Source organism: Girardinichthys multiradiatus, chromosome 12 (assembly GCF_021462225.1).
Source record: "Girardinichthys multiradiatus isolate DD_20200921_A chromosome 12, DD_fGirMul_XY1, whole genome shotgun sequence".
In the NCBI taxonomy this organism is placed as follows: Eukaryota; Metazoa; Chordata; class Actinopteri; order Cyprinodontiformes; family Goodeidae; genus Girardinichthys; species Girardinichthys multiradiatus.
Genome location: NC_061805.1, coordinates 16258713 through 16547070, shown reverse-complemented (window position 1 = coordinate 16547070; position 288358 = coordinate 16258713). Strand labels below are relative to the sequence as shown.

The following is a 288358-nucleotide window of genomic DNA, read 5'->3' as shown; positions in this document are numbered from 1 at the left end:
CTGCCAGTCATCACAGTGAATGTTTAACACAAGTGATTTCTAACAGTTTATGTTAGTATTATTTTAATGTATTGTGTCATTTGTTCATGTAAGTCAATTTGACATTACAGGTGATATTAAAGTTAACCTGAATAAATTGACGATTTTATGTAATCCTACCGTATCGCTGTAGAGTGTGATTGAGAATAAATAAGCTTTTAAATATTCATATTTGATAAAGAAATGTGCTATATGTGTTTTAAAAGTACCGTATTTTCCGCACTATAAGGCGCACTTAAAAACCTTTAATTTTTTCAAAAAATGACAGTGCGCCTTGTACTCCGGAGCGCCTTATATATGGATCAATTGGTTAATTGGTTGATCCATACTGGTTGTACACGGCGCTCTGTCAAAATGTTTCAGTACGACTGGTAAACTACAAAGCCGCACCGCTTGCAGCATTACGGCTACCGTAGTCAGGGGTGTCGCCAAAGTAATAGCGGTAAACACCTGTACTGTGCTTACTCCTAGTCCAACACCACTTGTGTGTGTATAACGTTGGAATGTACTGTTGCAGGAATTGCCTGAACTATATGTGATTAGAAGCTCAGTGTGTGGGGTGTATGTTTTGTGTGTGTGTATGGAAGATGTTGACATTACTCCTCCGGACAGAGGTGGCGCTGTGTGCTGCCGTAGCTGAGAATCAAGAGTGAAGGAGTGACGTCGGTATTATTGTGTGTGTGGGGTGGGTAGAGACGGCGACCGGAGCAGCAGTGTATGAGTCTGTAAGCCCTGTGTTTTTACGTGCTGCAAAGTCATTAAAAAGAACCCCGAATCTCGTCAACAACTCAGTGTTTTGATGCTGTTTCTTCATGCTCAACTCAGCAACGTATGAGTGAGGGAGTTAACCCCGAGGAAACTAGTAACTTCGGCCCTGGAGAAAGCGTCTCCCCTGTGTCATCAGACTACGGTCAGGGGACAGAAACAGGAAAGGTTAACAGTACTAACGTTTGATTTAGTGCATCAAACTGTTTCTTTTACGTGTTTACTGAATCAGGGAAAAGTTCCCTTTCACGTTTTAACTAACGTTTGATTTCAACTTCAACTTCATAGACTCCAATGCATTCCTAACGTGCGGTTGGCTCTATTCAATAGAATTCTATGTAGAGGAGACCTTACCATGAGAGTGAATGGAGTTATCAGAACGCTGGTTTGTAGTGTATTAATAAAGTTTGACTGACTTATCTGACTGTTTTGTTGACATTCTCTTTAGCAAAGCTCCATCTAGTGGATGCATAAAGCAACCCCAGTCAAACGTTTGACTGCAGTAGCTTCTATTCTATGCGCCTTATAATCCGGAAAAAAGTTCTAAAATAGGCCATTCATTGAAGGTGCGTTTTATAATCCGGTGCGCCTTATAGTGCGTAAAATACGGTGTATTTATAATTCAGCTAGCATTATAATTCGTGATTGCAGGTACAGCTGATGAGAAATACACTTTCAAATGCAAGCAAATCTCAGTAAAGAAGTGAAAAGTTTGAAAGAGCTTGTTTTAGGCATTTGCATAGAAATATTTTAATATGTTCTGCAAATTAAGACAAATGGAAAATTAAAAAAGGCTTTTTTTATACTGATATTAAGCAAGATGTTGTTTTTTTTTGTTTTTGTTTTTGTTGTTTAGGGACAAAGGAGCAGACGGGGCAGTTTATTAAGCTCAGGGGTGAGAACCACCACCTCTTTACTGGAGATAAAAACTCAGCCACCGTGGCTTGGAGGTACAATAACAACATTTTTTGCAGTCAGTTTCTGTCCAGTTTCAAAAACTCCTATCTTTCTAACTTTCATAAATATCCATCCAGTGATTAACATACTTCTTTTGGTTTTCCCTCTTTCTTTTTGCTTGTTTAGGACAATTCTGGAGAAGATGGACCAACAGGGGAAGGTCAACCCCTTGCAGGCCAAAAAAAAGTGGGACAACATGAAAAGGGAATAGAAAGTATGTTCAGAAGTTCTCATGTCACACACAAATAAAAAATATTTCTAAAAGTCTTGTTGGTTTCTCTGTTTAGTCAACTCTTCTTTTATTCCCTCTAACTTTAGGATTGTAAGTATCCAGGGTCAGGAGAGGGAGTCAGTGAAAAGCCCACTGCTGCTACTTGGCCCTGGTTTGTCCTTATGGATGAGATGGTGGGACAGAGGTCTTCCACAACACCTCCTGTCCTGATTGCCTCCATCCCTGAGGACACTCCAGGGCCAAGCTGAGCGGTGGGCAACCAGATGGAGAAGGAAGACAGTGAGCCAGCAGGAAGGGGTCAGAAAAGAAAGAGGGACAGAGATGATGGGGTTGATCAAGGAGGACATGAGGGTACAGAGAATGGACCGACTGTTTTCCATCTTAGAAAGAATGGTACTGAAATAAGGTGCTATATAAGAAATAATATTAAGTTTTGTTCAGATTGTTTCTTAAAGTTTTAAGCTGTTCTAATAAATTTCAATATTGTTTTTGTCACCAATGTATTTTATTTCCATTTGACCTAACAATACATCAACTTCATTTAAATTTCTAAACACAGTTTATTTTGAAAATTACAAATAGCGTTTTAAACAGAATGTGGAAAAAAACAACATTCAAACAGATCAAGATTACAAGACAAAAGGCATAAAATAAAACTATGTACAAGTATTTACAATGGCAACAGCAGGATCAACCTGAGTGACCGGTTCCTGGAAAAACCTCTTGAACAGAACAAAGAGGCAGATGTCTTTCTGAACAGAAAGTCTCTGGCGATGTGGCTAAATTTCTCACAAGGTCAGAGACTTGGATGGGAAGCTGCAACTGAGATGAAAATTTCAGACCCCTCCATGATTTCTAAGTAGAACAATTTGCAAAGTTGCAGGGTGTTCAAATACTTATTTTCCTCTCTCTCTCTATATATATATATATATATGTATATATTTATACACTGCTCAAAAAAATAAAGGGAACACTCAAATAACACATCCTAGATCTGAATAAATGAAATATTCTCATTGAATACTTTGTTCTGTATAAAGTTGAATGTGCTGACAACAAAATCACACAAAAATCATCAATGGAAATCAAATTTATTAACCAATGGAGGCCTGGATTTGGAGTCACACACAAAATGAAAGTGGAAAAACACACTACAGGCTGATCCAACTTTGATGTAATGTCCTTAAAACAAGTCAAAATGAGGCTCAGTATTGTGTGAGGCCTCTATGTGTCTGTATGACCTCCCTACAACGCCTGGGCATGCTCCTGATGAGACGGTGGATGGTCTCCTGAGGGATCTCCTCCCAGACCTGGACTAAAGCATCCGCCAACTCCCGGACAGTCTGTGGTGCAATGTGACGTTGGTGGATGGAGCGAGACATGATGTCCCAGATGTGCTCAATCGGATTCAGGTCTGGGGAACGGGCGGGCCAGTCCATAACTTCAATGTCTTCATCTTGTAGGAACTGCTGATGCACTCCAGCCACATAAGGTCTAGCATTGTCCTGCATTAGGAGGAACCCAGGGACAACCGCACCCGCATATGGTCTCACAAGGGGTCTGAGGATCTCATCTCGGTACCTAATGGCAGTCAGGCTACCTCTGGCGAGCACACGGAAAGAGATGCCACCCCACACCATTACTGACCCACTGCCAAACCAGTCATGCTGAAGGATGTTGCAGGCAGCAGATCGCTCTCCATGGTGTCTCCAGACTCTGTCACGTCTGTCACATGTTCTCAGTGTGAACCTGCTTTCATCTGTGAAGAGCACAGGGTACCAGTGGCGAATTTGCCAATCCTGGTGTTCTCTGGCAAATGCCAAGCGTCCTGCACGGTGTTGGGCTGTGAGCACAACCCCCATTTGTGGACGTCGGGCCCTCATACCATCCTCATGGAGTCTGTTTCTAACCGTTTGTGCAGACACATGCACATTTGTGGCCTGCTGGAGGTCATTTTGCAGGGCTCTGGCAGTGCTCCTCATGTTCCTCCTTGCACAAAGGTGGAGGTAGCGGTCCTGCTGCTGGGTTGTTGCCCTCCTACGGCCTCCTCCACGTCTCCTGGTGTACTGGCCTGTTTCCTGGTAGCTCCTCCAGGCTCTGGACACTACGCTGACAGACACAGCAAACCTTCTTGCCACAGCTCGCATTGATGTGCCATTCTGGCAACAAGAAAAACCATTTTGCTTAATATCAGTGTAAAACAAGTTTTTTTTTAATTTAACATTTGTCTTAATTTGCAGAACATATTAAAATATTTCTATGCAAATGCCTAAAACAAGCTCTTTCAAACTTTTCACTTCTTTACTGAGATTTGCTTGCATTTGAAAGTGTATTTCTCTTCAGCTGTACCTGGAATCATGAATTATAATGCTAGCTGAATTATAAATATACTTTTAAAACACATATAGCACATTTCTTTATCAAATATGAATATTTAAAAGCTTATTTATTCTCAATCACACTCCAGCGAAACGGTAAGATTACATAAAATTGTCCATTTATTCAGGTTAACTTTAATATCACCTGTAATGTCAAATCGACTTACATGAACAAATGACACAATACATTAAAATAATACAAACATAAACTGTTAGAAATCACTTGTGTTTAACGTTCACTGTGATGACTGGCAGCAGGAGCTCAGTGCCGATAGTCCGGTCAGATCTCTACCGGGTCTAGCTCGCCCCACCGCCGGTAGGGCTGGCGAAGCAAACCGGCAATTACTACGGTGGGAGTGGAAAACTCCGAACACGTCGGAGCACGTTTGAAATTAAGCGATGTCTTGATAAATCAAGCAGATTTTTCACGTCTACACTGTTATATTCCCGCACTAAGAACATTGTAAAAGTTCATTTGTGTCACAGAAAGTGTAATTTTTCACAGTTTACTCACAGCTTTTGCCAGTGTGGTCCGCCATGGCTGCCCCTGTTTGACCAAACTGCTTCGACCGGCAATGAATCATGGGAAAAGATGGACCGCGAAGGATACTCACAACGCATCCTTCAAATCGCGCAAAAGAAGGACACATTTGTCGGCAGCATCTGACAGACCTTACGCGCCGCGCTGTGATGTAATCAGCCCACAAGTACGCACTTGGAAGGATCCAGCCCCTAAATTGGGACACACCCTCAGCCTGCACATGGATCCTCCTCCTTCCTGTATATTGACCAATAGGAGAAGAGCTGGAGAGAAGAAGGCAGCCCTCCTCATTTGCATAATGAAGCAGAAATGCATATGGTAAAGGAAAAAGAGAGACGAGGAAATGTCAAAAGAAAAGAGGCATGTGTAAGGAAAAGGAAAAAGAAAATATTTACATTTCTTGATGAAAAACGCATGTGTAAGGAAAAGGAAAAACAAAATATATATATTTCTGCTTTTATTTTTAATTTTGTCAGGATCGGTCCTCCACAGTATGGATTCACACAGTCTCCTCTCAACAGTTGTTCTAGAGATGTGTCTGCTACTAGAACTCTGTGTGGCATTGACCTGTTCTGTAATCTGAGCTGCTGTTAACCTGCGATTTCTGAGGTTGGTGACTTGGATGAACTTATCGTCTGCAGCAGAGGTGACTCTTGGTCTTCCTTTCCTGGGGCGGTCCTCATGTGATCCAGTTTCTTTGTAGCACCTGATGGTTTTTGTGACTGCACTTGGGGACACTTTCAAAGTTTTCCCAATTCCTCGGACTGACTGACCTTCGTTTCTTAAAGTAATGATGGCCACTCGTTTTTCTATACTAAGCTGCTTTTTTCTTGCCATAATACAAATTCTAACAGTCTATTCAGTAGGACTATCAGCTGTGTACTGTATCCACCTCCTGTACAACACAACTGATGGTCCCAACTCCATTTATAAGGCTTGAAATTCCACTTATGAAACCTGACAGGGCACACCTGTGAAGTGAAAACCATTTCAGGTGACTACCTCTTGAAGCTCATCAGCAGAATGTTAAGAGTGTGCGGAGCAGTAATCAAAGCAAAAGGTGGCTACTTTGAAGAACCTAGAATATAAGACATATTTTCAGTTGTTTCACACTTTTTTGTTCAGTATATAATTCCACATGTGTTAATTCATAGTTTTGATGCCTTCAGTGTGAAGCTACAATATTCATAGTCATGAAAATAAAGAAAACTCTTTGAATGAGAAGGTGTGTCCAAACGTTTGGTCTGTATTGTAACTCTGCAGATGTCTGCTTGCAACTCAAATTTTTGTGACTGCGCTGGCTGTGCAGTCAGAGGGGGCGCCAAACACACTGTTATAAAGAAAACAACAGTTCAAATAATGAGCAGAAGAAAAAGACAGGACAACTGCAGTGAGAAGAGGTCTGCATTTAAAAAATGCATAAATGTATAAAAATGTATAAAAGAGCACATTATTGCCCTCTTACAAGCTGTAGCTGAAACTATATATCTTAGAGTGGAGTGTGGTTGTTCAGCTGAGCTTCAAATGGTATATTTGTGAAAAAATCAAGCTCCTCTGTCTCCTCCCAGTGGTCCTACTGCCATTTGCAGAAATACACCCCCGGTACATAAATAACCAATCAGAGCCAAGAGGAATGTCTTAGCTTGTGGACGTGCTGCTCACCCCCTTTTCTACAGAAAATAATTTGATCTAATCTGTCTTTGCATGTGATGGCTTGTATGGTTTACCCATCAAAATATAGTCTCGGCAATGCTGAGCAGGGGTGGCTAAAGATACTTCTCTCCATGACAGGAGTTTGGTACAAAGAGTTAGGTCTTCGAGCTGGCTAGTTCACAAACTATGCATCAGTAATATAAAATAATCACCTTTTAGAAACAATAACTTCCATGCCTTTCTCTGTTTTAGTGTATTTCCGTGGGAGCATTACAGTGCCACGTACAGCCCTGGTAGAGTTGAGCTGTGTTTTTTACGTAGAATTTCTTAGGAACAACAGTCAGAAAACTGAGAGTGGAAAATCTATTTGTGTGTGGTCAAGGTCTCAGTACTGTATTATTGATGAGTCCCATTTGAGAAAAGTTTGGATACAAACAAGAAAAACTAATTGAAAAGCAAAAGTTGCAGAACACATGAGCTTTAAATTAAAGTCAGGAAAACGCTGTTGACTGTTTAATAGAGATTTTGGTTTGGTTAGCCTTTTGAAATCCCTGAAGCTGATTATTCAAAAAAATCCCCCTAGAACAGAAGAATTTTACCAGAAGATGTAGGTATATCAAGACCTGGAGGTTAAACCCCCCTCCTTAATGTAATCCTGGCTTTATCAATTAGATCATGCAACATTGTTATAAATGCAACGTGTTTAGATGGACCCACCATCCAGTATCATCCCTCTAAAATGTTTACCATTGTTCAAGCCGATTTAGTTCTACAAGGATTGCCCTGCATTTATCTTCATTGCCATTCTCCGATCAACTCTGAACAGCTTCTCTGCCTCTGCTGAAAGAAAATTTTCCCACAGCATGGTGCTGCCGCAGCCATTCTTCATGGGGGGGATGCTGTCTGTTCAGAGTGATGTGCTGTACTCGTTTACTGTCACACAGATTTTTGCATGTAGGCCAGAAAGTTTCCTTTTGTCTAATAGTAGTTTGTGGATTATTGATTGAACAATGCATCAAAAGGTATTAAAAGTTTTGGACACTCCTTAAAGACTTGTTAAACATGAGGTTATCCCTAGTTGTTCCATTTCTTGATCTTCAGGTTTCTTCACTAATGTCCTCCAACATTAGTGAAGATAGTGAAACCTGAAGCTTTTATAGAACAGTTGGATTATTACAGAGATTAAATTATATGCATTGGACTCATTTACTAATGCGATGACTTCTGTAGGCAACTGATTGCATTGTATTTTTTTTTTTTATCAGGGATTTTAGAGTAAGAAGGGCTGAAAACAAATTCATGCTATTTTTAAGACCCTTATAAAACACACTAAGGTTTCTGGTTGTAAGGAAAAGAAATTAAACATTTCCAGTAGTTAAAACACTTTTGCAAGACACTACAACATTTATGGACTGTTAGAGGAAGCTAGAATACTCATACGAGCATGGAACATTCACAAACATTGAGCGTTCATACAGAAACACTTCACATTTTGTAGCTGTGAGTCAAAATTGTTTCACAATAGCTAGTGAAAACAACTGAATTCACAATAAACAAAGACCCGACATACCATTTTAGCCTAATTGTTAATATTGTTTCAATAATGATTTCAAATTTTAAACACTATCAATCATTCAATCCCCCACATTACTCTTCGGTTACTATAATGTCCTAAGAAATACATTGAACGAACTTAAAATTTAGATCGTTTTTTTAACATGTCTCACAGAAACAAGTTCATCCTGAAGGACTAGAAATGAATAAACTCTTAAAAGACCGCTTGCATTGCCATGCTAAGCACTGGAGTGTAATGAGGAAATGTTCACTGAATTCTTTTAAGTTTTAATTTCAGTCTTCTTTATATTCCTTTGCATAAAACAATCATTCTATTTGCAATTTAGTAGCATTGTAAATGAGCCCATCACACCTTTTTTTATGCGGTGAGAGTTATATTTAGAAAGCCAATTCTTTACTCAGACCCTCAGCCTTGGGGCCTTTGCTTTGCACAAAATGAGCAAAGTTATTTTCATTTCCTAATGGTCACCACAACCAAGCAGTAATAAGCAGGGCCAAGGAGGTTTATTATTTTCTTAAGGACCAAATAAATAAATAAAAAACTAAACAAAGACTAAAGAAAGTAAAGGAAAAATCCTGAGTGGCTCCATCATTACAAACGCAAGAGGAGAGTTTGCAGTTCATTAGTCTACAGGCCTGATCCTCCTTTTCTACAGGGTGAGAGAATACAGGTGATAAATAGCACATCCATTCAAATCCACGGAGCATGTTCTCATCATGTTGGGTGAGGTTCATCCTGGAAATAGAATATAGTGCAACCTTTAAGAGTCACCTGCTATGTGGTTGTAGCAGTGAGTGTTTTGTTGGGGTTCAAACTTGTTTGGCTTGCAGAAAGAAAACGTTCTTGAAATAAGGACCGCTGGCCAGACAACAGCCTAGACATATCTGGACTATCACAAACATATTTTATACTTCTGTGAACGTGTATAAAATATAAGCAGATGGAATAGATGCTGTCTGTGGATTGAATAGATGCTGTCAACCTGAACACACAATTTCCACAGTCAAATGTGGTGGCAGCATCATGGTGTGGGGATGATTTTCTTCAGTAGGGACAGGAAAGCTGATTAGAGTTGATGGGAATATGAATGGAGCTAAATACTGGTCAAACCAGGAATAAAATACTGTCAGAAAGACCTTGAGATGTTGGGGGTTTAGCCATCCAACACGACAATAACTATAAACAATCTAACACCGATAATATACTTTATCATCTGTTTTTCAGTTTAGTTGAACTGACACATTTATTGTTACATGGTGGCCTAACATCTTGTCCATGTTTCCAGCCTTGATACTTAACTCAAGCACACATTCTCGCTCTTGCAGAGATAAAAGAACTGTTCCTCTGCCATTTTCCTCCAATGCCATCACATACAAAATGGCAAAACACCACATCACTTCAAATGTTCTTTACAGTGAGAATGTAGGGCTTGTACCTCTTCAGTCTCAGTGAATTTATACAATTTATGTACCACAAGCATTTCCTTGTACAGTTTAATCCTTCTGCAGTTCGTTACCTGCAGTTCACACTTTAAATGTGCTTCTGTCATACCTCCTTGTGTTTTTGTTACATTAAATGGTCTAGTCCTTTGTTTTCTGTCTCCCTGCACCCCAAGCCCACACCTGTTCTGTGTTTTCCCATGATTGTCTTGTCACGTTTGTCATTGGTTCCCCCTGCTGTTCAGTTTTTGTATTTAAGCCCATTAGTTTCCATTGTTCCCGGCTGGTTCCTTATGTTATGTGTATGTGCGATCTCGTATGTTGGCTACCCTGTCTGTGTTTCGCCATGGAAAATAAAGACTCGTCTTACCTTCAAACCTGGAGCTTCAGGAGTTCTTCCCCACATATTGGTCCATCAAAAAAACAAATTATGACAGAAGGAACCAGCCAATGGGACCAATCGGGAGGAATGGTAAGGGGATTGAAGAGGGTGAGATTCTGGTCAAATTATTTTCCCACCTTGCTACCTCTCCCAGCTCCTAATGGAGGAGGCTGGAGATAGTTGGCAGCCTCCAAGACTGGCTCGAGGCAAAGAAGGATTTTTTTCCTGATCCTCGGATTCACCACATCATTCAAGCCGAGCGACAAAGGGCCCTGGGAGAAATCGCCGCTTCAATGAGGAGGCCTCCTGCCCCCTCCTACACTCGCCTCTCCACTGAAGCTGGAGGTGGCTTTCCAGCTCATGGTTTAGCTCCTGATCAGCCATCGCCGCTGCTTCTGACTCCTAATCCTGTATCTAATCCAGGAGGGGTTCATGGATGAACCACTGGTTCCTGGTTCTGTTCCAGAGGGGTCCCAAGCCGAGCCGCCTTTACACTCTGTTCCTGTCCGTGAGGGGCTTGTGGATGGGCTATGGTTGTAACCTGTCAAAAAGTGGGAAGAATCATGGGGTATAAATACTTTTGCAAATACATTGTATTTCAGCGTGTATGTAGTCAGTCAAAAGACCATGTCTGAGTAGTCATAGACACAGCTTATTGTGTTTTTCTGCCCATAGTCAATAGCTTTGTATGACCTTGGTTAATTATATCATTTACAGCAGTGTTTCCTCTTGCATTAGAAACATGTACGCTCTTAGGCCTCTACAAACCTTTTCTTTTCGTGCCAGTACAGTTTGTACAGTTCAAGGATTAATAGGAGGCACCTGTCATCTATTTCAGGTGACTGGTTTAAAGATATAAAAAATTCTTTACAAATTTACAAAAGCAAACAAACAAACAAACAAACAAACATAGTGTCAGCTGGTTCGAATCTTTGGTTTGAAGGTCTATGAAAGTTATTTTCAACATTTTATCAGGTAAGAAATGTGTCAAAGTAAATAAAGAGAATTGTAATTGGTAAATCCACCGCTATGCATCAAGTAGATCTAAAGCTGCCAGGTAGGTGACATAGTTTTCACACTTTGGGACTCTTCAGTGTGTCACTGTGATGAAGGCTGACATATAAAGTATGACATCATGCCCGTGGACAGCTTTTTTGTGCTGCGCACCATTGAGGTCACTGGTCTCCTAATGACTTCCTCTGGGTTTATGGTTGGCCCCCTTTTCTGTGGAGCCAATGGGGTCTCCCTCACCAGCCACGAAGCAGCTCACCCTGCATGGACAGCTCAATGCTTCGCTAGCCTTTCTCATTGTTCCTAATAAAGAAATGGGAGGCATAAAGATGCAACGAGTCACTTCATGCATGCCCAATTGTGTCCTTTTTGTCAGACAGTCAGATGAAGTCAAGTGGAAAAAAGAGCTCACTAATACTGTACACACACACACACACGCGCACACACACACACATCCAACAGCACTGCAAGGAGGATTCTGTTGGGCAATGGCAGCTACAGCTAGCTGGTTTGTACATGAGATCGTCATACACTGTCCATATGAACATCACTTGCACGTAGACTAGTACTTGACATTCATTGTTATACTTTGGCAATATTTTCTCTAATTGTCAAAGCTGTGCCTCTTCAGCAATCTCTCTGTATATTTATTCTGCTTACAAGTAATAGACCACAGGCCTAGAGTGATTTTTTATTTCCTGTTGTGCATCTAAAGGCAGGATGAGAGGCATGTAAATCAGGCAGCCCATGTACTTCTTTAATATTTAACATAGGTTATTAGACAGGGCAAAGATTTGACCCCCGAGCGCTTCTGCACATGAACACATGAATAACTAATGTTGGCTGATTATGTTAATCAGCGGTACTAGGCTGTGATGACCAGGAACACAGCAGTACTGCTCCAGGAGAGAGCTCTAATCTGAGATGCATCGCAAAAACACAGCCCGAGCCCATCATTAGCTCTGAAACACAATCTCTGCACAGTGTGTGCAGGACTGGGCGATTTACACTTCACATGCTCAGCTTGAATCTTCCTTTAATATGTATTCTGGAGATAAACATGGTGTATTTGTGAAGCAACTTGCTGTGATCTCCCTTAACTGATAATCAAATATTTGCATAATGATAAGAACACTGACAGTACACCAGGCAGCTTTACATGTTGGCAGCTCCTAATGGCAGAGAGAGGAGGCTAAAATAAACGTCAGTATCTAGAAATCATCCAGTGTTGGTACTGCATATATCACCAGCAGCATTTGCCAAATTATACCGTTTCCTGCAAAATTGTTCCGACCCCTTGAACATTTTGTCATGTTACTATCATATCATGTGTATTTTATTTAGAATTTCTTTGAACAAAAATTATTCATGTTTGTCAGTTGTTTTCTACAGATAGAAATCTGAAAGGTTTGATGTGCACATGAGCACAGGAATTCTCCTTTAAAAACCCTTTTATTCAAAAGCAATGGTATCGATTTTAAAAACTTGCTGCTGCATCACAATGCAAGTGCCAGTCTTCTCTCCTGTTTGTCTTGAGACGAAGATAACAACATACTCTTGGAAAGCCATTTAGAGCTAGAGGCGGGTGGAGTGTGGCTATATTCCATCCCCATCACCAGAGTTCTTTGGCCTCCACCATAAAGAATTCCAACAAGACAATTTTGCGCAGTGTGGGGGTAGCTGACAGCGAGTGTTATTAAAGCACAGGGTGCTGACCGCTCTCAAAGTTATTAAAGTGCTGTGAGATTGTGTCTGTGATAGCCCTGCCGGTTGGGATGTCCTTCACACATGTACAGGTGCATTACAGTGGGGATGCGGTCATCGCAGAGAGAGGGGGGATTGCTGAAGTTTGTGTATGTGTGTGTGTGTGCTCCTGGGGGGGGACACAGCACCTACATGGTGTGCTATCATTTCTTTAGTCCTTCATTGATAATAAACATATTTAGTCCACATCTCAAGAATCCCTTGATTTAAAGCAGTGGTGGTTAAGTCTAGTCCTCAAGAGCCGATTTCCTGCATATTTTATATGTTCTCCTGTTCCGACACAGCTGATTTAATGGTTGACCTACCTCCTCAGTATGTCTTCAAAGTTAAGCAAGCCCTTGCAAAAAACAATTGAGTTGTTTCAGGTGTGTTCAACCAGAGGTACATCTAAAACGTGTCGAAACTGCTCCTGAAAATTGGAGTTGGCCACACCGGACTTGAAGTGCTCAGAATTCTGAGCTCTGTTAGGAACTTAGTGTGTCATATTAGCTGAGATTTTCCTGACCCAAATGCAGAATCACTCAAGGACACTGGTAAGTTCAAAAAGTTTAATTATCTCAAAGAATACTGTCTCTTTAATTCTCTCAAAGAATACTGTCTCTGGTCGTAGAGTCTTGGTTCTCAGGCTTGCGATCTCCTGATAGTTGATCTCGGGGGGGGGGGTCTTGGGCACAACCTGTCGGCCAGCAGTCCGGAGAGTCAGAAGGTGTACTCCTAGTGAAAGTTGGAGAGCGAGCAGGCTGGAGGATTAGTTTGGAGCTTGCAGAGGCAGCCGGTAGATGAGGTCCTGGGTTTCTGTCCGAAGGTGAAGGAAGTGAATCCAGGGTTGTGATCCATATGACCTGAGAGCAACAAAAACACGAGCTTGGTTAATTCAATGTTTGCACAGAATTTACAAAGTTTCAACCATGAACTAGGGAGCTTGGTATCTCGGAGGCTTGAGTTACCACTCAACGTGGAGCATCAGTTGAAGAATGCTTGTCCTGCAACTGCTTAAAAATGCTCCAGCCCAAGATTGGATACAGGCCCACCAGCAGAACCTCTCCGGGAAGACTGGAAGATTACACAGAGTAGCAAAAACAGATTGTGACACAGTGGGTTATAACAGGTCATAAAACAAACCCTAAATATGAACACCAGAGTATACAGTATAAACTCATAAAAAATAGTATAAATCAATTATAACTGGTTAATCAAATAATGAAACTCTGACATTTATGTATACTGTGAGGTAATAAGAATTTAAAATTCTCACACTTTTCCGGTTTCTCACACCACCACTCTGCCCATACAAATGTCACCCCAAAGAAGCAAAGTGGATCTACGACACAAGAACAATGTTTTCCTCAAGACTGTCTAAACACAGTGGCTGTCTCTGTCATTTCTCTGACAGGTCTCATATTCTACTATTTTTTTGTGTTAAGCTGATAAGATTTAGTCTAATTTGTTAAAATAAAACTTTCAACATTAAACCCACTAAAGAAATGTAGTAAGAGGTAAAATGTATCAAGAACATCCATACAAACTGCCATTTGTTAATTATTTTTGATTAATAGATCAACACTTGTACAAATGTTAAATTTTAAATAAAAACTGCAATTACCTTTCCCATTTAGAGTTCTGATTTGTTGTAATTTTCAATTATTAGTGTTTACAGAAAGCTGCCTTTGTAAAATGGTGGTCAAATGGGAGGAGGGCTAATGGACTGATTCTGTGGGTTTAAAAGAGAGAGAAGAGGCCCTGAACATCAATCAGCTGTCTGCTTCCTCTCAATCTGTTTCAGCTCCACTCTGACATGACAGCATGGGAGACTACAGCCATCGATTCATCACTGGGTCTGGAAATAAGAGGACACCTCCAGTTTGTCATACCAGATTAGTCTGTGGCCCATAACCACAGCCCTTAATAGAGGCACTAGCATTTCATCTGAAGTATCCACTAGACCACCACTGTAGATCTCAGGAGGGACGATGGTGTGGTTTATGTGTGGTTCGACCTTCTAAATGAACTGCATGTGTTTCCCTTCTAATCAAAACAAGTCACAAAGTCATTAATTCATCATAATAGTGTTCCCTAAAAACACATTTTGAAAGCTGTTCTCACATGTCATTTTTGAGGAAACGTTACATCCATTAAAGGGATAGCTCAGGATTTTGTAGTGATGTTTTTTATTTTTATTTTTTAAGCATATAATATTTTACCTGCAGTAGAAAGTCTCTTAAATCTTCATTTAGTATAAAATCAGTCCCAGAGGTTTAAAGCAAAAGATTATGTTTTGCTAATGTCAGTTTTTGAAACCTTATATGATGTTTTTTTAAAGCTTTCATTTAGCTAATTTGGATATGTTTAAGTGAGGTTCTGTGAAGTTATCAGTCATAGTTCCTTTTCTTGTAGTAAAAACATTTTATTTCACCGCATGCAAAGGTAAATAAACCCTTGAGTGGTGGATGACTAACAAGCTAGTCAGAGATATATAGGGTTTAGTTGACTTAAAAAATATAAAACAACTCAAACTATAAATATGAGATAAAAAGAATTGCTATGTCAGCAGACTTTAACGGAAATTACAATTTTAACTATATAATATAGGGTCTGGAAAGCACAGAAACACACCCTCTTTGAAGCTGATGCTTAACTAACAAACTGGTCCAAAATCCAAAAGTTTACTCTACTCTTGGCTCAGGTAGTGCAGAATGATTGCAACTGATCTGCCTGATTGACACAGTCAGATAGCTTCACATAGAAACACAGATGTTGCACAGCTGGAACAAGCAGCACCAAACTTAAGAACACTCTTTTGTGTTATTAATATTGGCTAACAAAGCGTTGTATCAATTGATATGAGCATTTTCATTTTGAATTTTTTAATAGTTAGTTCTTTCTATTTCTGTTAAAGAAATAGCGTCAGAGAGCCTCACTTCTAAACACAGAAACTAATCCTTTAAGTCACCATGATATTTGCACTGGCTGGTTTTTTACTCAGAAGCCAATGATTATTTACACCAGAAAGGTAGGTTGGAGGTGAGTCATCATCAATGGTCTTTCTGTGTGAAATGCATAATGAGAATGTAACACGTAAAACATTTCAGTCAAAGCAATTGTCTCAGAGAAAAGGCAATGTAAAAATAAATAAAGTAGCATTCACTTAGTATTTTGTGTTATATCAGACAGGTACTCCAGGGTTTAAATGGTGTACATGTTATTTCAAGACATCACTTAAGAAGTCAACATAGCACTCTCCAACAAGCAGTAAGCTTCAGCCTCGACCAAGGTACTTGGATTTATACGAAATTAAGATGCTATTTATCAGAGTTATCAGATTTATCAACTGCAGGTGAGATAATAACTGCTTCCAACCCTTTGGCAAGACCTTACTTCAAAAACCTTAAATTATCTCTTTACAGAGGAACCCTAACTTGCATGCAGCATGATTTGAATTGTTAGATTCAGCTTCAGAGCAGTTCTCCAGGGTCCATAAGACAGAATCCTTCACATAAAACCAACTCATTGTAATCCAGGTTACCTCTTAATTGGTGATTAGCTCTTACCTAGATCACAGGTCTTGGCAGTGGAATTACCCTGAGTCTTTAATAAGTACTTGACCCACAGCAGTGAAGTGTAATGGACAGAGCAGGATATGCTGGAACTGTAATAGCTTCTCTCTGCTGCCCATTCCTGACCTTGACTGACCGTATGGCTCTTTGAAAGTCTAAGTGCCCATCTTACAGTATGCCTGAAGCAATTTAGAAGTCCATACACATTCATAAAAGTCCTGCTTATTGATTCTTTCGCTGCTGTTCACACACAGTCTGGCAATGTAGAGTATCAATTATCTCTATGTGAGCTGCCATTGTCTGGGGAAAACGTGATCTATAGCTGAGGAATCTGAGCATTTGCAGGAAAGAAAAAACAAAAACTCAGAAAAACATTGACAGCTCCACAGTACATACAATCACCATGTGGTTTTGACCTTGCAGAGATAACTCAAGAATAACTTGTAACTCTTTAGACTCACAGTAATCTCAAAAGGACCAATCAAATAAAACATCTGAACTATTATAGTACAAAAGTTTAATTCGAAGTGGAAAATAATTTCACCTTAAAAATAACAGCTGCACTGACTAAACCTGAACAATTTATTGATGTGACTCTTGTCTGTAATGTCTGTAAACAGAGCAGGGGCCCCTGATGGATGCCGAACTGGTGGGGGGGTTGTTTTTTAGTCTAGGGTGATGTGTGCTGACTGTGGCCCAAGAGGCTACCCCTCTTCTTGTTTACCTGGGAGTCCTCTGGGTGAGGTTGAGCTGAAAAGCCCAGTTGGAGCCAGTCAAAGGGAGCGTGGCACAGTCTTGACCCTGGCGCTCCACTCATTGTGTAGTGCAGCGGTGTAATGAGGCCCTGTGTGGATATTGATATGACAGAACAAAAGGCCAAGGTGCAGTAAGGACAGCAATCCACACGTTTCACACCATTTGTTTTTCACACCGTATCCATCACATTAATGGGTCACCTTTCTGTGACAGCTCATGATTACCTGCTTACCCATGGAGAGAAAAGGGGGAGAAAGAGAGAGAGAGACAGAGAGAGGGAGAGAGAGAAAGCCTTGTAGGTGCATAGACAGAGAGATAGGCAGGAAGATAGGGAGCGAAGGTGCTCCAGTAGTGAGGGTAAAGGGTGAGCTGGGGCTGGAAAAAGGACTCAGGGAGAGGGGGGATGGGAACCTCATGCCATTTTTTTTCTTTCATGAAGATTGGCTCCAGCCCTGTCATGATCCCCACAGAGTGAATTTATGGCAGGTCAGCTTTCCATGTAGTCACCTGATGGATGGAGAAGATCCAAGTTTATTTGGGGCATAGTGGAAATGGCTGAAACAATTCCCTAAAGCACAGATTTTTTTAAGCAAAGGGAAAACTTAGATCCATAAGATTTTCTGATAAAATCACTGTCAAATGTGAAAATTACCAGCTTAGTGATCCCCTTTAGTCCTCTGTTTTACTTCTCCAAAGCACCTTCTCAATTGTTTTGCATATAGGAAACTAGCATTACAATACATCTATTATCCCGCGTAAGTAAATAATTATTGGCAATAAAATGTTAGAGTGCAAATACTTTTCTCTCAGTGATCACAGGTCTTCATATAAAGTTGCGTATGTGGTCTGTTTGTTATTCTATCTCAATGCTGATTACTCACGGTTTTAAAACAAATGACTCCTTTGTTTTAACAGCCAACAATTTAAATACTAAATTCTTTCACTTGAATTTACATTATTGATGCAACAATAACAGTAAACAAATAACTTATAAACTGTATATCTACAGTATAAATTGTATATCTACAATATAAACAAATCAGGCAAAAACATGGTTTCTCACAAGAATTGTGATGGCTAGACAACTTGGTCAGAGCATCTCCAAAACTGCAGCTCTCTTGAGGTGTTTCCTAGTCTGCAGCACTAAGTATCTGTGTTAGCAACCATGCAACAGTAATGCAACAGTAATGACTGCTTTATCCTTGCAGGGTGTCAGGGTCAATGGGTCAGAGGGGAGATACTCCCAAGACAGGTCTGCAGTCCATTTCAGGGCCTAAAATACACAACAAAATGAAAATATGTGGCCATCAACATGGTAGAGTCTTCCTTCAGATGTAGGACAGAACTGCATTTGGGACGACTGCAGCTTCTGTCCCATCTCTTGCAGATAGTCAGCAATAATGTCCGTCCACATTTTAGTCACCACAGTGACCAACTGTTGCATTAGTCAATGGATAGTGAGCACCACTACTTACGTTATTGTGTCAGATTTTAACCCAAGAAAGTCACCACAGCATCAGCGTATAAAGCAGCACACCCAACACTTTGTCTGGGTTGAAGGATGTTAGCTCCAAGCATTGCTGGTATGTCCAGCTTGATTCAGATACATTGCTATTTATAGTGGTGCTATAACTACTGTAAGCAAAAAAGAAAGTGACAACAAAAAATGTCTTTCTATTTTATGTGTTTAAATCGGAACATGTTCACAAACAGAGATTGCTAAAATCTCATAACTGGGACCTGGACCTCATGGTGCTGAACTCTGAAATCCATTCATTTGCATGTATTTGCGCTGTGTTGAGTAAAGTGTATTGAATCACTTTGAACCTTGTGCTGTACTCCATTCAAATTTAGCAGTTTTTAACTTTGACCTTGGTGCAACTACATATGCAGCCAATAGTTGCTGGATATCTATCAAGCTGTCCCTAGCCGGGCAGAAAGTAGACATTGTTGGGACATAGCCCCTTCGCACGCCTCACACTGCTCTTTGGATCATTGCCTCTCAGCACTACCGTATTTGCTCTTCAATTTTGTTTCTCTTTATTTGTCTAATTATGGAAGTAGTAATTATATTATTGGTCTTCGCAAAAGAAAAAAAAACGTGCAAAGCTGTTACATAAAAAATAAATTTACATAGAAAATAAATGTTCTATAAAGGCAATTGTGCTAAATATCGGGAAACAAGGAAGTAAAAGCAACCTGGCATTAAGAAAAAATGTGACATGGACATAGTGTATTAATTTATCAAACAAAAAATACACCAACATACAAAAACGTTGAGATACAGATAAATCCTTACCTCTTGCAATGAATTTAACAGGGCAAGTAGAGGAGTTGTTAATTAATGTATCATATATACAAACTCATACAAAGAGTAAATTTAGTATTGGCATTTAAACTGCAATTCTTTTAGTGTGATAGAAGGAAACTAGAGCACAGGGAGAAGAACATTCACCCGGAAAGGCCCACAATAAATTTGAAGTGGATACCTTCCTGCATTGCAGCAACATCTTTTGGAACATAAATTTGTAATATTTTACTGTATTGACTGGCATGTGTGGTTTAGCTCAACAGTCATTGTTTTTATCCACTGCCACAGCAACACCAACAGGTTACCAACCAAATCGGACGTTTTTTAAGATGAGCATTTTAACTTACAGTAATTACAAGGAAATGTCAAGATCCCTTTTTATAATAAAGGAAGACTGGAGCAATGTATATCTAAAACAGCCCTTGTTCAGCATGTCAGGTGAAAGGCAGGGGAGGATGAAACAGGCAAGAGAAAAATCACTATTTCCCAAATTAAAGTCAGACTGTCGTCTTTTGGACTAATTGCTTGGAACAATTATCAAAAATGAAGCAAATACAGTCTGCAAATGCATTCAATTTATGTTGAAATGACAATCCTCTCTCTGAGTGTAGTCTGTTGGGACCAAACCACAAGCATGCAAACATGCTGTTTTTATTTGACTGGGGGAAGGACTGCAGCCTGTAGTACAGAGAGACAGTTTGCTGTATGTCATAACATGCCGCACAGAGGCGATTGTGTCAATACATCTCACATCTGCCCAGTAAAGTGTTGCTCTGCATTACACTAAAACATGAGTTATATGAGTGGAACAACACTATGTTAGGCTGAGGCATAAATCAGAATGGGAGAAAAATTGCTGACAAGTTTCGCTATTAAAAGATAATTGTAATCAAGGTGCAAGACGAGCAATGAAGTGGTGATAGCAGATAGATAGACAGCTGCAAAAGATGGATTGTTTTAATTTGCACCAATTAAATTGAAGTTCACTGGATCATCTTCCTCAATCTTCATGAATACTTGATTTTCTGAGTGCTACAAAGCTATTAAAAAGAGGGATTGAACTTCAGGACTTGGTATAACATATTTTGTTATACTTTCATTAACCCTTTGTAATGATGCTTACTTCAATAAAATGAAGTAAGTGGTGTGCTGCTATATATAACAGTGTATGACAATGATGCACAATGAATACTGTCTAGCAACTGATGACCACATGTGTTGAAGTGATCACTGACTGAGCCTCAAATAAAGTTAAACATATAGAGGCAGATGCAAAGTTCTCCAAATTCTAGATGTTTTTATAGGAAACATATAACCTAACATGAGGAGAGCATCTTTAACCTTTCCTTGTTTCACAACTTTGTTGGTGGCACAAAGCTTAATGAATCCTACTGATTCATCAACTTTTAAATCAATTTGATCAATATTCAGATTCTTTAAAAGCGGGATTAAAGCGAGCATTAAAGCTCAAAAAGCTGATAAAAAAGGCTGGCTCTGTTCTGGGGACTCCTCTAGAACCTCTGGAGATCATTGTGGAAAGACGGATTCTTCATAAAATGAAGAACATTATGGAGAACCCTGAGCATCCTCTTTATGAGACTGTCCTACAACAACAGAGTGTCTTCAGTCAGAGGCTTCTTCAGATCTGCTGTAAGACGGAGCGCTACAGGAGATCCTTCCTGCCCACAGCCATCAGCATCTACAACGGCTCTTTGAGGAAACCTTCATAATATGAGCTACAACAACATTTAATTTCCCTTTCGGATTAATAAAGTATTTTTGAATTGAATTGAATTATATTGAGTACACAGTTTCATGGTGTTGTGGTATTAGCACAGACATTTAAAAGAAAATGTAGTGCATGATCTAATGGCTTTTATTTAAAATAGAAAAAAAAAAAAAAAATCCTTCTGTTGCTAAGATATTATAAGACACCAATTATTGTATAAAAGTGTCATATGTAATATATTAGTCTTATATGTTACTCTAAGAAGAATGATGGGTGGCACTCCATGACTGTCCATGTTTTTCACATCTAAAAAAATTTCCAAACAGCCGAATGTTTCTTCCATGTTCGCTAAGCCTTCTTTTGACCAGCTGACAAGGCGTTTAAAGCAAGAGGTGGGGTTGCAGTGGAGTCTTGTTGCTCTATGTTCTACACAGCTGGAAAAAACTGTAGTCACTTCAGAACTTTCTCTGGCATCTCAATGAAACTCCTCTGAGTCCCTTTAATGGTGTGAAAGAAAATATAAGTGGTTTCTCAATATTCTCTTAACCCACAGCAGCCAGATGTTGGGGAGAGAGACAAAAAAAATATAATGAGTCAATCTAAGCCCAAAGTGGTGTTGATCTAAGAACGAATTTCAACCATCTTAAAGAACTCAAAACTGAAAGCTGTTATGGGCCAAAATGTTCTTGTTGTTGAGTTTATGCCAGATGGTCAGTTCTTAACTGGACTGGTTATCTTAAATATACATTATGTTTCACACAGGAATTGCAACAGGCTGTGTTCCTTCAAAATACGGTCTAATACAAAAGTAGCCAAGTGTAAACATTTGATTGGCATCGTGATAGACTAGCGGTTAGCATAGTTAGTCGTTTTTTGTGAACAACAGGCACTTCAGTAAATACTAAGGGTAGTACTGACTCACAACGAACAGAATTAACAGCCATTTTGTGTGAATTTAACAACTTTGTTTGCCAGACTTGGGGAAGCTAGCTGTGTTAGCATACTCAAAAGAATATTTCCACAGATGGAGAATAAAGTTTTTCATAAAACATTCCACATGAATATCACTTTAAATGGTAAGAGTGTCACAAGAGAAATCACTTTATGGATTTAGAGTACCAATAAATGCATCGGACAAAATTCCAAATTTCGGGTATTTTAACTGTACTCGTACTCGTATTTGTTTCGTACTTGTCGTCTTCTGCTTTATCTGGGACCGGGTCACGGGTGCAGCAGACTCAGCAGAGACACCCAGACGTCCCTCTCCCCAGACACCTCCTACAGCTCAAGGCGTTCCCAGGCCAGCCGAGAGACATAGCCCCTCCAGCGTGTCTTGGGACATCCCCTGGGCCTCCTCCCGGTGGGACGTGCCTGGAACACCTCCCGAGGAAGGCATCTGGAATAGATGCCCGAGCCATCTCAACTGGCTCCTCTCGATGTGGAGGAGCAGCGGCTCTACTCCGATCCCCTCCCGGATGGCCGAGCTCCTCACCCTATCTCTAAGCGAGTGCCCTGCCACCCTACGGAGGAAGCTCAATTCAGTCGCTGGTATCCGGGATCCCGTTCTTTCGGTCATGACCCAAAGTTCATGGCCATAGGTGAGGGTTGGAACGTAGACCGACTGGTAAATCGAGAGCTTCGCCTTTCCGCTCAGCCCTCTCTCCACCACAACGGACCGGCCCAGTACCCCCATTACTGCGGCATCCGCACCGATCCGTCTGTCGATCTCCCGCTCCATTCTTCCCTCACTCGGGAACAAGACCCCGAGATCCTTAAACTCTTTCCACATGAGGCAGGAACTCTCTTCCAACCTGAAGAGGACAAGCCACCCTTTTCCGGTCGAGAACCATGGCCTCGGACTTGGAGGAGCTGATCTTCATCCCGGCCGCTTCACACTCGGCTGCGAACCGCCCAAGCGCATGCTGTAGGTCTTGGCTAGAGGGGGCCGGCAGGACCACGTCATCTGCAAAAAGAAGAGACGAAATCCATTGGTCCCCAAACCAGACCCCCTCCGGTACTTGGCTGCGCCAAGAAATCTTGTCCATAAAAGTTATGAACAGGATCGGTGACAAAGGGCAGCCCTGCCGGAGTCCAACATGCACCGGGAACAGGTCCGACTTAGTGCCGGCGAGCGAACCAAACTCCTGCTCTGCTCATACAGGGACCGGATGGCCCCTAATAAAGGGCCCCGATTCCATAATCCTGGAGCACCCCCCACAGGGCATCACGAGGGACACAGTCGAATGCTTTCTCCAGGTCCACAAAACGCATGTGGACCGGTTGGGCAAACTCCCATGAACCCTCGAGTACCCTGTAGAGGGTTTAGAGCTGGTCCAGTGTTCCACGGCCGGGACGAAAACCACACTGCTCCTCTTAAAGCCGAGGTTAGCAAATATGAGCGGCATGTCTATTAAGCAGCTAACTACAGGTCTGCTAACCAAGAAGATAGCCCTACTGATCAACCTGCTAATATCAGCTTGTTGTGCTTTCTGTGTTATTCTAGAAAGAGCAAAATACTATTTAGCACAGATAGCATATTTAACGATAAACACAGCTGGTGTATTCTAAAATTATAATAAATAAATGTTATATATAATTATTATAAATGTAATGACACTATGTTAGTTATTCATATGTTTATAACTGTTAGTGATATGAGTCATACACCCCATGTTATTTTCCAGATCTTTCATGTAGTACCAACAAAACAAGATATGAATGTATATTTTTCATGCTAAAATGTTTCTGGTTAATCAATGATGATGCTTTCCTGATGAGACTGTTGTAATTTCTAAAGGTCAGCAACTTGTTTGTGTAATTCCTTTGAAAACTAAAGTATTTTTCATCTACAGACAGAGAACACAGACATCACATTGTTTATTTAAAGAATGAAGCTGGTGAATGTGGATTGTTGTGATAAGTCACTCTTTCATACTCAAGTGTGGCTGTTAGTGAGGCGAGGCAATTCAGCGGAGGGCTAGGTCAACATTTCACATTGTTTGCTGCTGAGCCAGACTCGCTCCAAGGCAGAGTGATTAGTGCTTGTCTGTAATTTGGCAACCTTGACCATGTAACCTTGCTCAAGCTGGATTAACATTTTACCCCGGAAAAACCCAGGGATGCCCTGAGATGTTTTCATTTTTCTACAGGTTATTATGAAACAATAACTGACAGATGCTATTCAAAAGGGTGAGGCATGAGCACTCAAGGAGAAACTTATTAGATTTAAACATATTAGGTGCCAAAAACTGTTGATATTTCCATCTGAACTTACTCTGAACATGATTGCATCCATATAGTTTTACTCAATACCCTGAATTTAAGGAGTTAACAGTCAAATCTAACAGAGTTATTATCATATTTATAATAAGCACAATTATGTGTGGATGTTATCTTTTCTAAGGACTAAATATACTTTTTCATAATTATGCAGTATGTTAAGCTTTAATTTTAGTGAAATTTGACTATTTTTGCCAATTTTTCTGTATGTTTTGCTGTGTCTTTTTGTTGTTTTATTTGGTGTAGTGGTGTTTTCTGTTGTGTTGGGATTCCTGCTAAAGGCCAGTGACAAATGTGTGCCCTCTGGAGACAAAATCCTCAATCATGAAACCCCCTCCCCCATGTCCCTTAAAAAAAAGTGCAAACCACTACGCCTTATTAATCTCACTACTGTTCCTTAAATGACTGTTTTACATCAGCCTTTAGTATTAATTGTCCATTGTCTGGCTTAAAGCTTATTTTCTTATCCTAATACAAGGTAGTTTGCTGATTTTTGCATTTTTTGTATTAACAACCCCCCCCCCCCCCCCCCCTCCACACACACACACAAAGGCTTGTTATTGGGCCTCTTTATCTTTACTGTAGCTAAGTTGTTAATTAGCTAGACCTTGAATTAGATTATTTGCATGTCTGAACAAGGGCTAAGGTATTAATGCTCCCCTAGGACAAACCGTAATAACCTCTTCAGTGGCTCCGAGATCCCCATGGAGGGGGCCGCATGGACACTAGCCCCTGGAACGATGGGAAGAAGGGAGAGGCAGCACAGCCATTTCATCCAATTAGCTGTGGATTATACTGCTCCTCTCCCTTTGAATCCTATTTGCTGTGATAAGGTGTTCTCCTACAGGGACAGAGCTGAGCTTTGTTATCAGAAAAAATGATTAATTCACGACCCAATATTAAAATGCAGTGCCTTCCATTTCACACTGTCTGACATAGCAGGAAGAAACAGCTCAGAAATCAATACAGGCACTAAACAACCACACAGGAGAAGCAGAGGTTGGCCAAGTTAGAAAACACCCCAAAGAATCTCAACAGCAAAGCTGCATTTCATTCCACACATCACACTTATACAGCTCTCCGTGGTGTGGTATGTCCTTGAATTATTCACAACCTGCTAAACCTCGAGAACGCTTTTAAGACTAATGTGGCACAATATCATGGCCGCTGTTGTTATTGCAATGTTCTGAGCAATTTTACCTAATATTTATCTCTTTCTCCCTATCATCCCAAGGGCACGTATTTTAATGTAACAATTCCATGGTCCTTGTTCTTCTTTGAATAACCAACGTGGTTACAAACAGATGGAGTCACGTCTGCAACTTAACATGTCTTCCCCTGGCCTGTAACTGGAATGCGGTGTGCAGAGTCCAGATTTATATTTTCCAAGCCCTCCGACGCTGCACAAATGATGTTTAAACACCCAGCACCTAGGGTTTAATTAAGTCCCTCTAATCGTGTTCCAATCAGAAGCTTGGACTGATGGGCTAGAATTCCTGATGTGCATTTCTGTCAGTCCTAATTGGATAATTGATTGCCAATTTGAACCTGGCCACACACTGCATACACAATAAAGCGCCTGGCCATGTTCCTTGAGGATTCATTTTCCATCCGAATAAAGATGCTGCTTCGATAGGCAAAACTCCAGCTACTGGTCTTACTGAAAAACAAGCCTTGGCTGGCAGTGAAGATTGTAAGTACATTTATGAATGTCTTTTGAATTTCATCACAGGAACAAAGGTTTGAGCGCTTTAGTTAAGTGTGCTTGTGTTTACTTATGCTGGATAAAGACAATTCATATTGTATGTCTGGTTGGAACAATGATTATTTCATCAAATTTTTAACTCATGAAGTTTGTTGAGGCAGCTTAAAAAATATGCACGCACTTAATGCACGATTCTGTATTTTTTGCTTCATTTTAATGCTCAAAATCAAAATGAGGGCATTTTATAAATACAACAAGTCAGAGCTTGGGGAAGTAGAACATGTAATTTTGCTCTCTTGACCTACAACAACAACCTACATTTGCCCAAGGGAACAGCAAGAATTATAAGAAACACCTTTCATAATGAAATATAGCATCACAGAAGAAAGTCAACACATGAGCTATTGAGAAAAAAAATATTGCAGGGCTTCTATGTTCCATTGCATCATACACTCATTTCGGTTTTTCTGCTGGGTATCTTCTGTTAATCCAGGAATACGATAAAAACAAGTAAAAAGCTATAGTTAAAGGCTTAACACAAGGAAAAAGAAATACCAGGATAATATTGATATTGCTAGTTGTAATATTTGAAATGACAATGTTTAAGCTTAACGTATGCTATTCTGCCTTTTAACATATTACAAAGCAAAAAAAATTGCATAAAAACACTTCTGTTAGAGACAAAGCAAATATATTTTATCATTAATCTCTTGGTCTAAAAAGTGTAATGAATCAGGGCAATGTTTTGGTTATAATCAATAATACGTAATAACAAAAAATGTTTTAATTATACCTAATTGTGACCAAAAGGTAAAGATTTCTCCGAATAAAACAAAGCAAGCAGTTTGTTAATTGTGTTCAATGTTAAATGGTGCAAATGTTCTACAGTGCATTGCAAAAATAGTCATACCCCTGAACTGCCCCCCCAGATTTTTTTAAGTTATAGGCACAAAGTTTATTGTGTTTTGTCATGTAGTTATCATGTAATGTGACAGACTAACACTAAGTAGTAGATAATTGTGAAGTGGAAGGAAAATTATTTAACCTCCTCAGCTTGTTTTATTTTTACAAATACAAATCTGAAAACTGTGGTGTGCATTTGTTAGAGCCCCACTGAGTCAATACTTTTTAGAATGAGCTGTTGTTGCCATCACAGCAGGAAGTCCTTTTTTACCCATTCTTTTTGCAAAGCAGCTCATGTTCTGCCTTAGGTCTGGACTTTGACTAGGCCATGAATACGCATTAATTTGAATCCTTTGATTGTAGCTCTATGTTTAAATTCACCATCCTGCTTGAAGGCAAATCCCCACCTCTCTGATGCAGGCTCAGATAATAGTGAACAGACGGGTAAATATTTCTGCGGGTATACACATTTTCCTTGTCAGAAAAAGATTCTCAGGGGGAACACTGAGCACAACGGTTTGATGAGAAACAGATCTTTAAAGTCAACACAGCACCATTCCGATGTCCTCTGATCTTACTCATCAGTGACCACTTTGCTTTCTTCTGGGACAACTTTGCATTTGGTTTCATTTAACCTCTCCTGCTGAAATCTGTTTCTGATGGTGTCCTTAGCTATCAAAATGTCACCAAACACACCGTGGCTTTATAATTTGTAAGAATAACATTTTCTCAGCTTTTTTGCTGAGGTGGAAAATTCTATAAGTTGAAGGTGCCAAAACGCTCTGACATGCCAAGGCAAAACCCTCAGGAGGCCTAATTTTGTGTGGACGACCATAGATGTCTATGATTCTCTTACTGGGTGGGCTTGTGCTGCATTACTCTGGTCCTTGTCATCTACTTTACAATTGGTCTGCACTGTTTCTTTTCACAAGAAGTAGCATTTTTTGCTTTAAATAAGGCTTCTTTAAAGGAGCCAAATGGTGAAGAGAGAATTCTTCTATTATAAATGGCCTTACCCCAGCTCTGTAACCTCGATGCAGGTTTTACCACAAAAGTGCAACCCTAGGTGGGATTGGATATTTTGGCCACGATTTGTACAAAGTGCAGTTTCTTTGGAGTCTCCTTGAGACAAGTGACCAGTGAGAGGCAATGTGAAGGCCTTATCAGTCACTCCACAATGGTGCCATCCTATGAATTATATTAGGACCTGATGTGGCTCACTAAGGCACTGCATTGTGGACCATCTTGGTGACAATAAACATGTCGCCACATGGTTTCCTCCATCATTCAAGTCTAGATAGCAGATCTGGACCTTAACTATAGCTCACTATCTGCTGGATCGCAACTTGACCTGTTAGAAAGATGGAGGTGAGGCTCAAGGATATCTCTCAGAGAGTCTGCTTCAACACCAGGAGGTTATTACTGCCTCAATGGGGGGATGTAGTCATTCTGTCCAGCAAGCTCCCATTTCACCCTTTTTTGAATGTGTGTGTTACACAGACACAGGTAGCCGGGAAAACAACAACAACAAAAACAAAAAACTGAACACACATATCTAAATCTAAAAATAGCATGTGGGAGTAAAAATGCTTACTAGTTGCAGAGGAAGAATACTTTTTGCCTATTTTTTAAAAGTTGACATGAAATATCTGTGGCATGGTTTGGTCAAAACAGAACAGAATTGCAGTACCAAACTCCACTTAGAAAGTTTGCTTTTGAGCTGTTTTCTTTGCAGCTGAATATTATTCTGAAATGTAGATCCAGATAACTGTTTATGTACACTGAGTTGATTCTTGAGAACAGACAATCTGAATTTTGGTTCATTCAGCTCTACAAAAAAATTCAAAAACAAATGTCTAACTTTTTTTGTATTTAAATATAATACAGTCCTAGTATAACCTTATTAACATATTTTTCTATGGATAAAATAAAATGTTAAAATCCAAATAAGTAGATTTTATAAATTCCTGTCTACATTGAATGATGCTTGAGTTAACTACTTCACTCCTAAAAGATCATAATGAAGAAGCTGGATGGTGAGTTATTTTAGAGTTTCCACTTGTTTCCTAAACTGAAATTTTTAGGCTGAGTGACCCCAAAAGAGAGAAGTTGATAAGGTTGTACTATTCTGAATTTTGCTGTTGGTTGTTCAGGGAAAGAACAAAGTTTTATTTATTTTGTACTGAAAAAAGCATATCTCCCTAAATATGTTTTGTAACTTTATTGTTGGCAAAGGAAAATTAACAAAATTAAGAGAAATCTTCTTTAATCACAAGAAGAATCTTAGTGATGGCGAGAGAAAGCTTTTATTATTTTACCAACATCAGTGATTGGATATTCCAAAATAAAATAAAAAAAAATGTTATGATGCAAATTTAAACAGTGACGAACAACAACATGGTAACCCTACCCTGTATTTCCCTCTAAAAATTGCTTTTTTTCCACCAGTAAAACAACAGTTAGGTTATTCTTCAGACTTTGTCACATTACAACCAAAAACTTTATTAAATTCTTTTGGGATTGTTGTAATTATGAATATGAATAAATTATTTAAGATTTAATATTAATACTTTAATATTTTATTAAATAATATTTCGGTCTGTTAAGGGTTGTCCTGTGAATACCAGCCTAATAAGGCGGTGGTATTAGGACAAAATTGAAAGGGATGAGCCAAGCTCTGACATTATTGAACAGTAAAACTCTGCACACGCATGGAATGAATTCACACAATTTCTTAAAATACAATAGATAAATAGATAAATAAATAGAATCTTTTAACAAAAATAAGTCAACTCAAAGTCAAACATATTTCAATCAACAAACTCTTTACTATGCTAAAACAATCCAACTAACTATCAAGAAGAATTAAAGAATAAGGAAGACTAATGGGCTATGTACAATACAAAAAAGTTGATAAAAGATGGTTGAAAATCATGACCGCAAGAGTGATGCAACATTACCATGCAATGTTATTTATGTTTGAGAAGATTATCTTGAAGAATCTGGAAATGAAGTGAAGTTAGTCTTGGAACTAACTTAAGCAATAATCGGTAAACCTTTAGACAACCATTCACAATGCAAGATCAGATAACATATTATTTTAATAAAATAATATTTTAAAGAATGATTTGCTGAATAAAACCAACCTTCTGGACTACCAATTATCAACAGTGTTCAATTAGCTGCCTTTATTTATTAAAATAATATTTAAAGAAATATTATTTTGAATAAGAACCATATCTTTGAGAAATAGGCTTAATTGTGTTACTTAGATATCAAGTTTAGTAAAATAATATTTAGGGAAATATTATTAAGGAAATAATAAAATGATATTTATGGAAATATTATTTTGAATAAGAACCAAATCTTTCTGCAGAAATGGGGCTTAATGGTGTTTACTTAGTTTTCAAATTTAGTAAAATGATATTTAGGGAAATATTATTTTCTAGATTGAAAACTAACAAACGTTTTGGGTAAATGATCTTTAGCAGGCAAGCACGTGTTCTTAGCTGTTAGCGATTGAAGCTAACAAATTAAGCTTATAGCTTATCATCAGAATCAAACACATACCATTAATAAAAGGGGTTAAACTGCATAAGTGTGGGTGGCGCGATATGGTCGATCTTCTGTGTTTAAAATCACCCTTCAAATAAAGTTTGTCTTAACTTTTTAAAAAAACACAAACACAAAACACACAAACTGAGCACATGTGCTGAGCAGATAATCTGCTAGCACTAAGATGGCCGAGTTTCATCACAAACAAAACCAAACATCATGAAATGAAAAATTTTTAGATTATTTCACTCTAAACTACTCTCTGCCCAACACTACCTCTTACGTGAACCGGGCTGAGGAAAAGTTGTCCGGGCGACGAAGTTGAATAAAGCTTCCACAGTGAACAAAGGGTTAACTGCAGCTAACCTCCATAACTGCTCGTTTTGTCGGCCGGCTGAACTGCACGTTACAGCTGTAACCACGGTGATGCGGTCCCATTGTCCTTCCTTCAGACCGGGAAAACTGCTCCACTCGGCGTCGTAGAGACAGGGCCTCTGCTGGGAACTCTCTGAAACACAGTTTGCTTCTGTAGACCTTAGAGAGAAAGTCAAGCAATGCTTGTACCTTAATTACCCCCGTTCATGAATGAATACCAGATACACAAACAGCAATTCATTCCTACCTAACTTAGTGCATATGATCATGTGATCGTATGACACTCATGGATCCAGTTTGAAGAGTTATGTCTGTTTGCCTGCAAAGAGACATTAGCGCACTGTGTCCCTCCGTCCAGTTACTCTGGGGACCTGCGTGGAAAAGGTTAGCTTGTCGCAAAAGCGGTGTTTTTCACGGAAAGTCCGCTGTTACCTCTTTTCCTGGCTGTGCTGAAAGTAGGTTAATGCGATTTATTTTGAAAGTTCCAGGAAAGTTCGTACTGGCCTTTAATTTTGTAACCCATGGCTGGGTCCCAACGGAATTATGTGAAAGCCAACACAAAGTAGCAGATAATTGTGAAGTGGAAGGAAAATAGTTTTCCATTTTGTTTGCAAGTAGAATTGAAAAGTGTGCCGTGCAATTGAATTCAGCCCCCATTAGTAAATTTTGTACAAGCACATTCTGCTACATATATAGCTTCAAATATTTTAGGGTATGTTTTTACCAGCTTTGTACATCCAGAAACGAGAATTTATGTCAATGTTCATTTATAAAACAACTGGAATACTTGCATAAAGAGTGTGAACATCATTCATGACAGAGAATCTCAATTGGATTTAGATTTGGACTGTGAATGGTCCATTCTAACACAGGAATAATTTGTTTTGGCTATAAAATGTTGAAGTGCATGGTGTTTGTTTATATGTAACATGTGTCCCTATACAAATAACTAAATAAATTCAAATATGCAATGATCTGAACCATTTTATTATAGCTCTGACTGTGTGTTTAGGGTCCTTGTCCTTCTGAAAAGGTGAACCCCTGCCTCAGTCTTGAGGCTTTAACAGGTTTTACCCAGGATTGTCCTGTATGTAGCTCAGTCCATCTCCCCATCAACTCTGACCAACCTCCCTGTCCTTGATGAAGAAAAGCATCCCCACATCATGATTGCCAATTGGTTGCATTAGGTTTTAATTAAGAATATCAGAGTAAAGGGTATGGAGGAACGATCCTGATAAAATTAAAAATAAAAGCAGAAATATATATGTTTTGTTTTCCCTTTTCCTTACACATGCGTTTTTCATCAATAAATGTAAATGTTTTGTTTTTTCTTTTCCTTACACATGCGTTTTCATCAAGAAATGTATATATATATTGTTTTTCGTTTTCCTTAAACATGTGTTTTCATCAAGAAATGTAAATGTTTTCTTTTTTGTTTTCCTTACACATGCGTTTTCATCAAGAAATGTAAATGTTTTCTTTTTCCTTTTCCTTACACATGCCTTTTTTCTTTTGACATTTCCTCGTCTCTCTTTTTCCTTTACCGTATGCATTTCTGCTTCATTATGCAAATGAGGAGGGCTGCCTTCTTCTCTCCAGCTCCTCTCCTATTGGTCAATATACAGGAAGAAGGAGGATCCATGTGCAGGCCGAGGGTGTGTCCCAATTCAGGGGCTGGATCCTTCCAAGTGCGTACTTGTGGGCTGATTACATCACAGCGCGGAGCGTAAAGTCTGTCAGATGCTGCCAACAAATGTGTCCTTCTTTTGCCCAATTTGAAGGATGCGTTGTGAGTATCCTTCGCGGTCCATCTTTTCCCATAATTCATTGCGGGTTGAAACGGTTTGGTCAAACAGGGGCAGCCATGGCGGACCACACTGGCAAAAGCTGTGAGTAAACTGTGAAAAATTACACTTTCTGTGACACAAATGAACTTTTACAAAGTTTTTAGTGCAGGAATATAACTGTGTAGACGTGAAAAATCTGCTTGATTCATCAAGACATCGCTTAATTTCAAACGTGCTCCGACGTGTTTGGAGTTTTCCGTTCCCGCCGTATTAACTCCCGGCTCGCCTCGCCAGCCCTACCGGCGGTGGGGCGAGCTAGACCTGGTAGAGATCTGACCGGACTATCGGCACTGAGCTCCTGCTGCCAGTCATCACAGTGAACGTTTAACACAAGTGATTTCTAACAGTTTATGTTAGTATTATTTTAATGTATTGTGGCATTTGTTCATGTAAGTCGATTTGACATTACAGGTGATATTAAAGTTAACCTGAATAAATGGGCAGTTTTATGTAATCTTACCGTTTTGCTGGAGAGTGTGATTGAGGATAAATAAGCTTTTAAATATTCATTTTTGATAAAGAAATGTGCTATATGTGTTTTTAAAAGTACATTTATAATTCAGCTAGCATTATAATTCGTGATTCCAGGTACAGCTGAAAAGAAATACACTTTCAAATGCAAGCAAATCTCAGTAAAGAAGTGAAAAGTTTGAAAGAGCTTGTTTTAGGCATTTGCATAGAAATATTTTAATATGTTCTGCAAATTAAGACAAATGTAAAATAAAAAAAAAGACTTGTTTTACACTGATATTAAGCAAAATGGTTTTTCTTGTTGTTTAGGTACAAAGGAGCAGACGAGCCAGTTTTTTAAGCTCAGGAGTGAGAACCACCACCTTTTTACTGGAGCTAAAAACTCAGCCACCGTGGCTTGGAGGTATAATAACAACATTCTTTGCAGTCAGTTTCTGTCCAGTTTCAAAAACTCCTATCTTTCTAACTTTCATAAATCTCCATCCAGTGATTAACATATTTCTTTTGGTTTTCCCTTTTTCTTTTTGCTTGTTTAGGACAATTCTGGAGAAGATGGTCCAACAGGGGAAGGTCAATCCCTTGCAGGCCAAAAAAAAGTGGGACAATATGAAAAATAAATATAAAGTTTGTTCAGAAGTTCTCATGTCACACACAAATAAAAAATATTTCTAAAAGTCTCGTTGGTTTCTCTGTTTAGTCAACTCTTCTTTTATTCCCTCTAACTTTAGGATTGCAAGTATCCAGGGTCAGGAGAGGGAGTCAGTGAAAAACCCACTGCTGCTACTTGGCCCTGGTTTGTCTTTATGGATGAGGTGTTGGGAGAGAGGTCTTCCACAACACCTCCTGTCCTGATTGCCTCCATCCCTGAGGACACTCCAGGGCCAAGCGGAGCGGTGGGCTTTTTGTTCTCTAAAGGATGGGAAACAACAGCTGCATCGTAAACATGTCATAAACTCCTTCATCTTTTAACAACACACTTCCACAATCTCTCCATCTTCCAGGATCAGTGCATCTTCTGGTTAGCGCAATCAGCCTTCATCTTTATGACCTCCTCAACTGGACCGCTTCCTTCCCAGCTCCATTTATGACCTTTGCCTGCAGACAACTCATACATCCTCACACAAACATCATGAATGGTTATAAAATCAAATAGTCAAATGAAAGAAAAGGAAAATAATATAAGATAAAAATAAAAACTATATACAATTTTTCCAACAGTCATGCTGAAGGATGTTGCAGGCAGCAGATCGCTCTCCACGGTGTCTCCAGACTCTGTCACGTCTGTCACATGTACTCAGTGTGAACTTGCTTTCATCTGTGAAGAGCACAGGGCACCAGTGGCGACTTTGCCAATCCTGGTGTTCTCTGGCAAATGCCAAGCGTCCTGCACGGTGTTGGGCTGTGAGCACAACCCCCATTTGTGGACGTCGGGCCCTCATACCATCCTCATGGAGTCGGTTTCTAACTGTTTGTGCAGACACATGCACATTTGTGGCCTGCTGGAGGTCATTTTGCAGGGCTCTGGCAGTGCTCCTCCTATTCCTCCTTGCACAAAGGTGGAGGTAGTGGTCCTGCTGCTGGGTTGTTGCCCTCCTACGGCCTCATCCACGTCTCCTGGTGTACTGGCCTGTCTCCTGGTAGTGCCTCCAGGCTCTAGACACTATGCTGACAGACACAGCAAAGCTTCTTGCCACAGCTCGCATTGATGTGCCATCCTGGATGAGCTGGACTACCTGAGCCATTTGTGTGGGTTGTAGAGTCCGTCTCATGCTACCACGAGTGTGAAAGCACCACCAACATTCAAAAGAGACCAAAACATCAGCCAGAAAGCATAGATACTGAGAAGTGGTCTGTGGTCCCCACCTGCAGAACCACTCCTTTATTGAGTGTGTTTTGCTAATTGCCAAAGATTTCCCCCTGTTGTCTGTTCCATTTGCACAACAGCTGTGAAATTGATTGTCAATCAGTGTTGCTTCCTAAGTGGACAGTTTGATTTCACAGAAATTTTATTTACTCTGAGTTATATTGTGTTGTTTAAGTGTTCCCTTTATTTTTTTTTCAGCAGTGTGTATATATATATATATATATATATATATACACCACCAGAACATGACTACTGTTTGCAGGCAAGTATAATATTATAGATGTGATTAATGTTTGAGTGGTATAACTAATTGTCATATTTTGTGAGCACCATCTTCTAATTCTGCATATTCCTGTATTCCTGATTACATTCCTGATTAGTGATGTGGTCCAGCCAGTCCTTTAAACTTGATGATGACGTGGACAGCGGAGAGAGGCATCACAAACATCTGCAGACCACCTGTGTGATGCTTCGCTCACCATCCAGAAAGACAAACCACAGATCTCAGTTGCAGCTTCCCATCCATGTCTCTGACCTTGCGAGAGATTTAGCCACACCGCCAGAGACTTTTTGTTCAGAAAGACATCTGCCTCTTTGTTCTGTTGAAGAGGTTTTTCCAGGAACCAGTCACTCAGGTTGATCCTGCTGTCGCCATTGTAAATACTTGTACATAGTTTTATTTTATGCCTTTTGTCTTGTAATCTTGATCTGTTTGAACGTTGTTTTTTTCCACATTCTGTTTAAAACGCTATTTGTAATTTTCAAAATAAACTGTGTTTAGAAATTTAAATGAAGTTGATGTATTGTTAGGTCAAATGGAAATAAAATACATTGGTGACAAAAACAATATTGAAATTTGTTAGAATAGTTTAAAACTTTAAGAAACAATCTGAACAAAACTTAATATTATTTCTTATTTAGCACCTTATTTCAGTACCATTCTTTCTAAGATGGAAAACAATGTGTCCATTCTCTGTGCCCTCATGTCCTCCCTGATCAACTCCATCATCTCTGTCCCTCTTTCTTTTCTGACCCCTTCCTGCTGGCTCACTGTCTTCCTTCTCCATCTGGTTGCCCACCGCTCCTCTTGGCCCTGGAGTGTCCTCAGGGATGGAGGCAATCAGGACAGGAGGTGTTGTGGAAGACCTCTGTCCCACCATCTCATCCATAAGGACAAACCAGGGCCAAGTAGCAGCAGTGGGCTTTTCACTGACTCCCTCTCCTGACCCTGGATACTTACAATCCTAAAGTTAGAGGGAATAAAAGAAGAGTTGACTAAACAGAGAAACCAACAAGACTTTTAGAAATATTTTTTATTTGTGTGTGACATGAGAACTTCTGAACAAACTTTATATTTATTTTTCATATTGTCCCACTTTTTTTTGGCCTGCAAGGGATTGACCTTCCCCTGTTGGACCATCTTCTCCAGAATTGTCCTAAACAAGCAAAAAGAAAAAGGGAAAACCAAAAGAAATATGTTAATCACTGGATGGAGATTTATGAAAGTTAGAAAGATAGGAGTTTTTGAAACTGGACAGAAACTGACTGCAAAGAATGTTGTTATTATACCTCCAAGCCACGGTGGCTGAGTTTTTAGCTCCAGTAAAAAGGTGGTGGTTCTCACTCCTGAGCTTAAAAAACTGGCTCGTCTGCTCCTTTGTACCTAAACAACAAGAAAAACCATTTTGCTTAATATCAGTGTAAAACAAGTCTTTTTTTTTATTTTACATTTGTCTTAATTTGCAGAACATATTAAAATATTTCTATGCAAATGCCTAAAACAAGCTCTTTCAAACTTTTCACTTCTTTACTGAGATTTGCTTGCATTTGAAAGTGTATTTCTTTTCAGCTGTACCTGGAATCACGAATTATAATGCTAGCTGAATTATAAATGTACTTTTAAAAACACATATAGCACATTTCTTTATCAAAAATGAATATTTAAAAGCTTATTTATCCTCAATCACACTCTCCAGCAAAACGGTAAGATTACATAAAACTGCCCATTTATTCAGGTTAACTTTAATATCACCTGTAATGTCAAATCGACTTACATGAACAAATGCCACAATACATTAAAATAATACTAACATAAACTGTTAGAAATCACTTGTGTTAAACGTTCACTGTGATGACTGGCAGCAGGAGCTCAGTGCCGATAGTCCGGTCAGATCTCTGCCAGGTCTAGCTCGCCCCACCGCCGGTAGGGCTGGCGAGGCGAGCCGGGAGTTAATACGGCGGGAGCGGAAAACTCCAAACACGTCGGAGCACGTTTGAAATTAAGCGATGTCTTGATGAATCAAGCAGATTTTTCACGTCTACACAGTTATATTCCTGCACTAAAAACATTGTAAAAGTTCATTTGTGTCACAGAAAGTGTAATTTTTCACAGTTTACTCACAGCTTTTGCCAGTGTGGTCCGCCATGGCTGCCCCTGTTTGACGAAACCGTTTCAACCCGCAATGAATTATGGGAAAAGATGGACCGCGAAGGATACTCACAACGCATCCTTCAAATTGGGCAAAAGAAGGACACATTTGTTGGCAGCATCTGACAGACTTTACGCTCCGCGCTGTGATGTAATCAGCCCACAAGTACGCACTTGGAAGGATCCAGCCCCTGAATTGGGACACACCCTCGGCCTGCACATGGATCCTCCTTCTTCCTGTATATTGACCAATAGGAGAGGAGCTGGAGAGAAGAAGGCAGCCCTCCTCATTTGCATAATGAAGCAGAAATGCATACGGTAAAGGAAAAAGAGAGACGAGGAAATGTCAAAAGAAAAAAGGCATGTGTAAGGAAAAGGAAAAAGAAAACATTTACATTTCTTGATGAAAACGCATGTGTAAGGAAAAGGAAAAACAAAATATATATATTTCTGCTTTTATTTTTAAGTTTGTCAGGATCGGTCCTCCATAAAAGGGGACTTAAAGCATACACAATTTTCAGGGTTCAGATGTTTTTATTCAAAAATATTTTAAAAACCATGTATCCTTTGTCTTCCACATCACATGTTCACACTACTTTTATGTTGGTGTACAACCAAAATACCATTAAAATACATCCGTATATTTTTAACAGGACAAATTAAAAAAAGTTCAGTGGGTACTAATGCTTTTGCAAGGTGCTGTTAAACGAAGTGAAACATTGTCAGTAAGTATTTGTTGTTGTTTATCCACCTGCCTTAGCAAATGGGTTACAGATGCTAGTCATTCCCTGCTGTTGTTACTGATAGAGAACCACACAAATTAATCATCCACAAGCAAAAGCATTCACTGGGCTAAAAAATGTGAGGTTCCACCAATGTGGCACCAGGAAAAATTGGTTAATTTAACTTAGCATGCTAACGCCTTGATGACGAAAACTGAAGTGAGACTCAAATGAAGCATGCTAAAGGCAGGCAAAGAAAAGACAGTGGTGGACCAATGAGGAAGTGAAAGTGAAGCATAAACAATGGCATTTAATACAATTTTGTAAAACCACTTATAGCACATGACAGGGGCTCACATGTAATCACTAAGTGGAGCCGAAGATGGGGGCTGCAGTGTCATCGTCACGATGCCAGAACACTTCTCTGTGACACGTCCCCTGCTTCTTTTCAATAATCCCCGAAGCTACATTCATTAACGGTCACTCCATCCATCCAGCAAGAGGACACAGCCGAGTGAAGTCACACAAGCCGTGACAATAATAACCTGCTGCTCAAATGCAATATGAGAAATCTGTTACAGCTTTATGATTTCACTAATCAGATTGTTTTAATTAACTAACACAATTTGTTCTTAGAATATTGTTTTTCACGAATGAAAAAAAGTAGCTTGGGTTACTTAGACTGGAGTCAGACAGATTAAAACTTGAAGAAGAGGTTTGGAAAGAAAGTCCTGTATTTTAGCAGATGAAACATAAATCCAGCTATGATCTGACACCGAAGGACAATGGTGTAAGAACAGCCGTACAGCAAAGAATTAACAAGACGAGATGATAAATACTTCAGATTTAAAGGTCCCTGAACTGTCGCAGGCTCTTTGGAAATAATGCAAGGTGTGCTGTCAGCTACATCAGCCTGTTAGTGGCTTTTGTTGGATCCCCTGTTCTGAATAGGACTTTAGTTTCAGAGGGCAACGTTTATGACTCACCAGTGCACTGACCACAGCCCATTAACTCAAAGAGCCTGCACAGGAGCAGTAGAGCAGGGAAAGGGGCCGTGACCTGCCCGAGACCGTCTTATTACTTTAACACATTATGTCTCCCATTGCGATCTTTTTATTTAAGTGACTTCAGCAGAACACATCATCTCAGTCCAAGTCGGGGACAGACGGGTTTCTAGAAAAGAGGAGGGGGTCAAATGATTTATTGGAAACGTCTGCTGTTGGGTTTTACAGAAAAAGGAGAGCAAGGATGGACAGTAAGTAAAAGACTATGGGCGATGGGGGGATGGTTAGTGATGAACCTGACTGTGATGGGGGCTGTTTATGGAGTAGAGAGGCCAACCTGCCCCCCTGAACAGTTCCTTGGAGAATTCTCAAGTTCCTACTGATGAGCTTTTGCAGCTCTCTGATGACCACACACTCCAGACACTGGTTGGAAAGCCCGGGCGATCCAGGGGTCGAGGCAATGATTTATTTTACCACCATGTCACTCTTTACGGGGCACGCTACACAAGATGGCCTCAGAGCTTACTGTCCTCAGGAGGAAGATCAGAACAGTTTTCTTAAGTGCTGCACTTTTTCACCCTTTTTGTGCTTGTTGTGTTTTTCCTCTCTGTGTTTTTGCGAGCCAGAGGTTTCCAATAAAAGGCAACATCAAAAGCTAAATTATAGCCCTTCAATAAAACATTTTTCTCATTACAAGAAGAAGGGACAGAATATAAATATGTGTCTGTATCAGAGAGGTGATCACCTTGTTGGAGTTTATGAGCCTTCTTCACTTTGGCATTATGTCCTTACTGGACAGTTCAAACCTGTTCTCTGTTGTTTCCTTTTGTGTCAAAAAAACATTATTCTAAGAATGACAATTTTTCAAAGTTGCTACAGTGTTGACTAAAAAAAGCCACTTTAGAGATTTGAGTTTTTATCACATACAGTGTACACTAGGACGGGGCAATACAAACTACAAACATTAACGCAATAGGTTTATCAAGATACACAATATATATCACTGTATTTTTGTTTTACAAAAATATTCTAAAGTACACCCTATATGATCACTTAAGGCCTATAATACATTAGATTATATATATATATATATATATATATATATATATATATATATATATATATATATATATATATATATATATACATATATATATATATATGATAGCTCCATTAGCCCTTTTTGGGTTTTCAAAATCACATTTTCACGCAATAGGAACAACTTGTTAAATATACAAAGTCTTTCCTCAGCAGCTGTTTGATCTTTCTTTTGCAGCTTAGGGTTTCAGAACCTCTAACAAAAACATACTTAATGCAACAGGAAATGCATGTTATAAACTAGGGCTATTCCCAGAAAATGTCACCTCACTATCCCAATCAAGGCCTTTTTAAATTTATTGAGACCCTAAAAGTTTGCTTCTTTTAGGTGCTGTTGGTTTGCTGTTTTTGTTTGTGTGAGCTTCACTTAAAGGAAACTGTCTATCACACTCTTCACAGCCAGTTATAACAATCACAGCCCATTTCCTTGTGCATAGCTTGCAAAACTACAATATACTGAATCTATACTGAATGTTAACTTACTGTTTAAACATCATCCAGCGCAGCAACACATCAGTTTATTAAACAATAAAAAACAGCTGTATGTTGAGTCCTATATAGGCTACTGTGCCTTTAGACAATAATGATATGCATTTTTTTAGTGAGTCGCTGTTAGAACATTTTAGTAGCTTTCTTAACATAGTTAACCTGAGCTGCAGCACCATATGGCCACTTACCTCTAGTTGAGGCAAAGTATCGGTCACTGTTAAGCCGTAACTTTCTTTAGTTTTCTCCGTGCTGGTTTCATTCTTGCTTCCTCTCTCTGAGTGTTTCTGGATAGGTGGGAGTTTTTTTTGGATGACTGCTGTCTGCTGTGAGAAAAATGTCTGAGGGAAACTAAACTATTAGTCAATTAGATGCAGATGGCTAATATACACGCTCAATGTTTAAAGTATAGTCATTTTGGACATCTCATGTGAACAACATGTGATAGACTCAGGGTATTCGAGATGTCACTTAAATCAGGGTATTCCCCCCTCTCCCCCAAAAGTAGAGGAAATATTTATATTTTCAGCTCAGAATCATCCATGGCCTCTTAAGTTCGAGACGTGGGTCAGGGACATTCCAGCATGACAGATTTATTTTACCCCATTACAAAGACAAATCTGAACTCCTCCTTTTCAGATGCTGTCCCCACTTTTTCCACCCAGCCTTATCCGACAACCCACACATCAAAACCACCATTACCTTCTTGTTAGTTCACTCTGTCGATTACAGAAGGGCAACATAGATTTATGCCAAGGGCTAAATGTGTTTATTCTAATTTCTCCCCCATCTCCACTTTGTCACAGACAGACACCCACAAACACAGAACATCTGAACAACTCTAGCAGCTCCCATCAAGAATCAATCCTTCAGGAAGTGGAAGTAACCGATTAGATTATGTCATTGCCACAATCTGCTACGAAAAATAAACACTGGGCCTTTTCATTAACCTAATGAAGACGAAGCACGTTGATGAGCTCTTAAGTCAATTAACGATATTTAAAAACAGGCGGTGCAGCCCCAAGGTAAATTAGCATGCAGAGAGTGAGGAGGACCCAGGTTCAAACAAATTGTGCGTGGAACCCTCTGGTTCAAGCCGCTTGACTCTCTCTTTCTCCCTGCTAATATACACCCCTCCTCTTCTGCTCAAACAAGGTTTCATTAGCCAGAATTAACTGCATGCTTTCTGTCTTTGCAATTCTAGGCGAGCTCAAGTTGAGAATGAGGATAAGGACGTTCAGGAGAAAAACAACTGTCTGGTTAGCTGCTTTTTATAAGGAGAAAAAATGTAGTCTTCAAGTTTGTATTGCATGACATGAGATTGATGCGGTCCAAAGATAATTCATAAGATTACAAAGACGGTGCAATATAGTCGATATAGTACACAAAAACACATCTGAACTCAGAGGCCCGCTTGCTTTGTTTTCATGGTTCTGTTCTTTCTTCTGTCCTGCTTTTTTTCTCTCAGTAAACTTATTTGAAATCCTCCTGGGGTTTTACCCTCACTCTTTTGCTTTCTAGCTCTTTCTCTGTCTCCCACTCTCTCTAACACACATTCACGGGGTCTCTTGGCTGCAACAAGGTCTGAAAAGATTGCAGTTCATTTCGACCCACTGTGGATGGAGGCCTCATTTAGTGGCTGCTGGCAACTCAATCAGCCTGCCTTACACTGATGAGTGAGTGACTACTTTCAGAGCACCGGTCAATATGTGTCTACCGTGATAGAATGTCAGCACCCGTTCCCTGTGTTGTCCTGACCCAATGTTATGGCTTTTTTATTTTGTCTAATCAATGATATATGAAACAACACATACACATTTCTACATTGGATCTTTTTTTTCCTCCTCTCACCACGTATGGTGCAATTTCTGTCCAGGCAACTGCTGTGATGATTGGGACTAAATATGTCACAGACTTTTTTCTGTTTTCGAGAATGTCTGAATGCAGGCAGAAATTACCATTGATGGAAACAAGGAACAAATGTCATAGTTGTGGTGTGAAAATACAGAAGCACCCCTGTTCTTTTAGAGTGGATGGTTTTTATAAGGTTGCCTTTTCCTGCTTAGATCTCCTAATCCTGTAAACCAAACACCATTCAAGTATTTTTTGTAAAGATTCAGTGTCATTGGCATGTTGTCAGTGAAATACAGTGTGTAGAAATATTCCTCTCAGGTTTGTTTATGTTGTGCTCTCTTCGGTGTAAAGCACAGCCTATATTTTGAGGCTGTTTAAAAGAGCTGTGCTCGATGTCCCCTGTGTCCTTTATTTCACACAGCCCAGTGCACATGCTCTGCAGTCTGCCGACCTCTTGACCTGCCTGTCACTGTGATGGCCTCTGTAATCTGGAGGTGGTTATTTCATACAGATGCTTTTCCTCACTTTTATTTCTTCTTATTAAAAAGCATTATTAGAAACATTTCTTAATTTGTCCTAACCAAAGTTTCTGCTGAACAACCTGAATAAAATGCATGTAGTATGGTTTAAAAAGCTACAAACATTTAATAATATGACACCTAAACCATATATAGCTTTATCATTGGTTTCTAAAGATGAACTATAATGCAATTTTGACATCAAAATAGGCTGGATTTGAAAAAAACTTGTTGGACCACAATGTGCCTTTATGAGCTGTTGGGGGTATGGCTCATACAATCACAGAGAGATCAACAAACGGGATCTGGAACTGAGTTTGCCAGGGACTCCCATTACTGATCAATAAAATAGCCATGATCAAAGATGTGGAGACTAATTTAAATAAAAAGGCTATAGGTAAAATGACAGTGACGTTATCAGAGTACATTATCAGTAATACAGTTTGTTATTAGGAGATTAACATCACATTTAAAATTCCACCATTATAGGACAATCTTTTATGATGGTTGAGGGCAAAGTGAGACATAAATATATAAATGGACTTCAATGTTTTAACCGCTCTGACTAATTATGTACAGTTTTATGTTTGATTTGGTATTAAGAGTTCCCAGGAACTATCCATGCCTAAAGACATGAGAGTAAAATTACACTGAGGAGCCAAAGGTTAGAAACCTTTTTAAGAGGGACACATGTATTGGGAGAGAGCAGAGCTGCCATCATTGTCCAGGAAAATGATGAGGTTACTGCTTCAGACATTTAGGCACAAGAGACCCGTTTGCACTTTTAACTTTTAACCCAGAAAAGGACTTTGGATAAGAGTAAATTAAAAGTACTATTGATGTATGGTATCACTCTTTAATGCTATTGTCATTTAACAACTGTTTTATAAATGTGCGGGTATCTCTGTGTGTGTATGTGTCATGAAGTTGGTTAATAGGAAATTATATAAGAAGGGACAAAAAAAACACTAATAGCTAGTAAATCAATCAACTTCCAAAGTCTTCCTGGGCCTTTATGGATGTCCTGCCTTTCTTGCCTGTCTCATTCGGTGTGTGTCTACCCAGAGATGCATTCAGCAGAGATTTTCAATTTATTTCTAATCAAGCTTTATCTAATATTCTCCCGACAGGCAATTAAAAATTCAAACTACCCTGCAAAGCCATTGCTCACTTTTCAGCCTCTCGCAGCGTTCATTTAGGGATGTTATTTCATTAAAAGCTCTTGTTGATGACTTTTAGGTAATATGTGAGCACATTTGATTACCATGCTCTGCATTGCCATTATGATAATGCATGGATAATGTTAAGATATTTAGGGGTTTTATGTAAGTATGTGGCACAAGACTTTTTATGAAATCTTCAGTGGTACATTCAAATGTTTTGTTTAACCAGCGTAAACATCACCCTACACCCACTGCTTTACCCCTTGTTGCCCATTCACACCAACAGGCAGCAGAACTTAGAGATGGAAGGAAACATTTATATTAAATTTGTTAATATAGCAATTGTCTGGGTGACAGATGAATTTACATAGATAGATAGATAGATAGATAGATAGATAGATAGATAGATAGATAGATAGATAGATAGATAGATAGATAGATAGATAGATAGATAGATAGATAGATAGATAGATAGATAGATAGATAGATAGATAGATAGATAGATAGATAGATAGATAGATAGATAGATAGATAGATAGATAGATAGATAGATAGATAGATAGATAGATAGATAGATAGATAGATAGATAGATAGATAGATAGATAGATAGATAGATAGATAGATAGATAGATAGATAGATAGATAGATAGATAGATAGATAGATATGGTATTTGTTTATAATACAGAGATTAATGGCGTAGATTTTTTATGCAGAGCTTTGTTCATCTGTGACGTTGATAGGCATTAGGGCCATGAAATGCCTGCAGCTAATGGCAAATAAATGCCTAGAAGGGCCTGGATCAGTCTGTGCTGGAGGTGCTTCAAAACAAAGTAGCAAAAAAATAAATAAAAAAGATAAACATGGAAGACAAACCACCCTTAAGTGTTGCACGCTCTTCGAATATTTAGGGCAGTCATGTCCAGCAGTGGATTTGAATATGCATGACTATCAAAGCTTCCCTTGCAGCACAAGTCTGCGACCAGTCACCAGTTTTGTTTTTGTTTTTTTTACACAGAAAGAATACATGCATCTTATTTGAATATTTTACATGAGCTGTCGTAACCACAACAACATGTTAATAAGAGTATTCATGGTGTAAATGAAGGTATACCTAAGCAGAGTTACGCTGAGGTGGATGACAGCAATTTGAGCATTTTGTTTTTTTAAAATAATTGTTTTTAGATTGATTCAGAATCATCTTTATTCGCCAAGTTTGTGGCAAGGAATTTTAGTTCAGTTCCAATTTGCTCTAAATTAAAATATATAATATAAATATGTTACAAGTAAAGTAAATGAAATACATGGCTGAATTATGTCATAAAATGTCATTGTCCATAGTGTCAGCAAGGCTGGTCTCATACTGGCCAATGTCTAGTGGTGACAGGTGTCAGTGTCCAGGAACATGCCTCTACTAACCCTATTTTTATCTTTTGATATAGTTTAGGTAAAATAAATATATCTACTTCTGGAATTCTGCAGTCATTTTGAAGGTAAGAACTAGTTTATGTTTCACTAGTATTCCGTTAAAAAGCCAACTTTCAAATACCAACCACCCTGGACCTCTGCAAGACAAGCTTTTATTAACATCTGACTGTGCTCCAATCAACAAGTAGTTATATAGCATATTACTTGTAAGACAGGGAGCTGGAGACCTCCAGTTTACATCTTGACGACTTGGACGGTGGCAAAGTAGTGGATGTGAAGCTATATTCCATGGTCCCTGTGCAAGACTGGCTAATTAAATACTAAGGAAGGAATAAAATCTTAATGAGAAACACAAGCTTGTTGTGATGTTTGGCACTGACCAGCTTCCTCTTATTAGGTGCACTTGCCCATATGTGCTTGGGTGAAGTGCCCATTAGAGCCTTCCCTAATGGTTCTTCATCCACGGCACTGCGACGCTAGTGGGATATACGTTTCTGCAATTTCGAAACATGGCAGTGGAGCCAGTCTTTCTATGAAATTTCTCTGTCTCAATAAATATTTTATTCAAATCAAAATTAAATTCTTTCCTCAGTTTAAGCAATTTATCTTGTAAGTAGTGAATTTGTGAAGGAGATTACAACATTTGCTGGTTTGTTTATAATTTAATTTTTTATGTTGTGGCTGGCGGAGGGGAAAGACAGAACACCTGTGAGTGTTTATAATGTCTCATCTCCCTCACAGCTGCTCCTTTTCAAAACACCTCACTGGTGCAATAATTTCATAAAATTTCATGATTTACCATCTGGTAGTCTGAGCTATAAGCACATGCAATAAGCATTTGTGTGGCGCCGGTCCCAGAAAGGTACAATAACTGTATATTTTAACTTAATGGCTTTTCAGGGCATGCAAATTTCCACAGAGCAGATTGCAGAGATGCTACAGTGTAAGTCTGGTCCCCGTCTGTCTGCCTCTGTCTCTCCCAGCCCTCCCTCCCATACAATACATGATTCCCCTATCAAGTGGTATAAAACATCCGCACACGGCAGGCCTTCATTGACTCTTGTCTCTGGCTTGCAAAACCCTCTGTGTCAAAATCTGGATATCAAACTCTGGAGAATGAGGGACACAGTAGGAGGTACAAGCAGATTATTTTCCTTTTAGCATCTAATGTCTGTGCATTTGGGTAATTAAAATGATTACTACAACAATTACAGCAAGTAATTAGAAACTAATTACACTGGCATTTTGTGATTACAGGAGCAGATGAAAATAGTGTTCAAAATTAAATTCATTGCATATTCATGGAAATGAAATTAAATAGTGCTGGGTGGATAAGATAATAGAAACTCTGAGAATGGTGATCAGAGGGGTTTGGGGAACCGTCTGTGGCTAATGCCCTGAATATGCATTTTGTTAAATCAGTGATAATCTTTCAGTGGTCCTTAGAGGAGTTCGATTTGGAATGCTGTCAAATACTCTAAAGAGTGGGATGCTTTTACTCCTTCCATCCTATTGAAGTTGCCTTTAAGAATGACTGAAGCTTGAAGGGATTGTTTAGGACGTTTGAACTGAAGTTCTATTAAAATGTTATGAGGAGTTAATATGTTACCTGCACTGGATACATCTCTTGGCATCTTTGTTTAGTTTAAATCTGGATTAGTTGGACCCAGAGGCTGAAGCCAACAACTAATCTGCAAGGGCCAAGAGCGAAGATGACATGAACTGACTTAAAACAACTAAAGTGCCAAAAACATAACAGCAGTTTCGGTCAGCAAGTACTGTATGAAGCTCTAAACCATTGTCACATTTACATTGGACGTTTATTTACACACAATTTGATGATTATTTACACAGGAAGCGGTAGTAGGTGATGGTGCCCTACCAATTGTCTTTCTGTGTGATACACTTAGTGAGAACAGCATGTGTGATGTGTTTCTGTTCAAACTACCAAAAAGAAAATAAAGTATTATAAAAAAATGTATAAAAAAAGTTTTTACTTCAAGTTTTATATGCAAGGTCCAAGTCTGAATTCTTAGATACAGTCAAAGGTCCAAAATAATTATTGATTAGCAAATTCTTTTTAATAAAGTTAGTTAGAATTTACAAGTGAAATAAATGGCACTTTATGCCTACAGTTGTTTGTTTGTGACCCTCCGTTGCCTTGATTTCTGATAGAAAAGCATAATGAGCACTGCAATTTTATTAGACATTTTAACTTAAACTTGATCAGTTTCATTTCTATTAATGCATCAGTAAATAATGTATCTTTCTTTACACACACAGATTAACATAATAAGCAACAAGACGCTGCCATGAAGACAGCAAAGAAATATGCACGATGGTGCAGTTGGTAGTACTGTTGCCTTGCAGCAAGAAGGTCCTGGGATCGATTCCCGTCCAGGGGTCTTTCTGCATGGAGTTTGCATGGTCCCCCCTGTGCATGTGTGGGTTCTCATCGGGTACTCTGGCTTCCTCCCACAGTCCAAAGACATGCCTGTTAGGTTAATTGGTCTTTCTAAATTGCCCTTAGGTGTATGAATAAGTGTGTGCATGGTTGTTTGTGTGTTGCCCTGTGATGGACTGGCAACTTGTCCAGGGTGTACCCTGCCTCTTGCCCATAGACTGGAGATAGGCATCAGCTTCCCCACGACCCACTATGGAATAAGCGGTAGAAAATGAATAAATAATGTATCTTTCTTTACACACACAGATTAACATAATAAGCAACAAGACACTGCCATGAAGACAGCAAAGAAATAAAAGTTACTGATGCCGAAAGACACTCCAGAAGACTCAGGTGGAGGCCTCAACAAGCTCCTGGATCAAAGACTACCTGACAAACAGACCACAGTTTGTGAGACTGAAGGGTTGTGAGTCTAACCAGGTAGTCAGCAGCACAGGAGCACCACAGGGGACTGTACTCTCACCATTCCTTTTCACTCTGTACACCTCAGACTTCCAGTACAAGACAGACTCCTGTCATCTGCAGAAATACTCGGATGATTCTGCAGTCGTGGGGTGGATCAGAGATGGATAAGAAGCTGAGTACAGGAAGGTGGTGGACCGCTTTGTGGCATGGTGTGGAAACAATCATCTCATTTTGAACGTGACTAAAACAAAGGAGATGATTGTAGATTTTAAGAGAAACAGAAATAGGTTCAACACAATTTCCATCATGGGAGAAGAAGTGGAGGTGGTGGAGGAATATAAATACCTTGGTGTTCACCTGGACAACAGACTGGAGTGGAGATACAACTGTGAAGCCATACAAGAAAGGACAGAGCAGACTGTACTTCTTGAGGATGTTTAGGACCTTCTGTGTTTGCAGCAAGATGCTGCATATCATCTATAAGTCTGTTGTGGAGAGTGTGATCTCTTCTGCCATCATCTGCCAGGGACTTAAAAAAGCTCAACAAGCTAAGAAGGAAGGTTGGCTCTGTTCTGGAGACTCCTCTGGAACCTCTGAGGATCATTGTGCAAAGAAGCATTCTTGAAGAACATTATGGAGAACCCTGAGCATCCTCTTCATGAGACTGTTGTACAACAACAGAATGTTTTTAGTCAGAAGCTTCTTCAGATCTGCTTTAAGACAGACCACTACAGGAGATCCTTCCTGCCCACCACCATCAGCATCTACAACGGCTCTTTAAAGAAACCTGCATAAAATGAACTACAACAACATTTAATTTTCCTTTGGGATTAATAAAGCAGTTTTGAATTTTGAATTTAATAAACCATTGTTTAATCTTAAAAAGTTACTTATAGTATGGCTAAAGTATAAACTTTTAACAGTTCAATAACAAAATTCAAATTATTAATTGTTGTAAAAAATATAACTTTTTTCACTGCACCTTTAAAAATCTTCAGCCAAGCCCAACATAACTGTATTTCTAGCAGATTTAGATCTCAAATTATGTCCATGCCACTAAAAAGTTAGTTTCTGATACAGCCTGACAAAGGCATCTATGAAAAAATAATAATATTTATGAACATGTAAAAGAAGAATCCATTTTGAAAAATGGTTTGAAAAGATTCCAGTCAGAAGAAATATGTTGGTAAACTTAAAAGTTTTGACCTAAATTTAACAGGGGTATGAATAAGTTTAGGCTTAAATGTATCTACTACCGACAGAACTTCAGTTTAAAAATTCAGAAGTATTCCTGGCTGTACAACACAATAGAAAACATTAAATCAGAATATTCTTAAAAAAAGAAAGACTAAAGACCAACTATACCTCTTTCAAATCCCATCATGCTTTATGATTAAATTTAATATCCATCCATGAATTCACTTTTTGTGCATCATCTCCATTCTCTGCCAACCCTTTTTTCTTTCTTCTCCCATGACCTCCCTCCCATCTATCGACAATAGTCGGTGCATTAGCTGCTGCCATGATCATGTAATGAGATTCTTCAGATTAAATAGATTTCCTGTTAAACTTGGAGCTTGGTAGTGTCAGGAATGAATGGTTATTAACATTTAAATATATCACAGGATAAGAGAGAGCAGGATGTGAGTGATTGAGAGGAGAGGGCAAAGAGAAAGAGAGACAGAGAATCTTGAAAAAAAAAACAATATGAATTTTTCATTGTTATGAAGTATGGATCTTCTTCTTACTGTATTTCTGTTGGGCCTGACAAAGCCAAAGTAATTAGGCAAATACAAGTGAGGCACCTAAAAGAACCCTTACAGCAGAGAGAGCTCATTGTTGATGAAGTTAAGGCGGTTAAGCTTTATGGTGAGAAGAGTAAAACAGAGTCAGTCCTTGTTTCATCTACCAATCTGCACTTATTCTGTATTATCTCTTCATAGTAACAATGCAAATGTAGAACAACTTGTTTCTGTTCTTTGATTATATTTCACTAACTGCCATAAGAAAAGATGAACAGCAACTTGAAGTAATAACAAAAGCATTTTTAGAGATCCAGAAATTGGATTTATTTGAGAAATAGCTCATTCTTATACAATGGAACAAAAAAAAGCTATATTCTAATAAGTTAGTAGGCTATGTGCTTTTGGATGGTCATATGACTTTATTTTCTTTCACTCATCTTCTGACCAGTTCAGGATTGTTGAGGAGAGGCAAGAAGTGTGTTTTAACTGCTTTATTGCACAGCCAGTGCAGGGACAAATGAGACAAATAATCATGCACACCTATACTCCCACTTTCAATTCAGTTCAGCTCAATTCAACTTAACATGCATGTTGGTAAAATTGTTTCATCAAATAAAAAATACCGGTTAAAAAACGAAAATCAGGCTAACTCACAGCAAGATCATAATTTAAACTGAAACCTGCTATCTATTTGTTTTAATGTGATGGTGGGATCTGCTAATTTTAACCATTCGAAATATTGTACTTTTAAAATGTTGTTTGTTTCATAGCCCGCTATTTTTTGGCATGAAATAAAACCGTCTGCAATGGGTGTTTTATTTTTTAATTTACTCTTAGTCTACTACAAAATGTGGTTATGTATAATATCTATCTAATGCTGTAAAAAAACGAATGCTTTAAGAAATATAAATGATAATTGTTTATTTTTATCAATTTACAAAATGCTAAGCGAGCGAAACCAAACATACAGTCAAAGTCATTAAAAACAATCTTCAACGTAAAGAAGAACAAGACTTACTGGAAATGATGGTTTGGCCCCCACAGAGCCCTGATCCCAACATCATGGAGTGTTTCAGGGATTACATGAAGAGGCAGAAGGATGTGAGAAAGCCTTCATCCACAGAAGATCTGTGGTTAGTTCTCCAAGATGTTTGAAACAACCTACCAGCCGAGTTCCTTCAAAAACTGTGTGCAAGTGTACCTAGAAGAATTGATGCTGTTTTGAAGGCAAAGGGTGGTCACACCAAATATTGATTTGATTTTGACTTCTTGTATTCATTCACTGCATTTTGTTGATATATAAATGTGAATGAAAATAGGCTGTAGTTTAACATCTTCAGAAGATAATATCCAATTAGAATAAATCATGTGTCAGATTTGAGCAATGTTGTAACCATTTATCTTAATAATTGAAGAAAATGCTTAATTACAAAGAAAAAAAAAACTGAAACCAATGCTTTAGATGTAAAATGGTTTGCTTACCTGTTTAAAATAGAAGTAGGTTGGAACCAAATGACAACACGTGGTGCAAAATGCAGTTACTGAAAAGACAAACTGAACCAGAGTAATGCTGCTACATTCTTGGCAGCAGTTATGTGGTTGTCAATTTAAATTTTTTTTAAATCTTTTTATCCTGAAATTTGTAGCACAATTTGTAGTTTTTGGCAGATCCAATCAAAGCATAATTGTATAACATGGTTAGGTTACCAATAATTAAAAGATGTTTTAACCTCGAGCCCTCTGAATAAAGATCACTGACAAGTATGCTTTGTGAGTATCTTCACAGATTGTACCAATTGCTATGATTACATATTTCTACCCTAAAAGAGATTTCTCTGTGGGCCAGGCTCATCTGTGTGCAGACAGGTGTACTATTTACATAACACGGTGCCTTACTGCCGAGCTGGCTGTGTAAGTAAATGTCACATGTCTGCTTTTAGTTAAAGTCAAATAGTTCCAAATGGCACCTATCAAAATTTAGTTTGATCCTGTCTGCGTCCACTGACATGTGCAATAAGAAAATAACAGGGTTGGTGTTTGATCTGGAAGGTCAAAAGATAATTATTATTTTTGTCAGCCACAACTTAGATGTCAAAAATTCAGATTAGTTATGCACCAATATGTTGAAAATATAACTTTATCTCTGTTGTTCTGATTTAATGTACCAATGCTATTCAAAAAACAATGATGCAGTGGATGCAACTTGTTAAATTTGGGATAACAGATGTAGGAGTATTTCTGTGTATAAATATGTATGAATGCATGCAAATAAGGTATTTGTAAGACTAGATTGGGACATTTTCTGTGTAGCTTGCAAAATTAGCTGTTTTTGATGATTTATCTGTGGTGATGAGCTCCCAGTCTTTGAGATTGGAAGACATCTTTGTCATCACTCTAATCTCCCTCCACAGACTCCCTATCAGATTCAAGTCAGGATTTTGGCTGGGCCACTCCAAAAAGTTGATATTACTTCCAGTCAGAACTAACATGTTAATAGAAATAAAGGATTACTTTAAATCTACGTCTGCTACATTTGGGCTTAACTGCAACAACATTGTATCAAACCAGGCTTCTGATGCATACTATAAATATAAAGTTACTGGACTCTTTTTACTTAATCGGAAAGGTCAACAAAATCAGCAAGCCCAGCATTGGTAGTTTATGCAATGCAAGCCTTTTTCAGTATATAGAAACACACCCCTGTGTACCGAATATGTTTAAAAATGACATCCAATGGGTCCACCAGGACGTAGGTAATCTCAAAGTACTATATGTGGAAAGAAATGTGCTCCGCTGAGATGACTTCTAAGTATTTTTTGTAAACTAATATGTTGTGTTAGCTTTCCTGTTGGAACTAATGATCACAAACCCACAGAATCCTGTTGTTTTGTAGCTCAAAGCTGTGGACTGTCAGAATCTCTTGAATTATCAAACAAACAAGACAGGAGAACAGGATTCCTTTCCCTGGAGTTCAGCACACTGTGAGCCATCCTTCAAACAGGGCCAACCTAGCTCTGTGAATGTGGTAGCAGGTGCGGTGGCAGGACAGTGGAGAGGCCCTCTCCGGCTTTGCCTTCACTGCTGGCCACTTGTTAATGACTGGGCTGTGCGAAGCCAGTCCTCTGTGTACGCTGTTATAAAGCACTCAAAGCCTTCAGGATGGCAGCCAGCTCACTCCTTGGCCCCAAGACGCTCTGCAGAGAATAAGACACATCTCATGCTTTGTTTTCCTGCTCCATGGGATCCCATACTAAAGAAGAGGTGTAAAAAGCGATGTCATAAAGTATACCCCTACTTAAAAAAATAGATGTTTTTCATGCAATGTTTGACGTACAAAAAAGCAGGTTTGCCTGATAAAATATTGAATGCACTTCATGATAACTGAGATCTGTGATTGGTCCTGACAAGAAATAATTCATCTAATAAGTTTCGGAGTGGTTACGGCTCATCACAGAAATCAAACTCAGTCAGGTAACATTCCTCCTTGGGATATCTCAATTACATATTTGTATGTCAGATTTAAATATATTTGCACTATTTAGTTAGAAAAATAAGATGGACACAGGTTTCTGCATGGTTAACAAACTTCACAAAAATAACCAAGACATCAGGGAGAGACAGAGAGCTAACTTACATCTGCAGTGTAGACAGCTGAAAAATAACATCTTGGTTGAATAGTGAGCTATGTCAAAGTTTTTATATGATATCATTTATATATATTAAGTAATACTCACTAACTTTGATGTTATCCATCTTGACCATGCCCTCATTTACCTTCTGCTTGTCTTTTAGTTGGCCATTAGTACAAATACTGTGTACTTGTGGTATATAGCTGCTGGATCCTGGAAAACCCGATATAAAACTTTGACTGTTTAATTAGTTTTCATTGATTTTCTTCTTTTTTAGTTTGCTGGGTGAGCTGTGTGTTATAGTGGCTGGCAGCATCATCTCACAGAAGAGCTGCTGTCACAGTGTTACTTATCATGCCACACATGTCGATGCTTCCAAAATCATATTTTAAGCGGGCCTTAACAAGTAGAAATGAAGCACATTTTGCAAATCATTAAGTCCAGTCACATTCATGAAGTGTGTGTGTCTGATGAAGAGCCCGTTTTTTACATGGTATGCGGATTGAGACGAAGGCTCTTAAATGCACAGTGTGCCTCTGCATTAAGGAGAGAGTAAGATACTTCTTGTTGATTGCATTGTCGTATTTTTTGTTGTTTCTAACTTAATGATCACCTGACCATGTGGGAATGGAAGTGGCATGCTTTATATGCAGTCTATGAGTGCCCCACAAGTGGGCAAAACTAATATATTATGAATTGCTCGTAAAATAGGTCAAACCACCAGCACATTGGAGCGACTTGGAGAAAAAGTTGCAGTTGACTGAACCTCCATCAGCACAGACAGAGTCTCCACAGCATAGCATGAGACTGAATAATGGTGTTAGATTGTTGCTGCAACATTGGGGTAGCATTTGCAAATATTCTTCAATGGTGACACGTTTGCAAAATGTATGGTGTCTCTAAGGTTGTGGTGCTCATGCCACAGAACTGCCATGTCGTACTCGTCGTCTTCCGCTTATCTGGGGCCGGGTCGCGGGGGCAGCAGACTCAACAGAGACGCCCAGACGTCCCTCTCTCCAGACACCTCCTCCAGTTCCTCCAGGGGGAGCCCAAGGCGTTCCCAAGCCAGCCGAGAGACATAGTCCCTCCAGCGTGTCCTGGGCCGTCCCCTGGGCCTCCTCCCGGTGGGACATGCCTGGAACACCTCCCGAGGAAGGCGTCCAGGAGGCATCCGGTATAGATGCCCGAGCCACCTCAGCTGGCTCCTCTCGATGTGGAGGAGCAGCGGCTCTACTCCGAGCCCCTCCCGGATGGCCGAGCTCCTCACCTATCTCTAAGGGAGTGCCCGGCCACCCTACGGAGGAAGCTCATTTCGCCTCCACGCACAGCGTGGGCTCTGGAACCCATCTCCTTGAGAGGGGTTGGACTGTCTTCTACTCTGGAGTGGCCCACGGGGAGAGGCGGCGGGCTGGTGTGGGTTTGCTTGTTGCCCCCCAGCTCAGCCGTCTCGTGTTGGGGTTTACCCCAGTGGATGAGAGGGTCGTATCCCTGCGCCTTCGGGTTGGGGAGAGGTCTCTGACTATCATTTCAGCCTACAGGCCGAGTGGTAGTGCAGAGTACCCGGCCTTCTTGGCGTCCCTGTCGGGGGTGCTAGATAGTGCCCCTCCCGGGGACTCCATTATTCTGCTGGGGGACTTCAACGCCCACGTGGGAAACAACAGTGACACTTGGAGAGGCTTGATCGGGAGGAATGGCCTCCCCGATCTGAATCCGAGTGGTGTTTTGTTATTGGACTTCTGTGCTAGTCACGGATTGTCCATAATGAACACCATGTTCAAGCATAAGGGTGTCCATCAGTGGCACCAGGACAACCTAGGCAGGAGGTCGATGATCGACTTTGTTGTCATATCATCAGACCTTCGGCCGCATGTTTTGGACACTCGGGTGAAGAGAGGGGCTGAGCTGTCCACTGATCATCACCTGGTGGTGAGTTGGATCCGCTGGAGGAGGAGAAAGCCGGACAGACATGGCAGGCCCAAGCGCATAGTGAGGGTCTGCTGGGAACGCCTGGCAGAGCCCTCGACCAGGGATGTATTCAACTCCCACCTCCGGGAGAGCTTCAACCAGATCCCGGGGGATGTTGGAGACATAGAGTCCGAGTGGACCATGTTCTCCGCATCTATTGTCGATGCTGCTGCCCGTAGCTGTGGCCGTAAGGTCTGCGGTGCCTGTCGCGGCGGCAATCCCAGAACCCGGTGGTGGACACCGGCAGTAAGGGATGCTGTTAAGCTGAAGAAGGAGTCCTATCGGCTGTGGTTGGCTTGTGGGACTCCTGAGGCGGCTGACGGGTACCATGAGGCCAAGCGTGCTGCGGCCCGGGCTGTGGCAGAGGCAAAAACGCGGGCCTGGGAGGAGTTCGGTGAGGCCATGGAGAAGGACTACCGGTTGGCCTCGAAGCGATTCTGGCAAACCGTCCGTCGCCTCAGGAGGGGGAAGCAGTGCTTCGCCAACACTGTTTATAGTGGGGGCGGGAGACTGCTGACCTCGACTGAGGACATTATCGGGCGGTGGAAGGAGTACTTCGAGGATCTCCTCAATCCTGCCATCACGCATTCCGCGGTGGAAACAGAGGCTAGGGACTCGGGGTTGGACTCTTTCATCACCCAGGCTGAAGTCACCGAGGTGGTTAAAAAGCTCCGCGGTGGCAAGGCTTCGGGGGTGGAGGAGATCCGCCCTGAGTACCTCAAGTCTCTGGATGTTGTAGGGCTGTCATGGTTGACACGTCTCTTCAACATTGCGTGGCGGTCGGGGACAGTGCCTCTGGACTGGCAGACTGGGGTGTGTGTTCCAACTACAGGGGGATCACACTCCTCAGCCTCCCTGGTAAGGCCTACGCCAGGGTATTGGAGAGGAGAGTCCGACCAATAGTCGAACTTCGGCTTCAGGAGGAGCAGTGTGGTTTTCGTCCCGGCCGTGGAACACTGGACCAGCTCTATACCCTCTACAGGGTGCTCGAGGGTTCATGGGAGTTTGCCCAACCGGTTCACATGTGTTTTGTGGACCTGGAGAAGGCATTCGACTGTGTCCCTCGTGATGCCCTGTGGGGGGTGCTCCAGGAGTATGGAATCGGGGGCCCTTTACTAGGGGCCATTCGGTCCCTGTACAAGCGGAGCAGGAGTTTGGTCCGCATTGCCGGCACTAAGTCGGACCTGTTCCCAGTGCATGTTGGACTCCGGCAGGGCTGCCCTTTGTCACCATAACTGTTATGGACAGGATTTCTAGACGCAGCCAAGGGCCGGAGGGGGTCGGGTTTGGGGACCAGTGGATTTCGTCTCTTCTTTTTGCAGATGACGTGGTCCTGCTGGCCCCCTCTAGCCAAGACCTACAGCATGTGCTGTGGCGGTTCGCAGCCGAGGCCATGGTACTCGACCGGAAAAGGGTGGCTTGTCCTCTTCAGGTTGGAGGGCCACAGAACTGTTTTACTGTATATGTCCAAAACATCTGTAGCAGCCTGGCTTTCCTGGAGATAATGTATGCTACAGTTAATGTCAAAGCATTTTTTAATTATAGTCACATATCGTCTATGTATAAAAAAGTAAAATATGCAATAGTGTGAAAGGGTAAAAGGTTGTTTAGATTTCTGACTGTGTAGGCTTTTCATTGTACTAATAAAATGTTTTTTGTGTGCATATAAATTTTTTTTCTCCCCAACAAATTAGACTTCCTCCTACTGACTAAAAGCATTCTTGGTGCAATATTTGGCTGTTCAACATTTTGATGAATATCAAAAAATAAATAATATTGTACAGGTTGTTAGTTTATTTGGGTTTTCAGTGGTGTCAATTTTCTTCTTTCTACATCAAATGTCACAAACACTGTTCCTAACAATAACTTTAAGGTTGAGTCCAGTAACCTATTACTTAACATTATATAATATTTTGTAGTAACTATAGTACTTTGATTTTAAGTCAGTGAGTTTCTTAATATAATCCAGATCTTTGCAGATCAATACTAATTTCTGTACAAGTTCATCAAATTCAGCTCTGTTATTTTTCCTATCACAGACCAACTTTTCAGAGGTTATTCAATTTATATTTAGGCTTTGAGAATTACAGCCATACATTGTTTTGGCATGGCTATCAATATTTATCACATTTATTGTGCAAAAGTACAGGATTTCTCTGGTAAGGTGCAGAGGGCACGACTGCGGACGAAGAACTCATAATATTTTGGTTCCAATTACTATTGATTTTTCAATAGTTTTGCAGCAGGATGTTGTTTTATTACTAAAATATGTAATGTATAAATCAATGAACACTTGCTTGGTTCATTCATACCATAAAATCAAGGAGCTGGACTTCAAAGCATTGTGGACACTTTCTGCTCCATCCTTTGAATGAGCAGACGGCGTGCACTAATAATGCAGCTGTCAAATGCTGATGTTGGAGATTATAAACGAGCATTATTTAACTTTTTGCTAATGTAAAAAGCAAATATTCCAGCAAAGGATTATCTTCACGCTAAGGTTTAAACCTTTGGCCAATCGTTGGTGGGTTTCACATTTTTAAAAGCATTATAAGTCTGCTGGTGCTTAGCAGAGGCTACCAGAGGGCCAGCGGTGGGGTTTATCCCTACAAAATAGCGTAAGATGTAAGTGCAATTACTGCCACTAGCAATAAAGCAGCCACTGCATTCAACAGCAACAGTGAAAAGGCGCCTAGAAACCTCAAAGCACCACCGGCCTTCCCGTGTGGGCCTCAGTTTGAGTGATGACGGCACAACATGATGGAGTAAGGCACTGAGAAGCAGACTGTGTCGAGAACATTTGTAATCTGTAATTGATAATGTAATAAAGATTGTGAATAGGCTCAGAGTGACTGTTCACCGTTTGCAGTCATTGTCATGGAGGGGTTGTGTTTTTTCATGCCTGGACGGAGTTTTCTTCAATATGTGGGCTCATTCTACCAAAATTACCAGCTTTACTCTATCTATATCTCAGCTTTCTGTCAGCTCACTCTTTTTCACTGACTAGCTCTACCTCTTTTTTCGCTCCGCAGACTGTGTGACATGGAATCGACATGTAGTTTTAGAGGCAACATGATGCTATTGAGCTGTGATGTAAAGGTAGCTACCAGGCTTCCTAAATACATCCATGCTAGAGCGGGCACGGAGCAGGAGAGCAGACAGACCTCACCGCTGGGTTTAGCTCAGCTGCAGGCCTGTTAGATCAAATGAACTGCTGCACGCCTTGTACATCAGCAAGGTCAGGCTCTGGTTTTGCTGCCGATGAGGTCATGTGACCATGTGGGATTTAAGTTTGCTGAGATGGAAGTCAAAATGTATAAAAGCTGACAATGATTAACTGTGTGCAGTGTTTTGACATGAACATAGTAAATACGGACACTTTAAATGCTCCATAAGAGTGACACATTACACTGTGCAGTTATGTAATTGGAGAGATTTGGAAAAGATGCTTTAGAAATATAAAGGCTTGTTTTAAAGAAAAAGCATGCAGCTGTAAGAGAGAGGGAGAGGTACATATAGCAAGAGGACTCTTTAGAGACTGCCTGCTACCTGACAGCGCATCTCTCTAAGGTGACGAGGCTAGGGGTGTCGGCTGAAGGGCTCTAAAGCGAGACAGAGGTGCACACTGGTCAAATCGAAGGGTAAAAATGGCAGCTTTGGCGGTGCTCCTTCCTAATGCCCTACGGCACCACCACCATTAGCATTCCCCACTGCGACTTGAGTTCATAAGACTAATGGAGTTGCTACCTGGGGACATTAATTGTGGGTGACACCACTGGGGGGCTTTTGTGCACTCACACTAATATCACCGCGCCTGACTGACAAAACGCCCTAAAAGATTACAAACAAGCCCCAAATAACTGCCAGAGTTGAGCTGCTGTTTGAGTATGAGTGAGTTTGGTGAACATCTGCATGAATGAGTAAGGATACACTTACAGGATGCTGTTTGGCCTGAGATGTGAAGTGAAATGTGCTGCTTCTGGACTTCATCTTTGCAGAACGAGTCTCAGTGAAAGTGTTTTGCCTTTGCATTCAACATTTGACACAGGCATGATAGCAACCAATGAAAATGGAGGCCTGGCTCAAAAGAGTGCCTTCCGTCCCCAAGGCCAAGCAGGAAATGTTTGTGAGGGAGAGGATGCAAAAAAATGGTGAACTAAGATAAGTTACCATTTGACTGGATCCTCATGTGGGGTTGGGGGCTCCAAGAAAAATTTAAAATGTGTTAGTTGTAAAGCTACAATGCAAACATGTGATGGCTTTTAAGATAGCCCTCTAATAAACTGCCATGAACGTTTTGAGATTGCAGTTGTTTGGAGATTGTAAAAGTGTGCTTTGCTCTTGGCCAGATTGTGATTAGCTGCTCGCTTCACCATCCAGGAAAATCTAACCTGTTGATAGAAAATAAAAAACACTAAGAAAATTATGTACTGCGGACAAGTGATTAAGCTTCACTAGAACCGTACCTCAAAAAATCTTAACTTTACTTTAAAACAAGCTGGAATAAGACTATCAAGCGTGGACAATATAAAAGGAAAATTTGTGTTTCTCTAGTGGTTGGTGGACAGTGAGCTTACCTGGAAATGGGTCCCTTAATCAAATTCAGCCTAGGGTCCCATACAACCTTGGATTAGCTCTGGATAACAATATTATGCAAACAGTAATTAGTCCTTTTTATGCAATGAGTAACAGCAACTCTGTGATAAAACCTAATGCTCATTATAGAAACACTGAGGAAACATATTTTATTTCCTTGTCAAAAAGATAAGGACTTATCTATTGTTTTGTGGTTGTTCACAATCAACTTTTAACCTTGAAAGCATTTAAAACAGAGGTCCACAACTCTGGTCTTCAAGATGCATGTTTTAGATGTGTCCCTACTCCAGCACAACTGATTTCCTTACCTCCTCAACATGCTGTCAAGTTCTGCAGAAACCTGTTAATGATCCATTTATTTAAATCAGGTGTTTGGCAAAAGGGAGACAAAAAAATTAAAGACAGAGGGTACTGATTTGTGGATAACTGATTTAAAAGTGTTTTTGTACAACACTGCTATGCAGAAAGATAAAGACACTGCACATGTTGTAAAGATGTTAAACAATAATACTCCCAGTCAGGTTACTGCATATCTGCCTTGCTTTCTCAGTGACATAGCAAAATACATGATTTGAAGTAAATAATGCTCCGACATTTCCTTCCTAGCATTTAATTATGTAGCATAGGCCAGTATATATTCAGCTAAGCCAAGCTGTCATAAATCTTTTATACATGTTTAAGAATTTGTTACAAATTAGAGATGCCATATTTTACACACATATACCCTGCAGTAAAATTTCAACAACAGCTTCTCAAATGTTGCAGCTATGACCTGATAATAACTTGATTACTTAATCTCATAATACATTATGCAGACGATATGTCTACTCTGACGAAGATTCATGCCAAATGCTTCAAGTGGCTTCAACCTGAAGGTATTCTGACCTATTTTCTGATGGTTTCGGTTAATGACCATTTGAAAATTTAGAGGAACTCATAGAGCTCGATGATAGAGCAGGTAACTGTCACAACAGAGCAGCAGATTGCATTTTTTTATATTCTTCATCCCAATACACACACAAAATAGAATTTAGGTGCATACAAGAAAGTGAATTATTTATTCTTTATCCTAACCATTGATTTTCTTAAAGAGGACATATCATGCATTTAAATTCTTTTTTTTTTTTCACCCACAGTTGCACTTCACACCCCGCCCCCTTCCAGGTCAAAGAGCGCTCCACTTTAACCATTTCGGCCATATTTGTAGTTTGATAACAGAGATACAATTATCTAGCGGGACAGAAAGAAGACAAAAACAGCAAAAACAACGCAAAAATATTAATGTAGTAATAGTATTTAAAACACACAGTACAGTTATGTCGTAAAATATTATTAGTATTTGAAAATGTGGACTAAAGCTGTTTTTACATCAATGACCATAGATTTTTAGATTTTTTGGAAGAATTGTCTTACAACTATTTCATACCAGTGAAAGCCAAAAATTATTAGTATTTTAAAGTTCGGACCTTTCTTCTACCACAGGATGAATTCCTTATCACAGAGGACTTAATGATCTAATTACCTCTATTAGAAAGATTGGATTAGAATCAGCTCTTACCAGTAAACTCCCAAGGATTATTAATGTAATTTGATTTGTTTTTCTGTGTTTGATTTTCTGTATCATTGTAATGTTTTTTTCTCATGTACAGCGCTTTGAGTGCTTTGTTGCTGAAAAGCCCTATATAAATAAACTTGACTTGACTTGACTCAAGGAGCTAAAAGTGAGCACACAGCACTGATATAGGCAGAAGGCACAATGCTACTGCTATCAAAACAATACCCAGGACGTCATGTCAACACACAATAAATTCATGTTTAAAAAAATGTTTGTTGTCATTTTAGCATTTGCAGCTTACTGCTTAGCTGTGTCCGTTGTTTCCATAGACAGAAGAAACTGATCCCTTAATCAGATTAAGTCTTTAAGCAAATCCTCCTTGATTCTGGCAGAGGTTGCTGAAGGCACTCATTCTTGAAGTTCTCTGTGCAGACAAAGAGAAATTTCCCTACTGATGTGGGACCACAAAGGAAGGCACTTCAAAAACGTTCTGATGCTGGGGGACAGTGTAATATATTGCTTGGATTAATACACCCAACAACTGAACCAAACTTATCCTCTTTCAAAGTAGGCATAGTACTTGAGCTAGGACTACAAAATCGCTGAGAGAAATAAATATGGTGGATACGTGAAATTGATCAGCCGGAAGTCCATGACCTTATTTAGCTGTTCTGCAGCAAATATATGTTGTGACAAATATGGGATGTAACAGTTAAAAAAAGTAAAGGAGGACAGGGAAAACTGAACAGACTCAGCACCTGGAGAGACTAAATACATTTTTTTCGGCATTCCTACAGACTCCAAGTACACAATAAAATGTATCTGAAGGCTAAAAAAGTGTATTTCGCATGATTAATACTGACCAAAATGTATTTGTTAGTTTCTGCAATCTGCAGTGACTTTTCTTCTGTTAATTTCTTTAAACAATTTTGAACTAAGTTAGTATTGCAAACATTTTTATTATAACAGTTAGTGTTTTTGCTCTTTTGCTAATTTTTGATCTTGTTATGATTTGCAAAGTGTAAAATGTGTAATATTTTTGAAATGTTAAAAAGGTTTATGCACATTCTGATTTTACAGACAGGATTTTTTGTTTTTTGTTTTTTTTGTTTGTTTTACAGACAGGATTTAAGTCCAGAAACATTTTTCTTCTGCTCTTCAGTCATCTTCATTTTCTGGCAATTTTGGTAACTAAGAAAGTGGGGCATTTCTTTGTCTCTCACAACTTTCCACCTTAAGCACCTGGTTGTCAAACTCTTACTGGTTTTATACAGGACTGAAACACAACTGAGCCTGCACCATTAGAGGATAGGTTAAACCAAACAATATAATCTAAAGAAAAAAGTAAAAGATTATTCATTTAATTTACAGACTTATCTATAGAACTAAAAAAATGGAACACTCCATACAGTGAAGCTCAAAAGGTGCTTCATTTGGTAGTACCCAGTGATGCATCAATTACATCATGAACCTATAGAAACAGGAAATGCAGGGCTAACCCCACCCAGAAATTTTGACAGAAGGGAAATTCTAATTAATTAATGTTTAAATAGTGTTTACTTTAAAATACATAAGCTTGGGTTTAAACTGTAACGTAACACTGCCACAAACAAACACGGGATAGCATGTGAAGCAAAGTTACAACAGCAACATTAAAATAATTAAAGCATTATGGATAACTATAAGGTAAGATAGATTCAATGAACTGTGAATTTGTGTAAGTCACAAATGTTTAATAAATGTGTTCTTAGCCACTTTGTCACAGACTCCTATAAATCCTTTCTACCAGCACAAGGTCTCTCATAGTTAGTTTGGTTCAATCAGGGGTCAGAAGTTCTCATATTTCACCAGAAAACAATATAAAATTGAAAGTAATTACACATGTGATTTACATTTTATTTTCAAAATTCATCCAAAATATTTAACCAGCAAGAAAATTAAACTGATTCCAAAAGTACAGGTTTGTTTATTGGTGCAAAACGTAGGCTGGTACAAAATGGCAAGAAGTGGGGAAGTGAAGTGGTGAGGGGACATAACTGACCCAAAGCTGGGTGCCCATATGTAAGATATAAACAAGGCAAAATGTATGTGACATTTAGTCTCCTTTTAAAAATTTGCATGATTTCATAAAACAGTGTAAAGATTCTTTTTTTTTTATAATAAACCAAATATTTGGCAATATTTAGAATAAATAAAATTACTAATAAACCATTACTGAAGTGCAAAGTAATTTTTTGGATAATGTTACCATGTTACATCAAACACTCCAAAGTAGTGAAGGGGGTAAAGGGTTGTAGCTTCTTTTACGAGAAAGTCAAACCAATTTTCACCTCCATAACTGCATTTGTATTTACATTAGGACGCCGAATGTTTGATTTGTCATTTCTGATATCCTTTTGTTTTCCCAACGCACACTTTCTACATTGCTGGCTGGAAAAATCATTATCTGCCTTTGTCATAGCATGTACCATCAAGGCACAATAAAGCAAGAGTCATGTAATGAATGTCAAAACTATTTCCATCAGATATTGTGAAATATGGGTTATGAAGACCCATTCAAAGAGATAATATGATAATTTGATTTCCCAGATAGCCTCAACGGAAATGCCTTGTCTGGACATTTTGAAAAGCAGAATCCATTACTTATTCCTAATTCACCCTGGCATAAATTAAAGGATTTCTGCAGGCCATTAACTCATCCATTAATACCCAGGGTCAAGATTATTGAAGCCCAGGGTAAGGTAATATGAAGGGCTATTTCTTCAAGACGTGTCATGTAATGATTACAGTAGGGTCCTGAATGCTCTGCCATTAATTGTGAAATTATCTCCTCCTTTTGCTACAGATAAACAGCAGGGGAAGATAATAGTCACACGGGTAGATAATCCTGTTGCAAAGAAATAAAAATTAATTTCCATTTCATTTGTTTTGTTATGTTTTAGGCAATTTCAAGGCTGATTGTTTCTGAAAATATGAACGCAAGAACAAGGGAAACTACTGAAAGGAGGTGTAAAATTAGATTGGTGTCAGGGCAAAATTGAAACCCGCTGAGCTATTTTTAATTTGGAGTGTTGGAAAGCATTATGAAGAAGGCCCCAAATGCGAAGGAGTTCAAGGAGAGAGAAAAGAGCTGAAAGGCTCTTCATGTTCACATGTCCCTGCAGTGAAATGCCATTTCCACACAACGCGTTTCTGAGTCCATGATACAGAGAGCTGAAGTTTTTTTCAGTTTTTTGCCCAACATAAATCCACATGGAGAGTGAAGCATTGTGGGCTGTAGAGCTCGGTGCTCAGGTGTTCAGCACCTCTCCCCTGATTTGGGACCTGCGTAATAGAAGATGAAATTAAGGCAAATAAAAATTATATTAAAGAATATTACGGCCTAACAGCCATTAGTCTGTGGCTTGCTGTCAGCTTTTGATGGATTCCTCACTTAGTTCAATGAATGGTCTAATGACATTGATAGAAACACTAGCAACCACATAGCAAGCCATAGTTTTTCTTCAACAGATCTATGTCTGTAGATGTATATAGATGTAAAGAGGACTGTAAAGGTTTTTGCACACCTTCAACTCTTCCTGATTTTGTCACGTTTGAACAACAAAATTTGATGGATATGACTGAGATTTTACGTGTTAGACACAAAATTGTGCATGACATTTAAGTCTAAAGAAAAGGATGCAATGTTTCACATTTTTCTATATATAGTTATATGGAATGATAGATGATTCTAGCCTCTGAAAATTCTTTGGTATAAACATTGCAATATAGCTCTGGCTTTATGTTTATTGTCATAGTCTTGCTGGAAGGTGAGCCTCTGCCTAAGTCTCAAGTTTTCTGCAGCCTCTAAGATGTTTTCCTCCAGGATTTTCCAGCATTTTGCCTTATCCATGAACTCTGACCAACTTCACTGACACTGCTGAAAAAAAAAAAAAAAACTTACCCGCAGCATGATGATGCCACCACCATTTTACAAAGTTGGGATAGTGTTTCCAGGGTGATGCTCAATGTTAGTTTTGCAAGTAGGCCAAAAGTTTGATTTTGGTCTTAATGGACGAGAGCACCTTCTTCCACATGTTTGCCGTGTTTCCTACATGTCTTGTGCAAAACGATAAACATGACATTCTATGAGTTTCTTCTGGCCACTCTTCTCTCTGAAGGCCAGATTCATAGAGCACCATATTTGTTCATTTTGTGTTAAGCCTTTAGGTTATAAACGTTTGTATCCCTGACCTGTCTGCTGTGGTCTTTGGTCTTCAAGATGCCACTTGATCACTATTCTCTAAGAAACAAAACTCTGAGGCCTTCGTAAAACAATAAATACAAAAAAACAAAACAAACAATTTTTTACTGAGACTAAGGGGAACTCTTGTTAGTGCACTTCTAAAGATAACTGGTTGCAGTGGATTTTATAAAGGGGGTTGAATAAATATACATGCCACACATTTCAGTTTATCGTTTGCAAACAATTAGGAAAATCATATTTAATATTTCTTCCACTTTATGATGATGCACAACTTCTCTATGTCCACCAAAAGGCATCGATGTCTGGTTTAAATGGAACAAAATGTGAACACGTTCAGTGGGTAGGAAAATTTTGCAAGTAGAGAACAAGAGTCACCCCAAATATATTTTTTGGTGGATGTTTTATTTAACATTTAAATGTAAGTAAAATACTCAAGATATATAAAGCAACCTTCCCCCACAGTGAAAACATCCCATACATTAAAGCAGCTTATTTCTCAACGCTTACTCCCAGGATCTTCAGCTGCTCTCTGACATCCTACAGGGAATTAATTTTTACAAGCAGGGAGTTCCTGCTTATTTCTCCCCGCTAGTGCAGAGGCGCCCAGCTTCAGAACTGATCCTGATGTACACATGCACAATAGATGAGCTGCACTAATGCTCGCAGCCCATGAATACAAAAGCCGGACCTGCAGCCGGTGGAGACGAGTGCACTGGAAATTCTTTAGTATTTACTGACCCCAGTGCTTTTTCACCCTTCTCTCAACTATTTTTCTAGTTTGGGGAAAACACTTTCTATCACTGTCAGCTCGGGCAAGGATAAAAACTCTGGTAGCGGATTAGCTGTCTGCCGGCTCACACTGCTGTGCTGCAGCAATAAAACACAAGCTCACACAGCTCCCACACCTTTGGAGTTAAAGCATGATTTGGGATCAGATTGATTATGTTTGATAATTTTAGCAGACAATGACTCTCGCTCTGAATGAGCATGAAATGGAGATAGGCAATTTTTGAGAGGTGTTTAAAAGAAACCTAACCTAAATCAGCAAGTTGCATTTTTGAATTGAAGGTTAAAAGATAGAAGTTGGTGGGATTTTAATTTATGTTTTTAATTTATCTTGATCAATTCAAGACAAATTAAAAAAGAAACAATCACCAAACATGGACCGAAGTGACAAAACAGCCCTTTATCTGGTTTCTTGTTTTAAACTGACCCTGTATTCTACATATTGACACAAAAAAACATATAGATGTCCTTTGCCACTTTGAACTTTGCACCTTCTCCATTTAACAAAGAGACTACATGAACAAAAAAGAACAATAATTTGTTATTTTATAAGAAATAAAGAGGGAAACTATTTGGTGTTAGTGCTGTGCTATCCAGCTGTACATTTTGCTTTTCATGTTTCAGTAACTATCATTTTTTATGTTTTCACAAATAGAATAAAGGGTTGATTAAATCTAGTAAGGATTTGGCCAGTCAAAGATTTTTAGATTTTAGATTATCAAATGGAGTCCAGATTGTTTACAAAATAGTGAACTCCCCTTATAATTTAGTATCAACTTGAGACCTGCAAATCAGCTATTAACTTCGACATCATCAGCTAGCCTTGGTGTATACCACCAAACCTTCCTACACTGCTAACATGGGAGTGACACTTCCAATCTGCTGGACATGCAAACAAGCAATAGAAAACTCATTTGGCGGGCAACTGGCTGACAACTTCCAGGTGGAGAGCCATATTGCCTTCACTGAAAACAGCCTCTGAAAACATTGGAAACGTTTCTTCAATTATTTAAATCTTAGCATATTTTTCCTTCATCAAATAATTTTCACAAATCAAACTCTTGAACTAAAACACATCTCCTTTTGAAATTTAGCTAAATGCAGGAATTCTACTTCCTGCTTTTACAAACATACTACTTCATCTAAGGTTACACTTATTTACTCTGATTTAGAAGAACTTTTGAAAACACTTTGGAAACATATTGCCTTTTATTTTGAAACATTATTCATGTAATTTGAAAAATCTACTAATTCTAGAAATATAAGAGCAAATAATGATTAAGTTGTTAGTCTGCTTTGTTTTCAAATTATATTGCCCTTTTTTTTTGCATTATAACTTCTTATTTTTCTTTTCTTCAAACTCCCAGAGAGTGTATAAAATATGGAATCCTCTCTTATGGTGAAAAAAAAAAGAAGATTTTTCTTGAAGCTAGCAACCTTCTCTACATCCTATAACAGTGACAGTGCAAATATATATGAAACCTTTCAATCTATTTAATTAAGACAGCTAAGCAGTGGCACCCGGTTGCTGGGTGTTTAAGCTAATTACGGTATTAATTACAACATTAATTAAATGACATAATTGCCTTTCAAAACAATGACTCCTGTATCCCGGGTAAGGTAAAGGGTTAATTTACTGTGGAAGCAAGGCATGCATTATTTACATGCACGGATGAATAATACATTTAAGAAGTGGGCTTATAAATTTACTGGTCCGAAGAAAAAGGAGCTCAGTGCCTGAGAAAAGGGGGATTTAAATATCTGTCTTAAATGAAGATTTCTTTGAGTAATGGTCAGTCCACAGAGAGGGGAATCTTCTCAGTGCCTGTACTCTGAGGGGGAAAAAAACACATCTATAGTTACAGAAAACAAATGTTTCCACTTAATTTCTTTTCAAATATGAGCATAGATTTTGTCCTTCTGTAGAATAAGCTCTGTCAGTCCGTGTTCTGAGTGCAGGGCAGTTTGTGTTTAATGAACTTTTACATCTCTTTATCATGTTTGTGACCCAGCAGAGATTTGTATGTTTTTCTGAAAAAAGGAGAGCTTGTTTCTGAAGAACGACAAAAACATCAGTTTAAAAGAAAAAGGTGTGCAGTGTTGAGCTGCGAAGGTGTCATGCTGAGCGAAAAAAAAAAAAAACATTTTCAATTTCCACAGACCAGACATATGAAGGAAAAAAATTACATCTCAGTCAGACGAGTGACTAATCAAGGCAAGCAAGATGGTGCAGCAATAAATTACTCCAGTGTGAAATAAACCACACAAACAGACTGATGATAATAAATGTAAATTATTTCTGGGGAGAAATTTTCCCGGTACATGAGTAATACGAACCATCAGGAAGGAGTCTTCCTTAACATTAATTACAGAAAATGACAAGTGAGCTGACAAGTAGGAAGGCTCATTATCTGAAAACATATTCACAACTTCGCAATTTGCACAAGATGGACTCCAGCTAAATTAATCTCCTTTCTTTGCATGAGCCCCTTCTAATTTTCATGTTATTAACAGGTTTGCAGTATCACTCAGTGCTTGTCACCCTAATCAGGTTTTTTCGGCGTGTTCGGGAAACCGTGGTGTCATTTGAAAAGGATCAGGCCTCATAATGTGCTCTCCATCATGCCTCTGAATCTACAAGGTTGTTTTTAATAAGGTTCCTTAATCATTTCTCTTTTTTGCCCAACTTTTGGTGTGGTTGACTTTCATTATCACTCTTTATGTGGAGTGGCGCCATTAAAATAATACTTGCCTTATCTCAGAACAAGATGTAGGGAAGAGAATTCATTGAGTTCTCCTGTGATAAATATTTAACATGACTTTAAAACTTCACGTTTTATCACATATTGTCTCCTCATTTTTCTAATATCTAACACATAACTGCAAATCAGGGAACCTAAAAAAAAATCTTTGAGCTAATGCAAAATGAAAAAGTCAAAACAAAAGATAACAGGGTACTCATATAATGTATTTGGTATTATGTTAGCATTTTCAGCTGCTGTTTAGCTGTTTTGACCCTTTTGAATCAGTGTAAAGTCTTCCAGGTAGAAATTAATCTGGAAAGAGCAGACAGACGGATTTAATGAGCGAAGAACATAAACGTGCCCTGCACACATGCATCTTTTAGAGGTACTTTCTTTTTAACTGTTCTGTGTTCTGTGTACTGATTTAAAAATAAGGATTATTTTGAGGTCCTGTGAAAAGTCTCAAAATAAGCCTAAAGCTGGCGTCACACTGTTCCTTGTTAGTGTATCTAAAAATGTCCATTACGTTGGTTCAATTGTGAAGAAACAATGAAGCACCATTTGTGAAACGTCAAGTCCTGTGATGAATATGAAGTAGAGTTCCCTGCAAATGTATTGACTGGGTTAGAGATGTAATCTGCTTTTTGTGTCACACCTAAATGTTTCAGGTTAACACATTTCATTATAAGAGAAAAAACAGGTTTTGGAATGAGTTTTTAGTAAAGGGAAATGGTAACTTTACCCCATGTTAAACCATGAACTCATATTACTCAGATTAACAAAAGTTTTTGGTTTAGTTTCACAGGCCACACTTAAGGCTGATTACTGTCAGATCTGTAGAATCAAGAAATACCTTAAATACTAGAACCAGTCTGACAACAGGAAGAATATACAATCTAAAGAAACGACACTCCATAGTCCAATCTAAAAAAAATTCGAGAACGTTGGTTACGTACTGTAACCCCAGATTCTATGACTATAGGCGCAGTCCTTTAAGGCTATCGCTAGTGGGTTTATCCCTTTGCGCGCAGCGCAGCACTAAAAACTTTAGTCCACGCCCATCTGCTGTGTGGGCCCCACCCCGGTCCGTATAAATTACGGTGAGACCGGACAAACGGCTCCCATTTTTTTTTCAGCAACAGCATAGTAGCACTTATACTACAAGATCAATGGCTAGTGTTGGCACTATCCGCCTTTGCCCGGCTTGTAATACCGGCTACATTATGGACTACGACCTGCATGCCGTCTGCCAGGGCTGCCTCGGTCCCGATCATGCTAACCTGGCCCTGACCCCACAGTCCACCTGCCCTTCCTGCAGGCGTCTTCCTCCGGAGGAGAAGAAACGGCAGCTAGCCAATTTGTCCCAGCTAGAAGGGGAATTCCCCGTAGCGGACCAATGATCCCTCAATGAAGCATTTGACATTTTCGAAGCTGGGCGGGAATCGGACGATTCCGCCTCGGAGACAATGACTGATATCTCCACTCCCTTCCTCCGGATGGAGGACATGGAGGCAGATGCAAAACCAGTCCAAGCTCAGGGCCTCCCGATGTCGGCGACCACCCCATTCCCAGCGATGGGCGCACTTGTTAGCGCTCTGCTGGATATCATCGCAAAAGTAGCTATTGCTAAAGGTGTCCCTGTACCCGCGCCTTTAGTCCAGCATTCGCCCCAGCTCATCCAACTCGCCGAGATCCGGTTTGGCCCCATTTCACTGCGGTAACTGCTTACCTGTTAGGAGCGGCGGCCGAGCCGCTTCAGCTGGAGGCACCGGTCTCCACCTTCACAACCATCACGAGGGTGGGGTCCCTGACGGATCAGGAGTTTCCCCCAGTTCCTGCGTTGGAGCCCAGTCTGTCGGCAGTTTTTGGGATTAGGTCGGCCAGACGTGTCGGACGACGGCCTGTGCCCTCCTCCCCCAGCGATCAGATCACAGCCAGGCTGACAGATTGCTCCCACCAGTGTGCCGCTCAGGTCGCTGCGGCGATAAACAACACCGTTACTATGCTGTCGCTGAAGAAAAAATGGGAGCCGTTTGTCTGGTCTCACTGTAATTTATACGGACCGGGTGGGGCCCACACAGCAGGTGGGCGTGGACTAAAATTTACATTGCTGCGCTGTGCGCGAAGGGATAAACCCACTAGCGATAGCCTTAAAGGGCGAAGCCTATACAAAATAGAACTGACAAGATGTTTTTATTCCTTAAGAAAGATCACCTGACCATTTGTACTTTGTTGTTCATAAACAGTATTGTATCTCCTGCATTGTATGATTGTATCTGCCTTCGCTAGCTTACTTAGCACTTTGATCTCCTGCTGGACAAATAGACAGACAGACAGACAGACCAGCTTTTCCCATTTCCAATTACATTTTGGATATTATTTATGTAGTGGAACATATGAGTAAATAAGTCAAAAAAAAGAGTCCATTAAATAAAATCATGCAGAAAATGTAATTGCCCAGATGAGATTTTAAAATCAACCTAGAGACTTCCTAAATACCTTCCAGAACTCAGTTCTTAGCTTAAACCAAACAAAGCTTTCCCAAAATTCATTGTATATACCATAGAATAGTCTTATGGGTTCTGACTTTTCTTTTTCAGGTTAAACAAAATAAATGCAGTGATGTGCTAAGTACACTTTTACAATAAATTGTTGTTAATAAAATAAAATATAATTTATTATTTAATACATTTTTATTTGTTTTTACCTTTGAAATTCCAGGATGCATTCTGGAATCCATCATTCACTTCCATTTCCACATATGCATCGGGCCCTGACAATAACAGCTGTAAATAATATTTTGATATTTGCCTGCTTTCAATGAATAAATCATAGCAAATATAAGCTGCATGTCCAAAGTGTAATCTGGAAATTTGCTGCACGGCAAACCTAGTTTAATTCACAGGTAGCCTCATGATAGCTGAAGCAGAAATGCAATATGTCATGCAAAATTAGTTCAGAGAGAATAAGTTTCAGAGGCAAGCAAAATGTTATGAGGGAGTCCATAATGGCAGAGGCAGCTTTATCTGTGCTGCTCTCTCACACGCACTCTAATTATATTTCACAGATTGTACTACAATAGCTGCTGGTAACCTTTAGTGGATGGGCTTTTCAATAATGCAAAGTACACATTTTCAAATCTATTTTTCCCACTGTGCTTCCCATTTATTAATTTGCTGAACACAATAAAACAAAGACTCAATGTAATGTGCTCCTTTGCTCAAAAGGCGCCCAACAAGATAAAAACACAAAGGCATCTCTCTGTAATGAAGTATGAGCTCGCAAGCAAACCAGCAGGACAATTTCTGATGTTTCCTCTTTGAAAGGCCATTTGGTTAGTGAGAGTAAAATTGCCCCTTTTCTTTTTTCAAATCTTTTTCTTTAGATTAATCTGTTCATTCAGAGTCATTTATATTCGAGTCACAATTTAGAGTGCTGTCTAACATTTAGTAAAACACTGCGGCATGCACACTAGCAACCATTTATTAAGCAGACATTTAAAAAATATTATAGCATTCCGGTTGCTTGCATGCTGTATAAATATAAGTCATTCATAGCCATATCCTACTGCTTGTAGTTGTTTAATAACAACTTAGTCCTTTATAAAGACAATATTAACACACATTATGCTAATAAAAATAAAATTGAAAATGTTTTCTAAGCAATGGAAAGTTCTATGGCTTTACATAAGAAGAGCTGTCTTTTCTATGTTGCACGCAGTCACCAGAGAAAATTGTCCTGCAATGCACTACAGAGCAGAGGTGTGGTCTTTGACTTGATGACTTGAGTCACATGACGACTTAAGAGTTTCACCTCGACTTTTTTAGTTTTTATTTGTATGTAGTGTTTCAAGGTGGCTTGAAAATCCATAAAAAATGCCTGATAGTTGTTGTGGTGCCTGTTAAGATGTAGTCCTTCAAAACAGGGGGAAGACTTTGGGAGATTGCTCTTTACTACTTCCATAGTTATTTCTCTTGGTAGGACTTTCCATCCAGTCCAAAATTTTAAGAGGGCTTTGCATTGTGCACAGGATAATGACAAAATAAACTAGCATACTACAAACACCATAGTCATATTTAATTTACATATATGGTAAGTGCACAGAACTATAAATTGAACAAGCCTATGTGGAGTTGCTATAGATAATTTTGTGGCAACAAATGTACAGGTTACAATTTCAATGAAGTTATAAAAGCTACAGTTTCTTTTTTTGTTTGTTTATTATGATAACTTACAGTGTTGACAAGACAGTATGAAGCAGTCAGTCAGTCAAATAATGCTAAATTATACTAAAGTATGATTATTTATAAAACGACCACAGATCACTCGAAGTATAAACATCAGAGAAAATTAATAACAAAACAACTATCGCAGAAAACTTATAATTTTCAATGATGGACTGGAGGTACTTCGCCACTCTGCATAAGTTCCGGGCCCATAGTCACGCCGTATGTTTCAGGTATGTGTGAGCTGCAGCTTTAGTTTACTACAGTCTAGTGTACAGGAGTATGAATTGCTTCATCGGTCCTAACTTGATTATCTTAATTTTTTTAACATGTTCTGTCCAGCATAGTAGCACTCAGAAGTTTTGTCTGACCGCCAAGAGGAAGCCCAACAGATTTAGTTTCACAAGTGGAGCATTACAGCTTTTACTATAATACAAGACTTGATCCAGTGACCAGAAACCCAAGGACACACCCGACAGAGCCTCTGCTAACTCGATAATTCATGTGGGATTTGTTTTGCCTGGATAAAGGAACAGCCAATCAAACAGCTGGCTCCGCCCTATTTCTCTTGATTGATAGATGAAGTCATTTTGCTGAAAAGTGTCAACATGATCTAAAAAAGGCCTTCGGAAAAAACACCATTATGAAATAAAAGTTGATTTTTGAAAATTATACCTTGGAATAAAAACTGCTGGAATTAAATAAAGTGCCTCAACAATAATTTCTATTATAAGAAAAAAATATAATGTTACATTGTTTTTGTTATTTTATTAGGCAAATTTTTAAAGGAAAATGAAACATATTTTATAATAATGAGCTGGGAATTTTATATGCATTCAGTTATTTCACAATTTCATTGATGCAACACATATTTATCTAATATTTATTTATATAGATACTTATTCAACAATGTTTTATTTATTTATTTATTTATTTATTTATTTTTGTTTGGCATTCCATAGACCCAACTAAAAATAAATCAGTAATGCATATTTCATCAATAATGATTAAATATGGCATTTAAGTTTAGCAGATACAATATGACATGTGGAATAGGAGAAACAGCATGGTTTGGCTATAGATAGATTTCTTATATAAAGCTGACCTTCTTAAAACTTCACAGTGTCAAGCTTTTTCATATTTTCCTGTTCGCTAGATTTGACACCCATAACTTTGCTATTTCATAGGCTACATAGTAAAAATAAACAAAAAATGTATTATTTTTCTCAAATCATGGATAAACATGAGTTCATTTTTTGGTACATTTTTAAATGTGTTACTAGATCTGCCTTAGTTTAACAGTTCACCTCATATCACAAATATTGTGTTTCTTTGATCCAAATCATTCCTGGCAGCTCCTACAAGGGCTTTTTAATTGAATGATTATTGTATTAAATAGTTGTTTTAAATGGAGCGTGCACCTCTGCAATTATTTCTGCTTTAAGACCCTAAACCCTGAGCAGATTTTATCAGCCACAGGCGGTTCTCTTCCAAATGAGTGGTCACCGTTGGCGTGAAGTCACCTGCCACAGAAACAAACTATAGCTAATGAGCAAACACAGCCTTTACTAAGGAGTTATAAACACATCTGTGCGGCAATGCCTAAATACAGACTGTGTGAAAACGCTTGGCTGTGACTTACGTCTGGCAGCGACAGATTCACAGCACAGAAGGTTCCTTTAAAATGATGAGATGAGTTTACATATATAAAAAAATGTGACAATTACTAATAGAACAAATATTACTTACTTCCTTAATCCTGTGATTTCTTGCTGGGATAAGATCAATATTTGTCAGAACAGTCCCCTTATCCACACTGTGTAATGGATTATTGAATGTGTGAAAGAGGTGATAATGTTAGTCATAGTCTTTTTATAAAGCCAAGCACGATTACAGATTATGGGCTCATTTATGGGAGATTCTGCTGTTGTCTGATGAGATATTTTTGCTGACATCAGGAAAGCCTGAGAGATCTAACATTAGAAACAAACCTTGCATACTTTTAGAAAGGCAGTAAAAGAAGATTCAACGATAATTTCCTCATCTGGACCAGACAATGCATAGTTGCAGTGTTAAACTTGACACATAATAGATAGATGCTAATGTTATAGGTCTGCAAAATGGAATTAACCAAAGTTTCCATGACATCTTAATCAAAATGTTGCCAATGAAAAAATGGAAATGGTGCACAGGAAGGTAAGAAAGTGAGATAAGGGTAAGAATGTATGACAGTTTTCTGGCACAGCTGGCAGGCGCTACATTATGGCTTTGGGCCGCTAGTGTCACTATATATGATGTCACCGTTGCTTCACATTTAATAATCATTCTCGGTGTTCTGGGGAAAAAATGCTTGAGGGCAGCTTTCATCTAAACTTATGTAGATTACATGAAGAAAGGAAGTTCTGAATAAGACATCCAAATCACACACAACAAAAAAATACCACTACAGTGGACAATTGACCATGTGCTAGTGTTATGAATAGTTTCGCCGTTATTTGTCTGGCAGTGAATGCAAGAAATGTAATTTTAATGATACTTCTCATGACTAAAAAAATAATTATTAAGATTACAACATTCACAAATGTTTAAACAGTGTAAACCTTGTGAATATTTTAGAAATGTTCCTAATTTAGAGTCTAAAATAGAAAAAAGGACTAGAGAATACCTGAAAAAAATTCTTTGTTAGTCCTTGCCTTATAAATTATGATATCTTGCAGAGAACCATTTGTTCTCCATAATACTCTTACCCAAGAATGACTAAGTCTTTTATTTTGAAGATCAACTGTGAGCTTTTCCAGAGCTAAATCACAGATTGCAAGTCGCAAGGCCATCCCCCAGTGGATCCACCACCTGCAGGGGGAACCGTGAGGGACCGGTGCAAAGCGGGCTCACCTCCACGCACGGCGTGGGCTCTGGAACCCATCTCCTCGAGAGGGGCTGGACTCTCTTCTACTCTGGAGTGGCCCACGGGAGAGGCGGCAGGCTGGGGTGGGTTTGCTTGTTGCCCCCCAGCTCAGCCGTCTTGTGTCGGGGTTTACCCCAGTGGATGAGAGGGTCGCATCCCTGCGCCTTCGGGTTTGGGACAGATCTCTGACTGTCGTTTTGGCCTACGGGCTGGGCGGTAGTGTGGAGTACCCGGCCTTTTTGGCATCCCTGTTGGGGTTGCTGGATAGTGCCCCTCCCGGGACTCCATTATTCTGCTGGGGGACTTCAACGCCCACGTGGGAAACGACAGTGACACCCAGAGATGCGTGATCGGGAGGAATAGCCTCCCCGATCTGAATCCGAGTGGTGTTTCATTATTGAACTTCCGTGCTAGTCACGGATTGTCCATAATGAACACCATGTTCAAGCATAAGGGTGTCCATCAGTGCACTTGGCACCAGGACACCCTAGGCAGGAGGTCGATGATCTACTGTTGTCGTATCGTCAGACCTTTGGCCGCGTATTTTGGACACTCGGGTGAAGAGAGGGGCTGAGCTGTCTACTGTTCACCACCTGATGGTGAGTTGGATCCGCTGGAAGAGGAGAAAGCCGGACAGACTTGGCAGGCCAAAACGCATAGTGAGGGTCTGCTGGGAACGTCAAGCAGAGCCCTCGGCCAGGGATGTATTCAACTCCCACCTCCGGGAGAGCTTTGACCAGATTCTGGGGGATGTTGGAGACATAGAGTCCGAGTGGACCATGTTCTCAGCATCTATTGTAGATTCTGCTGCCCGTAGCTGCGCCAGTAAGGTCTGCGGTGCCTGTCGCGGTGGCAATACCTGAACCCGGTGGTGGACACCGGCAGTAAGGGATGCTGTCAAGCTGAAGAAGGAGTCCTATCGGTTGTGGTTGGCTTGTGTGACTCCTGAGGTGCCTGACGGTACCGTGAGGCCAAGCGTGCCATGGCCCGGGCTGTTGCAAAAACCCAGGCCTGGGAGGAGTTTGGTGAGTCCATGGAGAAGGACTACCGGTTTGCCTCGAAGCGATTCTGGCAAACCATCCGGCGCCTCAGGAGGGGGAAGCAGTGCTTCACCAACATGGTTTACAGTGGGGGTGGGAGGCTGCTGACCTCGACAGGGGACATTATCGTGTGATGGAAGGAGTACTTCCAGGATCTCCTCTATCTGGCTATCACGCATTCCCTGGAGAGTGTGTTCCAACTACAGGGGGATCACACTTCTCAGCCTCCCTGGTAAGGCCTATGTCAGGGTATTGGAGAGGAGAGTCTGGCCGATAGTCGAACCTCGGCTTCAGGAGGAGCAGTGTGGTTTTCGTCCCAGCTGTGGAACACTGGACCAGCTCTATACCCTCTACAAGGTACTCGAGGGTTCATGGGAGTTTGCCCAACCGGTCCATATGTGTTTTGTGTCCCCGGTACATGTTGGACTCCGGCAGGGCTGCCCTTTGTCACCGGTCCTGTTCATAACTTTTATGGACAGGATTTCTAGGCGCAGCCAAGGACCGAAGAGGGTCTGGTTTGGGGATCAGTGGATTTTGTCCCTTCTTTTTGCGGATGACGAGGTCCTGTTGGCCCCCTCTAGCCAAGACCTACAGCATGCGCTGGGGCGGTTCGCAGCCGAGTGTGAAGCAGCTGGGATAAAGATCAGCTCCTCCAAGTCCGAGGCCATGGTTCTCGACTGGAAAACGGTGGCTTGTCCTCTTCAGGTTGGAGGGGAGTTCCTGCCTCAAGTGGAGGAGTTTAAGTATCTCGGGGTCTTGTTCACGAGTGAGGGAAGAATGGAGCGGGAGATCAACAGACTGATCGATGCGGCTGCCGCAGTAATAGGGGCACTGTGCTGGTCCATTGTGGTGAAGAGAAAGCTGAGCCGAAAAGCGAAGCTCTCGATTTACCGGTCGGTCTACGATCCTACCCTCACCTATGGCCATGAACTTTGGGTCATGACCGAAAGAACGAGATCCCGGGTACAAGCAGCTGAAATGAGCTTCCTCTGTAGGGTTGCCGGGCATCCGGGAGGGCTCGGAGTAGAGCCGCTGCTCCTCCACGTCGAGAGGAGCCACTTGAGGTTGCTCGGGCATCTATATCGGATGCCTCCTGGACGCCTTCCTCGGCAGGTGTTCCAGGCACGTCGCACCGGGAGGAGGCCCAGGGGACGGCCCAGGACACGCTGGAGGGACTATGTCTCTCTGCTGGCCTGGGAACGCCTTGGGCTCTTTCAAAATAAGGTGAGATCTATCCATGTAATCCATGCAACATATAGTAACCGCTCAGTTAACTCCATAATAGTTACAATAAATATCCTTATATCCTTTTGTGTAATCCATGCAATAATTACTAAAATAGACAGTTGAGGCAGTGGAGAGTGAAACAAGCTTGCTCTCATATTCTGGAGCTGAGAGACTGGAGAGGCCTGTGTGGAGCCACATATTATCTGTCTTATCTTTTGCAAAAATATAAACAAGTATATCTAAAGAAATGATGTATGATGATTTTACATTCTTTCACATGTATTAAATGAAATTAGCAATCTTTGATTAACAAGTTAAAAGATGTATGATTGAAATGTGGTTAAGAACTGAGGATTAGAGTAAAAAAATATTAAGGTTTGACATTCTCAGTCAGCTATATATGAAAGAAATATAACGTTAATCATTTGTGAAGCATGAATAAAAAGAATTGTAACTGTGTTTTAAAGTAAATGCAGAAAGCTGAAGAATGGAATGTGTAATACTGTGTAAAGTTTAAAACAGAACAGATTAGGGAAAGAACTGTAGGATGACTAGGAGTGACGAGAGCCAGTTGTATGCTGACAATGAATCCTTTTAAAAGGCAGAAAGGAAAGAGCCAGCTATGTGGCTATTATTGGCATCTCCATGGCTGAAACAACAGCATCAGTGGGTCACGGTGACCGTGACTAAAGTATTGGGCAATAACCAAGAAGCTGAGCTGAATAGGTTGCGCAATAACTAAGAAGCCTAATAAGGGGCTGACTGGTGAAAGCATCAAGCGCTATAAAAACAATGCTGAAAGTAGAAATGGGGTTGTTTTCTCGCAGAAGACCAGCGAATAAGATCGGACGGAGAAACGAAGCTTAGATGGAAAAGGAACAGAGACACATCCCCACTGATCGACTGCATTAAAAAAGAGGATCAACCCGTGGGCCCAGAAAGTACTGTGCCTCAAGATTAAGAATCTGATTTCATCTAAAGCCTTTTTATCCAGACAACAGAAGTGAACTTGATTGGTGAACAGCTGATTGCTCTAAGTTTCAGGCTTCTGGAAGTCCTGAATCAGCCTCGTTTATGTCTCCGGGTTTCCTTCAACTCTTCAGCCTCTGGAAACTACTGTCTTCAGAGACATATAACCACAAGGATCCTGTTTAAACGTCAAAGCCTGGAGCATCAGTGCCTGCCACTTAAAGGAAGCCAACTGAAGATTAAGTCGTATTCCCTTCAAGAAACCACTCGTTGTTACCAGAAGAATCTTCTCCATCAGGTGCATGGATGAGCCTCCGTCTTCTAGTTTCAGCATCAGGGAAAGACAGGTTGAGTTGATTGATTCATTTCTATTATTGAAATTATTTTGTGTTGCTGAATTTAAGCTGTTACTGACCCCTGCAAAAGCGTTACTAATTAAAGAAAGCATATAAAATTCTGGTTAAATTGTGGACATTCAATTATTTGAGTCACCGTATTTTTTGGTTTTTCATTGGAGGTAAAAAGTCTTGTTGCCTGGTTCCCAGATATTTTAGGAGGTTTTTATAGGTTGCCTTAGCCAAGTTTGTTAAAACAGCGCCCTTGGGGCTTGTGCCGAGCCACTAAAAATAACCTAGTTCACATACCAAGAGCCAGTTGTAAAATTAGGGAATAAGCAGCCGTGAACAAAAGTGACTGTTGAAAGTGTGGATGACTGCAATAGGCTACTCAGTCGTCCAGACCACCAGTTGAAGAAGGGCGAGACCTTTGTATGAAGGCTGTCAGAGGCTAGACGAGTCAGTTCCCGACACCAGCTTACACAGAACTTTCATTAAACTTGCTTAGTAAGACCTTTCAGGTTTGGGGAAGTCCGGACCCGTTGGATGGAGAGCTGGTTTGAGCAATCCCTTTAGACATAGGGAAGTAGGAGGGAGGGGTTAGCTCATCAGATAACGAAAGCCCCCCCCGGAGGTGTCTGAGGAGAGGGACGTCTGGGCGTCTCTGCTGAGTTTGCTGCCACCGCGACCCGGTCCCGGATAAAGCGGAAGACGATGAGTACGAGTATGAGAAAATAGGGGCTAAATAATTATAGCTAATTATAGCTACATTATAGCTGTAGTTGTGCTCTAGAATTATAACGCTGCAGCTCAAAAATAGCATTGCTGGATGGATTGTATCTCTATGATTTTTATTTCTGACAGTCAGAATACGTTGAAATGCGTTTTCTCTCTCTCCCTAATCTGTCAACATATCTATGCCTCCTTTTCGCCACAATGACCGCAGACATTTTTACGTACCAGTTAAAACCTGCCTTTCAAGTGTGTTAAATATAGATGTAGAAACAGCACCCGCAATCCGTTTCAGGTTCGATAAACGGTGTCGCGGGTGGTAAGGAATGGCATTTGCATATATTCTCCTTCCATAAATTTGCCCGTTTGGGTCATTAGCATATGTTTTGCATATTCATGAAGGCAAACTTCAGGTAAATGTTTGCGTGCGCCGTTCCACTTGTTTTACACACACAATTCGATTTGCACCTGGTTTGTAGATCAGCTTTGCGAACAGAAAACAGTTTGCACGCTTTTATACATAGAAACCTTTTGAAGATCAGTATATATATATATATATATACAGGTCCTTCTCAAAATATTAGCATATTGTGATAAAGTTCATTATTGTCCACAATGTAATGATGAAAATTTAACATTCATATATTTTAGATTCATTGCACTCTAACTGAAATATTTCAGGTCTTTTATTGTCTTAATACGGATGATTTTGGCATACAGCTCATGAAAACCCAAAATTCCTATCTCACAAAATTAGCATATTTCTTCCGACCAATAAAAGAAAAGTGTTTTTAATACAAAAAACGTCAACCTTCAAATAATCATGTACAGTTATGCACTCAATACTTGGTCGGGAATCCTTTTGCAGAAATTACTGCTTCAAAGCGGCGTGGCATGGAGGCAATCAGCCTGTGGCACTGCTGAGGTCTTATGGAGGCCCAGGATGCTTCGATAGCGGCCTTTAGCTCATCCAGAGTGTTGGGTCTTGAGTCTCTCAACGTTCTCTTCACAATATCCCACAGATTCTCTATGGGGTTCAGGTCAGGAGAGTTGGCAGGCCAATTGAGCACAGTGATACCATGGTCAGTAAACCATTTACCAGTGGTTTTGGCACTGTGAACAGGTGCCAGGTCGTGCTGAAAAATGAAATCTTCATCTCCATAAAGCTTTTCAGCAGATGGAAGCATGAAGTGCTCCAAAATCTCCTGATAGCTAGCTGCATTGACCCTGTCCTTGATAAAACACAGTGGACCAACACCAGCAGCTGACACGGCACCCCAGACCATCACTGACTGTGGGTACTTGACACTGGATTTCTGGCATTTTGGCATTTCCTTCTCCCCAGTCTTCCTCCAGACTCTGGCACCTTGATTTCCGAATGACATGGAGAATTTGCTTTCATCTGAAAAAAGTACTTTGGACCACTGAGCAACAGTCCTGTGCTGCTTCTCTGTAGCCCAGGTCTGGGGAATGCGCCACCTGTAGCCCATTTCCTGCACACGCCTGTGCACGGTGGCTCTGGATGTTTCTACTCCAGACTCAGTCCACTGCTTCCGCAGGTCCCCCAAGGTCTGGAATCGGCCCTTCTCCACAATCTTCCTCAGGGTCCGGTCACCTCTTCTCGTTGTGCAGCGTTTTCAGCCACACTTTTCCCACAGACTTCCCACTGAGGTGCCTTGATACAGCACTCTGGGAACAGCCTATTCGTTCAGAAATTTCTTTCTGTGTCTTACCCTCTTACTTGAGGGTGTCAATAGTGGCCTTCTGGACAGCAGTCTGGTCGGCAGTCTTACCCATGATTGGGGTTTTGAGTGATGAACCAGGCTGGGAGTTTTAAAGGCCTCAGGAATCTTTTGCAGGTGTTTAGAGTTAACTCGTTGATTCAGATGATTAGGTTCATAGCTCGTTTAGAGACCCTTTTAATGATATGCTAATTTTGTGAGATAGGAACTTTGGGTTTTCATGAGCTGTATGCCAAAATCATCCGTATTAAGACAATAAAAGACCTGAAATATTTCAGTTAGTGTGCAATGAATCTAAAATATATGAATGTTAAATTTTCATCATTACATTATGGAAAATAATGAACTTTATCACAATATGCTAATATTTTGAGAAGGACCTGTAGTGTTCTGTTTGGCTGCAATAAAGTGGAGTAGTAAATAAAGACACCCCATTATAGGTGGAAAATAAAATATGCTCCCATACAATGTTCACCATTCATTGCAATGGCAGGAACCCAGGACATTACACTTTGAAATAAATGTAAAAAGACATGCTATTGGGTCATGAAAATTGTATCAAGTTCAAAGGAAGTCCTCTTTTTCTCCTCTTATACATGGAACAGCACTGATATCAGCATCTCACTCTCAGCAAGACAACATAGAGAGCATATTTCCAAAAACTATTCCTTACTGAAAGTGAGCACTTTTGTAGTTGTGCTTGTGTTTATTGCCTTGTGGTCTGTAGCAACACAACGCAAGGGCTATTGTTTCTTGAAATTCTCAACTGGCAATGCTTGCACTGGCATTGTTTGGTTTGTTACAGACTTGGATTATCACTCATCCTGTTTTTGGCCATTGCTTGTTTACTTGGCCCTCTTCTCCGTTTGCTGAATAGCTTTCTTCATTCATATTATGGCACCCCTAACAAAGCACGGACTTATTTTTACAGTGAAACCTAGCAAGAGCTGGTCAGTAAGAGCAGTTACAAAATATTCGCAAAACATTTTGCCAGCTTCAAACAAGAGCTTACCAGACCACCCACTGTTGCATGTTTTCAGGTCAAAGACCCATAATAGAAAGGAACATTTCCAAAGAGCACCCCTGTTTTTTATCAAACAAAGAATATTTTTGTTTTGCCTGCTTTAAAAAGATACTTAACTTTGTCTATATAAAAGTGTCAGATGAATGCAGTGAGATTACAGCCATGAGTATAAAACCAATGAACAGAATAGTAATTCTTCTTATTGCCTAAACTGACAAATGTTTTTATGTTTTGCAATGCTATTTTTGAAAACAATATGAGCCCCTCATCAACAGAACAGTGTAATTTCCTTCACAGTGACTGTTTTCTTATGCTCAAGGTGTGAGGGAAACGGTGTGTTTATATAAATAGTTATTGTTTCCTTGCTGCCTTAAAAAAGATATTTGTAATACTCATCTTTTATAATTGTTTTTAAACAGAAATCAGAATCAGGTAAAAGTTGCATTGCCAGGTCAAAGCTTTACACAATCGAGTTCATAATAAATTGGCCATCAAATCCTGAGTGGTGCATGTCTGATATTTCCAAGTTGCATAGCACTCCTGCCATCTAAACCCTGCAGCCGTGTCAGTTCCTTATAATAGAGCAAAGGTAACATTAAGCATAGACAATATTATCTCCTTCCTACATATCTTTGGGTCAGACAGGACCCATTTTTCATTTTACTGTCTTTGATTTAATAACGCACCCGTGCCCTGGAAAATGAGGAACACGAGTGATCGCTTTCTTACTTTTCTCTGAAGTTAGCTTGTCATCGCTCACTCTCCTCTTTAACAGCCCTAGCCAAACCTAAGTCCACCGTCTTCCCCCAGCCACTCTAAAATCCATCACCACACATCTTTGTCAATGCCGCAGAGACTCGGTGTCGGGCTTGCTGAGATGTCCATGCTCACCCAGGCACCAATGGACATTCGATGGGGGAAATGCTTGGCTACAGAGAAACCTGCACGAAATTAAATTCTCCACTTGGCTGACTAGGGTAACTCGTCCTGGTCTGCCGGCCTGTTCCTTCATTATTCCTGGGCTGATAACTGACTGAACGGGTTGTCTTGTCTGTTTAATGCTAGCTCAGCTGCTACATGAGAAGAACAGGCTTGTCACTCTCAGTCCCTGCTGTAACACACTGTATTACCACCTCCTCTTCATTTATTTGACTCAGATTTTGTGTGCCTGTCAAACACATGACCCCTCTTCCCACCCCCGCAATACACTTGCAATTCAACATTTAAACTGACTGCATCTTTAAGAAAATTGCTGAAAATAACCTCTACATTTCTTTTTTTTTTACTAATATATCATTTAGATGTCACATGAATGATTTTAACTGGAAACAATAAACATAAATTGTAGGTTTTCATACCACATCTACTTTTCAATAAAGTTGCAGGAATATCACAGTGAATTAGAAAATCATCAAAAAGGTAATTTGATTCTGACTCAAGTGAGAGTGATGTATTTCAATTTATTTCTATAGAATGACTACATCACTGCAGCAATGTATGGATGTGGTCAGCCTGTGTCACTGCTGAGGTGCAAGCCTTCAACTCGTCTCTCTTCTTCCTCTTGACAGTACTCCATAGACACTCTATGGGCTTTAGGTCAGCCCAGCTTGCTTGCTAATCCAGCACAGTGATACTATGATGATTAAAACCAGTATTGGTACTGTTGGCTGTGTGGGCAGGCACCAAGTTCTGCTCCATAAATACTATCAGTGAAGGCAAGCAAAAGTGGACTAAAATGTTCTGCTAGGTTACTGTGCTGACTTCATAAAAGATAGTGAACCAACACCAACAGGTTGTATAGCTCCACAAACCCTCACTGACTGTGGAAACATTACACTGGACCTTTTCGCAGCTTGTATTATATGCCTCTCCACTTCTCTAGACTCTGGGATCTTAATTTTCAAATTAAATATAAAATATCCTTTCAAATCAAAAGAGGACATTATACCACTGTGAAACAGTCCAGTCCCTTTTCACCTTAGCCAAGGCAAGATGCTTTGCTTCACAATGTTTTCAAGACTGCAGTTATCCAAGTTTTGTGTGCTCCTTTTAGTACCACACTTTTTCCTTCCACTAAACTTTCCATTAGAATTTTTAGATACAGCTCTCTGCTAACAGCCAGCAATGACTTTTTGTGGCTTCCCTTTCTAGTGGAGGGTGACAGTGACTGTGTCTGTTTTCCTCATGATTATGTAACATAACATTTCTGTATTAAAAATCATTATTTTAATTATCTTATGGAGTATTCACAATCCTAGAAACTGAATTGTAGGTTTTTATTAACTGTAAGCCATAATTATCAGCATTAACAACAATTAGCATGTAAAATATATCACTCAAAGTCTAATGACTTTATATAGGGGTTGCACTTTTTGAATTGCTGAAACAAATTAACTATGTGATGATATTCATCTTTTTTAGATGCACCTGTAATTCTTCCTGATTCATCATGCTCACTTTATCACCAGCTCAAGAACAATATCTTGTTTTTATATGTGAACAAAACAAAAATAAACACCCAGTGACGGTAGCACATACAAGAGCAGAGGTTGTTGACGCTAGAGTAGACAGTAAGCTTTGCTTCCCTGCATTTATGGACATTGAGTTAAAGGTTTCTGCATGAGGGCACTGCATGATTGAGTGTTGTGATACGGAAACACAGGCAGCAGCCACTGTCTTAGACACTTCTTGCACTTGACCCCGCCAGCACTCACTTTAGAGCCTCTAGAAATCACTTTCTCTTTCCGCTGGGTTTGAGGCATTTGCGGAATTAGAATAAATATCCCATCCTAATGCACTGGTATGTAGTATACTAATCATAATTCATAGCCTTAATGTAGGCTTTTAAGTGCACTTGGTGGTGTTGAGCCTTTTGATGCTCATAAAGGCTAATCAGTGGTAAATGTTATTGTCTTACTGGCACGAAGTTGCTCAACATGGACACAATTGAAGCGGTGCTTCAGAGTAAGAGCGTCTCAGAGGGACTAGTAATAAGTGTTAAAAAAAGATTCACAAAAATCAGTATTTAGAAGTCATTAAACATCCAACACCCACTCCTGTGTAACCACAAAACCAATAGCATTGAGGGGAAAATACGTTCCAAAGTGACAATTGATTGCTTTTTGAGGTAGTTGTTTCTTGATTTCATAATTGGTATAATTTTTCACAAGTACATGAGTGTCATGCCATGATGGGCTCTAGAATCCTTGTAATGCAGTGGCCCGTGGTTCAACCTTAAGATCAATAATGTATTAAAACCAAGCGCTTATTGAAATAGTAGATGGGGGTTTTGGCGAGGGAAGAAAGGCAAGAGAAGGAAAAACAAACCAAATAGAAGCGTTTGATTCCACGCCATGCCTTCATTGCAAAGTGCATTGTTTCCATGCCAGCGATTTTACTCCAAGAAATAAAAATACAAAGTCTTAGTGATGTGCAAAAACTCTGGACTTAGTGTTATTGATTTGGGAAGCAATGTGAGAGTGGCACAAAGCAGCACTTGATATTTCAAAGTGCAAAAGAACTGCAAAGCAAAAAGCTGCGAGCACAGAAAGCGTTCATTCTCTCTTATTTGGGTGGCAGACCATGTGTTGATGAAGAAAATGATTCCAGACTGGTTTGCCTACACAGGTCATTATTTCCAGTGCCTGATCAGTGCATAACACTTGGCAATCTGTGGTTCCCTGCTGCTTTCTCTTCCGGTTGGATCTGCCTGTTTTGACAGTGTTTGAGAGAGGAACACTCTGTGAGGTGTCAGGTGAAGACTATATGTGACAGATTTGGAGGGAAAATCAAGAGAAGACAAACAGGCAGCTAAATGCCTGGGAAATGTCTCAGCACTCAGACAGAAGGCGATAAGTGCTGTTGACGTGGACATGACAAGCTAGCAACAGTAAACCTCAGGACACGCAGTCCCACCGGAGGCCTGCGAGTGGACACAATTCTCAATGACTGCTGAGTGGGCTTAACAGCTCATAGGAGAGAACTAACAAGAAGTAGGAAGCCCCCTTTCTCTTTTTATACTCTTTCATACACACACGTTTACATCTAACTTCCACCTGTTCTATCTTTCTTTAATGTTTCCCTGTTTCTCCACAACTGTTAGCTTTGGTTTTTTTTTTGATCAAGGTTTCTCCGTCATATCTGATTTACACCACTTTATGAAACAACACAAGGCCTCACAGCAAGGCGCAATGTATCTAGATCTGCTGAACAGTCCAATGACAGTAACACATCGGGTTTGTTCTCTAGCAGCACAAAAGGTAAATCCACATCCAAGAAATCATCCAATGGAAATGAATGTCGAAAGTTTCCTTATTCTGTTGATTTTATTTCTTTGAGTGGTTGTCACTGTGTGGTGTCATGAATGTCTGACAGGGGAAAGGAAATATTGTTCCCTTATTTCTACAACATTGAAACACCTGACATTTTTATCCTAGCAACCTGCACAATAAGTACAATCTTCTATCTATCCATTTAAGATATCAGATAGTTTCCTTTTGTTTGATGGTTTGGCCTCAAGCTCACCTTGAAGTATTTCTGTCCTTCCTTAGTGTTAAAACATTTAAGTATTCACATCATTGTAAATAAAAATCACTGTAAAACGGCACCAACTGTGTTGTGGCTGCTAGAGGTCTGATGAGGGTGGATCATTTTTCATGTTATGGTCTGGCCACCCCTAGAGAGATCAGAACAGTGCTAATGAGGAAATCACATTTTTCCACAAAATTGTTACCAGAACCTGAGCTTTGATCAACTTAGATCCTGAAGATGTTCTGGAAGCACCACTACGTTTTAAATGAAATAAACTAATGTGCATAGAAATCATCCATCTATTGAAATATGACAGTAAGATCTATCTATCTATCTATCTATCTATCTATCTATCTATCTATCTATCTATCTATCTATCTATCTATCTATCTATCTATCTATCTATCTATCTATCTATCTATCTATCTATCTATCTATCTATCTATCTATCTATCTATCTATCTATCTATCTATCTATCTATCTATCTATCTATCTATCTATCTATCTATCTATCTATCTATCTATCTATCTATCTATCTATCTATCTATCTATCTATCTATCTATCTATCTATCTATCTATCTATCTATCTATCTATCTATCTATCTATCTATCTATCTATCTATCTATCTATCTATCTATCTATCTATCTATCCAAAATGTAATTGGAAATGGGAAAAGCTGGTCTGTCTGTCTGTCTGTCTGTCTGTCTGTCTGTCTGTCTGTCTGTCTGTCTGTCTGTCTGTCTGTCTGTCTGTCTGTCTGTCTGTCTGTCTGTCTGTCTGTCTGTCTGTCTGTCTGTCTGTCTGTCTGTCTATCTATCTATCTATCTATCTATCTATATATCTATCTATCTATCTATCTATCTATCTATCTATCTATCTATCTATCTATCTATCTATCTATCTATCTATCTATCTATCTATCTATCTATCTATCTATCTATCTATCATCTATTATTTGCTTCTCTACTCAGAAGGTAAAAAAAATCAATACTTTATGAGCTATATTAGGAGCTAGGAAGCATTTGCAGTTAATCCCAAAATTATAGTTTGTTTGTTTCTGATAGGTCATAACATATGCATCTACCACAACATAAGGAGATAAGGACAATATTTAAGGAGAATAATTCAATTCAGTTCATTTATACAGCACCAATTTACAAAACATGCAATCTGAAGGCACTTTACAAAAAAAAAAATAAATCCATTCAGTCGATTCAGACAGATACCAATTCAAATAAATACATTCCAACAAATCATAGTTAACAGGCAATGCAGTCAAATTATGTGTATTATTCAAACTGGTTAAAAAGTTCTCTATCTTAGGAAAACCAGCAGATTGCATCAAGTCAGGGACTTGCATAATTCATTCTTAGATGAGCATGTACATGTGTATTTAGTACTTTATTAGTTTCAGCTTCACTATTTAACCGTTTGTGTGTATATATATATATATATATATATATATAGTTTTTTTTTGCTCTTCACTGCATTTATTTTACTGACTGCTATTTATTGTTAGATTTAGCTGTATATGTTATACTTAGTTTTCTTTTTACTTAAATATTAGGCTTCTTAACGGGGATTGTTGTTGACTTTGCAGCAATCCCTCATACTGAGCATGCATGACACAGAAGCACACAGAAGCACTGATCCAGGAGTACTTTCTATGTTAAAGAAAAGTAAAAGGTTAATGGCAGTAGTGGCTCCTTTGGTGGTTTCACAGCTAAGCAGGCGATCTCTGAGCCAGTTTTCAAGTCTAGAGTATGAAGGAGAGTGCATACACTTAGCCGGAGTAAAAGCTTGGCAAATAGCTACGTCTAGGAGAGAGACAGGGTTAAACACTGAACGACAGGGAAAAGTGTATTATCTAAAGAAGGAGAACATTAAAGTGTTGGCAGCAGTATCCCAGCCAATGGCCCCATCCAGGAAGGAGTCACAGCTAAACAGAATGCCAGGCAGATGTACAGGGGTTGGCCAATGAAACTGAAACACCTGGTTTTAGACCACAATAATTTATTAGTATGGTGTAGGGCCTCCTTTTGCGGCCAATACAGTGTCAATTCGTCTTGGGAATGACATATACAAGTCCCGCACAGTGGTCAGAGGGATTTTAAACCATTCTTCTTGCAGGATAGTGGCCGGGTCACTACGTGATACTGGTGGAGGAAAACGTTTCCTGACTCGCTCCTCCAAAACACCCCAAAGTGGCTCAATAATATTTAGATCTGGTGACTGTGCAGGCCATGGGAGATGTTCAACTTCACTTTCATGTTCATCAAACCAATCTTTCACTAGTCTTGCTGTGTGTAGTGGTGCATTGTCATCCTGATACACGGCACCGCCTTCAGGATACAATGTTTGAACCATTGGATGCACATGGTCCTCAAGAATGGTTTGGTAGTCCTTGGCAGTGACGTGCCCATCTAGCACAAGTATTGGGCCAAGGGAATGCCATGATATGGCAGCCCAAACCATCACTGATCCACTCCCATGCTTCACTCTGGGCATGCAACAGTCTGGGTGGTACGCTTCTTTGGGGCTTCTCCACACCGTAACTCTCCCGGATGTGGGGAAAACAGTAAAGGTGGACTCATCAGAGAACAACACATGTTTCACATTGTCCACAGCCCAAGATTTGCGCTCCTTGCACCATTGAAACCGACATTTGGCATTGGCATGAGTGACCAAAGGTTTGGCTATAGCAGCCCGGCCGTGTATATTGACCCTGTGGAGCTCCTGACGGAGAGTTCTGGTGGAAACAGGAGAGTTGAGGTGCACATTTAATTCTGCCGTGATTCGGGCAGCCGTGGTTTTAAGTTTTTTGGATACAATCCAGGTTAGCACCCGAGCATTCCTTTCAGACAGCTTCCTCTTGTATGATATGCTGACATTACCCTGGATACCGTGGCTCTTGATACATCAAAAAGACTTGCTGTCTTGGTCACAGATGCGCCAGCAAGATATGCACCAACAATTTGTCCTCTTTTGAATTTTGGTATGTCAACCATAATGTTGTGTGCATTTCAATATTTTGAGCAAAACTGTGCTCTTACCCTGCTAATTGAACCTTCACACTCTGCTCTTACTGGTGCAATGTGCAATCAATGAAGACTGGCTACCAGGCTGGTCCTATTTAACCATGAAACCTCCCACACTAAAATGACAGGTGTTTCAGTTTCATTGTCCAACCCCTGTAGTTTCTATAAAGATAAAAAACAAAGAGAGAACATGAAGTTAAAAGCTGAAATAACAGCAAATAATGCAGAATTTCAGAATAGAAGGATAATGTTGCAGAGTGAGGAAAAGTGGGTATATCCTCCAGAAACCTAAGCCTATAGCAGTATAACTACAGAAATAGCTCATTATAACTGAAACCACTCTAACTATAAGCTTTATAATTACTAACCAGCTGTTTGCATGTTTCCACTGATATTTTCGACCATTCATAATTTACGATGAGTTCCAAGTCTCTGAGAAGGAAGACCTTCTTGCCATCACTCTAATCTTTAGCTTCTTCCACAAATTCAATAGGAGAATCAAATCAGCGCTCCAAATGATCTGCTCTAAAACATTGATATTACTTCCAGTAAGAACGTGTTAGGCAAATTAAAAGATTACCTTAATTTTCAAAGTGACTGGGGTATGAATAATTTTTGGCTTAACTATAAGTGCATTTATTGAATCGTGTACTTAACAAAAACCTATGAAGTTTTTAGCTCTGCCTATTGAAAAAGAAAAATCTAATTTGTGCATCAAAACTCCTGTTGTATAACAACACATTTTATTAATAACAAGGACTTGCTAGTAGTTATAAGCATAACTAATCTAAAAGTCTAAATTATTCAAGCTTAAAGTAAGTAATAAGCCACTAAAACTATCTTGTCAAACCATGACCATTCCTACTGGAATCAAAAAATGAAAAATAAAATAACTTGTTTCTTAGCTCCAATTTGCTCCAGGGAAAGGAAACACATTTGTCAGGAGCTGAAGGTAAGCTCATAGAGACAAATAACCATTGAAATGGTGTGGCCAACATGTTCAATACTAATGTTTGTCTCATTTTTTAACTGCATATTTTAAGACAAAAGCACAAAGATTAATAACAGATGTCAGTCTGTCTCTCATTCTTGCTCTGTTTATTTTGATATCACCTCTCAGAAATTTTAAGTAGAGCATTGCGCTGCATAGAGCTACATTTACTGCTGATATTTTCTTCTATATCACTTTCTTCCGACTCATTTCTTATACACTGTTGTCTTTTAATAATGCCAGATGGTGTTCATAATTCTTGCTCTAAACATTGTGTTTCGCTTCTGTTTTCCAAAGCTGCGGGTACTGATCAAAGATTTGTGCAAATAAACTGTCTACCAGTACTGCAATCTTCTACAGACACTCAGAAATCAACAGAGGGAGGATCAAACTTTTTTTTTTATAAGGGATTGAAACATTTACTGAACGAGACATAGAGACGCAACAATGTGGGTCAAGGTTGGCTCTCAGGTTGTGAAAACAAAACCAGTTCTTTTTCATAACCAGTTCAAAACAGGCTCTGGCACCAGCTCTGGTTAAGTACACAGGGTTCCCACGGGTCCTTGAAATCCTTGAAAGGTAGTGAATTTGAAAAATAAGTTCAAGGTAAGAGTTTTCAAATTTCAGGATGCATGGCTTACCAAAGAAAGCTATGCTGAGTGGTTATCAAAGGATCCAAAAAATTAACATTCTGCTACGTGCAGAGTCTGCTGCAAATCGATCAAAGTCGAGAGCGTGGGCACAGCTGCATTATCCAGCCATGCTGCAGGAGCTCATCACAGAATGGTGTTTTTGATGTTAAAAGCTGGTAGATCATTTCTTCAGTTCACTACCTAACATTTGCATACGAGTTGCTAAAGTGAATGAATGAAGTTGTCCCAATGTGTGATTGGAGCTCCTTAGTTTTTGGTATCTGTTAGCTACTTTTGTTATAGAAATTATTAGCCAACAGTTAACCGCCCTAGGTGTGGGCAAGTGCTGGTTGAACGTGACCGTACATTGCGTCAGGAGGTTGTATAGATGACAACTATTATAATAGCGCTAGTTAAATCATACCAGTTCAAGCAAATATTCCCTTACAAAAAAAAACAAAAAAAAACTGCAGTGCTAAAATAATATTACTAATTACTAAGTGTTAATATTACTAAAAACTGCAGTTTTTTCTATAATATTGCTGCTGTAAATGCAATAGTTTGTACATTCAAAACTGCATTGTTAAAAAATACTACAGTATTACTGCCTGGCTTGCAGGTGATTTTCAATGACAATAGATAATATTGACACATCTCCCTTGGCTCACAGCAGTGTGCTTAGAATAAAATGGCTTATTAATAACAGAGGTTTAACTTGGTTTTACTGATCTATGTAGGCCTTCATTTGGGTTGTTGAATAAACCTACAGGGTTTATGCCAATTCTGTGTCAGTTTTTCTTGTTAAGGTAACAAAACCTTAGAATATTAACTGTGAGAATACTTTATCTTTAAGCCTAATTTTTAAATCCTGATATTAATTTTGTGCCATTTATTGGAATCATGCCAATTTAAACAGAAGTGTTTGAGTCTAAAATTAGCTGAAGTGAAACAAACTGATATTCTTAACATTCTACACTTTATTACCTAAAATTCCATAATACAGTACATCTGTAATGTATGTAGCAAGGACATATCTAATGATCTCCAGATTGTGTTGAGGATTGTGGATCAGGTATGTCACTTGCTTCCAGCACAAGCCCCCTGTTGAAGCTTGTGTCGAAAGGGAGAGACGTGATTTTTGAAGCTTCATTTACGTAGCTAGAGCTCCAAAATAAGGATTTTGGAAAGATGTCCCCCTGAAAAATATATCTGGTTCTTGTGGTTGAAGACCATATGGGTTTTTGATTATAGTATGTTTGCTGTGGACTGCAACTTGCACATTATTCTAACAATGGAGATGTCAAGAAGAGAAAGTTTACGCCTGTTCAGGAGCACTTTGGTCAGATTTCTCCCAGTCAGGTGTTTATCAAAATGAGACTCAATTACAAAAGCACTTTAGGGTATTAAATCTTTACTTCACAATCATTATCACTGAGACTACCTCACATATGCAGGGTGCAATGAACAGAGTGCCAATGTGTTTAGATGATTCTTTTCAAGTCCATCATTTCATAGAATGTAGACTTGACAGATTGCTTCCTGTCGAACTTATTTATCCACCACTAGATGGCCTTAGTGAGCATTTGAAGCTTATATGAGGCTTTGAGAAATGAACCATTTTGCAACATATTTGCTGAAGAGCTTCAAGGTTTCAACAAAGCCTCATCACACCATAACCAGACATATCCATGTATCCAACGTCTGCACCATTCAGTTTTTGTATTGAATTTGCATTGTGTTAAAATCGTTTATTGAAAACATATTCAGCATTAAGTAAATGCCACCACGCGTGGTCCTTGACTTGATGAAATTGGTTCCTGGAAAGTCATTGAAAGGTCCTTGAATTTGGTGGTAGCCAAGATGTGGGAACCCTGAATACAGATACGACTATAAAAGAAATCCCAAGATGAGATCCGAGGTTCCCTAAAAACAACCCTCATCTCCAGAGTTCTTTTATGCAATTTTATTTTAATTTGTTTGCTTCAAATAATTTTCTTGTTTTTGAAGGATTTTCTTGGTTCATTGGCTTATAGCAATAAGAAGACAACAAATCTGAGCAGCTACTGTATATGTTATGGTCAGACATTGAAGAGCCTGAAAGCTAGTAAGACTAACATGTAGATTAAGACCTGATTCCACATGCCCCTCTTTGTTGAGGACATACGCTATCTGTGCACAACTTTTAGATGCAGAACAATAAAAAAAACAAATTTATTAAATAATCTTATATGTGTGTCTGATCCAATATGTGAAATCCAATTTTCACCCACAACTGCTCTGTTTTGTTGTTTATTTTCCTTAGTTACGAGTTAATTACGAAAAAAGCTGCTGAAATTGAACATAAAAGATGTGGTTGGAGCCCTAAAACTGAGTCCAACCTCAAAGTTATAAACAATGAAACCAGTTAAATTTGCTAAAATATGCTTCCATTTTATGTAATATAAATTTAAAAAATATATATTAATACACCTGTCTTCAGTAATATGGTGATGTTTAATCTTGCATTTCCAGTTTATGAAGATAAATAACTCCAGTTCAAGCATTTGGTAGTTGCCCTATATTAAGCAGTTTTTATGACTAATGTAAACCTACCTTGCCTATTCTGTGAGTATCCTATTGACTTTTTCTTAACACCTGCATGACATTAAGATGCCACCAGTCCACTGAGATATACAAAGCCAAAGAAAGTGATGCACGTCCTAGTTTGAAATGTCTTCCAGGAGTTGTACAGGGAATCAACATTGGGATAAAACATTTGGATTACCAAACACAATGGTGATTTCTGCCTTCCTGGACTGCAGGATCATGAATATATATTGCATTATGAAGATGTGATGACATTTAGAGGAATCCCATTTAACCCTCTCTTCTTGTGCCTCTGTTTCTCCTATCTCTCCTAATGCATTTTGCAGCAAGGAATGCATCTCAAAAGATTCAGTAAGAAATGTCAGGCAGAGCAGACACTCCTTGAGAGCTGGGGGTCATTTCAGACAGGATCCTGTTTTCTGGAGTGTACACACAAAATCACACTGGTATATCAAATGGTGTTCAATTCCTGGAGACTTACTGGCAGCTGAGTTGTAGCTGCTACTTCCAAAACCCAGCCTTTTAAAAATGTTTTTGCATCAACATTTATTAGTGCTTCGATATTATCTTTCTCTCCACATCAGGAAAACATGTTAATAAATAGATTTAGGTCCCCAGAGTCTCTTGCATTATCCTTCACTCTTCCTCACCCTCCCACCTTTTTATTTCCATTCTTCTCCAAGTATTTTGTTTAACCTAGCCCATTTGATTGTGTTGGAGGTAGCACAGACGCACTACTCTGAGAAAGAAGCTTGACCAGTTGGGCGATGTCTCACACCTCATTACCAGATGCAAATGAAACGGGTACACATGTTTAATATTTAGTGACAGCAGAAATGTCAGGCTGGCACGAGATGGAATTAAACAGCACTGTCAGCGCAAGTGAACTCAAAGCTTTCTCAGCTATTTCCCTTCATATTGGGTTACTGTCACAATTTATTTTACAGCGGTGGGACAACTGGTGTGAAAATCTTCTGTGATGCCTTTAAGGATGGAAGGGGAATCAAAAAAGAAGTGTGAAGGGTATTGTTCACATGAAGCTTTGTGTTTATTTTCAAGCATGGTGACAAAGCTTTATTGTCTTAACAAGGCTCTACTGTTGAACAGGGTTTGTTTTCTTCATGTTGTTGTTTAGATTGTCATCAAAGCATATTCTTATTGTATAGCCATCTGACTAAACACAAAGGCTAGATGGCAAACTCATTGTACCATTTCTGTATCTGAAGTAAGAACTGCTGAGGCTCACTCAATGTCTGATTTAACTAAGGCTGCATTCCATTTATTCTGAACTCAGACCTTCTGACTTCCAAGTTAAAAAAAATCTACTTGATCACCTTTGAATTTGAACTTGTAACTCAATTACGGAAGAGTTTCTCTCTAAAATCCAACCTCCAACTCATGTATGGCTGCCGCATGCATAATAGCCAAGCAACATTTATAAACTTTATTTGTATTTCTGTCAGTTTGTATTAGGTGCTGGTCAGGGTAGATAGACCACATTATATGTATTCTACATTACCAACACAGGGAGGGTTTAAGGCAATATTGCTTTTCTCAATGTAGCTATGAAAGTAATATTGCTCAAATATTTGGTTTACTGAATAACAAAGTGTTAACAGTTCCTTTAAAAAGATGTCCAGTTGAATTTTACATTCATGCTACTTCACACCAATGCATATTATCAGACTCAGGTCTAAAGTGAGTTAATGTTCATTCTCATTAGCATGGTAGGTAACGCAGAGGCCCACAGGGACCTAATTAAAGATACTGTACATGATATGTTTATCTTTGCAGCACTGGCGAATGTCCATATCAGTTAATGTCAGTTTATCCTGGAAAAGAGGTAGGGAGGAAATTTTGTTTAGTTGTTATTTCATGTTAGGAAACAAATTCAAATAAAATACTACTTTTTTCGGAGTACTCTTTAAATATATATGAGAAGTGAGGCAGAATGATGGTCACCAGGCACAGTCAGACTACAGAGGAAGGGGTCCTTTATAAGAGAAGAAAAAACAGATCTTTTTAATTGATGAAAAGCATTATCGAGCCATTTTGTATGAGTCCCTGATAACGAAGAAAGTTTTTCCGCGGACAGGCAGTCAATGAACTCCCACTGCCTTCTAAAAAAGTCGAAGCCTTTCATTATTCCAAGGTGAAAGCTTTAAAACAGCATTTTAAATGTTACCCCGCTGTTCAAGATCATGAAAACCTTTAATTTCATGCAAATGAACAGCAAGGAGCATGGAGCTTAATGTAAACGAAAGCTTCCTTTGTACTGCTGTAGGAGTGAGTCGGAGAGGGAGGCCAGGAAGAAAATTCCCAAGGATTCTTTAATTGCTATCTGAAATTATGTAAATCCCTCTGCTAGGCTGAGTGCAATTATCCAGCGCCTCTTGCTGCCAGCTTTACTAATGTCTAACAAAATATCGGTGGCTGACATTTAGACGTGGCAATGCAAATGAGAATTAATTTTTCTTCCAAGACAAAGGGCAGTTGAAAGATCACACTATTTTATAGGATAAAGGCTGAAAAAAAAAAAAGTCGCTTTTGCAAGGTGACAAAAAATGTCGATTAAGAAATGAACGAAGCATTGAAGCTCATTTTATATCTGTGCTGCACGGTCGCAAATACCACTTTCTGTTTCTTTATATTCTGCACTATTAATCTAATTCTGTTGCTGCAGAGAAATATGCTGCAAGCAGTAGACATTCATTTAGCCTTAAAATTAATTGCTGTGCGCATCTCATTTTTAGTAATGATGTGGGGGAACCCTCCCTGCTGCCCATTGTTAGAACACCCTCCTGCCATGGCTGTGATGTCAGACTGTTCGGGTCACGTTTTCCCATTTATCTCCCCAGGTACAGAGATGGATGTAGGCCAACCACTGCAGCCTGGTGAGACTCCCCTGTGTGCAGCTCAGAACACCTGTCCTGCTGCGTGTTGGCACCCCCAATCTTTACCAGGCCAAGGAGGATCATCGTCTCTCCACGATGCTTTTGCGAGGCCACCATCTCCTGGGACCTCAGGGGGAGTGAGACGAGAGGAAGACCTGTGATCGCAGGGAGATCTGCCACCCAAAACAACATTCCTTAACCTGAAATCAAATAACAAGCTGCTGACACAGAGGAAAACTGGCTATTAATATTTTAGTATGGTTACTGAGCTCATGACACCCCCAGCTGGGAGCACTCACATTGAAGACAAAAAGCGCAGTGATGCACCAACAAGTGCCTGTCTGAAACACTGTAATAATACATGATTCTATCCTTAACAAAACCTCAACTGAATGGTACAAAGTTAAATGAAAGCTCAGTGGATTTATTGATTGACTTTATAGGCAGATATTTACATACACTATATATCTTTGTATTTCTTCTGCAACTGCTGTATTTGGGGCTGACACAAAAAAGGTGCAAACTGGTTACATCTGCTTAACTTGATGGAAGTGCATGCATTGCTTACAGTATATTAAATGCAATCGACTTCATTAAATGCTGCAGAAGATGCATTCGAAACATGGAGCAAATAGGAATGTTTGGTGAATTTACCCCAGAAACCTTTATTATGTTCCATTAGCATTTTTGCAGCTTTTTGGTTTTATCTTTATTTTTGAGGTGTGTATCATGTCTGTTGGATCTGTGCAGCTCCATATCTCTATGACCAAAAGTAGAGATCTATGAAGATAGTACAAAATGTTCCTATACATGCTGACATTTTTACTTGATAAAGCAAACAATGAAAACGTATTTCTATACATGTGAACTTTGGGGACAAAAATGAGTCTCACAGTTCAGCAAAACCATCGGAAAGTTTAGCATCTTCTTTGAAAGTTACATCACTGCATCCTGTCTATTACAATGACTCTTATCAATTCTGCTCTTCTTTATCAAACCATCTCCATTTCGGCAGGGTACCCAAGTCTAATCAAACTTGTTAAAAGTACTCATGCATCTGTGACCATGGAGAGGCACTACGATGAAGAGGATGCAGCTCAGCCTGCATTCATCACTGGTTACCTGGTTACAGTGCAGAAAGTGCAATTGGATACAACTCCAGGCGAAGCTGCAACTAAGTTCCGAGGAAAACCTTTAGAAAGTTTGCTTCTCATCTTGAGTTAGATGTGGACTGTGCTAAACATGAATATGTCTTATTCAGTTTGATCATTCGCACTAATCTCACATAAACAAACTTTTTGGTCTACCTAGTTTTTTTCAACGTGTCTGTAGGCGGCCCCCGGCAAAAGTCTCTAACCATAGAAGGTCTGCAGCAGCACCAGGAAAACGTCTGCTCTGTGAGTCCTCTGACTGAAGTTGGGCCCGGATTACCTGCCTGCATTACCATCAGGACCAAAACAAACTCTGAGCTTCATAGGATACAGTGCCCTCACAAAAATACAACAGTTTCATCATATGAGTGTTTTGAGTCTGAGAATCTGGGTAAAAAGGCATCACTTAAGCTTGAATTTCCCAACTTTGTTCACAACTGAGTGTAAAAGCAAATCTATATCTGATTCCCCCTGCAGATTTTTCCCACTTGACAAAGATCCCGACTCTCATTCTGCTACTTCTCTGCTGTGGCCACAAAGAAAAATGTGGGTATCGGGATTTGGGAAAAGAAACATGACCATCTTTTGTTCTCACAACAATTTCCTGGAAATTTGGCCCATTCCTCCTGACAGAGCTGGTGTAACTGAGTCAGATTTGTAGGCGGCCTTGCTCACACACACAATTCCAGCTCTGCTCACAAATATTGTTGATGGAGATCAAAACTTTCTGATGGCCATTCCAAACATAAACTTTGTTGTTCTAAGGCCACTTTGTACCTAATTTGACATTATGCTAATCAATGTCCTTTTAGAAGACCCATTTGTGCACAAGATTTTTCCATTATGTCACACAAGGAAACAGAGTGTTGAGGGATGGCCTTAAAATACATCCATAGGCGGCATGCCTCCATTTAAGTCAAGTGTTGTCAATTACCTGAACAGAAGCTTACAAGGCCATGACATGGGCTTTCACAAATGGTTTTAAAGGTATAGTCATCTCAGTGTGAACTCGGAACTGTGTAGAAAAGTAATAAAGGTCCCTGATTATTTTTTCATTCAGTAAATACTACTGTAATATATAATAACTCATTAAACAATATATACCTCACAAACACAGACAACAAAGGATGTAAAAAGAAACAAAATGTTCACAACGGCTTCCGGCAACACTTCGCTTCTTATATATTACAGAAGTGCTGTTTTGAGTTCAACAACATCAAAACTGGGTTATATTTTGGACTTTAAAGTGGATTAACATGCATAATTTTTTATAGCTATGTTTTCAATTAATACAATTGTGATAATGAACTTATCACAGGAGCCCCCAATAAACTTCACAAGGTAACCTAAATATGGTTCAAATTCATCTGATTAAATAATGTCAACCAGTGAAGAGTTCTCTGTCAAGGAAATCCAGCCAAATGCATCGATTCATTGACTTTGCAGCAATAACATTAGTGATAACGTGTTATTAAAAAACATTTATATCAAACATTATCATGACTGTAAAATAGTCAGATTTGACTCAAACTTTCTGGTCTGGTGAAGAGGATTATTAATTAAAATTCAGAGGTAAGCAATTCTGCAAACTGTAATCTGTAAGCAATCTTTCAGCCTTTTTACTAAATTATAAATTCCAACACGAAGGACATTGATTCCTTACCGACTTTGTAAAGTGCTACCAGTATAGTGACATTTAAATAAAATAAATTGAACTGGGTTGAAAACAGAAATATTATTAATTGCGTTTTAAATGAAAACTATATTTTAAAAGTATCATCATATTTTGTTCTGTTGTTGTAAAATCTGACTTTCTCAGTGCACATTGAACACTTTGTTTTTATTGTAGAATGTTACAAATGCTTAACCCAAATGTTATTAGAAATGTCACTGTTTGACACTAAGATTTTCTGATTTCTCAAATTACTTTTAAATGGGAGAGTTATCTTCATTCAGAACAAATCATCGCAAGCCACAAGCCAAAGCTTTGAGAATTCACCACGCACGACCTTTATTTTGTTTCAGAGATAGCCTGTCTAGCAGAAAGCCTTATCGTGCATGCTAATGTTATCTCAGGTTCTGCACCAACTGCTAATGCGTTGCATTTGTAGGTATTTACTATTGTATGTAACCCCCACCACACCTCATAACACCCACCCTCTTTTTCCTCATCCACAGCTTTCTAACCTCCATCTTCCCTGCCCCTCCACCACCCGTACATCCATCAGAGTGCTGTCATGGTAGAGGGGGCTTCGATGCTCCTTCCTGATGCGGCCATCAAGGCCCTCCATCTAACACGAGCCGACACATCATAATAACAGTAAGAGGCCTTTCCTGTCCAGTGTCATGCTTGGAAAGATTAGTTCCTCTCCACAAAACCCAGGTAATTTGCTTTTGCTGCAACACATTTGTAGATCGTATTCTTTCAGGTTAACTAGTTCATGAGGAGAGATGAGACACTTACTGCACAGTATTTGCTTCTAAATGACATTTTTCTTCTCTGCAGTTCTGAGAGCAAGCCAAACAAAATATTCCTCTCTTTTCAATGTGAATAATGTGAGTGACGGACTCCGTGTCTTCCTTTAGGGAAAATATAGGAAGGTTATCATACATTTTTTTTTATTTCATGCACACATGGTATACTTATCAGTGAATATACTGCATACCAGGGGTGTGCAGAGACCACTGAATGGGCAGGTGCTCAAAGTAAAACAAGGGCACAGATAACTGGATTCTAGGGTGGAATATTAGCAAGTTTCTCAGCCATCTTTAACAGTTCAGTGTACTATGATGTACTACAAAATAGTAAACATGGAGATATCAGAATCAGAATCAGCTTTATTGCCAATTGAATCAAAGCTAGAGAAAACTACAATTTAGAACACAACACCATGCATATGTGAATGTGGTCCATTCAGAACTGAACAGGTGCATTAAACTTTGACATGGAACTGCAGACAATAAAACGAAAATGAGTCATATTACCTTGTTATATGTTACCACGGGAAAACATAAAGACTACTGACACTGCTAACTGACTACCACACTTTAGGTTAAACCTCTTCTATTTCTTTGTGTTTAGGCCTATGTTTTATAATTACTTATGTACATTTTCTTCTTTCCTTCTGAATTAATGCATTTTCATTGGGCCCCAAAAAGGTTAAATATATATAAATCACAGCACCATTCTTCTCATCATCACACATCTCCTCAAAGTAGCTTTTCTACCAATATAGTAGTACTGCTGAGTGAAAGTTGTTCACACACCTACAAAGTCTTTAGCTAGCAGCTAGCTCATAACACAACAATAGCTTCTCCTCACCTGTCTCCTCCCACACAACGAGCTTAGAGCCCTCTATTTTTCTCCCCCCTGCGTGTGTGATGTGTTTCAGCAGCTCTCTGCTCAGGCTGCTCCTTCGTCAGCGATGAAGCAGAAAAGATACAAAGTTGCCCTGTTGCCTGACAAGTTCGCATATCATATAAATTCACTCACTTACTGGTTTATTGACAACAACGGTCCTGGAATGTGGACGGAAAGCGACATATTATGGGCTTCACAGTCTGCTTCTCGGTCTCACTGTGCAAGTGGCAGTTATTGCTCCAGTCACAGGGGCTAAAGGTTAAAGGTAACGGAGTGACTGGAGGGTGTTGTCATGTCATCTCTCTTACGAAATAACATTTTAAATAGCATTATTAATATTTCACTAGATGTCAGAGAAAGGCTTATGGGAATAAATAAATAAATAAATAAATAAATAAATAGACACTAGGCAAAAAGGCACTTTTGGGCAACAAGCAAAACGGGTGGGTGCTCCAGCCCCCTCTGCACGTGCTTGCTGCATGCCAACATTCACAGAGAACACTGAACTGTATCTGCACACATGCATTGGGTATGTGGGCATTACTATAAACTAAAATTACTTTATATATACACTACCGGTCAAACGTTTTAGATTCTTCACTTAATGGGTCTCTTTATTTTGATTAATATTTACACTGTACTTTCTCACCAAAGGCAACAAAACTGTGAATGAACACACATGGAATTCTGTAGTAAGCAAAACGTACGAAATAACTCTACATTTTTATATTTCAGATTCTGCAATATATACATCCTTTGCTTTGATGACTGCTTTACTCTTTTGGCATTCTCTCCCTGAGCTTCATGAGGTGGTCACCTGAAATGATTTTTCAAAGAGCCTTGAAAGAACATCCCAGAGGTGCATTGAGAGACGGCCAAAGGTTAATATTTCAGTCGTCACAGCAAAGGTTGGCTACTTTAAGGAATCTAAAATATAAAACATATTGAACGTTCTTTTACAATGTTTTGTTGCTACATCATTCCATATGTGTTCATTAACAGTTTTAATGCCTTCACTGAGAATCTTTGTACAGATGGGGTACATGGTCATATTTTCTTGCAGCGTTTACACTGTACACATCCGAGGGGGACACACAATCCCTGGGTACTATACATGCAAATAAGCAGCAGAAAGGGGCGCAAATGACAACTTATTTTTTGTGCTGCCCCTGGGAGAAGTGCACCCTGGATGTGGAGCCATATTGCATAGAAAAAAAAACACTGGGTATGAGTCTAAATATGTCATTGAACACAAATCCTTGTGTGTCACTGATTTACTAACTGTCAACTTAAAATGTAATCTAGGGGATCTTGTTTTTTATGTTAATGCCTACAAAAAATTGTAAATAAGATTAAAATTCTTAGTTCCAAATAATTATTCACCTGTTATATCTGTTTAATTTTCCTATTAATCATTTGCACCAAATCTCTGACTGTATAAGAACAGGATGGGCTCTGTGTTTTCTCACATTTGCTGCATGCTCATATTTCATAAACACTGCATTTGAATTTTTATGTACAGAGCACGCAATATCCATGATAAACTGAATATGTAAATAAGGAAGCTTTATTTATGAGGGCCTGTCAGACTCATGATCTTAAGTATTACTTTGGATGATAAGATAGACAAAAATGTTTGTCAAATGAGCACTTACATGTCTGTAGAATGATTGATAATTAGCCGGTAAATCACAGGTCAGAGGTCACAATTTACCTACTTCCAGTAAAAAAATGGTTTTAAAGGGCAATTGTTTTTTGTTTTTTTTTTATATATATCTAAACACAAAAAGTGAAATAACCTTTTATTAATTCCTCTGAGTGAGAAAAATTTTATTTTTATGTTACTCATTGACTATTGGATACAACTATACAGAGTAGAGAAGTTAGAAATTCTGTTTGAATAAATCAGCCGAGAAAGTGCCTCAAGTCTGCATCTTTTAGTCACACATTTAATCCTAATGCTACGTTCCATTACATTTCCCAGGCAGTAAGTGCCTTGGAATTACTCGTCCCATCCTGAAGGAATCCTTTTTGTTATTGTTTAGAAAATGGTTAGCATGCCGGGGATGCTCCAAATACGATTTTACATCCACTTATGGAAATCCATTGTTCCTTGAACATTTCCACATACAAAGCAATATATGCTTTTCTAAGAGGTCCAGGACCCCAATTACATCAAAGACAGTTTGCCCTGATGCTAGGATGGCTGCTGAAGGCCTTAAACAACTGTATCAATGCTACCCCCTTGTGACCGCACTGCAGCAGAAGCTTTTCTGTCTCTCAGTAGAAGAAGAGAAAAGGAGTACTACAGTAACATAAAAACAAACTAAAATGCATCAGTTAAATTTCTGAGTTCTTTCTAAAAGACTTGTATAAATCAAAAAGTTTGAACATAGTTGTTGTTACCATTCTGCCTACTTCTGTGTTTTTTAGATCTCTCTAAGTCTCTTTTCTTATTAGCTTTTGCAGATGCTTTCTTTCACAAAGAAACAGTTTGACGTCCTGATTGTAGTTGAAACTCTAAGGCACTGAATACCAAAGATTAAAGGAAAGTCTGAGAGAGTCTATTTGCACAATAGAAATCAAAATATGTCACCACAGCACCTTTTTGCATGTGTAGATCCCAGATTTCTTTCATTAAAACCCAAAACAGTGTCTGGAAAAATGCTATGCTGGCATGCAGACAGATGTGGATGTCAGAGGCGTGAGAGATAATTTTGGAGGGCACTCCTCCTGCTGTCCCAACAGAGAGATGGGGGATAAAAATCATATCTGACAAAAGAAATAATTAGACACGCAAATATAAAACTCGGCAAAGCTGCACAGCTAGCTTGTCACAAGGCAGAAAGAAAAAGGGCTTGTATTCTCTTACTGAAGTGCAGTTTGCCATAAGCCAGCACTTGTGTGTTCTAACTTTGCTCTACCTTCAAAGACACAGCCGGAGATCCTGCTTTATTAGAGTTGAAAACTGAGAGGCAGAGATAAACAGTAATTGTAAAAAATGCATTCGCTCATTATAGCCATTGATTTGAAACTGAATTAAAAGGAAAACATTGTTTGATAGAAATCTTAAAGTATGGACTAAATAAATAATTTTCAAATTGTGGTACAAGTACTGCTGGTGGCTACCTTTAAATTAGAAATTTGGATGTGAGAAAAAAACATAAAAAAGTGGCATTTAGAGCTATACTCTAATGGTCTTAAAGATGAGTTGTCAAAGCATATTGTTTCTGTCCTAATCAGAAGCCCCTCAAAGAAAGTGCAGGGAGATTTTTTTTTTTTTTTTAACTTACAAAGTGTATTGAATAAGAATAATTCAGGAGAAAGCTACCTATGCTGTGTTCTACTTTTTTCAAGAACTTGGATCTTGCACTGATATCAGACCAGACATAACTGTGTTCCAATTACAAGTTGGAAAACCAGTAAGATAGCTAGTGACCCGTCGAAGTACAACATACACTAATAACAATGTCGATCTTATTATTAAACAAGATTGAATGCTATTTTGTGTGAAAGATTGGGTTAGACACAAAACTTCAGAACAGCACAAAGGCAGGTTTGTACTGGTCAGGGATGGTGAGGGGCTTCTAACTTTGCCACCCAGACATGTGGGTTAATTTGTTAATTCTAGTTTCTGAGTACAAATGAGTACAAACCACAATTTTCAACTGGTCATGTAGTGCTAGTCAATACAGAGTATGATATGATGAAAAAGTAACATCATGCAGCTGAACATCGATAGTTCCACAGCATTGATCCTTATACACATACACTATAAAGAATGCTTGTGACATGCAAAATACATAGCAAGATGGGAAACAGTGTGACAGCAGTTTTGGTATTTACAGAGGTGGGAATTTTTACAAAATGTTGCGAACCACTGGATTACATTAAACTGAATGATTATAATAAAATCTTTAAGCCAAAATGCTAACTAAACATAATTAGTTTTAAATATGTTCTGTAATTGTAACTTTGTTCATTTTTCATTTGAATTTATTGTTGGTCATTGTTTAAAGATATATGATGGTGACTGGGACACATCAACCCAAATAGTCTAATAAGCACTGATGCACGTATGCTTAAAGATTAGTGACCTTAAAGTACGCCAAAAAAACCTACATAATTTATTTTTCTATTGTTGCTTCAGGTATAGTCGTCCTAACACTTTCTGCTCATATTTACATCTCTTAAAATTTTTTTATAGTAAGCAAGTTGAGGAGTTATATCAAATGCAAACAGAGACACATGATGGTTTGTGTAACCTGCAGTCCTTATCCATAAATCACTGCAAAGGCAAGATCTGTATTAGGGGGCTTCTCTATGCTGACATACAACCCAGCCCCCAAGATTAGTCGGTGTCAGTCACAGGACCCAGGGGTCGGCACCCGCGGCTCCGATGGCGATTGTGGCTCTTCAGTCTACTTGTTGTGGCTCACTTCGGCCTTGACAAAAGAAAAGAAAAGAATAATGTTTATTTTTTAATTTCAGTTTAATTCATATATTACTTTTTATTTGTTTATTTTGAAGCAGTTATCTTGGGAATTTGAATGATTTTTTAAAAAGTTTTTTTTCGATTTGTCAATGTAAATATGCATCACATCCATGTTCATAGTTCTTGCCTCTACCTGCAGGCGGCTTCTTGAGTGTGTGACCCCCACACTAAGCTAATGAAGAATACATCCCAAAAAAGAAACATCTCAGAAGAAAACAGAGAGTTGCATGATTCTGCATGGACAGATTTCTATGCCTTCACTGCAAACAACGCTGGCTTACCTATGTGCTTGATATGTGGCGAGAAATTAGCAAACAATTAAAAATGTAAAGTTGAAAGACATTTTAAAGACAAGCACTCAACATTTTCTGAAGTATCCAAGTGAAGACTTTTTTGAAACTACTATGGAAAGCTGAGCAGCGCAAAACATACTTTGAAGAAGTGGATCAATGTTTTAAACTCAACTACAGCTACTAGTTTTGTGGCAGTTCATGAGATCATAAGAAGGGGAAGCCGTGCACAGACTGAGAATACATAAAATAATCATTCACAAAAGTATCAGAGCATCCTTTCTCCAAATTAAAAAATAAACAAGATAATATTCTGAAAGTAAAAGAACCTCCTCTCTCTGCAAAGACCATCAAGGACGACCAATTAAAATGGTCACAAACATCACCAGTAAGCAAATTGGTGACATCAATTCAGCTCAAGCATATTCAGTTGCTTGTGATGAGTCAAGTGATGTAAACGATATTGACCAGACTGCAATGTTATGCAGATATATGACCTCTGATGTCCCACAGGAAGAACTGATTGAACTCATACCGCCAAAGGTCCAAATGTGGGGACGGGATATTTGTGAGGCTGTTTTGAGTTTTCTAAAAGCCAAAGGAATAAACACCACTCATCTGGTGTCAGTGTCTACTGATGGTGCACCCAGTAGGAGAGGAACACAGAAAGGTTTTCTAAATTTACTTCAAAAGTCACAGGATCGAGAGCTGATGACCTTTCACTGCATCTTGTACCAAGAAGCACTGTGTACTCAAACATTCCCCCCCTGAATGTGTGGAAGTCACGAACCTAGTAATTAGGATAGTGAAAAAAAGTAACTGCAAAGGGGTAAATCACCAGCATTTATGTTTATTGTTAGATGAAGTTGAGAGCTCATATTCTGATCTCCTGCTGCACAACAGAGTTCGGTGGCTGTCAAGCGGGGGACGTGCTGAAACGCTTCACTGCTTGTCTGGAATGTGCTAAAGCCTTTTAGGAAAGCAAAGGCCTCAGCTATCCCGAACTAGTAGACCTCAGTTGGCTGCAAAAGTTTAATTTTTTTTGGTGAATATGACAACTCACTTAAACATGATAAAAAACAATATCCAAGGAAAGAGAAGTATGACCCTGCAGTCACTGGAAAATGTCCTGGCGTTTGAGTGCAAGATGACAGTATTTGCCAGAGTGGTATAGATATACACTCTCTAACTTCCCCTCCCTGAGAGAGTTCAAAAAAGAGAACAATTAAATAAATAAAATATGAGCTAAATTAAGATACAGCAAGTTCAGAATGGAAAAAAACACACCGTCCTTTCTGGTCACACCACTGGCCATCGAACCACCCTGGCTTAACATATTCACATTCACAGGGATAAGTCAGTCCGATCTTGAAATTAAACTGGTTGACAAAGTGGATAAAGACTTATGGGTGCCCAAGTTCAAGAGCCTGACAGTGGATCTCTCGCTAAAGAGCACATATGGAATGATGCTGAAAACCTCCCCAAACCCAAAAACCTTGTTTTTGAAACATGGAGTGCCATTCCCAACACATTGGAGTCCTGTCCATCTTTGGTTCAACATACTTATACAAGCAAGTTTTCTCAACTATGAACTTCATAAAGTCCAAATATCGCTTCCGCCTCACAAATCAGAGCCTACTGTCCTGTATGAAGATCAAACTCACATATTACAGCACTGACATAGGGAAGACCAGCACAAACCTTCAGAAACAAGAGTCACATTAAACAGGTAAGATCACCAGCATTTAATAATACTATTACGTTTCAGAAAAAAAAAAAAAAACAACTTTTATTTCATACCTGGAGCTGATGTTATTTTATGATTAGGTGATTTGCTTGATTGCAGGCAGAGAAAAAAAGTGAAGGGGATGAGAGCACACTGAAATGGGATTGTCAAAACATTTTTCTAGTTTTATGTGTACCTCTTAAAAACTTTTTTTTTTTTTTTGTACCTTGTCCTGTCCGGCAGAGTATCTCTCAAAATTGTTGTCTGAGTGACAAGAAATTGCCCAACAGATTTACTTTCACAAGCAGAGCACCACAGCTAATGCATTAAAGCTCTGCTTGATATTTATAGAAGAAACTTTATTATAAAAGTCTTTGGGAATATTTCAACACGGAGACTGAAATGAAAAGGAAAAAAGAAGCTCAAAAAAGAGAGAGATGGGGAAAAAGGGGAGAAAAGGAGGAAAGAGTGGAGGAGAGAAAGAAGGATAAAGAGAACACAAGATTACACCATGTTTGCTTATACACCTGCAGCTGTTTTTTTTTTTTTTTAACAAACTAGTACATGGTAATTCTGAATGTAAAATGTACTTAGTGAGAGGTGCAGCCCAAAATAGAACATCTGTGTATCTGTCAACACCTGAAGCTCAACACCTGTGAGTATGGGTGTGGACGCGCTTTTGTATACAAGGTTTCTCCACAAAAATATGCAATAGCAAGTGTGAGGACCCACAGGCCTGCCCCATGGTCCCTGGACGGACACTGAGGAGATCTGAGTCACAGACATCTAAAGGCCCCCCAAAGCACAGGAACCCCAGGAGAACTACTGCCGGGACTACCGCAACCCCCCCAGAGAAGAGCAGTGGAGAGTCCCAGGGGAACCTCTTAAAAACTATGTTTCTTACATAAAAGTGGACTATATTTTATTTTAATTTTACACAATTTTGGGAAGGATTCAAAAAGACCTGCGTAGCTCTGTGTTTAATATACTTAAAAGTTGGCCAACACATGCAAACTGCACTTCTGTTTATTGTATTCTGTTGTAATGGGTAAAATAAAAAAAAAGAATGACATTTTTTAAAAGTTTATAAGCTGTTATCTTTTGTGGCTCCAGACTGTTTATTATTTGGTGGAAGAGGGGGCAAAATGACTCTTTTGATAATAAAGGTTGCCTGCTCCCTCATTGACACCTCCCATTGACTTCCTTTGAAGCAGACCACTGAGCCTAAACCATTCCATTCTGCTTGTATATTTTACCTGACTGTGAAGTTCCAGCTCTTATTAACAGTCCAGACACACTAGAGCCCATGGCTCCAAGTGCCATGTCTGTGAGCCACCCAACAATATTTAATCCCAAAGAATAGGAACAGCTTTTGAATTATTTTTATCCATGACCTTAGGTCCATGTATGTAAACATGTGACCTCATAACATGCTACAGCAATGTTATTTATGTCATATAATCATTCCCACTCCCCCAGGAAGTGGCTGGCACAAAAACATGACCAAAATACATATTTAGATTTATTTGTCTGCAACTGTCTAATAAAATATATTCTTTGTATTTCCATCTCTGGGCTTTGGTCCCAGTGGGAGTTGCTGGCTGAGAAATGTTATGCTTTCAAGCTTCAGGGAACAGCAATGTGAGCAATGTTCAGGGTACGGTAAAAAAAGAATAAAAAAAGAGGCTCGTTGTCTAAGTGTTGTGCTATAAAGAGAGAAGAAGTAGGATTTCACATTCCAGAAGCCTCAAAGGGTTTTAGCTCTGCAGTGGAATGTTGGTGCAATCATTATACTCATCTAAGGAGAGACAATAACCAGCTCACAATTACTCAGTCAATTTGTCCTGTTTTTTTTCTGTCTTTTTTTCCTAAATTTGTCCATCTTAAAATATTCCTTTTGCTGAGCCATCTGAGCTAGACCTTTTTGATCAGTAAAAAAACATCAACAAAACCAAAAAAGTCTCAATTCTCTCAGTTCCATTTGGCAGCAAAAGGAGTGTTTCTGTAATGAAACAAGTCAAATCTAAAAGTGGAATGAAACTTTTTATGATGTGCTCTATATGAATAAAAAATGCCTGTCTTGATGAAAGCTGTGCCCTTCAGTGGATTGTGGATTCCATCCTCATGCCATCCACACATTTTGCAGGGTGTTTGTGGTGGGAGAAGCATCCCCTCTGCGACCAGAATCCTAAATGACTTACTATAAAATGGATTACAAAAGGGCTAAGAGGGCTTTTACGTAATTGCGAGGTGCGAGAGGCAGTAAGAGTCCCTCCATAAAATAAAATAAAAATTGTGCATTTTCTCCATGACTTGTTGCCCCAGTGAACGGTTTAGTTTGGTTTAAAAAAAGAAATGGGGAGTGAATGCTGGCAGAGGCAGCAGTATATTTGGAGTTGTGAACGGGTGAAAAGGTTGCATTATGCTTCTGTGGTGTTGGCATATTTGGGCTTATTTAAAATGTCATTACTGGTCTTGAAAATATGTGACATCTGTGGAAAATGTAGTGCAGCTTAAGATTAAATAGAATTCCAGACCAGATGGTTGTCCTCCCTTGAGTAGACATTAAACTTTTCTTATTAAACACATCTTTACTTATAATACCTACTTAACAATTTTACAATGTTATACATTTGTGGTCTATAATTTACAATTTTCAATATTTAATTAAAATAAAGCAGTCCTGAGCAGTCTATACTTAATGACCAATATAGAATACAAAAAAGCTTCATAAAGCATCACACAGTATAGCACAAATAAGGAAAAAATCTAAAAAATATTGAATGATTGAGGACAAAATTAGAAAACAAATGTTAATATTATATATTTTTTGTCATATTTGTTGGTGGTGTACCAGTTTTGTTCTGAAATATAGGAGATGGGTTAAATAATACTTTTCAGGAGACAAAAAAGAAAAATGAACTTTCAATCATTCATCAGATAGTCCACCAGCTATATACAGGTATAGACTCCAGCAGCATAGACCATCACAAAGTATTGTATATATGTGAAATGGAGGGAAAATTATAGTTGGATTTCAATTTTTATTTCACAAATAAAAATCGGAAAAGTGTGACATTTTCATATTACTCCATAAAATGCTACATTATGAAAGAGTGGCAAGAAGATACCATGAGAGGTTCCGTTTACATTTGAAGTCATGCTGGCACACACAGCAATTACAGAAGACGGTGTTTTGGTCAAATGATACCAATCCGTTGGGCAAAACACTATGTGAAGTGGAAAACTAACTGTGCATCACTGTGAAAACACCACCCCCACTGTGAAACACTGTAGTGGCGGTATCATGCTGCAGGAATGGTTTGTTCGATTTCCCAGTCAAACTTTCATGCCCCACGTGACTCAAAGGAGCCTCTGTGGTCCCAAACACCCACCTCCTCTGACATCATTGAGGCTGCTGCTCAGTCTGCTTTAAAGCGCTACAAGTTAGTGAATTTGAACAATTGAAGCTCTCTGTGTGCCAAAGCTATCCCAGTCACCAACCTGTACTCTCTTCCCACAGAGTTTCAAGTGATGAGCCATTACCTAAGCTGCTTTATTGATTCTGCTTCAATAAATCCAATTTTATTATAATGTACACTCCTGTGTTGTGGCTGAATGTCCAGGTCGTCTGGATGAATCGTTATATTGACCAACTGTTTTGTTTTTTTCTGGGATATCATGAGACATGCAGCAGTCAGCATTCAAATAGAACATGCAAAGGACAAGGAAAAAACAAACCAACTTAACTGTATGGTTTAGGTACATATAATTTGCATCTTTAATAAGTTTGCCAGGTTTTGATGTAAATTCAATTCAATTCAAATTCAAAGATACTTTATTGATCCCCGAGGGGAAATTAGAATTCCAGTACAACCCATCCAAACATACATCATGACACAAGACAAGGGAGACGGGTCACCGAGGCTTTGCTGCCCACTCACAGGCGCTGCCCTTGTTAGATGAGAAAAGAGGCCACATTAGGTAAGTAGAGGGAAAGAAAAATCATATTTCACACTTTATCCTTAGCAGGATACAGTTTGAGATTGCAAAAAACCTCAGCACAAAGAAGCAACAAGTTGACAAAACAACATCATGCCGGGAACGGTGAAGGTGGTGTGAGGGGGTGCATATGTTTATCTTGAGCATGTGTGTGTGTGTGCGAGTGAGTGTGTGCAAGTAAGTCCATGGAGCACTGTCCCAGAGGTCATTGTCCTTGAAGGTTCGTTGGAATGTTCATCAACCGGCCACAAAGTTCTGAGCAGGTCCACTCTATCCTAACAGAGATTCAAATGGACATAGCTTTCAATCACAGAGAACACCCTAAATCATGACCTCCATAACCTCTTTTTCATAGGATGCATTAATTGCTTCCATATTAACCTAATTCTGATTTAACAATGATTCAAAGAGCCATTGAGACTACTGCAGGGAAACACTGCTTTTCTAAAAAATATACCCTCCTTCTGTGTTTTTGCCTACAAAATAAATCTATTTTGAGTAGACACTGGTGTGTTTTTGAGTTGAGATATTCCTTACTCACCATACTCATTAAACCAATCTGTCACCAACTTAGCCCTGTGACTAGAGGCATCAAGGAAAGGTCTGCTAGCCTACTCTTATTGGGACAAAAAAGATGATTGCTGGCTCAACTTTGTATTGATCTGCAGTGATCTGTCCTTCTAATGGGACAAGTGGGCTCTGTCCATGTCAGCAAAATTCCCCCCTCAACACAATGTATCACCTATTTGCCTATTTTGGACCACATTGTATTTTCCTTCTTTTTTCAAATCAAATAATCTTAAAAAACTCAGTTTTACCTCTTTAAAATAGTTAGCAGCTGCTCTCTGGATAGCCAGAATATCGCTTTCTCCCACATTCTGCAATTAGCAATGATCAAGAGGAATTATAAGCAGCAGTGAACAACATTAAGCTCCTCAGTGACCCTGATAGATGGTCAATTTTAGTGATCAGGTCATGGCGTTCATTGGATTTAAAGTGGCAGTGATGGGGCCTTTTGGCCCAGTGTGCGTAATTATCACATCTCTGCATGATTTAAGGTGGCAGTGTATCACAAGAAAGATGTAAATTGAATCATTTTCCTGATATATGCATTTATGCAAAACTTAATCATGGATGGTCATGAATGCAATAATGCAATGAGCTTAAGGGCTAGTGTCATATCTGCGATCATTATAGCCACTGTGCAGGACACACACAACATGCTGCATGTAAAATCAAAGAAAATTTAGTGTCTCATTTAACTGGAGCTACAAAAAAGACATGGTTTTGGTTTTATACCCCGCAACTATGGTATATTTTAAAAGTAATAATACCCCTTGAACTTTTTCACATTTTGTCACAACACAGCCACAAACCGGTATGCATATTATTGTAACTGTAAGAGCCTGACCAACCCAAAATATCACATGACTGGAAAGTTGAAGGAGAATGATTGTCTTGTCTGCTTGGTTTTTAAATATTTTACAAATAAATATAAAAAGTGAAAAGCGTGGGGTGTATTTGTATTCAGCCACCTTAAATCTGACAACCATAACTACAATCCAGTTGAGCCAATTGCCTTTAAAAGTCACCTTATTAGTTGCTAAATGGAGGAAATGTAACCTGTGTATAATTTAATTTCAGTATAATCTAGCTGCTCTGTGAAGACCTCAAAAGTCTTTTTGGGAACATTAATGCACAAACAGTATCATAAAGACCAAGGAATACAGCATACACCTTGAACACACTATCCCTATTGTTGGTTGCATCATGCTTGGGGATTCTTTTCTTCAGCAGAAACAGGGAAAAAGCAAAGCTGACCAAGGTTCATTGGAGGATGGATGGAGCTAAATACAAGACAATCCTGAAAGAGAATCTGTTACAGGCTGCAAGGACTACAACCTACATATGTTTGTGTTAGAATAGCCCAGCCATGGTCCACGCTTAAATATAATTGAAAAGCTTTGCTAAGACATACAGATGGATGTTCACCAATTTGACTGGACTTAAATACAAATGCACACTGCACGTTTCAGAATTTCAATAGTAAAATCCTTTTAAAACCACTCTCCACCTCTCAGTTAGGCACAACTCTGTGTATTGCTATTACTTTGTCACTTTGTGACAAAATGTGAAAAGGTTTGAGAGGTATGAATGCTTTTGCGAGGGACTTTATATGCCAGCAATCCTCTTTTTCTGAAATTTCTTTTAATCTTACAAATGATTGGTGACTCAAAGGAAAGCCATTTTACTGAAAAACAGCAGAACATCTTCTGGTGAAAAGCCTCAAGTTTTTTCAGCCAGGGAAGTCTGCCAATAAGGAGGAGACAATATACACAATGATCACAATTATCAATAGGTTTTTTCTTGTTTCCCATCGTCCATTATTTCTCTGGCTGTTCTACAGAAAAAAGGCTTCTCACTACACCACCTCAGTTAGAGCAGGGAGACTACAGACAGCTCTCTGAATCTAGATGCCTGAACAGAGTCTACAGGATATCTGCTGCTCAGCTCCTCTGGTAACAGAAGGAATACATCAGCACATGTTTATTTACTTTTTTTCCATATGCCAGAAAAGGTCAAAGTCAGAGGATTATACCGCATGGCCTGTGCAGAATAAGAGCCGTGCAATGAAAACAATATCATCCATATTTTAAACAGCTGGCACCAAACAGAGGGAAACTTACACTAGGGTGCCAATTATTCCACTTCTCGGGGTTTCACAGCAAACCACTGTGGCTCAGGTGTGCTTCTTAGATAAAACATCTTTTGTATAGTTTTTGAAACACTGGAGATTCACAGCAGAACTTGGGTTACATTTAGGTATTTCTCAATAAATAAAAACACCAAAACAACATAACTGATACTGAGGGGGTTGTGTAGATTTGCTGGAGTTAAAATGCAGATGTTGCTCAGGCAGCGAATGGGGTTGTTTTCATTGTCTGGGATTGTTTTGCCTCCATGGACTTATTAAAGCCAGCACAGCACAGTCTGTGCTATATACTCCTGATATATTATTAATCATGCATTCCTGTGCATCTCCAAAAAATGTCCTTTTTTATTATTTTTCTCTTGTGAAACAGTGCTGAATGTTTAACACTGCCAGGTTTGGTTGTGACATGATGCTTTATTTCCTCCCTGTTGCAAAATTCTAAGCACGAGAGTACAATGCCAGCATGGTTTTGGTAATAGATTGTGGCGCTGTGTTTCCCGTCTATGTACATGTGCATGGAGCACAATGCTTCTAGCATCATCTACCAAAACATTACTACAACTGTCAAGATCTACAGTGACAAGAGACAGGATACACTAGGTGCTAAGGAGTCTTAGGATTGCATCAAATTATTGTGCTAGTTATTCATTGCAATATTCTCATAATTTGTATCCATTATCTGGTTCTTATTACATTGGTCAGTGAATTTGTACTGAGAATATTGAAGGAAATGCTTTAATCTTCAAGCTTTACGTAAACCTTGAGATTAAATAAATTTTAAATATCTCACACTTTTGTATTAGTTTTATTTGTAATTTGGGATCAATAGGCTCATTAAGTACAACTCTGTAACAATGTGAGAGCCAAACTCTAGAAAGGTTTTGTACTCCTTGAATTTTGTTTTCCACATCAGTCAGAGAGGATGGAGCCCTTCTCCACAACTTTTTCCGTGACCTGTCTGCAGCGTCCCTTGGTCTCCATCATGCTGTTTGTTCACAGAACATCTGGATTTATACTGACTTTAAATTATAAACAGGTTGACTCCATTTTCTAATTAAACGACTCAGTTGTTAGCACTTGATTTTGTTTAGGGGCATCGAAATAAAGGAGATGAAGACATATGCATGTCACAATTGTTAGATTTTTATTTGTCAAGAAGCTTAAAGACCATGGATCACTTTCCTTCCACTTCACAATTATACACTTTTTGCGTTGGTCTATTGTCTAAAGTGCCTAAAAAATACTGTGACAGTTGTGGTTGTAATGTGAGAAAATGTAAAAAGCTTTAAGGGGTATGAATACTTCTTCTAGCCACTGCATACATCCCTATGCCATCCCTATGCATATATCCCTATGCCATCATAGCGATTGTGCTTATGGCACAATCGTTATTTTTTTAATATTTTGCCTCGCTTGGGTAAAATGATAATCCAAGCCTAGTCCGCTGACAGACTGCAACATGATTTACTTGGACAGTGACTGACTGCACATCCAATTTGTTTCAACTCCAGAGCAGCAGCTTATTATCTGAAATGCATGAGATGTCTGTGCATGAGAGGCGTGATCAGCTGGGGCATGCGCCGGGGCTGGTGGGAAAGTAATCAATAAGGGATTGTCTCTTGTAGTTTAGGCCGACACATTATGACAGAGCTGAAAATTAAACAGGCAGATATTAATAATAATGGAAATCAGAGTCTCATGGGTAACTACTAGGGGAGGGGTGATACTCAAAATATGTGTCATATTTGGATGTGGGTGTGTACATGCATACAAGAGCAGGGGGAGGGTCAAACTTGATGTTTGGGGCTGTATGAAAATAACATTATGGCACATATTGCAATTGAAAAATTTAATGTTTTAGTATGTGTTTTATGGTAACGCTGCTTTCTTCAGCTGTTCACTGACAACAATGTGCTTCCTAAACATAAGCCGTTTCTTTCTCCTCTTTGAACACTTCTTTAATGATTGATAAGAGTATGAAATGATTTCACAGAAATCTAAATATTTTACTAACTTTATCTGAGTATACCTGCATGAATTATAATCAGGTGTAGACTTTGCCTGCTCAAAACAAATCAGAAAAGTGTATCATTGTATGATTTAGGGCTGCTCACAGGCAATAAAAGAAACAGAAAATAAACTAAACACAGATTACAAGAAGATTCTGCTGCTTCGTCAATTAGCCCAGGCAATTCGTTTCCATTGTTCGGGCAACAAACATGTCATCCCACGCGGGGGAGGGGTGGAATGCTAGAGTTAACAAACAGCATTACAGCCTATTACAGATTCAGTGTCATTGATTATTTATACCCTTATAAAATGCTGGGCTCCCTGGTGGACGAGGCTCGCTTGGCTAGCTGTGATAAAATGTTCACTCTAAATCACCACACTGAGGTAAACAACACATACAAATATATGAGAGAGTTAAGGGACATAGTCTTGAGTGTGTAACCGATCTGAAGATCACTCCATGAAGATAAACACATAAAAGAATAGGTGAAAACTTTCTTTTTCTGAAACTGTCTTTATGTTCTGCTAAACAAAAAACCATGTGTGCCCTTCAAACTGTTTTACACACTTCCGGCGTGATTCACAAAATAGTACATATTTATAATGGAAAGTTTTTTTTTTATAAAGACACATCAGAAAAGTGTGGCATTTTTGTGTATTTGTATTTGCTTGCCCCTTCACTCTGACACCCCTAAATAAAATCCATTGCAACCAACTGTCTTCAAGTAATCTGTAACTATATTTCTGTACAAATACAGCTGTTCTGTGAAGGCATCAGAGAACAGGCTGTAGAGAAGCCAAGACCAGGGTGAGGTTGATAAACAATATTCCAAGCTCTGAACACCTTACAGACAACTGTTCTGTAAGGTGTCTATCGTCCTTTTTGTGTCTATCGTCACAAAACGGAAAGAGCATGCTATTACTGTAAACCCGCCAATTTATGGCTGCCCACCGATACATATAGGCTAGTCAAGGAGAGCATTAATTGGAGAGGTAGCCAAGAGGCACAAGATAATTATGGAGGAGCTGCAGAGGTCCACAGCTCATGTGGAAGAATCTGTTACCGGGGCAACTACAGGTAGTGGACTAAATGAAAGTGTCAGGTGTGTCAAATACATTGTTGAACAATAACAAGATATCCCTTTTTCAGTTTGCCAAATGGCATAATAAAAACAAGGGGGCACAGCAAACATGTGGATAAAGGTGCTCTGGTCAGATAGGACTGAAGTGTAAGTTTTTGGCCTACCTGCAAAATGCTATGTGTGGCAGAAAACTAATACTGCGCATCACTCTGAACATGTCATTCCCACAGTAGAAAATGTCAGTGGAAGCATAATGCTGTGGGGACAGGGTAGATTGTCAAAGTTGATGATAAGATGAATAGAGCTTAATTTTGAAAAATAATGTTGTTAGAATTAGAAAGCTGATAAATACAGACAAGTGTAAAACAAGACACAAGTGAACCAAGTAAGTTTGACTTGCAAGGGAGAGACAGTCCTCTGCAGCACAGTGACTTCCTTCTCACAAAGGGAGAAGTTCTGGCACCAGCCTTTTATTTACAACTCACATTCGTTCAAGTAAAAAGCGGGAATTGGTTCAGCCAATTCTTACAAAGATTTCAACTTAACAGAGTAGTCATTCCCATATATGGTATGAGCATGTCATGTCCAGAGTGTGATCCACTCCAGACCACATTCCTTAACCTTCCACAAACTCTTTTTCACACTGAAAAAGCAATCACAAAAACCATCTTTACTATAGTGGAAAGTCAAACATAAACCTTGTTTAAACTAAACAATGATCATTTTTATACATTTTTCCAACAAATGTGCAAAAACCACTGTCTCTAAATAAGCAAGGCTGATAGAAACATACCCCAAAATACTTGCAGCTGTAATTACAGCTTTTGCAAGGCCCCCTAAATTACCTTACAAAAAATCCCTGTCGATGGCATAATCTTGGTCATGTCAGAAAATTTCGAGTTTACATCACATATTTCCTCTTAGTCGGTGCATAATCTATGTTTTTAAGTACCGGTGAGTTGACTTGAAAGCAGATGGCTCTTGGTAGTTCAAGAACGTCAGTTCAGCACTTTTATTAAACTTTCATGTTGTACGTGTTTGCACAGGAGCAGGACCTTCTTAAACCAGTCACCTCACCTTGGGAATATTCCTCTCAGAAATTAATGGTTGCCCTTGTGGATTCGACCACCTCAGCATAAAGCTCCCAGGTAGGTAGCGAAGTAAATGCCATACCTATCCAAGTCATGCCCCTTAATGGTACCACTCTGACATTGTTGCGTGTTAAAAAAAAACTCACTGAATAACAAATTTTACCCGCTTAGTCAACTAAAATGCCCATGTACCAATTTGCCACATGCACCTCCAGCATTGTTGGTAACATATAGGTTGATAATGACATTAATCTTTAACCATAATCTTTAAACATGCAAGAAGCCCGTGATTGTCTCAGTAGTGACAAACAAAGGCCAACAATATTGCTACGAGCTCAAGTAAGTCCATATTGGACACACTTCCCAGAGCACGAAGAGTATGAAAGAGGGGGACAACATCTTGGATCATCTATCTTCCTTAAATGCTGAAGGCGTGACAAAGTGGATGGTGAAATTATGATAAATGATAAGACAAATTTAGTCAATACTTGGAATTCTTTTTCTGCTTTCTGCTGTGTTTTTATCCTCAAACTGTTTAGACAGAAAGATGCACATTCACTTAAGTTGCACTTTGATGGCCATATTGTGATCAAATTGAGATCGACATTGCAAATGTTAATATCAATATCTGCATTTAGCAGCAGGATTGTCATGGTGTCTTTTCATGCATTTATATCTTATTTACACAGTGCAACAAGCGTGTTTGGAAAATAGAACAAAAAAGACTATTGGTGGCTCTGGTTTCTTTTAAAGACCTCACACTGTAAAATTCTTGACTATATAATTTGCAATGCAACAATGGATTGATACTTTTTGTTGTAAATAGCTGAACCTTTCATGAGCAGTGGAGACCATCAGAGAGACCTTTTTCCATGCTATCTTTTGTCATTGGCAGTTATTTTCATGAATGCTGCTCTGCATTCTTCCTCCTTCTGCACCCCAGAATGAGAAAAATGAATTTCCAATTAAACATTTTTAGAACAAAAAACAAACCTAAACTGTGTTTACAGAATCTGGAATCAGTATAGAATATCGTAGCCCAGATTCATACATGTCTGAATCTGTGAATGTCCAGATGCCAAAATGTATGGAAAATGCTATTTTGTGTTGCACTACTAGAAAAAATAAATAATCAAATTAAACACAAAAAAACAATGTTCAGTGTGGAATAACCCATTTGTGGTTGTCCATGCAAGGTATTTTAGATGAAGAGATTAAATTAAATTAGGGATTAAACACTATCCAGAAAAACTGTGAAAAAGTCCTTTAGTTTTATACCAATTTGATACCAACTTCAAGATCATTCGCCCACATCGTGTAAAGCCATATTTTCTCACTTTCCTACACTATGTAAACACAGGGTCATGGGGCAGCCCACTAACAGACTGGACATGCCAACAAGCAATAGAAAACTTGTTTGGGTGCAACTGAAAGACAGCTTGGTTTTTACATATCAAAATCTTCTAGTGCTTATGGTAAATACCAGAACCAGCCCCAGGTTTTATAAGGCCCTTAGATATAATTTAATTTGGGTGCCCATTTCCAGCTAAACCCATTGAATTTATGTTGCCTTGTTTGGTCTCGGAAGTTGGGGCTTGGATCTGGGAAAAAAAACTGTAATTCTGTAATTGTTGTTCCAACTACTATTGGCAAAACAAGCTGGTAATGTATTTCCCTCCATTTTATGCTCTAAACACTAAAGGAACATGTTCACAAATAGTTGTGAACAAACAGTTACAGTGTGTATGTTACTCCATCTCAGGCACACACAGCAGAAATTATAAAATTATCATTGAAAAGATATTGCTTTTAGTGCACTTTCAGAATGTGATGGTTTTCATAACTATGTATACAACCTGTCCATTTGTACACTTATGCCACCTGAATTTAGGATCTCTTGGGGCCCTGAGGCCAGCAGGGTTTCCCAAGCAGGCCCCACATTTGCTTATACCTGCGGCTGGCTGTAGTGCACATGCCAACACTGTCTAAAAATATAAGTGAAACTGGTTTTGGAGGACTTTGAAACAGGTTACACTTATTTTTGCTAATCATCTTTCTTTAGTTATGAATTGATGTTCTGTCTGTACAGTGTGCTTCAGCATTTGTATTCATTAATTCATACGTTTGGTTTTAGCCTCCTTTTTTATTAAAGAGATTCGGGTTCAAATTCCAGTTTTGGACGTATTGGAATTATTTGTTTGGTTTTATTTTTGGAACATATTGTAAATATTTAATCAAGCTTGCAGTTATTAGTTTTTATACGTGGTTAATTTTGTGAAAATATTGCCACTTATTAGTATACTGTACTTATTACAGTTATAGTGATAAACGTTTATAGTTTTGGTAGGAAGGCTTTCACAAACTCTGCCAACCTTTTATTTTTTAGCAAAGATATCTACAAGATATACTGCATTCACTTTAACACTAAGTTTTTTGTTTTTTTTGTTTTGTTATGGAGTATAAGCCTAAGCCATAATGCCAGGTGGCACAAACAACCTACACTGTTGTTTTTCTGGGGAAGACAGTTGTGCCATTGTAACTCAGTCCACATTCACACCATGTTAGCATTGTTCCTTCTGACACCTTAACCCTGTTTGTTACTGCAATTATCTCAGTCCAGAAACCTTAAAGGCTGGCCAGCCTTTATTTGTCAATTGTTTTTATCTGTTAGTAGCTACATATAACACAGGAGTACATTGTTATGCTGTATGACAATGAGGGTGTACTGTTTAAATACCTCGCTAGACTCTAGAATTAAGCAATCTGGCACCCTACAAACTTATTGGCACCACTCGAATAATAATATAGTCTTTTATTGCAGCAGTATCATCTCACACTGACAATCCGACTTTTTATGAAAGTACATTTACTCAGTGTGGAAAATAGATTTGAAAAATATTAAATTCAGTAAAATAAAATCTGCTCCACTTACCTGTAACAAGTTCTACACATTAAATGTAACTGAAGCATGTTTGTAAATTGCATTTTACTTTTTAAAGTCGGATAGAAGGTCTAGAACGTCTAATTGCCAATCCATGAATTTCTGCATCCCTGGGGTATAACAATCATGTGACACAGAGTCCCATTTCCCTTAGTCACTCTGCAAATGGGAAAGATAAGAGAACTTGCCACTAAAATAAGGTAGATGCATTTTTATATTCAAAATTTCTCAGGAAATGAATTAAATACACTGCTTTTTAGGTAACCTTGCACGCTTCTACATTCGGAGCAGTACCTAAAAAGTCTGAAACAACTGCAGCTATAACAAACAAGGCTGGACCAAAGCTTAGCCTGTAACCTAGGGACGTGCACAGATAGACGCTAGGTGGTGCTAGAGCACCTGCCCTTTTATCCTTTGGAGAAAAAAGTGCCCTCCTGAAATCTTTTTTTTTTTTACAGTGTATAATGTGGGGCCCAAGGTAAAATTTCTGAATTTAAAGGCCCCACGTTTTGAAATCCCCCCCCCCCCCCCTTCTCTCCTCCCTCTGCTATCAGATAGAGCCCTGCCCTGCCGACAGGCCGGCTAACCATCCAGGAAAAAAACAAAACGAATATACTTGCTTCCTAAACTTCAGATGAAAAAGTAAAAATTTCACCTGCCAGCATTTTATCTAAACAGAACACGTCAATCAATGGCATACCTTTACCCGCTATGTCTTCTATGGCCGCCACCAGGCGCCACTAGAATGTCTACGATTTAACTCTTAGATTAAATTAGAAGAAAAAAATTTATTCAAATCTATCTCATAGATGTTGGTATTACATTTGCTATAATGGTCCATGATGACTTCTGTTTGACTCATTTTTTTTATTGCAAATACGGCCAAATGAGCTGGTTAACATTACAATTCATATACTACTAAAATACCTTTAATAAAGTTCAGTAAATGTGGAGCATGTAGGTTAAGTTTTATTTTCTACTTCTGTGTGTGTAAAAATGATGATGTGATCAGAGTATTTTAATTTTTAAATATCAGACATCTTATCAGTTCTCAGGACTTGTAATCTCATTAATTTTTATTCTCTAAGAATAGTTTCTATCATATATCACACTGGCTACATGCAGAAGTATAGATGATTCTTCTTATGATCATATTCACTGATGTTGGTTTCATTTTGACTATAAAGATTTTATAACTCATTTTCTGGGTATAGTTGATTTACACTGTAGAATGGTCACTGGTTACTGAAGATAACTCATTTAGTGTGACCCACCTGGTAAATTTGGCAGTGTAACCTGCTTTGCTACAACATCAGGTTATTTGGTGCAGAAGACATTTTGTGATAAAAGTACAGAATGATATAGTCAAGACAAACACGTTGTGCTCAGTGTGTAAAAAGAAAAAAAATGAAGGATAACGTAAGTTTCAAATTTGACTCAGGAAGTTCAGGTTGTGAATCAGTAATCTAACTTTAAATCAGTCTATGATAATTTTGTTGCCTCATTAATCTTAAGAATTTTGTCAAATACATTCTTATTTTGAGTTTTTTTTTTCCTGGGTGGTCATTTCCCTTCAACCCACAGGACAGTTTGTTTTGTGGGTGCTTAGTAATACATATAAATTATGTTCATGTTGTGCCTGTAATAAATCTCACACTACAAAGGCAACCAACAGCTCCATGTGCCGCACAAGGTGCCATTTTTTTCCACTTGAGCACCGGCCCCCCAAAATGTCTGTGCGCGCCACTGTTGTAACCGTACATCTTCTCTTGTGGTGTCAATAAAGGCAAAGAAGGCTTTAGTTTTAACAATGGAATAAAAACAAACTATTTCAATATTATTATTATTATTATATGTTCATATGAAAATATTTTGATTAAAATGCACCTGTGTAATGCATGGTAAATGTAAGATAACTAATTTAAAATATTGTCAGGGCTTGTGTAGCGGAGGACCCCGGAATGTAGACAAGCAGGCAGCATGACGGTAAGTAAAGATTTAATCTTGGAAAAAACAAAAACTCACTCACTGGAGGAAGGAGGAACAAAACAGTGAACAGGCAGGCGAGACAGGCATGGCATGATCCTTAATGTTTCCATGAGGAATGAATAGAACAGATGTGTATATATGGAGCAAGAACCAGGTGAAATGAGGAGACTGAATGCTTGGTGCAGGTGAACCGAATGAAGATGATTGAAGACAGGAGGGAACAAAATATGTTTGAATACAAATTTAAACGCAACCAGTAAACCATGAAACTAAAGCATAACCAGACTAAAAAAACTAACTTGACAAAACGAACTAGAAGACAAAAATTAAAGCATGACCAGGAAAATAACAGAAGCATGATTCAAAACCTATCAAGAATAATAATAACAATAATATTGATAATAATAATAATAATAATAATAAGAAGAAGAAGAATCCCAAAACACGCACAAATCATGACAAATATAAGCTTTACATCACATTATCACATTATATCACATTGGTAAGATAAATACAAGTCACAGATATATTTCTTTTACATGTTTCTTTGTTTAAAACTTTGTTTAAAAAATGAAACAATAAATCACCTCGCACATTGTGCAAAGTGACAGCCCAAATCCTAAATCCTAATCCACTGACAGGCCATGGAAGAATTTGAATCTTTTTTACTGAGGTGACCAGGAAACAAGGTGGTTCTTTAAGCAGCGGGGTTATTTGATGCACAATGTTATTAGGATAAAGGGAGCATAGTTCTGAATACACAGTGGTGTCCAGATTTGTTTAAAAGACAGAATACTGCAGAAGTAAATCTAAAATACTGTCCTCCCAGACTAGACTTGAAACCTTCTTTAGGGTATTGTTAGTTAGATTTTTATGAACACAAGAAAATGTATTTATGGAAGCATCCCTAAGGACATAATTTCTGAGACATTATCTCTCTAAAAGATGTAAATGCATTGTAGACAGCTGGCTACAGTTGAGGGAACTCTTTATTGCCTCATTCTCCTAGAAGGTTATGTTTCAGTGACCAAAGACCCAGTAGCTCCATGTAGCCTCTGTGCAGAGGGATCTACTCTTAGATAGCACTACATTAAGATGTGTGTCACTGCAAGCATCCATGGGGATTCCATGGATGGAGAGGATAATGAGTAAAGTACTATGCACCACAATAAAACATTCTCTCACTGGCTGGAAAAAACATCCTGAAGGTGTCTCATAATGTTTAATGTCTCGTTTTGCTACACAAGCATTTATTCACCAAAAAAAGAAGCTTCAATTTGGCGGACAACAAACCTGAAAAACATCAGATTATGTCCTGCATGCGAATGACTGGAGTAGGTACTAACAGACTGGATGATGATGAGGCAAGATGCCTTGTTGCAAACTGTTTCTTGGAAGCCTTCAGTCAAACAGCTGTGGGAAAACCACTAGCGCAACAAGTAGTTGACCGAACATAGTAAAGATCTCTGTGAGCTTAAACACACAATGTGAGAACCCAGAGGAAGAGGACATGGATGAGCTTAAAGGACAGGAGGATCAAACTGGCCAAAAACTACTTGCAGACTAAAAAGCGAACATCATTGTTGGGGTTACTATTTATCTCATGCCAGCCAAGTTGGCACGCACATCTGGCGGTGGGTACTTAGTGCAATTATTTATGATTTCCTCCAAGATTTAAAAGCTCTTCGCCCGGCCTTGTAATGCAGTAACTGATTGCACTGCTAATGTAATTAAGGGGAGATTATGATGTCCACGTGGCACACCAGATGGTGGCATTCACAGCAATGGGGGAAGGCACAACTGGCACACCACTGCACAAGGGCAGTGAGGCGCAGTCAGTTGGAGCAGTCCAGACTCCCCACCAGACGGAGGAAAGTATACGTGTATATGTGTGTGTGTGTGTGTGTGTGTGTGTGTGTGTGTGATCCACATACACAGATGCATGTGAGTATATGAGCACAAATTTGATGATACGTTGAGCTGGAATGTGTAAGCTAATGCACAACAGCCCCTAGGGAATTAGATCTGCACCTCTATCATATTAGTTCAGAATCTTTATGTGAATTTATTTCAGTAAAACAGTTAAAAATGTGAAACTCATACGGTGCATAATACAGATTCATTAGACACACAGAGTGATATATTTAAAACATTTATTTCAAAATATTTTGATGACTATGGCTTACTTATAAAAAACAAAATTCTGAAAATTTGATAAAAAATAAAATAATAATAAAACAAAAATAAAGTAAAAAATTATAATAATAATGCAGAAAGACTCACAACTTACTAAAGAAAACCCCAAAAATACATTAATAAAGAAGCCGGCTGTTGACAAAGTGTGGAATCCGAGCATAATGGAAGGTTGAGTAGAAGAGAAAGGTGTGGTAGAATTATATGTGAAAAGCCATGCCTGCACCAGAAACAATGTCAGAAGTGTCTGACATGGTGTAAGGAGAATTGATCTTTTCAGATCAACATAAGTATTGCATTTTATTTTGAAGTCTTGAGAAAGCGTAAAGAGTGGAAAGGCACAGAATCCAAGTAGCTTGAGTTCCACTGGGAACTTTCCACAGTCAGTGATAATTTGAGGTTCTGTTTCATCTATTGGCGTTAATCCAGTGTTTTATCAAGTCCAAAGCCAGCACAGCCATCTATTAAGTAATTTCAGAGCATTTCAAACTTCTGTCTGCTAAAACGTTTTATGAAGGTGCTTATTTCAGTTTCCAGCAGGACTTGGTAGCTGCCCACACTGCCAAAAATACCAGTACCAGCATTTTTATTTTACCACTGTATCGCTGTGCTTGATTGGCTAAAGACCTTTTCTGACCTGAACCCCAGAGAGACTCCTCAGGCTGTTGTCAAGATTATGAAGACAAAAGGCCAACTCACTTTTTAACTTTTCAATTTAACTGTATTTACAAGAGTTATGTCACTCAATCTATGAGACTAAATGCAAAAGCTCAAATTGCACAACATGGATAATTATAAAAACATTCACTTTGATCTTAGAATGTTGATTTTTATATGTAAAAGCAGTCAAATTATACATTTATAACCATAAATGTGTTTAATTAGAAAATAAATAGAACAGTTCATACACTTTAAACTCTAAAAATTCAGTGTTTTAGTGAAGAAAACAGATGGCTTGAATATAAAATTAAATCACATTTGGACAATCCATCATGTTTCAGAGGATTTTTCCCAGCCAGGGCGACAATGAGACCAGACCGAACTGACCTTTAATTAGAAAGAAGCATTACATTATGGAACCTTGCAAGGCTGTATCCTTTGGGGGGCACTAAGGGTAGCCTTCTTAAAGCTGGTTATTATAAGCCATTCAGGAGACACAGGGATTTGGTTTTCTGTGTGTAGACAGAAAAAAGTGAGGAGGAGAGGAGGGGGCTGGGGGTTGTGTTAAAATGAGACCTGCAGATTTCTACGTAGCCCATAATGGGTTCATGTCGGTGACATTGGGGCTGTGTAGATTTCCCAAGTTGAGATAGGGATAATATTACTCTTGGGGTAGCAGCACAGAATTTCCATTTTCAGTCCCTACACTGGTGTCAGCAAATTACAGATAGCAATAAATGACCTTTAGACATAAAAAAGAACCTTTCCTTTTACTCTTCCGTCATTTATGTGTGAAGACATTCAGAAAAAAGTAGAATTTTAGGCCATGGTGCTTGTCTAAGCTCTATTAATTATAACACTGGACATTAGTCCTGAGAGTGATGTTTTGCACATGATAAGACGTTAACGTGATCAGACGGTTCAGTTTTAGCTGAAATAAAGCCAATATCAAACAAAAGGTGAAAACAGAAATTGCAACATAATGAATCTTTTCAAAATACCAGTCGTAACACCCTGCACCACCCGCTGGTGGCTCCCCTGCAGAAATCTGCCACAGCCATCACTCATCTTACCCTGCAAACCTCAGCATGTGACACGGCGCCCATTAAAAACACTGTAAAAGCTGATGATTTTCACAGTTAGCATGTGTTGCTGATAACTCCGCTCTCAATGAGTGTTTCATCACCTCTTCCATAATTAGACCATTACTTTAGCAGGTGCACCTCTTCCCAGCCATTTTTTTTATCCTTTTCAGCAGACACCTTTTAATTCTTTTGCTCCCACCAGTGCCAAAAATCCAACACGCCTGCTTCATCGTGTCGTCAACACCTTGATATGGTAGAATGTGTTGGTAGGATTATGTAAAGTTGGGGTAAGGGTGGGGGTTATAATGTGGGGTGTAAGCGCAGACGAAGAAGTGAGATTATTGAAAGAAAAAAATCTTTCAGCAAATACTTTTCTCTGCTCCAATCATTTGCCACAGAAACCAGCATCAGTGATGATAAGCAGCCTGAGCTGCTGTATGTGATCTGAGGTATACGGTTTGACAGCAGGGTGCTATCTTCATAAATGTTTTCCTGCCAGTCGTTGTTATGGCCAGATACTATTCTCTCCTACATAAGTCTGACTTTATACGGGTACATCTGCCTTTATAATTCCTGTTTCATATATCTAAATGAGCAATCAAATACAATAAGCTCAAAGTCTGTGATTTCAATTCATGCATGAAAGTCAATTTCTTGGGTTAAATTATGTGAACAATGCTTCATTTAATTTGTCTCGGAATTCAAAACTCAGATCTAGGAATGATGTCACACACAAGCGTGGGTGAGTGGGTTCTAGTTGCAAGGCAGAAAACCAGTGGGACTTGCCAAATGTTGTGGTGCACACTACTATTAACAATGTTTTTTAAACACTAAAAGAATACAATTGTATATATGTGTTGTACAGTGTGCCACTACTTTAATTAGCTAAAAACCATCTAATAAATTATTAGGTACTAATAAATAGTTTATAACTCGATCTTTTACTACTAGGTTATCTATATGGGTGCCATATTGGATAGTGACCTTCAGGCTGTTCAGGCTCTGACATTCAAAGACATAATTGCAACTTGAGGGCATGTTTTTGTTGTATTTTTTACTGGTAACTTTCAAAATTAAACTTTTGATCTCTAGTAAGCCAGGATGCTTTGATCTAACTGGAGCCAAAAGGTTAGATCTGAAAAACTGAACATCAGCATGTCATTAGGATTGCCTTTTGTTTTTATTACCCTTAAATTATCGGTAGTTTTAACCTACATGGTGGTGCAGCAATACAAAAAAATAGTCTCCAATTTAAAATCTTGGCAAGGACCTAGCCTATTTAGTATTGTTTTGACTACCTTTTACATCCATACATCCATCCATCCATCCATCAATCCATCCATCCATCCATTGGCCATACCCTCTTATCTATGTACACGCATGTCTGTCTGTCATAGGGATGTGAATTTGAATAGTACAGTTGATTCTATATCTCTATGTGTGGATAAGCTGTAATGCCCTGCCTTTTTTCCAGTTCTTCAAAACATGTGAATTGATGAAAAAAATGTCCAGGGAAATAAAACATGTTCACAAATGTAAAGAAATTCAGCTCACAGTGTTTAGCCGTAGAAAAAAACAACCCACCAGCATATGGCACCATGTAACAGATCAGAGCAGCAAGTCTCAGATTTTAATTAACTGAAAGATGGTATCGATGGTGTTGTGATGGTAGAAATAATAAACCTGATGATGGGTATGCATCTGTTGCCTGCTGGTTTAGTCTACAATGAAGCTTTTAAATTCTGTGCTCAGTGAGATGCACGACTAAGCTAACAGTGTAAGGGCTTTAGAAAATACATTGCTCTCTCTTACTTTTATTTGATTACAGCAAGGACATGTGATAACTTTTAGAGAGACAAGGAGCTGTCAGGAGGCCTGACCCGTAGATATATCTATGTGATGAGAGTGAAAGTGCAGGACAACTGCAAACTTAGTTACACAAATAATTAAACTGGATAAGTTATGGCAAAGAAATAAAGCCACCAAGTAGTTAACAAAGCAAACTGACATGTAAACTAGTCTTTTCTGTTTCGGGCGAGTAATAAAGATGAATAGATAAAGAAACTTTGAACTGGACTGCTGATATTTGTGATGTCACTCTGTGGACTTTTAGGTTAATGATTACCAGCACGCGACACACGGAAGTGTTCATGAGTGTTGAAGGATTCATGACAGAGAGGGAACATCGAGCTGAAAAGGTGACAATATTCAGGACGGAGAGACTTTCTCACACATACAAAGGTAAATATATGGCAGCCAGCTCACAGAAGGTTTTATTAGGCCTATAGATTCACTTTTGTGTCCCAGTTAGAAACACGGGTGAACGTGGACTTAACTTTTGACTTAATTATGGATGTAAGTTGACTTGTGTTTAATTTTGTTTTATTATTGCATGAAATTACTGCATTGTTTTTAGTAAATAGCCAATGCCTAAATCTTTTAAAGTGGAGCTGGTACATTTCACAACACCATGCTAAAAGCCAGGAACGTCACTAGGATTGAATTACATTAAAAGTTGGAGGCACCGCAAAGTGTGGCCAGAACAGTTCACTAAGCCAGATCTGTTACTAAAGACTAAATTTATTAGAGAGACTCATCTATTGCATAGGGTTTCAGCCAATCCATACTGCAAATTTGCTCCAAAAATATTCATTATTATTATTATTGTTTTGACCGTAAACCTATTGTATACCAACAAATAAATTGTAAACAGTTTTGTGCTCCAAGGTTTGAAAAATATATTAGGTGCCAATTCCTGCATGGTACAAACAAACAAAATAAAGCAATACTATTTATTTTTTTTAGAAATAAAAAAGCCTGTGTAATCACAACAGAAAATGAACACAAATAGGACTCTGTTCTTGAGTGCAGTACCAAATGAAAAAAGAATGAGTTTCTATTGCATGAATTACTGAAAATAATAATAATGATAATAATAATAATAATAATACATTTCATTTATAATGCATGTTATATTTAAGTAAATCTCAAAGTGCTATATGATTAAACAAGTGCTAAAAAATGAAAACACAAAAAGAGCATAAAAACAAGGTGAGGCAAAAAGAATGTAATAAGAATGCAACATTATATTAACATTATTTTTGCAATTCAATGTGATTGAAATGGAATACAGTCAAATGAATTTGGTCAGCTGCACATTGACGCACACAGCTTTAATGTGCAGCTAAATCAAACGTGTCTAAACATTTATTTAGTAGATAACCTAACAGACAGATGTCTCTGACAGATGTGTCTGATTTAATACAGTACATAAAAAAAAAAAAAACACACACTTATGGGTTTGTCTTTTCTGTTGGCTCATCAGAAGCCCTTCACTCATGTTTATGTATTTGCTTATTGTGGGGCTGTGGTCCACAATGAAAAAAACTTACTAAGCATTCAAACCCTGCATTCATTGTCGACTTACTCTAAATACCATATTTTACACTAAATAAGCCGTTGAGAAAAACATTTCTGACTTGGCTTATTAAAAGGGAATCAGACACTTCATCTGCCATGTTTGTTTTGAAACTGTAGCTCAGATGGAGCCAACCGATGACTGGAGCTGAACACAGCTGGAGCTGAACACAGCTGAACGGATGTAGGCAGTCCCAGGACACCCACAGATTAACACACAAGGAAAACTTTTATAACTTTTGTTATAAAGTTTTATATTGAATCAGTGTAATTGATTCTGTTGACTAGTTGCAGCAGCTCCACATCAAACCACATTAAAATAGTGTATTTATTGGTTGTAGATCATTTATAGGGACCTATCTATTTCACTTTGTTTTTGTCCTGCTTTCTCTGGAAAACATCATAGTTTTCCTCTCCCAGGTCTTTAGAGAATATAATCAAAATAGAATCAGAATCAGTTTTATTGGCAAAGATTGTGTGCACAAACAAGGAATGTGACTTTGGTTTCAATCGCTCACAGCATACTTACATTTAGTATAAAATATATAAAGTTTATAGGAAATAAAGTAAGCATAAAGGAACTGTATGTACATGTCTATCTATTTACAGGTACTTTTTTATTTATAATAACAATGAAAAAGAAAGGCAGGTTTTTAGTACAAATATGCTCATTTTCTTTCACAGCATAGTAGCTGACTACTCAGGATGTAAGGTGTTGATTGTTTTTAATTGAGAAACAGCCTGGGGAAAGAAATAGTCTCTGTAGTGGCTGTTTTCTACAAAAAGAGCTCTGTGGCTATTTGCTGTCTAAACAGTTTGTGTCCAAACATTGTCTATGTGTGAGGAGCAGCTCAGAGAAAGGATGGTTCCTAGGAACTGGATGTGATCCACAGTAGATAGTGTGTTGTTTAGGATGGTGAGGGGAGGCAGTGTGGTGGGAGTTCTCCAGAAGTCTTGAGTGGGTTAAGCTCCATGTGATTCTGACCGCACCGGTGGACCAGCCAATCCACCTCCTGTCTGTATGCAGACTCCTTTTTGTCGTGGATCAGACCAAAAACAGTGGTGTCATCTGCGAACTTCCAGAGTTTTACAGTTAGCTCCACAGAGGTACAGTCATTTGTGTACAGGGAGAAGAGGAGTGGGGAGAGCACACACCCCTTGGGGGCACCGCTGCTGATGGTTCTTGTGTGGGAGAAATGCCTCACTTGGTACTGCTGCTCTTGCTGCTCCTGCTGCTGGTCAGTCGGGAAGCCAGGCAGGGAAGCAGGGCACCGCCAGGTCCTTTAACCACCATCAGCAGGGTCAAGTGTCTTGCCCAAGAACACAACACTGTTATGCCCAAGAACACAACAAATGAAATGGATGGGGCGGGGGTTCCAATTGGCAATCCACTGGTTACAGGAAAAACCCCTACCACCTGAGCCACCATGGAGCCACCAAGGTTGAGCTGAAGTCCACAAACAGGTTCCTGGTGTACATCTCTAGGTGGTTGAGGTGGGACAGGAAAAGGTGTATTCCCAAACTGACTGCACCACCAGATGACCTGTCTGTCCAGTAAACAAACTACCTGAGGTCCAGCAGGGGGCCTGTGATGTCCCTCGGTTGTTCAACACCAGTCACTCCAACTTTATGACCATGGATGTCAGGGCGACAGGTCTGTAGTCATTTAATCCTCTGATGGTGCGTTTCTTGGGGACCCGGATGATGGTGGAACACTTAAAGCAGGAGGGAACCTATGCAGCTCCGGAGACTTGTGTAAGATCTGAATGATAATGGTGGCCAGTAGGTCAGCGCAGGTTTTCAGCCTGAAGGGGGAATTACCATTCAGTTCTGGAGGTGCAGCTGGGTCGTTCACTGCAAAGCTTCTTTTTAGCTTCTTGATGTGGCTTCTCTCAGCTGCCCTGGCCTACTTGGTTAGTTTATTTCTTGTCTGCTTATACTGGGCCCAGTCCCCACTGCTGTAAGTCTGTTTTTTGGGCTGACGCAGGTTTCTCAGATGCAAAGTGAACCATGGTTTATAGATGTACCTGCGAAAGGTCTTGGCCTGCACACACAGGTCCTCATAACCTGATGTATGAAGTCATAGTGTCATCAAACTCCAGTCCAGTGGCGGAAGTTTCAAAAAACTCTACAATCTGTGCAGTCAAAGCAGGCCTGTACATCTGCATGGCTCATCAGCCCACTTTCTAACAGTCCAAACTCCAGGCTTAGAAGTTAAAAATTTTTTCTATAGGTTGAAATTAGATGAAGCAGACAGTAATCAAGGAGTTTTAAAGCTGCACAGGGAACTGCATGGTATGTTTCTTTCAAGACTGTGTACCAGTGGTCCAGTGTATTTGTGTCTCTTGTGGGACAATTCACATGCTGTTTGTATTTTGGTAGTACATTTCAGAGGTTTGCGCTATTAAAATCCCTTAGAACAAGGGTGAGTCTGTGTTGTTTGTCATCCACGTCTGTTATCAGCTCAGTGAGCAGTTTTTCAGCCTCTGATGTGTAGGCTTGTGGTGGGCTGTTAACACCAACCCGAGCCATCTTGTGACAGGACTGATGTATGAGCTGGTATTATTTAAATGGCTACATATTGGGTTTGTGTTCATGAAGAAAAGATGACAGCGAATATAGTAATGATAATAAGAAAGTACACCTGTCCAGACAAAAACATGATCTGAATTTACTGAAATCTAACCCTATATGTACAAAAACAATAAATCAACCAGCATGATCATTCATCCAGCCATTTTTTATACCTGCTATTTCCATACTGGGTCATGGGGGAGCTGGTGCTCTCTCCATCTCCAGCAGTCTATGGGCAAGAGGCGGGGTACACCCTGGACAGGATGCGGGTCCATCGAAGGGCAACACACAGAACAAACAACCATGCACACACCATTCACACCTAAGGGCAATTTAGAAAGACCAATTAACCTAACAGTCATGTTTTTGGACTGTGGGAAGAAGCTGAAGTACCCAGAGAGAACAAACACATGGGGAACTCCATGCAGAAAGATCCCTGGCTGGGAGTCAAGCCCAGGACCTTCTTGCTGCAAGACAACAGTGCTACCAACTGCACCACCTATTTACTGCTGGAGCTATAGGGGGCTTAACTCCCCTAAAATAGACCTAACAATGCTCTTGCTAAAAGCTCCCTTTTACACATATTTTAATTTTAAAAAGTGTAATTAAACAACAATATTTAACTTCATGGTCATTATTAACATCATGGTCTTATATGCTGTTGAAGACAGAGGATTACGTTTACAATGTTTTTTTTTTCTATGACTTGTTTCAGACTCTGAGCACTGATTTTGGTTAGGGGTTAAAATGTCTCATTTGAACAAATTATTGTTACAAAGATATATTTCATTCCATCGGCTAAATGACCATCAGTTTCATTTGAATAAGTACAGCTATCTAGCATTTGTTAACGAGACAGCATGTTTCTGGAGTAAATCCTCTAATTTGATCAGCTTAATTGCAATGGATTTTGTAAATATAAAGATTGAATGCTGCAACTTTGTCAGTTAGTGCAAGAAAGCTTTAGACCTAATCTAATAAAACTGCATAAGAGAACCTTTGCAGAGCCACTTACCCAGTAAAAAGGCTTGCATATCCATTAGGCAAAAATTCCCTTAGACAGAAATAGATAGCAATTGATTGAGACTTCCCTGAAAATATGTGATTGCTCCCTCCTAATCTGCGATTTGGTGAAGTCAGACGGTGATCTCCGAATGCTGTTTTGTCACTGGTCTCACTTGTCATTTGATCCTGGATTAGGCAACTACTTTTTCTTCTAGAGCCTAATAGACCTCATCAAGTAGTCAATAATGTAGCCATTTAGACTTAGAAAGACCCCTTCCATCCTGCAGGTCAGCACTGTAAACGATGCAATACTCATTTTCTTTCACATTTTGTGCATTTACAATTGTATTTATTGCTAAATAAAAAAAGTAGATTTTGAAATGAATGTTATTTAAAAAAAGAGTTTTTTAGTGTGTCAGCAAAATATTGTGTATTTTCTCAACTGCAATGCAAAACGCATTATGAGGCCCATCTGCCTTTCTAACAGATCTCCAACACGTCTGAAGAGAACAACAAGCTATCTATGGACCCCATCTCTGCAGTCGGAGTAGTCAGCTCCCTCAGCAAAACCCCTGATGGCTACTATGTTGTGAGTAGAGATGCTCTAAAATAATCCTACATAACTGGATAAGGACTGAAACAGGAAGGATAATTCATTATGACTGGCTACATGAAATGTTTCAGCTTTTCTTTCAATACACTTCACCCGTATTTAATACTGAGTTGTGTTTACGTTGAAAGGGTAGCGGGATAGATTTAGGCTAATAGCCTTGACCCCTGAATTTCTTTTATATTTTTTTACATTACAGTCACAAACTTCATCGTATTTCATTGGGATTTAAAGTGATAGACTAGCACAAAGTAGCACATATTTATGAAATTGAAGGATAATTATACATGGTATTCTAAATTTATTAGAAATGAAAATCTGAAAGGCTTTGTGTACTTATGTATTTAACCCTTTTAAATCGAGACCCTTAAATGAAATCCAGTGTAACTAGTTGCCTGCAGAAGCACTTAAACAGAGTCCTCCTGCGTGTAGTACTAATGTAAGCTGTTTTGTCAAGGGCTCAAAGGTTTGTTAGAGAGTATACCTGCATATAAAAAGTCCCGAAGTCTGAGAAGCAAACTAGAAGGGTGAAAGATAATGTTGTGAAGAGATTTAAAGCAGGATTGACTTATAAAAATAACATCCCAAAATGTAAAGAGTATGGCACAACTGCAGACCTGCAAATACATGGCTATCCACGTGAACTAACAAGACATACAAATGCCCCTTTTCCACTAGTACCTACTCAGTGCGGTTCTGCCGTCGGTACTCTTTTTAGACTTTTCTTTTTGTAACAATTAATTGGAACCGGTAAATCACTGTACGCTGGGTTTATTGTGCATATGCCCACTATAGCAAGCTATAGTGTTAGCTTGTACCCTTTTATACAGTTTCATACTGCTCCATGACATCCCTCTTTCTCCTCTGGTTATCCAGTGTTTTGTCTTGCTGTCCGCAGCCTTCTCTGGTTCTCTTCTTTCACTCTGTCTGACAACAGGCATAGACTGAGTAGCAGTCAATGCTGTTGTTTGGTTTGTAATGAAAAACAAACCAACCTGACCTGAGAATGATAAATGGACTGAACTTTCCAGTCATACAGACCACTCAAACTGCTTTACACTAGAGCCACATTCACCCAATCGCACTCACTTACGCTCACACATTCATACACCGATACGCAAATCGGTAGGCAACTTGAGGTTAAATGCCTTGCCCAGGGCAAGGCACTTGGCAGGAGGACATATGGCAGGAGGAAGCTGGAATCGAACCCACAACCTTCTGATTGCAAGACTCTTCCTACTGAGCCACAGTTGCCCTCAGAAGAGTAGATACTAATGGAAAATAGGCAAATCAGTCTGAGAAGCAGCCAAGAGTCTCCTGGTAGCTCTGGAAGAGCTACAGAGATCCTCAGATCATATGGGAGATTCTGTTAGTTGGACAACCATGACAACCATTTGTTGTGTACTCTACAAGTCTGTCCTACTATGAAAGAATGGCAATAAGAAACCCACAGGAAGTCTCATTTGTTATTGGTAGGAGACACAGCAAACCTTTGGAAGAATGCATTCTAGATAGATGAGACCAAAATAAAGAAAACATACAAAACGCTGTGTTGGAAAACCGACAGTACTGCTGGAGTCATCCATTTTGGTCGAACAGACGGACTGGGCTGCGCAGGTTGACATGCGCAGCTCAACAGACGTTGTAGCTCTCACGTCACCCGGGATTATAAAACCGATGGAAAATCAATTTTCGTTGGCATTTCCAGCGTGTCTCATGGGATGACGCAACAGAGGCACATATCTGGAGGGACAAAAGCTCACAGGAGAACTTTTCCTCTAGACGGCCACTCCTGGAAGAGCTTGAAAGCTAGAAATCTGTCTCATACAAGAAGGTCAGAAGATTCATATACTGATCGAAGACCCCGGCGACACCCGGCTCAGGTGGAAACCCACAGAGGTTTAATTTCCAAGGAGACCCCTTGTGATTCAGTCGACTAAACGGTTCTTTATATTTTCCAAGTTTTGGATGGATGAGGAGTTTACGGTTTTTGTTTTGAGTTGATCACGGATGTGTGATCCCCTCCACGTTTTCTTCTTTAGACCTGCAACCCATCCTCACACCGGTGAAGGGAAGAAATCAACATCAAGCAATTTTGTTCTTTTTTTTTTTATATTAAATTGGATAGGTGCATTCAGAGGTCTGGGTAGGATGAGGCATAGTTAAGATGATTTAGAATCACCAGTAGTTAATCCAAGGTATCAACTTGTTGAACGGAATACTGACTGAAGTATTTTATGCTGAGCTGTTTTGATTTGATGTGCAAGTGCGGCTGAATCGCGGAGCGGATGCGGATGCGATCAGTAAGATGCGTGTTTTGAGTTAGAAGTTAGACTTTTAAGGTTTTTCCATTCAAAGCAGCTGCAGTCTGGGCCTCGTAGCCTGAACACTCCTTTGTTCCAGTTTTATTACTGGAGTTTTTCCAATGAGTTCCCGCCTCAGAGTTGTATGACCCTTTTTTCAAGATTTGTGAGAATCAGGACACCAGGAGGAATTATCTTTCCAAGTTAACCCAAATTGCACATTTTGTCCATAAAACTGCTGGTTTGACCTTCATAGACACTCAATGCGCATATATTTATTTTATTGGTATTGTTAGGTAGTCATTTTTATCCCCTTTGTGGAGAATAGCGCTTGTTAGTTGGGTGAAGGTTTTTGGACCAGAGCAGTAATTATATCAGGGCTATATGGCTTCAATAAATCTTCACATATATATATATATATATATATATACTCGTACTCGTCGTCTTCCGCTTTATCCGGGACCGGGTCGCGGGGGCAGCAGACTCAACAGAGACGCCCAGACGTCCCTCTCTCCAGACACCTCCTCCAGCTCCTCCAGGGGGAGCCCAAGGCGTTCCCAGGCCAGCCGAGAGACACAGTCCCTCCAGCGTGTCCTGGGCCGTCCCCTGGGCCTCCTCCCGGTGGGACGTGCCTGGAAAACCTCCCAAGGAAGGCGTCCAGGAGGCATCCGGTATAGATGCACGAGCCACCTCAACTGGCTCCTCTCGATGTGGAGGAGCAGCGGCTCTACTCCGAGCCCCTCCCGGACGGCCGAGCTCCTCACCCTATCTCTAAGGGAGTGCCCGGCCACCCTACGGAGGAAGCTCATTTCAGCCGCTTGTATCCGGGATCTCGTTCTTTCGGTCATGACCCAAAGTTCATGGCCATAAGTGAGGGTAAGAACGTAGACCGACCAGTAAATTGAGAGCTTTGCTTTTTGGCTCAGCTCTCTCTTCACCACAACGGACCGGCACAGCGCCCCCATTACTGTGGCAGCCGCACCGATCCGTCTGTCGATCTCCCGCTCCATTCTTCCCTCACTCGTGAACAAGACCCCGAGATACATAAACTCCTCCACTTGAGGCAGGAACTCCCCTCCAACTTGAAGAGGACAAGCCACCCTTTTCCGGTCGAGTACCATGGCCTCGGACTTGGAGGAGCTGATCCTCATCCCAGCCGCTTCACACTCGGCTGCGAACCGCCACAGCGCATGTTGTAGGTCTTGGCTAGAGGGGGCCAGCAGGACCACGTCATCTGCAAAAAGAAGAGACGAAATCCACTGGTCCCCAAACCCGACCCCCTCCGGCCCTTGGCTGCGTCTAGAAATCCTGTCCATAAAAGTTATGAACAGGACCGGTGACAAAGGGCAGCCCTGCCGGAGTCCAACATGCACTGGGAACAGGTCCGACTTAGTGCCGGCAATGCAGACCAAACTCCTGCTCCGCTCGTACAGGGACCAGATGGCCCCTAGTAAAGGACCCCCGATTCCATACTCCTGGAGCAACCCCCACAGGGCATCACGAGGGACACAGTCGAATGCCTTCTCCAGGTCCACAAAACACATGTGAACCGGTTGGGCAAACTCCCATGAACCCTCGAGCACCCTGTAGAGGGTATAGAGCTGGTCCAGTGTTCCACGGCCAGGACGAAAACCACACTGCTCCTCCTGAAGCCGAGGTTCGACTATCGGTCGGACTCTCCTCTCCAATACCCTGGCGTAGGCCTTACCAGGGAGGCTGAGGAGTGTAATCCCCCTGTAGTTGGAACACACCCTCCGGTCCCCCTTCTTATGAAGGGGGACCACCACCCCAGTCTGCCAGTCCAGAGGCACTGTCCCTGACCGCCACGCAATGTTGAAGAGACGTGTCAACCATGACAGCCCTACAACATCCAGAGACTTGAGGTACTCAGGGCGGATCTCATCCACCCCCGAAGCCTTGCCACCGCGGAGCTTTTTAACCACCTCGGTGACTTCAGCCTGGGTAATGAAAGAGTCCAACCCCGAGTCCCCAGCCTCTGTTTCCACCGCGGAATGCGTGATGGCAGGATTGAGGAGATCCTCGAAGTACTCCTTCCACCGCCCGATAATGTCCTCAGTCGAGGTCAGCAGTCTCCCGCCCCCACTATAAACAGTATTGGTGAAGCACTGCTTCCCCCTCCTGAGGCGACGAACGGTTTGCCAGAATCGCTTCGAGGCCAACCGGTAGTCCTTCTCCATGGCCTCACCGAACTCCTCCCAGGCCCGTGTTTTTGCCTCTGCCACAGCCCGGGCCGCAGCACGCTTGGCCTCACGGTACCCGTCAGATGCTTCAGGAGTCCCACAAGCCAACCACAGCCGATAGGACTCCTTCTTCAGCTTAACAGCATCCCTTACTGCCGGTGTCCAACACCGGGTTCTGGGATTGCCGCCGCGACAGGCACCGCAGACCTTACGACCACAGCTACGGGCAGCAGCATCGACAATAGATGCGGAGAACATGGTCCACTCGGACTCTATGTCTCCATCATCCCCCGGGATCTGTTCGAAGCTCTCCCGGAAGTGGGAGTTGAATACATCCCTGGCCGAGGACTCCGCCAGACGTCCCCAGCAGACCCTCACTATGCGCTTGGGCCTGCCAAGTCTGACTGGCTTTCTCCTCCTCCAGCGGATCCAACTCACCACCAGGTGATGATCAGTGGACAGCTCAGCCCCTCTCTTCACCCGAGTGTCCAAAACATGCGGCCGAAGATCTGATGATACGACAACAAAGTCGATCATCGACCTCCTGCCTAGGATGTCCTGGTGCCAAGTCCACTGATGGACACCCTTATGTTTGAACATGGAGTTCGTTATGGACAATCCGTGACTAGCACAGAAGTCCAATAACAAAACACCACTCGGATTCAGATTGGGGAGGCCATTCCTCCCAATCACGCCTCTCCAAGTGTCACTGTCGTTCCCCATGTGGGCGTTGAAGTCCCCCAGCAGAATAATGGAGTCCCCGGGAGGGGCACTATCCAGCACCCCCGACAGGGACGCCAAGAAGGCCAGGTACTCTGCACTGCCACTCGGCCCGTAGGCTGAAATGATAGTCAGAGACCTCTCCCCAACCCGAAAGCGCAGGGATACGACCCTCTCATCCACTGGGGTAAACTCCAACACAAGACGGCTGAGCTGGGGGGCAACAAGCAAACCCACACCAGCCCGCCGCCTCTCCCCGTGGGCCACTCCAGAGTAGAACAGAGTCCAACCCCTCTCAAGGAGATGGGTTCCAGAGCCCACGCTGTGCGTGGAGGCAAGCCCGACTATTTCTAGTCGATATCTCTCGACCTCCCGCACAAGCTCAGGCTCCTTCCTCCCCAGCGAGGTGACATTCCACGTCCCTAGAGCCAGCCTAAGCATCCGGGGATCGGGCCGCTGAGATCTCCACCTTCGTCCGCCACCCAATTCTCTTTGCACCGGTCCCTCACGGTTCCCCCTGCAGGTGGTGGGCCCACTGGGGGATGGCCTCGCGTCTCTCGTTCGGGCTTGGCCCGGCCGGGTCCCGCGAGGAGCAACCCGGCCACCAGGCGCTCTCCGACGAGTCCGACCCCAGGCCTGGCTCCAGGGTGGGACCCCGGCTCCGCCGTACCGGGCAACGTCACGTATTTTCTTCTTCATGAGGGATTCTTGGACAACTCTTTGTCTGACCCATCACCTAGAGCCTGTTTGCCATGGGAGACCCTACCAGGGGCATTTAGGCCCCAGACAACATAGCCTCTAGGATCATTTGAGCACTCAAACCCCTCCACCACGTTAAGGTGGTGGTTCAAGGAGGGGTATATATATATATATATATATATATATATATATATATATATATATATATATATGTTCATATTTGCAAGAGTGATTTATCTGTCAAAATAAGGTCGAAGTTCCCCCACCTTCGGTGAAGCAGTTGAATAAACAGTGACATTTAGTGGTTTTGGTTAATAATGATCAATTATTAATGATAATTAGCTAATTTGTATTATTAAGAGCTTTGAGCCCATAATCACAACACCAGAGTACATCTCTGATTTCTATTTGTAAGTAATGATTTTTGGTTAAGAAATAATTTTTCTGAATTATGATTTTTAATTAGAATTTCTGATAAATATTAATTAATCAATAATCATAATCCTTACACTACAGATCACCCTGAACACACCATCCCCAACCTTTTTGTAGCATTGAAACATTGTGGTAGCAGCTTCATTCTATAGGGATATGGATGGGATAACTGGTCAGAGCTAAAGGGAAGCACTAAAACAGTGAAAACGTGGATTAATTGATTCTATAGATGCAAAGCTGGTAGAGAAAAATGACTTGCTGTTTTAATTGCGGTTAATATATTTGTATGGATTAACTACTGGAAAGTGAATATCAATGCATTGCAAACATTTTAGATTTATTTTGCAACAACCAGCGAAAACTGTTTATCCACCTTCTCCCAATTTAAAATTTTGAGGTACTTTGTTTAAGTCTACCAAACAAAATCTCAGTAAAATACTTGAGAGTTTGTAGTTGCAACATGGCAAAATGTGGAAAAAAAAGAAAAAAAAAACATTTGTGTATGAAGAAGCCATTCCAAGCTTTTGTTTATGCTTAGCTTACACTTGTCTATGTCAACCTGCAAGTGTTGCTGCTTGATTTACCTTAAATACGTTTCAGTCTCCACATAGTGATCACTTGTTTACACGCCAACACTTACACTGATGGCAGGAAAGTAGCAATGCGGAGTGGTCCACTGCCATCTGGAGCAACTTTCACAAGGACACATTGACAGATGGACAAGCCGGGAACACTAAAGCTTTCTGTACATAACCTGCTTTCATACCTCAGCCAAATCTGCTGTCAGATAGCTTTTCTTTAGCTGCATTATGCCACAATGGTTTAACGTTAAGATATTTGATAGTTAGGCTATATATTTTACTGTAAATTATTTAACATATTTTTTTAAATAATAAATAAACAAAAGTGACAAGTTTAGAAGACTAATGCTGTTTTTCACTGTATCAAATACATGATCATTAACCTAAATTTGAAGTTAGTGACAAGTAAGACATGAATGTTTGTTAGTGTTAGTCTCAATGTTTAACATGACAGCGCCCACTTTGGAACCCTCCAGACACAATGTTTGCTGTTGCAACTTAAAAAAGGCAATGTTTGGTTTCTTGAGGGTTAATATTATTACACTTGTTGACATTAGCCTTGTTCCACATTACTGATGGGCATTTCCCTTTTAAAGCATGAACGTTTTAAAGAAAAAAGTATGATCAAATCAGAAAAAATAGCATTTTGTCAATAAATGCTACAAACGTAACGACAGTAGGTATATTACCACAAATTGTACATATTTTTCTCCCTAAGTAGTTTTCAGAAAATACCGCGAGAGATAGAGTGGCAAAAAGAAAGCAAAGCCCTATTTTTTCTCTACTGAAAAGCTACAAACCATCATATCATGTTATTGTGTTTTTCTTCACATGATTCCCAGTCATTGTTTAAACTTCTGCTTTATCTGTCCCTGGGGCTACTAGTATAACAAGTATTTAGAAGGTCATTGAGAATGAAAGAGTTGCAGCGAGTAGCTTGGTGAAGGCTATGAGGACCAAAGAGTGGTCTTGTACTGTACTGTCCATGAACCCCTAATGTTACTTAAAGGCTCTGTTGCACTCCATGCAATCCATCAGGGATTTTAAACCTCATCAAGTGTGGTAGATGCTTGAATTGTTAAGGATATCTTTTATTCAAGGAATTGGAAGATTAAGTGGGCAGGAAAGCTCACAATATTTGACATAATATTACACCACAGTGACTTATTGCTCAGCACTGTCCGTGGTTCTGAACTGTATCTGAAGAAGATATTAGGGGAAGATGTTCCTGTCAAGGGTGACCAAGAAGCAGGATATGATGCAAAAGAATTTTGTGAAAATAGTTTCTTTAGCATCATGTCATGAATTGTGAATGAGGCTCTTTTTACACCTTTTGTGTGCTGATGTTGTATTAAACTTGATTTCGGTAATTTGCAATTGTATTTTTATTTTGGACCTATTTGTTTCAGGACTGAGCTGGCTTAGTTGCTATTCAGCTTGTGTAGTTACCCATGGCTGTAATTTCTTACCTGCAGTTTTACGTTTATTTGCTTATAATAGTAAATCAGGCATTTAGCAGGATTTAAACGTTTTTGACCATGTTTAAGTTGATTTAATTTTCTCACAAACAAAAAACCTGTTTTAAAACATTGATTTGAAAGAAGTGTTTTCTTTTTTGTTGGCTGCACAATGCAAGCGATTGTGCAACACAATGCACAGTCAGGATGTTGGCAGCTTCCCATGATGTTGTTAACTTGTTAGATGACTTATTCATAGACTTGGCTTTGATGGTTAGGAGGATTCTGTTTATGTGTTTGCCACCAATGCTGTAGACACACCAGAGGCAAAGTTTGATGATATTTGGTCCAAGCCTATGTTATTTCATTTTGTCCTCATTTGTTTTTAAATCACAGTAGTCTCACAATAACAAGACTGTCCCCTGATGTGAAGCAGTGAAGTGCAACCTGGTTCACAACCTTTTTCTTTTTTTTTTGTTGTTCATTAAACTGGTGCGGGTGGAAAAGAGAGAAGCATGTGAAAGTTAAACAAAGCGCCAAACAAGCTCAAGGGCAGATTTCTCTTCCTTCTTCTCTCTCTTCCTATTCCGACCCCTTTTGTTTTTCATCCCATGCCCTCAAACCCTCCCTCTCTTCCCAGTACTTATCTCTTCCTGCTCCACCCTACACACCCAGCTTGTTCGAATCTCTGGCAGATGATGGTGGGTGGAAAGAGAATGAAGCCACAGGCAGGATAACTGCACGCACATAGTGACAAACAGAAAGAACCCCCATAAGACATCCTCCTTTTGCAGCTCCACAGAGCATTAACACATTTCGGCTGATGTGCAACTACTGCACTTGTTCTGGGGGGCAGTACAGGAAGAGTTGATAAGCTAAAAGTAAATCCACATACTGCTGACTTGAGAAGACAATAGTGAATGTGTAGATCTGGATGTGAAGGATGATCACACATGCACAAAAATAAAGCCAATTTTTGAACTAAAAGCAACCCAATTTTTGAAAAATATCACCATAAATAATTCACTGAACAATATAAAGCTCTTGGGCAGATGCACTGCTATACATCCACCCATCCAAATACGTCTCAGTCTACATAATGTTTTAGATGTTTTAACAGTTAATTACTGTAAGTAATCGAACACTTGAGATCGGTCAAATGATCACAATGGAATTTTATTACACGTATGCTTTGCATTTCAATAAAATGCATTGGTTTTCTTTTAATGAAAAGTTAGCGTTCCGGCATTGGAAGTTGGTATATAGTATATATTTTATTTTTCCACACAGATACAATGCCCTGCAAAGTTAGTATCAAATTAAATTTAATCTATTGGGATTCTATGCTATAGACCAAATCCAAATAGCACTCTTTTGCTCTGGTAGTATTCCTGCTAGAAAATGAACCTTTCTCCCAGCCCCATGTCTTTGGCTGCCTCTGACAGATTTTCGGGCCCTATATTTAGCTCCGCCCATCTTCCCATCAATTATGGCTGGCTTTCCTGTCACTGCTGAAGATATGCATCCCCGCACTATGATGCTGCCACCACTGTGTTTCATGGTGGGAATTATGTGTTCAGGGTGAAGGATCTCTGCAGCTTCTTCAGAGTTATCATGGGCCTCTTATCTGCTTTTCACTGCTATCCTTGCAATGTCTGTTAGTTTAAATGGATGCCTATGTTTTTGTGGGTTGGGAGTCTCATATGCTTTCTGTTCTTAAAATGATTGACTGAATGGCATCTCTATGAGAAGCTTAAAGTTTGGAATATTCTGTTATATCCCAACAATGCTTTAAACTCCTGCACAATTGTATTCCTGACTGGAGGTTTCTGGAGAAATATAAGTTTTATAAGCACCTTTTAAAGATCTAGATCAGGAAGCACAAACTGGAGAAATGCCTAAATCAAGCCAGACTAGCAGCACTACTTTGGAAGCCATTGCCACTATAATGTTCATATTTCTGCACCAGTAAATGTTGGAATCTTTTTAACACAAATGTCTATGCCCTTAATCTTTCTGAGAACCTGTTTTGGATGTAACTTTTTATAATAATCCGTCTTTAAAACATATTTCAAGCAATCCTACGTGGTCTTTAATCTGCTGATATGAGAGACAAGCAAAAATATCACCTTTATATAACGGTGTGCTTATCCACCATTAAAGAGTGGAGGTGTCAGGATATTAAGCTATATATATATATATATATTTATTTTACTAAAATTCTTCAAATTCCTCCCTAATACTGACTGCTCAACATATTCTACCTTCATTTTACATAGCAGATCAAAGGGCAGATTACCTCTTTTGCTCTCCGATATGGGACTCTTATATCTCTGAACTTGAGCAGGTTGATCCAACACAAGGGAGCGCAGGCCCAGATCAAACGCCATTCCACAGGGATCAGGAATTTAGTTGGAGCACCAGCCAACATCAAACATCACAGGCAGAGTCACACATCCACACTCTGTGCAGGAGTTACAATCAGGATGTGCCAACAAGCTCTTACCCCCCTTTCAACTGAACTTAATGCCACCTTGTTTAAACTCTCAAACCATAGTAAAGGTAAATGCCTTACTATTGGAATTATACACATCTAAACAATAAAGGAGAGCTCAATTCCCCCAACCCCAGACCAAGAATATTTATTTAGAGTTTGTAATTGCTGACAAAAACTCAATTAGATTTGGTCATGTTATTTCAAGCACAAACTTCACGAAAACTCCTTGGGGCTTAAAAGGTGACATTTTTTGTCATATATTGTGTCATGGTATCTGTAGCTCTTTAAGACCTTCGGATTATTGTAAATTGTTTATTGAGCACTGTTCTTAAGGTAAATTATTTTAACTGGTCTTTATTAAGAGAGCATAATTGTGTTTCCTCTAATATTATAGGTTACGTAGTATCTGATCAAGCATGATCTCTGTGTGTTGCAAATCTGAGTTTTAAGCATTTGAACAAAAAATTTATTATTTATGTGTGTTTGTTAGCAGAGGGTGGTTTATGCTTTCTCAAACTAATTACACACTTACATAAGGTGTTTGGGAAAACAATGTTTCTGTGCCCTACAAAAACATGTCTTTGACTATTGTGGCATCAGGAAAAAAACACTGTAGTCACTTTAATCAGATAGAAATGAAAATTATAACAGGTAAAGCAGAGTTTGACCTTACTAATTAAGAGTTGGACTCTCTATAAAAGAGAAAATCAATAACCAGTTAAGCATGTATATATTCTAAGTCACTTGACTTCATGCATTCATACATGAAGTCTATTAGAAATAAGTGTAAAAGCATCTTGCTTTAGGGATTCAGATCCCCTTAAAGTGGATTGTACCACTCTAAAAATGTTGGTCTTTTAAACTCTTAACACTGCCAATCAAAAAAGGGGAAAAACCCTTTTAATGATGCACTACAATTAGCTGATCCAAAGTAAGCAGATAACTTTAACTGTACTCACTTTTAGGTTTTCTCATTGAAGTTTTTTTTTTTTTTTTTGGCTTGGGTTTTATAATTTTAGCAGTTGAATAGGTTTCCTCTTTAAAAGGTCAAAGAAGAACTCATCCCGGGTCAAAAATAGAATAATATTTATTAAAAACTTTAAAAAATCTAGATGCCAAAAACATTCATAACATTATATTTTTAACTGTGAACTTAAGTTTGATCAGAGTATGATTCTTTGCTTAGGATTTTATTTATTTTTTTGTTGGTTAGGTTAAATTTTTAAAACTTGCTCCTTTTGTATAAAAATACGTAACACCCACTAGAACTGTATTGCGGTTTAAATATTTTTCAGAAGATTAAACCCTCATGATCAAATTTTTTTTTAAAGTCTTATCTGTTATCTTACTAGATACATTCCACTAAATAATTAAATTCTTTATTCAACTCCATGTTACCATTAGTAGGATAAGTGAAACTTAATGAAGTAGATTTTGCTCATGTGAACTGTTGGGAAGGATATGATTCTTTGCGATCTTTTTGCATATCTACATTATGTCCAAACAAAACAATTTCTAATTAACCTAATTTTAGTGGTGTACAAACTTATATTTTATAGGTCTACTTTCACATTCTGGAAAAAAACTGTGAAGTAACATGCTTTTTTCTTCACATTATGCTAAATTTGGTTTGCTGTATTGACGAGTTTTGATACCAAGTCTGATACTTCATTAAAATCAATGTCATGTATGTGCAATAAAAATAACACCACATTTCATTAATGATATATCCCACTTTATTATCTCACCAAGGACGTTCAAAGCTCTACAGAAATATTACCTTTAGAGAGTTACAGTTGTTTTGTTTGTACAGCCACAGTCTTCTGTAAGCTCACATTTTGATCCCGGTGATGATATTTTTACGTAGAGCAATTTACTGAGTTTTTAGGCTAATTCTAGTATATTTACTGTTTAACTACGACTCAATAATTAGCCTCATGACGAATTTCAGCGCAGGTTTGGCTAGTCATGTGCAGAAAAAACTAATAGAAAAGGTTTTGTCAGCAAAAATGAAACTTAGGGCTTTGTTTTTTAATGTTTGTTGACTAGATTTTCAGCTTTCATCTGGACTCCCAGCTGTTTGCACCAGAGTTGCTCAGTTTGTTGATATATACTGTGAGTAATTCAGCTACACTGCTGTATCTCTTTTGAGTAATTTTTTGCCAACCACAACCCCTAAAGGAGGAGGAATGGAATTGTGACAAAAAAAAACATAAAACAAGAATCAACAGAAGAAAGTTGTAAACATTTTAATGACGTGTATGTTATTTTAACTCCTTTTTATCTCCCTTACAATTTTCCTTTCTCCTATAATGACCCTTACAATTACACACAGATGACCAATTATGCAAATTAGGGGATGGCATCATTCAGCTGATTCTACAACTTTAGGACAGCCGATGCTAATTCTTAGTGAGGAGTTGACAGCACTGTACTGCGCACCGTGCAGGTCACATGACACATGGACTCGAGATGAGATCATCAAAGTAAGGGTGAAAAACATTTGGGCAGTTAAGGAAAATCCAGATTCGTTGGACTCACAACAAAATGTTGATGACATTCAAACATTACATGGTTTGTCACCTTTTCTTTCTCTGGAAAAATTCCGGAATAAAATGTAATGTTGCCAGACAGCAGACCTTGATAGTGGGAAGAGAGGTCTTCTAGCTCTCTACTGTTCTCCAGGTGTTGCTTCATGTGCTATCTCACCATTCTACACTTAGAGCATGCTCAGCATGATATCAGAAAACATGCAGTTGCAAGCAGTTGAGAGACAATTTCTAAATTTTGCAATAGCTAAAGTGGTTACAATTAACCCACATTTTACTAACGTTTTCCTTTTTTTCCTTCATTACATTGCCCCACCTCTCTTTGTGAACTTTGGCATCTCAGCTACTAAAATTACAGATCAAGTGTGAGCATTAAGGACAGTGAAAGTCTGTCCATTAGTTCAAACATATTATAGACATGTAGACTTTGCATGCATTTCACTAGAAATACAATATCCTAGGAAATACTGCATCCAAGCATTCCTTTGTGACTGCAGTATTGCACACACTGATATGGCGAAGGTAACTGCTTTGCGGTGTTTTGAGCAGCTCTATTTGGCACGTAGATGTTGTGCATGTCTACAGGTTTAAAACAACACTGCATTTATTTGGGACTTATAAGAAAGAAGAAGCAGTCTGTGGAAATATAAGGAACTGTCAGTTTTTAAACTGTTTTACTCAACTGGACTGTTATTAAAAACAATTTCTATTTTTGCTGCGTGGATTATGAAGAAATGTTATTGGTTAGTTCTCGTGATACTGTAAATTTTTGGATGAGATGATCTTCCTTGTAGAATTCACTGCAATGATAATGTCTCCAGCATATTAGCCACCCAATAGTGTATATACAAAACAAAACAGTTGAACTTTTAAGAGATTAAAAGATTGCTCATCATCAGTAATCATATTCCTATTTTCAGTTCAAAGATAGGATGTGAAGCATTTTATTTTCCATCTTGTCAAATTCTGCTTTGAAAGGAGTGTTTGATTTGCTCTACCTGTCCCATTTCTTTTTCACCTGGTTTTCACTCTCTAGAGGTTTTTGATTTCAATCCTTTATCTTTGAATTCACAGCTGTGCCTTTTAGTGCTTCATAGCACCTTGCCGGTGTTGTCTGTCTCCAGAGATACTTCATACAGTAGCAATATTAATCATCCCCTCAAGACATGTTTCACAGGTGGGCTCTCAGATCACTGCAAGTGGCAGGTGATTCTGTCTTTGCATTTTAAATCAAATGATATGACATATTTCAATATCACAGCGATGATGTCTCTTATCACACATGTGACATTCCTCTCATTGAAGTCTGTTTAATGATCAAGCTGTACAGAAGTAAATGTAAGGGTGTTAGAAAAGGGCCAATGTGACTTTTTTCATCTTTTGTTTGTTTTCGTGTTGTTGCTCAGAAGTTGGTGTTTCACATTCAAGCTGCGTCGTATCCCTGCTGCCGGCGTCTGTGGCAGAGTGAAGCCTGAGGTGCCTCCTCAGAGGACCGTGCCCTCGTTACTCCTCAGCTTGACTTTGGGTTTCACAAAGCGAGCCCTTTGTTTACGCTGACAGGATGTGCTGGCTACTGACCTGGAAAAAGCGGCCAAGACGGGCTGTCTTGTAAGGAAGAGGGAGTCTGGTGATGTATAGGCTCCTTCTGGGACCTTTCATGGTACCTTTGTTGGAGACACCCAACAATCCCTCTCCCCGCTCGTCGTCTCCTTATTCTCTTTCTCTCATCCCTCTATCCTTCTCTGTTCCCGGCTCCAGTTCGTACTCTCAGCCTATCTAGTCAGCAGTGGTTTTGGATGAATCTCCCCACACCACGTTTTCCCCATGCCTAGCCACTGGGGTCATTCATCATTATTGTCAAAGGGGTAATGTGTGTGGGTGGGTGCAGAGATCTATGACTTCTTCATTTGAATGAACTTCATTAGATTGACTCTTCTTTGTAAAGGATCCCTTTAGAAAATACCTCTGGCAGTTATTTAGGTGATTCTCACATGATAGTCAATGGAACATGACGCTTCAGCCAAGCATGTTTGCTCGTACGATTGAAGAGTCTCTGTGATCCAGTCTGCAGCTTATTTTTTTTACTATTTTGCCCCACCATGCCTACATTTACATAGCAATGGAGTGTAGGACCTTGAGGTTGACTTATGGTGCCCACATATTGTTAGTATGTTGCAATCAATTTCCTTAAAGTGACTCTTTTGCTTATTTACAATTATGTATCTGGACTAGTTCACATACATTATTGATACCACAGATACTACAGACTACTTCTGCTGTATAGGTTAAGACTGTATTTAAATTAACTGTAATTTACTCCTCTTAAACGTTTCTGTTTAAATGACAGAAAAATACTCATGACGCATGTGCACTATTTTCAGTTCACCTGTTTTCTTTTTGTTTTTTTGCTTATTGTAACAATTCTAGGTTTGCTTTATTAAAAAAAAAATTCTAAATGTAATCCCAGCTTTATCAGTGAAGCACAAAGAAGTTTGGTTTCCTTATTAGAGCAGATTCTTGTCAGGGCATCTTTAATCAGCCTGTTCCCAAGGGATGGTATTTTTAGCCACCTTTTTTGGAGGCTAAGACTTTACCCATGCAGAGCACTAATGAGATGGAGCACAAGTGTAGGCAAGCGTTAATTAAGGCTAGTATGCAAAAGGAAGAAGGCAAAAGCAGCACGCCCATGGCATACATACATTAACTTTATCCCACCTTCTTCATGCTTTTTTTTCTCTCTCCTTGTTTTTTTTCCCTCCTGTTTTTTCCACATAGGTTGCACAAACAACAGATGGCTCCGACGCCGACCTGTGGAAGGACGGCTTATTCAAATCCAAGGTCACTCGCTACCTTTGCTTCTCCAGGAAAACTGTAAGCATGCAAACTTCTCTCCTTCTTCATCCAGAAGAGCTTCTCTGTTTGCCGCCAGTTATTAGCACACCTCGCTGCTAGTTGAATATCTTAATGCACTTTGCACTTTGATCAATGAAAGTCCCACTTAAAAAAGGGCCTGTGTAATGGATTTGCATGCATATTTGAAATAAAAATCACCATAGAGATATATATTTTCCTGTTTTTTGCCCTTTTGAGGATATTATTTATGTTTATTCATGAAATAACAATGAGTTGCATTTTAACTATTCCAATTTATTTAATCAACTTTATCCCTGTGGAAAAAAATGCTACCAGACTATGATTCTTGAAAGATGATGCATATATTGTTGTGTTCAAAATAATAACAGTGCATTTGAAGAAGAGAGTAAAGCTCAAAGTACCTACACTACAACAGATTTTATGTAAAAATGGAGTGGGAATATAACACGTTCTATTATTCCAATTCCAAACATGAAGGAAAATGTATCAAATTGGTTATTGATCTAACAAAAAAGCTAGAAAAAATAAATACTTTGCTATGTGTGGCAGTATTTGCATTTTTTATTCCAAACTCATATTTTCTGTATAAACTGAAAAATTTTAAAAGGTTTATCTTTTCTGTTCAGGCACCTGTTAGCAGGTTTATTTTACCCCAGGATGATAAAGGATTTTGGATCTTACTCTACAAGTTTTTTTTTTATTGGATTAAGGTCCAGGAAATGGAATGGCCACTACATATTGTAAAACCATAAGCATTTCCTCTTCACCTTAAGGTATCACAACATTTTCATGTATTTGATGTAAGATTCCAGTTATTTGTCCTTAACAGACCTACTACCATGGTATGAAAACATATCATGATACCTGAGCCACCATGCAAGTGCTTGTGCAAGGAGGAACAGGATGAGTACTGCCAGCATCCTACAAAGTGACCAAACTATTAGAAACAGGCTTCATGAGGGAGACCTAAGGGCCTGACATTGTCTTGGCAATGTGTTCACTGCCCGGCACCATGAAGCTCGACTGGCATTTACCAAAGAACACCAGAAGTGGCAGGTTCTGCACTGCCACCATGTTCTTTTTACAGATGAGAGTGGGTTCACTCTGAGCTCATGTGAGAGTCTGGAGAACCTGCAGTAAATGTAATGCTGCCTACAACATTGTTCAGCATGATGGGTTTGATGGTGGGTCAGTGTTGGTCTAGGGTCTTCCTCAGGCATCCATTTAAGCACATGGGGGCCATACAAATAACTGAGTACCATTTTGAGCTGGTGCCATGATTTCAACAAATTAGACTAGCCTGCAGCTTTAGTATTTTAGTTAACATTTCTCTATGACTCTGGATTAAGTCCTCTCTGGGTTAATCATTTTCATTCAACAAATGATGTGGCATCCTGTTGTTCCTAATCCAATATCCATTCCATATTAGTATGGATACTGATCTGATGTGTTCCTTTAAATTTTTTTGAGCAGTGTAGTACCATGTGTCTTTAGGCCAGATCATTTTATTCTTTGGCTAATAGTAATGTCTTCCTCACATGTTTTGAGAAAAATAGGACTTGGCAAGTATTTTTTACTGATACCCTGACTTATAAAAGGCCCCTTTGTTACAGGTGACATACTGTAGACCTTCTTTGATTGCTCTACGTCATTGGCTGAGCCTTTGCCATTTTAGCTATCCTTTAGCTTAATAGAATGGTAGTGTTAAATGTTTTGGACTTGGTTTTTATTTTAAAGCATTTGCCATTGTTTTTTTCACAAATGAATGGTATTACTGGCTGAGCTCCACACTGCTATTATTTTGAACATGTTGCTTTCAATTTGTAATTCAGTTACCCAAAGTCAGCAGCATGCATGTTGTGACTGTTTGGTCTGTTTGTTTTCTGTTACTCCAATGCACCTGCTACTAAACTGCCATATAGAAATATAACTTCTATCAGGTTGGACTGCTGCTTTGAACACAACTGTATAACTTTTAAATGTGAATGCTTTTTTTAGGGGGAAATTGAATGCAAAAAGCAATTTTATGTGGTTACGGCCATATATAGAATTCCCTATTTGAGCAGCCATGACTGCTCTGTGTCTAAAATGATCTTTACATTACATTCCACATAATGCGGTTGGGTCATTTTTGGACCCTTCACTTGCCTGCAGTCAAGAGTTGATGTGTTTCTGCTTGGCTGTCAGCTGCTCTGTGGCCATAAATACACCTACTTATGGCGCCAGAGCCACCAGCCTGTCCAACCCCAGCTCACACTATTGGCTGTCTATTAATTAAGTTTCCCTGGCTTGCAGGTGGATAATGCAGACAGCATTGTAAACAAAAACTGAATTTTTGTTATTACTTTGTATCAGCTCAATTTTAGGACTTAATCAATTCATATTTTTTCTGTATGTCCTCTAAAAGCCAGGCGACTTGGCAGACTGAGCACAATTTGGCCCCCAGTTTAGTATATAGCATGCAAATGGCCTTTTCCTAGTTTTCTGCGTATTATCTTAAAATGTCCATCCACATTGTTTTAAAGACTTTGATGCAAATAAAACATGACAGAACCATCAACAAAGGCTATTTTGTCTGCCAGTCATTGGAACTCCAACTGTAATTGTCTATGACAAAAACAGATTCTGTAAAATTAGCCCCTGAATTATTCAGAGGGGGAGGTAAATAGTTTGTGATTTATCATACTCTAGGTTGAAGGTAGATAGCCTTCTTTTGTCAGGTTGTGATGGGGAAAAAATATCTCCAGTAGAAAGGAGGAAACAATAAAAAAAAAAGGCTTCATGCATTATAATAACATTCATCCATATTCCTCCTTACGTCAGTGTAAAAACTATGAATAAAAAATGCCTCTAATGGTAATGACAGTGGAGCAGCAGGGAGAGTGTAATCCAGGCATTTTGGACGCATCAAGTCACGCGTGGCTCGCCCCACTCCTTGCTGCTGCTGTGTATTATTGCAATTTATTATGGCAAAAAAAATGAAAATGTAATGGGAGGCAGGGAAGAGTCATGCTTGAAAATGTCAGCTACACAGTCCCTGATTATTTTTAACTAGTCCAGTTCTGTTGATCAGACTGCCTTGCTCTGTCTCCCATCATTGCACAACTTATATCTCTGAAAGGTTGAAAATGATTGGAAGTTCACAGATGCTCCTCTCAGACCAAGAAAGCTTTTTTTTACAGAGTAATTATTAGCTATTTTGCAATCTATTCTCTTTAGAGACTTTATGAGGTTTTAGTATGTCAATGCATGTTCTTTTCTTACATTTCCCTAATCTATGTCCTTTTTAAACAGAGAATTTGCATAAATGCACAGGTTTTTGTTTGTTGTTCTGCCTTTGTTTGCAGGAGCCTGAAGTTGTTGTGGATATGAGGCTGATTGACATCAAGGACCCGCTGCCGGAGTCCTTCACACCTGTGCAAGAAACATTAGGCAAAAGTAAATAACCAGTCAATACTAACCACAGGCATGCTCCTCTCCTCTTCTCTCCGACCAGCTTATGCGGGGGGTCCTCAGGGGCAACTTTGCTTGAGATAGTAAATGTTTTATGGGTGCAGGTTAGCTTAATTTATGGCAGACTGTGGGAATAAAATAAACATTTTGCCCTGGAGGTACAAGAGAGGAGAATCATGAGTCATTGTTTATCTCAGCTGGAGCTGGGCTTTTCTTTATGAGTGGCTTATTTATTTATGTATTTATTTGGGGAGAGGACCAGTAGATGGGGGGGTTATCTAATATTAATGAAATGCATTCCCCAATGCTTTAGTGGTTTTTGAGTGCTACGTATTTTCCCCACCTCATCCATGCCTTGGAAATGTAATAATATTTTGGTGTGTGGAGTGAGGACAGCTTGTTTATTATTTTTATTATCATTGCATTTACACAGCACTTCCTTGTGTTGCTGGGGAAATAAATGAGTAAGGCACAAATGCAATATAGGAAAGCATGGCGATGCTTTTTTTTGTGCCAGAATGAGGAAAAAAGATTATGGTTTCTTTGGCTGTGTTGTAATTTAATGTTTTATTACTTTATGTGAATCCATGTTTAATGTATACATGTGGCATTATGTATGAATTCCTATCCAGAATATCGAGTTTAAATCCCTGTCGTGCATTAAAGTTGATGGAGGATTCACTTGCATCCGTCATTCTACCTAGAGAAATGATAAAAATGATAATAATGCATCTGTATTTTGTGGCTTACCAGTGTCCAGTCAATTCCCCTTGAGCACAGCAAATCAGCCAGAAACATAGATAAGCCAATTTCCTATCCCTAGGTTAAGCATAACTACAACTTTTATAAATATGCAGAGCCTTGCAAAGGTATTAATTTTCACATATTTTTACATGTTACAACCATAAACCTCTGTGAATCCTGTTGGGGTTTTATGTGACAAACACAAAGTTGTGCATAACTGTGAACCGAATTAATAGAGTCCACCTGTGTTAAATCTATTCATAAATCCAGCTGTTCTGTGAAGATCTTAAATGTTTATTTAGAGAACATTAGTGAACAAATGGCAATATGAAGACCAAGCAAGGCAACAAAGAATTCCGATTTAAAGCAGTTCTAAGTTATAAAACAATATCCCATGTTGTGAATCTTTAATAGAACAACCAGGTTAAATCCATGAATGGTTCAATCTATCTTTAAAAATGGGAAGAGTGTGGCACAACTTTAAAAACATCACAGCATTGCTGTCCATCTAAACTGACAGACAAGGCAGGGAGAGCGTTAATCACAGCAGCACCCACAGTTTCATGGTTTTACTGGAGGAGCTGCAGAGATCCACCGCTCAGGTGGGAGTGTCTGTTGACAGGACAACTAGATGTACACTCTAAATATCTGGCCTTTATGACCAGGAATGAGGAAATCCATTGTTGAAAGAAAACCATAAGAACTCCTGTTTGCCATTTGCTACAGGCCTATGTAGGGAGGCAGGTACTCTGGTCAAAACAAATCAAAGCAACACTTTTTGACCACATCTCCCATAACACACTATCCCCACAAAAAGACAGACATAGCTACAATTGACTGGTTTGGATCAAAGCATATTCATGTGTTAGAATTGCCCGGCCAAAGTCCTGATTTAAATCCAATTGAGAATCTGTGGTTTGAAAATTGATGTTCACAGACTCTTACCACCCAACATCACTGAGCCATTTTGCAAATAACAATAGGCAAATTATTAGTTTCTAGATGGAAAAAAAAAGTTGGTGGAGACATACCCCAATGTGAGAAAATGTGTAACTGTTGAAGGGTTTGAATACTTTTGCAAGGCCCTGTATATGCAGGTCCTTCTCAAAATATTAGCATATTGTGATAAAGTTCATTATTTTCCATAATGTAATGATGAAAATTTAACATTTATATATTTTAGATTCATTGCACACTAACTGAAATATTTCAGGTCTTTTATTGTCTTAATACGGATGATTGTGGCATACAGCTCATGAAAACCCAAAATTCCTATCTCACAAAATTAGCATATTTCATCCGACCAATAAAAGAAAAGTGTTTTTAATACAAAAAACGTCAACCTTCAAATAATCATGTACAGTTATGCACTCAATACTTGGTCGGGAATCCTTTGGCAGAAATGACTGCTTCAATGCGGCGTGGCATGGAGGCAATCAGCCTGTGGCACTGCTGAGGTCTTATGGAGGCCCAGGATGCTTCGAAAGCGGCCTTTAGCTCATCCAGAGTGTTGGGTCTTGAGTCTCTCAACGTTCTCTTCACAATATCCCACAGATTCTCTATGGGGTTCAGGTCAGGAGAGTTGGCAGGCCAATTGAGCACAGTGATACCATGGTCAGTAAACCATTTACCAGTGGTTTTGGCACTGTGAGAAGGTGCCAGGTCATGCTGAAAAATGAAATCTTCATCTCTATAAAGCTTTTCAGCAGATGGAAGCATGAAGTGCTCCAAAATCTCCTGATAGCTAGCTGCATTGACCCTGCCCTTGATAAAACCCAGTGGACCAACACCAGCAGCTGACACGGCACCCCAGACCATCACTGACTGTGGGTACGTGACACTGGACTTCTGGCATTTTGGCATTTCCTTCTCCCCAGTCTTCCTCCAGACTCTGGCACCTTGATTTCCGAATGACATGCAGAATTTGCTTTCATCCGAAAAAAGTACTTTGGACCACTGAGCAACAGTCCAGTGCTGCTTCTCTGTAGCCCAGGTCAGGCGCTTCTGCCGCTGTTTCTGGTTCAAAAGTGGCTTGACCTGGGGAAGGCGGCATCTGTAGCCCATTTCCTGCACACGCCTGTGCACGGTGGCTCTGGATGTTTCTACTCCAGACTCAGTCCACTGCTTCCGCTGGTCCCCCAAGGTCTGGAATCGGCCCTTCTCCACAATCTTCCTCAGGGTCCGGTCACCTCTTCTCGTTGTGCAGCGTTTTCTGCCACACTTTTTCCTTCCCACAGACTTCACACTGAGGTGCCTTGATACAGCACTCTGGGAACAGCCTATTCGTTCAGAAATTTCTTTCTGTGTCTTACCCTCTTGCTTGAGGGTGTCAATAGTGGCGTTCTGGACAGCAGTCAGGTCGGCAGTCTTACCCATGATTGGGGTTTTGAGTGATGAACCAGGCTGGGAGTTTTAAAGGCCTCAGGAATCTTTTGCAGGTGTTTAGAGTTAACTCGTTGATTCAGATGATTAGGTTCATAGCTCGTTTAGAGACCCTTTTAATGATATGCTAATTTTGTGAGATAGGAATTTTGGGTTTTCATGAGCTGTATGCCAAAATAATCTGTATTAAGACAATAAAAGACCTGAAATATTTCAGTTAGTGTGCAATGAATCTAAAATATATGAATGTTAAATTTTCATCATGACATTATGGAAAATAATTAACTTTATCACAATATGCTAATATTTTGAGAAGGACCTGTACACTGCCAGTCAAATCTTGACTTGATGGGTCTCTTTATTTTCATGACTATTTAAATTGTAGAGTCTCACCAAAGGCATCAAAACTATGAATGAACACACATAGAATTCTGTAGTAAACAAAAAGTGTGATAGCATTCTCTCCATGAACTTTATGAGGTGGTAACCTGAATAGTTTTCCAAAGAGTCTTGAAAGAACCTCCCAGAGAGATGGCCAAAGGTAAATATTTATGCCATCACAGCAAAGGGTGGCTACTTAAGGATTTTAAAATATAACTTATTTAAAGTTAATTTACAATTTTTTGTTTGCTACATCATTCAACATGTTCATTCACAGTTTTGATGCCTTCACTGAGAATATATGTAAAATGTAAATAGTCATAAACATAAAGAAAACGATTAAATGAGACAGGGGTTCTAAAACCTTTGTATATTATCCCTCCATCACTGAAGGTGTCTCTTGGTTTTTAACCCAAGCTCTGAGGACACAGAAGTGAATATGCACTAGTTCCTTCCTGACACACTCACATGTACATGACTTGACTCTTCAGAGGAAGCTGCCACGAGGAAGAAGAGGCTGTGTGTGAAAATGAGCGCTCGTGAGGCTGCGGAGACAGCTGTATGTGACATCCAGATCACCACCAAATCCAAGTACCAGCTTGTTAACTACACCTGTGTGGGGTGAGCTGATAGTCACTGGAAATGGAAGAAATCAGTCTCTACACTTTCTATCATTTTAATAGCCTTTTAATAGGATCTATGGTTGAGCTAACTAACTTTATATGAGCTCCCTTCCTCATGTTCCTATTTTCACAGAGAGATAAACAATATGGGAATATGGTATCGCATGGGAGACGTTCCTCGGCGTCAGTCATCTCAGCAAACCAGCAGCCCTCCTAAAAGTGACACCCTACATAGCACAACAAGGTACCATCATCCTGCAGTGTTCTCTAACTTGTTGCTCAATCTTCCTACCTTGCTATTCCTTTCTTATTCCACACTCTCTGTACTCATGAGGCTTTGCTCTGCCTCTCTACCATATGTACAGCCAGGAAGACACAAGCAATTGATCACTACTGGGCAATCTGCCTCTGAGGGTTGTGTCTGGAGAACAAGGCAGTGAGGGTGAACCGGTGAGACATTTCTAACTAGACAGGATCCCCTGAAACAACAACAGGAGTTCAATGAGGGCCAAACTCCTGCTATTTGCGGGCCATCCTAGGAGGCAGGGGCAGGCCACTCCTCTGACACGGTGACAGGAGAGCTGTATTTGCAGACAGAGAGGTGGAGATGTGGCCTCGAGAGTTAGTGACAGCTGCAAAGGAAGGGAGTAGAGCTCTGAGATCTCCGCCATGTGGAGTATGTGCTTATGGCTTCCTCCGCCTCAGGTCTCGGAGTGAACAGAGCGAACCTTTGTACTGTGTCCAGATCAAACAGCTCAATTATTTATCCCAGTCATGAGCAGGGGATTTCCTCAACAAATAGAAAATAAACAATTTAGTCTTCACTGTGGTGTTGCTTTGGAGAGAGTGGAGCTTGGCACGGGCCTCTGAGGTGTTTGCCAAACTGGAAGCACAGTGTGCCGCCATCCTGTGCTGGGCTGAGTGGAAGCCGCTTAAAAGCACCACTATCCCAGAGCCAGAAGGCAAATTCAGAACGCAGATCCTCGCATTGATGTGCTGCGGGATAAAAACAATAAATGGACAGTTTTAAAATGGAAAACTGAACCTTTTTGGTGAATCCGCCACAATTTGGAAGTCGATGATTAATAATGTTTGATGTACTTGAGTTACAGTGGGAGCTCAGCCCCTTCACGATTCTTCCTGGTAATCCTAAACTCTTTTGAAGCCCACTTTTAAGCTTGTGAGGCTCAGAGGTTGGAATAAATTGCACCTTGAAGTGACTCACTCCCACCCCTCACCTCCTGATTCCTGCTGAGATCACAGGCTTGCCTTGTTTTTGTATTAACATTAAAATTCATTTCACAGACAGAGAGTCTTCTTTTGAAAGTTTTGCCATCCGTGAAACACTGACACATAAGGATGGGACTGTGGGCGATTCATACCTTGGCACCTCTTTGACAATTTATTTCTGTGTAGTTACACATTCTTCAGACAGCCATACACATAACCATAAATAGTTATGTTCCTCCTTTAAAGTCCCAGATTAGATAGTTTGACGCAGCGATTTATAACCAGTTTCTTGCCTCTCACCATTTTCCCAACACAGCTGTGCTTTTATACATATTCACTAGAAAAAAATTCTCCTTTCTCTCCTTCTTCAGGCTATCTGCAGCATCTTTATAGCCTTTGGAGAGCAGCACCTCTTAAATTTAAGTGCTCTTTACAGTCGCTGGAAAAGCTGTTTTAAATACAGTCAATAATGTATAAATTTTTAATGACCCTTATAATTTTGAAAGCGCTCTGATCCCCCCTCTTCAAATCTCTCTTTGCCTCAGGCAGAAGGAGCCTCTTAGTGTTGTGTACAAACATAAAACACAAATCTTGCCCCCCCCCCCCCCGGCAGCGTGTTGCATCATTATGGGACGCACAAGGTTGTTGCATCAAGGCAAATATATTTTATTCAAATTGTTTCTCTATTGTTTTGGAGGCTGGAGAAGAAGACTGGTGATCAGATGATAAAAAAGTTTCAATAACCTTTGGATTACAGTTTCCTCACACTGTAAATGTGTCATTTATTCTCCAGTCAATAGTGTTTTGATCGCTTCTGCTTGTCGTCATCATTTATTCTGGAGACGCTTTAAAACCTCAAAGTGAAATAGGTCCCACAAATTATGAAGTATTGTCACGTTTTTGCTGATTTTAGTTTCAGTCAGCAGCATTGGACCTAATTTTGTCCTGTCAACTCATCACATTTGACTTTGATTAACATAACATAGAGGACTAGGTCTATTGTAGGCCTATTATAATTGCATATGAAAACTTACCAAACTTTACCCAAAACTGTCCTCCAACTAAAAGTTTTAGATTTTTAGAATTGAAAATGAATGTGGCCAAACTGCTCTACAGCCTCCCTATAAGTGAGATAGGCCAACTGGTAAATCCTAGAAATTTGAAATTTGGTACATATCAATGGTAATTGCTCTAAAACTGCAAGGGAAGCACAGCTTCCCCTAAAATGTCAAAAAATAAGTGATTGAATATTTACTGTTGTGTGTACATGTCATTGACTAATTATGTGCTACAATGCACTCAACTTTTGTTCAGAATCTGCTTCTTATCACTGGTAGCGACGCAGCTTTCCTCTCATTCATTCCTGCAGCTTCACAGTGCTTTAAACAGTGAGTTCAATAGCGAAGCAAAAATGCTGGGCTTTGTCCCGCTAATCGGACGCTCAGCGTCTCTGGGGCAGCCTCGGCTTCAGCGAAATGAGACAATTCATTGGATAAATGGTGGGCTTTGTCCCGCCCATCGGGCGCTCAGCGTCTCTGGGGGTCTATGGGGCAGTGGGCTGGCCTCGGCTGGCCCGGATGCTCAGCTTCTGCGTGATGATTGGATGATCTGTCTGAGGCTGAATCCCTTTTTGATTGACAGCAAAATGAGCGAATCAGCGATCTTGAAATTGAGTTTCCCCTCCTTGAAAGACCAGCATCCGCCACTGGTACATAGGTAGATCTCATAAGTAGATGAAAAAAAAAGACTCTTGGGGGTTTGCCATAAAACCAAAAGTAAGTCAGGCATTGTAGGTCAAAGGGTCATTTCTGAAGTTTCATACATGTTGAACTTTAATGATCTCCTCCTAGGAATTTTGAGCTCAAATTTGGTCAGTTTTTGAGCATGTGGAAGGGGCGTGGCCAAGCCTCAAAATTTGCTTTTTCGCCAAAAACTTTCGAACAGCTGCAACTTTTACATAAATAGGCTGAATTATACCAAATCTGGTATTATTGATCCCTCTCAGGTGACCAACAATTATATGTGGTCAAATCATGACATCATCAAAGCCACGCCCCGCGAGAACAGGAAGTCCCTTTTGTAGCTTGGAAAGGTCCCTCTCTGACCCTCTTGACTCAATCAACTTGAAACTGTGTCAGAAGACAAATAACAAGATGGTCTAACTTCATTTGGAACACAGAGACTGTATGCTGGAGGGTGTGGCTGTGGCAGTGTGGCGAAGTGAGGCATCTCACCATGGCAAATTCAACATGATCGATCTAAGTCCAGCCCCCAAAAGATATCCAGTGAAATATTTGGTTACCTAATGTCTCCACAGTGCCCCCAAGAATATTTAAAAAAATCTGCCCTAAACCAAGCTTTGATTGAGGATTATGAAATATGGTATACATATGTAACTTCTCAAGACCTACAAAAAAGTATCTTGGAGCCATGGTCTAAACCCCACAGGAAGTCTGCCATTTTGGATCAAATTGGCCATTTTGTCTCGTTTATGCACGTCGTATCTGAGCAAACTCCTACTATAGCTTTCAACCTACAGATTTCAAATTGAATCAGTATAGTCTCAAGGCATTGGGATCAGAAGTTATCAAAAGCTTTTTGCTACATGAAAACATATGGGCGAGGCCAAGCCTCAAAATCTGACTTCTCACCATAAAAGACAAAACTGTAATAACAAAGTGCAAGCTCACAGCAGCACCAAACTTTCTGTGTGTCATCTCAGACCAGCACTGATCATATTTACCTGCTGATTTGCTGATGTCAGCTTAGCCCCGCCCACTTACAATAGGAAGTCACCTGCTGAACTGATGGATGTCTATGTTTTACACTCTTACAAGTGTTAAGCACAGTGTGATCACACAGAACAAGGTAATGCTGAACCCTACTGGGAATAGTTACTATTGGCTGGACTCTGTGGGCGTGGCGGCATGGCAAATAATTATATATATATATTTCATGGCGAATGCCTGTAAGCAAAACACTACGTATGGCGAAAGACAAACATTGTACATCACCCTAAACACACCATCCGCAGGGGGATACATGGTGGTGGCAGCTTCATGCTGTGGGGAGACTTTTCTTCAGCAGAGATAGGGAAGTTGGTCAGAGCTGACATGAACATGGATGCAGCTAAATACAGAGCAACATCGGAAGACAATACATTAGAGGTCGCAAAGGTCCTGAGACTGGGGTGGAGGATCATTGACCTAAACATACAGATCTACAATAGAGTGGGTTAGATCAAGCATTTATGATCTTGAATGGCCCAATTGTAGTCAAGACCTAAATCCTATTGAGAATCAGTGCCAAGACTTGAATATTGATGTCAACAAACACTCCATTCAATGCAACTGAGCTTGAGATGCTTTAATGGACAAAAATATTGGTTTCCAGGTGTGCAAAGCTGTAGATGCATGCCCCAAAAGGTGGCTGTACAAAGTATCAACTCTGAGGGGCGGAAAATATATTACGTGCTTTTTTTTCTGTATATAAGCCTAGCATCATTTTATTTGAACTTTGTAATTATGCACTGCTTTGTGTTTGTCTATCACATAACATTTAATAATTAAAATAAACTACTTTAAGGAAAAATACTTTTTTAAGGCACCATATATCCTTTGTGTTGTGGTGGTGCTGCAGAAACACTTACATTAGGCTTCATATTAAAACTATAGACTGCACATACTGTAGCTGCAGCCTGGTCTTTGCTGAAGTGCACTCACCATGGTGTTTCTGTCCATGCTCTTACCTGTTAACATAAGAGCCAAAATTAAAATCATTTCACACATGCAGCTCTCACCCACCGCTGATGTGAAGAGTGGAGGGCTGTGCTGCTGTGCTTAGACCTTGTGTTAAAGTCTCTTTATCCAGTTTGTACACAGCATTTCAAGCAGGGACAGCATTTTGTTTTGATTCATAGCCACAACTCAATGTCGACCACTTTAGTTTGCTCTCTGTCAAGACAGGCCATATCAGCCACTCCCTGACTCTATAATGTAAAGACGCCGTGCCATCCGGTCAGCGTTTTAATGTATCCTGTAAAGTATCTCCCTCCTTCCTCCTCCTGACCAGCGTTGTCATTTGTTCTCCTGATAAAACTGTCATTACTGTGGCTGATATCTGACCTCTACACTGACTGCTAGCATAAATTAGCCCTGTCCTAATATTGCAATTTCTTTCACTTCACTCAGAATCAAGGTTTTTGACATTTCTCTTAGAATAATAGGCTATTGTACACACGGCCACTTTTTAAATCAAACTGTACGGTGATAAAATGTCAAGGCCAGGTTTTTTCCTGTATTTTCTCTGTCTCTCTCTCTCTCTCTTTGCGTAGCTAGCTTTTTCATGTGAAATATATAGAGTGTCATCAGTGTCAGAATTGGCATTCATATCAATACTTTTAGAATTGCAGTCTTCTACCTGTCACGCTCCACACGTTAGCGGGGCTCTGCTGGAGCATTGTATCAGCTTTTATTGCACACTGGTTAACCAAGACTTCCCAGCACAAGAGAGAGGGAGAGATGCTGTGACTGTCACCGTGTCACAAGACCGATCTGCTGTCTGAAGTGCTGAGGAACAATCCTGTCCAGCTCAATCTCACTCATTACTTTGTGTTCAAGAAAGTTGCAAAAAGTAGCAGAGATCAAGCAAAGGAATGCTTAGCGATGCCAGAAATGATTGAATGATCAGGTGAGATCAGATGGGGGGCTCCAAAATTCATAGGTATCATCTCTTCAGCTGCTGACACTGAGCTTAAAGAAGGATAATGATGGGTGAGAAAGCAGCTCCCACAAAGCAGCACTGCTGGCACACTGGGGAAGGTGTGGAGGTGTTGTCACAGGAAAGGCTGGATGTGTGTCAAAACAAGAGCTTCCAGCTCTCTGTAATGCAGCTCTGGCTTCTCACTCTGTAATATTACTCCTATTCTTACCTCCCCTCTGACTACTGCTCGTCTGTCTCTACATTATCTCATACTTTCTCTTTTCCTGCTTGTATAATCTTTTTAAGCAGATAGCTCCTTTCTTTATCTTGTGCCAGACAAATTTCATACAAAGCAAATCTGTATAAATTAGAGTTCATGTCTTCAAAGTGATCTTTTGTGTTGCAGTTTGCTTTTACTGCACTAATTTGATTTTAACCTGGGCAGATTTTATGGAAACATAACACTTTTGATCCACGCTGTAATTGCGTGAATATTTCAGGCCTTGTTCCCAGTTTTACCATAATTTGATGAGGAACTTCACTGTAATTGAATATTCAAATTAGGAGTATGTGTCAATATGGCTCTCCTTGCTTGGAATGAGGATTAATTGTTTTCAAAACTCCAGTGGCCGACATAATGTGGGCCCAAACACTGCTGTTGATTAGCAAATGCTCTTGCCGTGTTTTTGTTTTTAAGAATTAGTTGTCTAATTGATTTGCCATATGCTACCCTCTCCAATGTACCTAAAATTGTATTTAGAAATCAGCAGTTTGGATTGAGATTCTTTTCTTTTTTTACAGTTTGAAGGCAAAGTCAGACCAGAAGATTACCTTTAGACTATTAAACTAATTTTGGGGGCAACTGAAATTATTTAACTTATATTTAAACATGTCAGTTTAAAAAATAAAAATAAAAAAATCATTAAGATTTTACTGAAGATGTTAGTTCAGTTAAACATTATTCTTGTTGTCTCCTACAGAGCAATGTAAGGTTGATATGTCTTTAGAAGGCTGTATTATAGATAAATATGTCAACTTCACACAAGAACTGTTTTAAGTATTTTAAAGGAGAACATTTCTGTTTTGGAGCTAAAATGCTAAATGTTTCTATCCAGCCTTTGCTTGCTTATATAGCGTCAATGCTAAATTCAGACTTGCTAGCAAGCTGAGCTTCCTAACCCTGAAGCAGTTGTTGCCAATGAGCAGTACCTCTTAGTTCTGGTTGTCAGAGAAAAGGTTTAAATACCAAACGGGTAGAATAAATTTAAAAAGTGTATTATAATGTCATTAGCATGTTGTGCATCACAAATCAGATCTTGTTTTCTGTTTCTTTTTAACATGAGAGGAAAACCCAGATGAGGAAAATGGTTTTAATAATTATTTAGAAGTTAAAAATGCATTTAAAATTTTGTTGCCTAGGCAAAATGTGTGCTAAATTCTAACAGTTTGTTTTGTCATTGTAGGAAAGCTTTCCATTAGCTCATTTTTGTGTGTTTCACCTTCCTATATACACAAATGAATAACAAGTCTTAGACCCATTTTCTTTGTTCCTTTGTTTATTCTGAGAATTTGTACAACAATAAGAACCTGCAGCACAAGCCTTAAAAGACAAATCAACCATCTGGCTCTACTTTATCTGCCCATGTGATGTCTTTGTGCTTTGAAAGATGTGAACCTTTTTTTTTTTCTCCAGCAATGGAATCAACCTTTGCGAGGTAAAAGAAGTCTGCGCTGATTGTGGCAGTTGTTCCCCACAAGATTGATGCCAACCTTTTAAAAATTCACCATTGGCCCAGATTTAACATGGCCAAATGCTGATGTAAATGAGGTGGAGAAAAGTTGACCCTTTCACTGCAAATAAATCTGAGTTGCAGGCTTCATCTCATAAATACCAAAGCCTGTCACAATTCTTGTTTTATTGCTGTTGATGGAAATTATTGCGTTTATTTATCTCGTCTGGCGAGATAAAGCACGGAAAGTCACATCTCAAGGTGCGGCTCTCTCAGAATATCCACATCTGGCTGGTGGCTTAAATATAGTGAACGTTTTAGTTTACATCCCCTTCAAGCAAAGAGTGATCATGTTTCCCCATTAATAGACTAATTCCAAAATAAAATACTTAAACACACTTCATTATTTCCAGCTTCAAAATGGTTTTCTCCGTGATTCTGTTTGGTCTTTCTTAGAATTCTGGACAAAGTTTCTTCTTTACAACGACTCGCATATCTGTTTGTCCTCTAATCAAAGTGATCCACTTTTTAAATGCAATTTCTAACTTCTCTGCATTCATTATAATTTCATTTATTCTGCAAACCTATCCTGGAAATAGCTTAACCTCCAAAACATGTCATGTTAAGCAGCTCTCTCTTAAAGCTGTGATTCCCCCCCCTGCTTGCTGCAGATTTATCGATCCGTAGGGGTGAGTCACAGGGTGTAATTCATGATAGCTTGATTGATGAGGATTTCAATCTTATATGGTTTGTTAACTTCAACTACCCACAAAGTGCATTCTGTGCTGTTTTCTGTAATACAAGGCCATGAAAAGAAGAGAAAAAAGGAAAAACTTGTCTTCCCTTTGAATAATGGAATCTCTCAGTTCCTTTAGAATTAACAAGATCCCGCTCCAAAGGTCTGTTCAAGCCCCTGGGCAGCCGAGGCACTGTTGAACTTCTACGATGTTTCTCCGCCCTGAATTCCCTTTAATTCAATGCTCTTTTTGCTTTTAGACATTTCAAAAAGTACTTGTGTTCAGAGGGATATTAGATTTTTGAATACATTTATTTTAAAATGTTTGAGGTACATCTCTTACGAATAAGTCATTTGTCAGACACAGTTTGTTTCTAGTTTTGACATGCAGTAGTTATTTGTTATGTTTTGACTCTTGTTTTTCCTCTTCCAGCAGGATTGCCATCAGCAGACCACAATGTGAGCAGCAGAGTGGCATCTACACTATGACAGGTAAATGATCACACTGATGGATGCAGTTTAATTAAATTTAGAGGTTAAATTTGGAAACGCACTAATAAGAATTCTTTCTGATCTTCTGTTTTTGTAAAGCTTTGACTTGCTGATATTTTCATCTGATTCTGGTTTCTCTTGTACAACTATAATATAAGAACAGCCTACCATATTTGTTTCCAGCCTTCCTGCCATGAGCGGTCATTGACTATTTATATTGTGAGTAGAGGTGATGTCACACTGTGTGTGAGAGAGCAGTGTGTAAAACAGGAATTTGCTATTATTTTTAAACAAAGGCATGATAAGTTGACATTTTAAGCTTTCCTTCTTTGCATTGGTGATAAACAGTAGATAACAGCAGTCTCCTACAGACTTCAGATCCTTAACTTAATTCAGGGATTTCAAAAAGGCCATCTATCCATTTCCCAGTTTAGCATGCTCCATGACAGACATAGGTTTGCCTGCAGCTTGATTGAACCACAAGGCATGTTTTGGTATGTGGCAGAAAACACAGTTTCCTTTAAAAAGATGATTATATCTCTGGGCTTCCTCTGGTTTTTGTTTTCAGATCCCTGACTAATACCGATAATAGCGAACTTTGAGTGTTCTTCACTCTGTACGTGTGTCCAAAATTAAAGATTAAGCTGAACGTTTGTCAAAAGTGAACCTCTTGATGGGTCTCTTGTTAAAGATGTTTTACTAATGTTTTCTATGATCTTGCAAACTGTTTATTATCTAAGTTAAAAGCGAAACCTTCTCATATTTGATCTACAAATGTTTTATAAGTAGCTTCTCAGAGATGGACACTCTACAGAGCTTTGCTTATCTCAGAGAACGTGACTTCCCAGAGGAGCTCGACATTACCAGCTGTCAAAGATGATCCATCACATACCGAACTTGCATGTGTACCTCTTGTGCACTGCATACTCCTTTTGTCTTTGTTGGGGAGAAATTCCAGTCCTAACAACAGCAATATGCCCCACGACTAAAACTGAAAAAGGCAAATTTGTTAGAAAACAACGGTTTGCTCTGACAGCCTTAGCGCCACAAAATCAGAGTGGGTTGAGACGCTGGAGGCTTAAAATGTGTGTGAGCTGCGCCGGGGTGATTGTGGCAGGCAGGTTTTTTTATCTAGCTGGAGAGAGACACCATGTGGTGAGGATGCCTCCTGCTGCTCCAGCAGAGGCACGTGCTTGTAATGGTAACGATACCCCCGGCCTGATTAACAGAAGTCTGCTTTTAAGCAGCTACTGTAATCAAATGTGTAGCATGTAATAAAGCATTATAAAAAGAAGGATTTGTTTCAAAATAAAACTGCCTGACTTCATTTAGTTTGTAAGTTAGCCCGGACACATAGTGGTCAGAAGAAGCAGACATTACCACGCTGCTGAACATTTTGTGGCATTTGGTGTGGGATTAATCCACTGGGACAGGGTTTGAGAGACAATGAAAAACATGCACATACTCGACAGTATGCTGCCAGCTCTTGTCATTTATCTGCAGAGACACTGTCCTCTGCAGGTGCACACTCCCTCCTTCTCGAACCGGAGCAGTTTTAAAGATTTTATTTTATTTTTCATTTAATAAAATTTTTTTTCTTATTTGTCTGTGTTTTTCAGACGTTGTTCTCATCAGTATCACAGCATCAGTGTGAATGTGAAAGAACACAACTTCCCTTCATTAACAACGTGATAGCCTGCAGATCAAGTGTGAGGTCGTAGCCGACAGCCTGTTTGTGTTAATTGTTAGCCCGATAGAGCTGGTGTGTGTGTGTGTGTGTTGGTGCCTGTATATGCCCAAGTATGTGCGTGTCTGTGTGTGTGTGTGTGTGTGGGCTGACAGCTGGCCAGGTTTGAGTTGGTCTAAAACCATGTGCGCTCTGTCAGGGTTGTACAGGCGCCTTCTTTAGGATTGATGAATTGCCTGCTTTCTTGATTAAACCCTCCGTCACTTCCCAACAAAACAAAAGCCCCAACACACAAAAAAAGGGTAAAAAAAACAGATGAGTGGAGAGGAGAGGTAACATGTCTGGGAAATCTGTCATCTGCAGTCACATCATGCTCAGATGTGATGTGCAGAAGCTTTGACATTTATTACCCGAATATTAAAAACTAATTCACATTTATTTTGAAGCCCTCCATCACTTGACAGTTCAGGCTCATTTGAAAAGTTATCAAGTGTTCATAGCAGCAGCCTCCGCCCCCCCCACCCATCCAACCTTTTTGCGTTCTTTCACCGGCATTGCTTTGATCCATGCCAACTCCCTTAGCCAATTAGGTCTATTGTTCATGCTTTGGCAGTAAATCTGGATATTTTAAGAGAGATTGTATGTGCATTAAAGAAATATGTCTTTGATAAAAAAAAAATGCAAATGTATGAGTTGAAAACTTCTATATTAAACTTCCTTATGCATGTTGGATTGCAGCCTGCCTTTATTACCAGCCTAGTGACATATAGCATTCGGCAGTCGTCCACCTGATAAAAAGTTAAATCTAATAAAAAGTAATACATTTGCATATCTATAGCATTAATCAAAAATAAACACTGACACTGGCCCTGATCTAACATAATATGGAGAGCAATTATTTCCCTATCCATTAGAGGAAGTTCAATTAACAGACACTAGACAGTTCATCCTTCAGAGGACAGGGAGGAAAAAAATGGAGGCTCAAAATTAACTCGGGTTTGCAAAATATCTTGGCAGGATGACAGTGATTTTTGATTTTCAGGAAACAATATTAGAATTCTTATTAAACTATGTGCATCTGCTTTTAATTTGCGACAAATAATTGGAAAATGCAGTGGAGCTTTCCAATTAAAGCTCCACTTTATACTGTTTAATAATGCCCTCATAATATTATAGCTTATGAAATGACAGGTGAGTTGGTGTATGAATAAAACATAAAGCCCTGTAATAAGAGACAGGAAAAAAAACCCAGAGACAGTTGTTGGGGGGCTTTTAAATGCTCCACATAATTTGCATATATTAATCTCCTCTTTTCAGCCTTATCAAGTATTCCACTGTATTTGAAGTTAAAATAGTCGTGACAGGCAGGGGTACGCTTCGTTTTTCCAAGGATTTATTACTTGTATAATTCTGGATCTTTAATAAGCCAATATGACTGATCCTCTGAGTTCTGTGGAATTTGGTTAATTGTTCCAGATGGTGCTCGCTGATTATGCAAAATTACTTTCTTTCTCCTCTTTTTTTTCCCTCTTCCCCCCAACTACACGATTTCTTGATTGACTAACATGAAGAAAAAAGATTATTTTTGGCGCAGCACTTTCATTAAGAGGCTTCTCATCAGGTTTCAAACAAAAGTTCCATCTTATCTCCTCCGTGTAGTTCTAGGCTAGTCTGTGCAGAGGGAGGAGATCAGCAAGCTCTTATCTCCAGCCATGATGAATCTCAACTGCTTCTGCATGGCTGGGGTTATATTTTAGAATAACACAATTCTTTAGGCTGAAGGATTAAAAAACATGTCCTCTGGATAGTGACATAAAAGTTATTATCAGTATATACCATCCTCTCCTCACTCCTTTTTCCCAGTTTTCTACGTGAGATTGATGAAATTACTAAGCAGTTTGTTCCGTCTCCCTTTTTTGCAGCTTCGGTTCTGTCCATGACTCGCTAACATTCTGTTTTGCATCAGCTAAACTGAGCTGAATGAATCATTTATGGAAGTGTTACGGGGGAGGCTCTGGCAGATTTACTGCCATGCTTTTACTTTAGATGGAAGGGGATTTCTATGAAACCAATCTTGATGTTTGAAGTGATGCCAAAGCTTGCATCAAGACATGAAAGGAATGCTCTTAAAACCCACGTTTTGCTTCTTAATTTCCCTGGTCAGCAAAAGGGAAACTAGGGGAAAAGTGGTGTAGGGGGAGAGCAGTATTTACACCTAATGCATTCACACACACATACCAAAACAGCCCCTAGAAAAGAAATAATATAAAGGAGTGCTGAATTTAATTACAATAAATCTGTGTCTAATAAATTACTGTTTAAATTGGTTCTAATTTTGCGTTTGAGCTTTTTGTGCTATTTTTCCACCATGACATGGCAGATTATCTTCAGTGATTTAGGACTGGATACTGCTGAGCATGTAAGTAAAATATTAGCCAAGAAACTACATAAGCATCTGAAATAAGTACATGATACCCATATATATATATATATATATATATATATAATATAAAAAAAGATATCTGTTTTAATCATTTATACTCTTCTCGATAATCAATTGAAAAGCCCTTCTTAGAATTCCTGACCAGTTTTTTGCATGTTCCAAATGGTATTTTAGATTATTTATCTTTGGTTAGGTCCGAAGGCATCCTAGACCTCACCCTAATCTCTAGCCTCCTCCACAGATTCTCTATCAGATTCAAGTCGGGACCCTGGCTCGACCACTTCAAAACATTAATATGTATCCCAGTGAGACGAAACATGTTGGTGAAACTCTAAGATTATTTTCTAAATCTGTCAGGGAAACATTTTGTGGATAACTTGTATATATAAAACTTGTTATTGATTTTTGTTCTTAATCTTTTATTGATTTTTTTTTTTTTTATTTTCTGTCCGTGAAATGTCCGTGAACTGTAAAAATAGTTTAACAAATTTCAAGCAGGTATTACCAAGCTTTTATATTCAGACATAGATACATGTTGGGAGCAAAAGCAGTAAAAGTAAGTCTAAAAACTGTAGAAATAGTTTTAGAAGTGTTTGAGGAGGTATTATAAAGTTCTTGGACTGTATGAAGTAAGACTTTGTTGATACATCGCAGCAAAAAGTCAATTTCATTTGAGTATGTAATGGAATAGGTTAACTCACCATGAGCTTTTTTATTCCCACAGTTTTTTAATGACTGCAGAGATTATTGTTGCATATTCAAAAACCAAAATGAAATCCAATAAAATTGCATTGAAATACAGCTTAAAATAATGACTTTTATTCATTTCACATGTCAGGCTGGACTATCCAGGTTTGGCAGCCAAACACGATCAATCTCAACGTGATGGCGCCATTAAGTTTTTGAGGATCAATCCCATGTAAATCCTAATGGATTTTTTGACTGGAGCCTTGAAGCCCTGAGGCATTTTTGGACCTTTATTACAGTCAAATAAGGAACTTTAAATGACTTTGCATTTGGCCAGACTGGACTGTGGAGTCTCATCCCTCATTGCTTCCTAGCCGTCTCTGAGATAGAGGCAGTGGTCCATTAGTTTCGGTGTCCAGACGTGGACGGCCTCAATGGATGGGTCTGTCATGGCTTTCTCATTTGCCCCCATGTACAGCAGGGTTTGTTATCACACATCTAATTAGAACTTGATAAAAAATATTTCACAAAAATCCAGTCATTAAATATAGTTTAAGGAGATTTATGGTCAAATATGCCTTAAAGATCTTTTAATGGCTCTGCTGACTTGTTAAGTTTGTAATTAATGGTCTTCTAATACAAAGTGTGGTGTGATTTAGAAAGCACAATGAGATTCTGGGAATGAAGTCGTTTTGGAAAAGGGCATCTGGGGCTCCCAGAAGCCATATTAAATAGTTCTGCTTAGAGTGCTTTGCTTAGAACCATAAAGTATGCATTAAAAAGTTCAAAAACACCAGTGTTTTTACAAAGATGAGGCCATTTTTATGCTGCGGTGCACCGAATTCTGCATAATTATAAAGAAGCAGCAGAAGTTTCTGCTTCTTCTGTAACACCACATGCATTTTTAAAGGGCAAAGAATAACAGCTGTATTTGAATGATGGAATATATATCTTTTTTAAGTCTTCTTATTCTGACAAAACTGACAAGCAAACACGTATTTATTAAACAGTAAATGCATTATACTACAAACAGTCTTCTTTTTCATCAGGAGAGTAATGGTATCCTTATTAGCATAATTAATGACAAATGGCAGTGCAGCATTGGTGAATTGGTTCTGGGGGATGATAAATTGGTGGATGCCCAGGTTAGTGGCTGCCAAGGAGGCCTCTTTGGCTGTCATCCCTCCTGCTTCCGCTCTGGCGCAGTTCATTACTCACCATGTGAGATGCCACATTACATTCCTCGGTAGTGTGAGCATGGAGAACTTAATAACACCACCCACAACCACGTAGACCCACTGCTTTACCCACAGTCCAGAGGGCAGGTCTCTCTGCGAGGGCTTGAATTTGTGAGGAGCAAGGCTGCATGGGAACTGTCTCCTGCAGATCCACTGATCAAAACAGATCACACGTCAGTCACTACTTCAGGGGAGTTGGAACCATATGACCCGGTCGCCAGAGCTGCTGAGTGTTTCTTGTTAGGATTTCTTGGGGCTCGCCACATCCCTCCCATCATTACGGGTTAGTTTGCCCACAGAACCGCTAATTAAGAGAGGATTTGTGTAATTGTGCCTTCTGCTGCGTCCCATCCGGCACATGCAATTTACTGCCAGCCCTCTCCCAGCTTTTACACTTGTCCAGAGAGGCGCACAGCATTTATATACACATTCTGCTGCACATTTACCAGCAGCCACAGCTGGGGATCAATGCCAGTGGCATGGCAGTGTCTTAAAATACTCTTTGCTGCTGATTAAAGTCTGATTGTCAGCTTTATTTCAAGAACACTCTCAGTTGCAAGCTAGGAGACAGGGTTCTCCTGACATTTCTCAAAGGTTAGGGTTTTAATAAACTAAAATAGGTTCTGTGTCTAAAATACTTTACAAAATTATGCATACTTTATACTTTTTTCACATTTTGTCATATTATAAACATGAACGTCAATGTACAGGTCCTTCTCAAAATATTAGCATATTGTGATAAAGTTCATTATTTTCCATAATGTAATGATGAAAATTTAACATTCATATATTTTAGATTCATTGCACACTAACTGAAATATTTCAGGTCTTTTATTGTCTTAATACAGATGATTTTGGCATACAGCTCATGAAAACCCAAAATTCCTATCTCACAAAATTAGCATATCATTAAAAGGGTCTCTAAACGAGCTATGAACCTAATCATCTGAATCAACGAGTTAACTCTAAACACCTGCAAAAGATTCCTGAGGCCTTTAAAACTCCCAGCCTGGTTCATCACTCAAAACCCCAATCATGGGTAAGACTGCCGACCTGACTGCTGTCCAGAAGGCCACTATTGACACCCTCAAGCCAGAGGGTAAGACACAGAAAGAAATTTCTGAACGAATAGGCTGTTCCCACAGTGCTGTATCAAGGCACCTCAGTGGGAAGTCTGTGGGAAGGAAAAAGTGTGGCAGAAAACGCTGCACAACGAGAAGAGGTGACCGGACCCTGAGGAAGATTGTGGAGAAGGGCCGATTCCAGACCTTGGGGGACCTGCGGAAGCAGTGGACTGAGTCTGGAGTAGAAACATCCAGAGCCACCGTGCACAGGCGTGTGCAGGAAATGGGCTACAGGTGCCGCATTCCCCAGGTCAAGCCGCTTTTGAACCAGAAACAGCGGCAGAAGCGCCTGACCTGGGCTACAGAGAAGCAGCACTGGACTGTTGCTCAGTGGTCCAAATTCCTTTTGCGGATGAAAGCAAATTCTGCATGTCATTCGGAAATCAAGGTGCCAGAGTCTGGAGGAAGACTGGGGAGAAGGAAATGCCAAAATGCCAGAAGTCCAGTGTCAAGTACCCACAGTCAGTGATGGTCTGGGGTGCCGTGTCAGCTGCTGGTGTTGGTCCACTGTGTTTTATCAAGGGCAGGGTCAATGCAGCTAGCTATCAGGAGATTTTGGAGCACTTCCATCTGCTGAAAAGCTTTATGGAGATGAAGATTTCATTTTTCAGCAGAACCTGGCACCTGCTCACAGTGCCAAAACCACTGGTAAATGGTTTACTGACCATGGTATCACTGTGCTCAATTGGCCTGCCAACTCTCCTGACCTGAACCCCATAGAGAATCTGTGGGATATTGTGAAGAGAACGTTGAGAGACTCAAGACCCAACACTCTGGATGAGCTAAAGGCCGCTATCGAAGCATCCTGGGCCTCCATAAGACCTCAGCAGTGCCACAGAATGATTGCCTCCATGCCACGCCGCATTGAAGCAGTCATTTCTGCCAAAGGATTCCCGACCAAGTATTGAGTGCATAACTGTACATGATTATTTGAAGGTTGATGAAATATGCTAATTTTGTGAGATAGGAATTTTGGGTTTTCTTGAGCTGTATGCCAAAATCATCCGTTTTAAGACAATAATAGACCTGAAATATTTCAGTTAGTGTGCAATGAATCTAAAATATATGAATGTTAAATTTTCATCATTACATTATGGAAAATAATGAACTTTATCACAATATGCTAATATTTTGAGAAGGACCTGTATTTGTGTGGGATTTTATCACACAGTAGGTTGTAAATGTTCAGTGGAAGGAAAAAGATACATGCATTTCTAAAATCTTTAGCAAATAAAAATCTTAAAAGTTTGCCATGAATTTGTATTCAGCCCTTGGTGTCAATACTTTGGAGGTCACCTTTAACTACCATTACAGCTGCAAGTTTCAAGTGGGGTTTATCTATCTCACTTTGTCTATACTAGGAATTGGTGATACTGACTTAAAATGTGTAATACAATATTTTTACTGTAATAAAACTGATAATAAAAAACAACAAACTCCAATATTGTTCTGAAAATGAAACATACCCATTATTTAATAGGCTACTTTAAACAGCTAAAAACAGCACACAATAATTACCTTCAAGCATAATTTCAAATATATCAATATTTATTTGTGCTGTTATGAAGCCAATCCAGGAAATGTTATTCAAGCAGCATATGTAATAATTCTAACTATACTGACAACTTTGGGGTTTTACTGACATCAAACTATCATTATCACAATAAATCAGTATTTTTTTTTACTGATAAACGATACAATAACTGCCAACCTCTAATCTAGCAACCAAAGTTTTTATGATTCTTTCCAAAACAGATTAAGCCCAGTCAGAGTATGGGAACAGTCATTTTAAACTCTTGCCACACATTGTCATTTGATTTTGGGTCTGGAGTTTGACTGTTTCCATTCTAACATATGAATATGCTGTGATCTGAACCATTCTATTGTAGCTCTGTCTGTATGTTTTGGGTTGTGCTGCTAAAAAGTGATCCCTCAACCCGAGTCTCAAATCTTTTGCAGTCTTGAAGAGGATTGCCCTTTATTTAACTCTTTATTTAACTCTGCCCAACTTCCAATCAACTCTTAACAATATTCTTGTCCCTGCTGCAGAGAAGCATCCCCACAGCATGATACTGCCACCAGGTTTCAACTTGGGAATGATGTGTTCAGGGTGATGGGACTTTAGTTTTCTGCCACACAAAGCATTTCCGTTTGTAGTTTCCAAGTGGCTTTGTTTCCAAGGGGCTCTTCTCGCCTCTCTTTCATAAAAGCCAGGTTTGCGGTGTGCATGTGCAGCTCCTCTAGATTTACCATGGCCCTCTTCTCTAATTAATCCCCTGCTCAACCAGGCTGTCAGTTTAGGAGGACAGCAGAGTCTTACTAGGTCTGCCGTTGCATCATACTCTTTCCTTTTTCAGATGAAAGATTTAACTCTGCTCTGTGAGCTGTTTAAACTTTGTATATTGTGGGTAAACCTAACTGTCTGCTGTGTTCCCTATTCTTCATGATGCTGTTAATTCTAGCAAACCTCTGAGGCCCTTACAAAACATCTGCATTTATACTGAGATTACTTGCACGCTAGAGGATTCAGCAGCACTTATTTACTACTTAGGTGACTGTTTGAAGGCACTGGATATTATTTAGGGGTTTCAGAGTAAATTACAAATGCATGCCATACTTTTTATTTGTGCAAAGTCACACGTCATTTTCCTATCACTTTGTTGTTGGTCCATAAACTCTGAATTAAATATTTAGACGTTTGTGGTTGTAAAGTGAAACAAATTGCAATGCTTAAGGGATATAAATGGTTTTCCAAGATACTTGGCATCAGAACTGTCCAGTACATTGATGGTGCTGACTTTTGGCCGAAACTCACCATCAGATTTTTAGCATTGCTTGTAACAGATGTAAACATAAGTGAGCGATTAATCTGGATTTTTTATTTGGCATCTTTCTTGTTACAGTAAAGAAGGTTTATTTTTTTTTACTGTATGTCTATGTTAAACTTGGATAATAAAATACCCGTGCCACTCAATTTTAACATTTTCTGTGAATTGGACAAAGAGTAAGCTTATTGAAAATAAGCTTCTTTGCAAAATTCCTCATGCTTCCCCTCCACTCTGTTTCTTCATAAATCAGAAGCATCTAGCAGTCTTATCCTGTAGTTTGTAACCATAAACAGATTATTCTGCATTAGAACTCTGAGCATTCACAGACCTTTTAAACTTGTTTATATTTTTGCACATTCAGAAAAAATAAAATGAATATTTTAACATAAACCCAGTTGCTGTCAGGAGAGTTCCAACAGAATGTTCATACACACACTCACTTTAGTGAGACTGAGGAAATAAGCTGCCCACAGCCAGCAGACAAATAAAAATAGATTCAGGATTGTTTCTGCACATAATCTGTTTCAGTATCAGTGTTTTGAGCTTTCCATAATGTTAATTGACTTCCCAGTAAACACTTAAATAATTAAAAAGTTACACTTTTGCTTTTACAAATAATTTCTTTATTCCATTTTACTTATCTGTCTGGCTGGTTAAAAAAAAAAGTATGGGAAAGATAAAAGAAAAAGAATGGGTTTCACAGAGCCATAGTCATTAAAAGAATCTGAAAATAGCAACTCGCTATCATCTGTTCTCATGGCACGGGTCAGGAGCTCTGACACCTCCAAAATTCCTCCTGTCAGGGTAGGGGGCCATTTGTATTCTCTCTCATTAGGCAATTTGACTAATGACCTGCCGCGGCTGCAGAGCTACTCAGGGACCCAGAGCCTCGCGCCCTCTCCCTTGCAGCCGCCTGAACACACACCCTCTATTGGAATGGCACAGATGGCATGCCCGGGCGACAAAATAAACTACAATATGTCTCCGAGATGCTGTCAGGCCTGGGCACCATTTCTCATGTCAGAGTGGGGCTAAGGGCTGTGAGTGGGCATAGGGGTCCTCCTCCTCCTCCTCCAGCTCTCTGTTCATCTACTCACCATTATCTTCAGTGGTGACAGAGAGCCGGGTCTGCAACTAGAATAGCATTTCTGTGGTCGGCATGAAGAATAAGGCTCAAATTGAACATCACGTAGACACTGAAGGGATTGCAATGCCTAGCCTCACTGCATGCAGAGGGAAGGGATTATTCAGGTATTTGGAATGTGAGGCGTAGTAGCTCCCAGATGAAGCTCAATGCTATTTGGGACTCTTTGTGTATTTTTTTTTATTCTGTTAAACAATAAAACCACATAGAAAGGGTGTTAATTCATGCCTGTACATCTTCCTCACCTAATTCAGGATCTAGAAAGATTCACCCATGTAATCACACCAGACAGAGATCAATGCAGTTCTGCTGGATTAGTGAAGTGTAAAATAAAAGTTCATCAACATTCCTGAAGTGCTACTCCTGAGTTGTGGCTCAGGTAGTATGGGGTATGCTCGATCAGCCACGCATATTTTTCCATCAGTCAGCGCTGCAGTTTGTGTGTTGGTGTGTGAGCGCTCATGGCATGCGCGGTCATGTCTGTTGGAGGTGTGGGAATGCGATGTATGGCGTTGCTGAGGTCCTGGGTGACAGTGCATCCAGCAATGGAAGAGTGAGGGATTAGTGCTCAGCCCAGCGTATGAGGGAGCCCTTCCCGCCCTGAAACAGCCATTCATCTGTGCCCAGGGGCTGGAAATGACAATGCAGCCATTGCTCATTGCACCTGACGGAGCCATTAATAAGGCAATGATCCACACGGGGCCTGTGCTGACTTCGTTCTTTACACTACAATCACTCAAGCCACAGGGTCCTCCTTACTTAACACCACCGCCGTGCTCACAGCCATCATCATCACTACCATCATCATAGTCACTGTACCAAAAGTCCTGCCAGATGTTTTCCAGTTGACTCCAATCGCCAAATAAGTACCCAGTTTCCTACACTGCAATACGCTTATGAGTTAATGGAGTGTAGCTTGGATACTTGGGCAGCTGAAACATGCTTCATAGAGGGATTTCTACTCAGAAAATTGGATTTACATTATTTTTGCCCTTTGGACCCTCAGATTGCTCTGTAGTACAGCACCCATTTCTTACCGCCAAGTGATCTGCTGCGCCTCTCCATTTGTCTGAATGTAAGATATGCTCTGTAGTATAGATGGTAGAGGAATACAAAGTAAGATCTGGTTTTAAATGTAATCCTTGAGCAATAAAGAAACTCTCTGGCCTTCGGCTCTCTGCATCCATCTGTCCGTGCCATGTGGATCCATCAGCAACCACAATCTCTGCTTTCCATTGCTGGTTATTGATTTAAATGTATTCTCCCTGTCTATGTGTGCCCCGGTGTTGGTCCTGGCAGCAACAAAATAGTATTCACCTGCAGTTTTAAGGTTTGAACAGCTGCCATGCATGGATTCATGCTCTGAACAGGCACTCATTAAAAGTTGATGTAGTGAGATGAGTGTGTCAATCTCTCCATTCACTTTTTTTTAGTTCCTGCTTGGGGCTTGGTTTAGGTATTGAGGTTTTCTATTGTACTGCTTGTAGACTATTTTAACAATGATTATCATGAAACCGAGTACATAATGTTCATTTTGCTTAGAACATTATTAGAGATGCACCGATCATAGACTGGTAGCCAAATTCTGGTCTCTAAAGCGTTGAGTTCCTAGCACTGATTTCTCTCGAGAAGCTAACTTTCAGCGTTCAGAATAACGTCTCCCTAGAATTACTGCCAAGTGTGGTCTTTAATTTCTATTTGTGTCATAAGAGGCGGTGGCAACTCACTGTGTGTGTGACAGAGGAGTCATCGTGAAACAAGGTTTTACTTATTTAAAGCAAAGACAAAGTATTTTGGAGTTGATATTTTAATCTTTCTTCATCATTTTATATTAACAATTAGCACAGTTAGCATTGCTAACTGTAAATATTAATCTCGTTCTATATTCTCTAAAAATGTACACGCTTAACTCTGTAATTTCTGTGACTGCCAACATTTCCAGATCCGGCAAGTTACATGACAAACAAAGGTTGAAAACATTCATTGTTCATTGTGTGTTATTTTATCTTTTTTATTGGCTTTTTATTGGCACTTATTTAAATGGTTATTTTGTTAGTTTTCTGTTCAGTGCTTTGTGACAGTTTTGTCTGTTAAGGACACTTTAATAAAGTTCACTTACTTGATTACTTACTGTAATACATTCAACTTTCACCTTATCTACCGAAGTCAGTTCTGGGTCAATTTGCCGGGCCACTAATTCAACAAAACATCCGCATGGTAGCTTTGAAGTGACGTCATGTGGCAAACAGTTCCTCTTTAACCTGAAAACATCAGGTAGGAGGCAACCCAAAGTACGAGAGTACGAGAAGGAGCAAAATGACCAGCGCCTGCTGAAGTCTTGGTCTCTGTAGTAGCAGCCTGACTGAACAGCCAATGTGCCTTTACTTCTTGTTTCTAACAACTTTTGTGCTTCTTTAGACTTTATTTTAAACAACTCCCAGAAGTTTGGTTCGCATTGCCGGCACTAAGTCGGGCCTGTTCCCGGTGCATGTTGGACTCTGGCAGGGCTGCCCTTTGTCACCGGTCCTGTTCATAACGTTTATGGACAGGATTTCTAGGCGCAGCCAAGGGCTGGAGGGGGTCTGGTTTGGGGACCAGAGGATTTAGTCTCTTCTTTTTGCAGATGACGTCCTGCTGGCCCCCTCTAGCCAATACCTACAGCATGAGCTGGGGCAGTATGCAGCCAAGTGTGAAGCGGCTGGGATGAGGATCAGCTCCTCCAAGTCCGAGGCCATGGTTCTCGACTGGAAAAGGGTGGCTTGTCCTCTTCAGGTTGAAGGGGAGTTCCTGCCTCAAGTGGAGGAGTTTAAGGATCTCGGGGTCTTGTTCACGAGTGAGGGAAGAATGGAGCGGGAGATCGACAGACGGATCGGTGCGGCTGCCGCAGTAATGGGGGCACTGTGCCAGTCCGTTGTGGTAAAAAGAGAGCTGAGCCGAAAAGCAAAGCTCTCAATTTACCGGTCGGTCTACGTTCCTACCCTCACCTATGGCCATGAACTTTGGGTCATGACTGAAAGAACGAAATCCTGGATACAAGCGGCTGAAATGAGCTTCCTCCGTAGGGTTGCTGGGCACTCCCTTAAGAGATAGGGTGAGGAGCTTGGCCATCCGGGAGGGGATTGGAGTAGAGCTGCTGCTCCTCCACATCAAGAGGAGCCAATTGAGGTGGCTTGGGCATCTATACCTCCTGGACGCCTTCCTCGGGAGGTGTTCCAGGCACGTCCCACCCGGAGGAGGCCCAGGACACGGCCCAGGACACGATGGAGGGACTATGTCTCTCGTCTGGCCTGGGAACGCCTTGTGCTCCCCCCGGAGGAGCTGGAGGAGGTGTCTAGGGAAAGGGACATCTGGGTGTCTCTGCTGAGTCTGCTGAGTCTGCTGCCTCTGCAACCAGGTCCAGGATAAGCGGAAGACGACGAGTACGAGTACGAGTACGAGTACAAGTACGAGTACGAGTACTTGTGGCCTCTTTTGGGTGCCCTCCTCTCTAGGCCACTACTCCCCAGATCCTTATATAGTGATCCAGTGACATCCCTGTTAAGGAGATATTTGATGTCTGAAGTAAAACTTGTTGAATAAAAAAATAAATAATTCATCAGGACCTTATACAGTATTTTGTAGGGCGAACTTCAAACTGTTAATAATCAAATGTTAACAAAACACAATAAATATTTAGCCTGTTGTTTAAGTAATTACAAGTATTAAAGCATGCTCACATTGGCATTAAGCTGAAAGCAGCTCTGTGTTCAGCCTATAAGAACGGTATGGGCGATGAGCAAAAAGCCAAGAAAGTAAAAAAAGCTTTTCTTGTTGCCTGCAGGGTAAGGGCCATGCTATGATCCCAAAGATCACATTGTATTACAGTTCTATCTGAGGGCCAAACCATGCCATCTATGTAATGACCGAGTCAAATTGAGGAAAATTTTATTCTATTAGAAATTTTACATATTACTCTGAACAGGAAAGGAAATCAGGACCACCAGCTCCCAGACACTCAGGAAGCTTGCATTTATAAATTTATTTTCCCAGGACAGCAGTGCGACCCAAATGTGGGTTAAAGAGAAGCAGTTTGAAGCTCAGCCCCTTTATATTTGGAGCTGTGGTTGGAGCTAGCACCGGCAAGTTTTGTCACTCCAGAATTGGGAGTTTTACAATGAAGCCGAGCAGCTGCAGTTTCCCCCTTCAGCGTGGAAGCGAGAGGCTTTGTGTCTCCTGTCACCCCGTGTTAATTTGGGCCCTAATGTATTTTATAAACAAAGGGCTGCTCTCTAGCCTGACAGTCGTGACACCTTGATTCCAGTGCAGGATGCATGCAGGACAGGGTTACACCATTAATAATCAACTGGCAGCCATCACACCATTTTAACCACGATCATTATGATAAAGGGCATACACTTAATTACAGGCCTGCTTAATTATAGCTCTGTTGAAGCTCGTTTGTTTGGTCAAATGCTAATTATACCACCACGCTCCTGGCAAGTCCTCATTTCAATCCACTTTTTGCTAGCTGAACAGTGTGGCTTATTTTCATGCAAATTTGATATCTCGTGAGTGTTTTGTCTCCCTTCTATACACTTTTCTGTGCCTACAGTGCAAGCGCGTCTTTGTTTCAGAGGTGAACATCTCTCAGACAAGACAGAATCAGGAATAATCAAGAGTAATTAAACTGGAAGAGGGTTGGGAAAAAGGGCTGGGCTGGAGGAGAGAGTGGAGGTGCTCAAACACGGTGAATAAAAAAGCCTTTCATCTTCTCTCAGTAGACGGAAGGCGGAGAGGCATTGGGGTGGCTGGGGATGGTGATAGCTTTGCTGTTTTGTAATCCTGCATTTAGACTTGAGAAGGTAGTCGCATTTAAAACTAAAGATTAAAATATTTTTGTTTTTTTGGTTAAAGTTTAACTTTGTTTTTTTCTTGCTTCTTTGCAGCTCTTGATGATGTGCCATTTATGGTGTCAGAGAAGTTTTATGAAAAACCTCAAGAGGTAATAAAAACATCCAGAGCATCAGGTGACAAATGCATGATTATTTTCTGACTATAAGTGCAACATGAGAGTGATAATGAGTTAATTTCTAATGCATTTCTTCAGGTGAACACTGCTTCTATTTTCTTTCTTTCATCTACCTTTCTTTTCCTTTCTCCAACACTGAGAAAGGAATGCGTGCAGTCAGGCAGAGCTGACTCAATGCAGTCCATTTGGCTGGCTGGCAGTGGTTGTCACTACAGCCCCATTTGTATTGACACGGAGCGGGAAAGGATTAAAGTTTTTAAGCATGCTTACTTACATTTGAGCCTAACCGCCATGTTTCTTGTGTTTTTTTTTTCCTTTCCCTTTCTTCCTCTCCCTCCTCCTCTCCTTGCTTTTGATTTCAGATGCAGCAAGTCAATTTAATGGGCATTACCATCAAATCCCTGGCAGAGATCGAGGAGGAAGTGAGTAGAGGCTGCAACGCTCGGCTGCAGCCGACCCCGCTGGCCCAGAATGCAAAGCAAACGGTCTTGGGTTGTAATTAAGTGTCTGAGGCGGTGAGGCCCTGTTGGCTCCACTAAGCCCCAATTGAATAAAAGCATGGCCATGCTAGGCAGTCATTCTCTCTTAAAAGTGTTGCCTCCCGTTCCAAGAACTGTTGACTTTTATTCCCTAATTCTTGCCTCCAACAACTCAATCATGCATCTCACACAGTTTGTTGCGCCTTAAAGGGATAGTTCAGGGTTTCTAAAGTAAAATTTCTGTTTTTAGATTTTATAAACTTTTAATAACTCTCTTGGCTTCTTCTTGTAGTTTAAATCATGATTAGTTGATCTAGGAGGATGAAGCTAACAACTTTATCATACTGTAAATAATTATCTTTCTGAAAACCTATTGTCAAAAAATTTTTATTTGTGCAAGTTCTTGCATTTCACTTCATGTTCAGTTTGATAACAATAATTCAACCAATAATCTATGAGAACAGCAGTCTACTATCCACCTTACCTTTGACTTCAGTGCAAAAATTTGAGTAGATCTGCACAATATTATTCATTTGGAGTGTGACCTTAATATATCCAACCTCTTTTGTGACCATTAACATCTTGGACACCATCATCCATGTCAGGTGTGGGTATTTACTCTGCTGAGACACTACCCAACAGGCTAAATATATGATTAGCATGCAAAGTGTTTATTCATTACTGCAAAAATAACAACCCACAAATATTGTAGTCAAAATAGTCTTTTCCAGAATTGTTAATGTACACCTATAAGGTGATAATGACATACTGTGCAGCCCTTCTTAGAGGTCTGTGTATTGTTAAAACTCTAAATTCCTTATGACTCTGCTTTTAGCATGACTTTGGTGCACAGAAGGGCGCTATTGCAGCTAACCAACTTGAGAAACAACAGCAGTCACCTTCAAAATAAAAAGCTTTTCAAAGTAAAGGGCACATATTCACATTTGCATGCAAAATTATCAACGTATTCATGTTTAGATGCTTAATAATAACCACAGCCAGCCACTCTGGGTCTTCTAAAGTGCCTGATGTAGACCAAGGAGCTAAAAAATACCCATGTCTGACATAATCAGTCATCAAGTTAACATTAAACGATTACCTACACAGGTGAGGATTATTTGCACATGGCAGTGGGATGTGGTGCACCACCAATGATCTTCTTGTATGAAACGAAGTGAGAACACAACATGTATCAGAGCCACTACCTAGCAGAAATGGCAGTGTAAACATCAATAAAATAGCTTAAAACTGCTATAAAATTTAAGCTTTTTACACTGCTTTACATTTATATCAGATAGTTACTCTGATAGGTTTACGGTACGTTCTCAGTGTGTGTTTCACACAGGAAGATCATTGGTGGCACACTGACTCCATTTATTTCCAGTGGAATTAATCATTCCCTTTCTATAAATACCTACACAATGCAAATTTGACATTTGTCAGATTAGAGTTGCCTTAAGAGTCTACTTAGGTCTAGCTGTTAGCGTCAACATCTGGGACTAAACAAAGACACCAAGAAAGTTATTCAGTGCTGGTAAGATATGAAGTGTTTGTACTATTTCAACAGAACTTCACTTTAAAATCCCAAACTAACCCTTTAATGAGCCTTTAGGTTCAGATTCTGCATGTTTGACTTTTTAATGTTTCTATCAGCCCCATAGTTGAATAGAAAGTGACACTGTGCTGTAGAGGAAGTAAAAATGAACTACAAAGTTCTCCTCATTTCTGATGAAATACTGTAGCCTACAGGCATCTGCAGGAAGAAAATCATCTGTGCGCAGCGCCTTCGTTTTACAGCCCAAGTGTTTGTGAAAGTGAGACAGAGACGGTCTTTGTGCGTTTTGTGCGTGTGTGTGTGTGTGTGTTTGTGTGTGTGCGTGCGTGCGTGCGTGTGTGTGTGTGTGTGTGTGTGTGTGTGTGTGTGTGTGTGCTTTAAAGAGAGTGACAACCCCCCTTCTCTCTCATTAGCACGGTATCTTGGTATCAGAACTGCCAGGAAGTGACAGACCACTGTAAAAGAACAGGTGCTGTTGGGTTTGAGATGTGTTACTGAGCAAACACTCCCTCATCAAACCGGGTGTCTGTTCTGCACTCTGCCTCTGTCTTCTGTCACACACTATCCAAATCACACAGTCGCCATCTTGTCATATGGTCATCTGAATGAAGCTCATTGCCGACGCAGGTATTACCGCCATCTACATGTGCATGTGTGTGTGTCCAGGCTGGAGACAGGCTGACTACTCATCCTATATATTCTTGTCTTTTATTCCTTGTTCCTCCACTCTTGCTTCCTCTCCACCTCCACCTCCTCCCTCCTTTTCTTCTCCGGGAGTGTGATTAGCAGGAGGACACATGGAGAGCTGAGCTGGGGAAGAGAAGGGAAGGGCATGAGAAATCATTAATTAAAGCCGCGCTGGAGCTGATGAAGTAAATGTGAGATAGTGTAACACACAGGATTTAGTGAAGTGGACGACAGCACAAGATTAATGGCGGGGCCAGGCTGATGAGAATAAGTCACAGCTTAGCTTGATAATTAGTTTCCAAGTGGAAACATCCCTCACCATTGTGTTATTTTTACTTCTCTCCTCTTATTATTATAGCCCGATGAGATGAACGGCACAAGTGGAGTCAGTGATTTACTTGCAAAAAAAAAAAAAAAAACTCCTCTCTTTTATTTCCTTTGTTACACTTTTAGTGTAATTTCTTATGCACAAAGATTTAAACAAATTGCAGCAGCTGCTTCCTCCTTTTTTTTGTTTTCAAATATTGTCTTCCTTTACTGTCCAGAAGAGGTCACTATACTTTTTTTTTTTTTCTTTTTTGACTTTTTCCTCAAAGGCTAAAAGCACTCTCAGTACGATTTCTATTTGGCTTTTTTTTCTCAAACTTGTTTGAAAAACACAGAAATAGTCAAAAGAGATGTACTTTCTCGAATTGTCCTTATGCACATGAAATTGAGGTAAACTGTTGTAATCAGAGCCACAGTTGTAGATAAGACCATTCCCTAACAGGCATCACTTAAGCCATGTCTCAGATTATGTTGGTTCCAGCAATTAGGCATTCTTTTCATTTCCCAAATGACTCGCAAAAACTTGCAGATATTATAATTGCTTTTAGCCACGCATATCTAATTTGTGTCTTTTTAAGTGTTAATTAGTACGCGAATTAAAGTGACATCTTTATGTATTTTGCTCTGCTGAAAAATGTTGGTGGTTGCTTAATGATTTTTAGAGCAAGTATAGTCGTGTGGAAAGAAGTGTGTGCACACATGACGGGGTTTTCATTAGAACCTTGGTATGATCAGGTTAATGCTTGTATGGCGTTATCTGTGTGTGTGTGTGTGTGTGTGTGTGTGTGTGTGTGTGTGTTTGGATGTGAATGAATGGAAGGACAGTAGTGTACAGGAGTGTGTGAGAGGGAGAGCTCCAAATAGAGGTGGAATTAATGAAGACAACATGTCACATATTTTTGGCAGTGGAGCCGGGACAGGAAATGAAGCCCGGCTCGTCTGGGTGACTGCCGCCCATGTTCGAGTGTGTCACTGTCCTGTCAGGCTGTGTGTAAAACTGGCAGACATTGATACATGCTCTCCCTGATAACACCCCATTCCCCCATCCATCATCCACACACACACACACACACACACACCAAAATACACACATCCACACTCACACTGGTATATTTATTTACTGTGCCAGATGTTGAGACTGATTTGTGTGTGAGTAGAGGGAGCTGAATTCTTTCACAAATAATAGGCTTCTGATATGTGACAGGTATTGGTAACTTGCAGCTCTTCACCACAAGTAGATGAAGGTGGGTCCACCCCCACCCCCCACCCCCACCCCCATGGCTAGCACATAGTTTCAAAATTTCAGGTATTGTTACTCGATGTCTTTGAGTTGGATTGTTGAAAACTTCTTCCAGTGATCATACAGCATCACCTAGTGCTTCGTAACAGTAAGACAACTGTTGGACTTATTGAAAGGAGCTCTGCTGTTGTCTTTAAACTCACAAGAGAACAACTAAATGCTTTTGAGTAGTTCTGAAACTATTTCAGTATAATCTATTACAATCTATTCAGTACAATAACAAAGTATGAATGTTTTTGCTTGGATTATTTAAGATTTTGGAGAGCTTTCTGTTCATTATATCATATTTTTGTCCAATGAATTTGCGGCAGTGTATAAGATTAGGTTTTCAATTCAGCAATGGGAACCTCCAAAGTTCTGGAAACTGTTACAGGGTAATAAATGGTTTAACTCCATCAACCCTTCACATTTTCTACACCAAGTCGTCTTGCTGACACATGATTTGCTGTGAGAGAAACCGGTGACTGGGATAATTACACTGATGATGTAGGGACTGAACTTTATGCTAAAATTAAGAAGAATCAATTGATTAAAATTATTTCACTTTGCCTTGGTAACTGCATGTTCTCATCAGAAAACAGCAGGTTTTCTGGTCACAAACCCATTAGCAGAAATTTTTATTTGGTTTTTGAATTAAAACAACAATAAAATCAAAATCACCAGCAATAAGAGACGAAAAGCTATAACTCTTATAATTTCTGGACAGTCGCCCAAGTTGACTGTAGGAGGTGCTGTTGTTGCTATACTCTTGTGGGGTATTTTCCCATTTATTTCTTCCTCTGCAAAACAACACAAGATGGACCAGAACATGTAAAATAGGCATATCTAAAATTCTTAAAGAATTTAGAAAAATTATTAGCCCAATTTCAAAACACCCCACCCTGCCATACATGAAGATTTATGTGACAGGGTGAAGCGGAAACCTTTTTTTTAGTGTAGGTGGAAGTACGTTTTTATTATTTTTTTTTGTTTTTGTTTTTTTTTTGCTCTTCGGTTTTTGGCCACAACAACAACAAAAAAACTGCTTAGATTTTACCTTTAATAATTTATATTTTGAAACAAAATTCAAATATTCACTTTTTTGTTTTGTTTTTTTATTGCTGGTTTCTAGTGAGATAATCATTAGATTTGGTCAGTTTCACTTTTTCTTCTTTATTCAGTTTCTGTCAAAAATATAACATCAAAACGAAATCCCAGGATAGAATTTAGCAACATGCCAAAAAACAAACACATTTGACACATACTTCTATTTTGAATTGTCTTGTCGATGTTCTACCACAAGGGGGTAGTAGTTCTTTACGTCATCCATAAATTCATTCTCTGGTAACTTGCTGCTGTAAGCTCCCAGCTTCTGTTTGAATGGATACAATTAAATCAGTCCTGTTTAATCAGTGGCTGAATGGCTTCAGTTACAAATTAGTTTAATTACGTTCAAATGGTGTTAAAGTAATTGTGTTTCTTTGGGCACTATGGTCGTCTTTTTTTGCTCTGTTTTTGACTGTACTTTCATTTGTCAAACTGTAAATCCATCTCTTGTTTTCTTCACAGTTTCACTACAACTTTGGCACAGAACTGAGTATTGTTCCTTAACTGCCCATCCGGCTCTCCCTCCAAGAATCCGAGCAACCAGAACAGCTGAATGGACACAAAGGATAATTTATGAATTAATGAAGATAATTTTTTTAATGTGGTATTCATGTTTATTATGTAATTCCACACTGTTTTTTACTTTTCGTTTTGTCATTTTATTTTAATTATTTAATTCCTAAAATGCATTTAAAAATGTACATTGAACATAAATCTTTTTGCAAATTTTGCAAACTTCTAGAAAGATCCTATTTCAACATGGTTTCACAGATATTTCCGCAGCATGTGAATAAAGCGGTCTTGTGGCCAAAAATAAAACTAATTCACATTACCAAACTGAATATTTCTTAAATGCATGTTAGCTGTGACTCACTTTTCGCGAGTTACACAACGTCGCTGATGCTTTGGAGGATGAAGGGGAACACACAAACAGGTCCATCTGATGTTCATTTTCCAGAAGAAGCATCTTCCCGTCAGGAAGTTCATCGTGAGCAGCACACGGCAAGAATGAGCAGAGCCTTGAGACGTGAGGGATTTACTCCTCAACCGAATCAGCTTTTTAAAAACACGACTACATTAAGTTTCATCTGTGGAGAATGTTTATCCAGTCTGCTGCATACCCTGTGGAATTTATTTTCAAAACTTGGACTTCATTTACCTGAATTATTCTGGAGACAATTACATTTAATCTTCCTGTCCAAACACACAATGACTTTGTATAGTTTTTGTTTTTTAAAACATAAAAAAAAATGCAGTCCTGTTATGAAGCAGCATTTTAAAATGACTAGACTCTGAGAAACCCGCGCAGATTTATCAGGTGTAATTAGCATCAGACACCCAGGCACAGACTAACATCCCTGCTGTTAATTAGACTCATTCTGCTAAGTTTGTGAACTTATAGATTTTGCCAACTGTGTGATTTTTTTGTTCTGACCAGAACTCCTAATGGCTTTTGATATTCACAGGTGTTTAATGAAGCAGGCAGCAGATGACAGCCCTCCATGAGTGTTTGGTTTGTTGCTCTGCTCTGCTGCTAAAATCAGAGCGACTGAGGAATTCTCTGCAGAGGGAACAGCTTTCACGCTCCTTCGCGAAGGTGACACTCATGTCAGTGAAACCCTGGAGAACGAGACAAGCTTCAACAGCCTCCCTCCCTGCTGGTTCATAGAGTGCATCTTTAAAGTGTGCCATATGCATACTGCATAACTTTGCAAGAAAAATAGTTAAGATGTGCAAATTAGTGTGCTGGAAATTTTAAGTATAACATAAATATTTTAAGCTTATTTTCACTTTGAGCAATATTGTCCTTTAAACTAGATGCTCTGTTTGTTGTACGTTTACTTAAGCGTTGTTTTCTTTAGTAAGTTTAGTTTACACAATAAAAAAGGAATGGAGGGTATTAAATATTTAGTCATTTAAATAATTTAAATTTTATTAAAACATATAGTTCGACTTTGGTCAAATATCTTTTTCTGGCAATTAATCCTACCTAAAAGGTTTGATCAGAATTTAACTGAAGATGTTTGTTGAGTCAGCCATTATTATCATTAGTTGTGTGTCTTCTCCAGCTGAGAAAGTAGTAAGGCTTATTTATTTATATAGGTGGTATTATGAATGATTATGACCCTGGTAAAAGTCAAGAGCTGTCCTAAGACTTATGGTTAAGAAAGTCTGTATCTGGCTTTAGCAAGCGTAGCGGAAATGAGTCAAACTTGCTAGCTGAACATCTTAACCCTGAGAGTGACTGCCAATGAATGACAAATCTTAGGTGTGTTTGTCAGGAAAGAAGTTAATATTCAACCTTTTTAGACTATTGAGGACAAACCAGGTCAGCAAAATGACCTCAACTAGTTACAATTTAATCAATTTACCAGGGTACATGCATTTGGAAAAACACATTAAAATAATTTATTTAAGTGTGTTTCAGCTTTTAAACTTTCATGATTCTTCCTGAGAAATATTGAAAAATATCTACCCAAATAAAATGGATGCAAATTTCTGTCTAAGTTTCTTGGTTAAATTCCAAGAGTTTGTTTTATTAGTGTATTTGTTATTTCTAGACCAAAATCTACAAAAGTACAATAAATTAATAGTTTCTCCTATGATGTTTTGGAAGACAATGACAGAAATGCTTAGTATACACCGGTTATTTTGTCGGAATATTTAGATTCTCTGTTACAGTATTTCTACTTGTCCAGGTCATTCTTTGGCTGCTTCACATATATTAAATCCAGTACCTAATATTTTTTATCACTTTAAATACTGCATAAAAACCCTCCTAAAATCTGTGGTAAGCCAGTGATGTGTTGAAGGAAAACAGAACAATTCTAACATTGGACCTCCAGATGCTTTGGTATGATTTTAGTTGAATTTTGAAACAAAAGATAACAGACAGATGTGAATAATTTCAAATAGGATAATTTCAGCACCAATAAGATGATAAGCATCCATCTCCCAGGTCCTGAGAATGGTCTTTTCAGGATTTCTGTCAATTTTTTAGCATGGTTTTCAGATCCTATGTTGTTTCATCATTTGTATCTGTACAAAAAATGAAAAAGAAATAATCTAGTTTTACTCCTAACTCTGCGAATGCGTGAGTTGCAGAAAATGTGCAGCCCTTTCCTAATCAGGCACATAATACCTTTGACACGTTTGATTTTAAACAGCATCTAATTTCCATCTGGTCAATAACTTTTTTCTAAACACCACCTAGTACCAAATCACATTCTCCACATATTTCGAGAGCAGGGATAGTAAAAGAGCAGAAGGTGCTTAACAGACCTGGCTGCAGTCTGAATGTGTCATCCACTGAAATAATGTGGTGTAGTATGAAATGGAAAATACAGTAGCGAATGTGGCAAACTGAACTGCATTCATGCAACAACAAAGCGCAAATTTGCTTTCAATATTTGTAATAACTGGCAAATTTGCTCTAAACATTTACTTTCTTGCGAAAGTATTCATATCCCTTTAGCCTTTTCACATTTGTAGTTTTACAACCACAAACTTTAAGGAGTTGCTTTTTTATTTTTATTTTTTTGCAAATAAAATATATTTTATTTATTTATTTTAGGTTTGCTTCTAGGGTCTTTTCCTCTAAAACCCCCAAATAAAATTCAGTACAGCATATTGCCACCTATTTGTAGTCCACGTGTGTGTATTTATTTTTTCTCTGTATAAATACAGCTGTTCTGAGAAGGCTTCTGTTAGAGAACATCAAAACATGAAGATCAAGGAACACAGCAGGCAGCTTGGGGATCAAGCTGTAAAGTGGTTTAAAGCAGCAATAAGTCATAGAACAACATCTTTAACAACTGAGAGCACTGTTAAATCCATCAGTCAAAAAAAATGGGAAGTGTATGGCAGAGCTTAAACCTACCAAGACATGATCATTCACATTTACTAAAGAGAGCATTAATCAGAGAAGTGCCAAAAGGCCCATGGCAACCCTTGAGGAGCTGCAAAGATCCACAGCTCAGGTGGTAGAATCTGTCGACAGGACAACCTTTTGTTGTGCACTCTATATTACTAAGCTTCTGCGGAAGAGTGGAACGAAGAAATCTAGAAGAAATTATGTTTGCGGTTTGCCACAAGCCATGTAAGGGACACACCAAGATGTTTTAAAGTTTTTGGCTTGGATGCAAAATTCAAAACAAATGCTTGACATTACCCTGATCATACAATCCCCGCATGGTGGTGGCAGCATCATGCTGCGGGGTACCTTTTTTCAGCTAAGACAGGGAAGCTGGACAGAGTTGATGGGAAGATGGATGGCACTAACTATTGGGCATTATTAGAAGAAAACCTGTTGGAGGCTGCTAAAGGCTTTATACTGGGGTGGAGGTTCACCTTCAACCCTGACAATGACCCCAAACATACAGCCAGAACTACAATGAAATGGTTTAGTTATATCCATGTGTTAGAATGGCCCAGTCAAAGCCCAGACCTAAATTCCACTAAGAATTTGGGGTAAATCTTGAAAACTGATTTTTACCAATGCTGTCTATCAAATCTGGTAAACGTGAACTATTTTACAAAACAAAAATGAGCAAAAATGTTTTATCCCAAGATCAGAGTTTTAAACTCCCAGCTTCTAGGGCTGGTGTCACAGAGTTTTTAGATGTGTCTCTGGACAAATACATCAGGATCAAATTGAGTTATCTCCTCTGTATTCATTCAAGCTCCACGCAGTCCTGCTAATGACCTCATTTTTTCATTCAGGTGTTTAGAAACAAAGACAAATCTAAAAGTTGCAAGACACCAGTCCTTGAGGACCGGAGTTTGAGGCCCTTGCTTTACATGTGCAAAGCTGGTAGAGACATACTTCAAAATTTCAAAATACCAATATTCTGGTGCTTTTTCCCATTGCAATAATTTACAAAACGTTTGATTCATTTGTAGTTAGATTGGAGTTGAAACTATGAGCTGCTTTTTAAGTTTTGAGTCATATTTTCAAGACATGTAGCCTCCTTTGTCGTCTCCACTTCAGTTTGCCGGGTCTCTGCTGCTGAGTTGCCCACAGAAGGGTTTGCCTTTGAATGATGTTGAACTGAGTGGAACAGAACATCAAAGCCCCACCCCTCTGTGGGTCTACCAGATGTCTCGTGGTCATTTTTAAACTCACACCCTGGGCCCATGACATGTAGCCGTGTGTAAGCATGTAGACAGAGGTAGATGGGCCACTTGGAAATTGGAAAAGGAAGCCTGTATTTATGAGGTGGTTTGAGGTGCTGTGTTAAGACGGGCTTAGCCTGCCACTCTCCTCCTGACAGGCCTGTTTCCCCCCCTGAGCCGAGGTGACCAGAGACAGAGTGAGGTGAAAGAGTAAAGGCAGGAGGGCCTGTCTAAGACGGGACTCTCAGGCAGGTGATGCAGCAAATCACTCTGCCATCAATGTAAGGTTCACTAGATTCATTATCCTGTTAATTGAGAATAGGAAACAAATGTCTTGTATTGTCCAGTGGAATTATGTTAAGTTTTAAGAGTAGCTGAAACTATTAAGAAAAAGTTAAGAATGGATGTAATATTACACCCACCTTTACTATGACCACTTACCTCAGGTTTTTTTGTTGTTTTTGTTCACTGTTGATGTCATTAAGTCTTGGAAACCCTGACTGAGCCTGAAAGCAAAAGGTCAGACATGTGGTCTTCACCATACGGCCACCCTAACTAGCCCCTGGGCTTCACTCAGAGGGGAGCCACACATCATACGTGTCTTTCCATACTTCAGCTGGAGGTAAGATGAGTGATATCCCAGAGCAGGGAACCCCTTTTTCCTCCCTCTCCCGTCTCTCCCTCTTTCTCTTCCTCTTTCTGCCAAGGCGGCCGACCCATGTGAGTCACATTACTGTAATTGTATAGGGATGGAGTCGGGTGTGAAGTGATCTCTCTCTTCACCCCCCCAAGTTCTCTTCCAGATATTCGCCACATGTTGTGAAATGACCAGCAAACATCTTTTCTCTCCATCTCTTCCCTCTAATACTGCCTGCAACACAGAAATCAATTAACTCCTTTCAAGTCAGATCAAAGGCCCAATGCAGCGACCAGGTCTTACTGAGACCTCTAGAACAATTAGGTGTCCGTTTGGACAGCGATAGGGCTGGACAGATGAATGCAGGCTGCTGCCACTGTTTGCCAATGTGTGAAGTTGTCTTAACCAACTGGGAAGTCCTTGAACAGACGTTCAACCAAACAATGAGGGATGATGATTAAAGAGAATATTTTGCTGCATTTATTGCACAGTAATCAGTAATGGCATTTACAAACAGCTCCCATGCAAAATGATCTTGATCAGAATCGGCATTACTGCCAAGTTTGTACACACAGACAAACAAGGAATTTGACTTTAGTACACTTTGCTCTCAAATATAAGTATCTTTTTCAATGCACATATATACACAACTGACTTTTATATAGAATATAAAGTGAGATCAGTCCAAGTATGCATGGTGTTGTTCAGGAACTCTGACTGTCAAGTGTTCATCAGAGAAACAGCCTGGGGGAGAAAACTGTCTCTGTGGCGGCTGGTTTTAGCACACAGTGGCCTGTAGCACTCTGACGGTAAAAATCAGTTTATGTGCAGGGTGTGTGGTTTCTGCAGAAATTTTAGCTGCCTTGCTCCTGACCCTGTATATGTCCTTGACGGAGGGAAGGTCAGCCCTGATGATTCTCTCTGCAGATCTGATTGCTCGCTGCAGTCTGGACCTGTCCTGCTTTATGGATGAGCCAAACCAAAATGCGATGGACAAAGACAGGACAAGCTGAATTATGACTTCTTGAGTTGCCTCAGGAAGTACAGTCTCTGCTGGGCCTTCTTCCCAACATTGTCTATATGCGAGGACCATCTCAGGTCTGGAGAAATGGTGGTTCCTTGGAACCGGAAGTGATCCACATAGATACAGTGTTGTTGAGGATGTTGAGGGAGTATGTGGGAGTGGTGTTCTCCGAAAGCTCAACTTTTTTTTTAACTAGAGTGGCTAATAGGCCTCTGTGTCAATGGCTCTTTTTGATATGGAAAAAGTGACTTTCTGCCCAGGGCAGCATGGCTTGTGGGAGGCAACAAGGAAGAGAACACCTTGAAGGAATTTTCAGTTTCTTTTGTTTTTCCAGTGAATGTGATTGGGTGCCACCATATGGTGTGTATAACGTGAGAAAATATTGTTGTTCGGGTATATTTGAAAATCCTTAATCCAAAGCTAAAAGCATGTTTAGACTAGTTGAACCTCAACTGAATAATTCTTTACTGAATGCAGATTCTCTAAAACAGATTTTGTGAAAAAAAATTTCTATTTGTGAAAAGACAAAAAAGACAGTTTCAATGCTTTCGTGGACCAACTTGGGTTGAGAAAACTATTAAAAGTTCTAAATTATTTTACAGTGATTCAGACACATTAAAACAGTTTGTGATATATAAAACCTTTAGGGAAAAAGGGATACCTAGTTTATTTTTGTAGAAATCTGTCTATTCATCCATCTAGATCAATATTATTTCAGTTTCCAAATGTTTCTGATAAGTTTGGTTGTGTTTTCTGAATAGGCTTCCTCAGGGGTGTGGGTGTATGTTAGTGTGTGTTGGTTGTGTGTTTAGTGGCAGAAGGAGGGCTTGCACAGGGTGCCATTCATGCAAGAACTTCAACTCGTCCAATCAATTCATAATGGCTAATTAAAGGTTCCTATACCTAGTGATTGACCAACTTTTACTAACCTATAAATGTATAAACTATTTAAAAAAGGCTTCAGTTCATTGTACATGAATAGTTAGCATCATAAATATTTATAGACAATGTTATTTTGTGAAAGAAAAAACTTAAGAGATTTATCCCTATTTAACAAACTTGTTAAATAGGGAAATTAAATACTGAACGTTTTTTGAATTTATTTTAACCTTTGAAGGTTTAATGTTTTATATCTTTACCAGGGGTGACCATAACTGAGAAGGGTGTTGAACCTAAAATATTTGGTAGGTTTGAAATGCTTTGTTTTTTGTGTCTTGGACTCTATTTCTGTCTTTTTGTTGTTGTTTTGTGCAGTTTTACAGCTGTTCTCTGACTAATGATGTTTTCTGCTTGTTGTTTGCCTTTTTTCCAGTTTTGACTGACTGTATATTTCCATTCTATTTTGCACCTCGGTGAGATTAGTTTTAACAATCTCTGTGTCCTCTGAGGGTTTTTCTTCATTATGCTTCGGTTTCTACTTAATAAGTCATTTTGGGTTTTCCTTTTTGTTTTGTTGTGTTTTTAGCAACTGTTTGACATCTTTGGCTATTTTTAAAGTCTAGTGTAATTTTCTTTTTTATCTACTTTATATATAAAGTAGATTAAAAAACACTACACTACACGTTAATTTTTTTGTTTTGTTTTTTGCAATGCATCTGGCATTTCATGGTGCTAAGAAGCAATATCAAAGTCACAGGCCAGGGAGCCCATCTTACTAATCTTTCCATCAGCACTGCTTTGGAGTAAAGTGTGACATCAAACCAGTCGGACATGGGGGAAGTGGCTAAAGTTTTTGTCCACAGACAGGTGCACTGACCCTGTCCACCCTCCAAGGTGCCACTTGCATTTTATTGGACATTTATGGTCGGCCAGCATTTTTAACCACCACCTGGATGCAATAAAGGTCCGGCTCCTGAGCTCTGGCTGCCCAGAGGATTTCCCAGCAGCTCCCACGGGACCTCTGGCTAGTTAAGATGTTTATTAAGCTGAAAGTGGTCCAGTGGGAAAACAAGGCACTTCTGAAAGATTTGGGCCAGCAGTTTTCTTGTTGGACAGTGTGCTCCCCGGAGGATTAGGTTTCTTTTTCTTTCAGACCTCAGAGGGAGGACAGGGTCAGTTCATGGGGTGCAGGGTTGACCAAGTGGTGACTAGGCAAATGAACCCAGGAAGGCAAACATCTAGATAACATCAAGGTCAGCCTGCTGTGATTCCCACAGTTCCAAAGCCCATAGAGATCAGCTAAAAGCTTTCAAGTCAGCTCTGAAGTGCAATTGGTGTGATGTTGGAATTCCATCATCTAAATACTTAGCTTTTTGTTTAGCATGGATTTATTTAGAGGTAGATGTGTATGTAATGTAAACGTGATGTATCTCATTAGCAAAATACAAAATCTTTATTTCCTATGCCATGTAAAACTGCATTCTTTAAAGAAAATGTCCATTTAGAATACAGCGACGCTATTTCTTCAAGCTGTTTGATAGATCTTGACCTCACTAAGCCCTGCTGGAACTCTAGTTTAAAGCCCTGGTCTTTAGCCTCCAGCACTCTGCCCTATAATAACTGAAGTTACTCGCTGTTTTGGTTAGTCTTTTACTCACATTCTGCTTTTAGGAAAAGTTCAGCTAACTTCTCCTCTCAGCCTGATTAATATCACTTTTGTTCTTGTTTAACTGTGAACTTTCAAACTGCAGAGGCCGCAGACTGCTCATTGTGCGCTGCACATGTTGCGAGCAATGTTTTTTTTTTGTGCTCTCTGCCTAATGTTCAGGACAGATTAGAAATGCTCGCCTGTGACAGAAGCTGTCTCCATCTTTACTATCAGATCCATACAGCTGCAAACCATCTGGTGGATTTCTACCTTTTTCTCTGAAGTGCTGCCTGTTATTGGCACACTCACAATCATATATATGGGTGTGCCAATAACTTGAACAAGAAACACATCCACGGCATTTAATTGAGACAGGAAAGTAAATAAGAAGCACGTTTACAGATGTGTGATCTGTTAAAACCCTGCTGGTCTCGGTAAGCAGATCATCTACAAAGTTCTTTTTCAGTAGTTTTTATCTTTTTTTGTTTGTATTGCATTTAATTCTGCATGAATGATGTATAAATTCATCAAGATTTTTGTTTGACTAAAACCAGATCCATTCAGTTGGTTGTATCTATCTGTTTTTGGAATGTCTGTCACTACTCAGGCCACCAAGTATCCAAACACACGCAGCTCATTCAGCAGATGAAGTTTTCCTCTCCACATGAAGCCCCACGCTTGTTGTTAATGGCAAACGTCCTAAAATAATTCCCCCGGCATCCTGCAGTCTGAACTTTTTCCGTTAGAGGAAACATTGTTTTTGCAGGACAAATCTGCTGAACAACATGACCATATGATGAAAGAAGCTGCAAATCATACCTGAGCAGAGGTACTTCTGCTAATGACAACATTAAGCCTTGTAACAACAAATAGTATTTACTTAGCCCCAGGATGACGCTAAACAAAGTTTGTGAAAGAGCTGAACAACTTTTCAGAGTGCAAGGCATCGTTTCTCTACCTGCTACTCCACCTCCTTTGTTCCTCAGCAAGTTGTTTTTCATGCCTCTGAACATCTTAGTTTCATACAAGATTTGTTTAGCCAATGCTTGAGTCTGAAGTAGTAGAGGGAAGTGAGATCCGCACATAAAATACTTTAAAAATATTTGAAAGATAATAGAAAAAAAGTATTTTGCAAATACTTAATAATAATAATAAAATATTATTATTATTTATTGTTTACATTTTGTGAAAAAAATAAAATTTGAATAAACTTCCATCTCACTATGCTGAGATGAAATATATATTTTAATAGGGAAACACATGGCATAACATGCCACAAAAAAATTAAACCAAGTTTGCAATGTGTCTAGTTTATTTGCAGTGAAGTCAGTGACTTGATCATTGCATAAAAATTAAAGAACAACAGATTTATAGTAGTTATGTTTCATAAAAATATCCTAAAAATATTTTGTTTATTGTATCTCTGAAACGATTTAGACATTACAAATATATTACATTTGTTTAATTATGCATATTTGTTAAATTTTTTTGTTTGTTTTTGTGTTGTTGTTGATTTTCTTTTCTTTTTTTTTTTGCTTTTCTTTTGCTTTTTTGGTCGAAAGAAACAAATTACTAAAATCTGTTCTTGGCAAGATAGACAGAAAATTTTGAAAAACAAAAAACTATGCTGTAAAAAAAAGTAATAAAAACTTACCTTCCGAAATACAAATTTAAATATAAAGAATATTTTTAATATGAAAAACACTTTAAACTGGTGCATGTTTACACACCATATTAAACTATGTACTGTAGTATTTTAAATTGCTCCTTAAACTTTGTGTTTGTTAAAACGCTTCATGAAAAATGTTGGGATCTAAAATGAATGTCAAAACCAATGTTTTATAACTCTTAATGCAAACAAAATTCAAAGCGTATTATGCTAAAAATACACGGGCAAAGAAAAAAGGTCCTTATTCTGTCACAACCAAATGCTAAACTTGCAACTTGTTTTGGAAGTAAAATTGTTGTTGTACTTCCACACAATACATTGCTTTCTCTTTTTCCTCTCATAACATAACATAATGTATTTATATTCAAGAGCAACATTACTATAATTTCCGAATTGTGATCCTGAATAAACGGCGGATTTTGGATAACTTTAAAGGGATGACAAAAGTGTTGTATATTGAGGAAGCACGTGACATTGTACTGGCAGGCTTTGTCCAGCAGGGGGAGATGTTGTTATTCAGAAAGCTGTCATGACACCTGTGCAACTGTTATAGAGGAGCCTGTTACAGTCAGGGGGACGCGGTACATGAATCCGCATGAATCACTGTCGTTAGGTTAGCTGCTACTAAAGAGGAGATAAGCGTAAAAACGAATAACAATAAAAAATAAATAAAACGAAAAGGCAGAATGCTGCCATTAAAGCCACATTATAAAACAGAAATGTGATAAATACAAGCCATTAAAATTGGTTAAATTGGTTAAATTGTAATCAAGCATATTAGTGTATAAGCATAACATTTAATAATTGTTAGAATCTAACAATTATTAAATGTTATGCTGTTTTATTCTGCTAACAAATCTAAACATTTTGACTAGATTTTAACTGAACATGTTGGTTCAGGCAACAGTTCAATAAAAGCTAAGAACTGTTATAAGACTTGTGGTGGTGAAAATGTCTGTCATGGAGCAAAAATTTAGGTTTATATCCTGTTTAGTTTAGCAACAGCACTAAAGTCAAGTTACTTTAACCTCGAGGCAGTCGTTGCTAACTAATGGCACACTATAGCCGTGGAAAAAGGTTACCATGTGACCTTCTAAGTACAGATTTGAAATGTTTATTACTATTTAAAGAACTTTTCATGGCTTAATCAAAACCTCTTCTGTTATTTTTAGCTCCTTCTAACATGAAACCACATGAACAAATGAAAGCAACAGCAATGGTGCTCATTATTCTGATACCAAGTAGGACCCAGCAGGGATGTCTGTTATAATAGACAGGATCATGTGCATCCATTGTGCACATTCATATCTACAGCTGAGAAACTTTATTCTTTTTAATCATAAGCATGTTAACTGATGTGAGCCTGGAGGTTTTAAATGTATTTCAAAGAATATGATCGTAGAGTGAGACATTTGAAGTAAATGCTGTTAGCCTGTGGTTTACGAACTGTAGATGTTTAGACCTACCATGTCACAATTAAAATATAAATTAATTTATATTATTAAGCAGACTATTTAAAACAGTGTTAATTTATTGTACTATTTATTTTATTTTTTATTTTATTTTGTGTTGAGAAAATGTATTTTAAAAACTGCTGTGGATAAAACTAATTTATTTATAAAGTATTTTAACTGTTAAACTTACATAATTTCTGCTCAGAAATATTGACTAAAATCTACCTAATAAAAACTATGCAAATTGTTAGTAAAATTTGAACAGTTTGTTTACTAGATTACTTTGCTCAACTATAAATTTTCTTTGCTTACATGTTAATTATTCTAATTATTGAGAGATGAACTAGAAACAGAAATAAATGATTTTACCTAATTTAATTGTGTTGCAGTCAGATTCAGTTTAGTTCACTAACAAAGTGCCAATTCACAATAAAAAAAATAACACGAACTATGGTGCCATAGTTCGTGTCTGGTTTCACACAGTTCGTGTGAGTTTCCATTCAGTCCATTACAGCTCAGTTTAAGTCAGCATCACATTCCAAACTAATTCTAAATCAGTCCGATTGCGATACGATGAAGTTAGATTCTGAAATAATTTTAAAATCAACAGCACAAAGTAAAAGTTCGATTTTTTTATTTAACAGACAGCAAAGTGGAAATTATTCACAGTTTACATCTGTTTGTTCAGAAGCCATTTCAATTACAAAATGATTTCCCCTAAAAGGCTTCAAGATCATAGGCTTTGTTAAACCTGGATATTCAGAGCTGAAGGCTTGGGTTATCAACCCCTGATCTCACGAGGGGTTAAGTAAAATGGAAAAATATATATTTACATACGATGCAATTAGACTTAATTTCATTTTCTGCATTTTACAATCAGTAAAACTCCCCAAATCTGGTGTTAAATGTGCAAAAGACTTTTTGCAGATGCTGGTGGGCAATATTTTTCCTTCAAGCTTCCCAATTTATCAATAAAGCAGATATGATTTTTTTTTTTCTCCTACGTCAGAGAAGTATGAGATTGCTACTTAATCTACAATATCAGCTTGAGGAGGGATTTTATCCAGCTCATCGCTGTAGATGGATCTAAAATATTTTCATAATCATTTATGAAAACAGTGGAAACTTCTTCGGCTAGAGTAGATGGGTTCAAACAAAAAAGATAATATGTGAAAAGTTTGGGTTATTGAGTGTTTTATCCAGTGCCTTAAAAAAAGGAAAGGGATCTTATTTAGTTTTTGTTTAATTCACCTTCGGAGAAAATAGCCCAAATTCTGCCTGGAATAGAATAGAATAGAATAGAATAGAATAGAATAGAATAGAATAGAATAGAATAGAATAGAATAGAATGCTGCCATATGAGAATTTAAATATTCCCGGTCTGAATGGGCGAAGCCCCCAATGCTTCAGCTTCTTAAAATCGCCTCTGTTCATAGTTATAACAAGCGGTGCAAAATAGAAAAACAGTAACATATTTGGTTGTGTTTATAATCAGGGGTACCATCACTGGTTGTGACTATGCTCATAATTAAATCTGATGCTAATCAAGTCCGGGCTGCAGTTTTGCTCCACGCTTTAACAAGCTACGGCCCACAGCCACAAGTAAACAGATTTCAGAGTCACATTTTAAAGCAGGATGTCAGCTCGCTGTCACAGAGGAGGCTGTCAGGCCATTTCTCAGGAAGTCGATAAATTTGTCAGTAGAGGGGTTGGTAGGGGAGGAAAAAAAAAACCCTGAATCCAATAAATCATAACGTAAACAAATCTCGTCATGGGTTGACAGTGCTGTATTGTACTTCGGTCTAATCCGCCGGGAGCCGGGATTATCCCGCAGTATCATTATTATTATTATTATTGTTATTATTTTTTTTTTTTTTTGCTGCCTCAGTGAAGATAAGAGCTGGGCTGAGCACTGATTGTTCTGAAACTTTTCATCTGGGAATCCTTGTAAGTTAAAAAAGGCCTTACAATATTTATAAATGTATCATTTTAAATCAAAACAATACAAAAATATGCATCATACACGGGGTGCCATTATAGGCCTAAAGGGGGCCCATGATGTCGTATAATAGCTGGCCCGTTGTTCGCCGTGTAAGATAGCAACTGTAAAGTCTTAGTTTCTGATTAGTGAAAGGAAAAAAGACGCAGAGAAATCTTCAGCTTCAGCAAAGTTAGATTGAATTACATCTGACTGTGTCGCAAATTGCCGACGCATTAAAGCTTCAAGAAGCCTCTGTGTTGATCCACGGTGGTCAGCGGGTCCGTAACTTAACTAGAAAGGTATGCGTCCTTAAAAAAGCCTCTGCAGCCTGGAAGGATTTTTAGGATCCCTGAAAGCAAATAACGCATAGGGCTAAAAACAGTCCATAATATCACTATTTTCATCAACTTTTTGGAATAACATGCAGTGCTCAGTTGTCTGTTGTCTTTTGAACGCTTAAGAAGCTCAATCTTCATCAGAAAACCTTATTAAAAGATCAAAGTGAGTAAACTTTTAAAGTCCTGCAGGTCTGCAATTTAGGCAGCCATTAAGTATGTGGTTTGCTATAATGTCCCCTTTGAAGATGTAAGGAGTTCTTCCCATTTTCAACACGGTATTTTATTTTAAAATGCTTCTTAGTTTTATAGAATTTTTCTATTATTTATTTATTTATTTATTTTTTACAAAATGCGACCTCGCAGCTTAAACAACTTTCCGTGAATAGTTTATCACATTGGATGCAACGCCAATCTAAACGCACGCTTCAAGTTTAATATAATTTTCATTTTGCGTTCAAGCCATTTATTTATTTTTTTATTTTTTTTAAGTTTTGCAGCCCACAGACCCTCCGGGTTTAAGGCCTCCCCCTGGTGGGGTTGGGTGTGTGTTATTCTGGAGCAGCACGACTCAAATTGCTTTAATACAAAAAAACGCGTCACAGCTTGAAAACGTGAATTTCTGTTTGAATATCTCGCTTTTTGGTCAATGTTGTAAGTTAAATCCGTTTAAAAAATAATATATAACTCGATTATTTGAATGCATTTGTGTAACAGCCGTTAAAATACCTATCTATTATTTCATCTTTAATTAGACGTCGCAAGACTTCCCAAACCTACAATACACTTTATGTACTTTCTCTCACACTTTGTAAAAGTTTTACCTCAACAGAACTATTCGTACACAGGAAATCCGTGCACTGACTTCCATAATTTCTTTAAAATTTTCTAAAAAAAAAAAAAGTGCCACATTTTACCTTGAAATAACTGCATTTTGTGTTGGTTTCAATACAATTACATTATATCCTTACATTGTAGAAAAAGACAGTCACTGAAATGACAACAGGCACCTACAGGAATCAATCTGTCATTCAGATTTTTTTTTTCAAGTCATTAGTATAACGGTCCCTTACCTTTCCGATGGATGCAACAGTTCTGCTTACTTTAAAGTAAATAGCTCGCTTTCTGTACTGCACACCTGCTGCTCCAGTTTTTTTTTTTTTTTTTTTTTTCTGTCCCGTAAAGGGAGGGCTTGCCATGCAGAGGCTCATTAAAACACCGCAGGCTGAAAGTTGGCGGATTGATTTATTGAATGATTGTTTGATGTCCTCCTTCACACAAATTACCCAACCGATGAATAATTGGAGGGCGGAGGGCTGGGGGGAGGCAGAATACATATGTTCCTAAAAAATCTATTGATAATGTTCTATTGATAGAGTTTAGCTCATAATGCTGCTTAGTGGTGAGATAATCCAATATAGGGTGAGACGGAGGTAATTGACCCCCTGCTTACGGAGGTGCTGGAAATAGAAGGAAACTATAAATTGAACCTCCGGAGGATGTCTTCATGAGAGATTAGTGTGGATTTAGGCTATTATAACCAAATTAGAAATAATGGAATAATAATTTCTGGTCTATTTTAATAGATTTTTTTTATGTTTGGTCAAAACATGTTACTGAAATGTTTTCCGCTATACGTTTGAAGCAAATGCAGTTCTCTCTTTGAACAGCAGAGGGCAACGAAAACAATGTCTTCTGGTCTCCAAATTGGGCTACAGGTCATCGCCTTAATGCAGCGCAAAGGGCAGAAATAAGGCATGGATTTAAAATTGGTCTCAAAGTATAAAGCAGGGGGTTTCTCTAAATAATTTTAGTAATTAAAGTTATTTAATTTAAATTAAGTAATGTATTTTAGTTTTATTGTTTAAATAACAGAAATAAAAAATCCCATCTTACCCACCCCTGTGGACAGACCTTTAAAATAAACTACACAGGAGGGCCAGTACATATAAACCAAATGACTTCTTAACAAACCTGTACATGTATTGCTTGCTACCCAGTTTAACATTCACATCCAAGGATCTTAGGACGTTGGTGCCAAACGCAGCCAAGCTGGATGGATCAACATGACCTTGTGCTGAAGTTAGGGAGATTGCCAAGCCAATAAAACACGAATTAGATGAAAATGAAGCAGTCAAAAATTGTAACAACTGATCAAGGAGAGGACCCCGGTTCTTATAAAACTTTTCACTCTGTTTCTAAGTAAAGGGATTTCTTCTAGATTGAGACAAAACAAGACAACCATTAATAAAGGTGGGAAGGGGCTTTTTTCAACAATATGACATATATATATTTATATATATATATATATATATATATATATATATATATATATATATATATATATATATATATATATATATAAGCAGGTACATTTCGTTCTTCCGTCCTGCTGTGATAACAATTACCTCAGCACATTTCCATCAATAAACCTTTAATTCCACGAAGGCCTCATGGCGATATTCCTCAGCATCCACAGATTCTGCGTCAAGATCTTTACTTAATGATTCATTCTCGAATAGCTACTTTATTAATTCCTTGAATGTTTACACCCACCCAGTCCATACAGTCTAAGAGAGGAAAGGTCGTGTTTTGCTGTGCACAAGAAGCTCTTGTAATTATTATTATTATTATTATTATTATTATTATTATTACTACCGGTGTTTCCTTGCATTGGTTGATCGGAAGATGGCCAGCCGGGTTGGCAGAGGCCACTTCAGTGCGGGACACGGCGCTGTTATCACCCCCGATCGCCAGGTGCATCAGCTGAAAGGGAGCAGCAGCTTCCACCAGAGACAATACACAAAAAAGTCTGTGATGCTCCAAAACACTCAAACACACACACAACATAGTTCTGACTTCTGTGCACAAGAGGCCAAAATGCCCCCTTTATTATTATTACTTTACTTTAATTTCTTGCTTATGTTTCATTTGTGTTGTTTTTGTTGTTGGTTGTTTTTTTCTTTTGACTTATATTTCCAGTTTTAATATTGGTGCATACACTCTTAGAGTTTGTCTGTTTCAATTATTATTATTTTTATTATTATTATTTTTTTATTATTATTATGATTATTATTGATTTGAACCCCTGTACTGTTATTAGGCTGTGAGGAGAGCACTGTATCATGCTCCAATGGAACCCCGATGGCAGTGAATGGAGAGAATGGAGGAAAAAAAGTGTAGTCATGCATGCAGGAGTGGGAGGATCTCTACTCGCTTCAATCTTGATCTCAGACTTTTGCAGCGACGGGGGCACAAGCAGCCAACCGTCTCTGTTAGTTCCAAAGAGTTACTGCAGGGACATCTGCATATACGTGTTGTGCTATCTCTGGATTTGGTGTCAACTTTAACCCTTCAGGTTTTTGTTTTTTTTGTCCTCCTCTTTGGCGAGGCTGTCATTCGGTGAAGTCATTTTGTTGCGGCTGCCTCTTTTTCCCCCGTCGGCTTTGGGGAGGAGAAGATAAAGCTTCCTCGGTCCTCTGATCATAACAGGTGACTGTCCAGAGTTTTCCATGTTTGTTTGCTGCTCTTCCCTGTCACATCAGGGATTCACGCTTCCGGCTTAGGCAGCCTTATTGGCGAGCATCAGAAAAGTCGCATTTCCCCCACCTTCGCTTTATCAGTATCTTTGCGACGCACAGCTAGTTTGTGTGTCGCCGGGAATTACCAACAGGTTTCCCGGCTCGCCCACATATACAAAGTCAACAGACAGCTTTAAGCGCCGGGAATTTCTTTTTTTTTTTTTTTTTCTTGCCAGCTCTCACCCATATTCTTATGGATATCGCAACAGGTCTGGTGTCGCTGGAGCGCCTCTCCGCGAGAGAACGGTCCGAGACGCGCATCATGCTTGACGGCATAAAAATCGAAGATCACCCGCTGCGGTCGGGACAAGCCACGCTAGGAGTCATGCTCGGTGAGTGCTACTTTCTTTAAAGCCGAGTACAAACCTGGAGCCAGGAGTGGATTTTTTTTATTTTATTATTATTATTATTATTATTATTATTGCCTTCATGCATATATATATTTTTTAAAACATCACGACTATGTACCTGCGGGAAGAGGTTTCTGGAAGCAAATGGAGGAAATGGCCGAGAACCTTACTTTAATGTTTTAAACAGTCTGTGGGATTTGGAAGGCGGAAATTATCCCAGGTCTCACTGAACAGAATAAAATATTCATTTTTTATATTTTAAATTTGAGTGCATTGTAATAATCCACATTGTTCCCCCGAGCCTTAGCAGCCCTGATCAGGCGCTGCAGACCTTGATTCAGGCCTTCTCTCTGTTTCTCCAGGCTCCGAGTGTCACCACAGGTCCGTGTGTGAAGGCTGCCAGCGTCCCATCTCGGACCGCTTCCTGATGAGGGTCAACGACTCCTCATGGCATGAAGAGTGTTTGCAGTGCACCGTGTGTCAACAGCCTCTCACCACCAGCTGTTACTTCAGAGAAAGGAAACTTTACTGCAAACATGACTACCAACAGTAAGCACAAGCACTGTCCGAGGAGGTGGAGGGAGATTTTGGTTATTTTCTCGTTTTCTTTTCCCCTCCTCTTTGCATTTCTTTACGTTGTTTCAGCGGGTGCAGTGATTCAAAGAAAATGGCTTTGACTGTTCTTAAGGCCTTCTGTGGGTCTCACTGCTCAGAGGCACATCTGAGACGGCAGACATTCTTAAAAGCATTTAGTTGCAATAAACTTACAGAAATATCATATTTGCAAATATATATTTTTTATTAGAACAGCAACATCTTAAATTCACGATTGGGAAAATATTTTGCTTATAAATTCTGATTAAATTTTGCGATGGGGCAGTTACACATCTCGACTTGTATTATTGTCACAGTAACCCACGGTGTTTCCACACTTGCCTCTGCATCCACAGCGCGTAAAGATGTAGCCTGATCCCGCTCAGGCCCGAGAATCTGGAGGCGTAAAGTGTCGTTTTTTATTCCGCTCCCTGACGATGATTTTCGAGTTGAATCATGTGGCGTTTCCCCGTCAACTTTAGAGCCCTTTAAAAAAACGAATACATAATAAACGATGGAAAAGACTTTCTGTAGGTTGCAGTGGCGCTTAAATTTATTTTCCCATCAGTCCATATTAGCTTTTCTCTGTAAATCATTTAGCGTTGATACGCCTTTAATATTAAAATCTGTTTCCCTTATTTAATTATGCCGACCTAATGTCATATCCTTTACCTGTATTTGATTTATATTCTGTTATCATTATCTGTCTACACATACATATTTATTATACATGTATATTTTTATAATATGAATTTTATTGTAGTGTTGTTGTCTTTTTGATGGAGCTATGCAACGTTGCGTGCGAGTTGCGCCGAAAAGCTATTTGCCCATTTCATTACACGGAATTTAAAGCCACCTGTGCGGATTCAGATTCGTTGTGCATGTGTGAAAATGCACGCATATACGCAAATGCAAATGTTTCAAAAGCATAAAATTAGTTTTTTTTTAAATAAAAATGCATTTGTAAAAAAATTATTATTATTTTATTATTAATAATAAAGATTGTTATGCCAGAACCTTAATCTACAAATATCTGTTTTAAGTGAAATAAGTACCACAATTTTTGTTAGATGCATTAGAAGAAATTTATTTTAATAGCAACTTATTCTTATCTATTTCCTACACATTCTAACAGTGCTACCTTCTTATTTAGACCGATCCCAGGGAGTGGTAATAATATTAACTGATTTGCTACCTTCAAAGAAAATATTTTTTTACCATTCATCATAGGGCTAACAGAATTAGTAAAATGATTAAATTATCTTACAGAGTGAAGAAATGCAGAGCCTATAAGTTTGGCAACACCATCACAGGGCCACTCCTTGGCCTTTGAATACCCCGGGTGCCCCCTTGTTTCTCATTGCATGAGCGCTTTTCATGCTTGTCACAGAATTCTCAGCTTTTTGTGTCCAGCCCTTTTAAGCAATTCTCCTTCGATTACCGGGACATTATGGCTCTCTGCTAGACACCTTGCAAAGCGACAAAGAGTTACATCTGTTGCCAGGCGTACCATTCACTCAGCTCCGAGTAACAATGGAAAATTCATAGCAGTAACCAGGGGATACCAGAGTCATGGCGTCACGGCCCAGAGGTGGCTGGAAGCTGAGACAGAAGGATCTCGTTCTCTCCTACATGTTGCAGTACTGTCCATTTGAAGTTTGGTCATTTGCAAATAAGACAGCTGAAAGGAATGCAGATGCAAGAATAGAGCCTGAGTAGGTCTGGGTCCTAAATAATCATCCTTATATATTTAGTTTTTTTCCTCCCTTGCCGTGTTTGTGTGAGTTTTCTTCCCTATTATTTCCCGGTTTGCAGTTTTTAATGCTATGAGCATGTGTGGCAAGTGTGATCACCTCAGCAAGCATGCCATCCTGCTCCTACACACTAATGTTCATTGCATGTTTAAAATCGTCTTCCTTTTAACCCCTCCCAGCCATAAGAGAGCTGCCATGGTCACTCTCTCACACCAGTACAAGTATATCATTTTTTTCCATGTTTATTTCATTTTCGCTGATGTGATACTTAAAGATGTAATTGGCACCTTTTTGACTTTTATGACAGCCATTTAAGATGCATTTGTCAGCCCACAAACTGCTTTGGGGTGTGAAGAGAGCTCCAACCCCTTTACAAAGGTCTTCGTGCCTAATTACATTCCTACAGCAACTTATTCATGCCCCGTAATCAGCGCTCACCAGCTATAATAAATCAAGGCATTGCCAAGCGGGCCCTTTTTTTGCACCTTTTTAACAAGTTTATGTGCAGACAGGGGAAAACAATTGTCTTCGGTGTTATTAAAACTCACAAAACCAGTTCAAAAATATCTTCCTCCCTTTATCGCTGTAACATTTGTTTGTATAACCCTCTTTCATATGCATTTGCTTTTTTTTCAGCTGTTTTTTTAACCAAAAATATATATTTTTGTTTGACAGTCAATATCCAACACGTCCGAAATGTGCAGAAGTAGAAATATTCAGTCAAACACATGTCAAAATATCTGCAGAGAGAATTATAGAGCAGAATTCAGAAAGAACATTTGAGGATGGTTTGAAAAGCTACTAGCTGAGCTGTCAGTCGGTTGACAGCTGTAGCCGTAGAGGAGGAACAAGCTTCAACGAGACGCGCGGTATGTAAAAGGCAGAGTGGAATTACACCATTCCGGGAGAGTTTGTTGTGCCCTGGTGTTTGGGAGGTCAATTATACATCATTAGAAAGAGGGAGATCTTTACCCCCACAGGGAATTTTTTCTCTAACCAAGCAGATCCTTTGAAGGGAGCCATGTAATAAGGCCTTTCACTCGACCCGAGTGTTGGACAACACCCTTGTAATGGACTGCCTTGTTAGAAAGTGCCACAGGCTGTACCTGCGAAACATAACATTTGCTAACTATATTTTACACCACGCTGCCTTATTTTCTTTAAGGGGTTCTGCTGATGCGTTTCAGTTTTCTATTTCTTATTTTCTTTTTTTAAGTATTGTCAGTTTGATGGTATTGCATCGAGGACATAGTTTAGTTTCAGTTGTTATTTTTATTTGGTATTCATTCACAACAAACAAAAACAATCAACACGCAGATTTTTCTCCAAGCTCTCATGCTGTAAGCAAAAAAAAAAGGAATCCAGGTCACAGGAGTGTGAGCAGTAGGAAAATACAGCAGTGATGAAGCCATAAAAACGGCGCTCCCAGAACCTGTCTCACCTCCCAGTGTTTTCTGCAGGATCCCCCGGTGTGCTGAGAGGTGCTTTTTCAGAACAGTTTGCAGTGCCCTCCTGTGAAATTGTTGTTTTTTAATTAGCCGTGCTTGGGACGCTGCCGCAGTGTGTGTGTGTGTGTGTGTGTGTGTGTGTGTGTGTGTGTGTGTGTGTGCAGGATAGATGCTGATGGCTTAGTTTCTGTATTGGGTCATCTAGTGTGTGTGTGTGTGTGTTTTACTCACTCCAGGACACTCCTGCGTCTCCCGGTGCTGTTGGAGCACTCGTATGCAAGCTAAGAATAAAAGGCAAAAAAGGAAAACACAGGGATGTAGCCGGTGTTGTAGTTGTAAACCCAACTGAGGAGTTTTACAATTAATTAAAAATGCTCCTCAACCCTGCCAAGTGTGGCGCTTTTGTTACTGGAACATTTCTAACATTTAGCCTTGCTTTTTTTTACCTTTAAATCTCCCTTAAAAAAGGACTTTAGCCCCTGCTCTTGGGCAAATAAATAAATAAAGACCTCTGCAGAGATAAATCTCACGTTGGAAACACAAAGGTGGATGATATTGCTTCGGCTTGCTGAGATTTTTTTTGTTTCCGGCGAGTAGCTGGCTGAAGCTGGCCCCGATCCACATAAAGGAAGTATTGGGTTTTATGTCAACACAGTTTGGCCTGTCCCAGCAGCACACTAGGATGCATCATCTGTCATCTCATGGTTTGCTAACCATGCACCCCTACCTCCCAACACATTAAGACCCATTAATGACCTGTCGGGTGTATTTATTTGCATCACTGCAACATCTTGGGTTCCTGACTTTTAAATTCTTTTCCCCTTCATGTGGCTACCAAAAGTAGAATCTTTTCAGCAATCATTTTTTGTTTTCTAAATGCCTTGGAAAAGTATTCATACCCTTTGAAGTTATCATTTTGTTATGTTGCCGCCACAAACTTCAAAATCTTCTGTTGAATTTATAGGGTAGACCAACACAATGCAGCTCATAATTGTATAAATGGACAGGAAAGTTTATATGATTTTTAAAAGATTTCTTGAAATCGTGGTGTGTATTTGTATTCAGTCCCCTTTAATCTGATACCAATAAATATCATCCAGTGCAACAAATTGCCTTCAGAAGATACCTAATTAATAAATAAAGTCCAGATGTGTGTGATTTAATCTGTTCTGTGATGGCCTCAGAGGTTTGTTAGAGAACATAAGTGAACAAACATGATCATGAAGACCAAGGAACACAGCAGACAGGTCAGGGAGCAAGTTGTGGAGAAGGATTATGCAGAGTTAGGTTATAAAATAATGTTACAATATAGCAGTTACAATAAAGAACTGTTCTAACCATCATCTGCAAAGAATATGTAGCAGAACTGCAAAACATTGCAGTCCACCTTAACTGCCAGGCCTGGCAAGAAAAGCATTTATCAGAGAAGCAGCCAAGAGGCACAAGATAACTGCAGAGATCTGTAGCTCATCCTTACGCTGCACATCTCTCTGAACACACCATCGTTATGATAAAACAAGGTGTTGGCAGCATCATGCTGTGGGGAAAGCTTTTATTCAGCAATACAAAGCATGCAGCTAGAGATAAAATGCAATGTGGTTTGGATTAAAGAATATGCATGTGTTAAAGTGGCCTAGTCAAAGTTAAGACCTAAATTTAATGGAGACTCTGTCATAAGATTTGAAAATGGATGTTCACAGATGCCATCCAATCTGACTGAACTTGAGCTATTTTAAGAAAAATAGAAAAATGGTCCAGAAACTCAGTCTCTAGATGTGCATAGTTGGTAGAGCCATATCCCACAAGACCCGCAGCTGTAAGTACTTCAAAAGGCAGTTTTTATGAGTACAACCATGCACTACTTTATGTTGGTCTTTCATATAAAATACTAATAAAGTATATTGTAATATCTGTCTGTAATGTTACAAAATATGGAAAGATTATTGGGGTGTGAATACTTTTGCAAAGCAGTGTATGTGAGCCCTTGTCCTATTTGAGAAAATGTCTCATTTAGTGCTTTTATTAAAAGGAAATAGTCTGCAATGTTTTTTAGTCTAATGTTATTTTTAATGTTGTAAATAGATCACAAAATAAGATATTATTCATTGAATGAGGTGATTTTACTAAGATGTGTTTTACACAGATACAGTACTCCCTGCTCTGTGTCTTAGTGGTAATGATTGGGCGCCGAGTGCATGCCAAGAGGTGTATGGGGGTATACAGATTGTTTTAATACCCAGAGCACTTTGCAGGACACTCTGGGAAGCCATGGTAATGCCCATCAGCACTTTAGAGGCCAGGCTGATGGCTAAGGATGTGGAAAGAGGTCTCTGTGGCTTTGTGTGGTGGTGGGGGTGTTGTGCAGTGGAGGAGAAGGATCTGCAGAGGGATCTGCCTGGTGTGCTCACATTACACTGCATGATAGCAGAGGGGTGCAGAGGAACTCAAGCGTGCAATTTGTTGGTAGCCACAATTTAACTTCATCTCCTAAAGCCGGCTGTTAGGCAGCCATTGGGACACGTCAGTCAATCGGGAACGCTGATCAGCAACAGCAGAGAGAACAAGAGAGAGGGAGTAAGAAAGCCCTCGGCTCGGCAAAGCAGTGATTTTTATTACTGGCTCCAAAATCCTCAGGCCCTCAGGTTTATTTTCCCAGCATGACAACTCTCCATAACAAAAAACAGGTTAACCACTAGCCATTAAATGCAATTTACAAATTAGATTTTTGGCTAAATCTGTGAAATCCTATAATAGTATTTTCAAAGCAACTAGTGGAAGAATACACATACTCAGCAAATGTTTTCAGTTTAAATAACATTCAAATCTTGGCTGCATTATTATACTGCTGTGAAATTATTCAATTCAGATATCACTGCTTCAATTCACAAATTTATTCCTGCATGTTTACAGTTTTATCCGGCAATATCCCCGATCTGTTTGTCTGACTTTGCCGTCTGGAATCAGCCCACACTTGTTTCTTCGGTGCAGCCCGATCGAACATGCATGAGAAATTGAGACATGGCCTCTGCTGCTGGCTCGCGATGCGGATCCTGGCCCCAACTGTGTATATGTGATCCCCCCTCTGGAATGTTTTTCCAACACGTAGGATTTCACAGATACACAAGAGGGGACTGGCATGGCAGTGGCAAGTGCTGCGTTCAGACTGTTGTGTGCCCAAGGCTTACTTTCGCACTCACGCCACACATTCTAACCCTGCATGCGAATGGGCAGAGCAGTGTGTTTGTCTACATTCAGCCCAGGTTTTAGTGAGGGTGTGGGCACGCTTGTGTATATATGCACACTTGCTTCCTCTCTTTCTTTGTCTCTAAATTGAGCTCCTTCCACTGCCTCACATATGAAGCAGGAAGATACTGCTCATCCTCATTGCTGCATGTCAAATTTAGTTGCTGGCCTGCTGCAGTTTACATGTTTTTGTTTTTGCACAAATATGTCATTAAAAAAAAAAAATCCTTTAATCTTCATCAAATCAGATTAGTCCCCAAATAACTGGTATTCCTGCTCAAAGTGACTGACAGAGATTTGCACTTTTATCATTAAGTGTGACACTAAGCTGGTCAGAGCTTTGTCTCGAATAGAGGGTCTGACGGAAACGGGGGCTCCTAATCCTTTTATTTGTGTCAGGCCCAGAAAGAGGGAAAGAATGGGGCCCGGGGTGGGTTGGGGCTGCAGAATGTCGCGGCCCTTAGTCGCCTCTAGACCTGGCCTCCACAGCCAAGTGAGCATGAGACTCGTCTTATGTGGTCCTTGCTCTCTAACGCTCACAGTCGCTCATATGTTTTGCACCTACAAGACAGTGTGTTTAAACATTTGCACAGTTACAATGTAAACATCTCAGTGTGCAGATTTAGGCAGTTTCTTCACATATTTAGGAACAAATGCACATAGAGTCATTCCAGCTACCTGCTCGCAGTCACCAGCTATGGGTGTTGCAAAGACAGGCGGCTCAGTCTAGGATGAGATTAAAAGAATTTGCCGGTTCCCTGGTTGAGGTCCAATGTGAGGCCTTTGTCTACAGCTCACTATTGGGTTGTGGGGCTTCAGCCCCTTTTGTGCGTACACCCCTCCTGGTAATCCAGCTCCAGCAGGAGTCCCCTGGGGCACTTTATTTACTCATTCAACTGTTTGGAAGTCTGTTAGACTGCAGATCAGATGCAGTGAGACCAATGTGATTACTCTAACCCGCACTTGCAGATTCCGAGCCCAGCATCTCTGCTCACCATGACCCGATGGAGGTCAGCAGGCTACAGGGAAAAGTCTCACACCGGCTCGTCTCTCTCTGTCTGTCCTGGACTGAAACCTTCTCTGTTTGGATGCTTTTTTCTTTAAGCAGTGTGCCTCTCACCGTTAAGCATGTTCAAGCATGGATGAGATTTTCACAGTGTGATAACTTTTGAAAATATCATGGTTTACCAGTAATAACACAAAAATTCAAATAAAAATATCTAAGGTGATCCAATTGATTTTACTTAAAAAAGAAAAGCAACAATCGTTTCAGCTGCTACAAAAATAATATAACATTCATTAGTACACTTAGAATAATGTTATTTAAAACATTTATGTATTCTCATTTTCATTTTTATTTTGAGAATGACCTTGGAAGCATATAGAATAAACACCAGACATATTTTGTTGTAGTTTTGTGCTATTCTGCTTATTTTGCAGAATATGTTGCCTTTTGCTCTTCTGCTCTTTATGTTAGCTGGTTAATTTGCAGGTTATCCTCTCAGATAACCAGCCTGCAGTCGGCTGCTTAACAGACATCCAGAATAGCTGCTCTTCCCAACCTTTTAGTAAGGAAACTAGTTATTGGCTGTCTTAAAAGTTGTTAAAGGACATCATCATCAGTCCATCAGCATATTAGTGTAACAAAAACTGTACGAGACAATACTAATTGTGTGGGAGAGATAACAAATGAATAAGATGTACCCTAAATATTTTTAGAAGTACTAATTAAAATTTATGTCAATTTTTGTTTTTATTTTGTTTATTTTTATTTACAACCCTGCCTCTTTATTTAGGCTGCTTTGGGATTTCAGAGTCTCTGAAAGTTTCAAATAACACCAGACAAAGTTGCTAGACAAGTCTGAATACTTGTTAGATAAAGCAACAAAGTCACTAAGTTGGAAACCATACTTGTTGCTTTCCAAAAGTGGTTTTAAAACAACGTTACCTTCATAACAGGGATTCCTTCAGCTTCCACAGCATGGCTATCCATGTTATTTACAACCGAAAATGTTTCGGAAGAATTTGTGTTTCTTTCTAGTGAGGGTGGCCTGCTTTCAACCAGCTGACCGGCAGTGGACAGCAACCACTGGAGGAAGAGCAGCCCTGCATAACTCTATGCTCCATAAGGTTAAAGCAAGCTCTCCAGCACTCTTTCTCGCATATTGTTAAAAGACGTTTGAACTGTAGGAACACTTTGGCAAAAAATGTAAGTAATTTTGAAACCAAATCTTGTAAAACAGCGGAATACCTTCATAACGATTATCACCCTATGCTATCGTGTCAGAGTAACAATAATAAAAAAAAAAAAAAATTATATCCAAGTGGAGTATTTTACTTTGCATTGAAAGGATCTGATGACTTCCCAATTTTTTTTTCACTTGCTACATCATAATTCAGCACCATAGCAAATCTGGTGTCAACATCTATGTTTTATTGCAAACAATGAAATGGATTTGGTTATCCATCCATCAACATAAACCCAGAGCTATGTATTTGGGTCTAACCCCCATGTTAAACCACTGCAGGCTGTCAGGCTTTCTGAATTTACTCACCACCCCTTCGCCTTAGCGCGTCCTGGGAATATGTTTGGGATCAGCTGCCAGGATCGGCATCAGTGCAGCGGGAGCTCCCTAAACTCGCTGTTTAGAACCAGCTGCTGATTGGTGATGGCTGCCTTGGCAAGAAAAATAACCCTGTATGAAAACAGTGGAGATTGGGTTTCTTTGCGTCTGACTCCCTCCTGTCCTCTCTGACCAGCCCCCCCACGGCAAGCCAGCGTGATTTGTGCATGAGGTCCCGTGACCTATGGAAGCTTCAAAAAGCAGCGAGGGGAAATATTTGGATGATCCTGATGGGGGAGTGGAGACGTAGGAGGAAGGTTGAGACGACAGGGGCTTTGGTAAGAGCAGGGCTATGGTGCATGAGGCGAGGCAGATGTGGAGAATCTGCAGTGCAGCAGTGATGACAGGGGAGTGTGTGCGGAGATGACAGTCTACTCTGGACTCCCAGCCCTTCCACCCAGGCACCGCCACCCCCAGTGTCCCCTAGGAAACAGACGTCCCCCATCAGAAGGGTGAAAGAGTTGCAGTGACTGCAATAGAGGAAGTGTTTTTACACCAGGTACCATGGCACAATACCCCACCCCTCTGCTGCCCCCCTCACCCCCACCTCAATCCCCTTTCCTCTCCCTTTACCTTTCCTCTGCAGGCTGGATATTAATATTTCCCAGAAAGCTGCAGCAATACGTCTTCTTGGGAAATTCCACGTCTACTGAATGCTGCAAAATGATCTGGTGTCTATGAAGAGGATGGATAAGGGGATAAAACATAGACATTTTTTGTCTATATGTGATTTCATAGAGCTGTCTGAATAGAAAAATCTATACCGTCGCCTTGAAAAGAAAAATGGGTTGCTGCAGGTGAAGGCTGAGCTGTTTGCTCTATTCATCAAAGTATCCTCATCTAGCCCAAAGTATGGTGTCACTGGAAATCCCTTTGAACAAAAAACATTGATAATAAGCTGTGGTTTAATGCAAACTGAAGCTCAGCTGGTAAAAACAGAGAATCTATGGTATGAGGTAACTGTAATCAGTCTTGTTGCTACCTCCTTCTCTGTGTGGGTGGGTTAACTGACCCCCCCCCACCCTTCTGGGAGCATGTCGGCTTGAAGACTGGCCTGGAGGCGTAACCTCACTAGGGGAGCGATGTCCCAGCCTCAGGCCTGAGTTGTGCTTTGACACTGGAGCTCTATCACAGCGTTGGGATCCCAGCTGGAAGAACATCTCTACCTCTATGCGGAGCCGTCTCTCAGCATGCAGCTGGGTTCACTGTTGGCCTCTGAGACTTCAGCATTCATCACTCCTCTGAGTTCTGGTTCAGAAGGCATTATTTACACAGTTTATGGTTCTTCAAGGGCTATGTCTGAGCTATTAGTGTAACAAGATCTTATGGCTTGAGATGTCGCGATATCAAAACCCAACGATATTTCTCATCAATACCATTATGAAAATTCTGTAGCTCTGGGTATACTTACCCTATCATCAATTCTTACACCCATTTTCTACCTATGCATTGGCATTTGTTCTATTCCGTCTTCTTTTTGTATTTGTAAACAAACCATTTGTTATCCATATCCACAACCCATTGCATATCAGTTTATTTTTAAGTATTTTTATGAATTATGAAAATATATGTTTACACATAACATAATCTTATCAGCCCCAAATGTTAGCTAGGCTTTGTGTTTGAAACTCTTATTTGGAGGTATAAAATAAATTAGTTCTTAAGTAGCTGCCCTGTTGTGTTGACAGAGATGAGTTTGGAGATTGATTAAACCTTTATTCTTTTTGTGAAACTACAAAAAAGGAGATGCCTGCATGGCATTAGGACCGCCTTACAATTGGACAAGCATAGATACCACAATATATATTGACTATTCAAACCTGGACTGAGATGTCCTAGCCTGATTGGATTATTTAACACACAAGTAATTTTCAAATTATGATTACATCATGAATTAGGTATTAGTAACCAAAAGTTTTTGGAAAGCTGAGTTTGGTTTCGCTGATCCCACTCATACATGATTACTGCCAGAGCTATACAGTCAAAAATCTATCAAATAGAACTAGTCTTGCATATAAAGTAAGTGAAATGATCTTAAAAAGCAACACATCATGCCCTGACCTAAATAAATTTAACAACAAATAAGAACAAGAACAGATCACATCTATCATCTATGTCATTGACATCTATCAGTCTGGAAATGGTTACTAAGGCTGTGAGACTCCAGCAAAACACATTGAGAGCCATTATCCACAAATGAATGAAACATTAATCAGTGGTGAACCTTTCCAAGGAGTGGCAAAAATTACTCCAAGAGTGCATCAATGACTCACCCAGGAGGACACAAAAGAATCTTGAACAACATCTAAAGCACCATAGGCCTTACTTGTCAGTTAAGGTTAGAATTTATGATTCAACAATGTGAAAGAGGCTGGGCAAAAACTTTATTAATTGGGGAGTTCCAATGTACAAACAAATGCTGAGCAAATCAAACACAAACGTCCATTTCACATTTGCCAAAAAAATATCTTGATGATCTCCAAGACTTTGGGAAAAATACTCTGTGTAATGTTTGAGACCAAAAAAAAACTATTTGGAAAGTGTATCTCTCATTACATCTACAATAAACTAGCACACAATTTCAGTAAATGGACATTATACCAACGGTCAGATATTGTGCAAAGCAGACCAAGACCATCACACCTTAAAGCTTTGCTGCTCCAGCACCAGGATGACTTGCTATAATTCAGCTCCCTAGCAGAATATCCTGGGGAGAGTCTGGTCTTTAGTCTGTGACTGTAAGCACAAGCACACTTAGGTTATGCAGCCAGACACAGATTTGAAGCACACCAGCTATGAAACAAAGGACAAAGTGAAGGTTTGGGGTTGACCTAGTCAAATTCCAAGCCAGATGCTATGGCATGACCTTGATGAAGGAGGAAGTGTCCGCTGTCATACCCTCCAGTGTGTTTGAACTTAAAGAATCCTGCATGAAGAGTGGAACACAATTCCTCCATAGTGATGTGAAGGACTGATTGCCAGCTTTCACAAATGCTTGATGACATTTGTTGCCATCAGGAATGGCACAACACGGTTTAGGGGGCAATTACTTTTCACTTAAGATCCAATTAGTTTGGATAGCTTTTGTTCCATAATAAATAAATCCTTTATTTGCAAATTGCCTTTCATATTTTTTCAGGTTATCTTTATAGCATTGATTATCTGACCCATTTAAATGTGATTTAAAAAAAGCAAAAATAGAAGAAATTCATAAGGGGGGAAATCCTATTTCACAGGCAATCTGAGAAAAAATCAGCAATAGTTGTTAGGTCTGACTGAGAAGTTTCCTATACTAGTGTTTCACCAGAGTCATGCTTTATTTTTCAACAGTTTTTTGTTGGACTCAGTACTCACCATGCATTTTATTCCGCTTTCTATATAAAAGAGTCGGCGTATATGTAGCTGTAGGTCTGTAGGTCTGTTTTCTTGTACGTTGTGGATCTGTCACTCAGCTGTGTTGGACACGATGCCGGCAGCCACTCTCTCTGTGGACTCTAAAGGCATTAAAGTGGTGCATGCCACCCAAACCACCAGCCGCCATGCCCCCCTCCCACCCCAGCTCCTTTTCTATCACCAGCCAAGAAAGTTTCTCCTTGCTCTCCTTTTCCTAGGCCCCAGAACCCGGGCTGTGGCCTGTGGATGAGTGCTACATCCTGGTTGTCAGCACAGGAGTTAGTTGGGGATTGGCCTGTGGTGGAAGTGCAGTATCAGGCTCTGTCTGTCAGCTCCTCATTCCACCTCCTACCCGCCCTTCAGAGCAGGCTGCAGTTGGTGACACAAACACACTCTGAGCTGCAACCTACTCAGATCTCTGACTTAAAAAAAATATGAAAGGATAACCTGTTAGAATAGGCATATTCATGGCCCTGCCAATGAAAAGGGGCTGTTTAAGTGTTGTGTTTTTAAACAGACCGCGAAAGACTTGACAGACGGTTTACTATTTCACCCCGTATTTTATTTCAGATGCTTTGAACTGTTGCATTACGACTTCCGAGAAACAGCCTCTCACCCCGAGCATGGATTTGCATACAGTTCCAGATCCTTAACAGCCGTTGCTTTTAAAAAGACGAGCTGCCATTCATCAAATTGATAAACGTTTACAAATGTCACATGTGGTAATCTGTAAATGTTGGTTGTTGTAGAGCTCCTGCCAAGATCCAGATTTTTGTTCCCTTTGACATGAAGCCATACCTTTGCTACGACTGTGGATCACGTCCGCACACAGGTACATAAATGCTCACACACACATGAACACACATCTGTACAGCACATGGTTTCAGACAGGCCTACATATGTCAGAGGATTTGCAACTACAATTGGATTAATTGGTTTATCTCTCCTTGGAAACATCACATACACACATGAAGGCCTCTGGTAGCTTTCAGCTGGACGCCACTTACACAAACCAGAAGTCAGGCAGCAGGCTAAGGTTAGAGGGGTCATGACAAGTTCTTTGGCATCAGCATCTCTTCATGTTCAAAAATGTATTACAGCACTTACTGGTTCATTCTGCCCAGCGGTGACAGAACCTTTTATCTGCTTCTTTTGCTGGTTCCTATTTATTCAAGCTGTTAAATGTGACAAAAAGACATTTCTTCTCCGATATTGGGGTGGAAATTAGTGTTGCTTGGCAGAAACCTCAGCCTTTTTCAGAAATGGTAGCAGAGCACACTTAGCCTCCGCGGCGACTATTATAAATACATCAACCATAATCCTTATTAACATTCTCCAAGCTTCATGCTGGTTCAGTGCCTGAGTATGCTGAGTGTTTTTCTTGTTGCCCGCAAGTATGTCCATATAAGGGGCTATCTACACACATGCTGCCATTCATGATTTTATTATTGCTCTTGGTCTCACCACAACTTATAAGAAATGTTCTCTCGCTCTTGTTTTCAGTCTTTGCAATCTCTTCCAAAGAGCTTATTCTTCAGTTTGAGAGCGTTCTGGTAATTATTACTTTGTCTTGTGGGCAAATGAGAGTCATCATTTAGTGGCAGATAACACAGGCGTGTGATGGTGCCATTCCACATTAGCTCGCAAGTCATTTGAAGACATATAGGCTATAAAATGACAATTATTTTTTTTGTTTTGAGAAAGTTAGTAAAGTTATGAATACATCTCCTAAACTGTAAAAAACAATCAGCATAGCTTTAAGAGCGCATGAAACATCCTCAGTTCAACTGATTTATAGTATATAGCATCACTTCATAACATATGCGATCATGAGGCGCTTTACAAAACAAAAAGGACCAAATTCAAATCAAAGCAGTCTAATTATATAGTCAGATTACGAACAAACCAGAAGCAGTAAAAGTCAATTTGGTAATAATGTAATACAGCAGAATTTGATCAGCATCTGTATCTTTATGTATCATGTATAAAAAATAAATTGAGGAATCCTAAAAATATAGCCCTCATATATGCACTGTTGTGCATATAAGCAACCGAGTTTGGTTTATTTTGCTAAACCAGTCCTGGATCAAACATGGACCGATCCAGCCATGGGTTGATTTAACACAACATAGCTGGGCTATAGGTTGGTTCATGTCAATGAATGAAAGGGACAAATGTTTAAAGTTAAGTCTAAAAGTAAGCTAACAAAGAATGGGCTAAAAAGAATAACATGAGAGATAACTGGAATTCATACCCAGGCCCATTTGCATCTAGGAAACTGTTAACAACAGCACCCCTGTGTGCAAGCTCATAGCATTTAACAAGATTTTTGGTGACAAATAGTTATATTTGGCTAACTATTTAGCTGGTAAAAGGCTATTTTTGTCTTAAGTGAACAAACTTGTTCCCTTGTGTGAACTAATCCCTTCTACACGACCTACTGACATTAATATTACTATACAGCACCATTTACCATCTTATTTCATCCTGTGGAAGAGGTTCAGTGACATCTGATCGGATTTTATAGTTCAAATGATGAGACTTGGGACACAATTTTGGACCCAATGTTTGGATAAAACTCAGTTTCTGTCCAAAGAGCATAAATCCAGCATCGGGGTTGAAAAATAGCTTTTGTTTATGGTTAAATTGTAGGTCCATAAAATTACAAGTATTATTATAGATGGAATGTATTATTACTTTTTTTAGTTAACAAAACTGCATATTAACGGACATGTAAATATGCCAGATTGTAGCTAAAGCTAACTTAAGCTAACTTACATCTGCATTACACATTTATTAGAAGCAAAATCTGTAACCACAACCAAGTATAATGTTTACTCAAAATAAAATGTTTTAAAGTACTTTTGAGAAGAGTTGCCCAGCTTTTTTTTCCAGTTTTCATTTTTTACTCATTTTGAGATTGAGGAAGTGAAAAGGGTTCAATAAAACACAAGAAATATCCGAAGGACTCATTAAATGAAAGACACTAAATGTGATTGCGTTCAGACTTGGAAGGATTTGAGAAACATTTTATTAGATGAATGAGAAAACTGGAAAATAGCTTGAAACAGGTTGATTAGATTTTGACAGATGTATGACATAAAAACTTATGTCATTTGGGGATTTCAAGCCATTAACAACTGTTAAAAACGTATTTATGTTTCATTTATGTTATATTTAGTAACTCTGTTCATAAAGGTAAGCACAGATTCCATATCACAGGGTTTTGTAAGTCTATATGACTCAAAGATTGGGAAACCTATCTCTAGGGGGGAGTAATATGATATTCAGACACACACACAGACTTCCACCCAAAATTAATGGCTGACGAGAAGGTCTGTAAGAATTTTCATGCACATCATATATCTTATCCAGCATGAAATATCAGCAGCGAATCATAAATGCAAACATTTTGTGTGGTAGGTTTTCAAGTGTATTTGGAGCAGCCTAACCATCTTATCATTATTTGTTACTGTCTGAATGCTCTCTCTGCCTGCCCCGCTTTATGTGGGAAACCCCACTCTGCTGGCACTCTAGACGAGTAAAAAAGCCCATAAAAACCAATTTTTTTGCAAATACGGTTTCACCCAGCTCTGCTTTTCTCACACATTTTGCTGCTAATAAGCTCTGACACACCCTAAACAACCAGCCTCTCAAAGACTACATCCAGTGTGGAGCAGCGGTTTGGTGTCCAGGGGAAGCCTGCGGTTCTGGAGCCAGAGAAGGAGTTATGCCCTGCCGTCCTACAGAGATGACAGGAAGATAAGAAAGAGAGGTGGCCTCTCGGCACAAAAACATCCCACCAGGAACTAACCTAACCAAGGGCAGAGATGGAAGACTTTGGGACCACAGTCAAAAGTTATCCTTAGTTTAAGGAAATCCACAGAAGCAAAATAAATATCTTATTCATGAGAATCACAACTCCTTGACCGGACGTATCTGTTGGTCCTCTATTGGCCTTCAGAATATGCTTTAAGATGCTTTCGTAGAGTCAGAATATCCATATCGAGTTTATGCTTCTACAACATGCCTCTGTTTGTCTCAACTCTGGCTGTGTGATATGACTTCTTCTAAGATTCTAACATACACAGAAAGAGACGGGGGAGAAAAATCTAAGTAGGCCTACAAGCGACAGACTCTTGGCAGACACAGCCTGTACAGTTACGACTTCGAACAGCCACTTATAGTTGTTGCAGTATTTGAGAAGGCGAAGGAAAAAGGTGGCCGTTTCTCTAGACGATGCGTAATGAGGGAACAGTAGGGAGGCAGAAACAGCAAGAGATTTCTGGGATCAGCAGCATTAAAGAGATTTACACCCAGAGCCCTTAAAGAGTTTTGTTTTGCTGAACCGGTATTCTTTTCCAGATATTTCAAGGAAGTAATAAAGTGCACTGACAAGCGTCCGACAAGGCTTTGAAACGTCCTTCTGTCAGAGCTTTGTGTGATCATCTCTGTACAGGTCAGCCTCTTTCTGTCTGGAAAAATTGGGTTCAGCTTTGTGTTGCTTCATATCAAAGAAATGTTTGGTAACTAACCCTAATACATCAAGCATTATGCTCCCCCTCAGGGTAAATCAGTTCAGCATTTATCTCTTTGTGTGAGAGGTGCTTTCCCTGCATGGTTTAGGCCTACATGTTTTCCTTGAAGGTTATGTTCTTTTGAAGCCGCCTGCATGGTCCAGAATGAGGGCCTGCACAGTGTTAAGATGTCATACTCCCACTGTGCTGACCAACATGCTCTGTGGGCCTTGATGTGCCCATAACATTTAATAGGACTTTGGCAAATGCTAATGGAAATTCTTACTTTGCTTAGTAATCAAATTTCATTCCCGTCTCTATGGTTGCTCTTTTCTTTTTTATTTGCTATAATTATTCCTTTGATATGCTTAAGCATGAACGTATGGCTGAGAAAGCAGAGTGGAGGAAGAAAAAACATGCATTATCTGTTAATTATTAAGATTAAGGGTTGGATAAATAAACCAGAACAAAAGGGAACATTTGTCTTGAGTAAGACATGGTTCCCTGCATTCTGCTACCCTAGAGCGAGGAGGTTTGAAGTCTTCTTTGTAGAGTGTCCCTCATGGGTGTAATGTTGTGGCCTATAGGTTGACAAGATACTGAGAGGGAGGAAGAGTGGGTGGAGGTCATGCCTTGGCACATAAGTGTCTCAGTGTGGGATAAGGAAATAGCTCAACCTCGCACAGGTTCAAGAAGAAACAGCCTGCTTTTGATTAGTCACCCTGATCTGCAGTGATAAAGAATTCCTGCGGTCTTCTGCTCAGAGAGAGGTTGCTGCCAACGACCCAGTGCCCATGTGTGGCTTGTGTGTTTGCATGTTTGTTCAGACATGTAGAGTTTGCAAGTGTGAATGTGAGCTTTTGTGCTAAGAGCATTTTCCAAAATAAAACCTTTGATCTTCCGCAACAGTTTGTGTGTGACAATATGCCCAGCTGACGAGACAATTCACAATACTGAGGTCATGAGAGACGAAACAAGATTTCAACAAAGCTGTTGGGAAAACTTAGAATCAGATTTTTTTTCACCTACACAGTAAAGGCTTTAGAAATCACAAAATGTGTTTAAAAAAATCTAGAATCATTGTGGAGCGAGTCCATTAATGCTAAGAAAAACAGAAGCTCCACTTTTTGTTTTCACAAATTAAATAAAGGTTTCACAAAACTTAAATTGTCTTTGAAAGAATGGCTATTCAGTTTTTGTCTAATTTATTTTGTTGTTCATTTGATAGATTCAGAATTAGCCACTCTGAATATGTAAGAATTTGAACAAGAGGTGAGAGCATCTAACCAGTCATGATGTTCTCACAGTGCATAACAATAATTTGTATCTTGTTTGTCATTTTCAACGGTTATTTTTTTAACTAGACCAAAGCAGCCCAGATAACTTCAAAACTGTGAAATAACGTGTTGTTTACTGCCAGTAGGCATCTCTGAAACAGATGCCCACTTGAGCCTTATTACCTGCTAATGGTTAGCTGGTCACGATATCATAGCAATGCTTCCAAATCATTCATATCTTGTCTTCCAACTGTCACTGTTTGCTTTTATTTCCCAAAATGCTGCCAGAAGATTTAGAATTGATGAGAACTTTAATGTTTTTGTCACCGCATAAAGTTGGACAGTCTAATGTGTTATCTTTATTAGTATACGCTGGACAACGTCAACTCAAGAACATCTTTCTGTCATACTTCAAAATATTTGTCCAGATAATTTAAGAACAGTAGAATTACTCTTCAAATTAGATAGAAAACTCTGAATCAGATAAAAACTTTAAGGTTGTTAGCAGCTATTGGTTAGTCAGTCACCCTATTCTTGCAATGCTTTCAAATCATTTCTATCTTGTCTGTCGGCTGAGGTGGAGAATTTTTGCAACCTAATGCTGTTGAACAGCATTTGGTTGCTTATGCTCCTGATGTAACCGTGTCAGCCTGCAGTCTTTATTTGCCAATTCTCTCATACAATTGGATAGCAACTCAAAAACTGTCTTATACAAAGACATAGGTACCCGAGTGTAAAACCTAAAGCACTCACTTCATACTTCCAAGGCCTATTAAAGTAAAGTCAGACTACATCAGTAGATAGTAGTTTGCTATTTTCATATATATATTGATTACTATTACATTTTTACATTTTTTTTGTATTTGTACAGATGATCAGATTACATATTCTGATGGTGTATAATGATTTCAAGCCAGAACATGAGAATTTCTTAATTTCAGATTTCATTATTATAAGGTTAAAAAAAGGATCTTCTAATGCCAAAGCTACAAACCTTAAGAATCCAAGACCATAACTGGAGGTTGATGGAGAGCCTTTAAAACATTTTAACGCCTGTTGTCCTCCATGCTCTCGCTGGTAACTGGCAACTTTATCTGTTGCTCTGTACTTCCGCACAGATGCCTGGCATCAAGCTGCAGGATGATAAAAATGTCCTCAGGAGGTAAGTGTTTATGGTGAGGATCCACAAGGTTAGCAGGATCAAAGCTTCATTGAAGGGAAATCGAGCAAAGGCACAGACACGATAAACAAAACAGCCAGTTTGTCATACAGAGGGATTTACGACTGCTGGAAACCAGTTCAGGATGAGGCATATTTCTGTTATGTTGTTCTCTACTGCAGTGAAAAAGTCCCAAACAGCAGGTGAGCTGGGTAAAAAGAACAATACAAGCAAAGGGTAGAGTAAAGCACAAAAGGTCTCACACCACAAATACACGTAGATTATTTTTTTGGCTCTTAATCTTGCTGTATTTTCCTTTCTTGTCCACCTCTGTAATGAGATACTAATTGGCTGTTATTGTGTTTGACGTTTTCATTTTCAGGGATTTTCTTGATATGTGGACAAAGATGTTCAGCTGCCCCTGCATCTTATTTTAGCAGTAGACAAGAGCATTGTGTGACTTAGCTTGGGCCCTTTCTGGTGCTTGTCAGTGGAAAAAGGCTGATTGTGTTGACTGATTTATTTGGGAATGTTGAGAAATGCCACTCCCCTTGTACTTTGAATTCCTCATACTTACACACACTTTGGTACCAGATCGCACTAAAGGTAGATTTAATTAATAGGTGTTTGTTTTTCATGTGTAGGAGGGTTCAATTACGCATTTGTTTTTTTGATTTTTTGCTCGATATGCTCTTGTGTTAAAACCAGGTTTGCATACATTGGCTTTACTTTGAGCCTTTTCTACATTGCTAGTTGACACGTTCGGCTCATGTTTGGTTCATGGAGTGCTGTGGTGTACTACCCGGGCCCTGCAGTTCCTGTCCTGCCCAGTCATTTGCTCGCGGCTAGAGAGCTTTAAGGTGGAATTATTGCAGTGGAGATAAGTATGGAGATAAGCCAGTCCTTGCCTGCAAGATGTATGAGGTGTCTGGACATGGCGAGAGGTGCACCTGACCTGGAAACGAATGGTGTGAAGGTCCAAGTGCAGCACATGAGCCTCCTCACTCACCCTGCTCCTGTCGTATACATGCAACGCCCAAGATCATGGCACAGATATTAGGAACAAACGATTGTAGTTTTAGGAAATCATAAAGATCTATTGATTATTTGAACGAAATAAATTTTTTTTTGCGTATCAGAGCCATAAAGTTTTGGGATCAAAAAGGAGGCTCAATCTAATCCAAGCAAGACTTTTTGGTGTAATTTTAAATCCAACTGCAAAATGTTGCCTGTAATACCAGCAAATTATATCAACAACTACTGCACATGTCAGCTTTTGTAAAATCTAAAACTCTTTTTAAAACAAAAATCATTTAAAAGAATGGAATAATAACTTGGGTATTTTGTGAGTCAAGGAAAAAAAAAAACCATTTACTAACATTTACTAATACCCCATTACACTATTGTGTGTTTGTCTTTTGTTTCAGTGGCATTGAAAGATGCACAGCTTTAAGAAAATAATGTCTCAGCATTGCCTTCCTATTTATTTGACACTGAAGAATAGATCATTTCATCAAAAGGAAAGCCAGACTGACATGTATCTTTTGGACAACGCTAAAATAATGCCTGGTATGAGCATTGCAACTCTGAGAGACCATTATAACCCGCATCTACACCATTATAACCCGCTTCTACACCAATGCTACAAAAGGATCTAGACTTTAATGACAGGAAGGAAAGAGTAAACAATGTCAAAAAAAAAAACCATGAGCAACAGTTGTTTTAGGTGGAGATTTGGCATAGTGCTGCCTTAGCCATGCTTAGGATGAATTATTTGAAGTTTTAAGGCCTTAATATTAATTAATTGTCATTACCACCTTCTGATGCGGCAGGGTTTTGCAGCATTTATGATTGGAGTTCCACAAGTTGCGTTGACAGACATTTTTCTAAACAGATGAGAAATGATCAATTTCTAAAAATGTTTAGACCTCACTGCTTTTTATGTAATCTTTTTTCAGATACATTTTAGCGAATAAATCCTTAGGATCAGATATTTTTACATTAAGTTTTTTCAGTAAAGAAAAGTGACTGGGCAGCTGATTCTTTAAGGTGTGTGGGAGAGACATTCCTGCTGCTTGGTATGTTAATTCGCTGCTCTGGGCTCTGCACCGTCCTTCGCTCTTTGAAGTTTTCCTTTCGCCTAGCCTTCCCTCTATCAGGTGAACTTGTGGCCTCTCAGCATTTTTATTTATTAGACAATCCCTCACATGTAAAAGATGATAAAGTTGACACCTTACAGGCAGTCACCACTTTAACGCGTTGAGAGGAGTGCTTTGTTGAACACCCCAGCAAATTTGAGCTTTAAATTTAATGACACTTTACATGCCAGAGGAGCTTGCTCACTGGACTCCTGCCAAAAGAAGCAAAAGGGTTTGATCTTACATTAACGCTGTCAGTGTAGCAGAGTACTAACAGGTTTTATAAATGCTGTTATATTTGCCTATTACCATGACTTTTCTTTTGATTTGCAAATCCTTAAAGCCAGTTGTTCCATTTGTGCACACCACATTTACTCCTTTCTGCCGTTATTGCTCTGTTTTCTCTAACTTCTCCAATAAGAATCATCCTCAGCAAACGTCCAGAAAGGTCAGCTGCTGTTACGACTGAATCGAGCGGTGCCGGTTTGACCCGGCGCACAAAGAGTTATAGGTGGTTGGTCAGCTTGTCAGTCAGGAAGGTTGGGTTTTTTAATCATTTCATCTTTGCTGGGGGGCCCTCCTGAGACCACTGCAACGTTTAGCAGTCTGCAGTTCAGAAACCCCGGGGCTCGTCTAAGCCTCGGCTGTATCCGAGCTGCCATTATTAGCTCTGCTCTCCAGAGCACGCCGCTCATCTCTCCCATGAGAGGGCTGCTGAGAAATGAAGCATGCGGGCTGGGCACGGCAGCGGAGGGCCAATAGCCCGACATGGAACAGTAATTACTCCATTGATATTCCTCGCACAATAACACTGTCATCTCTCATTTGCATAACCCCGGCTCTGCTTGCAGCAGCAGATGAATGCATATGAACTCTTCAGGAGGCTGCAAGGGTTTTACATGGCTTAAGATTAAAAATCTTTTTTTCCTACCTGTTTTACGGTTTCCAACTAATTGAACAAATTGATTGTGATTAAGTTTGCAAGATGAAAGAGCAACCCATTTCCTACCGTTTAGGCTTTGTGGTATTAAAATGTATGCAAAAATAGGAAAAGGAAGCTGTTATCTGTCAGGTTTGCAACAGTGTTTCGTGCACATGCAATTCTGCCTCAGAGAATGAAAGTGTGTTGAGGGGGTGGGTGTCAGCGGATGTCATAGGGCCCTGTCGCAGTCCTTGGTTAATAGCCATTGGTCATAGGCTGTCTCCCCTTTATTTCTTTTGCTCCCCTGCTCTATCCTCCCAGGTCTCCCACTAGAGCATCGCCCTCAGGCACCGCATCATTTATTGCTGTCAGGAGTCACAGTAGAGAGGAGGCGGGGAGAGAAGGGGGGGGGGGGGGGGTAGAGGAGACAGGAAGAAAATGTGCAGCAGAGAGAAGAAGCCAGTGGAGGCAATTGGGAGAGGCAGGCATGCTCGACTGTCAAATCTCAGCCGTTGAATATTTAATGGAGCCTGGAGTGTTTATTTAGTTAGCCTGTCGATTTTTACCACTCTGTCAATAGCGGCTCCCGTGTAGCCCTGCTGATGATCTTTAGTGTCTCTTCCCCCAGGAGAGGCCAGGCACTAAATGCAATTATGGATTTTCCTGCACCGCAATGTGTTTGATATTTTTACTGATCTAATTTGCAATCTGGTAGTTTATTGTTTGGCATTTTAGTGGCGCTCAAGTGGCGAGGCAAATTTGATTTCCCCTCATAATTCTTTATAACTTCATTAATGCTGTTAGCACATTGGCACAGATCTTAAATAAAGCTGGAGAATCATCCCATGCATGAATGCATTCCTCATTTTATTGTCTCAATGCCCCACTCCTTTTTTTTGTTTTGTTTTACTGATTCTGGTTCTAATTAAAAATCATCCTAGTGGTGTTCAGTCTTTGTGAAATATGAAATCATAATCAGATTTGAATGGCTCCCTTCATAGAAGCTTGTGTGTTGTGGGTAGAGTGGAGCAGAATCAAAACAGCTCACTTTCAGTGGCATTTCAGCGTCTTCGGAGACAAATGAGGAGCATTAGCCACGGAGCAGCAAAGGGAACAGAGGCGAAATAATGTGGCTGATTGCCTCTCAGAGACTGTGCGGGCTGTGTGTGTTTCCGCACAGCCGTAGGATTTCCAGCCCCTATGACGGATGCGTTAGTTAGAGGGGCAGCATTAGCCGTAATGCTGTTAGCATGTAGCCGTGTGAGTGATGTGCTAGTTAGATGCCCAGCAGTAGAGCTAATGGTGTTAGCGTGTTGAGCCTTCAGAGGGATGCAATCGGTTAGGCCTTGATGGATGAGTGTCGTGCTGCAGAGGCCTGCAAGCCTCCTCCTTCGACAGCCTGTCAGCTTCTTAAGTGGACGTGCACAATTAGCGCTGAAATCAGAGAGTGCTTAATCTGATAGTTGGCTTATCATTCAGGAGAAAAAAATGGCTCATCTAGCTGCTGGTGAGTGAATGATGACCACTTTAAAAAACGAGTCTCAAAGCCATGTAAAAGATAAGGCACTGATACACATCTTTCTCATTCTGAATTCCTGTAAATGTACAGAAAATAGTGTGTTGCCCTGACATTTGGACTCAGATGGGGAAAATAAGAAGATGCAGAAGAGTTTTAACCACTTTATCATACACACAACACAACTTCCTATTTAGATAAAAATCCAAAAGGATCCGTCATCTCTGTAGTTCTTTGCCACTGATTGAGCGACAAACAGAGGCTGTCATAGGAAGCAGAACAGACATTTCACTTTCAGGTTATTGAAAGGGGCACAGGCTCCACTCAAGCACACTTTAGCCATGCAACATATTCACACGTCATCTGAGTTTCCAAAACAAACACAAGGAATATCAAAGGTAGAGGAGCTCTGTTTCTATGATCTACTTCACATCAACAAAACCTGTTCCCACTTGGCCCGCCGCTGTGGGCAGACACAGAGCTGTCATTATCAGTCTGATTATCAGCGAGACTATAATGAAAACAACCACAAATTAACTTGTTATGAATGTATTATGCAATTTCAACTCTGCTCTGATTTGATGTCAAAATCTCATGATAAAAAATATTTGAAAAAGATCTGACATCATATTTATTTCCGTGTTCATTTATTTATTTCAGTTCTGTTTTGTGCAGTTAATTGTCACTTTCATCGTACAACTTCAACAATTGTAATGCACGATCAGCTAGCAGTTCACACGATGTAACAGCCACACATTCAAACTCAAGAATGAAGAGTCAATCACTCACGTATAAAAACAAAATGGCTTAACCAAGCTGCAAGGAACATGTTTATTTATTTGTTCATTTATGATTAACTTTATTAAGTTTACAGTTGTGGTTATACAATTTAACCAAAAATACACAGAATTGTTGTTACCTGTAATAATCCTTGCAGCTCATATTAGCCTCTTTTTACCATTTCTTTTCCTAGCCCTTCAACATTAAACATAAATGTAAATAAAAAAGGTGAATAATCTAATAAAGGCTCGTCTAAATAGGGTAATTCTGCAACGTATGCCCTTGTCCTCTTGCATCAGTTTTAGAAGAACACAAACCTGCCCGCTACTTCGGCACACATGAGGCATGTTTCTGCTCTGGCCGCATATAAAATTCATTGTCCTTATCAGCCAAGATGAGAGGGGGAGCGAGGCAGAGGAGGATTTCTCTCGGAGCAGAAAATGTAATTTTTCTGCAATAGTTTATGATTCATTCTTCCACCATCGACTAAATAATGAGGGATGACAATTAGAGCAGGCCATGGGAGTAGAAATCAAAGAGCTGAGATTCCCCTTGGCAGAGTCAGGCCTGTCTAAGTGTGCTCCCAGCAAACAGGATCCAGATGTCAGGTCTGTGCCGCCATAGGCGGCTGCTACCGCTGCTCCTGCCGCAGCCACACAGCAGTCTCTTTCTACCAACTAACAGCCAGCCAACCAATCCCTCCACCTTCTTGCTTGCAAACATAACAGGAGCCTCTCCTGGTGAGAGCCTGGGACAGTGGCCCCTATTCCAAATAAAAGAACTCCAGCTCACAGATCTCACAGAGCTAAGGTCTACATAGTATGGCCTCATCATGCTGTGATTTATCTGTGCATTGGTTTGTGTCTCTATCCCCTCTTTGTCTTCCCTCATCTGTTGCTGGCTGATGGAAACTCAGATATGAATGTTTTAGTGAAAATAATGTAGTTTTACATTCTTAACAAAATTGAATTGTCTGTGATCTATAATTAAGTAAGTATTGTTTTCAACTGTTTTGGTAATGTATGTGACTTAAAGTGTGTGTTGGTGAACAGGAGCAGGGACTAAGGACAAGGGTCTGCTGTTGTCACTCATGGCTTTGGTTGAATCAATGGTTCGGTGTGGCAGAGAAAAGGCCAGCAGAGTGCTATTGATATGTTTAACAAATTAGCCTTGATGACGGCAGGTGTGATTGTGAGAGAGGATCTGGGGTCAGCTCGTCATATGGTGGCTAACAGACACGATATTGCTGCGTGTCTTGATCTCTCCATTCCCTCACAATGGCATTAGGGGTACCCCAGGGAAATAAAGAGTCCCACTCCCCTATCCCCAGTGCTCTTCAAATTAACTCCCCAGAAGGTTAAGCTCCCTGATTCATAATTATTCAAGCCCACCACTGCATCCACCAGCAGGCCCACTCCACTCCACACCACTTCCCGTCCCCTCTCTTTTCACTCTCTCTGCCACTTCTCCTGAGTGGCACTTGGCTTTTTGTGGGAAAGCCCAGGAATTAGATTAACTAAGCCTGACCTGTGAATGCAGAGCCAGATGACGGGAGCGGGATTGGACTTGATCTCTCCCTGTCTAGCTGTCTCTCTATTCAATCTAGCTGTCTGTCTCTCATATAGTGTGTTATTGCTTGTGAGCGTCCCTATGGATGAGACATTTTCAGCCGCAGCTCTTTTGCAATTGCATATATTAGCCTCAGAGGAGCGACCAGTGTCAGGAGCACATCTTACTTGCATGGACAAGATTTGAATGATGGGAGGATTGATTGGCCTTCAGTTCTCCCTTTGTGGTGCTTGTGACAGTCTCCACGCTGGTCTTCTCATTACATGAGTTCAGCATAGTAAACAAAACAGTGACTGTTAAGGACAGCTAGAGGGCTTGGCTCTACACAAGCTGAAGCAAGTCCAAAATATCTGTGTTGTTGAAGTTTTTTAACTATGCAGTCCCTTGCGAAGCAAATTCATACCCTTGAACTTTTTCACATTGTGTCACACACAAACACAAATACGCATGTATTTTATTGTTACTTTATGTGATCGATCAACACAAAGTAGTTCATAATTGTGAACTGAGAGAAAACAATATCAGTTTTACAAAAAACCCTAAAAATTTGAAAAAGTGTAGCATGTATATCTACTCAGTCCCTTTTAATCCAATACCACTAAATAAAATCCAGTGCAACCAATTGCCTTCCAGGGTCACCTAATTAGTAAATAGAGTCTATTTGTGTGTAATATAATAACTACAGCAGTCCGATGGAGGTCTCTGAGGTTTGTTAGAAAACATTAGTGAACAAACAGCATCATGAAGACCAAGGAACACGGCAGCCAATCTGGGAGAAAGTTGTGGGGAAGTTTGGAGCAGCGTTATGTTACAAAATAATATCTCAACCTCACAGAGTACTCACTGATTTATCATTTAAAAATGGAAGGACTATTGTGTGACAAAATTGTGTGATGAGAAACTGACTGCTCACCACCCTGAACACACCACCTCTATGGTAAAACATGGTGGTAGCAGCATAATGCTGTGGAGATGCTTTTCCTCCACAGGAAGAGGTAAGCTGTTTAGAGCTGATAAGAAGTTTTACAGAGTTAAATAAGGACATTCCTTAAAAGAAAACCCTGTTAGAGGCTGCAGAATATAGCATTATATTTGTACCACTACCTTGAGACTGATGTCAACACTCATATCTACAGTATGTGAACAAACAAACAATAATTTGCAATAATTTCACACACACTTCCTCAATTTGTGTTGTGGCACGTGCTTCACTCTGACAAACTCTTGCTCTGCCTGCTCAGTGCTCGTGCCCGGCTCTGTATCTGTACTCGCAACTTGACAAAGTGTATGTAAATGAAACAATGACAGACAGATCTTTTTCATCCATTTAGAGTATTCTTTGCAAAAACTGCATTCAGTTGGAGAAAAACACCAATCACAACTGGCTAATCAAATTACTGCACCAAGTGGCAGAAATTACAAAACGGCAGGATTTATGAAAAACACAAGAGAACATAATAAAATCAATACTTCAAATTTGTCTCAAGGCCTGGACTGTAACTCAGACTGGTCCGATACCTACAGAACTTGTTTGTTGAAAGAAATATATGGAAAAACAAAAAATAAGCAGTGATTTTAACTCTTGGCGAACCAAAATCAAACTTTCATGCTTTCATGTTTCCACTTTAATGTGACACCCAGTGAACGTTTTTAATCACCTCATATGGACTGATGATTCAAATTACACACAGACTCTTCAAGACTGCACGAGGACAAGAAAAATCTGAATTTCAGTTCAAAACTGTAAACTAAGATATGACAGTAAAAAAAGCTATTTGAGAAAACATGTTCCTTTATGAAAAAATGGAAATAGTGGAATGATGAGAGAAAAATAATTTTTAGATGAAGAATGTCTGTGTATGTATTTATCTGGGTCTTCCTCCAAAGGTCTACAGTAAAATGATAAAATACTTATTTTGAATGTAACATAGGTGTTTCTTAATATAAATCCAAAGAGAGTTTTGTGTTACCTCTCAGGAGCTGGAATAAATAAAATCCAGAAAATTAGACAAAAGTATGTCCCGGGATGAGATTGTAAGCTGGGCCTATTGCCGCTTTTCCTCCACTCCATTCACCCCGCTTTTTGACGCAGAAAAAACAGTAATGGAAACACTTTCTGTTACTGTTTTTTTCTGTACCGGTACCTACTTTTTTGGTCCCTGCTCCTGAGCATGTACAACCGGGGCTGAGTAGGACTACATGTGAAGAGAACAGACTGCGGGTTCACTGATTAGCCAAGATACCACGAAAAATTAGAATAAAACTTGATAGTGACCACAGTAATATTAAGGACCACAATGGCAGATTTTTTCAATATCTGGAATTAATGTGATTTTATCATGTTCTAAAAAAAGTTTAGAACTGAGTAGATATTTGATTTGATTGTTTTCAGTACTATAACCAAGCGCAGCCAGTGCCTGTATAGATAGATTATAGAACAATAGAAACACTTGAAAACAGTCAATGTTAAGGCTTCGAAATTTTTCAATAAGACTGTACTCATCAATAAGAAATAAGCATGTTTAAATCACTTTAGAGTTGTTTTTATATTTCAGCAACTTAGTGTCCCAGCTTTACTTGAAGGCAGCATGTGCAGCTGTTGGAAAAATCCACTCATCATCAGAATACTCTCATATGATAATGGAGTTTGGGGTTGATTGAATGCTACAGGTAGCCATTTGGACATCAGGTTTCTTTGTGATTTTACATTCAGCTTGGCGTTGTTTCAGATTAGTAAATTTAGTTTAGTGCAGAGCGAGCTACAAACCTTATTGCTGTTGAAAAATGCAAATGCTGACATAAAGTTCTCCTCCACCTTTCTTTCTTCTGTAGCTACATGAAAAACCTTAATGTTCCCTAAAAGTAGCGCTTAGTTATATTTGTGGGTCCTCTCTGCGCTGTTTTGGTGTCACCTTTACAAACGTTGAATTGCACACTTAGTTTTGCGCTAAACCATTCTGCATATGTTCAGGTATAACACAACGCTGTTGTTCTGAACAGGTGTGTACCAGATATTTTCAAGATATGAATACGTGTAGTATTGCACCCGGTTTAAATAACAATAAAATAAGTTCAAGTTTGTGGTTGACAAAATGTGAAACAAGATCAAGTTATATAAGTACTTATGCAAGGCACTGTAATGCACATGATTATTCATGCCTTCCTGAACTTCCTTAGTGTGACGACTTTCTAGCAAAGACATGGCTTCAGCCAAATGCTTTCACTACTATATGCGTCAGAGGTGTTTCTATATGCATTATCACCCATTAATAGTTGTCACAGTTCTCAATCAGTGCAGATCTTCTGCCGAGGAGCCACGGGAGAAAAAGGTAATGTAATGGGGGACCAACTGGGGGGCCATGGCTCTTTTTTGCACAGTCATGTAATTAATCTCCAGATTGTACCCCTCATCATGTCCTGACAGATGCGTTTGTATTTGGTGCATATTGGCGAAGACTTCTGGGCTTTCCAGCTTGTCTGTGTTTTGGAAACCGGTTATGAAGCCCATTCCATTGCAGGCTACGGAGACTTACTTACAAAACAACACTCCCTTTGGGCCCTATTAGGACACAAAGAAGAGCACACACTTCTCAAGCAGGTTCCCTAATAATATGTCTGCAATTTAGATAATGACTGGGAGTGAGATAAACTGAAGTGAGTATTATAGATAATAGGATCTGCAGCATGTATGGGGTGTTGTGTTTTGGTTTTTGAGCTCGCAAAGGGCACTAATAGATGGACTGCCAATATTAAGTATTGTAATTCTTGCTCAGATATGCAGAAATAATGACCGATTTGAGGTATATTAGCTGAGACCCCAGTCAGAGCCTAATGCATATCAGACTCTGGATATCCAGTTGTGGGCAGTTCACACTCTGCACCATTTCTTCCCAAATCCCAGGTGCTTGCAAGCTCCTCCATTTAGTCATATGATGACAAATACAACACCGCAGGCTGTCCGAATGATCATATTAAGGGCTCTCCCTTCTTCCCTTTGAGGTGAAGCCTAAAAAAGTTGGAGTCATAATGAGAGTTGTCAAGCCTGTTCAGAGAAACACACTGCAGAAAAGGCAGCACAAAGGATGCCTTTGGGGGACTCGGTGGGCTGCATCTCCCTGGCCTTTAAAGAGATTACCTTGGCAGAGCGAGAAGTTCTACTCGAAGGGTTATAGAATGATAGGCCAACCAGCCTATTACCAATACTGCAGGGGACCCTCACAAGCTTCATTAATAATCGGATGATGAATCACCACTTCAGCCGGACCTTTATAGCTGTTGCCTGATCCCTGACTCCCATCTTTTCAGCTCCATTCTTAATGGGCAGGTAATTTGTTTTTATTTCTCAAAATAATAATTTCTTTAATTGATTAACTTTACTTCTTTCATGAACGAGATGGTTCATATCGATGGGAATAATGTGATGGGTCTTTGCAGAGGCATTCCTTTCAATCAAATTTTGTCTTTCTTTGGATTTGTCCATTAAGTGGTAAAGTATAGGGGATGTTTTGAGGCAAGACATGGGGTCAGATTTTTCCCTCTCTTAATTAGATGAGAAATGGTCTAATTAAATCAAATTCATTATCCTCAGCTCCAGAAATCAAGAGGCTCAATTGGAAATAAGGTTAGGCTCCCTCTCATCCATCATGGCCTAACTAACCAATTTACAGCCCAGCCTTTTGCATGAGACATTATTACTTTGTCATAAACACTTACCTTTAAAATCCTTGAATCAAGCCATGATATGCTAAGCTTTTATCACATTAGCTTGTGCTACTGTGTCAGCCTTTTTCTGCCTAAGACAAAGTGGGTCCCAAATAATTATATTAGCCACATAAGGCGGAGACAGTGCAAACGACTGCTATTTAAATCTGGCTGATAATTCTGTATAATTAAGATGTAGCACAGTTCCTTGCACAGAAGAGGGACTGAGGGCTTTTCCGAGATAAAACAAAAAAAGAGAAGAGACAGCGCTCTTTGTAAAGAAGCACTCCAGGCTGAAAAATCCTCTGTTCCAGCAAACATGAACTGATCAGACTGTTGTGTCTGAATTCCAATCTTTGGTTTCTGTAAACCTTTGACCTGCTGTAACCGATTCTGGTTAATTCTGACTTCTCTTTAAGAACCATTACAAAGAAAGATATAAGAATATCAATCAAGCCATTTTTTTCCTGTTTTAAGGGGCCATTACCAGACCTCTGCAGAGCTTGATTACCTACTGAGGACAGAATTAAGTGACTGACTCAGCCATGTAGGATCAGGGACACATCTTGAACATGTAGGACTCCAGTTGGGGTTGGACACCCCTGTCCTGGTCTGTCTTGGCATGCTGTACCTATCAAAATACTCGTCCAGTATCCAGCAATGCAAAGAGAGGAAGTGACGAACAATTTGTGTACATAGATGTGATCTATTTCTCGCAATACCTTGCTCAGCGTCTGTGTAACTGTAGTTGAACATTGTTTTTTTTTTCTCCCTCACTGCAATTTTTTTCTGTTCTGCTGCATTCGTCTCATGTGTACTCAGCAGCATACAGGACAGCTTGCTGCCATGGCTGCTGCTCATACTGGGCAGCTTCTTTTATTAGCGCAATCGACTTGCTGCTGTAACTGCATGACATTGTCGAGGCAATTTGGTCCATTTCAATAGGGCAGTGTAAAAGTGAGCTGTGAAATTTTTCGCCATTCCTTGTCCGATCGAACCAAGTCGCCCAGTTTATCCTGATGTGAAAACTCCCTTAGGGCCAGCTTGCTTGTCAATGACATTGTGACTTATCTGACTTTATATTTAAGCACCCTGTTGATTAAAATCTTACTTTGAGGTTTTAGTAACAGCATCCACACCCAATACTGTTGTTAACACCACCTATAGTTGCACTTACATAATTGTGAGTTCACTTCATTGCGAGAGGATTTTCCAACCAACCAGTCAATCTGAGAATTGTCCATTTAAGGCAAACACCTGATTGGTCTCTTTATCCCTGCTTACCTCCTTTTTTTTCTAACAGTTCTAGCTTCATTTATTCAAGCTGCTTTAAATGCAAGAGACCTAATATCCCTAACTATACGCTTAGCTGCCATCTCTCGTCCCTGCAGCTGCAAGTCGCTCCACGTCTTTTGTCTGGGAAAGATAAAAAGCCACCTTCATGATTATTCAGTTCAACTGATCTATCTGAGACGATGCGCTATTCATCACATGGCTCGCCTTAGATATTGCTGATGCCAAAAACGATTGGAATTCCCATTTAATAAACTGTCGCAGCTCTGTCTCACAGTTGATGTTTTGGAATATTTACAACTGATTAGCGCAGGTGTAGAATGTAAATAGTTTCATGAGGATGTGAGAATGCAGTTGCTTAAAATTTATAACAGGCCACAGAATGGCCACAAGCCCCTTTAAATGCCACTCAGTGATGGAGCCATATTCTGGAACACATGAGGACTGTCTTCGTATCTGTGTTGGAAAGTGAATTAGTGAGCTCGATTCTAAAGCTGGTGATAGCAATGGGCCGAGGGTAGTGATTTGTTGGCAGCGTATATTACAGCCCACGGTCAGGGGAGGAGGGATCGGAGAGGCATGTGTGTGTGTGAGGGATAGGATGGGGGAACTTATCACTCAGTGTTTACTCACAGTAAATTGAGTTGAAATAATAGTCTTTCTCCTAGGTCAAACAATGGAACAGGCTGCAGGCCGAGGGCCCAGGCTGGTGCGTAGCTGGTCTGCGCCACTTCAAAATGAAAGGAGCTGAGCCCGGGGCCACGGAGGCAAGGCGAGAAGGGAGTGGGGGGAGAGCGGAGGGGGGTCCTTTATGTGGACAGCTACACCAGTCATGGAGCAGACACCCCTCTGACTGACACCTGGGCTGGACAACTGGGAAAAGAAGGGGTGGAGTGATGAGGCCTCAGGGCTCTGTCATTAAGCTGGTGGTAGAAAGGAAGATGACTGCCCTGGGGACAGAGATGTGTCAGGTCTCGATGCAACGGCCACTGCGACCTCTCGCTCCCCTGGGCCCGCATGAGGACTGGTGGGATGTGTTGGTCTTTTAGCCAAGCAACCCCGCCCCAAGATCCTCAGCATGCTGTCATAACCTCTGGCTATCAGTGAGCGCCAGGAGTCTAACCTGCTGCGAGGCAGAGCGTGTAAGCGAGAGGCAAGCACAGAGAGCTGGTCCATGTAGCAAACGGACCCTCCTAAGCCATTGTCTGTAAGGTTGAGTGCGCTTCAGCTGCACCTCAGTTCTGCCTCTTCCCCTTCATTCATCATTCTGCAACATAAAGTGCTGCCACAGCATTATAGAAACAGCTGCTTTTCTCAGACAGCCGCAAAGAATGGGCTGCTTGCCGCCACACAAAGACTCTCGTGGACCTAAAGAGAGTGTAAAATTGGTGGGTGAATGCAAACCTTTTTCATGGCTGAGAGGTCTGACAATGGGTGTCACTGTGGCAAGAGACTCTGTCATCTCATTCAAAGACAAATAAGGATCATGTCGAACCGAGTCATATGTGCAATTGTAGCAAGGGGTACAAGCGAGATTGGCCTTGTTCGCAGCTAAATATGCATAACTGCTGTTTTGAGTCATAGTCTCTTGAGAATTCATATCAGCCTTTTTAATCAGGCTTTATATGCATAAATCATCCCAATCAAAGCATCTGTATGTTACTCTGTGTGCTTTGGCACAATACAGTGTCTGCTTATTGAGTCAAGAGCTAAAGTGAAGAAAATGAACCGTGTCGGTGCTCTGTTAGGTGTCATAATGCAGTCACTGAAGGGCTGCGGTTAAGGCCACTGAGCCGATTCGAGGTAAACGCCATGGGGGCCATGCAGATACGCTGTCAGTTGGGAGCGCTGAGGGAGCAGACGTGCTGTGCCATGCTTGGCCATTCCAGCCCGAGCCTCGGAGGCTCCACGTGCAGCAAAGGGAATTTTGTTGAACCTGTTCTCTTCCAGCTGGAGAGATTAGATTTTACACTCCACCAACCACATGACAGAGAAGCGCCGAGTCTGTGTATGTGTACGCGGCTTCGTGTGTGGGTGTATGGGAAAATACGGAGGAAAGCTGAAGAAAAAGGGCAGCGGGGGCATCAGACACCTCATCTGCCAGACGTCCTGGGGGCAAAATGTGTGCTTGAGTACTTGAAGACATGAACAAAATAGTTGCACAGTAACTTTAGCTGCTACAACAGGGAGAGAATTTCCCTTTCGAGATGAAGCACACAAACACTTGCATACACAAAGCGGGTCACAGCAAGCATAGACAATTATTTTATTGTTTAGGTGAAAGAACACAGAGACAACACTTCAGAACTCTGTTTGTATAAGTTTGATGTGACATGTCTGATTTGACCTGCAGAAGTACGACTAATTTTTAATTACATTTATTTAAGCGTTCTTTCAAACGTAATTGTTTTATATTGAAAAGCTGCCACAGGTAAAATCATAAGTGTACCTTTTGAAATGCATGTTTATGAATCCACCCCTTGAATTAGTTATTTTGCTTCATTTTCAACTGCACGTTTTTTGGGGAATGTCTCTACAAGCTTTGTACATCCAGATACTAAAATTTGGCTCATTTGTCTTTGCAAAATAGCCAAAGCTCAGGTAAATTGGATGAACAGTGTCTGTGAACAACAGTTTTCAAGTCTTACCACAGATTCTCAGTTGACTAGGTCTGGATTTTGACTGGGCCATTTTAATGCATGAATATGCCTTTTTCTTAACCAGGGTTTTCAAGCTCTAGCCCTTGAAGACTGGTGTTTTGCATCTCTTAGATATGTCAAGTACAACATACCTCATTTAAATATTTAAATAATTGGATGCTGAGGAAGAAATGCAGCCATTTGATTTAGGTGTGTTGGACCAAGGACACATCTAAAACTTGCAACACTGTCTTTAGAGGATGGGAGTTTGAGATCCCTAAACATTCTGTTGTATCTTTGGCTGTGTTTTTAGGATTATTTTCTTACTGGAAGGTGAACCTTTGCCCAGATTTAAGTTATTTTGCAGCCTTTAACAGTGTTTATCCCAGCATTAGCCTGCATTTAGCCCATCCATCTTCTCATCAGCGCTCTGTGGCTGCTGAAGAAAACCATCCCCTAAGCATGATGCTGCCATCACCATCCTTAATTGCGGGGATGGTGTGTTCTGGATAAAGGGCAGTGACAGTTTTCTTCTACGCATTGCTTTTTGCATGTAGGCTAAATGGGTTAATATTGGTCTCTTATGACCCTTAGGTGAAATTTGGCTGACTTTATATGCCTTTTTTATCTAATTCTTCCATAAAAAGGTAAGATCTGTGGAGTGCACAACTAATAGTTGTCCTGTCAACATATTCTCCCACCTGAAGTGTGTGTAGAGTATCCGCAGTTCCTCCAGTGTTACCATGAGCCTCCTGGCTACTTTTCTGATAACTGTATCCTTCCCTGGCGATGTCTTGGCTGATTTGGTTAATGTTTGGATGATGGATGTATAGTGATCTGTGTGCTATTTAAAGCTTTGAATAATGTTTTATAAGCCATCCCTGCTTTAAACCTCTCCACATCTTTATCCCTGCTGTGTTCCTTGGTCCTCATGAAGCTGTTGTTCCATAATGTTCTTTAACAAACAAGACCAAACAAGACCTTAACACAATAGCTGTGTTTTTACTGAGTTTAATTTACGCACAGCTGCCCTTTTGTTGTTAAAGGCAGGTGGTTGCACTAGATTTTATTTTGGTGTGTCAGAGTAAAAAGGGATTAGATGGAAATGCACAACACACTGTTTTATCTTTTATTTGTAAATAACAATTTAAAACCATGTCTTATTTTCACTTCACACTTAGACACCTCTTTTTGTATGCCTATCATGAAATGTACCATTAAAATACATTAAGGTTTTTTGTTTTTTTTATGTAACCTCACAACGTGAATACTTTTGCAAGGCACTAACAGGCCTATATTATTTAGCTTTTTTTACATTTTAGTTCTACAGACTGTTTATATTAAGCCATCTCCTACTTTTATGTAAAAAAGCAGTTTGGGTCTAGTTTGAGTACATAGTCTGAAATGCAATCATGTTGTATTCTCCTTGTTTTGGCAGATATTACCTCTGCTTCATGTATTTTAGAACAGTTTGGTTTCTTTAGATCAAAGGTAACCAAATAAATCATCTAAGACAAAACACGAAGAACATTCTTTAATTCATCCTGATGAGGACATCTTCTCCTCTAGAATACATTTATCACTTTTATATGTAACTCCCTTTGGCCAAGCAAGGGCACACCTAAATCAGTCTAACTGTAAAAGTCCATGTATTAAAAAAAAGGGACAATATTGCTGCCTGGAATTTGTAGGTGGTCTCAGTGCTGAGCGTCTTTAGTCTTTTAGTGAAACAGCAGGTTTTTGGTTTGCTCTGCGGTGTGTGTGCACCCCTCTGTCTGTTTGACACATTCCAGCACCGCACCGCCTCTTCGTGGCTCCTAACTACCAGCCAGTCACCATGGCTACAACCATACATCCATGCCAGCTCTTCACAATCAAAGACATATTTGTTTGGCTAGTGTAGCTATGTTCCTGACAAAAAACACAGCTTTTTACCATAACACCTGCTAATCTTGGGATTTAGTTCTTTGAAGAGGATTGCTGATCAGATATTCAAATATGTTATTTGAATGCTAAGCCGAATGTTAATCCGTGGCCCCAGGTCTTAAAGCATCCTGTCTCTCAATAACAGTGTTTATTTTCCATTTTAGGTTTTTTTTTCACCCCTTCCACCCCTTCAATTAAATGATGAGATATAGAACTCAATTTGGAGCATTAATGATTTAAATAATTCTAGAGATACAGAAACACCAGCTTATCATTTTGTATAATCAATTTAATCTATCCAGCAAGATTCTATCAAATATTGTAATTATTATAATTTTTTTTTTTCCGGTTTAGTTGATTATAATTTATTTGTTAACTAATGTATTTACAACAAACAAAACCTTTTCTTTTTTCCCCCAACTATCTTCATTAGATATCATCTTGCACAATGCTTGCAAAGACTATGGTAGGTCTGATTACATTATAGTGTCAGTACAGATTATTCTCTACAAAAAGGACAGGTTGGAATAACTCCTGTGTTGCATAATTACTGACTATATTAAATGGAATAAGAAGTAAAACGTTTTTAGATATGCAATTGAATCAAACTGTAATTCAAAAAAGCCTAAATATATAATTGATTGGGAATGTTTATTATGATATCATTAGTTTAAAAAACTGTATATTTTCTTAGAATGTGTTTCTTTTCAAACATATTTCGGGTAAATTTTGAATTGAATATGTTTCTTTAAAATCATGTCACATGACAAGTTTAGTATGTTCTGTTGTGTTTTTTCAGTTTTTTTACATGAATGGTGATCCCCTCTGCTCTCGTTAACCCACAAATGAAAAAGAACTTGAATTACAGTTTGATTTAGCAACATATTCATAGCTGCGATATAGAGCACCAACTTTAGCGGCATTAGCCATCTGTGATGCAGGGCAATCTTTTCTTAATGTGCATAAGTTGTGCATATTTTACAGAGACATCCATTTCTCATTGATTGGGCATGCAGTTAAGCTATAGAAAACTCCTTTGGGATGCAACTGACAGATTTGTTTTTTTCCTTGCTGAGTGCTGGGGCGCCCTCAAGGCTGTGCCGCCCTGGGCGGTGAGCCGTATCACCTTCTGTAGTTTTTTTTCCTGACCTAATATTTGAATAACTATCTCTTTGTATGTTAGTGTGACTGATTTTGGGTTCTCCAAATCTGCTTTAATATGTAATTAATCAAAATAAAAGAAAAAAATGATAAAAGACATCTACAAACAAAACATTTGTATATGTGTCAAACAACTTTTTAGATCTTCTTTTTTCTTGTATAAGATTCAAAGATAGCAAAGGGGCAGTAAGATCACAAGCACATGAATCCGGATCTTGTGAACAACGTCTAATTCCTGGTTGCCTCACATTCTCTCCCTCCAAACTAATTTCGGGCTTAGACTGAATCTCTGCTAAGTAAACAGAGCCCCCACTCATCCAACAATCCTCGGTCATGAGGATCGCCAGATCATTTCAGCCCATTAAAACCTGGGCAAACACTTTACTTCACACCAATATTCTAAAGACTGGAGGAAGAGAAGAAAAAAAGGGAAATCCACTCTTCTTTTTTTCTTGAGGCTTTCCCAGATTGTCTCTCTTTCTCATCCTCTACTCTTTAATCCAGTTTCTTTCAGTGCTGGTAAACTCCTCAAGATGGACACTGCTCGGTTCGGGGTGGAAAGAGGTCAAGCTCCGCTGGCCTCCGCACAGAGCTGTGGAATTTTTCATTAGTGCACAGCTGGGTCACAAGTGGCTCCAAAGCCGTCTTAATATTGTGTAGGGCCTAAAGATTAGGAGTGGAGAAAAGAAGCCAAAGCGTGATGCTCTCCACCAGACCCTGTCTTTGCATATTTGCAGACTTGTGCTTTAGAACACCTCATATTACTGTTTGTTTTATTTCTTAGGCCCAGAACCTCTGGGTCAACAGTAATTATGAAGCCCTCCAATCCAAATGTTGTTTTTTAACCATTCCGGTGCTGAATCCGGGAGTCTAGTTCATTTGTTTTTTCTTACAATAAAGAAAGGGGGGGAAAAAACTTTCATAGAGCTGGATGCTGCTCCCATGGTTCTATCTTGTCTTACTGCACACATACATTGTTTTTATTGCTGCAAAGTATTATTGCATGTCCCAAACTGCTGTCAATCTCTTATAAAAAAATAGTAATGGTGTTTGTCGGGGAGGTTGTACTCACTTTATAATTTTGAAACATGTCACCGCAATTGCACTCACTTTTAAAAGCAGTCATCACTTGCTGTGGTTCAGGAGTGGCTCAGTAGTGGCAGGATTCGCTTTACATAAATCAGATCAGCATGAAAATAAGAAAAGATCTTGCCTGTATTTCAGATAGGTGCATGTTTTTTAGGATTTGATTTCTATAAAAGACATGGAAATTCAAACGCGGCACTTTTGACATGTGGTAAAGGGTTATGCTAAAATATTTTATAATGTACAGTGTTACTGTTTTGTAATCAGGTTAAAAAAAGTTAAGGAATAATTAAAATATGGCACGCACAAAAAGAAAATCTTTTCAGTCATCATTTCTTCACAGATGCTGTAGCGCAGCGTGTGCGACCACACTGTTTGCTCGAGGCTTTAAAAACGGAGCCTAAATGTGATGTCGAACTCATTTTACATACTCAGGAACAGCAGCTGTCCAAACAGCATCGTGTGTGCTTGCCTGCTTACTCTTGTATTTAGCTGTGTACTTAGCCTCCTCTGCTGCCCAATACACTGTCCTTTTCACTCCATGAGCTTTGTTCTACCTGTGTGGCTGCGGAGGATTATTTCTGCACCGTTTTCCTGTAGCGACTCATTAGTGAAGACGTGAGAAGGAGAAGCGGTTCTCTATGTGCTTTGAATGAAGGCATAGTTTTGACTTCCTACCGCTGCAAAAATAAATTGAAATGTTTATTTTTTTTATGCATTTCCAAAGAACTCAACTCTTTCCCGAATCTCCCCAGTGTGGGACAATAAAGGATATTTCTATTCTATTCTATTCTATTCTATTCTATTCTATATTTCTATGTTAATTATTAAAGTTGTATATAACTTATTTATTGCAGTTTGATTTGGATATATATATACTAAAGCAAAAATACAGAATAAAATCCTGCTAAATTCCTAAATTTTTTTACGCTCTTCTTTTTATAGTAAAACAAGGCACCCTGCCATTGGCTGCTTAACAGCCATGCTGCTCATAGACTATCAATTGTAGATTTAAAATATGAACTTAAACTGGGTGACACGCTTTTCCAATCTATGACCATGTGTTTTTGTGACCACAAATACTTCCAAAAAGTAAAAAATTTTGAAAGGCACAAATCCATTAGCCAAAGATTGGAGTCTGAAAATTTACCTTTGATCAGCTTTGATATTTGATCTCTATTTAACAAGTGCAAGAACTCCCACCATTGTTTTTCTTTATGGACACATGAACCAACAGTATGTTTTGTGATGCGTTTTTTTGGTTAATAAAAATCAGATAGAGTTTGGCCCAAATTATCCATAGCCTAGGCAGATTTAGGCTGAAAGTGCTGTTTTAATTTCACCAATATGTATAAGTAATATTTACATTTTTGAGTGATCCAGCTAATGCCCTAACTTAAATCTAATCTAAAGGTTAGAGTGATGGCAAAGACACCTTCTAACTTCAAAGACTCTGAGCTCATCACCGAAGATAAATCATCAAAATCCCAGTGAAAACATGCACCTTACTTATAATCGATAGTCAGCGATTAAAAGTAAGGTTGGATTGCTGTAATGCCAATAAAGATTTTTGTGTTGATCATTGAAAAGGGTATACATAATTTTCAACATGGGCTTTTTAGCAAAATGTGTATAAAACTAAATATATATATATATATTATATATATAGATCCATCTATCTATCTATCTATCTATCTATCTATCTATCTATCTATCTATCTATCTATCTATCTATCTATCTATCTATCTATCTATCTATCTATCTATCTATCTATCTATCTATCTATCTATCTATCTATCTATCTATCTATCTATCTATCTATCTATCTATCTATCTATCTATCTATCTATCTATCTATCTATCTATCTATCTATCTATCTATCTATCTATCTATCTATCTATCTATCTATCTATCTATCTATCTATCTATCTATCTATCTATCTATCTATCTATCTATCTATCTATCTATCTATCTAACTATCTATCTATCTATCTATCTATCTATCTATCTATCTATCTATCTATCTATCTATCTATCTATCTATCTATCTATCTATGTACATATAGATAGTTATAGATATATATAAATATATAGACTATATATGTTTCATTTTATGTTCGAAACAAAATTCTTGGTCAAATTAAAATAATTTCACGTCTAAATTTGTTGGCGGTATGAATGAATTTTGGCTTAACAGTAAAGGTTAGACGCATATGGTTCAATACATTAATGGGGATGATTTAATGATTTTTTATTTATATATTCCTTTATATCAGTATTTGACAGGAAAAGCCAGATGAGTGCATCTATATTACATTGTCTTCCTTTGTTTCTGTATGATTCATACAGCCAGGGAAAGAAATTCCAGTCACTCTGTCACACTTTCTGGCTCATGCTTAGTTTTGACTATATCATTTGCAGTCTTGTTTGTAGTACAGCTTTCGAAATTTCAAATATTTGTTTCAACAAAGAAATCATAAAAAAAGAGGGCACAATTTGCATGCTTTTTATGTTCTTGTAGCAATATACATCTCCTTCAAGTTGTATTTCAAGTGTTAAGTAATCTAAGAAGCCTTAAATGAGATCACTGTGATGATGACATAAGGGTTAGGATTTCTTTTTGCAGCTGTGCCGTTACGCAGATATCAGCCTGGGATGTCCGACTGGCTGGAGTTTGGTTCGATGAGCTGCATATTCTAGCACATGGGAGGTGATACTGCCATAGAAATGTAGTCGCTCAATTTTTTTTTATAATAGCAGACGTGTAGTTGATTCCAGAAATATTTCCTTTGCATCTCACTTTAACCAGCAGTTTCTTACAGGTTTATTGTTGCTCTTTTCAGCAGCTATTACTAAGTGTGTTTCCTCTGAGAGGCAGGGCAGGTGCATATGCAAACTGTAACACATTGAACACATTTCTGCTATTATCTTTTTTTTAATGCCAAGTGCAATCTGCCTTTCTCATTCGTTCCTTGTGAGCCTGCAGGCAGACCGCGCTGCACATCAGCACGGGGAACAAGCCGGACCCTGTGGCCAGAGATGCATGATAAGGAAGGCACCTTAGGGCCATTAGTGGTGTACACATTTCCCGTTAATGTGTTTTACTTTTACCTGCTGGGAGTTTAATTAAAAAACAAAGAGCCTCAATTTAAAGGCCATTATTATGCTAATGTTGTAAGCAAGGGATGGTGATTAAGCAGCTTTTAGAGCTGACTGGAGCTGGCCCTCGAGAGCGCAAGGATGGCACATTTTATTTGGCTTCATTACTCTCCATGAATGCATACTCCAAAGAGAAATGCTGATGCAATGAAACATGGTGAGCCAATGAGGTTGCTCATACAAATAGGATCATCATTACTACTTTTTGTTTCTCAGTCCACTTTCCTCGCAGGCCTACAGTTTGTTACTTCATCTGCTTTCTTTTTATATCTGCAAGCAGCTGTCTCAAAGCTGCTTTTTTCGCCAAAGCCTCTGCAAGCAATCACACTCTTGCATTAGCTGAATTTAGGGTTGCTATTTTAGGGCAATGTGGTCAACATCCAGCCTCTGCTGCATGAAGAGGACAACAAGGCCATGCATAACAAAGTAATTTTCATGACATTCAGGTAATGTTGAGGAGGTTTGTTCATCAATGGGAGGCCAAACATCTGGTTATCAAATGTTGTTCCTCTGCAGCTTCAACTTCTCATATGGCTGCTGAAACGCAGTCTACACAAAATGAGGTGTCTCACGAGAGGAACAGCGAAGTTAAGATTTTTCTCAAGTGAAGTCCCGCAAAGTTATGAATAATAACCATTTTACCTACAGTTAGTAGTTAGTCATGTGTCTCCCCTGTTTTGGCAGAGTTTAGATTAAGTTTGACTCAATGTAATTCAAACTGGAAATGGTTATATGTGTAACATAGAGTGTTAGCTTATTGAAAAATAACTGTCTTCATTTTTGCAACAGATAGTTTTTGTGTTGCTCTTTTGCTCAGTGATGCATCTTTGATGGTGTTACCTCAATGACAACCAGAAGGGGTTACTCCACTTTTGGCAGACTAACGAGTCACAGCTGATTAGGTGAACTGGTACAGCAGACTGTCTCAACTAGCATATCTTTAGCATAGTAACACCAGCATTCTTTGGCTAAGAAAAGGACAAATTTAACAATTGTCTCTCATGTAATTTCGGGATTTTAATACCCACTAATATATCATTCATATCCTAACCCATGTAAACATTTTCCTTTTATGTTATTGAAACTAGCTAAAATCAACTAAAACAGAGGGTCACACTCTCTAACCGGTAGTCTTTCACCTCTGAGAATTTCTACACTTTTCTACAAACTCACAGTAATATGACATCTGTCTGCTATGGGTAAGGGAACTATTACTTTATATATTAACTTTACTGTCCCTTTAATGAAGTGCCACTAGTTATGCTTAGTAATAAGTTTTGCATTTGCTGTAAATCCTAAAGGAAAAGGTATTTGTAGTTTGAATAGTAAAATATTTATGTAAAATGTATTGGAAGATACACTGGCTCTGGTGAAATATGCTCTATATATGCTACAGTGTAGCATATATAGTTTTAGAAGTTCTTACACACCACGTGTACCACACTTGTGTGTCACTGATACAGAAATTGAGTTCTCAAATGTCGCAGCAGTGACCCGATTGTAACAATATCTAATCTTCCCATGCAGTCGCAGCTTGCGTTGACAAAGAGTCACGCACCACAAATGCCAGAAACGGAAAGTGAAACAGATGGCGTGACCTACTTTTTGATTACCTTGGCTAATAATTATCCGACCAATTGGTGGTGCTTAGAGACCATTGAAATTTAAATCCCAGATGATCAGTTGATCCTAAATATGAAAAAGGAGGGGGGAAAAAGACACAGTGAAACCATGGAAAAAGGAATGTACCCCATCCTGATGCAGCAGAACAAAAGGAATTCCTCTACCTTGATCCTAATAAACATTTACTATTCAAAGTGGGAGCACATGAAAAATTAGTTAAAACACTTTAAAGACTTGATAGGACTTTATTTTCCTATTCATTTTTTCATGTTTAGACCTATTTAACAGACTTTTAATATGCAAACATACAAGGCAAGAAAAGAAACACCTTCAGTGTCATTAGATTATTCTAATTCCTCCATCATTTAAAAAGAAAATGTTGATGTTTGTTGATGTTTACTCAATATTTGTTAGTAATAATCTAAAAAAGAATATTAATCACTGACTAGTTCAGAGATTAAATTTGTAAAACATAACTAACACCTGTCAGATAAATGTAGGAGCATGAAAGATCTCCAGCTGAGATCAGATGAAGAAAGGGTTTCAAATTTCAAAAACAACTGCATTCAATAACTGTATGTATGTTGATAGATTTAGTTTTTTGTTTAGTTAAGGCTAAAGGCTTTTGCATCCATATTTCTATTTTTTACATCACATTATGAAAGAATCACATCATTGAGTTGCTTTCTTTTCCATGTGCTGCCACATAGGTCTCAAAGTCTCACCTCTGCATGATTGCCACAGCTGCAGGTTTTTCTACCAAAAAAAACAAAGAAACACACGGAAACACACACACACACAGACACGCGCACACACACACACACACACACACACACACACACACACACACAAGAGCCCATCTTCAAAGTAATAGCTTACAGCTGCTGCCTGGATAATCCTCATCCTCTGTCTTTTGAAGGGATGCGGTGACATAATGGGCTTGGCTATTCTTCCCCTAAATTGTTAAGGTATTTCTCCGAGCGTTGTTCAAAAGCAAAAGGGGAGTAGGTGAGGCTGTTGCACGTGTTGGTGAAATGTTGCATGATAGCAGCCCCTTTGTCTCACCCACTCCTCCCCTAGGTCTTGCTTTTTCTTTTCTCTTATTCTTCTGCTTTTCTTTTCTTTTATCCCATCCCGTCCTCCCGATGCTCACTACTGCAGCAGAAGTAATAAATGTAAAGTCTGCAGAGGAGAAATGACTGGCAACACATGGTGCAAGCTTAACATGTTGTCACACTCTAAGTTGCATTTAATCTGCTCAAAGGGAGAGTGCCGCAGGTCTCTGAAGTGCCTGGAAAAAGAGTAAGAAGAAGACAAACCGAGGTCCCCCGGCTGCACTTTTTGTGGTGCAGCTCATCAGACATAAAAACACTCTTTTAGCTTGTGTTTTCCCCTCCATGTTTTGTGTTCTTTTCTGTAGCATTTTCTTTAGCATTACAATACTCAACAGTGTCATAATCTGTCACTGAGCGGTGAGGTGAGACAGAGCAGGTGAGGGATAATAAGTACGAGGTTAAAAAAAAGAGCGACGTAATGATTCTGCAGGGGCCGAGGTATGTGCTGAGACGGGCTCTTTTTTTCTCATTTATGAGTCCTGTTCTGGGGAGGCCTGGGTAAATATTGACAGGTCTCTGCTTGAGATGCAGCCATTGATCCAGGCAGCGGGGTCTCATCTCTCGATCTGTGCACTCAGGTGTGGGAGGAGGAAAAAAGAGCTGGGACAGGAGTTGTCCTGCTGGTGGTCCCTCTTTGTGTTGTCCTTTGTACGCAGGCTTGACTTGCAACACTGGGCGTCCTGTTACTGAAGCAGATAAATGATCGGAAAGCAGATTTTAGCTGGAAACTACTATCGCTGGGGTCAGGCTGAACAAGAAATTGGTTAAAGATGACATAAGTTGCTTTCTGTTTGATACAGAGCCACTTATAATTTCACAGATATCTCTGCAGAGAGTTTTGCAGTCTGTGATGCAGCTAATATCATCCCCTGGCTTTGCGCTTGTGTTGTTTTTATCTATAAAATCATAATTTACATCTTTGACTCAGTCTCCTGCTGGCGTGCTGGCCCAGCAGCCCAGTCCGCAAAGCTCTAATCAGGTAATGTTAGGTTGAATGGCGTGCCTCCCCCTGGTCAACCTTCACTGCTCACACAGTGGTGTTGTTTTTCAAGAGCATTCTTTAGCAGCTGAACTTGGAAAGGTATTAAAGTGGGATTAGGCTCCTCCACAATCCACTGCTTGTGTCATTCAGGGAGTTTGTGTTCTCCTCTCCCCATTGCCGCCTCCCCGCTCCTCCTCTGTTTGATTGTGGCTAGCCGCAGGAGTGGGACCGACTGTGCCTTTCAAAGGAGAGGGGTAGGGTTAAATCCCTAGTCCGCTGCTCCCTGCTAATTCTCCTTGTTCCTTAGAGAAGGATTTACTTCTGCTGCCAGCCTCTCAAAGGCCTTCTCTGCCCATCCGAAAAGTCGGCGTTGCCTTCCTGTGGAGGTGTGGTTGCCATAGAAGGGGCGTCATGCATGACTATTCCATCTGAACCCCGCTGAGAATGGGAACTGGGGGACTGAAAACAGGCAGAAAGTCCGGATTAGACCCAGGGACAAAGCGGGACAGGAAGATTCCAGAAGGGACGAATGGGAATTACAGCAGCAAAAATAATGCAAAGTGACAGAGAGGGGAAATAGAAAAATAATGGCTTACAAGATTAGACCCAGTGAGGAAAAAGAAGAAAGGAATAGGGAGCTGAATGAGAATGTTTTCATCTAGATGAGAAGATTTGAGAGAGAGCGGTCATAGGTGAATGCAGCTCACTGGACGCATCAAAACAGCGCTAACAAGTCATTTCCTCAACTTTCGCTCCCTTTTTCTGAGCCTAAGCTGCCAATGATTAGCTAAACATTAGTGAGAGCTAGGAACTCATCTTGACAGATTCATCACCTCTGTTTCGCTGATCCCAGCATGTAGCAAACTAATCCCTCAGAAAACCAGAGACACATCTTGGAATATTCCGTTTTTTTTACTGGCGGAATGAGTCAGTGTGAGCTGGGTTGGACTTTAGCAAGAGCTTAACAATACCACAGCAAACCTGGCAAAATCAACCCAACATAGCCCAATCATATGGACAATTCAAATTCAGTCACATACATTCAAATTGGTTCTAGTTATAGTTACAATGCAGTGAAATTTAGTTTTTGTTGCCAACTGGTAAAAAAACAATTGAGCTCCATCAAGTTACTGACTTTGTGACAGTTCCTACTCCACAGCGAGCGAGCGTGTGGCAACAGCGGACAGTTGATTGCATCGAAAAAACTGTTAAATGAATCAAACTTAAAAACAGTTAAGGCTAAAGGTATTTATATCCTTGACAGATTTAGATTTAAAAAGTGTTTTTCATTTAACAAAGTTTAAAGTTTGTTTATGATGGGAAATAAAATTGACATCTCTCAAAGATACTAAAACAATGTAAAAATGGCATCATTTATAAAAAAATATTTTTATAATAAAATTATTTACCCACTTCTTGATAATCAAAAGAAAGTTTTTTTTTTGGATTACAGGAATCAGACCCTTCTTATAATTGCTGACCAGCTTTTTGCTTGTTTTCAGTTATATTTGTTATTTTCTGTTATTTTTTTAAGTGTATTTCTGGTTACGGGCCACAAATACATGGTTACTGTAACATATTAGTTTTTGTATTGATGAAGACATTGGTAGAATTGACACCTCAGAATACAAAATAAATTTGTATTCGCGTTTCAAAGCAGAAATTGGTATCATGAAAATCACTGAAAAAAAAATGAGTTCCACCCCCTGACCCTGTTAAAACCTGCACAGATCTGAAAATTAGAGTCTGTAATCCTACATCACAACATTGCAAGAAGCAGCATTTGGTGAAAACTAATGAAACACTTGGTAATAAAGACAATCATCAAACTTTCTCTGAGTGAATCCCACCTGTTTGAGGAGGTGTGGCTGACAGGATGGAGACTATTTTGAGGTAGGGAAGAAGAAGACTAATGCCAATGCTTCCAAGCTTTCAATTGAAAGGAAACTGTCAATGGAGAGTTGCTTCTGAAAGAGCTTCAATCCCATAAAAATTTGCCATAACAGAGTTATGCTGCAGGAGGCAGCTGCTTTGTTTGGGGTGGTTTGCACACCACATGAAGCCTGCATGTTTGTCTGCAGAGAAAATATGTCCTTTAGACCTTTATGCACTGTCTGTATATAGAAGAATTTGTATAAAAATGAGATTATTTACAATCTTCCCAATATTTGAAAACGTTGATGTCATACAAACCTAAACTTCAACCCCAAGCACTTCAGACATAGCGACAAAACATTTTATGGGGATGCTACGTCTCCCTATTTTTTTTTGGTGCATTTCCATGATTGCCACTTACAGGCCTGGCAGTTACAATAACATTGTGAGAAATATTTTTGAATAGATGAAGACATTTCTAGAAATAATGGCATGTTTATTTTTAACCTTTTAAAAATACAAAATTTATTTTGTAGATAATTCCTATTTTCATGTGAAAAATCCCTAAAAACCTTGATGTTTATATATCCCTAACTATTAACCCATTGTATTTTGCATGAGTGAAAGATAACTGTGTAGGTGGACACCAAAACTGACTCTGGCCCTGTGGCCCCCATCCTCCGACAACCGGCCCTGGATGTGATGTTTCTCTCTTTTTTGCCATCTAATTGCCTGTCATCTGTTTCTTTATGGACCTAACTTGGTTGTTTAGCGGACAGATCCAGGTTGGCAGGTCAATTCAACAAGAGTTCTGTGTGTTTGAGAAACATGCCAACATTTCTTTTCGCAAGGGATTATCCTTGAGGTTTTTCCATAGTTCAATAATAATCTTCTTAACCTATTGTAATAAATGAAAGATTAAAGGATTTTTGAATGCTGTCAGTGCCAACACTGACATCTCGGTTGTTATACTGCTGCATGATGAAAAAAAATATGAATATCCTCTACTTCCCTTGGGCTGGAAGAAAGAATTTGTATTTTTATTTTAGTGGATGGATATTAAGGCAGTATGAAAACAACAAATTATTTGTGCTATAATAAATGTAACATTAAGAACAAAAGCATGTTGGTTCTGGGCACGCGTACAGCTGCTCACACACACTTGTGAACACACACGCATTATCAGCGCTCAATCAGTACCTATACCCGCATTAGCATGACAAAACTGTCTTTTGGTTTCCCCTCGCTCTCATATTTACACATTATATTCATCACTATCGTTTGGCCCTGTCGCAAAACTGCAGATGATGTCAACTGCTCCTCTTGCCGCCTCCCACACAATGAAATAGATGTTCACCACAAACAGATAGGCGGTTGCCAGCTGTCTCTCAGACCAGGGCAAACACAGAAGCCACTGATAAATCCAGCTTTTACGGCTGGACAACATCAACCACACAACTCTGCCTTCTTGCTCCGTTTAATGTGGCTTCTTCTGAACAACAGAGCGTGAATTAAATGCCTCTCAGTCACTGATAAAACAATGCAAACATCTTCGCTGAAAGGGTATAAAAGAAGATGGAGGTGTTGTCAAGGGAATGGTGATAGAGGTAGTTTCGCAGCGGAGGGGCCGCAGATATTAGACGCAGAGATATGAACAGTAGCCAGCAATGAATCACACTCTGTGATATGCTATCTGATGCGTATAGAGAATTGTGGAAATGAAAGAACTAGAGGTGCACCGATCAGGCTTTTCCAGGCATACACCTTTTTCGAGTTTGCTTTTTGGTCTGACCTGTCGATTGTGAATTTGACTGATTCCAACCATAACACTTAAAAGACATTCTGCTGATTCTTTTATAAAGCTAGCAGTTTTAAATCCAACAGAAATTTTAAGAATTTAATCAAAGCCAAAAAAATCTGCATCTCAGTGCATGCAGGATTAAGTATTTAGAGGCTAAAAATTGAGGGAGTTCTTAGCTTTGATGCTTATAATGAATAGGAAAAAAAAAAAAAAATCCGGAATTTGCAAAAATTGGCTCGTTCCGATATCTGGAGGAAAGAAAATCCAGGGAAAGGGTTGATTGGGGTTGTGTTGTTTCAAGATCGCAACAGTAAAACCCTTTTCAGGTTTTCAAAAGGATTTTGCTTTCAATGACTGAGCACACTTTGGACTGATGTAGGGCTGGGTCCACCCTAGACATTTTAACAGTTGAGTTGTTGCCAAAGGAGTCACCCACTTTGGCTGCCTAAAGGAGTCAACGAGCCAGCCCTTTATGGGCAACTAAAGCTTTACTAAGCAGAGGCAACAAAACAATATAAGGAAATAACAAAATGAACTTAACAGAAATACATACAGACTAGAGTTTTATCATACTTTGAGTATTTATTTATTTTTGCAATAATGACAAAGGTGATAAAAAATAATCTTTGTGGTTGCTGCTTAGGACCTCTAGGCCAGCACGGGGACCTGAGAGCACTTCTGAAACAGAATACGGATTATTATTATTTTTTTTTTATTATTTCTTTATAAGTAACATCTTTAAAAACAATAAAATTCTTTGAAATTTTAAATTTGATACATTTGAATAAATTTACTAATAGTATTCTTTGGAACATTATGTAATTATTTGAAGTCTTAGTTCAGGGTTGTTGTAGTCAATTGATAAAGCTTTTAAATAATGTTTTTCAATAAAAAGGATTTAATTGTTATATTATCTGATTATGTTTGTGCCTGTAAGAACAACTAATTAAATCGCTCTCTTCTTCCTAACTTGTCTTGACTAAGCCTCTGAAATGGACCAACTGAGCTCAGGGAAAACTACTAAATAATAATAATAATAATGGGATGTGAAGCATTCAAGAAAAACACATTTGTGAAATTATATGTTCTCTTAGCTACCTTGAAACTTGAGATGTTAAATGTAAACAATTAAATGAGACATTATTGGAGCTGTGGTTCCTGGTTAGCGATGAGGTTAGCTGGAATAGGGTGTGGCATACGAAACAATATATACTGTATCTTTTTTTTTAAGAGGTGACAGTATGCAGTTTTAAACAGTGACCTTTTGTTCTCTATCCTCAGGTTGTTTGCCACCAAGTGCAGCAGCTGCATGGAGAAGATTGCCCCCACAGAGTTTGTGATGCGGGCTCTGGAGTGCGTCTACCACCTGAATTGCTTCTGCTGTTGTGTCTGCGACCGCCAGCTCAGGAAGGGTGACGAGTTTGTCCTGAAGGAGGGTCAGCTGCTCTGCAAGATCGACTACGAGAGGGAGAAAGACTTACTCAGCTCGGTCAGCCCAGATGACTCAGACTCAGGTGAGCCCCCTGCACCCTCTCACAGCAGAGTGAGAACAGCACTGTGGTGCTATCGTCATCTGGTACTGAGGTGTTGCATTCAGCAGGCTCTGCTCCCACACAGCACTCGCCAACATAGATGTCCTCAATGTGAAATCTAAACCTGACTTACTTTAGTCTTATATTTTTAGAATTTTTCATTTTTGAGATGTCTGAGATCAGACTTGAACTCAAAGTAGTTGAACTTAGTTACTTCTGTGGTTCCATCTGGAGCTGTTCAGTGGCTGATTTTCTTGCATTCATCCAAGCAAGGAGTGTGGGTTTATAATACAGTAGGAAGTGGAAACAGGACGAAGCCAAGCCACCCTGCATTAATAGATCTCCATGCGTGGGCAGGATCTGGTGCTGGAAAGAATTAAATTACTGTATCACGATGAGTGACAGAGGGATTTGGGGGCCTTTCTGCAGTAAGCCTGTGCCTCCGCTCTTATCAGCCCGAGTGCTCCTCGCCTATAGACTGCACACACAACGAGGCATCTCGCCAAGCCTCGCTGTTCACCACCATCTGGCTTACATTTAGGCATTCACAAAAGCGGGAATTTGTCAAATACATCTGTGCCTGTGTCAACTTTGTCAACTTGTGGGAATATTTGCTCCTTGTCCCCCACAACACCCCCATCCTTCGTTTACTCGCATCCCAGTGCATCACTCACACATGTCTTTGGGAGTCTCCAGATTTTCAAGGCGGCAAAAATGTCGACATGAGCAGAGGTTAACCTCGGCATGTCGAGGACCAAATGAGGGTTTTTGGTAGAGAAATGTAGAGACATATCAGAACCAGATGATGGGAGACACTTAGTCGTCATGTGGGAGCCTCCACTTTCAGCCACGAGACCCCAGAAATCAATAACAGTAATGCTGGTTTAGATTTAGAAACACTTGTTTCCTTGTTTCCTTTGTTGTGTCTATACAGATGAAGGTTTAAAGCTTCTTGTCTGACTTTCATGCAAAAATAATCAAACTCCCTTTTAATTTAGCTTAATGCCTATAAATCAACATCTCATAGTCAGTTGTGCTATTTATTTTGTTATTATGTGTTATTTAATCAAGATAAAATCTGCTGTGCCAAAAAAAAGGCTTACATGACATAGCATGAGGCAACTTTTTATTTGAGTACAACCATGTGTATTTATCCTCTAGTTTAGTCATTTTTATTCACATTTTAAATCTAATTCCCCCTTTCAGGGTGTTTACCTGTAATCTGTAGAGCTACAACATTTAAGGCGTATGTGAGATCCCTGGAATTTGGCAAAAATGATACATGTTATGTTGAACTTAAATGTTTTATAATCTGTCAAAAACTACTTGTCGACCAAAGCTTTTACTACTTTTCTCTATAGTAGTACTATAGTAGTATTTATATGATTTATGGAGATAAAATACAATAAAGTTGTTTTAAATTCAATTGGATATTGTTATCTCAAACCTTATCCCATTGGTTTTAATTCTGATTCCTCTTTGAGTCCTTTGACTCTTAAATGGGATGGATTATGGCCCCTGGTCAAACCAAAATACTTCAGTGACCTCCTGCTATTTGTTGGGTTCATATAACCACTTTTCCTCACAGTAGTCTATGAGTAGAATATCCAAAATGTGTTGTATATTCTACTTTGTTGTATATCATCGGTTGTCAAACCAGGTCCAAAGCATCCTACTGGCCATTACAAACCGAATCATGATTGGCAGCACATATCCTGCGGGAGACATCACCATGTAATGCCCAAAAAAACTGGGTATGAAATGACCAAAACTGCAAAGGTAAAAATGTTCAGAACCCATTTCATTATTGTGCCTCTTGTGATGTCATCAACACCCATAGCAGACATTTTTTCTATAGAGCAGTTTTAAAAACTTTATATTTTGTGTAATCCTTCAATGAAAATACACTTTTCATTATGCAGTAATGTTTTCATTGCCAGTTTATGGTTTATTAGATAAAAATAACAACAATGGATATTATCTTTAAATAAATTAAATTTTGTCTGATTTAAACACTATGTTACTGTCCTTTAGTAACAAGAGAATTTGATCTTTGTTTCCTGAAAAAGGTTCTAGTATATGGGCTTCAAGAACATAAAACCAATGGAATAAAATAACTGTTGCAACAATGAATGAAACCTGTAGATTTAGAGCTGCAGACTTTAGAAGCCAAAACTGAAACCTTTAAAAGCTACAACAAAGTAAAACTTACAGTTTTCCTGAAAATGCATTTCCCATAGTAGCCCATGATAGTTTTTCCATGGCACCCATGATGTAAGTTTCCTTATCATAGACTGATTTAGTTTAAATTAGGCAAAGCTGAGAGCTATAAATTACCAGTGACACCGTGTCCAGTTGGGTAAAAAACAGCATATTTTAGTGTGCTCTCCACAAACTTCTAAAAGTGTAATCATGCCTTTTCCTTTTATAAAAAATTGATAAAGTATCAAAAACATGTGTCTTGTTTGATTGGCCGTTTGTTCCTCATGGGGTGGGGGATAGAAAAATACATTTATCAGCAGTCTGTCAATGACTAAAAGACTGTGTTTATTCCAAAAAGGCAAAAGACGGTTGTTTTTCTGCAGAAAAAAGTGACGATGAGGAGCTGGACATCAAGCCAGAGAAAGGCATCGGAAGCCAGGGCAAAGGGGATGATGGGAAGGATCCGAGGAGGCCCAAGAGACCACGGACTATTCTGACCACTCAGCAGAGACGAGCTTTCAAGGCCTCCTTTGAGGTCTCCTCCAAACCCTGTAGAAAGGTAAGGCAAAGCACAGATAAACATCTACAACATTGATTTTTGCCATTTTATTTTTTTGTTTGGGCGTAATTGTGACTTAATAATCCTCCAGTAGTTTGACAAATATATCTGGAGGTTAAAAAATATTCTCGTCCACCTCTGAGAACTGCTTTTAACATGGAAACCATAACAAAGTCCCTCTGCACCAAATGTCACACTGAAATGGAGGATCTGCCTGAATTGCTTCAACCCTGAAACACTAAAACAAAAGCTGAAATTGCTCCAAAACCTTTAAGAGGCAATAACCAAAAGGGCCAAAAAAAGACCGCACCATTCGAAATATGCTCCAATGAAATAAAATGTAGAAGTGCTTTTTTTAATTTTCTCTTTGTGTGCAATGAAAAATGTTTCTTCTTTGTGTCTTTAGGTGAGGGAGACACTGGCTGCAGAAACAGGACTCAGTGTTCGAGTGGTCCAGGTGTGGTTTCAGAACCAGAGAGCTAAGGTGAGAAATACCCTATAGCAGTTTAAATCTGACTCTCTTCATCTAAAATAACAGCTCCATTCTGTTTTAGAGTCCTGCCACTAAATCACCACAACTATGTGCGTTAAAGTTATCATTGCATTCCTCTCACAAAATGCAAAGAACAGAGCGAAGAGTTGCAAATCTAGCTTAGTCCTGCATTAAATGTCTACGCCCTCCTCTTTGCTGATGATTATCTCACAAAAACCTTTGATACTCGACAATGAGGCGCGCTGAGATAGAGATTTCAGGCAGTTCACACAAGGGTGAACAGCGAGGAGCATCCTTTTTAAATTAAAGACAGCATGTTAGTTTTGGGAGTTCTTCACAACTTTGACTCCTTCGTTTCAGATGAAGAAGTTGGCAAGAAGACAGCAGCAACAACAAGAGCAGCAGAATTCCCAGAGGCTTGGCCAAGGTACGACCTTCATATACTCAGCACCCACAGTGGCAGTACAAGGCCTGGCAAATGTTTTCATACCCCTTGAACCTTTTTTACAATTTGAAACCTTATAGCCATCCATTAATCTGATACAGCTAAATTAAATCCAGCAAACCAGATATCTTAAAAATAAAATTCCCTTATTGATAAATAAAGTGAAGCTTAAATCATGGTTAGAATAAAAAATATTATCCCAAGCTTTGGACAGCTCTCAGAACATTGTTCAATCCATTATGTGGAAATGGAAACAGTACCTCACAAATGCAAACTTACAAAGCTGCCACCACTGTGATGGAATAATCTATTAGCAGGACAGTTATTAGACATGTACTCCACTAATCTGGCCTTCATGGAGGAATAACAAGAAGGAAGCCATATGAAATCAGTCTACAAGTTTGTAACAAGCCATGTAAGGGACACAGCAAACATGTGGATGAAGGTGCTCTTTTGAGATGAGACCAAAATTAAACATTTTAGCCTACATGCATGGTGCTATGTGTGCCACAGAACTAACACCTCACATGACCCTGAGGACACCATCTCTATGGGGAAACATAGAGGTGGCAGCTTTGTGCAGCAGGGATAGGGATGCTGTGCAGAGTTGATGGAGAAGATAGATGTTGTTAACCGTTAATAAGCTGATATAGACATTCCAAAAGATTTGCAGGCAAGTAATCCATAGTTGTAGGAGCTTTTCTCAAAGGCAACCAAGGCCCAAGGCAAAAGCAAACTAAGCAACTGCTATAGACTCTCCAAACCAACAGGTAGCCCCAATTTCCACCGCAGTCACCTAACAAGTCAGGTTTATGAATGTAAATATTTTTGATTGAGGCATGTAACTATATGAAAACCTGGCATAATAATTAATATGTGCAAATTAATCTTCACACCTATCAATTATTATTATTATCATCAGTTTTGTCAAAATGTGCTAGAATATGGGAAACGTGTTCACAGGTTAGAGGTAATCCACTTGTAGTAAAGCCAGCAGCAAACTCCCCAAAAAACATAACAGGACTACATTTGAACTTATGAGGTCAATGACCTGATTGATTTTCTTGTGTTAGTTCATATTCACAACTGCTTTTTAGGAGTGCAGTACAGTTATGCTTAAGGCCTATTGTGAAGCTTTGCAGGATTTTTTGTCATGGTTCATCTGCTATATTTGCTGTTTTACCAAAGCAGACAGTCTTGAACAGTTACAGGCATTGTCTTGTATTACTTTGGCAGCAGACCCTTGGCTACAATACTAGTGGTCCAAGAAATCTGAGAAACAGCAGACAAATCATTCAGACCATGTTGAAGACACATCCATCTAAAAGAGATGCTGCATTCTAAACTTGTTTTTAATTTTTACACTATCAGATATAGTTTTAATCGAAATATCATTTTAAATGGTATTGCTAACCAAAGGATAGATTATTATAAGAACCATCAAAACCAATAGAATTCTATTACGTGTGTTATATCAGTGGTAACTGTCCCAATCAACCTCATCACTCTCTAAAACCCTTTTAAGTTTTAAATACACTTTCTCACTAAATGGGTCTCTTTATTTTCATGTCTGTTTCTATTGTAGATTCTCACCTAAGGCAACAAAACTGTGAATGGACACGCATGGAATTATGTAGTTAACTAAAGTATGAAATAACTCTAAACATTTTTAGATTTTAGATTCTTCAAAAAAGCCACACTTTGCTTTGGTTACTGCTTTGCACCCTTAGTATTCTTTCTATGAGCTTCATAAGGTGGTCACCTGAAATGATTTTCCAAAGAGCCTTGAAAGGTTTATTGAGAGACGGCCAGTGATTAATATTTCAGTCATCACAGCGAGGGGCGTCTCCTTTAAGGAATTTAAAATATAAAGCAATATAAAAATAAATATATATAAAGTTCTTTTACATCGTTATTTTTGCTACATAATTCTACGTACAATGTAAATAGTCATAAAATAGTCATATAACATCTACGTTGTTTCTCAATAATTAATCTGTTCAACAACAAAATATTTTGCTTAAAAAAAGAGTTTGCACTGTTTTCTTTATATATATATATATATATATATATATATATATTGTATGTATATATATATACAAAATATTTTGTTGTTGAACAGATTAATGATTGAGAAACAACGTAGATGTTTTTAACTGCACCTTTCAACACTGTACAACCAGCTAAGCTGCAGACATGAAGACAAACTACTGAAAATAATGTCGACATCAGGAAATAATATTTCCCTGAAATTTCCCAGAATAATGTTTTTTAAAGGCCAGAATATGGTGAATTCTGTTGGATAATTCCCATCCTCTACTCAGTCAACATTTTGGCAGAAGTACCTTGACAATAAAAAATTGCTTTCGATATCTTTAAACGTGTACTCTTTATACCCATTGCCATCAATGTATGAAAAACTGTGCGAGATGAATGTGATTTAAGCAATGCACATTACTGTGTACCTGATATTACTGTCTAGTTCTACACTAACCATATTTAATAAATTACAATAGACGTTCCAACGAGGCTTGTTTGTCAGTTTAAAAGTATGTTTTGAAAATAACAACCTTTAAGCAAGTATTAAACATATTTTCACTAAGCCCACATTTCTGTATTTGAAATGATCTTTTTTATTGGTTTGATCTAAAAACCTGGAAGGTCCACATATCCAATTCTGATTAGGGCCCCTACAGCCTTGGACCGGCTCTGCAAACAAACATCCCATCTCCTGACACTCATTACGTTTTTTCCCATCATTAGAAGTGTTTTATGTAAACACATGTTTTGTAATGCCTTTTTCCCATTGACTACAGAGGTGATGTCCAATCGGATGGAGGGGATGATGAACTCTTTCACACCGCTGGCTCCACCACAGCAGCAGCTGGTCACCATGGATCAGAACGGTTACAGCACAGACCCATTCCAACAGGGGCTCACCCCCCCACAGATGCCTGGGGACCATATGAACCCATATGGTGAGCATCCACCTCCTAACACTACACAGCTCACATACACACACAAGACAAGCACATGCCAGTCCCTTAATCAACCTCACAGCTTCTCGGTGTGGGACATGTGCTCTGGCTGCAGCTCCCTGATTTAAGCCGCTCTTCAAGAGGAGCAAGCAGCATCTCCTCCCACATGAGATAACACAACTGTTCTCATAAACTCTCTGGGTTTGAAGTGTGCTTTCAGATCTGTTTAATATGGTTTTGACTCCATGCCTCCACTTCTAAGAGATGCCATGTCACTGATGATGTTTGCAAATGTCGGTAGAAGCATGTGGTCTGGCGCAGACCGCTTGAGATAAACTGCAGTCCAAGGAGTGTGAGCAAATGTATCAGAAGTGGGAAAACAACAAGCCTCTGATTTCTGTTTTGTACAAGAAGTAATTAAAATACAAATAAAGGCCAGACAGGAAAATTTGTCAATCATGTTTGAGTCCACAGGATGTAACTGGAACAGCACATTTCTGAGTGATGTCCTCAACATGTCCCAGTGGGACCATTTCCCGAAGTTCATAACTTCCTTATAATTTGTTTCCATTTAGTTCTTTGCAGTAGTAAGAAACCAAATCCCTTGTCTCATCACTCTCCTTTGGTTTGGGGAGCAGAACAATATTGGCAAGGCATTAAAAGATATCTCTCAAAACACTGTCCCCATTTTGTACAACACTATCATTAAGATCCAGAGTGTAATAAAGTTAACTATTCCCTCCAGAGAAATAACACATTGAGGTTTTATGAAAGGCGTAAACAGTTGCTATTAACCAGATCTTTTAGGAGGGTGCCCCTTGTTTACATGCCCCCTCGCTGTCTTTGAATTGTCCCTGTGAGGGCAGCAAAAAGTGAGCTTTGATGATATCTAACAAAAGTCTTCTCCCAATTGTGATGACACGCAACAGCTATTTCTCAAAGTGACTATTAGTAATTATAATTTTCCAACTCTCCTATAAATCTCAAATACAAGACTGCTGTGATTTTATAGTCAGAGCCTGGTGCTGTTTCATTTTTTTTAGGCATTGGCTGATTACTGGTGTCAAGGTATACCAGGTATTTAAAAGTAGCAGTTTCAGAACCACCAATACCCTATTGTGCATCTCCCACCTTCTTACGTATTTAACATTGTAGTGTACAGACATTTATCACAATCTAAGCCAAGCTGCCATGGATTTATTTGGGATGATGAAAAATTCAACCGCTTGAGCTCTACAGCTCTCAAACTCCATATATCCTGCACACGTGCGCAACTGCTGCTATGTCACAAGGATTACTTCAATATAGCATTACCTAATCTCACACAACACTATGCAAACGCTCTGTCTGCGCTGATGAAGATTCACTCACCTCAGGGTGCCGGGTGCTTGAAACTGAAACTAATGGTATTCCCCACTTTCTGATTGCTTTGTTTAATATTTTTCTAAACACCTAGGGGCATCCCAGATGGTCAGTAGATCTTTAAAAATGGAAAAGAAATACAACAAGGGTGAAGCACCCTGTCCTGAAGCAGTTGAACACTGTGAATTTTACACCCTTGACTCCAGTACTCAAACACCAGAAAAACCAGGTGCACCTCAAAAGTGACACATATTTTAAAGACGTAACACAATTGGCTTTCTGCAAAATCCAGTTAATTTTCTCATATTTAAACCTCCGTCACAAGCGTTACTTAAAACGGCAACATACATAATAATATAACTGTGTGACAGCAGTTTAAAATGTTCCATGATGCCATTCCACCAGCTTATACTTTTTACTGATATTCTAGAGAAAGTGCAGAAGTGACCAGATCTTACTCTAGTTGTACGGAACATAGTCACACAGCCCTGTCCCTCCTTCACATGTTCCATACTCCACACTTCTGCTCAGTTTGCTGAAAGAAGGCTTTTTCCTCACTTACAAGAGAAACAATTCTCAAAAACTACAGTTGATAAAATTTTAGCTTGTTATGCTTGTGGTACTCTTTTGTACCTTTTCCCTGTTCTGCTCTTGATAATTTGCACAATAAGCACTTGAAGACTGCTACTAAATTTGGTGGTTGTTTATTTTGTATTTTTGCTATAGTCTATGTATAAAAAGGAAAAAAAAAAAAAACACAAACATTATAGACAATATTATTAAAGCTGTCCACAATTAGACTGTTATGATTTTTATTTTTGTGTTAATACTGTAGTACTGTGGTCAATTTTAATCTCATATCAGAACATGCTTGCTCTGAATTCAGAAGACTGATCACCCCATGTCCTTACTTCACAGGTAACGATTCTGCGTTCCACGACATAGACAGTGACACGTCTTTAACCAGCCTCAGCGACTGCTTCATGGCATCCTCTGAAGTCAACTCCATGCAGGCCCGTGTGGGAAACCCTATCGACCGCCTCTACTCAATGCAGAACTCTTACTTTGCATCATGAAAAAGAGCTGGACGAAAAGTGTCAGAACAAGAAAAGAGAAGACAAAAATCTGCCCATCTCAACCTAAAGCGCGATGGCCTGGAGTTTCTACACTACTATGGACATGGAGAAACAACACCTTCCAGCAGCTCCCGGTTATGTGCTTACGGAAAGACAGCAAACCACTTGTCGTAGGAGAGTGAAGAATGGAGGGGACTTACTTAAGACTTCAATATTCTTAGAGATTATTTGGTAGGATTGCTTATTTCTCACTCTTTTCTTTGTTCACAAGAAAACAAGTAGATACAGAAGCCACCGATGAAAACCTCTCAAACCAAATAACACGCTGAGTTTATACAGTGCATGATCAATTGTAAACTAACTTTTTGTAAGCCCCTCACCAACCCCCTCCCTGGTTAAGATGTGGTGTTTGAACTATTTCTTCTTCACACTACATGGACTTCCATGTTCATTGTTAGCATTTTTATCACTTGCCATAGATTTAGGTATTGTGTTAATAGTATATAGATGCAGCATGTCTGCAAGAGTGACTGTACATTTGTGTGTGTATGGGCGTTTGTGACGAGAATTGTGTAGAGGAGTAAAAAAAAATAAAGAGGCAGACGTGTAGGACCAGTGAACTGTAAATAGTTTCCCCAGACAAATTGGATGTGCATGTTAGAAATGGAAACATTCTATTTATTTAACTATAACAGGCTTTTGAAGGTACATATTAAACGTGAAAAGCTTTATTTAAAAAGGAGAGCTTTTTTGAGCAGTTAGTGAGTTCACAAGAACACAACACATCTGTATGTCATTTAAAATATGAAGATTAATCCTTATGTTTTTTTGTGTTTTTTTCTCCAGCCAAGCTGTAAATGAGCAACATTACTATTTATTTCGTACAGATCATAAATCTTTTGTTGTCATTGTCCGATGTACTTTTCAAAATGTTCAAGTTGCTAATTGACCAAAGTTGACTGGTTTGATGAATAAACAATGTCTTTCTCTTGATAACATTAAATAAATGCCATCTGTGACCATTTACATGTTAATGGTGTTAGCCCAGTGTTATCTGTGTGACTGAACAGCCCTATTAAAGCTTTTCCGATATGTCAGATATTTTTTTATTTTTGATATTGGTGTAGCATGTTGTGTGTGGTATGGAATATTTCATTCCCATTTAATCTTGACATTCTAATTGAAATACCTTGACCTTTCATCAAGCACATTATAGGGGCATACACATACCAGATATTAGGGTGATAGACTGATTATTGTGAGCATGTTAGATTGCTCATATTTGTAAACCTCACAGAGCTCCACAAGTCATAAATTAATCTATGTGACTCTCGTTATAAAATCAAGGGTCATGAAAATGGACAGCTTGAGCGTAACTTTCATTTCATCAGGATTTTTTTTTTTTTGTCAGCCGTTGGCCTAAATACCACAGCATTTTCCTCCGGTGTGTGACATGTTTATGCAGAAATGAGGAAACAGAGGAGAAAATATTTTACGCAGCGGATGTGAAGTCAGAGAAGTTCAAGTGACATACCAATACAGCTGCACACCCACCTATAACCCCTAGGGCTGTAAGGTAATTACTTGGAAACACCATCTGGGAGCATTATATCGCGCTGATAACTTCTAATGTGGAGAGGCAAGCTCCCACCCACTGTCTGTGTTGTCACGCGACTAAACCGACAAAGTTTGCATTTCAGATGTCTGTGACTCACTAAATTCGTAATATCATACTAATGCTAGGATCTTGCCAGGTCATTTTGGCTACTGAAACTGATTTTAAGGTACATAAAAAAAGAAGTATGGCCAACAACAACAGTGTCTAAGGATAGTCTTCCCTCTCTGACGTTAATAATTAGGATAAATTAATACTATTGCTGCAATGGATTTGTCTCTTAAGCTCAGAACTGGTGTTTTAGCTGCAGTAGGATTTGCTAATTGTTTTGGTACTAGGTACTAGCAGCAATACAAGCCCATAACAGTCTATCTTTATTTAATGTGTTTGAACATTAAGGAACATGTTCCTGAATAAAGATTCTTTAGAACTATGTATGTATGTATTAAAAACAGTTACTAAAGGAAGATCATTTGAAATTTATTTAAGTTAGGTCCATACGAGATGTCAAATAGCAAATGTGGCCTGAATTATAAGTGCTTAGGCTGCTGAATATTTCAGACATTGATGTGGAGAACCACTTGCTGCTGTTAGTGAAGCTCATAACCAGTTTACATCTGACTGGGTAACAAATGTGTTAGTGGCATACACAAAGGATAATATGGTTTTGATTATTGGCAACATCAGAATTTTACTTTTTTATTTAACTATTGGCAAATGCTACTGGCTATGAATCTGTAAACTATACTGCAGTAAGCCTAAGTACGACATATTCCCTGGCCTGCCTGAAACAATAAAATTGACAGTTGCTGTCTAGATTATTCTGGGGGGGGGAATGCATGGATAAGACAATATTTTTAAGCAGTTTAAAGTCAGTATTCTGACTTCAGTGGGTGTTCTTTTTGTATTTACAACCAGGGAAATCCAACTTCCAAGTGGGGATGCACCAAAGGTACAGTCCCAAACCCTAATGCCAGATATACTGTGATTCCGTGATTTATAGACCAAAAAAATGGGGCTAGGTAGCCTTGAAAGTTTCTAGCTAGCTAGCACATGAGCTAATGCTGCGTTTGATTTTTCTTGGAAGTCAAAGCAAGAATCTGAAATCATCACACCTGAGTTTAGTTCTCAGTAAGAACACCAGTGGGATTTGTTAACTGCTGTGGTTGTTGAATATAGAACTCGGGACTTTCAGAGTTGTGACTTTAGGGGCTGTTCATATATGTGCAAAAATGCAACCTCCAACTACAAAGAGAAAGCACCAGTCCAGCACCTTAGCACCATGTATATAGTAATACTGTGATTCATAGTTCAAAAATAGTAAAGCTAGTTTACCTTCGTAGCTTGCAAGCTAGGTAGGATATGAGCTAATCAGACAAAATAGACTTGTGTACATACACGTGTGCCTTTGTGCGACACATGCTCTATGAGGACAATGGGCAGGTTTGCATCAGGTTTCTTGTATATATGAGGATTAATCTGTGAAAGACTGGGTAAATACGGATAACAAAGAGACCCATTTACAGTAAACATGGATGGGGCTGCTATGCACACGTTGTGTTTGCGGGGAATAGATAGTACAATTGGCTTAAACCTGCCCTTTTCAGGGCAGCCAGGTGAGCTTACAGAGAGGTGTTTAGGTGGAGAGAAGGACAGAAGGCCCTACCACTAACAATGTAGAGAAAAGGTGAGTGTAAACCTAAAAGGAAAAATTCTCCTACATTGAAACTTTGGCAATGATTTTGTGTTTCTTACTCTTTTAAACTACCATGTTGTATTTCAGAAAAGAGGACTTTGAAGAATTTAAGAACAATAACAATGTTGTCGTTAAATTAAAAAGTTCTGAGAGATACTTGTAAATGTAATGGTTTATGAACCTCAAAAACTTTACACAGAAATATTTTACGTTTTCGTCAACAAGTTTGTTTTTTTTTATTAAAAATTTAGCATTAACATGTCTGGCACTGGATTACTGTAGTAAACCTGCAGTGCACTCACCAGCCTCATAAGGGTATTAGAGTTTATATTTTAAACAGAGAAGACTGAAACAACAAATCCTGTTAACTTGTATGGAAGGACTTTTTCCAGGGAGAAGTCAGTAGGCTGAAAGGACTTTACCTCCTAACATATTTAAAAATGTAGTAGAAACAATTGCATATTTTGTTTAGCTCTAGCTGCAAATATGGCAAATTTGATCTAAAAATACCCTGGTTTTGCTTGTTGAATAATATCTGCTACATATTAGAGCCACCTAAAGAAATTGCTAATATGAACCGGAATTTGTGGAACTGGCCACTGAGAAGTAGAACTGAATTGTTGGTAATGATAAAGGTATTCATCTAATGAGGAAGCTCCTGATTTAAAAAAAAAAAAACCCTAACTAACAAGACTAACAAGAATGTTTACATAATGTATTGATGTACAAGTTCTGGCCACACTCCTTGAAGCAGACGTTTGGCTGTTCCAAACCAGTTGGTGTTTCAGAACAGTTTGTTCTTGGCTGCACTATTTTTACAAACATAAAAATGCAAAAGCCTCAATCTTAAGATATATGTTGGATATATATAACTTATATATCTTCTCTGCAGTTGATAACTTGATAGCATTTAAACAACCACCTGCTTGAAAGACATATATGACTAACAGTGAGAAAACCATCCCTTTGATTCGATTTAGGAATGTCTTTTATTCAGCATTTGCTATTCAGCTTTTACGTACTGTTAATTAAGTCTAGTAGTAGTAGTTAAAATAAAGGAATCTTAATCATAATCATATTGAATGTAAGAAAACCAAAACCCTTCACAGGGTTTTTGAAAGAGAAACAGACCCACAGCATCACAGATCCTCCACCAAACTGAATTTGAATTGCTCAGACTGAATCTGTATTCACATAATCTGAAATTAAATGCAGTGATTTGAAAATGAATTTCACTAAATTGAAACTGAATTTAATGGTTTGAACCTGTATTTTGTTGTATTGAAAATTAAGTTAGACTACTTTCACTTTCAGTCCTATACTTCAATTTCAGTTCCAAAATTAAATTGTTTTGTGTCACATATCCAGGTCCTTAAGGAAAGCCGCAGAGTACTCAAACACAGATTCACGGATGTCATTCACTAAAGGAGCTACATCCTTTAACATTTACTTTTCCTTCCCATAGAAAGTACTCCTGGATCAGTGCTTCTGTGTTCTTTTTGTGTCTCTGCTTTGTTCTCTCAAATCCCCAGTCAGTTGTGGCAGGTGGTTGCTCACACTGAGCCTGGTTCGGCTGGAGGTTTCTTCCTGTTAAAAGGGAGTTTGTTCTCTCCACTGTCGCTACATGCATGCTCAGTATGAGGGATTGCTGCAAAGTCAATGCAAGTGACTGTCCACTGTCGCTACATGCTCATCCGGGAGGAGGGAAAGCTGCAAATCTCTGACTCGATGCAATCTGCTGGGTTTCCTAAGATAGAAAAACTTTCAACCAATTTGAATAAATAACTGAATGTGACTGCACTGTTAGGATTAATTGGAATGTATGTACCAGACATAAAATTTGTATGATTCGATTGAATTGACTTTGTGAAGTGCCTTGAGACGACTGTGAATTGGTGCCATATAAATAAAACTGAATTGAATTCAAAATTGAACTATTGTTGTTGGAAGCAATAGCAAGTAAGCAAATACTGACATACAGGGGTTGGACAATGAAACTGAAACACCTGATTTTAGACCACAATAATTTATTAGTATGATGTAGGGCCTCCTTTTGCGGCCAAACAGCGTCAATTCGTCTTGGGAATGACATATACAAGTCCTACACAGTGGTCAGAGGGATTTTAAGCCATTCTTCTTGCAGGATAGTGGCCAGGTCACTACGTGATACTGGTGGAGGAAAACTCGCCTAGATCTGGTGACTGTGCAGGCCATGGGAGATGTTCAACTTAACTTTCATGTTCATCAAACCAATCTTTCACCAGTCTTGCTGTGTGTATTGGTGCATTGCCATCCTGATACACGGCACCGCCTTCAGGATACAATGTTTGAACCATTGGATGCCCATGGTCCTCAAGAATGGTCCGGTAGTCCTTGGCAGTGATGCGCCCATCTAGCACAAGTATTGGGCCAAGGGAATGCCATGATATGGCAGCCCAAACCATCACTGATCCACCCCCATGCTTCACTCTGTGCATGCAACAGTCTGGGTGGTACGCTTCTTTGGGGCTTCTCCACAACGTAACCTCCCGGATGTGGGGAAAACAGTAAAGGTGGACTCATCAGAGAACAATACATGTTTCACATTGTCCACAGCCCAAGATTTGCGCTCCTTGCACCATTGAAACCGACGTTTGGCATTGGCATGAGTGAACAAAGGTCTGGTTATAGCAGCCCGGCCGTGTATATTGACCCTGTGGAGCTCCCAATGGACAGTTCTGATGGAAACAGGAGAGTTGAGGTGCACATTTAAGTCTGCCGTGATTTGGGCAGCCGTGGTTTTATGTTTTTTGGATACTATCCGGGTTAGCACCCGAACATCCATTTCAGACAGCTTCCTCTTGCATCCACAGTTAATCCTGTTGGATGTGGTCATCCTTCTTGGTGGTATGTTGACATTACCCTGGATACCGTGGTTCTTGATACATCACAAAGACTTGCTGTCTTGGTCACAGATGCGCCAGCAAGACGTGCACCAACAATTTGTCCTCTTTTGAACTCTGGTATGTCACCCATAATGTTGTGTGCATTTCAATATTTTGAGCAAAACTGTGCTCTTACCCTGCTAATTGAACCTTCACACTCTGCTCTTACTGGTGCAATGTGCAACAAATGAAGACTGGCTACCAGGCTGGTCCAATTTAGCCATGAAACCTCCCACACTAAAATGACAGGTATTTCAGTTTCATTGTCCAACCCCTGTATATGTACTACCTTGCTTCAAGTCCCTTTGAAATTATGTTTTCAACTTGGAAAGTCATCATCAACCCAGACATGCCTCATTTTTAAAATGCTTTAAAAGTTGGAAAAATAAATTATTTGCACTCCTTACAGCTTTTATTCCAAAAATCAACACTGCATTAGTTGAAACCGGATACAGTATTTCTAGACACTATAACGTGTACAATTTTTTTTCTCACTGTCTGACATTAAATTAGAGTAAATGAGTTCTATTTTAGAACAGTTGGGATGATCAAAGATGATTGTTTACTAAATGGGAGAATTAAAAGCAATCTAATGTTTATTTTACTTTAAATAAAAAAAGTTCCCCAAGCATTTGGTAGAACTGCCTTTTAACTGTATGACTCAGGACAAATGTTTTGGGTATCCTACTGTTGTAAATATGAATCTGAGAATATTATTTAATATTTAATATTAATATTTTAATATTTTACCAAATAATATTCCGGTCTGTTAAGGATTGTCCTGTGAATACCAGCCCCATTAAGGCGATGGTGTTAGGACAGAATAGAAAGGTTGGAGACGAGCTCTGGCATTATTGAACAGCATAAACTCTGCACACATATGGAATGAATTCACACAATTTCTTAAAATACAAGAATTTATTAACAAAAATAAGTCAACTCAAAGTCAAACATATTTCAATCAACAAACTCTTTACTATGCTAAAACTATCCAACTAAACTACCAAGCAGAATTAAAGAATAATGAAGACTAATGGACTATGTACAATATAAAAAAGTTGATTAAAGATGATTAGAAATCATGACCAAAAAGAGTGATGCAACATTACCATGCAATGTTTATGTTTGAGAACCAAGGATTATCTTGAAGAATCTGGAAGCGAAGTTAATTTAGTTTTGGAACTAACTTAGAAAATAATCAGCAACCTTTAGACAACCCTTCACAATGCAAGATCAGATTAAATATTATTTTAATAAAATAATGTTTTAAATAATGATCTGCTGAATAAAACCAACCTCCTGGATGACTAACTCTCAACGGTGTCTAATTAACTGCCTTTATTTATTAAAATAATATTTGAAGAAATATTATTGAGTATTTTGGAAAAGAGCCAAATCTTTCTGGAGAAATGGGGCTTAATGGTGTTTACTTAGTTATCAACTCTAGCAAATGATGTTCAGGGACTATTATTCACTAGCTTGAAAACTAACAACCTTTCTGTTGACTAGCCTTAATGCTAGCACACGTGTTCTTACCGGCTGGCCATTGGGCTAACAAAGAAGCTAGCTAAAGTGCTAAGCTAGAGATAGCTTAGCGCCAGAATCAACACATACCTTTAAAATACCAGGGTTAAAATGCATAAGCGCTGACGGCGCGTTATGAGCAATGTTCTGGTTAAAACCACCCTTTAAATAAAGTTTATCTTAGCTTTAAAACATACAAAGAACACGAACCGGCCTGTGTGCTACAGGTAGCATGCTAGCACCAAGATAGCCGAGTTCCACAAAACAAACTTCATAACATGAAAACGTTTAGATCATTTAATCCTAACTGTTAATCTGTTAATCTGCCCAAACCCAACCTCTGAAACTGTTGAGGGAATGTTGTCCAAGGGCGAAGTTTGAAGAAGATATCCGTTGTGAACAAAGAGTTAGCTTCCCGTTAACTTCTTCAGTTTCTTCCGATCAGAAGGTGCATTCGTTCTGTGAACAAAGGTTAGCTTCCCGCTAACTTCCTCAGTTTCTCCCGATCAGAAGGTGACCAGCTGTTCATTACCGTAAACACGGTTGCGGCCGTAGTCTTTCCTCCAGACTCGGCTTGTCGAAACAGCTTCTCCACCGGCTTCTCTCGAACACCGTTTGCTTCTGTGGGGCCTCGAAGAGAAAATGTAAGCAACTCTTACACCTTAATTTCCCCGTTCATGAATTAAAATACCGGATACACAGACAGTATTTCATTCTACTTAACTTTTGCATATGATCGTTGATCGGTCCTTGGATCCAGTTGAATTTATGTCTTTTTACCAGCAAAAGACATTCAGCGCGCTTTCCCCTCCTAACCGGTTCCTATGGAGGGCCGTGTGGAAGAGAAAGACTTGTGGAAAGGTGGGGCTTTTATTTGGGTATTGGCGCCACAGGAAGTCCGCAGTTACCCCCTTTCCTGGCTGTGCTGGAAGAAGGTTAATACACTTTATTTTGAAAAGTTCCAGGAAAGTATGTACCGGAGTTTTAGTGTTGAAACCCATGGCTGTGTGGTCCCAACACTACCATAAGCTTCTCAGAATAATATCGGTCCATTTCTCTTGACAGAACTGGTGTGAACTGAGTAATTTTTTTTAGGCTACATTTTTTCAGCACTGCCCACAAAATTTCTTCGGGACTGAATTTAGGGCTTTGTGATGGCTACTCCTAAAACCAACTTTGCTGTCTTTAAGCCACTTTGTCACTAATATGTTGGTCTGCTTATGGTCATTGTCGACTTGTAAGAACAATTTGTGCTCATCCTCTCTGTCTGATGTCTTTAGATGTTGCATCACTATTTGCACATAATGCTCTTTCCTTGTGATTTTATCTTTTTGTAACGTGTTACCCGACCTGCTTGGCAACAAAACACCCATACACTGTGATGCTGCCATCACCATGCTTCACAGCAGGCCTACCTTTATTCATTTAGATGTGGCAATGGTCATTATGACCAAAAACTTTAATTGTAGTTTCATCAGAAAACAAGATAAGTCCCCAAAAATTAAGGTGGTTTCCCTGTCTGCATCTTACTTATGGTGCTTTTTGAGAAAAAGCTTCTTCTGCTTTGAGTGGCCTTTCAGCCCATGTCAGTACAGGAACTGTGGATAGTAACACTATCTCATCAGGTTTAGCCAACATCTTAACAGTTTTGTTCTGGGGTTCAGGAGTGCTTTTCACACCATAACACCTTTGACCTCGGAAACAGAACCCATCTCCTTCCTGAACTGCATAATGGCTGGATATTTCCATATTGTTTATACTTGAATATAATTGTTTCAACAGATGAATTTGGAATCTTCAGGGACCTGGAAATTGTGCCAAAGGAAGCCTACAAAGCAAATAAATCATGATTTAGGCTGACCCAAATTTTTTTAATCATAACAGTCTTAGTGTATACTTTTGAATTTGAAGAAATTCTGTAGAAAATGTTTTAGTAATTATAAGTGACCTAAGACATGGAAAAGTTGGGTTTAATTTAATGTCAGACAGTGGGAAATAAATAAATAAATAATGTGTTTTTTATACATTGTATGGAAATATGTGTTTAAGGCTGTATGTATCCCACAATGATAAGGTTCTCATTCAGAAAAAACCGCCAGCTTTGTCCATTTAGAGTCATATTAGATTTCTACATGAACATGAAGAGAATAGGAAGAGAATATGAGGAAACAGACTAGGGTTGAACCAAATTTAAAGATTTGAAAATATTTATTGGATCAACCATTTAGGAGCCGTCCCTAGACGTTTTTCTCTGTCTTCTGACTTTCCACAGTTCGTGCCCCAAGTCAAGAAAACTGTCAAGAAAATGAATGAAAGTCATCTATGCTGCCACTTGTTCACTGGCTCTCAGTTGGGTGTGAATTCACTAAAGAGGTTGAGGTAAGTGTGGCCTCGATATGAAAACAGCCAACCCTGAAATTTGAGCTGGAGACACACAAACTCACAGCAAGTTAAGAGTCGCCCTCCAGAACACTGTTCACACATTTACTCTTCGGCCATTCCGGCACCACATAGGAAATGAGTTTAGTGACAATATTTTCATTAGATAACCAAAATCCAGAAATTTTCCACCAGTGACACAATTGGAAGTTTATGATTCATTACACTGTTAGCTTCTCTTGCCAAGCACATGGAAAAACACATGGAGCTCACTTTATTATTCGGGGTAATTTGAAGCAAGATTCTGAGTGGCTTGCTAATAAAAGCACAGCATGAACAAGGACAGAAGCTGAACCAAATGACTGCCCTCACTTTACCACATTCATTCCATCAGGCAACTTGTAGTTTCAAATGGCCATTGTTTTTGGATTTATTGTAGCTGTAATTGAAATTCCAAATTGTTGTTTCTCAACAGTGCATTCACAACAGACCAATAGTACATTTTAAAAATCCCAACCCAATTAATTGTTGCCTTGCCAAGTCTTTCAGACACTTGTGGCTTCAGTACAGTCTTGATTTCTTTTCATGATTTTGCAGGGTTCACAGGAGTTCACAGCCAGTCTCCAGTGAGAACTGGAGGAGCTCATGGGTGTTTTCATTGGGCATTTTCCATGCCGTGTGGTTAATTGTTAGGGGAGACTTTTAACCAACGTCTGACACTTATTCTTTGAGCCTTGAGGGCCTGTTTATAATCAAATCAGAGCCTGCACCGCAGTTTGGGCCGTTGTGAAGGGGTCCAGCCAAACATCCAAGCATGCCCTCACAGCGGCGTCATACTTTGTTCTGTCATTCAGAAGCACGACACACTGCTGCCATTGGATGAGGTGTCATTTGCCGGCTACAATTCCAACAAAGAAAGGTGATTCTCCTGTACAATAACGCTGCATTGAAACCTTTTGGATTTCTCTCCAATTTTACAGAAAGAACAATTAAGGTTTCTGTCATTAAGTGCTGGAAAAAAAATGTTTTGCCCTCACACAGATTTCTTCTTTTTTTGCTTTTTTGTCAAAGTTAAACATTTGAGATAATCAAACAAATTTTAACATTAGACAAAGATGATTTAAGTAAATAGAAAATCCAATGTTCAAAGAATGATTTTTACTTATTAAGGAAAAAAGCTATCCTATGCAAACAGAAATTTTGTGAAGATATATTTGCACACCCCCCAAAAGACCACAAAGACCCATCTCACATTTCCCCAAAACATTTTGAGGATCCCCAATATTCTGTAGAGGGGCACAACTAAGGTGGAAAATTTTGGAAGGTACACGTCATATCCTGTTGAAACAGCATTTAGGGAAACATCAAACTGACTGTCAATGATGGCAGTAGATGTTCTGGGGCTGCTTTTTATTCTGGATCACTTGAAGTACTTTTGAATGAACCATGAATTGCTCTTTCTACTAAAAAAATGCCAAAAGACGTCTATCAGTTTGTGACCTTAAGCTCATACTCATTTGGATTATCATGCCGTATAATGATCTGAAGCTCACCAGCAAACTCACCTCTGCATGGCTTAAAGGAGGTTGTGGGGTGGCCAAGTCAAAGTCTGCAGTCAAACACCCTTAATGTGACTACAATTAAAACAAGAAGAGTGGGCCAAAATTCCTTTGCATATATGTTAAAAACTCATTTCCAGTTAAAATAAAATTACTGCCACCAAGGGTTGTAAAAAACAGTATAGGTTTAGAGGGCAATTACCTTTTCACATAGGGTCATGTTGTGTTGGATAGCTTTTTTTTTCTTTTAATGAATTAATAAATAAATTAAATCATCATCTGTACATACTCCTGGTATCTTTGTCTGAAAACATTAAAGTGTTGCAAAAATGGAAGAAATCTGCAAGGGAGGGGCAATACTTTTCCAAAACACTGTGCTGTTACATTAAATTACTCATTTTATAATAATAAAACTAATAATTACTAACTAATAATTTATTTATTTGCTAATGTCTGTACGTTTTTATTTTTCATACAGTTTTATTTCCTTTTTTTGCAATCTGATTAATGAGTTTACCAGCTAGTGGAGATAAGTTTTTTTTAATAATCTTGTTAAGAAAACTCCAACTGGCGATCCACTAGAGGACAAGGAATGATTACAACATGTAAATGCAAAAAATAAATGCATTTTACATTTGTTTTCACCAACTCCATTAGGTGCCTTTGATCATTTTTGTGACCACGTGGCTCTTTTCACACTGGGACCTTTCTTAATGAAAGCAAGCGGGTGCATGGGGTAGAACAGGGATCTCAAAGTCTTCGAGGGAAGGTGTTCTGCAATGTTTAGATGTATATCAGTTTCAACAGAGCTGAAACAAATAATTAGATCATTACCAGGAGTCTGTAGAACTGGACTGAGGACTAAGGACGTTATTTAGCTAATTGATTGAAATCTAAAAGTTGTAGGACACCGGCCCTTATGAATTGAAGTGTGAGAACCGTTGCCTAGAGAAACCAAGATACCTGAAGAATTAGAACACTACCTTTGGGAAAACATAACAAGGACCCAGCAGCACTTTTAAAGCCCAATGTTCGTAACACAATTTGTATCTTTGATCGAGATTAGAAAAGAAGGAACACCACAACAAAGTCTAAAGGAATTATTAGGTGCATGCAGTTAAATTATCTCATTCTGTGGAAGCATTGACCATTTGAACTTCTCTTCATGAGACATGTAAACACATTGCTGCAACTGCTTTCCCTCCTCCCATCTTTGTTCCTGTGCTGAGAAAGAGACAGTGTGGGATTCGGTTCTCAGTGCCCAGAGGTGCACACAGAGCCCTGGATAAGAATCAGTAATCCCCACCACTATTGGAGTCCATGTGTTTTGGCTTTCATTTTTCTGCATTATTAGTGCTTATTGGTACATGGTCTAGGAATGTGGCCAGGGCGTTTGAAGTCAAGGAGGAAGGTGATGCCAGGGGCATTAGCTGAAGAAACGATGACCTTAAGGTCTAAACACAAGCCAGCACTCCTAACCTCCAGGAGCCTCTCCCTTCATGTAGGAATCCATAGTCCTGCACTTTCTCCAGCCTCAGGCAGAAGGGACACAACAACATTGTGATTTTGTCCCACAGCTGAGTAATGCCATGGTTATAACATTTAACTGTATGTTGATGTGCTCACAAGAAATCTGTAGTGCTATGTATTTTAGACATGTCCAGGGTTTTTTAAGTACATTTTTCACAAAGTCTGGGTGGAATCCCAGCTGAGAGGTCCTCAGTATCCCCCGAGTGTTCTTCTTTCCTGTTGCAATCATCTTCTCTGTGTATGAGCTCTTAAAAGATTCTAAAGTCACATTGTGTTCCCAAATCATCTTCCTGCTAAGGCTTGAGCTAAATCATTGTAGAAAGGACAACCTCGAGTGAGGTAGTACTTATACTTGTTTCTTGGGGTCCTCTCTTCGATGCATCTGTTGCCATTTAAACTTTCCCACCTTGTGTTTTTGGTGGAGATATGCCTTCAAAAACTTTTTGCTTATCTTTTTTCTGTGTTCTTGGTGGGTGATGCTTAAACTTCTGTGTCTGTCATCCCTTCATTCATTGTCTTTCCCTTCACTGGAAGTTTTCCTGTTGTTCAAACATAATTTATTGTCAAACGGGGTATACTCTGTGGAACGGAATAGTTGTGTAGACGTCTGACTTTCTAAATGCTGCTCCATGGCAGGCTACTCATTTGATGAAGACTCATAAACAGGGTTTGAAAAAATATTATTTGGATGGCTACTTAAATGAAAATATCCACAATAATGTAGTAACTCAGTTACAAATAAAACTCGTACATAAAAAAAACTGTACAAGAAAAAGTACAGAAGACTAATGATGAAGGTAGAGATTTGATGTTTCAGATTTAGAATGATGTTTCAAAGAGCACAGAAATCAGAAATGCAGGAAAACACAATCTCAGGCTTTAATAACTATGCATTTTAGAGTTAATATTGTTATTAGCAAGTGTTTGGGGTGGACTGTACTTATCTAAATTGTATCTCTCATACCGTCAGTTCCCTTATTAGTTTAGGGTCAGCTGTTATGAACCCTCCTAAAATCTGCTGATTTGTTATAAAGACCAGGATCTATTTCAAGTCTATTATGTTTTACCGCTAACTAATTACCGCTAAATTGTGGCTAAAGCTGTTGCGAGTATCTAAAATCAACAGCGGTATTTGTACGTGTTTGAGAAGTAAAACAATCCTGAGTGCTACTTTAAAAGAATAAAAGTTTAGAAAATTCTGCAACAGTTCAGCTTTTATAATCACTGGCAGCAGTTGTGTAATGTTAGAATGATACCAATGACAATAACAACATAGCCATGTAAATCTTGCAAACGATGTTTAATGTTCCATATAATCTTGAGATATTACTGATACGGGCTTGAGATCAGACCGATTCTGCTCATGTGAGGAAAGATTTGTAATTATGCTGTTTTTAACCATGCACAGCTCATTAACATGTATGTTCATAATAATTTCATAAGCCTTTGGCAAGCACATAAAACCTGTTGCAACCAATGCAAATTCTGCTTTTGCCTTGCCAATCAGGTAAGGTAAAATACAATTGTCATCATGAATTACATCAGAATCAGAATCAGAATCAGAAAAGCTTTATTGCCAAGTACGTTTTTGGACATACAAGGAATTTGTTTTGGCGTAGTCGGTGCAATACAGTACAAATTAAACAGTATAAACATATCTACAATATAATATAAATATATGTGCACAGTTTTAAGTGAGTGAGAGTAAATATAGAGCAGTATAAGATGCAAGAGCAATACAACAGTGCAGGTGATCATTGTGCAAGTATGGCAGTGCAAGTAAAGCAGGAGTCCATGCTGAGCGTTAATGTAACGCATAGAGTTGCAGGTTACAGGTGTCCTGTCAGCAAAAAAAGGGGGGGTATGGGGGAAAGGGAGAGTGTCAAGGTGGTTTCCGGGCTTTGTTAACCAGGCTGGTGGCAGATGGGAAAAAACTGTTCTTGTGGCGTGAGGTTTTGGTCCGGATGGACCGCAGCCTCCTGCCAGAGGGGAGAGTCTCAAAGAGTCTGTGACCGGGGTGGGAGGGATCAGCCAGAATCTTCCCGGCCCGCTTCAGGGTCCTGGAGGTGTACAGTTCCTGGAGCGACAGTAGACTGCAGCCAATCACCTTCTCAGCAGACCAAATGACACGCTGCAGCCTGCCCTTATCCTTGGCTGTAGCAGCGGCGTACCAGATGGTGATGGAGGAGGTGAGGATGGACTCAATGATGGCTGTGTAGAAGTGCACCATCATAGTCTTTGGCAGGTTGAATTTCTTCAGCTGCCGCAGGAAGAACATCCTCTGCTGGGCTTTCTTGATGAGGGAGCTGATGTTTGGCTCCCACTTGAGATCCTGGGAGATGATGGTTCCCAGGAAGCGGAAAGATTCCAGTGTCAATTGTGGAGTCACAGAGGGTGATGGGGGCAGGTGGGGCTGGGTTCTGCCTGAAGTCCACAACCACCTCTACTGTCTTTAGAGCGTTGAGCTCAAGGTTGTTCTGGCTGCACCAGTCCAACAGATGGTCCACCTCCCATCTGTACGCAGACTCGTCACCATCAGAGATGAGTCCGATTTGTCACTGAGGCAGTTATAAGCAGCAATTATTTCAGCCACAAGAGCTGGAACAGAGCAGGCAATCCAGTTTAGGTTTCTCAGGCAATTTACAAATTGCATCAATAAAAATCCCTTTCTTAGCTGCATTACTCCTGTATAGAAAATTGTGATTTTATCAGTAGAGTCTGAAAGCGAGTTGAAATTCAAAATCACACTGACTCCTTTTATTCCACTGTGGATAAATTGGAGAACTCAGTCACTCCAGGTTCACACACAACTTTAGTCAGAGTTTATGTTCACAGAGCCTCTCATAAATATTACCTCCGGATGTAGATTACTGTGCAGGACAAGTTGAACCCTGAGATGTGTATGTATGCGTTTCAACAGAACTCACCTGTGAGCTTGATAAATCACTTTCAGTGTACTCTCAGAGTTGTGCGTGGACAGTAAATCTAAAAGTCAACAGCCAGTAAGGTTGAAACCAAACTGTTAGGAATTCGTCAGCAATGCTCAATTTTTAATACCTGCTCTTATTACCCCATTAACATCAGGACCTTTAAATATATGTGCTTGATCTCAAAATAGAATTTTAAGTGCCATCAAACCCTATAACTAACACGGAAATAACTCATAATCGGCCTTTCCATTGTTCTTCAAAGCAGATCAGTAATTTCAAAGGCACTTTTGGCAAGACACCTTAATTGCAAGGCCTCTCTTATAAACAGGAAAGGAGTACCATATATGGATGGTGATATATCACTTGGCTCTGCAGTGTTTGATGTACTGTTGTGGTACAGAGAATACAGCTAGTTTTCATAATTAAGAAGTCCTTTTTAAGAGAAATATATCAATCTGAAACGTGACTGTTTATTATCAACACAGAAAAAGATGGAGTGAGCACTTTTGGTACAAATATCATCATTCAAAGACGCCTGGGTGAGTTCCATGTAAGTAAACAGGTGAAGAGGACAGATTTTTCTTCACTCAACAAAAACAGCTTCTATGTTGGAAACACTTTTGGCCCAAAGCTTATGTAACAATTGAAACATTTTATTTAAGGGAAAGAACAAGCCAAACCTGAGGAAAGAGCACAAAACACAGTTCATGCCACATCTAGGACATACAGCTTATACAGAGAGTAAATAGCCAGACCACTGTGGCAAATGCAGCTTTCGATTGTGAGCGTAAAGTTTATCGTGTAAAACTAGATTTATACATGCCATATTGAACATGGTGTGAGGGTGCACATGTTAACACTAACACAATTGCGCCATCCCCGCCCCAGCAAGTGGGCTCCGCGTGCTGTCATGTCACCTGGTCGTGCACCTTTGAAAAATAGGTACAAGAAACATAAATGTGAGTTACAAAGTTAAATTGTATGTATTAACAGTGTTTTTATATCTTTTT

At 39.4% G+C, this 288358-nt stretch overlaps 2 protein-coding genes and 1 long non-coding RNA gene across 5 annotated transcripts; 2 read left to right on the top strand and 1 right to left on the bottom strand.

Moving 5' to 3' along the window:
• Positions 1–13297: 13297 nt before the first annotated feature.
• Positions 13298–18311, bottom strand: LOC124878402. Its single transcript, XR_007040760.1, has 4 exons — positions 18111–18311; positions 17016–17554; positions 13685–13777; positions 13298–13579 (listed from the first exon to the last, which is right to left on the bottom strand). It is a non-coding gene; the product is annotated as an uncharacterized LOC124878402 (long non-coding RNA).
• A 113386-nt stretch (positions 18312–131697) lies between these two features.
• mvb12bb (multivesicular body subunit 12Bb) lies at positions 131698–192396 on the top strand. 2 transcript variants are annotated; one of them, XM_047380776.1, is made up of 10 exons: positions 131698–131827; positions 137070–137171; positions 153410–153505; positions 156856–156946; positions 160960–161089; positions 161225–161335; positions 169925–169980; positions 186057–186112; positions 186502–186561; positions 192036–192396. In XM_047380776.1, exons 2-10 carry the CDS (start codon positions 137106–137108, stop codon positions 192075–192077), a joined length of 708 nt encoding a protein of 235 aa, XP_047236732.1. In that variant the 5' UTR covers positions 131698–131827; positions 137070–137105; the 3' UTR covers positions 192078–192396. The 2 variants fall into 2 exon arrangements, with proteins under 2 accessions (XP_047236732.1, XP_047236731.1); XM_047380775.1 differs by having other exon boundaries at positions 169922–169980.
• A 17169-nt stretch (positions 192397–209565) lies between these two features.
• lmx1bb (LIM homeobox transcription factor 1, beta b) lies at positions 209566–272288 on the top strand. Of its 2 annotated transcripts, XM_047380497.1 has the most exons (9): positions 209566–209807; positions 210106–210228; positions 210609–210795; positions 261826–262058; positions 264662–264837; positions 265244–265321; positions 265691–265757; positions 268592–268753; positions 271034–272288. In XM_047380497.1, exons 2-9 carry the CDS (start codon positions 210159–210161, stop codon positions 271189–271191), a joined length of 1131 nt encoding a protein of 376 aa, XP_047236453.1. In that variant the 5' UTR covers positions 209566–209807; positions 210106–210158; the 3' UTR covers positions 271192–272288. The 2 variants fall into 2 exon arrangements, with proteins under 2 accessions (XP_047236453.1, XP_047236452.1); XM_047380496.1 differs by lacking the exon at positions 209566–209807 and having other exon boundaries at positions 209815–210228.
• Positions 272289–288358: the final 16070 nt, after the last annotated feature.

Excerpts from the sequence above, each read along its gene's own strand:
- lmx1bb (XM_047380496.1), top strand. The coding sequence starts at position 210,090 with ATGGATATCGCAACAGGTCTGGTGTCGCTGGAGCGCCTCTCCGCGAGA. Across the intron at positions 210,796-261,825 it reads TGCAAACATGACTACCAACA|GTTGTTTGCCACCAAGTGCA; the intron begins GTAAGCACAAGC and ends CTCTATCCTCAG. Across the intron at positions 264,838-265,243 it reads CCTCCAAACCCTGTAGAAAG|GTGAGGGAGACACTGGCTGC; the intron begins GTAAGGCAAAGC and ends TTGTGTCTTTAG.
- mvb12bb (XM_047380775.1), top strand. The coding sequence starts at position 137,106 with ATGGACCCCATCTCTGCAGTCGGAGTAGTCAGCTCCCTCAGCAAAACC. Across the intron at positions 153,506-156,855 it reads TTTGCTTCTCCAGGAAAACT|GAGCCTGAAGTTGTTGTGGA; the intron begins GTAAGCATGCAA and ends CTTTGTTTGCAG. Across the intron at positions 169,981-186,056 it reads TGGCATCTACACTATGACAG|CTCTTGATGATGTGCCATTT; the intron begins GTAAATGATCAC and ends GCTTCTTTGCAG.